The sequence below is a fragment of the Aplidium turbinatum genome, chromosome 12, assembly GCF_918807975.1.
Source record: "Aplidium turbinatum chromosome 12, kaAplTurb1.1, whole genome shotgun sequence".
NCBI classification, from domain to species: Eukaryota; Metazoa; Chordata; class Ascidiacea; order Aplousobranchia; family Polyclinidae; genus Aplidium; species Aplidium turbinatum.
In genome coordinates this window covers 15,066,481-15,354,838 of record NC_137483.1, presented here as the reverse complement: position 1 = coordinate 15,354,838, position 288,358 = coordinate 15,066,481, and the positions used below count along the sequence as shown (strand labels likewise).

Here is a 288,358-nt window from a genome sequence, read left to right as displayed (position 1 = left end):
GTTCTGAACATGTAGCTCACGATCAACTTCCCGACTGTAGGCTATAGGTGGAAAACTGCCGCCAAAGTTTTGTTTTCGCTAAGTTTCAGTCGCCAGTTCTGGAGATAGCCTAAGCTGAGAGAGTTTTCATGCCCTGGCTCAAGCTGTCTTCCAGGCTATATATATAACCGTGGGCTTAACTACTGTACTACAATCGAAAGTATAAATTTTCTTGTAGCCTACCAAATTGTACGAAACTCAGCACATCAAAGACTATATGATTGCATTTATTTTTGACATACAAGTTATATTTATGGTAATTTTAAACCGTTTTGCGACCCACTGTGAATGGTCTCGCGACCCAAATTTGGGTCGCGACCCAGTGTTTGCGGACCCCTGACCTAAACGAGCGATACGAGGTGAATAAAACTGATACCGTAGCTTCAATGTCTTGGTCGTTGTTATTCACTCGCACGAAAAGGAAATGAATCGGCTTGTTTTCCAACTGTTCCAATTACGAGCTAACAATATCAAAATTTTTACGACAAGGCGTACTACATACGTAAAACTAATCGTTTCAAGCAGCGGTTTTAATAAATTCGGTTGGCGACCTAGGTGTCAATAAACAAGACAGTAAGCTTAATCAAAGACTATTTTAATTGAGTAAAATAGCGTTGTTTATGACGTCATCACCTTTCTCGCCCCCCAAAGTTTTTTGAAAAGTCGGCGCCTATGAATACTGTATATGATGACTTTTTTAAGGTAATGCATTTTTCAATCATAATATATTATACATATACCATTTGATTTAGTAAACAAGAAAACATGCAAAATTTTCCCACCTTTATCTCATTGCTGTAGTTACAGGCACAGTCTTAACAGGATGCTGTACACTTTGTTCAACAATCTCTGCAACTGCCCCAGGAATATTTTCATTGTAAAACACATAAGATTGCAGGAGACTATCAACAGCAAGCACAACTATTCCCGACAAGTTGAGGAAAACACCCAGCTTGAAAAATCGTGAAAAATATTTCAATGGACCAGGAAGTACAAATCGAACTAGAGAGAACAACACTGAAAATGCATTGTATGTTTCAATAATTTAATTTTGTATTAGAAAATGTCTTTAGTCATATCTCTCATGTAAATTCTACAAATTAAGAAATCAATGATGTGTTTACAACAAGCACAAGATAACCCAACTTACATGCTGAAAGCATAAAATTGTGAACGTATTGAGGGAAATAAGTAACATCGATATGTGCTTGTCTTGCAATCCGATCGGTAAGCGCCAACTCCATAAAAAGGATTAACAGGATATTTAAAAGACATACTTGAGCTGAAACACAAGAATGCCATTTAAAATAGCATGCAAAATAATTTGTAAGTACAAACATATGAGCATAAAATGTACACATGAATTTGTGTTACATTCAATGTTAATATTACAAAACAGGAAACTTAAAAATAAATCAGCTAGCAATATATTTACACTTCTAACAGTTTTAAGCTGGCGATATGGTATTAAGTATATAAAAACAATGAAAACTATTAATACTACAAAAAGTGCTCAATGCTAAGCAAAAAAGCAAAGCAGAGCGAATTAAATCAAATATAGTTAAAAAGTAAAGGATTCAGATAGTATTAAGTACCATATATATATTATATAAATAAAATGAAACAAATTAAACTTTAGGCTACCTTGGAGTCGTTTTATATTATAGCCTATTATATCAAGTGCTAGTACTATTGCACCATGTATGTTTCAAGTATTATATCTATGTATCTGTAAATTTTTTTATGTTGTGCTTTCAATATTATCTCTTCTTGTAAAGGCTGTTATTATATATTACTAATATCATAGTTATTGTTGCTAACTAAGATAAGGAAAGGAATGAAAAAGAAGCTGATAGCCAAAGTGAATAGCAACTGCATTAAGCATTATGTATATAGGCTACAATATACATCAGAATAGTGAAAAGGCACCTCAGTGCTTGCAACACCAAATGAATTATCATTATAACACTAAAACTAGGATGTTGGTTGGTTTTGAATCTTTATCCTCGCACTGACAAAGCCTTGATTGCTTATTCCTGGTAGTCTTGCATACTTGCAGAACCTTTTGACACAGGGCCGGTTACCGAGATTGGCAGAGTGAAGTTTCCGATTATTCAAATGTTGTTGTCGTGAAATTATTCCATTCACTAGGTGCCGCTGAACGGAGAGCAGTCCTGAAATGCATTGCTCAAGCGCACACACCAAGAGTTGAACCAGCGCCACGTGATCTTAGGCCGGGCGCGTAACCACTGAGCTAATGGGGCGGACAAATAATTTCAGTGAACTGGTGTACAAGTCTCCGCCCTGGTATAAAAGTACCATGGCGACAAAGACAGGAATCGACCAAACATATAGGGTGAAACTACTTTACCTTTGCTGTTCACACACTTCAATCCATATGTATTGGTCAATTCCTGTTTAGATGTCATAGTATTTTTTACCGGGGGGGGGGGCGGGGGGGAGACTTGTACACCAGCTCAGTGAATTATATGGCATTACATTTGCATTGAACTTATCAGTACTTTTGTCTTATTCCCATGCACAATAGTAACAACATAGATTTAGCTTTAAACAACAAAATCAGCAACTACTAATGAAACATTAACATAATACTTGCCAGCAAAGTTACAGACAGCATGCAGCAAATATAACCCATAGCCAGAAATTGTCATTTCTTCCACAGGAATAAAGTTTGAACTAAAACATATATTCAGAAAGAGTGATGAGCCTGCCAGTATGCATGCAATGATGTGCATCTGTGTGAGCACCATGATTCAATTCATTTCATCCACCAAGAATAAGAAACTTTTGTTTAACACTTGCACTTTTCAAAGATATATTGATTGATTAACAAGTTAAATGACATGGTATTACAACATAACAAATATGCTTGAGTCTACCTGGCCATTTCTTTGCATAAAGATAAAAACAAGTTATAAAATATTTCAATTCTATCAGGCCAAGTTGGAATGAGTACTAAAAAAAAACAAAGTGGCTATTTTTACACACTTGTTGCCATGGTTAAAATCAGGTGTTGCCAAAGTTAGGATTAAAGTTAGGAAGGTTTAAGGTAAGGGTTAGAAATAAGGTTCAACAGCTTTAAACTTTTCTCAAATTAGGGCAGAATACCTTATCTGGAAACACTATTGAGGCTATTTTTACACTAGTATATAGTGTGAATATAGCCACAGCCTAAACAAAAACCTTGATTAAAAAAGTCGATATTAAAGTTTGTTAGTTGATTGATTGATTGAATCTTTATCCTCGGACTGGGAAAGCTTCTTGCAGAGCTTAATCCTGGCAGTTTCGCATACTTGTAGAGACTTTGAATCACTGACAAGGTTGCCAGATACTCCAGCTATAGTAAGGCCAAATCCATTATAAAATAAGGCCAAAAAAAGGGCAAATTTTTTATTTACTTCTAAGGCTAAATAAACGCTAACAACTTAATTGAAATATTTTTTTGAAAATGCCATTTTACGATCAAATATGACAGATAATATTTTAGCACTGTCAGAGCATAATGACCGGTTTGTTTGCATAATTTGATTAATGAAAAATTACTGTAGTAGCAGATAAACTAGAAACCATTATAACTTCAATTCATGAACAGGGCTATTCGGAACATGTAGCTAAGCAATAAGCATGAATTTGTCTTATTGAGTATATGTACCAGGGATGTCTAGAACTACAGGATTGGAAACTATTTTCAGTGCTATACATGACTACAGAAGAATTATTAAAATAAAACACAGTTTGTATCAACGAAAGAATGTATAAAATTCAATTTTGCAATAACAATATAAAATTAGCCTTCACTCACATCAAAACTTATTTGATGTATAGAAGTTTAAAACCACGAATCTAAAAAATCAAAAATAAACAAATGCAAAGATTCCCTGTCGTTCTGTAGCATTTTGCGTATTGCAAACCGGATCAGAAGTAAACGTGGAGTGTTCAACAATCAGTGTAATGTGTTGTCGCAGGCTTTTATAATAAACTTATTCACAGACCAACCCAGTACGAAATCAATACGTTTAAGATGTCATAAGAACTAAAACTAATAGCCTACTCGGTTTTGAAATTATTTAGCAGCAAACAAAATACGACGAGATTGCACAAATGGAATGCAAACACATCACATTAACAAACAAGGCAAGTGTATACTTTACGGTTTACGGCAGGTGCAACTTAATAGAACCGCCTTGTCCACCGCTAACACATTCTCTACTCTCTTCGTCTCTACCTATGTCTCTGCTCACTAATTAAAATTAAAACGAATATAGGTCAGGCTCTAAGTGATATATACATTTATATTACAATTGAAATTAAATTTCCTTAAAATAATAATTTCTAAACCGGTCAAAACTTGCAGCCATAAAAAGGGCCAAATAAGGCCAGATTTTTTGGCCTTATTTGCATCAATCTTTTTAAGCCAACTGCAATTTAAAAAGGCCAGTTTTCTGGAATTTGGCCTAAAAAAAGGCCATCTGGCAACCCTGATCACTGACACAGGCCCGGTCACCGAGATTGACAGAGTGAAGTTTCCGATTGTTGAAGGCTTGTTGTCGGGGAATTATTCCATCCATTAGATGCCGCTGAATGGAGAGCAGCCCTTAACGTGCGTTGCTCAAGCGCACACCCCGAGAGTCGAACCAGCGCCGCTATTGATCTTGAAGTTTCTTCGTTCCAGAAGTGACGCGCTAACCAATTGAGCTATTCAGGACTTAATTCTTAATTAGAATAGATCTATTTATCAATCCCAATAATTTTCGTCTGAGGTAAAATCATCAAAAAAAAAAAAATTAGCCAAACAAAATGAGAACTACTCTGCTGGTACACAAAAATGAACTTAAAGCTTGCAAAGACTGCAGTTGCTGAGGCAAAAGATACCAGCAAACCAAAAACTATATTAGTTGGTTTTGAATCTTTATGCTCGGATTCTAAGATAATAACTGGCAGTTTTGCATAAATTTAGAGGCTTTGAACCACTCATTGACGAAGGGTCGCTTAGGCCTACCTAGAATCATGGCCATCTGGAGAGGCAACCTGATTTGTCACATTTTGATTACAGGTAGCCTACTGCTGGTGCTAGACTGACATTTTCTGAGATGTTTTTGCAGTTTCCTAATGATATAAAACATTTTTGTTGCCTTGGGGAAGCAGTAGCAAATGAGAAAAAGTAAGTTGAAAAACGTTAAATCAGATTGTTATTCAAAAATTAACAGTCTGACTAAAATCTTCGAAATCGAATTTTCTTGGTTTTTCAACATGTGAGAATGTTAAAACTTATTGTGTCATCTGGGAAAAACAGTACCATAAAGAAAGCGTAAAAATCTAATTTTTAGAAAAATTTATTTAAACGTTCGCCTAAACTTAGCAAAATGTGACAAATCAGTCCGTATCTTTTGGTAGCCATGCTAGAATCTAGATCCTGACCTAGATTGACAGAGGGTGAGAGCAAAGTTTTTGGCAGCATAGCTGTTACTTGTTGCTGGGGAATTATTCTATCCACTAGATGTCGCTAAATGGAAAAAAAGTCAGTTGATTAGCCCTTGACTTCTGGAGAGAAGAAGCTTCAAGAGTTCAAGATCAAGCGGCGCTGGTTCGACTCTCGGGGTGTGCTTGAGCAACGCACGTTAAGGACTGCTCTGCATTTAGCGTCACCTAACGGATGGAATAATTTCTCGGTAACAACACTTCAACGATCAGAAACTTCACTCTGTCGATCTCAGTGATTCAAAGCCTCTACAAGTATGCGAAACTGCCAAGATTAAGTTCTCAAAGAAGCTTTCCCAGTCTGAGGATAAAGATTCAATCAATCAATTCTCAAAGCGTTTTGCTCCAGCGCACAGTCATACGTCCCCGGAGACGAACTAGCGCTGCTTGATTCTGTAGCTTTTTGTGCTCAAAGTAGGGTACATTTGCCACTTGCCACAGTACCAACTGAACTGAGTGATCGCTTATCGAGGCGGATTGTGAAAGTAAACTGAAACAAACTTGATTGATTGTTTGCCGACATTTTTGCTGTCTAGTTTTGCATTGCTACTGAGTAGATAATTTCCATCATTTGTCGGTTCAATTTGTTTTTATTTGGTTGATTGAACATCACAACAAAAAACAATATATGCCCAACATAACAGAGTTTTAAAAAAATATTAGGCGACTAAACACGAACTACTTTTGGGCTTGTTTTAACCAGGGAGTCGAACCGTTTGATTTTTCCGGTTCGGGTCCGGTTCTGGTTCAAAGATTATTTCAAAATTTGGTTCAGTTCCGGTTCAGGTTCGAAGAAACTTAAAACCGGTTTTATAAGTTCCGGTTCGGGTCCGATAAAATTAGGCCTAGGCCTACTATTGCCCAACTACTAACTAGCCCAATTGGGCGTGAAAACCGCAAGGTTGGCAACACTGTTCTCAACACTGCTTTGCTCAATTAACTTGCCTTTGTTGTTTGTTGCACAAGTTACAATCAAACTTATTGTCTATGATGTCACAGAACAGAAGTTGTTTACCTCAAAAAATTCCTCTCCAAAGCATCGATGATAGTGGATCGTGTGTTACGGAATAGGCTATAAATCATCCGTACAATGTGGCCTCCAAGATAACAACATGCTACGTACAACTTCACTTACCACAATGCGAACAATGACGTAATGCTGGAGTGAACCGCTTTTTTCAACCGGTTCGGGTTCGGTTAGGGTTTAAGCTAACTCAAATTTTCGGTTCAGTTCCGGTTAAGGTTCAGACAAAATCGCACCAAAACCGGTTTACAAAAATCCGGTTCGGGTTCGGTTCGACTCTCTGGTTTTAACGTCTAACAATTGGGTTACTCTTGGACTATAGTTATAGTTGTACTTGACAAGTGCATCTCTAACATAAAAATATTTGGCAACACCGCACTGACTGAACTGATGATATGATTTGCTTTAATACGGTGTCGGCAGCAAGGTTGCCATTCGGCAGGTCTAGAAAATTGGAATCCAACAGCAATGCTAAACTCCATCAACAAAACTGACATTTCAAAATCCGACTAAAGGTGGAAAACTGGCCTGTGAAACCGATGATTTCAATCTAGCTGACAGAAAAAAAAATTCGACAATTTAGGATGTACTACCCTGCTAAAAAAGATTCTATTGGTAAGTTTTTTTGGAGCTGGTATAGCCTACAAGTCCCCCCCCTTGGCAACTCATGACAAAAAGGAATTGACCAAAACATGTGGATTGAAGTGTGTGAACAGTAAAGCAAAGCTAAAGCAGTTTCACCCTATATGTTTGGTGAAGTCAGTGGCGTAGCTAGGGAATGTGCCGCCCGGGGCGGATTCAGATTTTGCCGCCCCTTCAAGAAAAAGCATGTGAAAATGAAATTTTTTTAATTGACTTAAAGTGGAATTATTGTATGTTTTGAACCAGTAGCATAGCCAGTAATTTTGAAAGGGGGGGTTTTAAGGGCCGGCGGTCGAAGCATGTCGGCGTCCTCGCCATAAACGACACCCAGCGGCAGGGGGTGGATTTGGTGCATTCTGAGAGCATTTTCAACAAAAATGTGGGTATAAATCTCCTGGTATAAATATTCCTGTAAAATGGTGCTGTCCGGTGGCATAGCAAAAGGATAAGATCATGTTTTCTTGGGAATTTTTCGGTAACTTAATAAAGCTAAGTCTCTATGTTTTCTTGTTGCTAATTCCTGGCTGAGATATTTAAATGTTTGGTATTGGCAAAAACTCGCTCTTTTAATGGAGTTTCGTTTAAAATTAGGCAAACTTTGTTTTAGAGACATAGAGACTGAAAGCATCATTCTCAATATCGTGACATCACATGCGTGCCAAAGGGGGGTTGTAACCCCCAAACCCCTCCTCCGCCTTGGCTACGCCACTGTTTTGAACGTTGTCATTCAGTTTGCTTTTATTTTCCGTGTACTTTTGCATTATCAACAAAAAAAATAAAACGTCCTGTCTGAAAGTGCTGCCCCCCAGACGTGCCGCCCGGGGCGGTCCGCCCCCCTAGCTACGCCACTGGGTGAAGTCCTGTCTTTGTCTACCAAGGGGGGGGGGGACTTGTATACCAGCTCCGTTTTTTTATACATTTTTTGTGTATTCATCAAAGAAACATATAGAGGATCACATTTCTGTGCAATATAGGTTACCGTAAGTAACTAAATATGTTTATAATTTTGTTGTAAAGTTACCATGTGTTGCGATCAATGACATAATAGCGTTCACTTCACAAGTTTGTTAATATTTTGCAATTGAAAATGATTTGACAGAAAAAAATTAACAGTTTATTTATGAACAATGTTATAACAACTTGTGTAAGTTTTATCTTTTTACGCTAACTGCCATATGTGGCTTGTTATTTGATTGTCAAATTGTACTTTTAAAAAAAACTTTGTTTTTTATATAAAATGAAAATGGCATCTTGACTTTCAAGCAGCACAAAAATAAATATGTCAATGAAAAATGCATACGCGTCGACTTTAGGGGGGCAGCGCTCTCGTAAATTTATGATTGAGGGGCAACAAAAATGGCAATTACAAGTGGTGTTTCAAAGATAAAATACTCAGCAAAAAAGATTTACGGTACATCATTTAAACCAGGGGTTCTTAAACTGGGGTACATGGACCCCCAAGGGGTACGCTAACTAGTTTTGGGGCGTCCATAAAGGCCTAATGGAAATCTTAGTGTATAATTTCAAAAGTGGAATAAATTTTTCAAAAGAAAGAGATTAAGTTCAAACAACGCTGATGATTTCTAGTTTGGCGTTTCCACATAACTGTTGTCGCATTGCACTGTTTTTGTTACATACGATTATTACGTCACTTTCCAGTTTGTTGTTTTTGCCGCTATTTGAACATTGCAAAATTTTATCAGTTGCAGCTAAGCTAGACGTCAGCCACGCTAGGTTAAGAGTGTGAAAGGTTTATGCGTATCGTCTTTCGGTAAAGAAAGCCATGGCTGCTATAATCTCTTTTGCGACTACATATTTATGTGAGCCAGGATGCGTCCTTGGTAACTATCAAAACAAAGAGTTGAAACCAGTTGGATGCAGAGGATGACATGCGTGTTGCCCTATTTAAGACGAAGCCACAATTTCATGTTCTTGTTGAAGACAAAGAGCCGCATCCTTCACATTAATGAAATTAAATCTAAGATATTGAAAAACAATCCGCATATTCACTATTTCTTAAATTTAATGAAACACAAATTTTGTTACCTTAAATCAAATATAGTTACTACTCTCTTCTAAACCTTTGACAGCCTGTTTCACCCTAAAAGGAGGATTATCAGAAGATCCTTATTCAAATAGAAATAAATTTTGTTACCAATTCATTTTAATTTTATTGCGTTATGTCCAATTCATGCTGATCAAAAAAGTTTCTCGGACTAGGCCATAAAGGGGTCCATGAAAACTAAAAAATTTTAAGGGGTCCGCGTTAAAAAAAGTTTAAAAACCCCTGATTTAAACGGACTTAAAGAATGCCGAAAGCAAAAAAAGCCTACGTTGCTCTTGCCAGCAAAACAGCAGCTGATCGCACGGCTTTCTCTGGAACGTGAATTACTAACCGAGATGCGCACGGCAAGCACGCTCACAGTCACACACTACTTATCTTCCCGTGCGTGAGAAGCAACTTCAAAGTCAAAACGCGTGGTAGCGAAAAAGTGAATGTGAGGTTGAATGTTTATTCTCATTTCACGAGTTATCCAAACGACCATTAAATTTTCTGTGATTTCAAACATAAAATCTATTTTAGCCAACTTCGAGTTGAAACTACGACACAACGAACAATTAAGTGAATAGATAGACCAGGGGTGGGCAAACTTTTGTACTGAGGGCCACATTTGAAAAAAATGTTGCAGCCGGGGGCCGCACACTCTCATTACAAAGTAGGAAAATTTACCCGGTGTGTAAATAAACGCATATATTCATATTAAACACAATTTTTGTATTTCACACTCAGTTACGTTTAAAGCTATGCAATCATTATCACAAAAGTTAATGAGACTTGTGCAACTGTTCACAGTTTTTCACAATCTTCTGCTAATTGGGAGCAAGTTTGCTATGTATGTGGATCCAACCAGTGTCAAAAACTTAGCAGCAAAGATTTTTAAGTTTGGAAACAAATCGTCAGACAACGACTTGTAAAAGTCAGGCAATGAATCTGACTTAAACTTCTCTTTCAAGTCATTATTTGCTTGCAAGTCCAGCAGTTCCAGCTGTAAATCCTCAGGGATTGAATAAACTTCTGTAGTGAATGGAGAGCTGAGCATAGTAAACTGCGGTTGCAGGTTCTTTAAGTCTTGGAACCTTCTGCTGAATTCGATAGCCAAGGTATCCAACTGAACTTTATACTTTGCTGCAAGTTCAGGTAGGCCTACAGTTAGTACAGTAGCCGCTACCGTATTTGTATTTTATGATAAAACAATTGAATCAAACAATGCGTGAGAGCATGTTGCAATACATGCGCGACTGACGTGTGTGTGTTTACGCACTGAAAGTGAAGAGGAAAACACACTCGTAAAGGGAATAATATTTTGTCATGTAACTTGTTCAATTAAAACAATAAGTGATGAGTAGGAGTTTCTGCAAGTGTTGGCGGGCCGCATAAAATGGACTCGCAGGCCGCATGTGACCCGCGGGCCGTAGTTTTCCCACCTCTGAGATAGACCTTAAAGAAAAAATGCATTTTCCAAAACTGTCATTCGTGTTTTGCATCAATAAGCACTGTATTAATGCATATATTGTTGAAATATACAAATTTCATACACTCATCAATATACAGTTATACACTCACTCACCTATATACACTCTTACACTACCTATTCGATAAAAGACTATCAATAAAAAACAAAAGAGAAAACACTTTGCCGTTGTTAACACTTTGAAGGTAATTAATTAGCGAACCTAGGTTAATAAAACTGATAGCGGGTTTCCACTCTGCTTGAGATCATGATTTTTTTGCATTTTATTTCGATAACTTCACTGTCTTGATCGTTGTTATTCACTCGCACGAAAAGGAAATAAATGAATCGGCTTGTTTTCCAACTGTTCCAATTATGAGCTAATATCAAAAATTTTAGGACTAGGCATATTGCATGCGTAAAACTAATTGTTTCAAGAAGCTGTTCTAATAAATTGGTTGCGACCTAGGTGTCAATATAAACAAGACAGTAAGCTTAATCAAAGACTATTTTAATTGAGTGAAATAGCGTTATGGCGTTATCACCTTTCTCGTCCCCTAAAGTTTTTTGAAAAGTCGGCGCCTATGGAAAAATGCGTTTATCAGGTTTGTGTGTTGTTGCTGTCATCGCATTATTTACGCACGTTTTTTTGCAGATTGTTTTATTAGATGTATCACACAGAATTATTCTGCTAGAATGACTGGTGTTTGGACGCATTTTGGATACACATAATTTTAATATACATAATACCATCAAATTATTACACACTGAAGAGTATGAAAATATTTTTCTAATAAAAAATAGTATTATAACTGTATGATATAAGTTAACAAATACAATTTTCAGAGGTCCTTAAAAATGGTTCATATCAGTTTTGGCATCTTTGACAGGGAGACAACAAAAGAACCATATGGTACTCCGCCCCAATTGCTCAACTTTGTACACAAAAAACACAAGCATCGCTGCTTCAACTCTCAGCATGAGCCTTTAAGCAATGCTTCTTGTGTAATGCTTTCAATTCAGCGGCACCGTGGATTGAGTGATTCACAGACAACAACATTTTGACAGTCATAAACTGCACTTCGCCATTGTCAGTTACTGGGCCTGTGTCAGTGATTCAAAGCCTCTACAACTAAGTATGCGAAACTGCCAGGATTATGCTTGTCAATAAGCTTTCTCAGTCTAAGGATAAAGAATCCCACAATCAATTACCCATATGGTCTACCAGTCAGTTGTCACCCTGTATCAATAGCGATGACAGTTTTGCTGATATGAAAAAAGAAATTAGCAACACACACAAAAGTAAAGACACACTAAAAACACCACTTAAAAATAAAAATTTAATATTTAAGTAGATTGTCTCTTATTGTAAGAGATATTTAAGACTTAGACGAGTGGTTCTTAACCTCTGGGTCATGCCTCAAGCATGAGTTGTAAAGTCTTCAAAAATGGGTTGTGACTGGGTCCTGGCAACGATTCTGTAAGTGGATATTTTTATAATTGTTAATATTTCTTGCTTGCTTTGCTTGCTTAGTCCAATTTTATTAATCAAGTTAGTAACATTGGGCACGCAGGGTTCCAGCAGTGGATTTAAGGGAAAGAAAGTACTTGAGATGGTCAAACACTAAAAAAGGTAATGCAATATTCTCAAGTAAACCCATTACTCACTCAATGTGTCATACAATTAAATTTACCTATTTCAGTGTCTCATTCAAAAACTTTGAAAATCCTGGTTTGCATACCATTACAATTATTACTATTGTATCTCATAAGTTGTTTTCTTAGTTTTTTCAGGGTAAACGCAACCAGTTTTTCAATCTGAAAGAAGGTGGTAAGCAGTTTTTTGGAAAAGGTATTTGACTCCTACCTCAGTTTAATCAAGGCTTCCTATATGTCTTCCAACTTTTCCATCACCTCAATACAAAACTCAATCTCAAGATGAATTATTGTTAGTTACCATTATTTCGCAATGCAACTTGTTCTGGAATGAACAAGTTGCACTGAGAAACATGGAAACGTTTGAAGCAAACTATTTCACTGAGTCTTAAATGTCAAGAAGATATTTATTTTTTTGGAGAGATGCTTGTTTTGAAACTGCAGATTATCATCAATGCACTCTGCAGACATTACGAGTGTTGTCGCTTTTAGAACCATGTCTTGGAATTAAACAAGGTTGTTTTCAGCAATTTATTGTCTTCATCACTCTTCCAACCCATTGTCTCTGGCAATAGTGTTTGTTAAGTTTGTCTTATTTTGTTTTTTGTGCATAGACTGATGGTGATGGCCTACATCACAATTTATGCATCTCATACATGAACCGACCAATGTGCAGAGAATTTGTGTCTTGGCTGGATTTTAATATGACACAAGCTCCATCCATAATTATAGTCACAATTGTCTCTGTTCAGGTTCAAAGATTAAACTTTGAAAGTCTTCCCTGACTAAGCTTGATTGCTATCTCTGATATGATCTAGAAAATACTACAAAAGTTGAGACACTTAGGAAAATTAGGGTTATAAACACTATTGCCAACTTGATGAATATTTTGTGAAGTTTGCATTCAATTTTGACAACTTCATGTTGATAATATTCCATTGATAACAATTCATCAAACATGATAAAGAAATCGAAGTTTGATGAATGAAACTTACTGGTTTTCAATATTAATTTTTATTTTTTGCTGTTTCTGCTATTATTTCTACTGTAATGCCAAAGCCACAATACTTTTATTTTCATCCAAAATAATTTAATTTTCAAGCTCAAACTCAAATAGTTTTTTTTTTTTTTTCAGTTTGAGTTTCGAGATTTATTTTTCAGGATGAATTTGTCAAAAACGACACAGCCTGTAATTTTATTGAGAACATGTTGCATTTTGAAAGCTTATTTTTTCTCACCTCAGTGTTCACATGTGAAAATTATTCTCTGAAAACCTCCTCAAAAAAGCTTTTGAGAAAAACGTCACATGATACAAGGCATGGTGCCATCAGCCACCATGTACAAAGCTTAAATTTGTACCATTTATTAACTAATTTCACTCAAACCCACAATATCAGCAATGAAAACACCTTAGCGTAAACACATTAAAGATATCGGTTGACTGCACTTTCTGGCAATTGGAAACGATGCGCACTGTTTTAACTTTCTACCTTATGCGGATGCGCAATTTACGCATTGTTAGTTGTTGATCTTTAATAAGTCTGGCTCCAAAATTAACAACATTGATGATTTTTGTTCAATGTTCATGGTGTGGGAGCAGTAATGTATTTTTTTATTTTGTTAAAAATGAGATGTTTTATTGTTTTTCTTTTTCCTTACAACAAGTAATACTTTTTGCATCGCATTGATTCTGTGGTTAACATGGGCCGCTCTTACCAAGCTTATTGTTGAATTATAATGCTAGTCTTGGCTTTATAACCATCCTTGTATTGCCTGTGTAGTGGCGTGGACACTGAAGAGTGCTTCATTTTTACCTTTTCATATTTACGTTGTATTATACAAAATAATAGTTGGATAGAGATTTTCCAAAGTCATCTACATGGATAGCTGGTGTGTTGTGTCAATCAGAAAATAGGAAAAGCCCTTTCTTTATTCATACGTTTGTGAACATACCTGACATTTCCAATCTAATTACTTTTTCTTTCTGCCTTCAACTAAATGTTGGGAACTCAACTGAGCAGTTTGCTCTTGACAGTTGGCCAGAAACCGTTGTCATTTTTGCTGACTTGAAATACCCGTGTCCGAATCACTTCACTTATCAGCAGCAACTTGATAGCTGGTTTGGAATTGAACCAAATGATTTCTCAGCTGAATAGGAAGTACCCAAAATTGCAGAACCGTTACTAGCGGCTTCAATCGTTTGCTGAATGATCCTCCATTTCCTTTGGAATTCATTGCACTAAATGTGAAACCTGTTCAAAAACAGCGTCACTCATTTTTCATGTTTCTTTTTGACCAAAGTCTGTCTCTTCACGTTTTTTTTCAAACTCTTCCAATACTTGTCCACAAACACACGTTTGCCACAATCCAAACACGCTTAAAAAGTGAGCTCAATAATTCTATTTTATATTACGCAATCGCTGACAAAAGATTTTCGTTTACCTTTTATGAGAATGGTCATTTGGTAATGATCGTTTTCATGATGCTCCTTGAGCGTAGCCTTTCTTAAAGATAACTCCTTCCTGATTTGATCATCTCCATCATGACCAACGATTTATTATCAATCTATATGTTTTATCTGCCTCGCAGAAACTAGTTCATATGCACTTGCAAGGTTCAAGCAGATCACTATCTCAATCAGCCAGAGCAAATCTCAAAAGAACATGGGTCATGACCTTGTGTAAAGTTCATCATACGTCATCTTTTGTTTCAAACGTCGCTCTTTCGGCACTTGAAGGAAGAAAACCGTCAAGACGCATGAGTTAGGAAGATGGTTGAAATTTAAAAAGGTTATTTTTAAGGGCACAAAATAATCTGGTTCAGTGGATATATTTCACTTTGAACGATTACTCATGGTGTTATCTGGTGATTTTATTTTCGGAAATCAAAGACTAAACAGGCGTGACAAAACTATGATGGGAACAATACGTCAAAACTGTGGTGATTATGGGAATGCCATTGCGATTAGTGGCTAACACTTCGTTCAATCAACCCTTTCCTGTTGTGTCATCAACTCAAAGTAAATGACGTGTGATTAATTCCTTTCACGTATCCCCTCTCTGCGACCTTGCGAAGGTCGCTGAATCTTGATCTTATTGCGACGGCTTTGATTGTTGTGTAATCGTCTGTCATCTCCGAAGTCAAGCTTGGTTTCTTTTCAGAGATCACATTTATTGTAGTATTACGGGATGAAATTTAAACTTTGTTTTTTTTATTGTACTAAAAATATTAGAATGGAATAACAAGACGTAAAATATAAAGGTTAAATCTATACTAGCAGCGCAACCGATTTTTTAGCAACCTCAACACTTTTGGTACATCTGTTTTCCTAGCTGTCTTAAACTTCAGACGACTTGTAAAAAATAGAAATTATCATCACAAAATTTACCACACCTTACAGCCATGAACCAAATGCAAAATAATCTTTTTTGATGTTGTATGAAGCTGCACAACCATAAATGTTAATCTCTTGTTTTGGTGACGCGCGTTGTTTTTGCCAAAAAGACCTTCATCTTGTATTCAAGTCTGCGTCATTAAGCCGTATTATGACGATTGGATACATATTAATTTCTTTTCAACACCTACGTATTTTAGGAATGATTTTTTGCCTTTCCCACTTCAACCTCAAACTTGACACTGAAAGTTGACGTTTGGCTACAGTTGCACGTAAATAGATTGCTTGGCGGCTGGTCAATAAAAATCGGAATTTTTTTAGCGATTGTTGCTGAAAAATACCTTGATACGTTTTATTTCTTCAGAAATAAAAGTCTTTGATTTGTTCAAAATGTTTTGTAATCTTATGAAAACACAGTGGAGTAGTGTTATGGTATTGCAAATAATACATGGTGTGTACTTTTAAGTATTATTTATTCTTGTACAAGCAGCTTACTATTCAATTAATTATTATTACGTATAAAGTCGGGGGAGTGTCCAATTCAAGCCGGTTTGCGGTTTTTTTTTATATTATTTAATCGGGTGAACAACAGTTTGCTTTTAATTTATTTATTGTATACTTAAACGCGATCCGACAATCGTGCGATATAAATTTCAACTAATTTGTAACGTGTATTTTGATTATGAAATATGCTTTATTTCCGAAGCTGTAATCGAAATTGAAGCGGCGACTTTGAATGACCAAACCTGAAAAAAGCAAACACTTTCTGTTTAAGTTATCAGTCTGCAGTCGAGAGGCATTTTTACCGACTCTATCCAGCCAAAAGTCTTTTAACTCCCCCACCCGGTATCTAGTGTTGAAGTTAGTAAACGATGTCTTCAATAATATATTGCTCTAACGTTTTGTGATAGCGATCAGGCAGTGACCTCCTACCAGGAAGTAAACGACCGAAACGAAATGGCACAGAAATGTAACGCCCTCAGAAAATTGTGTGATTGCCGATTTTTCGATCAATTTTGACTGTTGGTGACACCGACACGTAGTGTATTAAGATTGCACTGTGGGATTTTAATGGTTTGAATTTCTGAGTACCGTAATAGAATAAGAACATCATCATTGTAGTTACGTCTGCAATCGCATTCTTAATGTGCATGCCTGACGTTACGTTGGAATTTGTTTATCATTATCCGCTAACGAAGCGTTCTTTTGTTTCTCGGCAGCCGATTTGTAGCAAGAATTGACAGCGATAGACACGTGTTTCGCCCATGAGGCTGGGCTCATCAGTATCGCACCGTATTCTAGCCACAAAGGTATTCGACCACCGCTTTACCAGTCAGTTTAACTCTTATGTTGGGTTGCAGAAATTTGAAATGCTTCTAAGTTAGCAATTCTTGCGTTTATAACAACTTTTTGTTTGATTAGTGTACTTATCTGCCTGAGTGGAAAATACCTAATCAAATCAAAAGAATTAGAAATTGCATGATGTCTGATTTGTGGCTTCAACACTGCCAACTACGTCACCTATCCACTCGCATGCGCTAACTCAGTTAACAAATCAGTACTTTTTTACGTTGATGCATTGTCTGCAGACGAAGCGTAGTATCTGGTTTTCTCGTTTCTAACACCAGTCGCAACGTTCATCTGATGAAAGTGAAAGCAAAAGCAACGACAGCAGATTGAATTATTGTTTCAGTGACGTTTCACGCACCATGACCTATGTGTTGGAAGTTTTTACATAGTTTAACATGGAAAGTGACCGCTCACGCATCTTTTGGCCAACCTTCAAAACAATGTGTTTCAGTTTTTCTTGCCTTCAACTGCACTGCAGTATATAACTTTGTAAATTTAATTTTGTATGTTATTCGTTCTGAAGATGCGCATTGTCATGGTGCGCGAAACGTCAGTGAAACAATAAATCAACCTGTTTGTCGTTGCTTTTACTTTTATCACATGAACGTTGCAACTAGTGCTAGAAAATTGTGCTGATGAACACCCAAACGTTTTAGTATTTGTCTGGTTTTCTTACACATCAACTTTTTGAAGACATGCAAGTTTCTATCTTATACGCTTTATTAATGTGAATATCCGTATTGTTTACGGTGCTGTACTTTCAAATCATCACAAAAATAGGAGGGAAATTATCCTCAAAATATGCTGTGCATTGTGCGAGTAGCCACAAAAATGTACCAGCAGCAAATCAGTCTTTTTTACATTGATTCAACGTCTGCAGACTAGCTGAGATAATTCATTTGCGCGATGAGCTTTGTTGAAGTCCTTTTTCTCCACGGTAGCCTACTTGTGTGGTTATTTTTTCCATGCCCACATTTGCCTTCCTCGATTGTTTCAGCAATCTCCAAAGCGACAGTGGCTCGTCTAGACCGGACCTCGGGTTCGTCGCAAATCAAAGCAGCAGTTCATTTGCCCCAGGCTTTGCGTTGACATCAGTCATGCTTGTCATGGAATGAGAGAGCATAGTTTGGCAAACAACAGACATGTGAAAACTGCTTCTTTGCAATTATTGTTCGATGTTATCATTCAATTTTACTGAAATGTGATATGTGTTGACTAGCGTTTATATTTACAGGATAAATTGTAAGCTTTTAGAACCATTTGTTACAGTTCCAATTTTTACGAATTGAGCCAATTAGTGAAAAGCAGTCTTTTAAATGCCAAAAAATAACTTTAATATTTTGGTAGATATGCGCAGTCAGTGCAGCGGACACTATGGCAAATTCAGTTTTCATTTATTATTAGCATTCAAGTTTAATACTCAAATCCGATATGTACAGGAGAATTGCGACTTGACAGATTTTTTTTGATGACGTCCCACGTAGTTTTGTACATATTAGAATGTAATAAGTAGTTCCTTCTGCACTGGTGTGATTTCTGCATTTTAGATCTCTCGGAAACCAGGGTATTAGGCTACCTATCTGAAGTCTAAACGTATGATTCAAAGAGTGGCTGGAGAATATCTTAACAAACTTATTCATAGACTGCGAAATTAAATCTTCGTGTAATTTTAAATTTTGGTCAATAGTGTTTCTTTTCACTATGTATAGTTTTACATTGGTTTTGGTCATTGTTGTATAGTTGATGTTGAATCACTGCGATAAAACCCTAAAGCGTCTCTAGAGCAGGAAATACTGCAATTAATATTGCTATTTACTCTGCCAATGTACAGGATCTGCTGTTAGTCGCTTTGGCGGCTTTATGAAGATTTATGCAGCTTTAAAAATCCTATACTGCTTTGCTTTTGGTAACCCTTCGGGCAGTCGTCACTCGTGCTGCAAAACATAAAAATAATAAATATTTTGGTAAGAAATTTCAAACGACTTCGGTCTTACAGATTAAGTTCTTATCTAGATTATCTGGTATGCAGCAGCAAAGTGCGGGCGTTTCTTTGAAACATTTCTGAGTATGTTGATCTTGTTGGTTGAAACATGGTACCATGGGTGGTTTTGGAACCGTGAAATTCTTCAGACGTTTATGTCTCCCCAGCCAACCAAGTAGTCTTTTTTACATTGGTTCAACGTCCGTAAACGTTAAATCATTATGAAACAGGAGGACTGATTTGCTTACCTGTTTTTTTCCTCTCAACCAGTGATAAATTGTTTTTTCACATGACGACGTGCGATAAGGACTAACAAATTCTGTGCAAGGTTACTCTGTATTCGGAGACCTCTTTTTAGCTCCTTATCACGGATGTATCTATAAATAAACCTGCTCTCTTTAACCCATGCCACCACTCAGCTGATGTGCACTGTGCAGTGCACGTGAACTTCACTGGTGATTGTGAACTTAGTTTGAAATTTGACTCATTTTGAAATTCACTGCAAAGGCGTTACTATGGGCATTGGGCATAGACTGCCAGTGCATTCCAATCAAGTTCATATTTTAATATAATTAACATTGTTGATCAATGTCATATTCTTTAAGAATAAGTATGCGCACTGCTTTGGCGAAAGAAACGATAACATTATTAATTTTTGTGATTTGTTAGGCCTGCTGGCTTGGTTGTTCTGTTTCTGGAGTGTATGCTGTATCTTTAATTTGTATTTTTCTATCTGAGCTACCAAAATCCGTCTTTTGGTCATTGGTTCGACATCTGCAGTGTGACGTAAGTGTAAGAAATTCTTGTACACTCTGGGGCCTGGTGGTATTGAGCTTTGGCGTAGTGGGCGTCGCCCAGCTAGCGAAAGTTTCCACGTTTTCATAGTACTGTATCAACAATGAAAAATGGAAACTTTTTCTACCTGCTGGAAGTGGCATCAAACACTTCCTGGATTGTGGATGACACCTTTGCAGTTGATGGGTTTTACCATGTTTCATTTAGTTAGCGATTCGACTTGTTTCATGACCATTGTATTGCAATGGTGGTCAACCTCACCTGGTTTGGTTTATCCGACTTGAAATTTATTTATTTGAGCTGAATTGCAAGCCACCTGGCAAAGTTTTGTTGCCATAATTGCTGCTTCATTGATACCAATCGTTATCATTACCAGAACACAAAAGTAACACGAAAACTAATCACCGGTTTTTCCTGACAAATTTTTTGCACCTGCTTCCTGATCACCAGTTAGTTATTGTTGTCTTGTTTTTAAAACTCTCTACTTGGGTTTCAGTTATGAAAGCTTAGTCTAAATCAGGCGTGGGCAAATGAAAGCCTGCGAGATGTTAGAATGCATCAGTACCTCAAATCAATTCGTTTTGATTGTTGATCCTCGTGCACAGTAGACCTCACAAGTCTACTGGAATCTACACAATCATTCTGTTTCAATGTTTTCCGGACGCCTTGGCCCGCAAATGGGTCTGCCGATTTGTGAAAGAGCTCATCTGGTGAAGTTGTGCAAACTGTGTAAAGTACTCTAAACCTAAAAATGGTGTGCTTTCGTGATATTGCATTGCATAGTCAATCCTTAGCTGCTTGGCAATTGGCTTATAGATGCTAGTTTGGTAACTTATTATCAAAGTTGAGCTAACTTGCTATTTGCCCACTATTATACTTGCATGGCCCGCCTGCCAAATTTTATAAATGTTTGGCCCCCGAGTTGATAAAGTGTTTCCACCTTTGTCCAACTAAACATTAAAGAGCAGCAAAGTAAGATAGATGTTATTGTGTGGCAGTTGCCGCAAAAAACTTTTTTTTTATATTGCGTGACAGCGTTCCATTAGAAGCGAACACCGAAAAACAAACTGTTGCTATCTTGTTATAAGTGGCATCTGGCTGAAAGAGCAAGTACTGTTTTATAATGATGAAAGATTTCGGTGGTTAAGCATAGAAAACTGCAAAAAAGTAATTTTTTATTCTTCCGCAATTCTAAATAAAATTCAACTCGTGTTTGCATGCAAAAGTCCAGTTGTATCACCATTAGTTGAAATCACCAGATTGATTGAATTGCAAGTGATTGGAGTAATTACAAGTTCAAATTACAATTACGCAAAGCAGTAACATCTAGCTTGCTAAGTCGCCAGCAACCAAGTCTCACTCATGTGTTTATTAACACCATGTTACGTCGAAAAATTGCCAATGAGTTGTTTGAATATGCCTAACTCTAAGAGACTCAAACGGTATATACCTGCCCTACGATTAATTGAGACAAAATATCATAATTCCTTTGGTTAAAACACAAATTGCTTTAGGAAAGAGGTTTTCCGATCAATTTCCAAGGTATGCGATATTTCAAAGTAGTCCCATTCACATGATTAATCTCTGCACACTTGCGTTAAATGGAAATTACGCATTTATATACATTTTTCACTGCGTTCTTTTTCAAGCTCACATTCGCTGTTGTAGCACTGAATTTTTATCAATGTTTTGTTGCAAACGCACAAAAAGTAAAAGTTTGAATTTAAATGGTAGCAAACTAAATTAAACTACAAACTTAAAACTACACAATTAAAGCGCACTGCAACCTCGGAACAGGGAAAGGTATAATTGCATGGTCTTCTGTAAGCGTGAGAACATACCTTATTTTGGTTTACCGTAGTTCGATAATTGCAATGCATCCTGCTATTTGAAAGTAAACCTGGTCAACTTGCCGTAATGTTGGGTTATAGAGCACTTGCGTTGTTACTTGGAGAGTCCTCTTTCACTAGCAGAACTGTTTGAGCAAAATGTTTCGTTTCACAACGACAATACAAAAAGACACTGTTTCGGTTTCGTTTCGAGTTAAGTTTTCACATCATGTGCAACCGCTTTTCGTATGACAAATTTTGGTTTTGTGCCATTCGAAATAGCCCTGTGGAATTGACTCACTGTAATTTCATGCATCAACAACGCGTATCAACGCTCCATGTTGAAGCATGGCCACGTTCGAACATCAAGATTTGAAGACATTAATATTAAACAATACAATGATTTAACGAAGCAAATTTTGCAGCAAGGTTTTTCCCAGCCAAATCAATCCCTTTCTACAAGTTTTTGCAACGTGAGAAAAGACTAATTTGCTTTCTTTGTACACATCCCATCAATTGTGCTCGGATCAATGCAAAGTACGATTGTATTGTTTCTTGGCTGCGGGTGCTAGTTGTGGTTTGTTGACTGACATAGTCTCTTGCCTGAACCAACATCTTTTATGCAACGCATGTGTCTCCTCGTTGAACCAGCCTATGCTTGCTGTATCCATTAAGCCAAACCACATGCTCGTGTTATTCAACGTACGTCGTGAGTTATTTATATATGATGCCAGACTCGGTATCAAAGCTAGACAGTTGCCTACTTCACACGTTAGCAGTTGTGTAACTGCGTACTTAAATACACCACTGAAGGGCTGAAGTCTTTCTGATAGTTTGATACGCTGAACTGTAGGGTAGTTGCCTATGCTTTTCTGGAAGACAGTGGGCTTTGTATCAAAGATTAGTTTATATTTTTATGTGATCTTGCATGGCTTGATAGTTGACGTTAATTTGTCATCTTACGACTGTTTCTGTTTGGTTACTTTGGTCGGTGTGGACACGTGATTCACAGAAACCCAAAATCCCAAAATTTCATGCATGTATGCTGCGAGGGCAGGAGAGGTCCAGTCATAACCTTTTTTGGCTGATTATTCTTTGAGTGGTTTAGCATTGACGTTTGTTAAAATAATTTATTTTACGAATAGGAATGATGCATGCGCTTGGTTAGCACTGGGGTCGCAGTTCGGTAAACGTAATAAATACAGCATGCGGTTTTTTACCTTATTGCATCCACTTTTAACGGCTTTGTCTTGGTTTCGTGTACTTAGCTGACGCATATCACATTTCATATCAGTTATGGATTAACTTATCTTTTTGAGGCACCGGCTAAATGGTTTTAGTTGAGAAAAGATCGCTGTGTCGATGGTAATCTGAGCTATTTTTGTAACACCTATTCTCCCAACACAGGTACTTGCAGAAAGAATTTGAGAAGGAATTTATTTTGTTCCCATAGGCATTACGTGTAGCAGACAAAGGCCGTCGTTGTCTGCGTGAGAATAAATAGCATGTCGAGTAGCATCAGTTGTTGGTTTGTAACTAATGTCAAACGCTTACTTACCCATTGCATGTTGACTGTCGTCCAAGAATTTTATGCATCAAGTTTTTGAATGGAGCTCAAAGAAGGCGATGTGTGTTACTGGTCTCTTTTTTTGGTTCTGGAAAGAAAACGTATTTGTGAAGCAAGTGGTTTGTGTCGAAACAGGATTAAAGTTTATTGGCTCAAGAGTATAAGCTTTGTTATTGAGCAAACAAAGCCAGTTTTTGCAATCTGGATTTAGGCGGTTTATAAACTGGTATTTTCAAAGCAAAAGTGACAATGCTTAATCAGCTTATAGTGCAAAAGATTAAGAGTAAAAATTATTATTTCCTGGAACCCCAATGCAAGCATTGTTTCAGTGGCAGAAAAAAAAACAGGTTTCGGTATTGGGTTTGCTAAGTCATGCATTCTGTTTCAGGACAGCCTAGAGTTGAGGACACGGTCGAGTTGTAATATGCAAGTTCAAAGGTACCATTGAATTATTTACAGCTACCGCAAAATGACTTCGGACCTTTTTGCGTACAGCGAAATTTACGCCAGTTTGTAGCTGTGCGTTTTACATCAAATCACACCACTAACATTAAGCATTATGATAAACAATGCAAAGATTGTGAAAAATGTGACGAAGATTTTAATAATGACAAAATATTAAGAATGGTCGATTGTTTTTATTGAAAGGTTTCATTGTATACAAAATGTTAGTTTTTCTTGAAAATTTAAAAAGGTCTGAAGTCATTTTGCGGTAGCTGTAGGTTTACTGCAGATTTACATCTTTTTGAAAGGCTTATGCTTTCTTTCACTATTCACATTTAAAGGCTGAGCAATTTTGTCTTTTTTTACTTCATGAATCCTTGGAAACGTGGATTTTTGTTAATTTGCAACCTCGTGATATTGCAGGGGAAATACGAATTTAATTTTAGTTGTATCGTTTATTTTTTTTATCACCCATTTGTTATGTTGGCTATTTTCGTATTTTTTCCCATAACGTCAAGGCTAGAATATAACGCTGGTGTGACATCACTTACAAGCAGGCCGAATTAAAACTTTAAGCAAATGTCCTTATTTAGGCTTTTAATATATTTTACGCATGATATTTTTGAATCGCGTTGGCATTCTTTCTTATAGCGTGATGGGGCATTTGAAAACGTACGTAAAAATAGCGTACATTACGTGGTTTGTCACGTCCATACCCAGCAAAAGTCCATCCTATATTTGTTGTTGACATGATTGGACACGATATATTTATCTGATGTAGGAAACTGCAGTTCACTTTCTGTTACTTCGTGATATACGTCGACATTTTCAGCCTATAAAACCAGATGATCAGTATGAGTCCTCATGCAGAAGCAATGCTTTCTTCTTGCATTTTTATTACCATTCGTGAAAGGGCTTTTTCGATCATGTTTTTACAGTTTATATTTATTCAATATTTTATGCATTTTGCTCAACCAAGCTGTAACTGATTTGGCACATCCGCAGTTCAGCTTTGTCGAACACGCCGTTTTCAACTGGACTGGTCAGTTTTTGCTTTGATTTGGTATACCAGTAGCCGTTAGTAATTGTATTTTTACCTCGTTCTTGAGCATTTAAGAAATACTTTCAAATCTCAATTTAAAGTCGAATTTAAATTTCACAAACTCAGGTAGAAAACACAGTTCTGAATACATTGTCTTGCATTTATTGTTTTGGAATGTGATTTGTGGTTAGTTGGTTTATAGGCAGAGTGCTCGAAAGAAACAGAAGTCAAAGTCTTTGCCCCAGTTAATAACAGGTTTCGTCTTGGAAGCAATAATTTTTGTTCGCAAATTAAGTTAAGCTAAGCTTTAGTTGGATAGCCGTAAGCATTTCTAACTTGTGGTTGCACTGGAACTGTCTTACGAGTGTATTATTCAAGACAGATTAGACAGATTTCGCATTAGCTGTCGCCGCTGACTTTTTACCCAACAAATCGACGTTTTGTAGGTTCTATGGAGAAGTTTGAGGTGGTAGCAACTGAATTTAAAAAAAGTATTTACTGAAGAAGTCAGGGAGACAATTTACAGAGTTTTCTGAGCGACAACATGACGTAACGTCAGCTTTGTGCCAGAAAGGAAGACTTTGTTGTTGTATCACCGCAGGCGCCTGAGAATTTTTCATAAATTTGCTTCACTACCAGGTGGGAGAGTTTTGTCCATTGAAGATCCTAATGGTGGTGACATCGATGTGTGGTGATGCTGCATGGACCACTAGCCAACGTGTTGGTGCAAATACCATGTTTTTAAAGACAAATATAACCAAAAATGAACAGGACAGTTAACAATTCACTTGGCGTTGTGGGGAGATTCACCTAACCTATTCCATGTCATTGTTTCTTTGATTTGTGAAAGAGGCGCATGTTCATGTAATTGTGATTCTGCTGCAACTTAGTATTCTCCAATCTCCATACCTTTACTGTTTCAGCATGTTCAGTTCCTCCCGCTATACCATTTTATATTCCGTGTAATCGCTAACTTAGAAAGAATTAACAGAAAGAATCCCAGCTAACAAATGAGTCGTTTTGTTTATATTGATTCAACCTCTGCAGACGGTGATACAAACACTTGACGTAGAACAAAACAAGTGTGTAAACCGTCATCGTTTTTAACCTGACTGGAAAGAATTTTTAATTGTGCTTAAAATTGGTTATTTTGTGGCTGTGTGAGTGTGACTGAGCGTGTCATGCTGTTTGGTAAAATGTACAGTTTTTACGTCGTTCCAACTTGTGAACGATCAACATTCCAAGTAGGTATTTCTCTCTAGTGCTAAAGCGTACTTTCATTACCTCAGGTAGCTGTCAGGATTATAGGCATATGATAAATGTCTTGGAATTTTAAGGTTGTGAGTCATAAATCTACAGCTTCACGATGACACAACCAGGTTTTAGTAGTAAGTTTAATCATGAGACTTTTAACACTTGTGTTTCTGTATTACTTACTGTGCAATGGAGCGAAGACTTTTAATCACAAGCATTCGTAAAGCGTTGTCCACATTCATTTGTCTACCATTTGGCATATGTAGGTCTCCTGACAGCAATTCAACCGTTTTTCATAGCTGCAGACGTTGAATCAATGCAAAAAACGACTGGTTTGCTGGCCGGGTAAACTTTGAATCTGTGTATGAATAGCAAGTCATGTGATCATAACCCATCTTACATTGATTCAACGTCTACAGACGTTTTTACTTGACAGGGTAAGTTTGGATCTCATTTCTATCTGTGTCAAGCATTATAAATTCGCTGTGTAATTCAAACCATCAAATGCGCTGTTCTGCTTTTATTCAATCTTTTCATATGGGAAAGTAACATAAAAATAATGCAGCAAACAAATCAGTCTTTCTACCATGATATAACGTCTGCAAACGTTTCAAAAAAACACTGATCTCCTCTCTAAGAATGACCCAACAGAAAAGCGCTTTGAAGTCTTGAAATGGGTTGTAAAATTTGATAATCTTGGCTTTCAGCTATCGAGTTTGTTATTCTGCGGTTGATCCAGAGCGTTAGTTGTTCTTTCAGGCGGCACCCCGGATTGTTCCGTATTGTCCAAAACATTTGCGATCACAACAATGATTTTGCATTTTTGTCATTTCAAATTTGTTTAACAGAAGATTTGCTAGTCAAATTCTGATCACTAAATGTTTCAACACACACACGTGCGTGAGAGCGAATGAATATGTTTTATACGTCTCCCACTCACTGTTTTAAAGTCGCCAATCTACTTTGGAATTTTAATCCAATGTTTCTTTGCGCGGCCCTCCCATGTGTACATTGGCATTGTAGAACTTCACAAATCCTTGTTTGCACTAGGGAAAGAATGTGGCTCGCCGGTGTCCAGAATCAGTTTGTTCAGGCGGAACGTCAAGCATTGTCAAGCAGGGGAATTTCGCCAATCTTTGGCGATTCGTTGTTTCGAGAATTGGCTTAGGAAACCGCTTATTATTGTCGCAGGCTGTGGCAAAGAAGAGCATTTCCCAGGCTGCAAATCAGTTCTTTTCTATGTTTGTTCAACGTCAGCATATGTGAAAAACGACTGATTTGCTAGCTGGGATATTGTCGGTTAAAATGTTTTGATGTTGATTCATCATTTTTCAACGTGTAAAAGAAAACCTGAAAATAAGAAAACATGTCACCAGAACTGGGGTAATGCATGTTTTTCAACGAATCATTTCTGAAGCGCCAGACGGAAGCTTTATTGTCATGGCTCCAACTAAGAAAGGAAACTCACGAATTTAGACAGGACATGCACATCTTTGTGAATGTAATCAGTTTTTTTTTCATCTATTTCTGTGCTTAGTATCAATATTGCCGCGTGAGCTTTCAATTAACAATGTTAGTTTTTGCATTTGTCTGTTAAACACACCGGAAAAAAATTATGCTCATGTTGTTTCCTCCAAGCAAATTTTACACTGAGCAAATGCTGTTTTTAGTGCACATACGGATTTTAAGGCCCTACGTTTACATAATTGGAAGTGACTACAAAGTTAGCAAATTATTAGAAACGGCTTCATTAAATTTAAGATACTTAACAAATATCTCATTAATCTCTCCAGCCAGCAAATAATTTTGTAGTGATTTAACGTCTGCGAGTGTTAAGTCAATGTAACAAAAATGTCACTATGTGCTGTTTTGACATTATGCTGTCACTGTTGTCAGCCAATTTGCAATGTCAGTGACAGTGTGTCAGGGCATATGGTTAAAAAACAATAAAAAAGAAAGGGTTTCGTAGTAGAGTGCATAATGTCACAAGAATTGCATCAGACACCGTGTTCAACTACAACGGCAAAGAAATCATATTCAAATACTGCGCGTTGCTGGTTTCAAGTTTCAATTCAAGGTTGTTTTATTTATTTGAGCAACATCATTTAAATAAACAAGTCTAAGTGTATTTTTAGAAATTTTGTCTATTGTGTGAAATAAAGAATCTTTGTTGAAGGATTGAACTATTTTTATGGACGTATAATGTCAACAGTACTTAGTTATCACGGCATAAGCTTGGGTATTACAAGTTATGGAGAAAAGTTGCTTCGTGGTCACACAGTCACGCTGTAGAACGTTGCAATTCGCTCCAACACGAGCAGTTAAGGTTAAATAAAGACTAAGAGTTACTTGGTATTAAAGATAGGTTTTACGTACATTGCAATTTGTAAGAGACTTAATACCACTTTTCGTAAATGTCGATTGAATTATTGTAGTTTGAAACTTGGCAGGTTTAAATGAAGTCCGCCCTGGAATTAATTTCACCATCACTCTGTCGCCAATGCAAGTGCATAATTACCACTTCTGCTTTGAAAAGTATTTTAGGTCAGGAATTGGTATCACACCAAAAAATCAATGTAAAAATGCCGTAATTGCTTTCACACGATTTCTTATCGCCTGAACACAAGCAACAATTTTTACTTGCCACTTACTACTGCAATTGCAAGTAGTTTACCCAGTTCTATGCTTTTCCAATTCATTTGAAACTATGAAAACAATTTATATGAACAGGTTGGTAATTAAATTAAGAAAGTCTTTATCTTTCAAAATACACTGCTATTTGTTTTGCCAGTAAAAATCCTAGCTAGCTACTCTGTCGTTTTTTACGTTGAACGTCAGCTCTAAGTGTTGAAACGCAAAACTCGACTGATTTTCAGTCTGGGATATGTTTTACTTCAGTCTTTCAGAGTGATGGTTTTAACACAATCGTAAATTGTCAAAAATCTTAGATTGTGTGAGGCTGTTTTCCAAGGTGATGTTTTGCTTTTATTCATCGATGTATTTTTCATAATATTCCATTTAAAGGTGTGGTGAGAATTACTGCATCAGTTAAATGGCAAATTGCTCAGTGTTTATCTCACCCAGTTGTTTGTCCAATGCAAAATAATAAATTTCCACGGTTTAATTAGGCGTTTTAAATCAGCGGGTTTAATTGTCAATGTCTAGTTCGAATTCGAAGCGCTTCTTGGTTGCGTGTAATTTAGCGACGAGACCAAATCAAGCGGTGCAGATTCTTACCAAGCTTCTTTGGCATCTCATCAAATTCATCCCAGACATGAAAGTAACATCAAACTTACTCATAATAGCACATTGGGGAACTGTGTTCCGAAAGCTAGTGCGATTCGCTATTGCCACAGCGAACTCGCAGCATCAGGCTGAAAGAGATCGTTAAGATCTTCTACATTGCGAAGTAGATAGTACTGCTATTTTGTATTCAAGAAAAATTGTGACGTAAGCAACGATCATGCTGCTAAAAGCGCAACTCAACCTATTGCATTGCTCATAATAATCTTCAGTCAGAATCTTCATTTTTGTCGATTGATTGCGGTTAGATGTTCAAAACTTGTGACGTACAATATTGTGACGTTGCGGAAATAGGGTCTTACAGAAGGTTAGACCCAAGGAAACCGATGTGTTTTCTTAAAAGCACTGAAGCGTTGACAAAGAAATTGTTTTGTTTATATTCTTCCTGTGTTTCGTATCGACGTTTGTTATCTGTCGTGGGTTTCAGGTCTCAGTGTCTCACGTCGCCTGAAAATAGAAACATCATACAACACACTTGGGCTGAAGTTCCTAGCCAGTGAATCAGTCTTTTTTACATTGATTCAACGTCTCAAGACGTTGGTCAATGTAAAAAAAGGAACTGAGTTGTTACGATTCTGTGACATCTAAACGTTTGGCAATGTTTTATGGACGTAAACAACTTTTGTCTCGTGACCAAGGTTTTTGGGAGCACCAACAAAGACTGATTTGCTCTCACATGCTTTATTTCTCCCTGAATGTAGTACAGTGATTACAGATAATGGAACTTGGCTGTTGTTCTGGCGCGATGTCCATTATTCGAGTCTCATTTCACAGGAAAGTAATGAGAAAAGTTGAATGGCTTTCCACCGTTCTATTTACTTTCACACACGACTAATCCTTCAGTCAATAGGTAGTTAATTCAAAACTTTATTGTTTTCTATTCAGGTGAAAGTTAATTGCGAGGCCAGAAAGGCCACCCTCTCTGCTGTTATCGAAATGTACTTTATTTAGTTTTTATAACATTTCCACATGACTGAAGTTTAATTTTCAGCTACTTGTAGATTAAAGTTTAGATCTTAGGAAAATCAGATTAACTCTATTTACACAATAAATGATGAGTTCAGTTCAGGAAAAAGCATTGCATTGGTTGTTTTGTTATTCATGACAGGTTTTCAGCTCCGTTTAATGTTGTCATAGTGTTTTGTGCCAGAAGTCAGGTGAAAAAACTGATGAAATATTTCACAAGAATTATACTTTATCTGACTGTGTCTTGATTGAAGCTATCAATACAAGAAGGAAAGAAATCCCGATTAGAGACGTGTTTTGCAGTTTATCGTGAACGTCTTAGCACTATGGCGTCCTTTTTACTACTAGATATGTTCTTCTGATATTTGTAATCGCTACTTTTCCGACAGGTTTTGTTTAAGAATACAGTGCAATGTGCATTTTTAATTAGTTTGTTGAAATCTGCTCTGTCGTGTCAGTCATGCCACTGAAGACAACGTGATAGATCCAAGCTATACATTCAGTTTATACCTTCCGCACTTTGAGGTGAAACGAACAATTATATGCAGTTGAAGATGCAATGTTCCGTCTCAGAAAAACCTCGTAGTTTTCCGCCAGCGAATCTTTGGGGAACTGGTAAGTTTTGATTTGTGAAATTTTATTGTTTGCTAATAAGGGTTTTTTAACTGGCTAGAGTGTTACAATTTCCACTTTTCTCAAAACAGTTCAATTTCAAATGGCGCGACGACAAGTCTATTTACTTGTCATTGCTTATTGCGTGTCTTCAGATGTGCTCAATATAGAACGGTCCCTTACTGAAGCTCTAATTTTCTATGATATCAAAAATCGTTTCAGTTTTGTCGCTGCTTCTGCATTAGACTATGCGCTGTTGACCTGCACCTATGTTCATTTCAATACGTATCATTGTTTTAGCTTTTTGTTGCTCTTTTCAAGCTAATCACTGCCCGTAATTGCTTTGCGTTTGCGATATTGCCACACCGGAAACTACGTAAATTTAAACTTTGAACTTGAGGTTTACTGCAGCGTTGAGAACCAACTGTGAAAGGGCATTTTGGATTTCTGATTGTGATCATCCAAAATACGATCGCGTCTCTATCAACAAAAGCTTCTACTTAATTAGCTGGTTATCGGAATTGGAACACGCTTGACCTTGACCTAATAAACAAACTTGAATTGTGATTATGTAAAAATATTTAAAAGACGTGAAAAGAGCAACATTTGTTAGCTGGTGAAACCTGAGCAAGCTGCATCATATCAAGTCGTGTGCAATTCACAATATTTCACATGTTGAGATTGCATATTGCGCTTTGTAAATTGTAATGCTGACATTTTCATTTACTTAAAACGGCATGTTTGTAATGATGGAAACGGTATGCAAGCAGGTGAAAAGTAAATTTTAAGCCTCAATTTGTGTTCATATAATTACAGGAAGTTCGCAAAACGGTCCAGACTGGGCTTACAAGCCAGAGTCTGCCCCAGGGAGTCGACAAGTTCAGTTGTGGCACTTCATCTTGGAGCTGTTGCAAGATGAGCAGTATCAGGTGAATCCTGCTTAAATGTTGTGTTGTGAGTCTCAACTACATTTTGGCTTAATTCCCCCAATTTGAAAGCAGGCTAAGTTTTTGGATTTCCATGTATTTTTGCAGCGTTGTTCAAACTTTCAACTAATACTTGAAGTCAAAATAAGATACCTTAATCCTCGCCGAAAGTTTTCTTGCCACCAAAGCCTGTCTTACAACGTTGCAGGCTTTGAATCAACAGCATATTTTTCTAGCTAGATTTGCATTTGGTCGTGCGCTTCTTTTTCTCGCTAAAACAGCATCATCATTTCTTTAGGATATCATAGCTTGGCAAGGTGAGTACGGGGAATTTGTCATCAAAGACCCGGATGAGGTTGCTAAGCTGTGGGGAATGAGAAAATGCAAACCTCACATGAACTATGACAAGCTCAGCAGAGCATTGAGGTGAGAGGAATTTGAAGCTGTTTTTGTTGTTTATACTCCTTAGTTATGATGGAAGCGTTGGGTGCACTGACAGCGGCTCCTTTAAGCGGCCGATGAAGCTAATTTTTATTATTTTAGTCAAGAAGCAGTTTGCACGTTCATCTGTGGATCAGTAATCGATGATTCTAACCAACGGTTGGTGCGTAAGGAAAAAAAAATTGTTTGCTGATTAATGCTGTTTCATCAGCTGTTTTTCTTGATCGTTATGATGGTCTTCAACCCTGAGCATGAGAACGAAGAACAAAACATTAGAAGCTACAAGGTTTCAAAAATGTCCGCCACATTGTTTCAGCCTGCTACGAAACATTCTGAACTCAATTTAAATCTAAAATGATAAGAATATTGTCTTTGGGTTTGCAGTGGGTCCAAAGAACTATATAAAACGTGTTTTTATTTTGTGTATACTTCAGTTTAGCTCTAGCTCTCAATCTTCTGCTCTTCTGTTACCACTTGGTGCGATTGTCTCTATTTATTGCACAGATATTATTACAACAAGCGAATACTTTACAAAACCAAAGGCAAGCGGTTCACATATCAGTTCAACTTTCGGGAATTGGCCGCTCCTATTGGCTTGTCACCGCCTTTGCCCCACAACCAGGTATTTTGTATATTTAATTTTTTTTTTGTTGTTTGTTTTGGTTATTTTGCATAATACTTAACTCTTGCTTATATCTAGTTTATACCACCAGCGAAAGTTATAGAAATTGTTTATACATTGGTAAGAATGCCAAATATTTTGTTTTTTCATAAAAATTAGTCAAGGGAAGTGTGGGTGCAATCGGACGCCTAACTTGTCCACAAGTGGCGCTGTATAGACTACCATAACCCATATCTAGTAAATGTTGTTCTTTTCACATTGTTTCAAAGTCACTAGAAACTTTTTCACGCTAGATATTCACCTCTTGTGCGATCAAGGTTGTTAGTGTGCAAAGTCTCATTTTGCATTGATTAGAAATCTGATTTTTCACATTTCCAAGCTTGCGCTGGTTCATTTTCTGCAGCCGGAAGAACAATTCAACGGTTCGTTTATTCTTTCAATTTAACACTCTCAGCTTGTGCTTGCAGATGACACAAAACGCGATGGCAGCAGCCATGTCAGCTCATATGGCTGATATGCATCGGCGTGCCCAACAGCAATCTCTCACGGCGGCTGGAGCTAATAACTTGCTGAGTACCATGCGGCAAAACACAGGTAATGTTGCATTGAGTTGTCCCATATTTATCTTGCTGTTGTAAAAGCGTCGTTACTTTGCTGACAAAATGTGACCTTCATACGTTAAATTTATGTAAAATAGAACGAATTTTACCAATATAGTAATGAATTGATATCCGTAGGAAGCAAAGAAGAGACAAAAGATAACAAGTTTTCAACGCCACATGAATCCCCTTTGCAATCACCTGACCCCACAGCTTTACAAAGAGCAGGTTGGTTCGTTTAAAAATATTGCATCAAAGTTTTTGTTTTTAGATTCCAATATCTGAATCTGAGACGAATTTTGATGTTTGATTGCAACTTTTTAATTGATTTAACAGCAACTCGGCTCTTGAGAGGCTCTGTCAGTGACGGCAGCGAGGAATCTTTAGCCACCACGTCATCAGAAAGTGATGACGTCACGCGGGGCCTGTCGGCTCCGATCAGCCCATTAGTTGGTTCCGTACGGTACGGCTGTCACCCGTCGGTCATACCACGTCATTATCGTCATCGGGTAATTCCGCCCAGCGTCAGTAATCTGCTGTCACAGATACCAGGTATGAGTGATTACTGAAGTTCATTGTTTTCAAACCGCATTTTATTGCAGAAGCAAACTTGTTCTATCCCTATCAAACATCCTGACGTCACGCGCCTGTTAGTATCACACGTCGTGACGTCACTTAATCAAGCTGTTGTGTGTTTTGCGATGTCTTGTTTCTTGTGCATAAGATAATGCTGAATAAACAGTAACCTGAAAACAAGTGTGTTTTGCTGAACACTGGTTACTGTCACAGCAAGTGCTTAACACAGTTTCGTGTCCAACTCCGGCTTGCAAACTTTGCAATAGTTTTGCTGTTTCTTTTATTTTAACCGCTCTTTTAATGTTTTTTTAGGGATTGCTAATCTTCAAGTACCACCTGGTGGGGCCCCGTTAACGCCGGGAGGTTTTCGTGTCCCACTGGCTCTCTACCCGGGGTCGTTACCCACCACACCAACCTACATCGGTTACGTTCCCAGTCCAACCTTTTCGCCCTCATTCAGTCCTGCACAGACGGCCAGTCCTGGCATGCTTAACCCAAACCGACGTCGACACTTTTTCTCTTTCGATGTGGACGATATCAAGGCTTACCATACGTAAGTGGAGAGGCCTGGAGAAAATTTTACGTTTTTAATATCCAAGAACGTTTAAGTGATGCAAATTAGCCTACTTTTACTTTGCGGAGGACATTCCCAGTCCACAAATAGGTTCTTTTTTACATTGATCCAACGTCTGCAGATTTTTTCACTTTGGTTTTTTAACGTATTTTTTGCAGTCCACCGACTGAGTCACATAAATCAACTGAAAGTTCGACAAAGCCCACAACCACGACAGCAGCAAGCTCAAACAATGGGTTCCTGACCCCTCACACCCCCGGCACTCCCCACACTCCCTCGTTGTTGCTTTCGCCAGGTGCTTACCGGCACGCAGGGGCAGACACATCAAACGTCGCTTCGGGAGTTCTGCGATTGCAGAAACCCCCCTTGAGCAGGAAAAGAAGGTGAAAACAAATGCCCCCACCTTTGCATTTGTTGATAAATAAATCATTTTAACGAAGTGTGAAAATCTCATATGCTGTTACAAGCAAGTTTATTAACTTCCGTAAAATACCGTTTTCCGCTGGTTTTGAAGTCTCTTATTTGTAGATATAGTTGCTTGTTTACTGAATAAGCTTTTGATAGCTTGGTCCTGACATTTTCCTATTGCTGTATGAGGAAACCTCCAGCACAGGCTTGACAACAGAGGTTGACAGTTTGAAGTTTCCGCATGTAAATCACTGAGTGAAGCTACTTACTTCTGAAATCCTCTCATTCGTTTTTCAATTTACAGCAGCACATCGGGTGGTGATTTTGCTTCAAAACTCATCAAGTCGGAAGCGAGCAAGAAAGAGAACCGAAGTGACAAGCACCGAGCTGATGACAGGCGCACGGATAAGAAAGTGTCAAGTGGCATACTCGCCGACAGTACCGTGGATACGGAGAAGACATCCGATAAGCCAAGTGGCACGAAAAACGGTTATCACCCGCAACAAAATGGAAACGTCTTTGCTGAACCTTCGAGATTAGGGAAGCCACCGAAACTCCGATTCAAGGTATCAGAAGAAAACTTTTTCTATTGATGTAAAATTATTCAGAAAGTTGAGTTTGTTGTGCTACAAACGCATAGAACTGAGTAACATAGCGATTTTTCTGACCAGGGCACAGTGTTGCACCGAGAACGTGCTCTGAAGAGCATAATGTTAAAATATCCAGTTGCATTATACAATTCTATATGTTGGTGATACAGCAATGAGAATTTGCCAAACCTCATATTTCATTCTATCTAAAAGTTCTAACGACCACAGTTATGCAATATTTCCTTTGGTATTATCCTTGTGTCTTGGGCTCTGTTCCTCACTTTAAAGCGGCTGTGTACATCGTACAAGAGCAACGTTTTCAAACAATTAACACTGACGAGTATTTTGTCAGAGTCGCGTGTCCGATGAAATAGACGTCAGTGAGCACTTTGGTCACTCTTTATCGCTCAACTCTCCTTCCCATATTATGACGAAGTCTCCGACTCTGTTCAACAACAACTTCCCATCCCATTCTCCAGGTATTGTTGGTGTGCATGGAAACCTATGCAGCAAAAGCTGGCATGTTTTCATCGTTTCAACGTCTAGCGATGTTGTAACAATGTAAAAATGACAACTTTTGTTGCCTGGGAAAGTGTTATGCGTTGGACTGAGTTGTTACATTTTCTATTACGGAATGTGATTTTAGTTTTAAGAAGCCACTGGCAACTGGGATCTAAAACATTGTTTTGTTTCATTTTTGGGCTTAGTTAGAATTTAAGACCACGAAACGAAATTCCTATGTCAACTAAATTCAAAGCTATAAAATACAATAATACTCGTTATAAAAATGAAAATATAAGATCAACTAATACTGTATCATCAGTCATCCACTCGGTGTAAGTTTCAATTTGAGATCGTAACAGAACAATTCCTCAAGCATCACATCCTTCAGGTTTCATGGTTCCTCGGACATCGTTTTTCCCGTTCCATCCACCATCCGGGCTCTCCACCCAGACTCACCGTCCAAAAAGAAGCGGACACAGCATCCGTGACATCCTCGGGCACACTAGCGATGATGAGGAAAATAAAGCAAAGCCAAGCAGCAGTAACGACACGAGCGTGACATCATCCAGCGGGAATGACGTTCTGGTGACGTCACGAAGAACAACTGACGAAGAACCAATGAACGTCAGCAGCTCTTCTGAAAACAGGAAAGTTCCGAATCAGAAAGTAACCGATGCGGACTTGAGCACGGATGAGGAGGATGTCCATGTTGACGTCGATGATGAGGAGCAGCTTTGGAAATAGTGGATTGTGAAGGGGGAGTCGCGCTGCTTCGATTCGGAAAAAGCTTGCTTATTTAATTTAGTCGCTTTTGCCAAATGTTGTAAAGTTTTAGCCTTTTTTTTCTCTGTTGCTTTTTTGTCATTTTTTTGCCATTTTCACTTCGTTTGTCGCCTTCAAAGCTAGCTATCGCCGTGTCGGTCGGCAGTCCACCCCCAAAAATATGTGATATTTACGTCTCATCAACGTCGCGAGATGGTGAAGTAATGTCAAGATTCTGTCACAAATAATTTTTAATCTAATAATCACTAAAATCACAAATAATTTTTGTTTGTCAGTTGACATGCAATTCATAAAATTTGCAGAAACTAGGTTAAAAGTTAATTTAATCGTAACCCGAAATACCTGCAACTTCAGCGCAACCGAACTTGGCTTTTGGAAGTTCTCGTTGCAGTCAAATTAATTGAACAAACCAACTGCTTTCACGTTGATTTCCATAAACTCTGAATTGTACAATCAAACATGCACAAAAACATCACGATCTGAAGTGCGTTGCTAATCTACTAATCCAACATTGGAGCCAGTAAAACACTGGGCTGTTTGATTGCTTGCTAACCTGATTAAGAATGTACTTTCAATAGATGTTCAATTACGTTAAAATAACGTAAAAGTTAATTTTTTATCGGTTATGAATTCACCTTACACAACATCTGCTTGATAGTATGCAAGCGTCTTCCAAGGATCGAAAATTTTCAATTCTGTTCTAAGTCTTTGCTGGAAAGCTTGTTGTTTTTACGTTGTTTTAACGTTGGGCGACAGTGAAACGATGTAAAACGATTTTTATAGTTACATTTTGTACTTTTTTGCTAGTACGTGCAGTGTCTTTGATAATGTTTGTGTCTTATTCTGCTTTATCGCTGCTTGTATCTTTTAGTTTAGGAGTCACTAGGGATGTTCGAAACATCTATTTCGAAACGAAATTTCGTATCGACGCAAAGTTTTTTTTGTTGTGATTTTGTTTCGTGTTGAGTTGAGCTTTTAGTGAAGAATTTCTTTTCATGCTGGTCGGGCTTTCATAACATGAAGTTTTATTCTGTTTTACTTCAAACAGCTCCTAGCTAGAGCTATTTATCTTGTTGACAAATCAGTTGTTGTACATTAATTCAACTCTTGCAGACGTTCAATCAATGTGAACAAGATTGATTTTGTTAAGGGATTGAATACTTTGCAGCGGGACTAGAGCAACCGTTGTTCAATGTGCACCATAAATTTCCAACGTTTGTTCGTTGCAAGAATGTCTAATCAATTTGCTTGTTTAATTTCACTGATAGATCTTTGCAATTGCATTTGTAATCATTCACTCAAATTATTTTTTTCTTTTTTAATTGTCTTTTTATCTCTATCCTCCACTATATATTTACCTCGTTATTGCGTTTGTTAAACGTTCAATAGCGTTAAGCTTTTGTTGCAAAACATTATCTCATGGTTAGATAGTACATTACAGATACTACATAACAAAAGCCTAATTAAAAAGTTATTTGAATAAGAAACTCTTGAGCCTACCTGACTTGCTGAAATTTTAATCAATTGTTGCCCTACCAGACAACTACACATCATAATGTTTATTTGCCAAATGTTGTATTACTGCTGCCAATGACTTAAGTGCCTGCGGATTTTTAACACCCGGTTTTGAATTGTCTTTGCTAGAAACCCTATTTCTGTAATATTTATAACTTAGTTACCTTCGACTTGTTTCATATAAAAATATTTTTAAAGTTTTCCATGACATCAGAAATGGACAGTCTTCGTTTTCTTTTGTCTATTTGTGAAGGTTAATAAAATCTGTTTATTAATTTGCATTCTTAAAATTAATCATGTTTTCATAAAGTAAAGACACTTACTCCGCTAAAGCAACTTCATTTACGAAAGAAGCACAAGTGTTGGTATTGTTGTTGAACAAGCATACCACCTCGTTTTTTTCTGTTTTTTTTTTGTTTTTTTTCTTGCGTTTGCCTTTTGAAACTTTTCCACTGCGCTTCTCTTTCTGTATAGATTTGCTTGTAAGGGTACTGGCTGCTTCCCGCTTTTACTAATTCCAAAAGAATAAAATTTCTTGGAATATTGTGTGTGTTGGCAGATGATTGAAGGAAACTTCTTCGCGTTGACGATTGTCATGGGCATTGATTTACCTCTGTTTGACTTGACTTTTAAAAGACATAGGATTTACATCAATGTTAAAAAACCAAAAATCAAATGTCAAATCAAACCCCATTGCGTTCAGATTCAGTGCGTTCTGTTTTAGAAATGTTAAGCTTTTTAATCGCGGATAAATAAACACTTTTTCAAAAGTTGCTATCAAATCTATTTTGTCAGCTGTCTTATAGTTAATGTCATGTTTGTTTTGGTTGAAAAGATGGCAACATTAAGTACAAGACAATGACTTGCTTACCGTCGTTGTCACGTCACCGAAAGCCTGAGCGGAATTGTAGTAGGCTATGCATTATTGTCTATAACTTTTTATTTCCTTTTTTCATGAGCTATGGAAATCACACAGTTTGATTGTGCAAACGAACGTTATTGTATTTACAGACGGTGTGTGCTACAATTTTCACTTTGATTTTGCATGAAAAATTTACAAATAGACAAAAAACTGCTCTTCGTCTATTTCAATTAAAAATTATAACAGCTTCGAAGTTGCATTTTTTTTCGCAAACTTCGAACACTTAACTCGGATAGCCGTGCTAACATTTTACACAAACAGTTATATACAAATATATGTGGGCATAGGCTAGTAAAAGACATTGAAAGACTGGTAAGTTTACTTTCTGGAAAGAAGAATTATCCCTGTTATCAATTACTGAACAATGGTCGCCATAATTGACAAACGTTTTGTCTACGCTGAAGGTTACGAAGAAGCCAGAAATAACAACAAGCTTTCGCTCGCAGAAACTAAAAGAAATGTAGGCTAATGCATAAAGCATTCCCATGTTTTCACCGACATCTTATTTGATTCTTACAGCTGTTAAATAGCTACTGCTATAAGACTAATTTTCGCAGGAGAACGACAGGTCGTTTGTTGAAAAGTTAAGCATTGATAGAGTAAGAGAAGCTACTTCAACAACAACAACGTCAAATAATTTTAACTTTCAACAGGAGTGGGTCTTTTATACAAAACAACTAAATATCATTGGCTTCTGCGAGGAGAATTCTTGAACAGATGATGTCAAAAAATATTTTTGCTTTTAAGATTCTTGAGATCTTCTGCCAGACGAGTCATATCTACCTCGAAATTGGACAGCGTGTCAGCCTCCTGGAAAATAAAAATTGAAAACCAAGTTTATCATTTTATGATATGAACTTGCTAGGGTAATTACTAATTACGACACCATGTGAACATAACTTGGCGCAGGACTGACGAGAACTAACATGGCCGAAAGGATTGTTTGCTTTTTAAAATCTCTGCAGCCTGAAAGAGTTTGAATAGCCTAACTTTACACAACTAGTCCAATTTTCTTAGACTTTGGCTCAGCTTTGAAGATAAGGTTTATTGACGAAGCTCACCGGGTTGCTATCATGGCTTCTGTCTTGCAAGGCCGATATTGCCGCTTCCAAAGAAGTCAAGTCGCCATCGTTTACAGTCTCGGGATCGTCACGAGCCAATATGCTGCTTGCACCTGTAAAAAGTCAGCTGAATATTTAGAAGTTTACACTTCTAATAATAAAAAGATTCAGTGCATTAATTCCGTTGAAAAACAAACAGAATAGCCACAGTTAAAAATCGTCTGAATTTATTTACTTTTTGCATTTTCTTTTTCTGCAATCTCTGGAGAATTATTGAGTAGTTGTGGATCGTTTTCATCGTCGTCATCATCAACAGCTCTGAGCTCATTTTTTAAATAATTTATTGGAATAACTAAAAATTCTTCCTTGTCATCTTTTGATGATGTCATAAATGGAGTATCGAGTGAAGTGTCAAATGCTTCATCGTCGTCGACCTCATTATTGTCATCCGAAGGCACTGCAAATGACGTCACCAGGTGTTACATCATCATGCCATTTATTTTATCATTTTCGAGAGACTTGATATCCCTCCGGTTGAGGATACAATGAATGGAACCAGTAGACTGAGTAGAGTATATATCTACGGTGGGATGGCGCAGCGGATAAGGCGCTCGCTTTCCAATCATGCAATCCTGGTTCGACTCCCGAAATAATTTCTTTACAATATCAACGAGCGCAACAGCATTCTATGAAGGAATTTACCCAGTGAAACCTGCTCATTGTAATCAGGGGCGCCGGAACGATTTTTGACTGAGGGGCAGGATGATGAAAAAATGGCACTTTGTTGCTGAAAGGCCAATTTTTTTTTAAGTGTTAAGATAAAATATAGCGATAATGTTCATCTATCAGCTTATTATCCAGTAATGATACAAGTGTCCGGTATACAAAGAACAATGACACGGAAGGGCATCATGCTATGTTATAATGATGTAACCTACTGTGATACAGAATTTTCTGTCGTGAATATTATTTTGAGGCAAAAATGAAAGATTACAATTTGGCTAAAAGCGAATATAAAAATTGTTATATTGCAATGCATCTGCCCCCCGCTTTTGGCGCCCCTGAGTGTAATCTTTGCTAGATTGGTTAGTTTGGTTTTTGAATCTTTATCCTCGGACTGACAAAGCTTTGATAGGTTATTCCTTGATAGTTTCCCACAACTTACTTGAAGAGACTTTTGACGCAGGGCCGGTTACCGAGATTAGCATAGTGAGGTCTCCGATTGTTGAAATGTTATTACCAGGAAAGAGCTCCATCTAATGCATTGCTCAATTAAGCGCACACCCAGAGAGTCGAACCAGCGCCGATTAATCTTGAAGCTTCTTCAGTCACGCGCTAACCAGCTGTGCTATCGGGGCGGACTTGTTATTTTCGCTCAACAATCTTATCACTGCCACATAATCTACTAACAGTAGACTAGTCTGTCTTCAACCTCAAAAAACAATTCAAAAACGTAAAGCATTTTAAACAAGACTGTAATGTAAGGAAAAAATACCTTTTTCAAATCAGGTTCCTAAAAAATCTAATTTGAATATTCCTGATAGCCTAAGAATCCACACCCTGGTTACGTGTATGAATTTGTGATTACCTTCTTCGACTTGTTTTGCTTTCGAGTTCTTTATTTTTGTTTTCAAGCCCTTTTTTTCCATTGTAGATTTTTCGTCAAGTTGATCTGCAACTTAGCTAGGTCAGCAAACAATTGATTTTTTGCTCTTGTGACGGTTTATTGCGACAGTTTTTCAACCCGAGGTCGAGTAGAAAATTATCTTAGTTGTATTCGGAGGCATCTGAGGTTGGGTTACACTTTAGCTGTTTTCACTCATTACTATTTAATGAGCTAAGACATCTTGCAAACCTCGTGAAGGTATTTGTTGAAACTAATCCATAAACAGAAGCTCATTTATGATTAAACTCGTTATTTTGCTGCTGTCCTACATTCGGCCACGTTATTTTAACGTCAAGGCATTCATTTTATTGATTTTTGTTCATTGAACTTTGCTGACACCATACGGAAAAAAACGACTTCACTGCAGATTGAAAAGAAAAGTTATCGATTTAATTCTCGTGATAGAAGAACTGCAGTTTTGAGAAAACAAGATAAGCCAAGCGCGAAGGTTGCGCACATCAATATCAACAATTTTAAAACGTGTTTCACAGTAACAACATGCGTAAAATTTCTTAGACTATCGGTTTGTAGTTGATGTCCAGTGGCAAGTGCAGAGGGAGTGGTTAAGGCAATTTCCTTGTCCCCATTTTTTTCAAAAGTGAGTTATTTTAAACAATCAGTTTGGTTTGTTTTTATATGGTAGCAGTCAAATATGGCCATTTTATCTATTTTGAGATTTTGCTCCAGATGTTGCAATAATTTTTGAACTATTATTTTAGTTTTTTCAAATTCAATAGCACTGAAGATGAAATAGCTTAACTTTTGAAACGTTTGCTGCATGTGAGTTTATTATTTACATTTAGGGCTATTTTTTTCTTTTTTTTACCAATTTTCTGCTGATTTTTATCTCAACGCAGGTAGGGCCTACAAGTAGCCTATTTTAAGAAAGTACAATTTTATGGCATTGCAATTTTTTCTGTTCTACATAAGAACATACGTTTACAAATCAAATAATGAAAATGAAGCGGCTTATAGACTATGTTGCAACATAGGATACACCATAGTCTATACTAGCCTACATTAAATATCAATTCATCGTCTATTGTGCAATGTCGTGCAATAGGCGGCCTATAAATGACTAATTTACAAGCCATGAGCAAAACAAACGTAATCAATCTCATGGAATGCTCTCACCACTAAGAAAATCCTACGTGCTCATCTCGTCATATCTAACTAAGAAGTAAGATGTTGTTTTCGTTATTATTTGGACTTAAGCTAACCCTGCTCAACGTTGTACCGTACTTTTAATTTTTATTGTTATGATTAATGTTTGTTTAAATGTAGTGGATTAGGCTATCATTTTTTCTTTACAGACGTTGCTGGTTTTGCTAGAGTTTAAAAATTATTATTTAACGCGATTACTTTGTTGTCAACAATCTGTTTATGACACGGTACAAATATTTTTCTTTTAAAGTTCTACCTAGAAGAGAAACCAATCCAAAGAGGCAGATTTAAGCAACTTGAATTTAGTTGATCAACAAAACCATGTTTTTTTTCATTCACCTGCTTTTGATCCATCACGCTTGACTTCTCCATAATCAGCTTCGATTTCATTTAGCTGTGACAACGATTGGAGCTCATTCTGTAGATCGGTACTTGTTGGAAAAAGTTTTTCTGCTAAAGAAAACATCGTAAACTAAAATTTTAATTTTTGCTTTGTTAATTTGCTTAAAACTGTAGGCTACACGGAGAAACGCAAGTGCACTAAAGAAACTGGTTCGGCTTAAGGAGTGTGAGCTTAAGCAGCGCATTGGACTGTTCTTCATTCAAGAGCACCTAGAGAATGGAATAATCACAGACAACACTTTGATAATCGGAAACTTTGCTTTGCTATCTTCAGCAATTCTGCCTGCGTCAGTGGTTCAAAGCCTCTACATTACAAGTATGCGAAACTGCCAGGAATAACCTTACTTTAAAGAAGCTTTCTCACTCCAAGAGTTTTTTTTTCAGGTTTTAAAACCAACTTAAAATATTACTTTTCTTACCACAATTCTCTTTTTTGCACTTGTTTGTGACTTCGAAAAGGGATTTGCAGGCGTCAGAAAGTTCTTCTTTATTTCCACTCATGACAATTAAGTACATTTCCAAATAGCAACCGGATATCTGCATAATCACAGATTTCATTAACTTTAATGAAAATAAAAAATATAAAACAATTAAATACACTATTGTTATAAATAATAAGTTACTACCAACAGTTCTTTTTGTAATGATTTGAAAATTTTGAAATTTACTAGGCTGAAATAAAACAAAACGTTGTTGTATAAGAACAAAACTGAGCATTGTATCAAAAATGTAATACTCTTTTCATGATATCAAACTTAATTAAGCTACTGAAGTTTACAACATAAAACCATTGTATCCATGGGCATAGCAAGGCTACTATACCATTGCCATGTAGCCTATACAAGTTAAGCGAATATTTTAGCTACAAGCTTCAAACGCTTTGTTCGATACATACGCAACCCATAACCGGCCAAAGGTTTTTAATGTGATTGTCAATTATGGATTTTAAATCATGGTGATGCCAAACTAGGCTACACCCACTTTTATCTTATCTCCCACATCAGAAGGGTTAGGCTACGTTTATTTTTTATAATTTGCAAGATATTGTACTTTTTATGGGTCATAGGCTTATAAGAGTAGTAAAAAAGATCTCAACACGCACAGCTTTGTTAAGGCGTCTGGTAGGCTCAGGCTGAGGGGCGGAGTTGACACCCTGCGCATTGTCACCATTGCACATTGCCACCATTGCGCTAGTTCACGCTCCAGCAGAATACTGTGCACCTGTGTGAATTCGCAGTGCCCACTGCCATCCAATTGACTTTGCCATATCGTGGCTGGTTGCCTGCGACCTACACAATCAGGCAATCTCCTTGTCCTTGCAGGCACCAAACCAGCTGAGCTTCGTCGCAAAGAAGCCATCCTGCGTCTTTCTCGCCGCGCTATGAATCCCAACCACTTGCTCCACTCATGTCTCTAGGAGTCTGTATGCGAGCAACCCCGGCGACTGAAATCGAGACACCCATTTGTACAGGCCGCACAACTCTTCATGAAAATCACTGAAGACTTTTCCATCAGTGCGGCTACCTGGGCGGACCACACAGGCCCCCATCCAACTGGAATGCTTTTGCCAAGGAAAGCCTGGGTGCGTACTGGCGTCGGACTATTCCGCTTCAACATACACAAATGGAGAATGGCTCCATCCGTGATCTGTGAGTGTGGCAAGGAGGAACAAACCGCTGACCAGTGACCACACCATCTGCAGTTGCGCCATTTACCATGCGCCAAATGGTGTGCGTGGTCTGCGAGAACTGGATGACGAATCTATTCAGTGGCTTCTCGACATCCGCTCAAACATCTTGACCGGGTCGCCGCCACTGCCCAAGAGTGGTAAAAGCAGAGCCCCTCGACCCCTGGCGTGGCGAAGAAGGTTTCCACGAGTAAGAAGAAGAAGAAGTAGTAGAAGTAATAAAATTGGTTTAAGTAATTTAGTTGTTTTGTTGAAAGCAAGCCTGTCGCGAGGCATAACAATTGTCAAATTGACAATTGACTCTTCTGATGTGGCCGGAAGAGTGGAGCTGCGCGTCCCGTAATGTAGGCTAATGTCCCTATTGCCATACACTAGGCTATAACCTAATTTTAAGAACATAAATGAGCAAGAGTCATACAAGTAGTCTATATAAGTATTTTTGAAGTCGAAAGTCTTGTAGCTCGTTTCAACGACTATATTATTAGCATTAGCATATTTTATTTATTTAGGCTAGATTTAAATTAACTGGACTAAAAGTAAACGAAAGCTAGTTTTTATACGATGTGCCCACATTTTAGCATATCAATAAATGTCTTTCATGGTAGATGACACAACCACATACGCTCAAAAGGTATCTACCAACGTCCATACGAACGCTGTAGGCTATTATAAGCTACTGTAGTAGTCCCAGCTTATTAAGATCGGACAATATTAATAGGGTCGGCCTATTAAGCGGGGAACGATTCTCTGCCCTACAAAGTCAGCAGTTCTGGACCGGACCAATATGGGCTTAATAAACCGGGACTACTGTACAAGTGTACAAGCACAACGTTGTTACAAAGTTTGTCCACTCCCTGGCAACATCTTAGTCCTAACTTGAATACGTGAAAATAGGGTTTAGTAAATTGTTGGATCCTTTGTGAGCTTTCATGTGTAGTTTATCAATCATTATTATTTGATTTTTCATTAGGGTTTGTCGATAATAAATGTGCAGATGGCGAGCGGTCAATCAATAAATATCTATATCTTTTGCTAATAAAATTATTCTGCTTTCTTCTTTTATTTGTAATCTGAAAAGCCATTACTTTGTTTGTTATTTTTTGAAACGCAGTTATTGACATTTGATTATTAGATTTGCGAAAATCCTCTGAAGGAGATCATTCAATAATTGGTTGTTAGGACAATGAACAAATGGACAAAAAGTATACAACAGCAGCCAAACGTTTCTAAACGACGTTATTTACTCTTTGGGATTAAATTCGAATGTTCATTACGTCGAAATCATAACTCACTTCCAAAAGGTATGAAGTCGCATTCGCTTCTCTCAAAATATTTACAAATGACGTAATAGACCATTGAGAATACTACTTTTAATATTTCTGAGTTGAATCACCAGGCAATTGCCGGAAAGGAGAGTTTGTTACTGGCAACAACAAACAAACTGTGGACCAGCTCTCCAACAATAGAGAAGAGTTTGCGTGATATGGTTAACAAAATGATATGACCGCTCTCTAGGTGCACCCCCAACTAGCAAAATTGGCTGCCTTTTTTTCACTGATGAAGGACCAATTTTGTTGGCTGGGTCAATGCTATTTCTATTTGAAATGGTATCTATTGGATACACCTAAAGATTTTTTTTGAAAACATAAATGTTTTTATTTTAAAAACATCTAAAATCAAATTAGGCCTACCAGCAGCCTACAAATTCACTTTCGTTGTTTTCGATGTTGCACGAATTTGTAAGTGTTTTTTTTTTTCGCAAAACCTATCATCTTTTCAACAAAATAACCGTAGGCTATTTGCACTTCAATAATCACGGGTCAAATACCATTCGGTTCTTTTGTAATTTTTATCTCAACGTTGTAAATCATGTTCTAACAAAAGAAAAACCTTATTTTTTAATGGCATTTGATCGTCTTGGTTTTCTTTCTCTGTCTTTGTGTCCACAAGGTTGCTGTCTTGAGTTGCTGTCACAGGAACAGGACTGCAGCTGCTAACTGTAAAGTGTAAATAAGCCAAACAACTCATTAGGGTTGAGGTTATGTGTGCACTAGCCTATAGGCCTATGCTCGTCGTACCATTGCTGGATCGTAGGCTACAATCCTAAGTTACAGTAATCACACACATAAGAAGAAGACTTTCTTAAGGCGAATATTTTCATCCGACAAAACAATAGAAAAGATAATTATGGCTGCTTTCTGACAAATCCATGCTTTCACAGTTAGCCTACTTAGGCTACATAGACTTGCTAATGTTAGGAATGTATACGCCTTAGCCGTTTGCAGTGTAGGCCTAAAACAAAGACATAAAAACTTTTGAAAAATTTGATTTGAATCTTTTATAAAATTTTACATTCTGTAGCCTATATGAATGCATATTGATAAATTATTGATGTTTTTTCGTTCCGCATTAACTGAACTTGTCACCATGCCAGTGGCAAGATAATATTTATCTTTCAAAGTTTCCGTAGCTCCAAACAAAGTTTGAGTTTTTTCATTTTTCATCATCGTAAAATCCGAAAACAACTGAAACGACCAGACCGGGAAGTTTACTCTATAAACTTCAAGACAAAACTGATTCACAATCGTCTATATAGATAAAGCTTTATCATTTGAAAGCTTTTGCACAGCTACTTTAGGCTACTACTGACCTCAACACAATAGGTAGCCTATAGGTCATTTGGCCTACGGTTTTAATAAATGTGTGCAATGGCTGTTTATATCCTGTATATTAAGGTCAAGCCACACTTTGTAAACTTGTAAATCAGAAATTTAAAGAACCTGTTCCACAAAAATTTAGAAATCAGCTCTTGTGAATGGAAGTGGCATTGAGTAAGGACCTTCTGATGATCTCCCTTTTAGGGTGAAACAGGCTATTGAGGTTTTAGAAAGTAATAACTATATTTAATGTAATTTGCTCTGTTTGGCTTTTTTGCTTGGCATTGAGCACCTTTTTTAGTATTAATAGTAGGGGAGAACCTCCATCAATGGGACAAATTTTGCGTTTTGCTAATTTTTTTTAATTTTGTAACGAAATGCAGTGCTTTTTTTTACAACACTAATGCCAATGCATTTTTTTTTTCAAATAACACTTGGTTTGATTTCATTATCTCCAGTGGTTTAGAAATAACGCGCAGTTTTTTAAGGTTACTCAAAACGTCCCATTGTTGAATCTGGCTCCACCATTGGGACAGGCAATTTCTAACAATGGGACACAATTTATTATCTGTGTAAATGCACATTATAAACTTGATATTCACTTTGTTATTGATTATATTTACTGTAGTGCATTATTAAAGTTTTCTAAATTTTTCTCAGCTTCATCATTCAAAATCTTTTTGACACCATAATGAGGTTGAAAACTTAGATTGCTTTTAAGATCATTATTTGCTTGGGCTCTTTTGTATGTGTCAACCCAGCTTTTCAATGTTTGGCTTGGTATGTCAAATTCTCTTGCTACAGGTCTATTTTTTCCGGTTTGTATTGCTTTTTCAACAGCAGTTTTCATAGTTAAAGGATCTGTGTTTCCCTTTTTACGAATAAGTTGAGTTGATTTACAATGTCCCATTGATGGGCAAGACCTGCTGTCTCATTGTAAGATGCCATCCGAAAATGCCAAAAAAAATCAGCTAATTTCTTAAAGACTACTTCACTGACAACAACGTTTTGTCCTAAGAACTGCCAGACATATAGACTATGTTACCATGCTTTTTCAACCTGCTTCGCCAAGTATGTACAAAAATATCTTCAAGACAAGTGACCTATCTTTTTTTACTTTGGGTATCAAAAAACACACTTTCTTTAACAAACCAGCCATGCATGCAAATTGAAGGATCCCACTGTTGGTACAAGCGAAAGATTACATGGCGAATTGAAATTCGTCATATACGTTGTGCTCGCTTGATCAACCAAGCGTGGGAGACCAAGTGTCCCATTGTAGAATCGTCCCAATGATGGAGGTTCTCCCCTATTTATTGTTTAGGTAAAAGAGATGTATATTAAAAGAGAATAACTTATCACAAGATGGTTAAAATCCTTTAACTTCCAGACACATTTCTCTTTCAGTTCACTCGTGTGTGACCCTTTTCCTTCAAACTATGGGCTTGGGTTGGAAAAGCAAAGACAAAAATCTTTAACCTAACTACATTTTGAAAACAACACTGCAAAGATCATTTACACGAGTTCAAAATGGATTTTATGGCTGTTGACTATTATCACTGCTACTACTATAACAACGTTATCTACACAGGTTTAATTAAGTTTCCAAACTGAAATTTAGTGACAAAAAACATAACATATTGTAGGCTATAAAAAGTTATTTGTCGACTTTGAAAACAATTTAAAAAACTCAATATTATGAATACGTCACAATTGTTAGGGCGTTTTGTAAGCTCATCCATAATTCATAAATTCGTCAAGAAGGGATAGTAATTACATCTATTTAAAAGTGAACACATGTGGGCCTATGTGAACTATAGAGAAAAGTCAATGAATAATTCTTTTTATTATTTATTTGCGTCAGACAAAGCTGTCCATATCCAAATATATTGTAATATGTTACGTTTCAATTTTTGTTGGGCTGTGGGTTGTTTCAACAAATAGGCTAACTACAAATGTTCTGTGCATGCCTTATTTTAAAGTTAGCCTACGTTTATCATGTTATGGGTCTTCTCGATTTAAAATTAAGGTTTATGAGATTGAGACTATTTTCAAAAAACAGTTACCTTAATGGTAAGCTAAATCTTGTTTTATTTTAGAAATAATTTGCGACAATGTAAGAGGTTGATGCAGCACTATGGTCAAGTAGAAAAATGGTTATGGTGCTTTTCGTGTAATGTCAAATCGTCTCTCGGGGACCTATAGACGAGTCCTACAACCTTGAAAGTCTGGAAAAAGAGGGAGACTGAAGGCCTGTGCAGTTCTTTTTCATTCAAAACAAAATCTCGTGCAAGTCATGTTAACTATTTACCATCCGGCCAACATAAAAACGAACATCATCAAGATAGTAGTTCAAAGTTTGGGATTGCAGTTCAAGATCTTTCTTCTTATTTTTGTATTCATTTATTAAGAAATAATAAATAGGCTAATTAAATTTATCGTGCCATTCAAAAAAAAAAAAAGCGATTATTTCATTACTTCTTTTTCGCACAAACCAAAAAGTCTTATCTTAAAGCATTTACTTGTAAGCATTTTGTGTGTCATTGAAAACTTGTTGAATAACAATATAAGGTAATATAAACTACAAACCTCAATCTGAAACCATACACTTTTGTATAATTCAACAAAAGTTACTAAATTTTAACATTTAGGCATAATAAAATGAAACATATTTGTTTAAAAAAGAGAAGCTTATATTCATAGTACTTACTTTTACATGTTAATATCATAATCACAAAACAGCTAAAAACGAAGTCATGCACGAATTCCATAACTTTCCTTCAATATTTCTTTTTACTGTGTAGGCTGTAACTGTCACCTATATCGAACACAACTGCAATGGAAAAACAAAACGTCGTTTATTTGCTGAAACAAAGAAAATCTTTACTGGAATTTTCGCATCAAATAAAAGCCAGCATATATGCAGGTTAAGTTTTTAGATTGCTAACCACTGACGGTTAAACCTACTTCGGCTACAGCCTATTGAGCGATTTTATCGGCTAACGATAGCAACTGTCTGCAATATAAATTATGTGTATCATGGATTCCCATCGCTGTAATATATGAACTAAAAAGAAAAAAGGACCAACTCTTCCAATGCAACCTTTTTCGCTTTTTTAGCATTTTAAAAAATGTTAACTCTCATTAAAAGTCACTCTCTCTATCAGTCACTGTAGCCTACTTTATTTGAGTTTTAACAGAAGACTTGTGTTTACTTTTAAAACTTTTACAAAAGCTTGATTACAATTTCACGTTGATTAAAGAATTTTAGGTGGCAGATCAACAGGTGGGAACTTCTGCTCAATGAAGCTGATGGGCAAAACATCTTTGTGGCTAATTGGAAAGGCATGAATAGAACTCTCAATGGAAGTCAAGCACCACCAGACTCCATTCGTTCATTCCCGAACGTCGACACCCGTCCAATCGGCCTGACACTACAGAGCCAGGCGTGGGTGTGCCTCAACCATTTCCGTACGGGTGTCTGGCTTTTCCGCTCAACAACACACCAATGATTTCTTCCCTTTCTTGTAAATGTGGTGCTGAGGAACAGACCGCAGGACACATCATGAACGATCGCACCATCTTCAAGCCACCAAATAGTGTGGAAGGTCTGCGTGTCTTGAATGATGAAAGCAAAGACTGGCTGCTCTTTAGTAGTCTTCTAGCATCGTCTTAAAACAGCGTGAATCTGGAGTGGTAAAAGGATAGACCCTTGTTAAATAATGAAAGTAAAAATAAAAAAGAAGGCTTTGAACGAACATTTAATTTTATCAGCAATAGATTTAAAATTGGTCCGATGTGTGATTGCATGTAGCCAATAGACCGACATGATTCGAATATTTATGCACAAGCCACCTTCATAGGCTATACCAGGGCTTCCCAAACTTTTTGCTCGCGATCCCTTTTAATCTCCTAAAATTTTCCGCGCCCCTTTACAGTTGACATGATAAACAGTGCAAAATATACGTTTGTGATATTTATTTAAAGGCTTAATTCGAAAGAAACTATAGAGTAGCATCAAGCTACCGATACTCGAAACCTGTTACTTTACACGTAGCCTATTGGAAACAAAACACAACCGAAAACACATTTATTCAGTGTGATGAGTGCGACTGCTTTCTGCTGCAAAGCAAATCCAGTCGTTGCTCAATGTTTGTTACTGCTGGTCTCAAGGCGTTTTTTTTCCTTAGATGGATAAATTAGCCTAAGTTCTTTCCATTTGTCAAGCAAATCTCACAAATAGCATACGGTAATTTTGAAAGTCAGATGTCGTCGTAGAAATGATAGACCAAGTTTGATTATTTTTTCCGTTGGAAAAACCACGACTTTATTTTTCAACGTTAATAGCATTTTTGAAGTTTTGTTTTTGAGACCCATCTTACTTCGCAATGCAGCAAAAGGGATTTAAGCTGAACACTCATTACATTTCACCATATAGACTTGCAAAAATACGGGTATTGAGTGCGCGACTCTTAATAAAGTTGCTATTTTCACAGCATCTTGCACAACAGCATTTCGATGAGGATATATTCTTTTTAGGTATTAAGGTCTCGCAATGTATCATAGCCCATAGTGTGTAAATGCAATATGTGTAGGCCTATCACTCGCAAATCGCACTTTTGCATGAAACCCAGCTGTAGGTCCTGTCATTGCAGAAGCTCCCTTAGTAGACATGCCAACACAGTCTTTCCAAAATAGCTTCACTTCTGTGCAAAAATTGACGAAATTATCGTTGCCGTTCGACTCTTTTTAATCAGCTTTCGATTGATTCGATTAGTTTTACTTTTTCAATATTTATCTACTAGCATGCAGTCCTCAAGCTAGCCACAACCAGAGCTAGGCCAATTTACGCAGAATCTACTACTCAGTTAAGAATAATGTTTTGAACAGTTACATCAATTTTAACAACTGCGTTATAAAATAGACGTCTGAAAATACCATAGGATAATATGCACTACTTTATGTAAAATTGGTATACTCTCTGCGACCCCTGAAGTTCGTTACGCGACCCCTTGCGGGGTCGCGACCCCCAGTTTGGGAAGCCCTGGGCTATACTATAACTTTATGAGAGCCATTCATGCTGATTACCATCTTGAAACTGTTAAATGCAATCTCATAAATTAAAAATTTGAAGGCTATTGGCCAATTTGTTTTGATTAAAAAATTTTTACCACCGGCCTACCGTATGTGGAGAGTCCAGACCGATATAGCCTAAGTCGTGAGTATATGGGAGGTTGAAAAGAATAAAAGTGAACAATTTTACATAGAAAACAAAAGTCAACAATTTTACGATAAAACAATATATTCTAGGCTCTATCATGATTGAAACAAAGAACTGTTGGCTAAAAGACATCGCATGGGCGATCAAGACAAAGAAATGACCAAAACCAAATCACGTATTTTGACAGCCTCTTTTTCGTCAAGTTGATAGGCTGCAAGCCCCTACAAATAACCTAGACCTACGTCTTGGTAATTAGGAAGATAGGCTGTCAAATAAACTGAAATGGCAGCACATCTTAAAGTAATAACGGGCAGCTGTCACTAATTTAAGCTCTAAATAGAATTTTTAATTAATTTCTGCCGAAATCCTTTTAATCGAAAGTAGTAGTTCTACGGGTTTGTAGCATTTCGACATCTATATTGGGGAGTTTACAAGGTTGAAATAAATAATTCATAAAGTAAAAGAAATTGGCCGTTGTAGCGACATGAATCGACAGGCGTTTTCATCGCTCGAGAGATTTCAATGTAACATTTTAAAGGCTGTGATCGATTCTTTTCTAGCAAGAATATTGCTTTACGTTGTGTCCAACAGGTTCTTCTTGATTTGAGTTTCAGCTGGAACTAGGGATGTTTCACTCGTACTTGAAGTGCTGTTGCTTCCTAACTTATAATATTATTACATTCACAAAGACTAAACAATTATTGCAAAACATTTTTGCAGTGCATTATCTTGCGACAGTGCATAAATGCCTACCTTCCTTTGAACAGTTGTTGTTGTATAGCCTACCTTGGCGTTTCATTTAGCCCAGAGATGGGTGTTTATCTACTGACCTATCGAAACTATCGTATTGCTGCATAGAGTGATATGCAACCGAAAGCAGGCCAAAAAGGTAGACCACCGATCTACCACAATAATACGTCTAACTTATTGAGTAGGCTAACGAGGTTCCATTGGACTTCTTTCCAGATTTAGCCGTGTGAACGACACTCACTTCTCATGCTTTGGACGTGTGATTTGGTGTGTTCAACTAATACGAAAAGTCAGCCAACTTGCATAATAATTTGCAAGTGTTTTTGCTTTTGTGCGCTGCGATGCTATGCTCAATCGCTGCCAGGGGGGTTCAAGGGGCACATTTTGGACCCGGGCCAGGCATAATTTTAGAGGGCTGTAACCTTCCCGAGGTGCCCGAGATTTTGAAGAAAATGTTTAGATAAACCTAAGGTGCGATTTTTCTTAGGAGAGTCTTGATTTAAGGCTCGAGGATGCACGACGCTGAGATCTGTTGTGTTCACTAGTAGAGTAGCCTAGAGGCCGCTGTTGGTGAAGTTTCATTACTGAAAACTTATTTTATTAAACTCTGCTCAAGATAACTACAGTATAGAATCACCTAAATAAGTGAGCAGCTGTCTTCTCCGCCAGGTTGAATGTATCCAGCTACGTTATCGAAGCCTATTATTTTTATGCTGGAACTGAGTAAATTCCAGGATAAGCGTATGTTATAGGTAAGCAGTCACGTGTCCTTACCAAGGTGAGTGGGGGGAAGAACAGCCACGATGTGATCGAAAATCTCGCTCATAAGAACTGAGCTCTTGTCATCCTCCTGCACTTCTGCAGACAAGCTAGTAATTCCACACTACTCACTAGCTATGGGTCTATCCAAAGCAGTAAGCAAGACCTTGCCACGTTTGTCCATGAGAGCCTGATCTGGACGCTTGCGAACATCTCCTCCAATAAGAAAATATAACGGGTTTGCGTGAGCATTGAACATTACAACATCATCAATGTATAAGTTACAAGCCACCATCCTCACGCCTGAACCCATCATCTATATCCGCATCCTCCTCACCCAGTATCTACTCCGACGACTTCAATTGCCAGCACACCGACTGGGGTTACAATATTACACCAACAGAGAATACCTGGCTGCTTGGGCTGCGAATAACAACCTCGCCCTCCTTTACAACCAAAACATTCAGCTAGCTTCTGGTCCGGACGCTGGGGAACGAGTAGGCTACAACCCCGATCTGGTCTTTGCAAGCATGGACACAGACAGCTTTCTTCCTGACATACGTGTGTTGGAGAAATTACCACGTTCTCAACACCGATCTTCGCTTATCACTGCCCCTAGGCTTGTCTCTCCCATCCCAAGTGCCCCAGTAAACCGATGAAATTTCAGAAAGGCCAGTTGGGATTGTTACAGCCTTATAACCAACCAAACCGAGGTGGAACTACCGTCACCTTCTACCGCTAACGTAGATGAGGCCTACTTTTGCAGTGCCGTTAAACCCGCAGCAAAACAAGCTTGTCCTCGCGGCCGCCGAAAGAAGTACACGCCGTGCTGGGATTCAAAGTGCGAAACTTTATATCTTCGTGCCTTACCAGGTGCTGCCTCTAATTCAGCTGCAACAAGACTGCTCGATCGGCTGGATTCAAGGAGGCTAGAGAGATGGAAAGACACTGTCAGCACTATCGACGTCACACACTCTAGTCGATACCATGAAGTAGCCTACTGTCAACAACCTTAACAGGTCGCTCAGCACGCTCTTCCCTCCAATATCCCGTGACTGCCAATGGCATCGCCTCACAACTAGTAAAAATGGGACTTATAGAAAGGGAAACCGCAAGTTCTCCAAAGGAAAAGTAAAGTAAAAAGGGAAACGTCGGACCTTTGAAAAATCTAACACCAGACGAAGAATTTTCGATGAATTCACATTGGATGAGTTCATCGCTGCCCTCCTCTCAAACAAGACTGTAAGGCCCCTGGCCCAGACAACATCTACCCCGAACTTGTACTTCATGCTGGCACCGCCATGAAGTCTTCGCTGTGTAAATTTCTGTCTCCCTGCTTATGCCAACTTAAAATCCCCAAAATCTGGAGAAGAGCCAAAGTAGTTGCGATCCCTAAGCCTCATAAGCCACAAGAGGATCCGAAGAGTTATCGACCTATATCTTTTCTGAATCCCTTTTAAAATGTACGAAAGTCGTAACTACATGCGAGTCGAACCAACTGAAGACTCACTCTTGCCACGCCAGCACACTGGTTTCTGACGTGAAAGATCTACTGTGGACCAAGTCACTCTCATGACTCAAGACATCGAAGGCTGCTTTCAGGAAACGAAGAAGGCCGATGCTGTATTTCTTGACCTTTCAGCCACTTACGACAACGTATGGCACCTAGGACTCACCTGCAAACTGCTCCGCCTGCTCCCGGACAGGCGCATGTCGGCTTATTGGGCATACCCCCAGAGATGAGGATTGAAGCTCAGCGAAGCTAAAACGACAGCTTTCCACTTAAACAACCGGGAAGCCAACTTGAACTTAAAATCAACACCTATGGAAGAACCCTGTCTTTCTGCCCAAACCCTAAATATCTAAGGGTATTCCTGGACAGGTTAAACTGGACTACGCTCACCGTCAACATTTGGAGTTACTACGCAAAAGGATCTCAACACGCACAGCTTAGGGGTCTGGTCGGCTCAGGCTAGGGAGTCGGATTTGACACCCTGCTGCACATTGCCACCATTTCTCACGCTCCAGCAGAATACTGTGCACCTGCCTGAAGTCGCAGTGTCCACTGCCATCAAATTGACATTGTCATAAATGACGCCTTGCCTATCGTGACAAGATGCCTGCGACCTAAACCATTAAACAATCTCCTTGTCCTTGCCGGTATCCAACCAGCTGAGCGTCGCCGCGAAAAATCCATTCTGTCTCTTTCTCGCCGCGCTATGAATCCCAACCACTTGCTCCACTCAAGTCTCTACGTGTCTGTATGCGAGCAACCCTGGCGACTGAAATTGAGACACCCATTCGTACAGGCCGCACAACTCTTGATGAAAATCACTGAAGACTAATCCATCAGTGTGGCTACCTGTGCGGACCACCAATGGAGCTCGGAGAGGAAAAATAACTCTTAAAGAATCTAAAGTTTCATCTCTGACACCTGCCCCCATCCAACTGGAATGCTTTTGCCAAGGAAGGCCTGGGTGTGGCTCAACCCGTCAACCGCCTGCGCAGTGCGCACTGGCGTCAGCTATTCCACTCCAACATGTACAAATGGAGAATGGCTCCATCCGCGATCCAAGGAGGAACAAACCGCCGACCACACCATCTACAATTCCGCCATTTACCATGCACCAAATGGTAGGCTATGCGTGGTCTGCGAGAACTGGATGACGAATCTATTCAGTGGCTGCTCGACACCTGCCCAAAGATATAGACCGAGTCACCGCCACTGCCCAAGAGTGGCAAAAAGCAGAGCCCCTCGACTCCTGGAGTGGCGAAGGTTTATACGAAGAAGAAAAAGCCAAGATGAGTTTTCGTAAAAGAGCACATTTTTGACAAACATTTAAACAAGGCTTGTCTGATGAGCTAGCTGTAAATGAAGCAAACACTGACAAACCCTTAAAAAAGCGAAAATTAGGCAGCCTACCTTAGCTTCCAAATGGTAGAAAAATGTTCTGTTTTTGATGAGTAACATTGGCTTTTTGTTGGCCAACGGTCACAAATGTCGCTGTGGGTCTTTCATCGAGAACCGACCATTAACCAACTACGGTAACATTGTTTTTCCAGTTGAATAAATAATCACTAAAAACGTGAAACTTGGTGTAATGTAGTGATAGGCTATAGAAAACCATTTTTTTTTTTTTAATAAATAAATCATTAAAATCAATTCTCTTGACATGAAAAATAGTTTTTAACTTAACTTCAATGCTCCGATAGCTCAATTGGTTAGCGCGTCACTTCTGGAACAAAGAAGCTTCAAGATCAAGCGGCGCTGGTTCGACTCTCGGGGTGTGCGCTTGAGCAACGCACGTTAAAGACTGCTCTCTATCCAGCGGCATCTAATGGATGGAATAGTTCCCCGGCAACAAGACTTTAACAATCGGAAACTTCACTCTGTCAATCTCGGTGACCGGGCCTGCGTCAGTGATTCAAAGCCTCTACAAGTATGCGAAACTGCCAGGATTAAGCTCTGCAAGAAGCTTTCCCAGTCTGAGGATAAAAATTCAATCAATCAATCAATCAATGCTGAATCAAAACTTTATTTACTCCAACTTCTACATTAAATGTCAAGTTATTAGCCTATTAAAAACAGAGAGAGACTGTTCACCAGGCATTTTATAATAAAAGTAATTTGCGTTCTTCTGGTGACTATTTACTAGGTTACCTCCTGATGTTAAAGATGATAACTAGCTTTTGTATTTCCGACGTTTCGTCAGTCAGCACGACTGACCTTGATAAAGTCAGTCGTGCTGACTGACGAAACGTCGGAAATACAAAAGCTAGTTATCATCTTTAACATCAGGAGGTAACCTAGTAAATAGTCACCAGAAGAACGCAAATTACTTTTATTATTAGCCTATTATTATAAGTGTGTGTCTCAAATGAAAAATAAATCTTAATTATAAAGTTTTCAATAATCTTAAATTGTTTAACTCAAACAGTTAGGCTATTTCAAGTTGGAGCACGCCTTATCAATCGCTTTTTGCCACTTTTATCTTTTTCTACACCTCTGTTGTGTTGACATCATGATATGTGTTGTTTTTGTTGTGATGGTCAGAAAAATAACTGAAATGATATATAATTTTTGTTGTTTTGAGTTCAACTTTTGCGTTAACCATCCTCTTACCAAAATTTGTTTTGCAAGAACTTTGGTTCCCTGCAATTTTTTCCAGATCTTCTGTTGGTGTCCGGGTACCTTCAAATGGAAAGTGATGACAAGAAATCCTGGTAGCCACTCAAATGGGTCAATTCCCAGTGAGATCTCAATGACAACTATCAGTTCAGTCAACGTTCAGTTCATTTCAGTTTATTGTTTTGTTGGCGATAAACAACAAGGAGTAGCCTACATACAAATTGAGTGTCTATCAGCACAACAAGATGGCAACGAAATTATGACACCGCCAACCAATCAGAATATGTTTAGGTGGCTTCCGTCATTGTGACCCTTCCAGTATTCAGTCAAACAGTTGATCTTTGCTTTAAAATGTGTTTGGTAATTACAGAAGATAAAAGAGTTATGGCAGGGGTTTGACCCCGATAGCTCAGTGGTTACGCGCCGAGCTCAAGATCACACGGCGCTGGTTCGACTCTCGGGGTGTGCGTTTGAGCAACGCATTTCAGGACTGCTCTCCATTCAGCGGCACCTAGTGAATGGAATAATTTCTCGGCAACAAGACTTCAACAATCGGAAAAACTTCACTCTGCCAATTTCGGTAACCGGCCCTGCGTCAAGTGCCTCTACAACTATGCGAACAAGTAGGGGAGACTCAGGTAAGTTGGCCCAGTAGGCAAGTTGGCCCACTCTAAATAATTTTTTAACTAAAATAGTTATTGTTACGTATCGTACGCATACTGAGAAAGTGCTGTTGAAACTATCTTATCACCAGGTTGGGAGGCTCTAGCAAGCAGTATAAACATGTGAGCACGATTTTTGTATGAAAAATTATGATTTTTGAAATTTTTGGATTTTAGAATTTTTTAGATGTCGAGTGATTTTTTTCTTAGGCTACTATATAAGAAAGGTTATTATTTAGTGAGTGCAGCGCTAGAGTGGTTATTAAGGCTCACTTTGACTGTGAAACCGTTGTTAGAAGCTCGATAGTTTGACATAAATTTTAGTTTTTGCAATGTGGTTGCCATGCAGGGAAGTTGGCCCATTTCGTGGGTGGGTACGTTGGCCACCATGGCCAACTTGCCTTCATGAGGTATTACATAGAATGATAATAATTGACTAATTAATACGATGACTTATTTTTGCAAGATTGAAGTAGCCTATCATCAAGTATCCAAAGTAAGTAAATCGCGGCTTTACATCAGCATTAAGCGATCAATAACAATAATACACTTCCTAACATCGTTTTTATGCCACAAATTATTCCTAACCCATATGGTAATAATAGTAGGCTAAGTAGCCTAATCAAGAAAACCAATCGCGGAAATGTGTATCAACCACTTCTCAAGCGACGGTCTAAAACGTACCTCGTTTCGGAGATACATTAAAAAATGTTCCGATATTGGTACCCATGCAAAAATGGGGTTTGTAGCCTATTGCAAACAAGGTCCCACCTATCAGTATCGTTAAGGTGACCAGATCGTTAGGAATAAAGGCATGCCGTTCCAACTACATGATGTTTGATACAACCTTTGTTATTTTCGAAAGCTTATTTGGTGTAGGCTACTCATGTAAAAAAAGTTTACTGAGGTAAAATACAGCATTATAGCCTAATAGTAGATTTTATTATAAACCATACATGAATGCATACATAGAATAATTTATGTACGGTATGTATGCCTCTATAAAACCAAGAAATAATTAGAAAGAAAATCAAATTGGGGAGAAAGAGAACTTTTCCACTGTTTAATATACCGTAGATGGACATGTTTCCCACGTGGCCAACTTACCTTCCATGGTGGGCCAAATTACCCGCACATGAAGGCAAGATGGTCCATTTTATTTTTTTCGGAAAACTTGAAAAATTATATACCTAAGAATGTTTGTTTGATGCAAGAATATGTCCACTTTTAGAGTGATGAATTCTCTACTCTTCAATAGCATTCGCTTTAACATATGTTTTGTTATCAGCTCACAAATTCAAATTTTCATTTTGCTGGGCCAACTTACCCGAGTCTCCCCTACCAGGAATAACCTATCAAGGCTTTGTCAGTCCGAGGATAAAGATTCAAAACCAAACCAAACCAAACCAATCGAACTCACGTCATCGAAATTGTTACAGTGGCGTAGCAGCCACTTGGCGGTTCTGGCTCTGCGCCAGGGATGGCAGGCTTCAAGGGGGCGGCAATGTGGCTGCACAGTGCATACAGCACGCGAAATGAAGTAATGCAAAAACAAATAAAGACGACGAGGTGGACTTTTGGAGTTAGCTGTGGAAATTGAAAGATTTAAGAGGCTGGTGCCAAGCAGTGAAACCACGTTTGATCGTAATGCAACAGCGTTTGATGTTTTACACTGGTTAGCTAATCACACCTACTTGATTAGACACCATATTTATGCTTGTGTCTGAAACTTTATCTTACCATTGGTGTTTCAATTGCGAGCTGTGAGAGGAGTTGTCTCAAAGCTTATTGTGACCCTTCCAGTATGCAGTCAAAGAGTTGATCCTTGCTTTGAAATGTGTTTGGTAATTACAGAAGATAAAAGAGTCATGGCAGGGGTTTGAATCCAACTCATGTTGTTTTTGCTAGTTTGTTTTATTTGTTTTTGTCATTGTTTTCATGTCGTCAAGTTATGGCCTAGCCGCCTATCTATTTTGTGATTCGTGCAAAGCATGGTGCGTTGCGCTTGAAATGGCTTTGCCCGTGGTAGGATTTCTTTGTGGGGTTTTCTTTGCCTGCTTTGCTCTTATTTGCTATGAGCTAAACGCATCAAGACGTGTTCCCCTCACGACCATCAGCACTCTTGATAACGCACCATGGCCGATCTTCATAGCAACTGTCCATACAAATCTTAAATATATCAGCTAAAGCTATGTGGGCTAATAAAGCTATAGCCTAAATTTATGTTTTTTATTTTATTTTTTTGTAACATTTTATTTTTTTATTTTCCCTTTACATCTTAAATTTTTCTGAAGGTGATGCAACCTTGCCAAATTTCTTTCAACTCAATAACTTACTTTGGTCACAAGCACTTTTTAACGTTCGCGTTTTGTCGCTTCTACCTTTTTCTCGACCATTGCTATGTTGACGTGTATTGTTTTTGATATGATGGTCAGAAATAAAAACAACTGAACTGAACTGAAATGACTACTTCTCTAACCCTTCCCACGCTGCCGGCGGCGAAACGTTCAGTTAATTTATTTTTCTTTGTTGTACTTGTAATTTCTGATTGCTTGAAACGCTGTTCTACCCATAACTTCTGACTACTTGCTTGGGTCTAAATTCCATTGGATTTTTACAAAAGTTGTTTTGTCATAGTGGCTACCTCATATCCTCACAGATAAGTTAAAAATAAAATCGATACTTTGTGATGGCAACTCTAGCCGTTGGTCACGCAACATTGAGTTTTACTTCACACAATCAAGTAATCAACACAAAAAATTTATTGAGTTCCATTAAGGATAGGGGATCTCCTGACTACGAAGCAGCAGGCCAGCCATTCTCCATCAAGACTAGCTCAGTGGCCGAGTGGTTTCGCCTTCGGCTCTGGTGCTGGTAGATCTGAGATCGATTCCAGGTCGGGTCAAACCGAAGACTTCAAAAACGGTACCGATTGTGTTCTTTCCTGCATAGCGCAGTGAGAATAAGTCGGGTGATAAAGTGATAACATCGTAAACCTGATATAAATTAAAAATGAGCCCTGTCGCTAAAAGACCTTAGTTGCTGTTGTAGAGCGACAATAAATAAAACCATAACATTATTATTATTCTCCATCAAGTATCAGTTCAGTACTTTTTATTAAAAATGCATGGAAAATCAGCAGAGCCCTATTTATGCAGAGGTGGGCACCCGCTACTTTTAAAGTAGCGCGCTACCCGCTACCGCTACTTGGGCCAAAGTAGCGTGCGCTACCGCTACCCGCTACCAATTTACAAAAGTAGCGCGCTACCCGCTACCGATACTCGGGCCAAAGTAGCGCGCGCTACCGCTACTTCTTCCGCTACTTTTGTCTAAAATGACACTAGGAAACACTCAAGTCCCTAGTGACACAAAAATGACCTTGAAAACAAATGTTATCATTCGTTTACGCTGTCATTTTAACGTCGTTATACCGTAGAAAACATATTCTAAGGGAAATTTATTGTTACGCAACTTTCAAAAACACGAGCATTTCAAAATGAGAGTCACCAAGTCCTGCCCGCTTTTTTGGACCCTAAGTCCAGCACATCACTAAGTCCAGCACATTTTTTCCAACAGAGAAAAATCTCTCCACCGCAGCACTGGAAGGAATGGGGGTGTTGTATTATTTAATGAACAGATGTTTTAACTCGGTATTCGAAAAGCTCAAGGACTTGCTCTTGTTCGAAAAAAAGGCGTCCACATTGCTGCTTCCTTCTGCACCGACGTTTCACGGGATGGCGCAAACACTCCAAAAAATACATCCTCGGAGTCATGACTGATGTTGGTGTCACTCTTCTCGGTATCAACCTGGCTTGATGTCTCCCGCAACATTCGAATTACATCTGTCTTGACTTTTTCTCGCAGTGCGTCAGCATCATCCGTGGAAACGTAGTGCAGAAATTGTAGCCACGACGTCTTGAAGGAGGGATGAAGACATGATGCCATAACGCATTTCATGTTGTTGAAGCACTTGTTGAATCGTTTCTTCACCCCTTCAAGGACTTTCACTTTCAACTCCTCACAGGTCACAAGATCACTGATCTCGGTCAACTTCTTCCCGCAAATTGTGATAGTTGGAAGCAAGACTCCGTAATATGCCTTGGACTCGCCCTGGAGAATGTCTAAAGCCTAGCAGATAGGCTTCATCACAAGGAGATATTCGCCGAAGAAGTTTATGTCAGCTAGAAAAGACCGAAACTTTGCAACCAAGTCGATTATATAGCTGCTTGACCACGCCAGTATTGCAAAAAAACAAGCATTTTTTCCAATTTAATTTAAAAAGTAGCGGTTAGCGGAAGTGCGACTGAACAAAAGTAGCGCCTCTCCCGCTACCGCTACTTTGGAAAAAAATAGCGCCGCTACTGCAGCCGCTACTCCAACTAAAAAGTAGCGCCGCTACCGCTACTTTTACCAAAAAAGTGAGTTACTTTTTTTTTTACTTTTACCAAAAAAGAGTTTACTTTTACCAAAAAAGTGAGCTACTTTTACCAAAAAAGTAGCGCCGCTAGAAAAGTAGCGCGCTACTGCCCACCTCTGTATTTATGGCATATGCATTTCTACTGTAGTGTAGAGCATCATTAGTGCCTTATTCATTAGTACTTTATTTTATTTGAATAAGGCACCAATGATGCTCTACAGCAGTGGTTTTCAACCAGGGTTCCGCGGAACCCTAAGGTTCCGCCAGTAAGGCTAGGGGTTTCGCAAGTTTACATTCAAATCCGAGAGTCTATTTTATTATTATATGCATATTGTTTGAATATAATCAAATATTGATTAGGTTTGCCACTATTAATAAATTTGGTACACTTTAACACGTTCGCTGTGATCCAGAATTTTGCTGCGATCCCGATTTGAATTTTTTTATAAAAATAAATGTAATTTTTTACAGTTTGTATTTTTATTGTACATAAGTAAATTTGAACATGAGTATTTTAATTTAATTTTATTAATCAAACAATGTTTTTTGCATGAGGCCATTAAATTATTGAACAGGGGTTCCTCGAGCTTTTGGAATGTTTCATTGGATTCCGTTCCATCAAAAAGGTTGAAACCACTGCTCTACAGTGGTAATAGAGTGAAATGCATACGGTATGCCCTAAATAGGAATCTGCCGATTCTCCATGCATTTTTAATAAAAAATACTGAATCAACACAACAACACAGGGCTGAATAAGAACGTAGGCTAAGGTTTTTGCGGGTGATTTAGAATTTTCCCCATTAGAATAAAGATGCGTGGAGAGTGGAGACTGTAAGAGAAACATGCCGTCAAAAGTCACTAAAGTCATAACCAATAAAATAATTTATTAGGCATATAGGCTACCGTATATTCTGTACTACTATATTCTATTAACTGTAAAATATTAGGTTATGGAGATGGTAACTGCATTCTTTGTATGTGACTGCAGGCAGACAATAAGAACGCTTTTGAATTGCGCAAACTACGGTATTAAAAAAAAGACACAAAAAACAGATATATTAGCACATACATTAGGAAAAGAACTTATTGCCATGACAAGGGTGGCAACTGACAAGTTGACCTTATGGTCGTCTTGTCACTCTGTCAATATGTGGAAACTCGGAATGGCCCGTTTCGGTGAGTCCGATTCGGTGAGTCCGATCCCTTAACGGGGGATTTTTTCAATTTTTTTTTTTAATTATTGGGTACCGTAGCCTAATTATCATTGATGTTTTAGGGTTTGGGTTAGAGGTTAGGAAATCACCGAATCGGACTTACCGAATAGTAGCAGACCCGTGAAAACTTGTACTAGTATAGGTCACAGCCGAGTTGCCATCACCAATTGTACACATTACACAATTAATACAGCCTAGTCTAACTACTCTATGCAGGCTAAGAAAACCTCATAACTTCCAATTGACAACGTGCAAACCTTCCTCAGGGGCATAGCCTAGTTACCAATTGTACAAGCTTAACCTTACAAGGTTTGTGTAGTTTTCGGGATTTGCATAATTTAAAGATGCATGACAATACAGCCATTACGCCATTTGTAACAATAGGCATAGGCTAGCTATGTTTTTTATTATTGTTATTTATTTGTATCAGACCAATAGGTTCATATTTACTACCTAAAGTTGCAAAAAATCCTACATTAAAAAAGATATATATAGGACTATAGGTGGTCATTACAATAACCAAGTTAATAGACAATGCTGTTATAGAAAATAATTAGTTGTTATCAATTAAAGTGCCAAGAGATCAATAATGACAGAGCATGGAAGCGAAGAAGTAAAACTTGATGGTCAGGAAATCAAAAAGGTGGAAAAATTCAAGTACTTAGGATCGCATATCATACCAGATGGATACAGTACATCGGACATGAAAACAAGACTATGACAAGCATGGAGCATCACAAATAGCCTCACCGATGTTTGGAAATCAACAGATATTACCATCAACCTTAAAGTACAGCTAGCAAAGGCTTTAGTGTAGAGTGTTGTGCTCTACGGATGTGAAGCATGGAGATCAGAAGAGAATATGCCTTTATATTGTGGTTATGGAGACAATTGCTGAGAATGAGTTGGACTGACAGATGCATGAATGAATGGGTGAGACACAAGATTAGAATCCAGAAAATTGTAGGTATGCTGGCAAACATCAAAAAGAGGAAGCTTCGCAAATATGGTCATTGAAGAAGAAGGGGAGATAATTTTGTTTTAGCTACTATTGAAGGAGAGGTTTGTGGAAAAGGTAAACCTAGAAGAAGAACAAAGTGGATGGACAATGTTTTCAATTAAAGAGGTGGACTCAATTCTGTGAGAAAAGCTGCTTTAGAGAGAAATGCTTATGACCCCCATAGGGTATGGCCTACTGAAACACAATAAAGACGTCTTGTTAGTCTAGTTATGTCATTGTCATCTTTTAATGTCGAGTTGATATTAACACCTAGATATTTAATATTATCTTTAAAAGCAACCAGTCTATTAATTGTATTAATTGTTGACAAACAACTTTTTGAAAAACCTTGAGTGCAATTTTTAAATACGCTTCATGTCACATTTGGCATACATGCCATGTGTTGAACACCACTGGTGCAGATCTTATGTATACTTGTATAGTTTATTTTAAAAAGGTCCAATTTCATGATAGCTTTCACAAGTCTTGTGGGGCAAATACTATCTTTATTATTACTATAATTATGTATGTGCTGTTTGTTTTTCAGTAGCGAAACCTATTAAACATTTTCCAAATTAAGTGACTTAAAAATAGTTATCGATTGTCTGTGATGGATCACATTGCATCGCCATCTGGTGATGTAAACATGAGTAGCAACAGTACAGATAATGGTTCAACCTCAAATGCTTTTGTTGGCCAACCAGTGGGTGATATGAATTATACTGATTCTGGAAATAGGAATACTCAGGAACATAATTTTGCTGCACAAGGGTTAGGCATACATCCAGGTGATGGCACTCGACCTGATGATTCAACACATCAGTATCATTCCCAAGAAGAAAGATTAAATATTTATCGTCCACTACATGAATTTCACTTGCAAAAAGTTGTCAGTTCTCACCACCTGTCAAAAGATTTGATTCGGAATCTTAAAACTGCTGCTGAATTTACTGATCAAGAGCAGCGACTTTTGAAAAGAAATGGCTCGGAGCAAAGAAATCATGAATGCATGAAGGTGTTAAACTTGTGGCACAGAAGAACTGAGGCAGAAAGAACTGTTAATGATTTGAGAATTTTACTGACAAACACAGGATTTATTGCTGGCAATAGCAATAAATACAATGACCTAATCCAAGACATTGTAAATAATCCTCCATGAGTTCACAAAATACAAATGTATTAACACCTACCGTCCTTCATTTTGTCTTTAGAAGCAGTGATGGTTGTCCTGATTATCTCGATATTAGAATGGCTAGAATGTGGTTAGTTAATTACCAACAAATTAGTTGGCTTGAGAACATTGAAAGTTTTGTCCTAACCAATATTGACCTACTTTGTTTAGTGTCAATTTTAATCTAGCAATTTCAATTCCATTTTATTATGGTTGTAGGGTTTAAAGCGTTCAATCTGTATAATTATTGTTTATTGATATTAATATTTTACTTGGTGTGTGCAATGCATAAACTTAGACATAAGTTCAGCATCTAGGCCATGATATAATGCAATACTGCAGACTTTAATTGCTTGCTATCAGCATGCCTTATGAAAAGAATGTAAAGCTGAAGGAAATGTTGCAAGTTGATCATATTGCTACATGTCAATGCTTGTTGTTTCTGCCTTGTTTTTATTCTGACAATGTTATGTTTCACATTAGTTAATAATGTTTTTCACTGGCCATATAAAAATTGTTTACAAATCATTGAATGCAGGATTTACATTTTCAACTTGGTTAAAATATGTAATTTTGTGCAGTTGCATACTAGATTTTTTTGTATAAACTATGATGTATATAAGTTAACATTCTTTCTAAATCTTTGAATAATTGTACATTGTCTGCAAGTTTATCCACATGTTGAATTGATCTTTAAAAATGATGATGTTTTTTTATAAGTTTCAAATTTTTATTAAAAAACAAACTTCATTTAAAACTTTTTTAGTTTCATAAATTAAAAATTTGTTGAAGGTAATAGTGTTGACTGCTTACTTCTTTCTTTGCAGTTGAACAATTTATTTATCTTTTTTAATATACGGTACTGGTACAATATTTGTCAATCTAATAGTTAAAAATTTAGTTTCAATACTTTTAAAAAAATTTAAGGTGTCAATGTTAAATATCTTACCAAATAAGGTTTTTATCAATAAAAAATGCTTACTTGAAGTTGATTCAATGTGTAATTGGTTTTGAACAAGCCAACTTCAAAGCTTCATGCTGTTACATACCACTGAAACACTAATCAATTACATTTTCAGACTAATATTATAAGATATCCATGTCCAGAATAATATGACTTATAAGGAACTGGTAGCTGTGTTACATATTTTTCAACACTATCTAAATTTTTAAAACATTTGGCTGCTTCTGATTTGTGTATGGTACAACATAGCCTACTAAATGTTTATTGTACTGTATATTGTTATATTACAATAAAAGGTTTTGATTATTATTTATAGTTGTTTGCTTCTTTTTCTTCTTGCGTTTGAGGCCGCCGCAGACCACGTTGTTACATCCAGGCACAGCAGCCAATGGATTGAGTGATATGCTAAACTGGGATGACGTTTCTTTGAAATGTTACTATCATTCAACTGAGAAGTTTTTTTTTTTCAGGAGTCACATTTAACAAATATATAATTGTTAATCTAATCAAAAAATAAAGAGCTCAAAATGTAGATACCAAACTCATGTTCAGCAAACAAACATTTCGAAAACTATACTGTCTTCATCTTCAGTGTTATAAATGATAAAATGACATAAATGTTAAAATGATATTTATAACACTGAAGATGAAGACAGTATAGTTTTCGAAACGTTTGTTTGCTGAACATGAGTTTGGTATCTACATTTTGGGCTCTTTATTTTTTGATTAGATTGTTTTTATTCAACAACAAAAATATTTTATGTTAAATGGAACTATGTGAGATTCGTTTTATTACTTAAATGTCAATTTAATAATATCCTGGAAAACAATATGCTGGCCAGCGAATGTGTATATATAACTTATTATTATATAGTAGTTTGATTTTAAGTCAAATTTGTTTAGTATTAAAGCAGTTACTGTTGTCAGAATCTAAATTTCAATTTTATTATGATATATTGTACAGTCATTTGTTTTTTATTTCTTCAATGAATGTAAAACAATGCAACAATTTTATTTGATTTTTGAAGGAAATATTGCTATGATTGACTTGATTGTGGTATTCAGTAAGCTTGCATGAGCATTGAGCAACTTAGTGTAGACCTATTCTTTCAAGTTTCAATGACACAAATGTGTTGACTTTACATTTTTAATTTTGTTCTTTAATTTAATTCATTTCATTTCTCTGTATTTTTTAGATGGAATTTTTTGTTGTTTGTTTTTGGCAAGTGCTATGTGCTAAAATAGATTTGCTTAGAAAGTGATCACAGATCTGAAACTATAATGGTGAAACAGACTATTCAAATATTTTGTCGACTCAAACCAACAAAGTTGAAAACTGGTGTAAGTACAGTCGGCCTCGGCCCTCGACTACTTGTGAGACTAACTTTTGTGGTTTCAATTATAGGCGTTTTTTCATCGGATTCTATTGTTACAATTTATTCCAATTTTAAGACAGTTTCAGTTATAAAGCATTTTAAAATGGTTCTAACTATCAGCGGCTAGTTTCAGTCTCTAACCCTTTCAAATATGAAAGATCTGCTGCACGAAATTAATGTGTTTATTGCATGTTATGGATTTGGATTGTTTTTATACATTTTTGTATGCAGCTTAATTTTGAATACTAAATATAATTGTAAAATATAAATACATTGATAAACTAACGACCATTAATTGATAACTTACATAAGAGTATCCATCAATGAATACAGCCCTTAAAATAGCAGTGGGCTATACTGGGGTGATTTTGACTTTTTTCAAGTAACACAACAGAACTAGAGTTTAAAAGGTGCCTATGGACATACCTAGGAACGTGCAAAAACATTTTTTTGATTTTGTTCAAATTCCGGATGGAGTCCGGACTTTATGTGAAAAATACAAAATGGCCGCCATACAAATTGACAAATCTGCAATAAATCTGCTTCCAGTCAAGCTTTTGAGCTGATTTTAGTGTCAAAAGAAGCAGCAAATTGAGCCTGTTACTTTAAAAGAGCAACAAAATGCCCAGCATGGTTGAATGTTTTCTAAAACTTTGAAACTATTATATTTTGGTCAATATTTTTCATAATTTTTTCACGTTTTTTGGTGCAACTTGAGATTACTGGTTGCATCCAAGAATAATAATTACAATTTCAACACTATATACACATAACTTGTTACCGGTATATGAAATTCACATAAAAATGTCATGAAATACACTAGATATTTGAGAAACATTTATACACTTTAGTAACGACACAATGGTCGTCACACCTTGGAACACCCATTCCGTCTCTACTGTGACAGGGATGATTTGAACAGGATTTACATCCTGAATGTCATCTCTTTTTGGTCTCTTCCACATGGTATTGTTCTTATCATTAACCCGCTGGTAGTGGTCACATTCTACACTCTACAGTGCCATCATCGTTTAAATGACAGACCCTTGCCAAAAACCACTGACGTTGATTGTTTTCTCCGTCCCACATCACAGCCACATTTGTTCCTATAGGGTATTCTTTATGGAGTTCAGGAATTGCTGCTGCAATACACATTTTCACTGGTTGATCTGTGTCACCAGAGGAAGTTGCAGCAGTAGAGGTTAAGATGGCATATACCTCATCTTCTGTTGGGAAGATGGTCCCAACATCCTCATCCTCAGTTCCAAGAATGACAGCTAGGTTCGGCAGCATGGTATCTACATTCAAACTGTTTACTTTGTAGAGGCTGGAATTTGCCTGGCTGTCGCGTGGATGAATCATCCGTTGGTACTGGATCTCCATCCGGAGGATTTTTTCAGCGTGGATGGTGATACTGTTGGAAGAGCTCGGAGCTCTTCTACTTTTGTAATTGGCCCTCCATGTACCTTACATTGATCCACCAGGTGGTTAAGGAAATCTCCCTCCCTCCTGCTCTTTTTCATGCGTTCCTTCAGTTTAGTTTTCATCAATTCTTTCTGTGTCTCTGTCCATGCAATCTCCATTTCATCTAACTTTTTCATCACTTTGCAGGATGCAAGCTCACTGTTAATTGGTGCATCTTTAGCAAACATGAGATCATCTCTTATTCGTTTTGCTTTGAAGTATCTATTTGAATGTGCTGCTGACAGTCCTGCAAGGTTTCCGAATCGGGCTAAGTATCTTTCTGCAAGCAAGTTTTTTGTGGGGAGGTTTACCCTCATTTCTTCAGTTAGTGCATGGATCCTTGTACTCCTCTCACTATTCTCTGTCTCGTCTTCCCAATACTCTCTTCCGCATTGCATCTTGAGGCCAAGCGCACTCTGCTTGGCCATAGCAGTAATTAAGTAGTGGTCAAGGTCTGTTGTGGGGCTGTGTGATTCAGCATTCACATGCTTCCAGGGAACGTGGAACTCAGACAGGGTTTCAAGATTAGCCCTCTCATTCTCAAGATCATTATGTAGTTTAGGAAGGATCCTGACGAGGTCGGATTGTTGGCAACGCTCTACCATGTTAAGGTAAAGCATTGTCACCTTGTGGCAGAAGTGAGACAATGCTTTTAGTGATGCCACAATGAACTCATTCTCCAGGTAAAGGGAACAGGCTCTGACAAGGAGGTTATTCTTGCTAGTTCTGGATAGCATCTTCTTGAAATGGAGAACACAATCAACCAACGCACCAGCACTCCAGCAGTGTGACCCAATCTTGTGAATCTGCGGTTTTTATAGAGCGAGAAGGATTTGTGAGTACCACTCTCCTCCAACATTAGGCTAAACTCGTCTGCCATGGAAGTAGTCTTGCCATCACCACCCCTAGCCACAAGCTTCACTAGAGCCGGGACTACAACTGAGGCGACAATTGATTTGCCTACTCGAAGGTATGACTTCAGTCTCGCCTCTCGTTTCTCTAACATCTGGCATCAACCGATCTGGTCTTCTGCTGATTTTAGGACATGCAGGCATGACTCATCCAATTTCTCACACACATGTGACTTGCACAGTATGTGTTTAGGAACATGTGTTGCTTGAAGCCTCTTTGAAACCTCACCTTCTACCATCAAATTCTTTGACGCGGTGTCCGTCATTACAGCATCGATCTTTGCCCAGAGCTCACCTGCGGTAGCCCTTTCACCAGTTGCTACTGCTAGACGCCGAAATGTCTCAACAAACAAGCTGATGATCTGCTGACGATCTTCGTAGGCAAAATGAACGGGTCGAAGAGGAATCATCTTGTTGTGGGAGGTATCATCGGAGAGGAAGTTTAAGATTAGACAGGGCCACTCACCATCGATCCTCGACCTCGTTGTTGAGTCATAGTGGAGAGTCGCCTTTGTTATATCATCTTTAGCCAGAAGACTGGTGGCAGCATCCACTTCTTGTGACATTGCCATGGCATGCTTGTGTATCGATACTACTTTTGGTGATGGGAGTGCATATTTGTACCGTTCGTAGTCCACCTTAGTTCTAGACTTTTTGCTGACTGGGGATGAGGCTTGCTCTGGAACTGATGGGGGTTCAAGAAGGTACTGATGGTCGTACAGATTGTCACAGACCACCTGCACTGACACACGGGCCTTTTGAACAGAAACGGCTGCCTTTGTGCTCACTGCCGCAATCGCATTCTTCATCGTGACAGCAGTGTTTCTGATCTCTCTTTCAAGTAAAATGTGAAAATTTTTGAAGAATTTGACAGAAAACAAGCTAAAAAAAGCTTCAAAAGGCACTTTTTCCCCCTTGTTTTGTAGTTCCCATACACACTAAGTGTTTATTGTTCTTTTACACTAACAGGCTCAACTTTCTGCTTCTTTTGACACCAAAATCAGCCCAAAAGCTTGACTGGAAGCAGATTTATTGCAGATTCGTCAATTTGTATGGCGGCCATTTTGTATTTTTCACATAAAGTCCGGACTCCATCCGGAATTTGCACGAAATCAAAAACATTTTTTTTAACATTCCTAGGTATGTCCATAGGCACCTTTTAAACTCTAGTTCTGTTGTTTTTGAAAAATCACCCCAGTATAGCCCACTGCTACTTAAAAATAACAAAATAGGCTGAAAGCTGCCGACTAGGGAAATTTTACAACCAATTGGTTTAAAATAAGTCATTATTATTTAAAAGGTAGATATAATTGTTTATGTTTCTTTATTTCTAATGTTGCAGGTTTATTCAATAGAAGAAGATGAAAATGTAACAAAATCAAATGTCGAATTTTTGATTCCCAAGGAATTGTCTGAAGGATTCATCAACAATAAAAGAGAAAGCTATAAGTTTTCGTAAGTTTTGTAATTGACTCAGTTATTGCTTATGTCTGCAATGTTCGGTGTAATATAAACCCTTCTATTCATCAATGTTTTTCTGAAATACTGAATGAATGAATGATATCAAAATGAGATGGCTGAGCCTGTCATGCTTTATCCTGGGGTCTGCTACTATTCGGTAAGTCCGATTCGGTGATTTCCTAACCTCTAACTCCTAACCCTAAAACGGCAATAATAATTGGGTCTGCTACTATTCGGTGAGTCCGATTCGGTGAGTCCGATTTGGTGAGAGCCTTTTTCGATGAGAGCCCTATTCGGTGATTTTTTTGAATTTTTTTTTGAAAATTATCGGGTACCGTAGCCTAATTAAAACCCCTAACCCCTAACCTCAAACCCAAAACCCCAAAAACCCCAAACCCCCAAAAAACCCCAAACCCCCCAAAAAACCCCAAACCCCCCAAACCCCAAAACCCCCAAACCCCTATCCCCAAACCCCTATCCCTTATCCCCTATCCCCTAACCCCTATAACGGCAATGATAATTAGGCTACGGCGCGCAATAATTTAAAAAAAAAAACTCACCGAATAGGGCTCTCACCGAAAAAGGCTCTCACCGAATAGGGAACTCACCGAATCGGACTCACCGAATCGGGCCATTCCGATAATAATTAGGCTACGGTACCTGATAATTTAAAAAAAAAATTGAAAAAATCCCCCGTTAAGGGATCGGACTCACCGAATCGGACTCACCGAAACGGGCCATTCCGTTTATCCTAAGTTGTATGTTTTGCAGCACCAAATAGCAATCAATGCACAAAAGCAATTATCGGTCTCGGTCATACAATCAAGCATTGCTTCAGATTATAAAGTACTAGTTATTGGTTCTAGATAGTTTATCAATGCTGAATTGCTGGTGTGTGTAAAGCCTTTCAATTCTTGTTGCATGTAATCAGCTTCAATTGAATTTCCAATGTGATTTACTCTTGTTCTTTCAGATTTCAAAAGGTTTTTGATCAGTCTGTCAAGCAGGATGAGGTCTTTGATCATGTTGCACAAGGTGTTGCAGACAAGTATGCCACATTGTTTAATCAAATTCAGTTTGTCATCACTGTGCTAGTGTACTTGTCTGTTTTATTTCAGACTGATTTCATCAGCCGTTTTAGTGGCTTAGACTAGTATGCAAAATTTTGAAATGGTTGGTGTTTTCGTGTAGTAATTTCTTCTGGTGAATAAACATACTTTCAATGCAGTGTATTGAATGGATACAATGGAACTATTTTTGCTTATGGCCAGGTAATGACATTGTTTACTGCTTTTTCATGTTTTGGTGAAAGTTTTTGTGTTCATACAATTTAGCACCTTCATAGCGTGATGTATTTTGTGACCTTTTGCATAAAATTTCCTTTTTTATTTTAAAAGTTAAGTTCCTGTTTCGTGAGGATTTTCTAAAGGGCTTATTGTTGTAGACTTGCAAAAAAGTAAAAATTATTATGCCATCATTTACCACCCTTGAGATTTATTTCTGTTTTTTAGACTGGTAGCGGGAAAACATTTACTATCACTGGTGGAGTGGAGAGATATGCAGATCGTGGGATCATACCACGAGCACTTTCGTACTTATACCAAAAGGTACTGCTTTTTTCATAAATACATGGGCGTCTTACCGTGACTGACAACTTTTCTGGCAGTCTTGCGATATACATACACCCCAAGTGTCAAACTTATGACATGAAAACTGTTATAGCTTCCGTTGATTACATTTATAGGCATCAGGCCCTTTAAGTAATTAAATGCTTGCTTTTTAATGTGCAGTATGAAAATGACAAAGATCACGTTTACACCACTGAGATATCATACCTTGAGATATACAATGAGAGCGGCTATGATCTGTTAGATCCGAAGCACGAAGTAACCAAATTAGAAGATTTACCGTAAGTTTTAGCTTTATTTTTACTGTTATTGCTGCATTTAACGACATAACTTTCCTGACACGATTTGTTATTTGGCTGCAAGCAGAAGCGAGTTATTGGTTTTCTTTTGAAGAAGATTGTTTTCATGAAGAGATGTGATGATGACTTATCTCAACGTGTGCAGGAAAGTGGCTCTGATGGAGGATCCCGATCAAAACATCCACTTGAAGAATCTCTCTCTCCTCCCTGCTCAGAATGAAGAGGAAGCTCTTAATCTTCTTTTCCTTGGAGATACCAACAGGTCACTATCATTTAAAACGACGTGCTGTTGTGTGTAGGGAAGGAGTTGCATCACCATTCACCAAATCATTCAATAAACCCAAACAAACGACATATTTTCCGATGACAGAAATAAGACCAATTTATAAATGTAGTTTCAAAGATCGAAAAAATTTAGTTTGGAAAATTTACTGATATACATAACACAGTTTTTAAAGTTTACATGGCGTTTCGTTAACTTAATACACTCTACGTTCAAATATGGAAAACTAAAACAAAGAAAACTCGAGAGTCCCAAAAAGTAATGCCACATCTCAAAATCCAGAGCAGATGAAAAAAGAGATTATATTTGTAGAATCAACGCTCCAAGTGTATTTCAAAATTAGTCTAGCATTTAACAAACTCTTGTTGAAGAATTGCGTGGGAAGTTTCATAAGCATACCTTTGAGCATGTTCTCTTGACTTGGGTGATGCAGGATGATTGCCGAGACTCCAATGAACCAAGCCTCCACCCGATCTCACTGCATCTTCACAATCCACATCACCAGCAGAGAACCAGGGTCAGCCACCATTCGGAGATCCAAGCTTCACCTTGTTGACCTGGCTGGGTGAGTTTCCAAACAGCACAGCCCATCATTTTTACATTGATTCAACGTCTGCAGACCTAAAAATGATGGAATTTGCTGGATGGATTGTTATTTAATTAGTGCGCTTTGTCCTGTTTCTTTATCTTGGCAGGTGTCAAACGGGCGATAATTTGTGCGTATGTACAGTTGTACACTTCAATGTAGCGTTATGTTATGTTGAATTGGTGTTTTCGGTTTATTAGTTGACGGTCTTAAACAAACTCGAAAGCTAGTTGTATTTGAATACAAAGGTTACTTTGTCATTACTTTCGATTTCATTTCAATATTGCGCTAAAGAAGCTATGGCCAATTGCTCATGCTTGCGTTGCTTAGCCAAACTTTAATCCAGGTCACGTTTGTACAGCGCTGAATAATATTTTATAATAAACATAAATTCAAATGAAACTTTATGGAAATAAGTTATTTAGTTTCTTCCGATTTCAATGCGACATCTGCTTTAAATGTGGTTGCCAGCTTTGGATATAACCTGGCAAGTTGATTGTTGCACAACGCAACTTGCGTGCAATATTTTTATCAATCAACTTGGTTTAATTTTTTGACTCGACAATATTTTGCTTCTGAAGGAAACTTTCGCATACGTAAATTCTTTTCATAATCGCTGCAATGCGTATTGCAATGCGCTTTAGGCTGAAAAACGTTTTCTTTATGATGTTTTTCGCCTACAAAAGTAAGCATTTTGTGTAATGTCCAAGATAAAAATTGGTCACAAAGCTTTCTATACAAAACGCTCTTGAATCAAACACTGGTCTTTGGAAGGTGCAAAACGTGACGTAGACTCAGTGTGATTTGTGTGGGTTTATCAATACACTTTTTGCAGTAAATTGGGTAAATGATGTACTTAATACATGATAGAATGGAGCAACTTGTCAAACTTACATATCCAATTCTGACGCAGTAGCGCAGGAGGTACATCATCAGAACAAGGAAATGAAACGTAGAAACTTGTTTTGTTTTTTAAACGGTTGGTTTAAACAATTGTATTTTGTTTTACAGTAAGTGTATTATTCGATTCAATCCTATTTGTTGCAGAAGATGTGTTTACGAGCCTAATACATATTTTGGCAAAGTTTCATAATTCAATTGAATGCATTAATTCGGCGCGATATTTCTTCTGTTGTGTTCTTTGATATATTCGCCATCCGAAAAAAAATTATGTGTTTTTGGGCATTGGTTCAATATATACAATTTTGGAAGAAAGATGACTTTATTACACCGTAATAACCCAGCAATAAATCTAAGATATGCGAATGCTTGCTTGCATTTGCAGCGCTGTATGCTTTAGAACTAGACTGTTTAAATACATTTTCTAAATTGTAAATGGGATTTTAAAAAGCTACAGCGAGTCTTTTTCAGTAAACACTAACTTTCCTATTTTCATCATGATTTTGCTCGGGCTGTCTTAAAATTTACGATTTAAAGATGGTAACAAGTTTCAGATGCCAACCTTGTGCTTTTGATCGATGTCAATCCAACGTTCTTTTGAGTTCTAAATAAATACTTGCACTATTCAGCCACGCAGCCCAGTCACTATTAAATTCTTTTGCCTGTCGAGACAAGACATCTTCGCTTGTGTGACGTCATAACTTTTCCATCTAGGTCGGAACGTGTGTCGAAGAGCGGAGTCGGTGGCCAGCTTCTGACAGAGGCAAAATACATCAATCTATCTTTGCATTTCTTGGAGCAAGTAAGCTTAATGAACTACCGTAGTGTTTTTTTATAGATTGTCGTTAAAATCTTGCTTTTAAAATAATGCTGCAGTTTTATTTTCTGTGCAATGGCTGAGATCGTCAATGGGTGAGATCGTCCCCGCGATGGCTGACTTTCGAGTCGTGGAGTTGTGTGAGCGCTATTCGCTACCTGCTTTCGCTGCTTTATCGGAAAGCACAATCGGCACCGTTTTAAAAACTCACGATGAGAACCAGTTACATAAGAATTAGTCCATCTTACACTCTCCCTAGTTTTGATGGCTATCCCAGCAAGCAAATAACTTCTTGTTTACAATTTACATTTCCAATTACCAAGTTAACATTCAACGTGTGCAGACGTTGAATTAATGTAGAAAAAGAGTGATTTGCCAACTTGGTAGTTGTCATGCTTTCTCGTTGAGCATAGGCTACAGATACCTAACAAAGCTTTTAGCATGCTCTTTCTTGGTAGCAGTATTGTGTGCATCGTAACCAACATTTATAACTTTAGGTGATTGTGGCTTTGAGTGACAAAAAGCGGCAACACATTCCATATCGAAACTCTATGATGACGTCAGTGCTAAGGGACAGTTTGGGCGGGAATTGTATGACGACGATGATAGCGACGGTGTCCGTGGACAAGAAGAATATAGACGTACGTATTTGTAATAATACTGTTGTCTTCTCTTGTGAATGTGTTATCACTATATATCAGCGCACCCATAGGTTAGCCACTGCCTGGTGCCATCATCAATGGAGACTAGACCTTCCATAGCTGAGGTGGTTTGTACAGCGGGCAATCCTTGATTATGGGCTGCCGTCTGCATTTTACCACACTCACAGGTAGCACTCTCTGCCAAGCCCCAACGCAACATGTCTGCACCATAACGTCCAACACCAATGTACTTTCAGATCACGTGATACTTTCAACTCTCGAAATTTACAAGGGTAACGCAAAAGTTTTGCAATAAGTATTTTCAAATTTAGCAGATATAAAAAAAACAGCCGATTGAAAAATCTCTAGACACAGCAGATTAGTCCCAGCCTTAAGAATCTGTTCGTAATTTTTTTCTTCTTTTAATTCCTTATATGTTTGCACACGATTCAATCCTTTCGTCGGTGATACCGCTACACCACTCAGTGTTTTAGTTTGTACTCCAATCCATTTTACTTCAACCATTGAACGTTTATTGCTCTGAGATAATGGCTTAAAAAAAGAACATCCTTGTTTAAGAAGTGAAAATATTTTCTCTTTAGTTTTTTCTCCTTAACTTGAAACTAAGCATGAGCGAATGTTGCATTTTGTCTGTAAAGTGACTTGAGCAGCTTTAAGATTCACGTTCCTGTATGCATAACGTTCGACTCTACCTGGTCTTTTGATCGCAGGAGTCGATCTCCACTTGCCGCTTCGCCCAACGTGTGGCGCTGATCAAGAACGAAGCTTTGCTCAATGAAGAGTTGGATCCGAAATTGGTGAGTCTTTCGATGCAAGTTTACCTGTGATAGATTTTGCCCGACATGTGTGATATTTGAATGTAAACTGCACGTACAGAAAGCTGCTGATGCTACAGTTGCGAATGCACTCGTGTATTGGGCGCGTTGAAGCACGTGAAAATACCATTGGGCGTTCTCCAAATTAACCTGCTTGTTTTGCTTCGAATAGATGATTCTCAAGCTGAAGAGAGAAGTCCAATCTTTGAAAGACGAACTCCAACTGGTGACTGGGGAGCAAAGAGCGGACGAGTTGACCCAAGATGAGATTGATAGGTTAAACTTGATAGCAATTTCTCGTTAAACTGTATAAAGCGATCCAAATTCACCTCCACCTTGATCTAGTGGGAGTTAGGGTGTACGGTTTCTAAACTTTTTTTTCAAATTTTCCAACGAAACCAATTTTTTTTGTCGGGAAATAAGCTGAAAACTCATTATCTCAAATATTTTTTCCTACTCCAACAATTCAAGGTCCCAACTCAAGAAAGAAATTTGGTGTAAAATCATGGTACCGGCGATGGGAATTTTAACCACTAAAAAGGACTTTAAAGCTTTTTGCAGTTACTATGAGTAACATTAAGAGTTAGATATAAAAAAGTGTGCCACAATGGTCACTAGCCTGGGGTTCAAAGAGCTACGGGGCTGGAAGGACCCCAAACAGTGGCTGCAAAGGCCCTAAAAGTGTCCAAGTCAGTTTTATGAAAACGACGGGGGTCAACTTGCACTATAATTGCAAGTTCAATAATTAATCTCATTACCAAGCCAAAGATACTTTAGCCTTGGTTCAATGTTATACATATTGAACTGTTTGATTTACAGATTGTCGCTGACAGGGTCCAGCACTGTTCGCTGGTAGGCAGTCAACTCAAACTCAAAATTGACAAACATGAAGTGCTATTGCCAGGATGTGCAGCTTCCCATCCCAGCCGTTTTGTGACTTAGAATGAGTTACTCGGTAGTCTCTGAAACTGAGTTTTATAGATTAATTATTAAAAAAAACAGCTATTGTACTTACAGCATATTATTATACTTTTCCTTATTCAATTCATGTACAGAATATTTTATGGTAGTTTTGTAACTCTGTAAAATGGCAACTTCAGCTACTAACAGCCGAATGTCCATAAAATAACTACCAACCCATCAAATAAAGAAACAACCCAAAGTTGTTGAGAAGTAAAAAGAAACTTTCCTCTTTTTATGACATTACCATGCAATGTTCACCATGTTTATCACTTGTTACCCCAAACATCTAGCATTCATTAAAAAAACAACCAGATGTCAAATGAAAGAGCAATTGGTTTTTTGAAAAAAGGCATTACTGAAGGAGAAGTAAAGGATAGTAATGATATGCAGGCACAGGAAAAAATTAATGAGGTTGATGACAAAATAAGAGGTTATCTTATTTCGATGATGCACTGATTACTTGCAGCATTCAATGTTGCCAGGGCTGTGGAGCCACTGTAAGAGAGCATTGGCTTCGGCTCCAGCGTCATCAAGCATTTATCAAATAGCTCTGGCTTTAGCTTCGGAGCCATCAAGCGTTCATGCAATAGCTCGGGAGCTGCAAATTTTAAAAAAATTGCTCCAGCGCCGGCTCCATTAAGTATGTTTATTGTTTATGGCATTTACCACAGTAGGACACAACGGTTTAGTAATTTGCATTGTAGTATGTATATGAAGAGCCCAGTTCCAAAACCGCTTAGGCGCCACTTTTACCAAAATTGAGTTTAGAGTGTCATTACTCATTAGGTAGAGTATTACCATAGGTACCTACTATCCATTCCTTTTTTTCCAAAACCTTCTCTTTCTGCTTCAAATTCGACACTAAATATTGCGTTTTCTTCCAAAACCGCTTACGCGCCATCACACTTTGTTTCCAAAACCACTTGTATCCACAATTAACCAATCATATTAAGCCATTGTATCACGTGACATATCGCTGATTGTTAAACCGTTTTCGTCATCGTTTCGTGATAAGCAGCAGTGTTACCATTTGGTAAATTTCACTACCAAATTCGAGATTTGGCAGAATTTTACGTTGTTTGGCAGTAAAATTTTGAGTTGGCAGAATTTTGGAAAACATTTTTGGTGAGTTGACAGTCAGTCTCTGGTCAGTTTGGAAAAATTTGAAATGTGTTTGGTAGTTTGAAGCATCTACTATCTGGCAACACTGATAAGCAGTGTTGTAGGCTTGCAGCCTATTGTTGCAGTTACCAACGGTGCTTAGTAGCCTACTTGAGCTTTATAACTGTGTTTTTTTGCTTTGTTTAAAGTGGATTTGGGTTGTGGTGATGAATTAGTGGTGGTCAGCTTGGAAAAATGGTTTCAAAAATTGGTTTCTTTCATTCTGGCAAATTTTATTCTCCAGTTTATTTCCAAAACCGCTTATATCCACATTTCTAATTTTATAAAAAGGCGATTCTAAGCATTCTAATATTCCTTAGATCTGGACAAACGTCATGGCTCAATTCAGTAGGTAGTTATACATCGTCAGAAATCAAAAGCGCATTACATTTACCAAGCGAAACTGTCATAAACGTTTTTCGTGGTTTTCTTGAAATCACCGAAAGTGGATGTAAGCGGTTTTGGAAACAAGCTCTTCATATGTAAAATTCTGTTTAAAGGGGCAAGCACACTAAAGTAGTAATTTTGCAGCTTCATGTCATCAGTTTATCAGTATTACTACTTGATTTTAAGCTAATCAAGATTAGGCTACCCAACCCTGAAGCTGGAGCAGATAAAATTTTTGTAGCTCCGGCTCGACAGACATTTAAAAAAAGGCTCCAGCTCCAGAGAAAATGCTTGGCTCCACAGCCCTGAATGTTGCTGCAATAACTTTCAATCTTGTTGTTCGTTTTTGATGTAATTATGTGCTTTTTGTGTTATGGTAGTGTTTAAAATGTTTGTTTTCTGACTGATATTTCAAAATTTTGGTGTAGACAAGCATCAAAGGAGTACATTGGACATTGTAGTAGTGTTGATGGTTTCATACAGTGTGCACCAAAAATGTAGGCTATCTACTTTTTTGTGTGCTCAGTACTCAACTTACATGTTCTCGTAATAATAAAAATGGACAGAAGTTATTGTTGCACTTGCTAACGTATTGGGTTTGATGCCTTTGAAGCAGAAGCAAAAATATAGATCAGTTAATGAAAATCAAGAGATGCGTTTATTTTTTTTGGCAGTTGGGGCCTCGAAACCATGGAGTTGAGAAAAAATATTTCACATGTGGTCATAACTACTTATTTCCCGACAAAAAACAATGGTTTTACTATAGGTTGTAAAAAACCGTACACCCTAGGCCTAGTGGGAGTGCTTGTGGATGGATTAAAAAAGTCGGGTTCGATATCCTGTCGGGTTATATTAATAAATTTACAAAGAAACGCCTGACTCGTTTCTGTACGTACAAAATATTCTGTATTGCGCAGCTCTGGTAGCCACACACTATGACTTTGTGCAGCGACCCTGTACTGATGAAAAATAATTATAGGCCTACAAATCTCTTAATTTCTTTACTCCAGGATCAATGAGCTTCTAAAAGTGTACCTAGATGATGATGATCTTGAGAGCACGCTGGATGTAGGAGGAGACTTGAGGAAAGTGCAATATTGTTATAAGTATCTCAAGGAGAGAATCAAAGAACGACCGGAGGTTGCCCAACCAGAGGTTGCAAGTTCGACACCCGACCAAAGCGAGAAAAAAGTTAACGAGCAGCCCACTCTCTCACCGGCTGAGATCCAAAGATTGAGAGAGATACTCCAACAACGCGACAATGAAATTAGTGAGTGCTTCCGTTTGTAAAAGTTAACAATCGCTACATAAAAAAAAATAGTGACCTTTTTGATAGTTGTGTGGATCTATTTTGGGAATCTCTCATTTTATGTAATTTCAAACGATTGAATATGTGGCTTTAATTTTCACCAGCAACTATTTTCTGAAGCTAACGAGTACTGCAGCTGAACAGCTGTAAACTTTCCTATATACTTTGCTTGCTGCTGTTAACTTATCGTTGTCACTAAGCTTGCTTTGTAGTATAAAATTAATCATTGTAAGAATGCATTGTCGCGGCATGTATCAGAGATTCAAAGTGTTTGTCATGTTTTGACGAGTTGTCTGACTTCCTGAATCTTTGCGCATCTAACTATCTTTTCTCTTTGATTCAGGCATTTTGGTGAGTATGCTGAAAAAGGAACGCAAGCGTGCCGTTGATGCAGAGAATAGCAGGCAAGCGAACCCGGACCCTCCTGCATCTAACAGAGTCGAGCCCCAACGCACTTACGTCAAGGATGCTTATAAACCAGACAAAGAAGATTCTTCTTTGTTAGACCAAAAGACCAGAGTGAAAGGTAGGGGATTGGAATAAAAGAGATCACCAAATCAGATTTATGTCCATTTATTTCGTTCTGTAATCTGTATGCTTCAGCAGCAGACTGCCACAGTTGATGAATGAAAGCTTCTGCACAATCGATGCAGAAATTCAGTTTTTTATTGAATTTATATCAAAAAGTTTTGGTTGAAACAACTATAAATTAATATATGCATGTCAAGGTGCAGACTGTCTTTTACGCTGCATTGCTGTAACACAGAGTAAGACATGAAGACAAGTTGTAAAAATCTTAACAGTGTTTTACATTGTTCACTGTTTTACAGTGTGGGTTGCCATATTTGATAACCAAAACATAAGGCTGATTTCATTCAGGCTGTACAAATGTCATATTGCTTCTTTGCCTTTCCAGCTCCTCTTTGTGTAACACCAAAGAGAAAGTGTCATCAACTTATATGACGTAATAAGACAGTTCTCACATCCCCAAAGGCGTCATGTGATGATTGAACAATGAACACTCGTTCTTTTCATGTAGATCAGGCTATGTCCGTGGGTAGGCAGGAAGCATTTGAAATCTTCAAGCGAGATTACGCCAACACTTCACACATATTGGATCAGAAAGAGCTTCTCAAGCACAGATATGCTGAAGCAAAAAAGTTGGGCCAAGACGTGAACAACGCTCGCAATGCAATCAGTAAGTAAAGTAGGCTTGTTATTTCCTCGTATTTTTTCTCGGCTTACTGCTATCACATAGTTTCCTTAACAATCGCAAAGGGCATGCTAAGTAAACTTAAATATATCATCAACTATCCAGACGGCAAAATCCATCATTTTTACATTGATTCAACGTCTGAGACGTTGAATCAATGTAGAAATGACGGATTTTGCTGTCGAGTATTTTTTAAAAACGTCATGACTGTTGCAGATCACTTGAAGGCTTCATTGGAACAGCTTCGCATGCAGATGGCAGTGCAGAGCAGCGTATCAAAGAAGAACGCATCTTTCGAGGACGATGAAAGGGAGCAATCGATTCTAGCTGACATGGAAGAATCAAAAGCACGGTATTAAAAAGTTTTTGCTACCAGACTAACTAGTTAGTTTTTATTCAGATTTAAAAATGCTGAAGCCTGTTATGTTTCAATCAATGCGTTGGTTGTTAACAAGCGGAAATAAAGAATCAGCAACGTTTCCATACGTAGTGAAACATTGATGTCCCATCACTGTTGAATTGGCGTTTGTAGGCTGGTGCGATCTTTCTTTTGCTTACACTACAGTAGTTGTTACTTGTTAGCTTGTATATTCAATACCATACCGTGGATGAGAGCTTGAATTGGTGTGAATATGTTTTAAGTCTGCAACAATTCATTGAAGATTTAAAGCAGGGAAAGTGTGTTTCAAACATAATATTTTTTATACATAAAATCACATCTCCGTATTGTTATTGTTGTCAGGTATAAGCAAGCCTTCACTCGTCTGAAAGCCATGAAAGCCGAGATCGATCACTTGCACCACCTGTTGGATAAAGGAAGAGTGCAAATGCAGCACGATTTTGACGCTTGGTGGCAGTCACAGTCTAGGCACAGAGCAGACTACACTGAAAGGTATGATTTTATAACATCACTTGACATACTTTACCATAGCTGATTAATTTTTTAATCCTCACACGATAACGTACTAACTTTTTGGTTTCTTAGTTTTACATAATGTTTGATAGAAAGCTCTTCATATTTCTCAACGATAGCAAAGTGTGCGAGGAGTCTTTGAGCTCCTTTAAAGAAAAATAGATGGTGCAACATACAGCAATTTCTAAAAGAGTCGTCAGAAAGGCAACTGATCACTGCTTTTTTGAAAACGCCTATAGGTTAAGTTCTTTTAATTGACTACTGTCTCAGCTGGCATGGCAACAAAAGAAAAAAAGCAATGGTTATATAACCATCAAAGAAATCTATTTCTACGATTTAAAGTCTCTTGTTTCTTGAGAGTGAGAGTTGGACGCCAATGAATGTCTAACATGTGTGATGGCATGTCCCCATCCCACTCGGTTCTGAAGGTTGATATAAAATAAAAACAACATAAAATTTATAAAGCGTCATAAATAATATTTCTGGTGCTTATTTTTCAGTCACATAGATTCGCACCGGAGCAGCAACAGCAGACGAAGTTCACGGCACGGTACGCAAAGACAAGGGAACCAGCAAGCTTGGGCTTCGCCTCCCGGGTCTGGCGCTCGACGACACTCGCAAAGAAGCGAGATTATATCTCCCCCTCCTTCGGGTCCCATCTCCCCCCGCGATTCATCTTTATCACACGGACACAACGCGCTCACCGACCTGCGCAGCGTACCAACCAACCACACGAGACGTGTTCCACAAAACCGATCAGCTTCAAACATGATGCAAGAGCAACTGGCCGCTAATCACAACTTGTCATCTCGCCACAGCCGCAGTGCCGACAGAAAGCCAACCAGGCCTCCTTCATATCGCGACACTCTTCTGCAAAGCGAGATCCCGCCTGCAGCAGGTTCAAGACAAATTCAATTAACTGGCGACAAAGATACGGACGCCAACATAATGGCGTTTGTAAAGGCGCGAGAAAGTTTACTGCAACAACAAAGCGGTGAGTCTTTGAGTTGATCTACTTGCCAACCAAGCTTTTAATTAATATCAAGCAATAACATTGATGGCTCACAAGCGAATTGGGTCTTCTGTTTTGTCAGCAAGCAAATGTAGGTCTTTACGGGTTGGAGCACTGCGGCCGTTATAAACAGTCTAGGTACAAATTATTTCATGTTTTTTACGTCCTATGCTCCTAAAAACTGACCCTACAAGCATACACGGTTGCTTTCATTTACTTCATGAACATCTTGTTGTTGCTAAGTGGCTTCAAATCAAAACATTTTGGTCTGCTTCACGACTGTTGCTTCACAGGCTATTTCCACGATGCACTTAGTATGTTTTCCAAATCGCATTACATATAACTTTGTTTGTGCTCTCGTTTACAAAAGCTGGTTTAGTACACTGCGTTCATTCTTTTTACAGGGAAAAGTTGAAACAATTTGGAACGGAGGGATGCTTCACTGCACGTAACACATGACCATAACTGTGATGGGAGATATCGTACTGCGTCATGATTTGCTTTGCCGTTTCCACTGTTACATTGAACTAATGAAAGCTACATTTTCATATCTTTATAAAATTACGTTCTATGTTTTTATGTTCCCATTCTGACATTGTAAATCAAATAGGATTTTATAGTAAATAAATTTATATTTTTGCACCGCTTTGGATTTGTTTGAATTGTGAAATCAACGGGATTTTAACCTGAAATAACAGAACAATGATGCGTAATTTAGGTGCTGTACTGAAGCGAAACTATCTAAACTGAGAGAGTAGCGTATTAGGCCCTGATGCAATGATGGACTTAGGTAGCACCATTAGCAGTGGAAGCAAATAAGGCATTTACCTCGTGAGTCCTAGCGATTTCTTCCCCGAGATTGGAATTTTTATTGTTTTACATATCAGCAGGGTCACTCCCTCTCCATTTTGCTTCAATAAAGTCTGGTCTTCATCCCGAAGCATCAAGGTCGACCAATTGTCTGCAGTGACTCCTCCATTTCTCCTCCATTGGCATCTTTAATTGTTAAGTTCCTTTTGGTCAAATAATCTTTCACAGTGTTTTCTTGGGTCTATCTTTTCTCATTTTTCCTGTCACTGAGTTCTTCAAATCACTGCGAGCAAAGAAATAATAAAAAGTTTTAAGTGTTTGCTATAGCGACTATAGAAAAGAGCATACAAAACACTCTTCACGACAATAAATGTCACTTTCACGCAGCAAAACTGGGTTGTTCTATTAAGGATGTGAAATGGCAGTTGCTGTGCTTGAAAAGAATGCACAAATACTGCAAGAAGGTCTTTGTTGTATATTCTTGCAGTGTTTTATGAGCAACGGGTGGAAAAACCATTGCAGATATTTTGTTTGTTTGTTTTATTATCTTTATCTTGCATTGCGGGAAAGCGGACTTGAGCGCTATGCATCGGTGTACGCCTTCCGACGTACACCTGACCCACGCTGCAGCCGACTGCAATGTCTGTTTCCGGTTGTCTACTCTACTTATACTTTAAATTTGGTACTACCCATTACTCGAAATCGATTACTGGGTAGAGGCAATTATCGTAAAGTTTCTTGCCCAGAGAAACAACAGCAAGTGCGGGTGGCTGGAGTCGAACATGCAGGCTCTCGACTGCGAGCCCAACGCGCTAACCACTTGGCCACTGCTGCTGACTTGTACCAGTTCCCAGCACAAAGAAACCTGGAAATCCCAGAAAGACGTGGGTTGAGAACATAAAAGATGACCGGAAGCGGTGGTACACGAAGGTGGACAAGAAGCGGTGGTAGATGACCTACACTAACTTCATTGGATCGTGATGAGTCATGAGTGGAAGCTGAGGATGTGCCTTGCCAGACCCCGTTCTACCCCGACGTCCGGAAAATAAGACGAAAGAAACAGGAAAAAGTACCATGCTTGGTGGCTTTTCATTCCAAACAGTGTAGTTAATGATAACGTATGCAATATGCATGATAGAAACAAGTCGAAGCGAAGCACAAAAAAATGATCCTATACTGATGTACAACATAACTTTGAAATTCATCCCGACACTCAGATTGGTGGTGTGTTTGGGTCCCCTGAAAAAATCCGGGTTCTTAAAATGATCCCGGATCTAAATGTACGGCTGTCAGCGCGACTGAGCGGCGGTGACTCGGACCAGTTGTTGGGGTCTTCTAGCTCATGCACACCGTTTGGCGGGTGGTAGATGGCTTGGTCTCAGTAGCGTAGCTAGGGGGGGGGGGGGGAGGGCGGCACTTTCAGACAGGACGTTTTTTTGTTGTTGATAATACAAAAGTACACGGAAAATAAAAGCAAACAGAATGGCAACGTTCAAAACAGTGGCGTAGCCAAGGGGGAGGAGGGGTTTGGGGGTTACAACCCCCCCCCCTTTGACACGCTTGTGACGTCACGATATTGAGAATGATGCTTTCAGTCTCTATGTCTCTAAAACAAAGTTTGCCTAATTTTAAACGAAACTCTATTGAAAGAGCGAGTTTTGCCAATACCAAACATTCAAATATCTCAGCCAGGAATTAGCAACAAGAAAACATAGAGACTTAGCTTTATTAAGTTACCGAAAAATTCCCAAGAAAACATGATCTTATCCTTTTGCTATGCCACCGGACAGCACCATTTTACAGGAATATTTATACTAGGGGATTTATACCCACATTTTTGTTGAAAATACTCTCAGAATGCACCAAATCCAAAGTAATTTTTCAAAATTTTCTGGGGGAGGCCCCCCAGACCCCCCCGATGCTGGGTGTCGTCTTTGGCGAGGACGCCGTCGGGCTTCGCCCGCCAGCCCTTAAAACTCCCCCTTTCAAAATTATTTGCTACGCTACTGGTTCAAAACATACAATAATTCCACTTTAGGTCAATTAAAAAAATTTCATTTTCACATGCTTTTTCTTGAAGGGGCGGCAAAATCTGAATCCGCCCAGGGCGGCACATTCCCTAGCTACGCCACTGCTTGGTCTTCGGTTTATTTCTCTTTGCTGCAGTTACAGATCACGCAAGGTGTCCTTCCTCATTTGTGTATATTATGAGCAAATTCTTTTGACTCCAGTAAACAAGCAATTGAGTGGTAGCCTACTCTTGGAAATTGCATCTTCGAATTTAATCTTCAGATGGTCTGCTTCTGCCAAATGTTTAGGAAACCCGTCTCCTATTGTATTGTATTACGGCATGCATGCTTCTATGTGACGTCATATTCTAGTTTGTGCAGTCATAGAGTGAAGTTTTAATATTCAACATTTCCTTGTTAAGTGGGTATAAAGTTTAAGGCAAGCAATTAAGTCATAGCATAGGAATTTAGGTTAAGTTAGGCTACCGTAATCCGCTTGTAGGATTCAACATGAGCAATAACAGCCTTCCATCTTTTGACGTGATGAATAGCAACGACCCCGAAACCTACGCTACGGAGGTCATGAAATGCCTGACTCAAATGAAGGAACAGCGTCGTAGATTGTCCACCGAAATCAACTCAATTGACGCTGAAAAACGGAAAATTCAAGTCGATATTCGCTATTTGACAAGCAAGCTGGCGAAGCTGAACTACCGCTTGGCTCAAAAAACTCAATTTGACAACGAAATAAAAAAGTCGATTAAAGAGACTGAAGCTTCATATTCAAAACTCATCGAGACGTCACACAGCTTGTACAAGACTGTTAGAGAAAGCAGAAACCATCTTTCAACGCTCAACAACAACTTTATAAAAGATGAAGAAAGGTGCTTGGTGGGATCCGCTCGCTCTCCTCATCAAACTAAGGAACATGGAGCATCTTATCCAGGAAAGTTAGGAGGCGTGGCAGATCCAAAATACGAGGGATTGGCAGTAGCCGCCGCTGTTGCAGCCGGTTTAAATAAAAAGTTATAAAACGTTTTTGCAAGATGTCGTATAAGCTACTTTACAACGTTGTAGCATAACCTTTTAGGTTAATGTTTTATTCAAGCATATCATTAAGCGTCTTGTGCAAGACACAGCCCCGTTTCTCGACAGGTGTCAAACTGACGTCCTCTGTGCGAAGTGCAATATATTTCATCACAACGCAGCAAGCTGAAAATTGATAAACAATAACTTTTCCATTTGGTGTTTGGTAACTACCAAGAGAAAGTAAAATAAGAGAAACTGAATCAGTGTGGTGCGTTTGTTGCTAAAGTGAAATCAGTTTTGTTTAAAATGAGCATTTGTTTATGAATAATTTCTTTCTAATGTTAGATGAATTAACTCTACATCTTTCCAGCCGTTTATTCGGTCGATTGCACCCGACATCTCGAAAAGAAACAGCGGGGTTAAACAACGATGGTTTAACTCTAGCAGTGTGAGCCTGAAAACGCATTTCAAGAACAAGTCTCTCTTTAGCAACACTGAGTAGATGAAATGTAGCTTGGAAATTTACAGGCAATAACACTTTAACCATCCATGCTTTAACAACAAGCGAAAGCTTTTATGCCGATTTATTATGACAGAATCTGCGTCAGTGGTGCAAAGCCTCTGGACAGGGGCGTTGACAGGGGGTCTAGGTGGTACTTTTGGACCCGGCCCGGAATATTTAGGGGGCCCGGATTTAAAAGATTCCCCGCGACTTCAAATATTATCAAGATCTTAATATAATCAGATCTAAAGAAATTGCCATCAGAGGTTAAAACAGCCATTTCAGCCGTCAGATGGTAAAGTAGGCTACCGGGCCCCTTTCTGGGTACCGGGCCCACTTCAGCTTTCTGGTGGTAAAATAGCCACTTCTGCCACCAAACAGTAAAATAAGAATTTAGTCTAGTATAGTGATTTCCCTAACCACGAATATTACCCGAAACACGAATTTCAAAATAAACAGGCTAATATTTGTTCAAACTCAAAAACTGAAATGGCACCTAGGTAAGAAGATTACTATCCCTATTTCCGCACTAAAAATTAGACCAAAACCGCTTTTCAGATTGCAGCAATCAGAAAGTGTTTGACCTAGGCCCAAACACCTTTCCCAAATCAAATAAAAAACTTTCTGACTGTCTGCAGTGCTGTAAATTCTCTTCTGGTGAGCCTAAAATGACCAGTGAAACATCAATGGAATCGGGAAGTAATACTCTAGCGCCATGTGACAAATAAAAGTTCAATAAAGCAACCGCTAGGTAGAGATAGTAAGTTTTGCGGTTCAAGAAATTTTAAGATTGCGCAAGATTTGTTAAATAAGTAAAATAACCATGATTAAACGACATCAATAAAAGTTTGTTCACAACCTTTATTCATAACTTTGTCGATGAAGGGAGCCCGAAAATAAATTGGTACCGGGCCCGAGAGAAATTCTGTCAACGGCCCTGCCTCTGGAAGTAGGCAATGCAGAATTCCAAGTAGGCTATCAAGCTTCGTTCTAAAATATAGATTGATTCCCTTGATCGATCAAGTTGCCGTGATTTTTGTTTAAAGACAGTGGAAAACTGGCCCATGATAGGACAAATCAATCATGGTAGGTTATGGCATTTCAAAATGCAAATTTGAAAATGCTTGTTTTAATAAAAAAGCTGTGATTAACTTATAGCCTAACTATATCATCAACTTTAAAGTTTTTTTGTTGAGTAAACGCAGCTCTAAGGTACCCTCAGCCACAAAATGAGGTTTTGTTTGTGGCATCTGAATAATTTTTCATCCACTTTTTAATTGTTCTGTTCGCATTCTTGTAGCCTAAATGTTTTCCCACGGAGCCTATGCAGGGTTAAATGATTTGACCTAGGCTACATTCTAGTTTTAACACTTGGCTGTAATTTTCTTACGAAGCTTGGCTGTAATTTTCTTATGTAAGATTTGAGATTACTTTTTAGCCTAGTTATTAGATATTTTATCTATTAGAGAGGATGAAGACCGCAGCAAAACTGCAGACGCTTTTAACACAGTTGGTTCCTAATTTCCTATAGCATAAAATCACTTTCTTTTAAAAAAAAACGAATCAATTTCAAAACAGAAATGTGGCCAATAACTAAACGCATTGAATCGTTATATTTTTAGGCGTGAACCAGGGGTAGTCACTTTAACATAGGACAGTTTTCCGTGCGAACCAGCTACCACCATTGCGCCGCATTGGTTAAGAAAGGTAGGACAACTTTCCTTATAAACTCAATTGATTACAGTCATGATCCTTCTTGCACTTAGTTCAGTTGCAGAAGAAAAAAGAACATTAACAGAGGGTAGAAATCGAACCCACGCGATCGAAATGACTATTCCCTTGCCCTAACCTTAACCCATTAGGCCACGCTGCTTGTGGCGACACATTCACTTAATTTTCTTTGTATCAAGAATCTTTCGAGTAGATCGGTCAGAATATCACGTACTGAGTCGCATGACGGAAATCAGCTGATTCGCAAGGAAAACTGTCCTATGTCAAAGTGCCTGTAGGCTACTACCTAAACCAGGTGCATATGAATCAGTCAGCGTTGAACGAAATCACGCAACAATTGTTTTTTTTTTATTAGTTTCAACTGAAATGAAGACACCAGCTCAACATTCAAGTCACCAGAATTTTTCTCATAAAATTTTTATTTTGTAAATAGATAAAGAAAAGAAATATTTTTGACAGGTGCCAAGCTCTAATGTGAATAATGCTTGATGTAAAAGATTCGGTCTGCATGACTTGTAAAAGGTTCGGTTTGTTGCATATGTTGCTAAAAAATGATTCCCTTGTGTTAAATCATCTTCAGTTAAACTTTTAAGTAGAATCTATTTGAATAAGGACTGAACAGACTCGTACAATTATAAATTCAAGGTACTTGCGTTTTCGAACCCATAAATAAAATAATTACTTTTAAGAAATTAAATTGTAATCTGAATCACGAAGGAGACTGTGTCCCGATAGCCTGTTAACTAAAAGAGCCTGCAAACAGGTTTTCAAATGGAAATATCGCAAGATTACAACTTTTACTACACCAGAGGCTAGTTATCAAGTTAACGAGCACAGTGCCATTTAATGGCACTGAAGATGAAGACAGTTTAGTTTTCGAAGCGTTTGCTGAACACGACTTTAGTAGCCTATCTACAATTTGGGCTTTTTATTTTTTGATCAAAGGCTGATTCCCCTAGGAAAACGTGTAAAAACGTAATATGTTTATACGTCGACGAGTTATAATAATTAAGTTTATTTGATCATAAAAGGTCCTAGGAAGAAAAAGTGAAAAGTAAATTAAACTGCAGCATATGCAGTAGGAGTGGGTAAAAGTAATTCCAGTATTCATTAAACAGACTAGCCTACTACAAATAGACGTAGGGTAGGCGCATTGCAAAATAATTACCAAGCCGTTTCCTCATGCGCAAAAAACCGAAAATTGCTCCATGTCTATGAAATCAAATGAATCCGCTCAAAGCTCTCTCCATCCGGAGGTCTATGCTGCCGAAGTCCAAAAGTGTATCGTTCAAATGAAAGAGCAGGAATCCCGACTTTCGAAAGAACTTCGAGAGGCAGACACTGAAAAGCGGAAGTTGCAAAACGACATCCGCCACCTAACAGATAAGTTAGCCAGCGTCAATTATCACATCGGACAAAAAATGGAAACTTTAGCTGACTTGAGAAAAACTACTCGAGAAACAGAAGATTCGTATTCAAGGTTGATGGAGAGCTCTCAGGTGCTCTACAAAAGTGCCAAACAGTCGAAGCAGCACTTTGTACAAAGCAACAAGCTGGGCGAAGGACCAGCATCAAAGAATTCTTTATTGGACCCATCAAGGCACCACCACCATCATCATCATTCAACATCAAGCTCTTTGGACTCCTGACCTCGAATGTAAAACTGCAAAGGAACTGTTGTTCTTTTACAGAGGAATATTTAGCAAATTCCTTTTGGCAGCTCCGACAAAATTATAAATTACTTTCAAACGTGATTTTGTATTGTAAGTTATAATCCTTCATTGTGCTCGCTTGAATTGTAGTGTTGGAAAGAAAAAATGCATCAAGAGCTCTGTGATCAAGAGTAAGCTACTAGTAGGCTAGTAAACATGTTCATAGCAATCAACGTCATACTTATCAAACTGAATGTTGGGGGAATGGTGTTTAAATGGGTCTACTGGTTGACCATGGAGACTTGGTGTCGTTTTTTTTTCACCAAACTTCAAACACTTAGCCCACTTGAGCTTTCGCAATAAGTTGTAAACGTTGAAAATGATAAACATTTAAAAAACTGTATGTTTACACGCAAATCTTACGCGAACAAAATTTTCTTTGTCTTTAAGCATAAACGGGACAAAACATTTCAAAAAATTTAATGATTGTAAAAATTAATTGCTGAAGCATAAACAAAGTGCAACAATAATGTACATAAAACACAGCTGCTTGAAACGAAAATTTTCACAAAAAATGTAATTCGAATCCAATTGAAATGGTGACCAAAATTTTTGCGTCACAACAAAATCATTGAATGAAATAGTCTCACCGCAGACTGGGGAGTTTGTCATTTGTCGTCTTCATGAAGCCAGGTGGAACTCGTGGGAGCATGATTAAAGCGTAATACCGAGGGAAGGGGATATCGGTAGGAATGCATTCTCTCATTTCGTTATAATTGTTAAATCTTTTGAAAACTTTACGCAGAATCATCTTAAATCTGAATCTTCGGCATTTTCTCCGTTCTGAGATTCTTATTATGCTTATATTCTTCTATGTTTCGAGTGTATACCGAAACGAAATTCCAAGTGGTATAGGTTCGACAAGCGTTTGCAAAGAAACGCTCAAAAAGCGATATGAAACTCCAAGTGAGCTACGTGGCCTTTTACCATATCTTCAAAGATTTATTAATAAAGCTTACAAGAGTTAAAAATAAATATATTTCAAAACAACATTTTGCATCGACAAAAATCTCTTAATCGTGTTCTCTATTTTTTTTTCGTTTCATTAGCGAAGAATTTCCTTAGGCCCAGTGTAGTTTTGCCAGGGCTCCGCATCACCAACTCTACGTTAGACATCCGAAACTGGTACCAGTAAATGTGTTCGCTATTTTATAAATGTTAAAACCAAAATGCCCAGCAGAACTCCGGTGCCTAAAAAAATAGCACTACACCTCTGGTTATGCATAAATTCACTTTGAGTATATACAGTACTCGTTTTACTTTACATAACGATGCAAGATCTTTACTTGGTAGACAACCGAAACAAGACCAAACTGGCGTCTAATCATAAATTCAAAGAGCGAGACAGAATCAAGAATACAAAGACACAATAAGCTTCGGCAGAAACGAATAACGCCAGACAGAAACAGGAGCTGTTCAAATATAATTCCAATTAGTACACCACTGCTTTTTTGTGTTGATTCAACGTCTGCCAATGAAGAATCAACATAAAAAAGACCAGATTTACTGGCTGGGATATGACACCCTCGGAAAGTTTTCAGAATCAAGATATTAGTGTAGCTATGGTTGTTAACACACGTCATAAAAAAGGGTAAAGAACAGTAAGAAAGTGAGCCTTTCATTGAAGCAGCCCATTACTTGAGCTGAAAGGGATTGCTTATGTCACGTGACTATATGGTTAGTTGTCGCTTTTGATGCAATTATTTTGGCATGCAAAATGCGGAAGCAATGCTATCCTCTCTTACACAGGTTAATAACACTGGCTTAAACTTGTCAAGAATGGTGATAAGTTCTAATCTCAATAGATTTTCGCGGTACATCATTTCTTCCAAGTGATGTGCACCATCAAAGTACTTCAGCAGTCTTAAAAAAAGCATCAAATCTTCTGAATTCTGAGCTGCTTCGATCGTACTTAGCACATTCCGACATGGTTTGGGTAAATGGTTAAATTCAACAGGCACATCTGGTGTTGAGTTTTCAAATATTTTTAGAAGGTTCTTTTTTATAATTCCATTCATCTCACCGGTGAAGAGAGTACTGTTTGGTGGAAGAAAATACACGTAAGTGTGATGTTGCACTAAGAATCTATGCTGCAGCATCCAAATTAAAATTTCCACAAGTTTTGTCTCATTGCCGAAGAACGGACCAGTTGGTGATTGATAATCTCCCAGTCGAATTGGTGTGGAGAAGTATGACAAAACTTCAGTCAGGTTAAGCTGAAAGCGTTTGCTGAATAGTTTCATGAACTTTGACTGGTAATGTATAGAAGCAGATGGTGCAAGTACGTAGACATTCGTCTCACACAAAGGGTATATAATACATGCCTTACCCCATAATACTAAATGCCGTGCTATTGTGTAGACATGATTTAAGGCAATTTCTGCATCAGTTGATAAGGTCTGCAGTGATTTCACTGGGTTGTATACTCCAAGAAATTTCACAATGGACATAGAACAGTAATCATTAAGGGACGCCCACACATCTTTAATATCGTATACCAGCAATCCATGAAAGGGTTGGATTTTCTTCAAACAACCTTCTATTGTAGCAACATCAACCGGTTTGCAGTTGTCAGCAACAAAACAAGGGTTATGCACTTTGTGATACAGACAGAATGTGATGCAGAGATTATCATTCAGGCTCAGATTGATGATTCCTGTTTTTTGCAACGAGTCAAATACATACTGAAGATTTTTTGCAAGAGTACTCTTTTCTAAAATTTTTCTATAAGGTTTTTCATTGGCATCGTCAGTTTCTTCATCATGAATGTGTAAAATCGAACGTGTTTGTCGCGTCATATACCCATCTCGTTTTTCTTCAAATCTTAAACCAATTCCCACTTTAGCAGCTAACTGTTGATAGCATTCAACTACTGAATAGTCAGCAGTTGTTTTCAGAACAAAAACTATATTGAAAGACATGACTGTGATATCCGAGCCATCACCATTGTTTGAAGATCCTTTTTCTGAATTTTGGAACTTTGTCAAGTATTTAGGTTGACAAAAAATATTTTGAGTGTTGTCATGTTCAAGCATTAGTGGAAATCCTACAAATCTCAAGCCATTAATTTTTACATCAAATTTTTGTCCACAAATCTTTGAATTCCCTGGACAAGAAATTTGACCAAGTATGTCGTCGGAAAATCCTAAATATTGCTCAGCTTCATCTCTTTCTATGTCACTATCAACTTCACTTTCCAAGTCAGTTGCCTTGCTTGACCATTGATGCGATTGATTTAAATGGTACGTCGATGACGTTAATTGCTTGTAAGAGAGTAATGACGTTTGGCTATACCGGGTGGTTTCAAAAGGATACTTGAACAGCAGTTTGCTACTGATTCTGCTGCCATACATAGAAAGCATAATGGCAAGAGGACACCAAGGTGGATCACATTCCATGATGACGTAACAAGAAGCTTTCACAGTATTTTACAAAAACATGAAGTTTTCTTCATAACCAGTACTCCCACTAAAACATAAATTTATTTATTTATATTTATATTGATTTTAAGCTCAATGACCATATGTATGGACAATCGGACATACTCTAATACCAACTGCTTAATTATAATAATTTATTCTACACCAGTTGGATGCAAAACAGCATCAAACCAACTACCTACCACTTAGAAACTCACATCTTTTCAAAGCGAGAGGCAAGTTAAATTGTGGATGTGGAGACTACACACAAAGCATCTATTGTACAGTTTGTACACTATATAGTGGTGCCAGATAAGGAATTCTGCCCTAATTTGAGAAAATTTTAAAGCTGTTGAAAACAAAAACTTGTATTTTGGAATTTTTTTTAGTCGTGGGCACAGATCAAAACCTAACCTTATTCCCAACTCTAACCCATACCTTAACCCTTCCTAACTCTAATCCTAATTCTGGCAACACCTGACTGTAACCATGGCAACAAGTGGGTAAAAATAGCCACTTCGTAAAATAAAAGATAAATGTTACCGGTATCTTTTATTTTATGTTTCGTTTTTGAATTATTATAAATGTTATCTTTTATTTTATGTATTGTTTTTGAATATGCAATTCAATCCTATCAATTTGCTATCAATTACTGGTATCTGTCTATGGCAGTGGTTCCCAACCGGGGTGCCACGACACCCTGAGGTGCCATTTATAATACTCTGGGTGCCGCAAATTATTTCTCATATTCATTTTTTTATCTGTCTTCAATATTTCCAAAACAAAAAACAGAGAAGTCCTTCCATTAATTACACAGCATCTCGAATCTTTGTAGAATAAGTTGAGAATTATTTTCCAAAGATGTGAACAGAAAACTATATGCATGGGTTCTTTCTCATGCTATTTTGAATCTCAAAGAGGGAGGAAAACTAACAGACATGCGTAGCGACAGAAATATGAAGCTCATGCACAGGAAGGTGCTGCTTCATAAGTTCTGGATAAGAATTCAAAACAAGTATTGCATTGGAGGCAAGGCATTGGTGATTTTACTACAGTTTTCCTAATCATGCCTGTGTGAGATTGGATTTCCCGTTTTGACAAACATCAAAACAGAAAAATTAAAAGCTGCTTATAGTCAAAAAAGAACTGAGAGTAGCTTCATTGAATGTGCACCTTTAACATAAAACTAAGATCAAATTTCACACTGACTTTGAAATAATTAAACTATAGCCTACTTTGCTTTCTTTTCAAAATGCTATTTCAGAATGGCATTCATTCTCATAATAAAACTTCTGTATTGCTTTATGTTGATTTGTGATGTTGTTATTGTTAATTGGCTTTCCTAAAGGCACAACAAGCGAACATATCCACTTTTCTCCACACTGCACTAGAGCTAAAAGTCAAGCAGAGAAGCTATGATTATGAATACCATTTTTCAAAGTCCTTGGTATGAAACAGTTAAGGTTTGTTCTAACAAACTGCTGCAGGGGTGCCACAAAATATCTTTCTCTTCTCTAGGGTGCCGTAAGCCCAAAAGGTTGGGAACCACTGGTCTATGGTATTCAAAAGTTATCTCTCTACCAAAGCTATATATATATACTAAAAATAAATGATCTCGCAAAGCTGGCATAGTATGCCATACCGGTATGAGTTTAGGAGTTCAGATTTTTATTTCTTAATTTTAGATTAACTTTTATTTTATCACTGTATTATCGTACATGTACAATTTGCACATACTATAGGTTGGTTGGTTTTGAATCTTTATCCTCGGACTGACAAAGCCTTGATACTAGGTTATTCCTGGTAGTTTCGCATATACTGTAGTTGAAGAGGCTCTTGACGCAGGGCCGGTTACCGAGATTGACAGAGTGAAGTTTCTGATTGTTGTTTGATTGAATCTTTATCCTCAGACTGGGAAATCTTCTTGCAGAGCTTAATCCTGGCAGTTTCGCATATTTGTAGAGGCTTTGAATCATTGACACAGGCCTGGTCACCGAGACTAACCAAGTGAAGTTTCCGATTGTTGAAGTTTTGTTGCCGGGGAATTATTCCATCCATTAGATGCCGCTGAATGGAATGCAGTCCGTTGCTCAAGCGCACACCCCGAGAGTCGAAACAGCGCTGCTTGATCTTGAAGCTTCTTTGTTCATGAAGTCATGCGCTAACCAACTGAGCTATTGGGGCAGACTGTACTAGAGTGGAGTAGCGCTATATGGTATATCGCATATAGCAAGATATTTATCGTATTATCGCACCTCTGAATCGCAGAGTAATACGGGTACCGGTGCTTTTTATAATCTGAGCAAGAATACTAACCGTAGTTTGTGATCTGCTTCACCCCAACAAATCATGAAATCAATACTATCCTCTGACTTTCCATGTTTGTGTATATTATAGATTGTTGTTACATTATCGTAGTAGCTTACATTTTAAATCACTATGCTTGTTTCTTGTTTGTGATATGGCCCTAGAGAAACTAATGAACTAACTTGACTTGTGCCTAGTCCCTAACTTCTTGAAAGTTTTCCCAACTAGGAGACCAAATTCTACTTCTGGCAACATATGAGTTGCCACTTGCCAAAATGATTTTATTTTTAAATTTGTAAAATGTTACGGATTGTTTTATAATAATAATGGTGTTGCAAGCACAGTAGTGCTTTTTCACCTTCATGATAACTTACGTAGCAATTAAATTTTCATGTCACCTTTTGGTAGACACGGTCTGTTTGAAACAAGGAACTTCTAGTTCACATTTTATTTTCAGCAGTTTCATTCAATGGTTGAAGGACGCTAGTTAAATTAGTTTTAATTGTGACCAAAGTTCTGCATGTGGCAGATGTAACTTGTTTTTTGTTTGTTTTAGTTTAGCAGCCACTTAAGCAAAAGATAACGAAAAAAGTAGGCTACCATAAAAAATAATTATAAAGAATATAGGTCCGTCTTGGACGTGATGAACCAAGCAATAATTCTGCAACATATTTTCATATTTTTCCGGTTGGTAAAAATTGTTAATTTTATTTGCAAAAAAGTGTTGATCAGCACTCAAATACCGGATGACGTATCATCTTCAAAGGTGTCATACTTAATAACAACTATAATGATTAATATTGTGTAGTATATTTTACACTACTAAATTAACAGAACTTTTTTCACGCTGCTAAACTTCAGATGATATTTTCCAGAGATGTACGTATACGCCGCAAATTCTACGCCACAGACTTGCGGCGTAGACTTTTTGTTTACGCTAACGCTTGCGGCCACATTTTTTGAATAGTTTGCGCTAGAAGCTACGCCGTAAAGTTTTCACGGTTTTTTAGCGCATAGCGTCAACGCATACTTTTTAATGTATTTTTTTTCGCTACAACACGCCAATACCTTCCAACGCTGCAGTTGGAAGAATGTTTGCAATGGGCAAAGACATATTGGAACCAAAACACAGCAAAATGTCAGATCAACACTTTCAGATGCTTGTGTTTCTTCATGGAAATTCAAAATAAAACTTGTTTGTTTCGAGTGGTTTATACCGTGTGCAGGGCCGGATTTAGCTGATGGGGGGGCCCGGGGCACTTTTAGATCGGGGGGCCCCCGTGCAAAAAAATTTTTCGCGCCTACGGCGCGTAAAAACCATCTCTATGTCTACAGTAGCATCAGTCTAGTAGCCTACTGCACAGCATTTTGCAGAAACTTTAAAGGTCCAAAGGAATAAAATAACACAAAATCACATTTTTTCCACATAGGGGGCCCTTCAAAAGTCGGGGGGCCTGGGGCAACTGCCCCCTCTGCCCCCCCTAAATCCGGGCCTGACCGTGTGAATGTTTGGCACCTAGCAAACAAAATTAGTTTACGCTAGTGTATGCACTAACGCTGACGCCGCCAACTTTTTTTACAAGTTACGTTGACGCATACGGCGTATGGTTTTTCGAACGTTTGCGTTTGCGCTGACGGCGTCAATATTTTTTGTATGCGCGTACATCACTGATATTTTCTTATCAAATGTCTGGTTGTCGTAACCTATAATTACAGTGCCACAAAATGTGGCGACCCTGACAAGTAGTTCAGTTAACTATTTTGTTTTGGTTTGAAGCATGTCTTGACGTTATTTTGTTTGTTGCTTTTGTCTTTTGTTAAACCTCTGTTGCGCTGGTACGTATTTTTTTGGATGTGATCGTAACAAATTAAAAATAAACCGAAATGCATTGGGGAAATTTTGTAACTTGTCTGGGAAATCAATGAATGGGTATTTGGCAGCTTTGAAAATAAATACGAAACAAACGCAAATCAGGAAGGGGCAAACAATTTCTAATTCTCTGCTAAGAATTTCATTTATTGTCAGTTCATGACTTTATGATAATAGTTTAATGTACTCTGTATCAAGCACTGTTGATTGAAGTTTTTTCTTTCTGTAGTGCAACATGCTTTTCTATTTTTAGAAGCAGAGAAGTTTTTCATATGTCAGTAAATCTTTTATATTGGAAGGTTACCAGGGTTTAGGTTTGGGAAGGTTGGTTGTCTGCAAATTAGTCTGGTAGACTAGCCTTGAACTATTTTTTTTGTTTAGTCCTAATGTAGTTGTAAGGAGTAGTGTTAATTTCGGTCATATGAGAGAGTAATCTGTGCGTTTTTTTGAAGTTGTGTTAGGCTATACGATTTACAAGCAATATTGAATCAAAATGTGAATAAACTCATTTTTAGGTGTAATTTAGACAAGAAGTGCTTACTAGTAGGCTACAAAGTAATTCTATGAGATGTTGCAAAAATTATTTGTATTGTCAAATTAATGCAAGCAGCTGCCATAGGCCTACTCATTCATCAAAACATTGTTTTTTTAGCTTTGATGTACTGTACTGTAACGTCTACAGATGTTCAAGCACTTAAAAAATAGCTGATTTTTTGGCTGGGTAGACTAGACTTTTTATACTTACAATGACCACTGCTATATCCAAAACGTTGAATTTAAAAACATGTTTAAGCAAGCCCATCATCTTACATTTCTGACATATTGCACTTGCAGCCTTCAGCATGATAGGCTACTATAGCGTAAATATTTCACACTGTCACTATAGCTTCAGCACATGATCTTGCCATAACTGAATGATCAACAAAATTGTCATTACTAAAAGGAAGTGACTATTTTTCCACACTTAATTTCATGGTTACAATCATGTGTTGCCAGAGTTAGGATTAAAGTTAGGAAGGGTTAGAGTAAGGAATAAGATTAGGGTTTTGATCTTTGCCCAGGACTAAAACAAAATTTCAAAATACAAGTTTTTGTTTTCAACAGCTATAAAAAATTTCTCAAATTAGGGCAGAATTCCTTATCTGGCAACACTATACATATAGTGTAAATATGGTAGCCACTTTAACAAGTCGAAATTCTGCCACTGAAATTGATTAGAATGAAACCGCCAACCAATCATAAGCTACGGTTTTAGTGACGTAAAAAATGGCGAAAAGAAGATCATAGAAAGCAAATTAAGTGATGGAATTTTTGTCAGCTGGTTGGCTTAAGGGTTAGGGTTAAGGCTAGAAAGTAGTCATTTCATTGACGCGGGTTCGATTCCCACTACTGCTATTGCTCTTTTTCTTCTTTAATTACCAAATAAAGTTCAAAACAAGCATTAACGCTCTGGATGAGTGCTAGAAGGTTCACAATTGGACGGCAGCCTCTTATAACATGTTCTGATTGGTTGGCGGTTGCATTCTAGTTAATTTCAGTGGCAGAATTTCGACTTGTTAAAGTGGCTACCTGTAAATATAGCCACAGCCTTAAAAGACCTTTGCCATTCACTGTTCATGTAAACAGAAAATGCCATAGCCTAATTGAAATGATCAAGAAATTTGAACGTAGGCTATGATGATTATGTGCTTGATCTCATACAGACGTTGGCAATCATGGTCTTCCAAATTTCTCTGTCATTTGCCATTCGTATAAAATCATTCGTTTTGACTGCAGTTGCCTATAAACAACAATAATTTGGTTGTTTAAAGTTTGTTGATTTAAAAACTTGCTATTTTCTAATCAGCAAAAGCTGTTTTTAGAGTATAGTACTTTATGCATTGATAGTACATATATATATTAAATTTACTAGTTTGAGCTTAACTACTAGCTTTGCTCATGGATGGAGCATTGAAGTGTAATATCAGGAAGTGTCGAAAAGTTTTGTCATCTGGCCAGGTATGGGTGACTTCATGTTCTCATTTGTTTTGTCCTGACGATGGAGAGAAATATGTGGGTAAGTACTTGCTTGTTAGCCTAGGCCTACTGCTTTCATTGGATTGTTGTGTTTTGATCATGTAGCTTACATTGTATGCTATTAGATCAAACAAAGTTATGACAACAAATTTTAGGTGGTCTAGTAAAAATTAAATTGGCCTGTGCTTTTTAAATTAAATGCTATTTAAATTGAAGAGTTTATAGTTTTCTGTTACTATATAATATTTTTCTAACTAACTAGCTTTGTATTTGGTGTGCTAGCGTAATAAAGATAGTAGCCTAAAGTATTTTCTGATTAAGTTAGAAAAAATGAACCTAGTATATCATAAACTTAATTATATTGATAATTTTAATCATTGCAGTAGTTGATTAGTTGAATTATTTATAATAACTGTATATTTTTAAACCAACATTTAATTCATGATTTTGATTAATATACCCTCTTTTGATCTTGCTAGATTTATGCTACTCAGCATCATATTTTTTCCATTTGCAGCTCAAGAGAAGAAGTGTCCTGTTTGTAGCCATGCATTGACTGGAAAGTTGGATATTGTTCGAATGGATTTAAATCCTTCAGAAGCATTTAAGAGCATGGTTTTATGTGGATTGCATCCAGATGTTGTGATGGATATTTCTACAAGAGCTGTCACATTTTGGATGTTTCAATATCGTCAAGAATATCTGTTGAAAGTACATACTGTTTGTGACATGTTTGTCTCCCATTGGCCACCCTTGAGTACATGAATCGGGTGTTGTTTAACTATCATACAATAATATGATACTGTTTGCTTCTTTGTTTTTTAAATCCTCCACATGATACTAAGTATGAAACATGTCATCAACCTTTGTAATGTTAAAATGACAGTTGTGACAACCACACCTTAAGCTATCCCAAGTGATAATTAATTGCACATTTGGATTGTGATGGTATGGCCTACATCAAATTATTTATCAACACATTTTTACTACGAATTAATTGCACATTAATAGCATTAACATTGAAAAGTTGTTTATTTCTTTTTATTTCATTTTATTTACACCTTTGCTTTGGATTACTTAAGTTATCAGCATAAAGACATTTGAACAAATTTTGTCAACTACCAAGGGAAAGCTTCAGAACAGGAACAATGATGTTGAAAGCATGTTCAAGTTTTGCACTCTTTGTGAAATATATAAATTGTAAGTTGTTTCGTGTTATTTATGACGTCCTTATGTATTGTGTTACCACATGTATTGTATAGGAACACCAGCTCAATAAAATGTCTGACAAATTTGGAAAGATGGAAAAATATTGCAACAAAATGATGTCAAATTGGCAATTAGAAGCCAAAGCTCTTGATGCAGAAGTACACAAATGCAAGAATGAGCTAGAAGTCTCTAGAAAACAATGTGAAGAGGTGAGAGTATTTTTATAAGTGCAAATCACTGCTCTTATGTAACCCTTTATGGAAGACGCAATACGGAAATCGCACTTTTCTGGTTGTTGCTGCCAGTTGCTGGAATTGTTTACCTATTTGTGTAAAAGAAGCTGAAAATTTAAATGAATTCAAAACTTGCTTGAAAACATTCTATTTCGTTGAACAATATGACTGATGGTACTGTATCTTATTATTTTATTACCGTCGTCATGTACAGCGCCCAGGAGCATATAGTTTGTGTTGTAGATGTGGTGCTGTATAAATGTTGTTATTACGATTTCATAAATCTTGTTAAAATTTATTTGCTTGTTTATTGTTGAACGAAGTTGGCAGCGGAACTTGTTAACTCTGTGTTTTTTCACTGTTGTTCTATAAGTACCAGAACCACGCTCATCAGCTCCTCATTTCTATGTTACATTCGTATTTTATGAGCTGTTGCAACATAGACGGAAATCTAAAATTTTAACAGTTTTTTTCAAATGTAGCACGTCAACGCGCTGTTGCTTTTGTTGTCAAGGAGTGGTAACCATTAATTCAATATTAAAGGAAGCTATTTAGTATAATTTTTCCACGCAGTTGAACCAAATGCTTCGTGAGAAGACTCGTCAGCTCCAAAAGTTGCAGTCTTCGTACAGCGCGCATCGACATTCTTCGATGCAGCCAAATCGGACTTATTCACCGCACAGCTTGCAGACGTCTCCGAAAAGGATAAAGAAAACTCAGTTTGGATCAACTTCTAATGTCCGACAGCAAACATTATCGGCATTCGATATACAATTAGGTAAGCATTGTACTCCTGCTGCAAAGCATTTCTTGCTTTATACATTATCGGAGGGCAACATGCGTTTGAAATTACTCCACTCCTTTTTCACAGCAACGGCACATTATAAAAATTTGCAAACATTGTTTAGTGTAATGATTTTTATAGTAATCTTGAGAAAACGTATACTTTGATTCAGTTACCTTATCAGTTAAATAAGGGGCTGTTAAATTGCGTGATATTTCTGATGAAGGTGAAATTGTGAGAGCCAGAATTTTGTTTGTAGATTAAAGATAAACGTCATGTTTGGCATCACATAGGTGAAAGTGACCTTATTTTAGATGTCATGAAACGAAATTAAACATCATGGAAAAAACGTTAATTTTTCCCATTTCAGGCGTTGGACAGCAATTTGCTTCCCCACAAAAAGAAAAGTCTTTCGAAAGCTCAGCATTTTGCTTCAATGCAGCATCTCTTCAGTCATCGCCATATGGAGGACAAGGGGATGGACCAAGAGGACGTAAAGGCTGTGATTCTTAAATATCTTAGTGTTAGCCAATGTTGACAAGATTTTACAATTCATCACCTTCTAATGAACTGGAAACTATCCTATAACTGAATATTTATTTTGGGAGTGTAATCTCTGCTAATCTAGAAAAGCTGTTGGATGACGCGGGTGTTTCTACTCATGATAGGAATACAAAATGTGATTTTGGGTTATGGTTTAGAATGGCAACCCTGTTTTTTTTAAGATTTCTTAGGCCATTTTAACTAGAGTTGGATTAATTACGTAGTTTTGGTTCAAATATATTAGTCTATAATTACATCATCAACATTTTTAATGACATGGTAGTGACTTTGTACTGAAAGTTTCAAATTGCAGTTGCTTGCAAGTGTAATTAATTTCAATAAATATTTCAATATTTATGTTTATGGAGAATTTTTACGCAGTTTTATATCTGATACAACCACGTGCAACGGACATTTCACAACAACACTTTACTCAGTTTTCGGATGTAGAAGTCTATTTTAAACCCTTATTGCGGCTCAACATCACGAGAGTATATCCTGCGTACAACTTACCCCTTGTAATTGTAATGTAAACCTTTTTTGACATTACAATTACTGTATATTACACAACTACAAAAAATTTCAAATACATGAAAATGTGTAATTATAGTCAGGGCCGTGTGAGCACCATATTGACCCCCCACCCCCGAAATCCACTAGTGGGCCCCTATATTTTGTAATGGCTCTTAAACATAGAACAAGAAAGCGTTAGGTTATGTCCACAAACTCTGTTTTACAAAAAAAAGAGTAAACATGTCGACAATGCAGTAGGCTAGTTGATCTGAAAAAAGTTGGGAAAGGACCAGAGTTTTAGCAAAGCCAATTTTATAAAATAAATGGATAATGCAAAACAAAAGTGGATAAGGGGTGGGGGGCTTGTTCCCCGGAAAATTTTGACAAATATGATATTGCTTTGGTCACTTTTTAAACATTTTTGGCGCAATAATGTTTGGTGTTGTTTATCAAGATGTACACTCTGTAATATGCAACCATAAGGTGTTTTGTATGTAACCAAATTCATCAAGTTAAAATTGGATTTGGGTTGAAGGTTTGGTTTAAAATTTAAGATAGCTTAACATTTCAAAACAAATTCATTCACGACCAAAGAAGGATTTCAATAATTTATTTCTTGAAAATCTGTAGCCTAGGCCATAGCCTAGTAGGCAATGATGTAGCTTTTCAGCAGGCTGAGCTTCGAAAATCTATTTGAGGTGTTCTTATACCTTCGTTTCACTTATGGTATTTTTGCTGCTCATTTCACTTTATAGCCTATCTTCATTAACACAAATTTATCAATTTAATTGTTAATTAATTAGTCTATTGAGTGAGCAGTGTTTACCTCGGAATATTACATCATTTTATTAGTTTTTTTTGTGAGACACAGAAAACTTTTTACAATCTTAATCCGCTTCTGAAACTGTGCATGCCCATTGCTCAACATTGCTGATTAGGTAAATAAAATGTGGTTGAGCGAGAAAATTTTGCAAAAATGAAAAAAATCTATATTAATGTTACCGTACATGTGAAATTACAAGTCGAAAAACGGTGCACAATCTAAGTATGCGTGAGCCCCGAGATAGAGGTGTTCCCCCAGCCGGAAGGTTGTAGGTACGGCTTTGCGTGATTTAAGCTATTGATTATTATCGAGTTTCTGTGGCATCTTTTTTATTTTAAATAGTCGAAATACATTGCATAGACTAGGACAGCCCCCTAAACAGCCGTGGCCTCCCCGGACTGGGGGCACAAGGGGCGGTTAACATGGCCCTGATTACAGTCAATTAGCCTACAATTGTAATTGATCCAACTCTGATTGAACAATGGCCTATGGCAATTATTTGACAGGTAACTTATCCCTGTTAGCCTACACATTGACAGGCAATTTCACTTGAAAAGTTTATTGTTTAGATGGTGCAGGAAACGAGGAAGACTTGTCAAGAAAATTATTTTTGTAGCGAAGACACGGCGAAAAAATCAAGGACGGTTTGTGCTGATGATGAATGGTCTATGGCGCCGGTTCCGTCACATCAACTGGGACTTTTTCAAATGTGTAAGACTACTGTATTTGTAGTCTAGTACAATTATTTTTTCAAGAAATGGTATTAATAAAGCTTGCGTGCAAGTTGTTTTTAATATTTTGCGAGTTATATTTTTTGTCGAGTTCTTTTTATATAGCTTAGTTTTTTTACTCCTCGTTTATTTATTATTGCAAAATCTGTGGAATAAATTGATTTGAATTGCTGTGCCTCCAAACTCGAAAGTATTGAAGCTTCTTCGTTTACGAACTCACGTGCGTGACGTGCTAACCAACTGGCTATAGCTATGTCATAACTTAACAAAAATATAAAAAAAAGTTTGTTCCCTGAACTTGATTTACACAAAAAAGTTTTATTTGCTTTGGTAAATAAAAAAAGAATAGCGCATAATCTATTGACCCTCACCCTCTGCGTACGCCACTGCTGGACTTAGGCTATAGATCATAATTTACGACAAAAACTTAATTGCGTCAGTAAGGGACCATTTTATCAAAGCCACTATAGCCTACACATGTAGCCTATATAGTAGCTCTGATTTTATCATAGAGCAAGATCTGAATTCGCTTAGCCGAGGAAAAGTGTTTATAAAGAGATTTATGCCTGCAATTTTAGTTTCAAATTAATGATAGTGTTAGCTCAAACATCATTTTTTATTTCTCGCGCTTTTTGCACCGCATTTCCTGCAGTTTTGACAGCAGCATGAATGATGATGCTATTGCTCAACAGTTGAAACTATGGGAAAAAGAAACGTGGTCACTCACAACCAGGGCCGTTGAGAGGATATTTTGGGCCCGGTAACAATCAGATTCTTGGACCCTAAATCAAGACAACTATAAGGAACACTTACTGTACCCAAAGAATACGAGGTGGTTCCTTCATGTTTTCGAGGCCCTAAAATTATTTCAGGTCCAAAAGTATCCCCTGTCACCGCTGATGCTCATAACAATAAACATGAAAACTGGCAGCAGCGCAAAGGAACATGGAAAAAACAAAATATAGATTAAATTGAAAAGACAAAATTATAAATGTAGTTAGGGGCTGTCCAGGAATATAAAACACATCCTCATGAAATTGCAAAAAAATGACCCCTGTCCGTGCGGACAAAATTACTGCCCAGACAGTCACTTCATGTGGTCCAGATTGGGTACGGATCTGGACCAGATAAAGTGGCTGCCTGGGCGATATCTTTGAAGTGTAAGTGGCCACAACCGTTCTATAAAATTGAATTGCTTGCGTGAGACAACAAATACAAGCTTCTACTAGGGTGGTGGTTTAGAAACTCTCCATAAGTTAGTTAATTATTTTAGATAAGGTTTTGTACACACTCATCGAATTTTTGCTCAAAAGGGAGTGGGATCAAAGCTAGAACGCGCGCAGCAGTGGAAAACGTTTGTCAAGTTCCGGTTTCAAGTGATCCGTTATTCTGAAATGGACATCGATATACTAATACTACATTGTTAATGTTTGTGCGTGTCTGAACCGTTTCCGCTTTCGTAATCTGATGCTAAACCAGGTTGTGAAATCGGCAGGGATAGAGGAACCACGTGGGCCTAGGCCCACCTACTTTATTTTCTGGGTGGGCCTGGCCCACCCACTTTTGAAAGCCAAACTTCTTTGAAAAGCTACGGTAGCGAAAACGGTAGTTTAGAGAAGGAGTTCCAAAAAAAACTCTTCAATCATTTGATACACACTAGTTTGATTACACAGGCCAACAAAAAAATGTTGGCACAAAAGGTGAGAGTCATTTTAGAGTATTTCAGGGCCCCTGATTCCAAAAATGCACTTGGTTTTTTCGAATTTTCGAAACAAATAATTTGAAGAACATAACTCTTATTCTGTAATTATATAAATGGCCTTCGTACCGTACCTTGATGGGTGTTGCTCAGTATACTAGACCTACCATAATAAAAAATTGCGTTTGTTCATCGATGGCTTTGTTTTGCTTATTCGTCTAATTTGTTAAGCAAAACAATGTAGGCCTATGCATTTTGTTTGTAGCCTACTTAGTAGCTTAGTTAGTAAGTCTGATACTGTTAAAGTCAACAAATATATTAACGCAAAGCACAAGTTATATATTCTACATCTTGTATCCTAATGCTTGCTTCACGTCGTATTTTGATTGTTACTAGGCCAGTAGGCTAAACGTTAAATAGCCGTTTGTTTGGGTTGTAATCAACGTGATTGGTTTCAAATAGCGTTAATACAACTCAGAAATGTGCCTGGGATTACTTTCAGTTTTGTCTATGTAATAAACGACACGACGTTAAATCTATAGGCCATAGGGGCTCAAAATTGCAAAAACGATGTTTTTGCTGTTGGGGAACGTTCAAATATTACGTAACTCCTTCGAGGGGGAGGGGGGGTTTATGCAAAGCGTTACGTTAGCGTCACATCGGGGGAGAGGGGGTTCAAGCAAAACGTTACGTAACGCTTTCGAGTACGGAATGGTAGTTTTTTGTGCTGAATTTGTAGTAAAAAAGCGTTACATGGGGGAGAGAGGGATTGAAAAAAGCGTTACGTTGGCGTTACATGGGGGAGGGGGGGGGTCAAAACTTCGGAAAAAAAGCGTTACGTAATATTTGAACGTTCCCTAGGCTATCTCAAAAACTAGAACCAATTCGAAAGAAACAAGTGCATTTTCGGAATCAGAGGCCTCGAAGTACCCTGAAATGACTCTCATATGCCGTGCCTTTTTAAAAAAATTTTTGGCCTGTGTTATCTTTGATAGCTCAGTGATGAAATCTAATCTTCAAACTTTTCTGTTGAGGCCACTGTTGATGGGCAGCACGTGTGGGTGTGGTTGCGTGTGATTGGTGGAGTAATCTATAAATCAATCTCATTGTTCTCTAAGGTTAAAACAATGATATCATTACACATTATGCACTATGCAGTGCATGCACGTAGGCCTACCAACTGTATAATGCTGCAGATCTTTTCTCCCAGGTTGGTATTATAACTGTGTGTGTATTTTGCCTTTTTATGTGTGTGTACATCGCCATATTTTGTACAGCGCTATAGAGCAATTTAACAATTTTGTAATTTGTTTGGCCAAATCGTGCCCAAAATCGGAAATTTTTTGCTGGTTGGCACAAAAGACAATCATGAAAACACAATGTATAAATGATTTAAAGTATTAGGAATGCAGCAATGTTATGGGGGGTCTGGAGGGCTTCGCCCCCCAGAAGTTTGATTAAGTTTGACTGCTACGCCTTTGGGCCCACCTACTTTTGAAATGGTTCCTCCATCCCTGAAATGGTTCCTCCAAATCGGTATAGATGAATGGTCTAAAGAAGCATTTTTGATGCCAGCATGCAGTGCCTTCCGAGCGAAGATAACTAGGTTAGGCTTACATATTTTGCAAACAGTCGAATAAGAGTTTTGTGTGCAGTGCGAAAAACGTTTGATATTACAAAGCAGTTTTGTACGAAGGTATTATGAGCTAAAATCACCGATGGCTTTAATGCACTTTTTGGGGATCTGGAATAGTAAACTATAGAGGGTTCCTATATGAACCGTCACTTCAGTTGAAGTAGTCCAGTAAGCTAAGCTGGTTGGTTGGTTTTGAATCTTTATCATCAGACTGGACAAAGCCTTGATAGGTTATTCCTGGTAGTTTCGCATACTTGTAGCCTAGCGGACTTTTGACCCAGGACCGGTTACCGAGATTGGCAGAGTGAAGTTGTTTCTATTGTTAAAATGTCGCTGCAGAGGAATTATTCCATCCTCTATGTGCCGCTGAATAAAGAGCAGTCTTGAAATGCGCTGCTCAAGCTTTGTAGAACGGTTGTGGCCACACTGTTAAGTAAAAAGTGTTTAAATTTCCACCACTAGAAGTGCTCTCTGTTTTCCACTCTGTGCTTTTATTGGATGGATTTTTTTCTATCATGAATGGTGGAAAAATCCACCCTTGACCAATGGTGGAAATTTCCACCCCCAGCAAAATCCACTCTTGATTGTGAAAATTTTCATCTCTAGGGGTGGTCTCTGTTTTCCAACCTATACATTTATTGGGTAGATATTTCCACCACAAAAAGTAGCCTATAAAATTCCACCCTTCATTTAGTGGAAATTTCCACCCCAGCATCATCTACCCTCAGACAATTTTAATTTCCACCCTTTAAAAAGGTAATGGTGATCCCATACTTGATTTAAGTACCGTATCGGGTATAAGAAGATAAGGTTCTCATTGTACTAAGCCTTTGGCACTAAGGAGAGCAGGGTGGCCAGTTCCTTTCTTGCAGCCGCCTTTCCAGCAGCTATTATGCCTACCCAATTTATAACTCCCCAGGTAAAGGTGACCGGTGTTTTCAACAACCAGCTTAAGCTGGGAGTCGAAGCAGGTTTGCATAATTGGAAACCTAAGGCAGTTGGAACAAAGCAATTGGAAACCCAAGGCAAAACCAATCAGTTGCGCCATCCATCCTTTAGGATGGTCATATTTTTTACCTTATTCTGTTTACTCGAGATGGAAATTTCCACTCCATAACGCAGACGGCTTTTTTATCTCAAACATTCTCTGTTCCTGCATTTCTTTGTTGTACTTTTTAGCTTACAAATCAAGCCAATTTATTTTGATTCAATAGAGCTTTGTATGAACAAACAAGCAGAGTAAAATGAAACTGTCAAAACCATCAAAAGAATGCATTCTAATTTGCAGTTGTTGATTAGATTGTGATACAATTAAGAGGAAAGCGAAAGATCATAAGCAGTCATCTAGTCAGGTAACGTCCCTGTCATATTCTGTCTGTTTACTGGTGTATTATATACAGAAACAACATACACTTCCACTTTGATTAATTACTGACAACAGAATGTACTTCCGGGATACTTGCCAGGGTTGCCAAAAGATAATCTGGTAACCGGTCATAAGCATAACATAATAATCACATTTCAATACACTACATCCCTTCCTTCTCGGATTAAAACGTAGTTCTCAAAGGCATTACTTATTTGGATAAAACTCATTTTACATTAAATGATTATTAAGCTACAGGTGATGAAAACCATGAGCACTTGAACCAAACGACGCATCATCATTAGGTTTCGTTTACGTAAGCATCATTCATGCAATCTATGGTATACACAGATTAACTTTAAGTACCAACATTTACTGTCAAAAGCAATATAGCCATACTCCAAAGATCATGATTAGCCTAATACGTTTGCTTCTACTTTTCACACTTTGATCTTGAAATTGTAGTGGCGAACAATTAAATAGATTACCACTCAATTGACATGACGTTTAAACAAATAGACATGCGTTCCAGAGCTAGTCTTTATAACGAAAGAACAAAAGGAGTCATAGACATACAAGTCTGCATTCTAGTCACTTCAAGTTACATAATCGTTAAAGCGAGCAGGTTTACTGACATTACGTGTCGGACGAGTACGTACAGGTATTGAGGACTCATTCAAATCAGCGTTCACGGTCATGTCAGCAGGAGGTGAGTTTACATTTTCATCACTGGTGTTCAATTTCTTAAAAAACGACGAATTTCGTGTCAATTGAACCCCTTCATTGTTTTGTACTGTCACTTCCCCCCTTTCCTTCCTAACTACCTGTTGGGTAGCGCTATCAAAATTTGCAGAAAGTTTATTTGATTTTTGACTTTTAACCAAAACTTCATCTCCAACCCGAATATCTGAGTCGACAGCACGTCGCTTAAAGTCAGTATATAGTTTACCGTCTATTTTACCCTTCCAGTCTCTGTCTCGAATCCCTTCATCAAAGATCTGAGGTTCTCGGCACAGTTCAGGTAATTTAGACTTCATTTCTCTGCGAAACATCATATAATAGGGAGTAGAACCTGTAGAAACTTGCGGAGTTGAACGATATGCCATTAGAAATTTGTTGATCTCATAGCGCCAATCTTTCTTTTCAACTTGAGCAACTTTGATTGCCTTTAACAATGTTCGATTTTGTCGTTCCACCTCCCCGTTTGCTTGAGGCCATAATGGTGTTGTTTTGCGGTGTATTACTCCATATTCTTCTAGAAAATTCTCAAAATCATTCGATACAAATTGTGGACCATTATCAGTTCGCAATGAGTAAGGTACTCCAAACCTTGAAAACATGGGCAGAATCGCTTGAATCAATTTTTCGCTTGTGATTGATTTCAAGATTGCAATTTCGTAAAAACGACTAAAGTAATCTACCACTACTAAAATGTTCTCACCACTTGGTAATGGACCAAGAATATCTGCCGCACAATCTTGCCAAGGCCCACTTGGTGGCAATACCCGAGCAACTGGTTCTGGTCTGCAAAAGTCGCTGGTGACTTGACATCCGTGACAAAGTTTACACATCTTTTCTGCATCAGCATCGATCTTTGGCCACCACACCTTTGTGCGTAATCGATTCTTTGTCTTGACAATGCCTTGGTGACCCTCGTGTGCCAAATTGAGCACCTTTTCACGCAATGTAGCAGGTATAACGAGTCTTGTCCCTCTGAGCAACAAGTTTCCATATGTACACAGTTCATTTTTTACATGCAAAAAGCTTGTGTCTGTACACTTGGACCAATTTCCTGAATGAATATAGTCCCTAATTTCTGACAATTGTGGATCAGCAGCTGATTCTTGTTCAAGTTCTTCCGTAGATAAAGCGACTGGCATACTTTGAAGAACAATAGATCTCACATAATCATAAGGTTCTTTTAAATCTCTGCTTTCTTCATAGGGCTCTTTATTTAGCCTTGACAATGCATCAGCAATGTTAGTTTTCCCTGGACGATAGATAACACTAAAATCAAACGATTGTAAACGCAACACCCAGCGTTCTATTCTTGCTGATGGTCTTGATTTCTTCGTGTAAATGTATTGCAGGGGCTTATGATCTGTTTCAAGTTCAAAATGTCTTCCAAATACATACAAATTGAATCTTTCACAAGACCAAACCAACCCTAGAGCTTCTTTTTCCGTTTGGCTGTACTTCTTTTCCACATCTGACAAACTTCGTGATGCATAAGAAATGACTCTCCACACTCCATCTTGTAACTGGGTCAACACAGCACCTAGACCAACTGGAGATGCATCTGTCACAATTCTTGTCTTACAGTCATTCCGATAATATGCCAATGTATCAGCCTTTGTGATCACTGTTTTTAGTTTCAAAAATGCATCTTGGTGTGCTTTATGCCATTGAAACTTTGCAGTCTTTTTGGTCAAGTCTAGTATAGGCCTTGCAATGGTTGCTAAATTTGGGATAAACTTAGCTGAAAACTGAACAAGACCCATGAATGATCTGACTTCACTAGCTGAAGTTGGAGGTTGTGCTTTTTGAATAGCTGCAATTTTCTCTGCACTGGGACTTACCCCTTGTTGGTGCAAGTCATGTCCAAAAAATGTAAGCTTTGACATTCTAAACTGACATTTTGTTTTATTCAAAGTCAATCCAGATTTTAACAACTTTTCCAGTACCACATGTAATCGACTGTCATGTTCTGTCCTGTCTTTTCCATAAATGACAATGTCATCTGCAATGTTAGCAACACCATCGCAGTTCTTCAATAAATCCCAAATAATTTTCTGATATTTTTCAGGAGCAGAACTCAGTCCAAACATTAGCCTTTTATATCTGTATAGACCTCGATGTGTAACAAATGTTGTAATATGGCGGCTCGTTTCATCCAACATTATCTGATGAAAACCCCATTTCAAATCCAACTTACTGAAAACAGTACTACCATTGAGTTGATACAACAGTTCTTCAACAGTGGGAATTGGATGTCTCTCTCTAACTATAGCCTGATTGGCTTGTCGCATATCAACACAAATGCGAATGTCACCATCACTCTTAGGTATGACTACCAATGGAGAGATCCAACTTGATAGTCCTTCTGGGACTTCTTCTATAATATCAGCATCAAGCAGTTCATTTAACTTTACATCTACCTTTTCTCTCATCGGAAATGGTATTCTTCGAACAGGTTGAGCTACTGGCTTAAGAGAATCATCAATATGCAATTTTAACTCATAATCTTTTAACAAGCCAACACCAGTAAATAAACCATCATACTTAGACACAATGTCATTATCAACTTGAGGTTCAACATTATTAGCACCAGATTTAACACCATTTACATGTATTGGACCAACATGCAACAAACCTAAAGTCTCTGCGGTGTCTTTGCCCAATAGTCTGTGTCCATCGGTATCGGCTACCACAAAGTCAGCAACACATACTTTTTGTGTAACTTTTGATTCAACTTTTGCCGTAAATGTTCCTAATGTTGGAATTGGCTTCTTACTTCCATACGCGTACAATGTTTTAGCAGATTTTCTTGTTGTTGCATTAATATTACATGTCTTCAGCCATTCCCAAGTTTGCTTGTTCACAATGTTGCATGATGCACCGGAATCAACTAACATGTCTCCCACCGACACACCACCAATGTTTAAACTTACACTGCACAGCCCATGTGTTGAACTTTTCATTGAAAAGACATTAGTTGATGCTCCAAATTCATTTTCACCCAATCCTGAATTATCTATTTGATTGGCATTAGATTTTAAAAAGGTTTTAGATTTTGCATTTCTTTGTTGATAAAACTGTGTTGTATTCCTTACTTTTGATCTGCATTTCTTTTGAAAATGTCCCAGATTTCCACATTTGTGGCACTTCTTCCCTCTTGCAGGGCACTGCCTGTCAAGTTTGAAATGACCAAATAATCCACATGCAAAACACTCTTGTGTGTCTTTTCCCTGTTTTGACTTAATGTTACTCTTTCTTTGTATAGGAACTGAATTTACTTCATGCTGCATGCTTGGTTCTAATGATTTTCTTTCCATCATCTTAACCTGTGAATTAACTGCTTCATGTGCTCTAGCAATAGCTAATATATCATTTAACTGCACATCTCCTTTTTCCAAAAACTTTCGTCGTAAATGATTGGAATGACATTTATCAATTACTTGATCACGAAGTTGGGTATCCAATGAATCACCAAATTCACACATAGCTGCCTGTTGTCGCAGTCTGCAAACAAATTTGTTCACCGGCTCATCATGTTTTTGCATCAATTGCCTAAAAACATGGCGTTCAAAAGGTACATTAGCCTTAGGAAGAAAATGATCATCCAACAATGTTAAAGTCTCTTGAAGAGTTTTACCTTCATTTTCTGGAACCAAAGAAAAATAAATTTCTTGCACATCTACACCAGCAGTGTGCAGCAGCAGAGCCTGTTTTTGCTCATCACTGGTGACACCTTTTCCAGTGATATACAATGAAAATGCCCGTTTCCATCGCTTCCAACGTTGTCCCTGGCTTTGTGTATCACCATTGACATCAAAGGGTAATACAGCTGACACCTCGCAGGTAACTGCAGCTCCATTCATGATGCTCACTAGTAGTTTGGACAACACGATAAGAACAATTCACTGTCTGCTTGGACCTCTTGAACTAATAGGCTACAGATTTAAATATTTTCCTCGTCGCCAAATGTCATATTCTGTCTGTTTACTGGTGTATTATATACAGAAACAACATACACTTCCACTTTGATTAATTACTGACAACAGAATGTACTTCCGGGATACTTGCCAGGGTTGCCAAAAGATAATCTGGTAACCGGTCATAAGCATAACATAATAATCACATTTCAATACACTACAGTCCCGTCACAATAAATCTAACTACACAATCATACAAACAGGTGTGCGAAGGCAGGCACACTACTTCAATTAATACCCGGAAACATTCATCTATAAAAGGTGAAAATATCCATCATTTTTTTTTAGCTTTCCACCTTTGCCGTGAGAGATTTCCACCCTTTTGATTAAGAGTGTACTTATCACTTTGAGATGTGTAAACAAATTTTTGGTTGGTGGAACAATCCATCCTTTTCTTTCATTTTATCTTGCCGCGAGAAATAACCACCCTTTAATGATTTCCAACAAACTTCCCACCAGGGCCGTTGACAGAATTTCTCGGGCCCGGTACCAATTTATTTTCGGGCTCCCTTCATCGATAAAGTTATGAATAAAGGTTGTGTACAAACTTTTATTGATGTCGTTTAATCATGGTCATTTAACAAATCTTGCGCAATCTTAAAATTTCTTGAACCGCAAAACTTATTATTTCCACCTAGCGGTTGCTTTTTTGAACTTTTATTTGTCACATGGCGCTAGAGTATTACTTCCCGATTCCATTGATGTTTCACTGGTCATTTTAGGCTCACCAGAAGAGAATTTACAGCACTGCAGACAGTCAGAAAGTTTTCTATTTGATTTGTGAAAGGTGTTTGGGCCTAGGTCAGACATTTTCTGATTGCTGCAATCTGAAAAGCGGTTTTGGTCTAATTTTTAGTGCGGAAATAGGGATAGTAATCTTCTTACCTGTGCCATTTCAGTTTTTGAGTTTGAACAAATATTAGCCTGTTTATTTTGAAATTCGTGTTTCGGGTAATACTCGTGGTTAGGAAATCACTATACTAGACTAAATTCTTATTTTACTGTTTGGTGGCAGAAGTGGCTATTTTACCACCAGAAAGTTGAAGTGGGCTCGGTACCCAGAAAGGGGCCCGGTAGCATACTTTACCATCTGTCGGCTGAAATGGCTGTTTTAACCTCTGATGGCAATTCCTTTAGATCTGATTATATTAAGATCTTGATAATGTTTGAAGTCGCGGGGAATCTTTTAAATCCGGGCCCCCTAAATATTCCGGGCCGGGTCCAAAAGTACCACCTAGACCCCCCTGTCAACGCCCCTGTTTTCCGCCCTCTCCATTTACAGCGTGTGTATTTTTACGGCTTAAGGTAGATTAAATTCTAAAAGGTGGAAATATCCATCAGTTTTTTCGCTTTTTACCCTTGCTGCAAGAGATTCCCCCCCACGAAAATTTCCACCCAAGGTTTCCACTTATTTGGTTAACAGTAGGCCTACCATATTTTCATCGTCTAAAAAGAGGACACGTTTCGCCAGCAAGTACAATTTTATGCCTGAAGAATCTTTTACATGTTTTTAGATCAATACAGTAGGGGAGACTCGAGTAAGTTGGCCCAGCAAAATGAAAAATTGAATTTGTGAGCTAATAACAAAACATATGTTAAAGCGAAAGCTATTGAAGAGTAGAGAATTTATCACTCTAGAAGTGGACATATTCTTGCATCAAACCAACATTCTTAGGTAGGCTATGTAATTTTTCAAGTTTTCCGAAAAAATTAAAATGGGCCGTCTTGCCCGACTGTGCAGGTAATTTGGCCGACCATGGAAGGTAAGTTGGCCACGTGGCCAACATGTCCATCTCTCGGTAATAATAAGCAGTGGAAAAGCTCTCTTTCTCCTCAATTTTACTTTCTAATTATTGCTTGGTTTTATACAGGCATACATACATTGTATGCATTCATGTACCGGTATGGTTTATAATATAATCTACTATTATAATGCAGTATTTTACCTCATTAAATGTTTTTTGCATGAGTAGGCTACACCAAATAGGCTAAACTTTCGAAAATAATGAAGGCTGTATCAAATATCATGTAGCTGAAACGGCATGCTTTTATATTCCTATAAACAATACTGATAGCCATAGGTAGGACCTTGTTTGCAGTACAAACCCCAGTTTGCATGGGTTGGTGTGGTGTTGGTGTGTTGGTGTTGGTGTGGTGTATGAAGAGGGCTTAAGATGTTGAGGAATGGTGTGAGTCAAACCCCAGTTTGACTCACACCATTCCTCAACATCTTAAGCCCTCTTCATACACCTGCTGAGACATATTTTCGCGATTGGTTTTCTTGATCTAATTACTTACCAATATTCTATTATTACAATACGGGTTAGGAATAAGTTTGTTTGTTTGTCATATCTTCATCCTGCATTGCGGGAAAGTGGACTTGAGCGCTATGCATCGGTGTACGCTGCAGCCGACGGCAATGTCTGTTTCCGGTTGTCTACTCTACTTATGACTTAAATTTGGTACTACCCATTACTCGAAATCGATCACTGGGTAGAGGCAATTATCGTAAAGTTTCTTGCCCAGAGAAACAACAGCAAGTGCGGGTGGCTGGAGTCGAACATGCAGGCTCTCGACTGCGAGCCCAACGCGCTAACCACTCGGCCACCACAAGTTGTCGCAATCTGTGGCATAAAAACGATGTTAGTAAGTGAATTATTGTTATTGATTGCTGATGTAAAGCCGCGATTTACTTACTTTGGATACGGCTTCAATCTTGAAAAAATAAGTCATCGTATTAATTAGTCCATTATCATTCTATATAATACCTCATGAAGGCAAGTTGGCCATGGTGGCCAACGTACCCACCCACGAAATGGGCCAACTTCCCTGCATGGCAGCCATATTGTAAAAACTAAAATTTATGTCAAATTATCGAGCTTCTAACAACGGCTTCACCGTCAAAGTGAGCCTTAATAACTACCATAGCGTTGCACTCACTAAATAATAACCTTTCTTATATAGTAAAAAAAAACTCATACGACATGTAAAAAATTCTAAAATCCAAAAATTTTAAAAATCACAATTTTTCATACAAAAATCGAGCTCACAAGTTTATACTGCTTGCTAAAGCCTCCCAATCTGGTGATAAGGTAGTTTCAACAGCATTTTCTCGGTATGTGTATGATGCATCACAATAACTATTGTACTTAAAAAATTATTTAGAGTGGGCCAACTTACCTGAGGCTCCCCTATAGGCCTACGCAGTAAAAGTTACCAAAAAAAAAACAAGAAAACAGATTGACTGAACGTTTAACTTATTTTTTCTCATTTCTAGTGCTTCCTTAAGACAACAAATGCTTTTATATTTTTAAAAGTCAGCAAAAAGTGAAAATAAGACCTAATTTTTAGACAGTTTCAGTCAGACAGCAATGATCGCAAAAATCTGCAAAATGTGACAAATCAGGCACGACCTCCAGGTCAAGCCTTAACTTTTTTAAACAAGGAATGGTCAGCCTAAACGAAATTGTTGAATTATTTACAAGAAATATGATTAAGACACACAGACCCTGTAACTGAGGTTGACAGAGTTAAGTTTCTGCTTGTAGAAATGGAGGGGTCTGTGAATTCGTTCACTCATGAGTTGCTCCTGAACGAACAGCGTTGGAGTGGAGCACTTTTAGACATTCGTTTCGATTTGTTTCAAGTAACAAACGAGCTAAACTCAGTTGGTAATCAACAACGTCTACAAACGTTGTATCAATATAAAACGTATGTACTGGTAGATAAAAGAATAATTTTTTGTGAAAGTGTAAGCATGGCCTTTAAAATGTCATTTAATATCTTACAGTAAACGTTCAACAACAGTTCCATAAAATGCGCCAATTTCTTGTAGAATTTATAAATCAGCATGTTACATTGGTATACAAATTAGACTACAAAATGTTTAGAAAATAAATAGCCTAGCCTACACAAGCCGTCGTTGAAACGTCATCAAGCAATATAATCCCGTTGAAAATATAGGGGAGACTGGGCTAAAGTGTGCAATGGGGTAAGATGAGCAACCCCTGTTTTTGGAAAAACGAGTAGGCGGAATTTTTTTATTTTTATTCTGGATGTATCACTCATAATGCCACTTCATTCAATGTATTTGTTATGTCCACTGAGAATTGCATTTTACAATGGCACGCAATTATATCAGATTATATTGCTTATGTCGAAAATTCGAAATTTTTATTTTTTTGCCGAAAACTGAATAACTTTATTGTTACACTATGTAAATCAAATCTGTTTTTTTGTATTGGTAAGTATAAAGTGTGAGGATATTCAATAAAACGTTCAGGTTGGTTAGTCTTGTAGTTTTTTAAATATTTGTAATTTTGTCACAAAAATCAGGATGGGGTAAAGTGTGCAATGCTAGTTGAAGTACTGTATGTTGGAGCAGTTGCTCAACTTACCCCAAAAGAAATAGCCTTAGCTTATTTAATGTTTGAACTGTTGAATTTGTGTCTTTTTAGGTTCGTATTGGATAAAAAAACAGTGTTGTGTTGTGAAGCATAATGCCTCGCAACTATACAAACAAACTGACAGGGGAATGCTTCAACTTAATCGAACTGCTCAACTTACCCCAGGTCATTGCTCAATTTACCCCATACAATTTATGCCGGGGTAAGTTGAGCAACACGCGAATAAGTATCAATATAAAAAAATATAAAAATCGCAAGGTGATAAAACTCAATCTAAAATGTAGCTGATTCACTAGTGCTTTAAGTTCACCCAATTAAAATTTTCCAAAACAAACCGTTCTTTTGTAAAAGCGACTTAAGCAAAAAGGTGCTCATCTTACCCCACCCTGAAAACTTACCCCACCCTGAAATTTTACCCCAGCATGAAAACCCAAACTGTCAAAAAAGAGGACATTTGAGCATTTTTTAGTGTCTTCGGAGGACAATTCATTTTTCTTGAAAAAAGAGGACAAATCCTCTTAAAAGAGGACGTATGGTAGCCCTAGTTAACAGACTTGCAAATAAACGGCCTTTACAGCAAACCTTCTTAAAGGGAGAGATTAACCTACTTCACATTTTTTCGACTCCAATGAATCGAAACTAACAACTTAAAAGAAAATCGTCAACCATACAAGTGAACAAAATTCGCCACTTTTACATTGATTCAACGTCTGCAGACGTTAGAATACAGCCTGTATGCGACAAAAAATAGATCAGGTCTGCATAAGTTTTATTTAAGTTTCGGCTTTATTGGAAGGTGTCACCGTGGTTTGGTGTTTTCATTTTGTAGTCACTTATGCGGAGAAAGCAATCAAACAAACTCATAGCCGTACGAGACCAAACCATTTTGGGGGGGCAGAACGTAAATTTGCCCAAATCTGCACGCTTTTATAGAAATTGCCCAAATATAATGTATGCGGTGCATGATAACAGTGAAAAACTAACATAACAAGTTCACCAGCTAGCTAGAATTTCTTACCAAAGTAATCAAAATAGAACAACTGAATTCATCTTTGAATATATTCATCCTTGCATGTGCATTGCTTGATGCTTCTGCACTTTGGCATGGTTATTAGGAGTAACGTTTAGGAGTATTATATATTTCAGCAGTAGCATTTTAAATGGTGGTGATATTAACATGACACAGTTGCATTATACAAACTAAATTTTATTTTTTATTTTGGGGCAAAACTGCATCATTATAATTTGGTTAGTTTTATAAAAGTAATCAAACAAAGCTAAGCAACACCACAACATTAACATTACATTTAACAGGTACAGTATAACATTTTTTTGTTAAATGTTGTTGTGTTGCTTAGCTATGTCCGTTTATGGTTGAAAAAGTACTGTAACCTCTCCACCCGAATTGTTTAATAAAAGTATTCACCAGATTTATATAAATTCATATTTTGTAGTTGCCCAAATCAAGATGATGCATTTATGGATAGGCCTATTATGAAAAAAATTAAAGATTTTGCAAATTTTGATGCCGAGGCAACTGCATCATGCCAATTTGGGCAGTTTTATAAATAGACTATGATGAGATTCATATTTTTTTGTTGCCCAAATCTAAACGATGCAGTTATGTAAATGGGAAAAATTAATGAATTTGTTCATTTTGGTTAAACTACCTCACGCTAATTTGGGCAGTTGCATAAACAGACTAATCAGTTTCATCAGATAATGTCATGTTTTCAGCTGCCCAAATCAACACGATGCATTTGTGAAAATTAATAAAAGTAGCTATAGGCTATAGCAAATTTTGTGTTTTGATTTGGGCAGTTTCACAAAAGTATTAGAGACATATTTTGATGGCTGCCCAAATTGGCATGATGCAGTTGGTTAAATGCATTTCGTACTACACTTTGATCACCATACAATACAGCAATACGGGTATGCCAAATGAAAACTTTGCGGCACATTTCTTGTGCAAATAAGAGGCTGTACCGTACTTATAGTTTGATAAGTAAAAGATATTGATTTGTAGTTTTTCTTAATTCATGCAATTTTAAAGCTTTTCATATAGCAATTTTTGCCCTAATATAATTGCAAGATTTTTCCCAAATTCGCGACGCTTTGAAACAACAGGGGGGGTCAGCTGCCCCCCCTGCCCCACTAGCTCGTACGGCTATGAACAAACTAGGTGTGTTTTTGCACACCAACTGCTAGTAAAGTATGGTTTCACTCTGACAGGAATACAGTCTTCTATTGTTCGGTGGCATTGTTTTCGTGACATAGTGTAGTTTTGTTAACTAAGCTACAAACATTCATAAGCAGTTTTGAAATGTTCTTTTAGTCAGATTTTTGAACGAGACCAGTTACAAGTACTGTATGTTTCGTTGGATGATCAAGCGGCAAGGTTTGTTGCAAATTTGTAAGCTTTGGATTTCTAGAGCTTGTGCATAATTTTTACTGTTTGCGTCAAGTCAAATCCGACAATCTTAATTTCAGCGCCACCTGAAATTCCAATGGCAGCCCTGACAAGTGAGTTCGAATGGTCCAGAATGGTCACGAAATCATTTTCCCTGCCACAAAATGACCACCGTCATTCTGGCAGAATAATTTTTCCGCTTTCCGCCTAAAAAAGTCATCCGTGAATAAGTGCGAGGTATACAATGCGAACTGAGCTACTTTAGACAAAACTCAAATAAAACTATAATCCGCAACACATGCCACTTAAATTTTACATGCATCGGATTCAGTATTGAATTACCTTTCCAGGGGTGTGCACCAATAGGTGAGCATTTGGTAGGAACTCCCAGCAGAACGGTTAAAAGATGGAGGATATATTTACGATAGACATTAAAATAATACGATTTTTGCATAATTGACACCTCTCCAATAAACCTCAAATAAAACTATAATCCGCAACATATGCCACTTAAATTTTACATGCATCGGATTCAGTATTGAATTACCTTTCCAGGGGTGTGCACCAATAGGTGGGCATTTGGTAGGAACTCCCAGCAGAACGGTCCAAAGATGGAACAGATATTGACGATAATCAAGAGAATAATGCAATTTTGCATAATTGACACCTCTCCAATAAACCTCAAATAAAACTATAATCCGCAACATATTCCACTTAAATTTTACATGCATCGGATTCAGTATTGAATTACCTTTCCAGGGGTGTGCACCAATAAGTGGGCATTTGGTAGGAACTCCCAGCAGAACGGTTAAAAGATGGAGGATATATTTACGATAGACATTAAAATATTACGATTTTTGCATAATTAACACCTCTCCAATAAACCTCAAATAAAACTATAATCCGCAACATATGCCACTTAAATTTTACATGCATCGGATTCAGTATTGAATTACCTTTCCAGGGGTGTGCACCAATAGGTGGGCATTTGGTAGGAACTCCCAGCAGAACGGTTCAAAGATGGAGGATATATTTACGATAGACATTAAAATAATACGATTTTTGCATAATTGACACCTCTCCAATAAACCTCAAATAAAACTATAATCCACAACATATGCCACTTAAATTTTACATGCATCGGATTCAGTATTGAATTACCTTTCCAGGGGTGTGCACCAATAGGTGGGCATTTGGTAGGAACTCCCAGCAGAACGGTCCAAAGATGGAAAATATATTAACGATAGACATTAAAATAATACGATTATTGCATAATTGACACTTTTCCAAACATCTTCGAATAAAACTATAATCCGCAACATATGCCACTTAAATTTTACATGTATCGGATTCAGTATTGAATTACCTTTCCAGGGGTGTGCACCAATAGGTGGGCATTTGGTAGGAACTCCCAGCAGAATGGTTCAAACATGGAGGATCCATTTACGATAATCAAAAAAATAATGCAATTTTTGCATAATTGACACCTCTCCAATAAACCTCAAATAAAACTATAATCCGCAACACATGCCACTTAAATTTTACATGCATCGGATTCAGTATTGAATTACCTTTCCAGGGATGTGCACCAATAGGTGGGCATTTGGTAGGAACTCCCAGCAGAACGGTTCAAACATGGAGGATATATTCACGATAGACATTAAAATAATACGATTTTTGCATAATTGACACCTCTCCAAACATCTTGGAATAAAACTATAATCCGCAACATATGCCACTTAAAATTTACATGCATCAGATTCAGTATTGAATTACCTTTCCAGGGGTGTGCACCAATAGGTGGGCATTTGGTAGGAACTCCCAGCAGAACGGTTCAAAGATGGAAGAGATATTGACGATAATCAAGAGAATAATGCAATTTTGCATAATTGACACCTCTCCAATGAACATCAAATAAAACTATAATCCGCAACATATGCCACTTAAATTTTACATGCATCGGATTCAGTATTGAATTACCTTTCCAGGGGTGTGCACCAATAGGTGGGCATTTAGTAGGAACTCCCAGCAGAACGGTTCAAACATGGAAAATATATTTACGATAGACATTAAAATAATACGATTTTTGCATAATTAACACCTCTCCAATAAACCTCAAATAAAACTATAATCCGCAACATATGCCACTTAAATTTTACATGCATCGGATTCAGTATTGAATTACCTTTCCAGGGGTGTGCACCAATAGGTGGGCATTTTGGTAGGAACTCCCAGCAGAATGGTTCAAAGATGGAGGATATATTTACGATAGACACTAAAATAATACGATTTTTGCATAATTGACACTTTTTCAAACATCTTCGAATAAAACTATAATCCGCAACATATGCCACTTAAATTTTGCATGCATCGGATTCAGTATTGAATTACCTTTCCAGGGGTGTGCACCAATAGGTGGGCATTTGGTAGGAACTCCCAGCAGAATGGTTCAAACATGGAGGATATATTTACGATAGACACAAAGTTAATACGATTTTTGCATAATTGACACCTCTCCAAACATCTTCGAATAAAACTATAATCCGCAACATATTCCACTTAAACTTTACATGCATCGGATTTAGTATTAAATTAACTTTCCAGGGATGTGCACCAATAGGTGGGCATTTGGTAGGAACTCCCAGCAGAACGGTTCAAAGATGGAGGATATATTTACGATAGACATTAAAATAATACGATTTTTGCATAATTAACACCTCTCCAATAAACCTCAAATAAAACTATAATCCGCAACATATGCCACTTAAATTTTACATGCATCGGATTCAGTATTGAATTACCTTTCCAGGGATATGCACCAATAGGTGGGCATTTGGTAGGAACTCCCAGCAGAACGGTTCAAAGATGGAGGATGTATTTACGATAGACACTAAAATAATACGATTTTTGAATAACTAACACCTCTCCAATAAACCTCAAATAAAACTATAATCCGCAACATATGCCACTTAAATTTTACATGCATCGGATTCAGTATTGAATTACCTTTCCAGGGGTGTGCACCAATAGGTGGGCATTTTGGTAGGAACTCCCAGCAGAATGGTTCAAAGATGGAGGATATATTTACGATAGACACTAAAGTAATACGATTTTTGCATAATTGACACTTTTCCAAACATCTTCGAATAAAACTATAATCCGCAACATATGCCACTTAAATTTTGCATGCATCGGATTCAGTATTGAATTACCTTTCCAGGGGTGTGCACCAATAGGTGGGCATTTGGTAGGAACTCCCAGCAGAATGGTTCAAACATGGAGGATATATTTACGATAGACACAAAGTTAATACGATTTTTGCATAATTGACACCTCTCCAAACATCTTCGAATAAAACTATAATCCGCAACATATTCCACTTAAACTTTACATGCATCGCATTTAGTATTAAATTAACTTTCCAGGGATGTGCACCAATAGGTGGGCATTTGGTAGGAACTCCCAGCAGAACGGTTCAAAGATGGAGGATATATTTACGATAGACATAAAAATAATACGATTTTTGCATAATTAACACCTCTCCAATAAACCTCAAATAAAACTATAATCCGCAACATATGCCACTTAAATTTTACATGCATCGGATTCAGTATTGAATTACCTTTCCAGGGATATGCACCAATAGGTGGGCATTTGGTAGGAACTCCCAGCAGAACGGTTCAAAGATGGAGGATGTATTTACGATAGACACTAAAATAATACGATTTTTGAATAACTAACACCTCTCCAATAAACCTCAAATAAAACTATAATCCGCAACATATGCCACTTAAATTTTACATGCATCGGATTCAGTATTGAATTACCTTTCCAGGGGTGTGCACCAATAGGTGGGAATTTGGTATAGGAACTCCCAGCAGAATGGTTCAAAGATGGAGGATATATTTACGATAATCAAGAAAATAATGCAATTTTTGCATAATTGACACTTTTCCAATAAACCTCAAATAAAACTATAATCCGCAACATATTCCACTTAAATTTTACATGCATCGGATTGAGTATTGAATTACCTTTCCAGTGGTGTGCACCGATAGGTGGGCATTTGGTAGGAACTCACAGCAGAACGGTTCAAAGATGGAGGATATATTTACGATAGACAAGAAAATAATACGATTTTTGCATAATTAACACCTCTCCAATAAACCTCAAATAAAACTATAATCCGCAACATATGCCACTTAAATTTTACATGCATCGGATTCAGTATTGAATTACCTTTCCAGTGGTGTGCACCAATAGGTGGGCATTTGGTAGGAACTCCCAGCAGAATGGTTCAAACATGGAAAATATATTTACGATTGACACAAAAATAATACGATTATTGCATAATTGACACTTTTCCAAACATCTTCGAATAAAACTATAATCCGCAACATATGCCACTTAAATTTTACATGCATCGGATTCAGTATTGAATTACCTTTCCAGGGGTGTGCATTAATAGGTGGGCATTTGGTAGGAACTCCCAGCAGAACGGTTCAAACATGGAAGAGATATTGACGATAATCAAGAGAATAATGCAATTTTGCATAATTGACACCTCTCCAATAAACCTCAAATAAAACTATAATCCGCAACATATGCCACTTAAATTTTACACGCATCGGATTCAGTATTGAATTACCTTTCCAGGGGTGTGCACCAATAGGTGGGCATTTGGTAGGAACTCCCAGCAGAACGGCTCAAAGATGGAGGATATATTTACGATAGACACAAAGTTAATACGATTTTTGCATAATTGACACTTTTCCAAACATCTTCAAATAAACTATAATCCGCAACATATGCCACTTAAATTTTACATGCATCGGATTCAGTATTGAATTACCTTTCCAGGGGTGTGCACCAATAGGTGGGCATTTGGTAGGAACTCCCAGCAGAACGGTTCCAAGATGGAAAATATATTAACGATAGACACTAAAATAATGCGATTATTGCATAATTGACACTTTTCCAAACATCTTCGAATAAAACTATAATCCCCAACATATGCCACTTAAATTTTACATGCATCGGATTCAGTATTGAATTACCTTTCCAGGGGTGTGCACTAATAGATGGGCATTTGGTAGGAACTCCCAGCAGAACGGTTCAAACATGGAGGATATATTTAGGATAATTCAAGAGAATAATGCAATTTTGCATAATTGACACCTCTCCAATAAACCTCAAATAAAACTATAATCCGCAACATATGCCACTTAAATTTTACATGCATCGGATTCAGTATTGAATTACCTTTCCAGGGATGTGCACCAATAGGTGGGCATTTGGTAGGAACTCCCAGCAGAACGGTTCAAACATGGAAAATATATTCACGATAGACATTAAAGTAATGCGATATTTGCATAATTGACACCTCTCCAAACATCTTAGAATAAAACTATAATCCGCAACATATGCCACTTAAATTTTACATGCATCGAATTCAGTATTGAATTATCTTTCCAGGGGTGTGCACCAATAGGTGGGCATTTGGTAGGAACTCCCAGCAGAACGGTTCAAAGATGGAAGAGATATTGACGATAATCAAGAGAATAATGCAATTTTGCATAATTGACACCTCTCCAATGAACATCAAATAAAACTATAATCCGCAACATATGCCACTTAAATTTTACATGCATCGGATTCAGTATTGAATTACCTTTCCAGGGGTGTGCACCAATAGGTGGGCATTTAGTAGGAACTCCCAGCAGAACGGTTCAAACATGGAAAATATATTTACGATAGACATTAAAATAATACGATTTTTGCATAATTAACACCTCTCCAATAAACCTCAAATAAAACTATAATCCGCAACATATGCCACTTAAATTTTACATGCATCGGATTCAGTATTGAATTACCTTTCCAGGGGTGTGCACCAATAGGTGGGCATTTTGGTAGGAACTCCCAGCAGAATGGTTCAAAGATGGAGGATATATTTACGATAGACACTAAAATAATACGATTTTTGCATAATTGACACTTTTTCAAACATCTTCGAATAAAACTATAATCCGCAACATATGCCACTTAAATTTTGCATGCATCGGATTCAGTATTGAATTACCTTTCCAGGGGTGTGCACCAATAGGTGGGCATTTGGTAGGAACTCCCAGCAGAATGGTTCAAACATGGAGGATATATTTACGATAGACACAAAGTTAATACGATTTTTGCATAATTGACACCTCTCCAAACATCTTCGAATAAAACTATAATCCGCAACATATTCCACTTAAACTTTACATGCATCGGATTTAGTATTAAATTAACTTTCCAGGGATGTGCACCAATAGGTGGGCATTTGGTAGGAACTCCCAGCAGAACGGTTCAAAGATGGAGGATATATTTACGATAGACATTAAAATAATACGATTTTTGCATAATTAACACCTCTCCAATAAACCTCAAATAAAACTATAATCCGCAACATATGCCACTTAAATTTTACATGCATCGGATTCAGTATTGAATTACCTTTCCAGGGGTGTGCACCAATAGGTGGGCATTTTGGTAGGAACTCCCAGCAGAATGGTTCAAAGATGGAGGATATATTTACGATAGACACTAAAGTAATACGATTTTTGCATAATTGACACTTTTCCAAACATCTTCGAATAAAACTATAATCCGCAACATATGCCACTTAAATTTTGCATGCATCGGATTCAGTATTGAATTACCTTTCCAGGGGTGTGCACCAATAGGTGGGCATTTGGTAGGAACTCCCAGCAGAATGGTTCAAAGATGGAGGATATATTTACGATAGACACTAAAGTAATACGATTTTTGCATAATTGACACTTTTCCAAACATCTTCGAATAAAACTATAATCCGCAACATATGCCACTTAAATTTTGCATGCATCGGATTCAGTATTGAATTACCTTTCCAGGGGTGTGCACCAATAGGTGGGCATTTGGTAGGAACTCCCAGCAGAATGGTTCAAAGATGGAGGATATATTTACGATAGACACTAAAGTAATACGATTTTTGCATAATTGACACTTTTCCAAACATCTTCGAATAAAACTATAATCCGCAACATATGCCACTTAAATTTTGCATGCATCGGATTCAGTATTGAATTACCTTTCCAGGGGTGTGCACCAATAGGTGGGCATTTGGTAGGAACTCCCAGCAGAATGGTTCAAACATGGAGGATATATTTACGATAGACACAAAGTTAATACGATTTTTGCATAATTGACACCTCTCCAAACATCTTCGAATAAAACTATAATCCGCAACATATTCCACTTAAACTTTACATGCATCGCATTTAGTATTAAATTAACTTTCCAGGGATGTGCACCAATAAATGGGCATTTGGTAGGAACTCCCAGCAGAACGGTTCAAAGATGGAGGATATATTTACGATAGACATAAAAATAATACGATTTTTGCATAATTAACACCTCTCCAATAAACCTCAAATAAAACTATAATCCGCAACATATGCCACTTAAATTTTACATGCATCGGATTCAGTATTGAATTACCTTTCCAGGGATATGCACCAATAGGTGGGCATTTGGTAGGAACTCCCAGCAGAACGGTTCAAAGATGGAGGATGTATTTACGATAGACACTAAAATAATACGATTTTTGAATAACTAACACCTCTCCAATAAACCTCAAATAAAACTATAATCCGCAACATATGCCACTTAAATTTTACATGCATCGGATTCAGTATTGAATTACCTTTCCAGGGGTGTGCACCAATAGGTGGGAATTTGGTATAGGAACTCCCAGCAGAATGGTTCAAAGATGGAGGATATATTTACGATAATCAAGAAAATAATGCAATTTTTGCATAATTGACACTTTTCCAATAAACCTCAAATAAAACTATAATCCGCAACATATTCCACTTAAATTTTACATGCATCGGATTGAGTATTGAATTACCTTTCCAGTGGTGTGCACCGATAGGTGGGCATTTGGTAGGAACTCACAGCAGAACGGTTCAAAGATGGAGGATATATTTACGATAGACAAGAAAATAATACGATTTTTGCATAATTAACACCTCTCCAATAAACCTCAAATAAAACTATAATCCGCAACATATGCCACTTAAATTTTACATGCATCGGATTCAGTATTGAATTACCTTTCCAGTGGTGTGCACCAATAGGTGGGCATTTGGTAGGAACTCCCAGCAGAATGGTTCAAACATGGAAAATATATTTACGATTGACACAAAAATAATACGATTATTGCATAATTGACACTTTTCCAAACATCTTCGAATAAAACTATAATCCGCAACATATGCCACTTAAATTTTACATGCATCGGATTCAGTATTGAATTACCTTTCCAGGGGTGTGCATTAATAGGTGGGCATTTGGTAGGAACTCCCAGCAGAACGGTTCAAACATGGAAGAGATATTTACGATAATCAAGAGAATAATGCAATTTTGCATAATTGACACCTCTCCAATAAACCTCAAATAAAACTATAATCCGCAACATATGCCACTTAAATTTTACACGCATCGGATTCAGTATTGAATTACCTTTCCAGGGGTGTGCACCAATAGGTGGGCATTTGGTAGGAACTCCCAGCAGAACGGCTCAAAGATGGAGGATATATTTACGATAGACACAAAGTTAATACGATTTTTGCATAATTGACACTTTTCCAAACATCTTCAAATAAACTATAATCCGCAACATATGCCACTTAAATTTTACATGCATCGGATTCAGTATTGAATTACCTTTCCAGGGGTGTGCACCAATAGGTGGGCATTTGGTAGGAACTCCCAGCAGAACGGTTCCAAGATGGAAAATATATTAACGATAGACACTAAAATAATGCGATTATTGCATAATTGACACTTTTCCAAACATCTTCGAATAAAACTATAATCCCCAACATATGCCACTTAAATTTTACATGCATCGGATTCAGTATTGAATTACCTTTCCAGGGGTGTGCACTAATAGATGGGCATTTGGTAGGAACTCCCAGCAGAACGGTTCAAACATGGAGGATATATTTAGGATAATTCAAGAGAATAATGCAATTTTGCATAATTGACACCTCTCCAATAAACCTCAAATAAAACTATAATCCGCAACATATGCCACTTAAATTTTACATGCATCGGATTCAGTATTGAATTACCTTTCCAGGGATGTGCACCAATAGGTGGGCATTTGGTAGGAACTCCCAGCAGAACGGTTCAAACATGGAAAATATATTCACGATAGACATTAAAGTAATGCGATATTTGCATAATTGACACCTCTCCAAACATCTTAGAATAAAACTATAATCCGCAACATATGCCACTTAAATTTTACATGCATAGAATTCAGTATTGAATTATCTTTCCAGGGGTGTGCACCAATAGGTGGGCATTTGGTAGGAACTCTCAGCAGAACGGTTCAAAGATGGAAGAGATATTGACGATAATCAAGAGAATAATGCAATTTTGCATAATTGACACCTCTCCAATGAACATCAAATAAAACTATAATCCGCAACATATGCCACTTAAATTTTACATGCATCGGATTCAGTATTGAATTACCTTTCCAGGGGTGTGCACCAATAGGTGGGCATTTAGTAGGAACTCCCAGCAGAACGGTTCAAACATGGAAAATATATTTACGATAGACATTAAAATAATACGATTTTTGCATAATTAACACCTCTCCAATAAACCTCAAATAAAACTATAATCCGCAACATATGCCACTTAAATTTTACATGCATCGGATTCAGTATTGAATTACCTTTCCAGGGGTGTGCATTAATAGGTGGGCATTTTGGTAGGAACTCCCAGCAGAATGGTTCAAAGATGGAGGATATATTTACGATAGACACTAAAATAATACGATTTTTGCATAATTGACACTTTTTCAAACATCTTCGAATAAAACTATAATCCGCAACATATGCCACTTAAATTTTGCATGCATCGGATTCAGTATTGAATTACCTTTCCAGGGGTGTGCACCAATAGGTGGGCATTTGGTAGGAACTCCCAGCAGAATGGTTCAAACATGGAGGATATATTTACGATAGACACAAAGTTAATACGATTTTTGCATAATTGACACCTCTCCAAACATCTTCGAATAAAACTATAATCCGCAACATATTCCACTTAAACTTTACATGCATCGGATTTAGTATTAAATTAACTTTCCAGGGATGTGCACCAATAGGTGGGCATTTGGTAGGAACTCCCAGCAGAATGGTTCAAAGATGGAGGATATATTTACGATAGACACTAAAGTAATACGATTTTTGCATAATTGACACTTTTCCAAACATCTTCGAATAAAACTATAATCCGCAACATATGCCACTTAAATTTTGCATGCATCGGATTCAGTATTGAATTACCTTTCCAGGGGTGTGCACCAATAGGTGGGCATTTGGTAGGAACTCCCAGCAGAATGGTTCAAAGATGGAGGATATATTTACGATAGACACTAAAGTAATACGATTTTTGCATAATTGACACTTTTCCAAACATCTTCGAATAAAACTATAATCCGCAACATATGCCACTTAAATTTTGCATGCATCGGATTCAGTATTGAATTACCTTTCCAGGGGTGTGCACCAATAGGTGGGCATTTGGTAGGAACTCCCAGCAGAATGGTTCAAACATGGAGGATATATTTACGATAGACACAAAGTTAATACGATTTTTGCATAATTGACACCTCTCCAAACATCTTCGAATAAAACTATAATCCGCAACATATTCCACTTAAACTTTACATGCATCGCATTTAGTATTAAATTAACTTTCCAGGGATGTGCACCAATAGGTGGGCATTTGGTAGGAACTCCCAGCAGAACGGTTCAAAGATGGAGGATATATTTACGATAGACATAAAAATAATACGATTTTTGCATAATTAACACCTCTCCAATAAACCTCAAATAAAACTATAATCCGCAACATATGCCACTTAAATTTTACATGCATCGGATTCAGTATTGAATTACCTTTCCAGGGATATGCACCAATAGGTGGGCATTTGGTAGGAACTCCCAGCAGAACGGTTCAAAGATGGAGGATGTATTTACGATAGACACTAAAATAATACGATTTTTGAATAACTAACACCTCTCCAATAAACCTCAAATAAAACTATAATCCGCAACATATGCCACTTAAATTTTACATGCATCGGATTCAGTATTGAATTACCTTTCCAGGGGTGTGCACCAATAGGTGGGAATTTGGTATAGGAACTCCCAGCAGAATGGTTCAAAGATGGAGGATATATTTACGATAATCAAGAAAATAATGCAATTTTTGCATAATTGACACTTTTCCAATAAACCTCAAATAAAACTATAATCCGCAACATATTCCACTTAAATTTTACATGCATCGGATTGAGTATTGAATTACCTTTCCAGTGGTGTGCACCGATAGGTGGGCATTTGGTAGGAACTCACAGCAGAACGGTTCAAAGATGGAGGATATATTTACGATAGACAAGAAAATAATACGATTTTTGCATAATTAACACCTCTCCAATAAACCTCAAATAAAACTATAATCCGCAACATATGCCACTTAAATTTTACATGCATCGGATTCAGTATTGAATTACCTTTCCAGTGGTGTGCACCAATAGGTGGGCATTTGGTAGGAACTCCCAGCAGAATGGTTCAAACATGGAAAATATATTTACGATTGACACAAAAATAATACGATTATTGCATAATTGACACTTTTCCAAACATCTTCGAATAAAACTATAATCCGCAACATATGCCACTTAAATTTTACATGCATCGGATTCAGTATTGAATTACCTTTCCAGGGGTGTGCATTAATAGGTGGGCATTTGGTAGGAACTCCCAGCAGAACGGTTCAAACATGGAAGAGATATTTACGATAATCAAGAGAATAATGCAATTTTGCATAATTGACACCTCTCCAATAAACCTCAAATAAAACTATAATCCGCAACATATGCCACTTAAATTTTACACGCATCGGATTCAGTATTGAATTACCTTTCCAGGGGTGTGCACCAATAGGTGGGCATTTGGTAGAAACTCCCAGCAGAACGGCTCAAAGATGGAGGATATATTTACGATAGACACAAAGTTAATACGATTTTTGCATAATTGACACTTTTCCAAACATCTTCAAATAAACTATAATCCGCAACATATGCCACTTAAATTTTACATGCATCGGATTCAGTATTGAATTACCTTTCCAGGGGTGTGCACCAATAGGTGGGCATTTGGTAGGAACTCCCAGCAGAACGGTTCCAAGATGGAAAATATATTAACGATAGACACTAAAATAATGCGATTATTGCATAATTGACACTTTTCCAAACATCTTCGAATAAAACTATAATCCCCAACATATGCCACTTAAATTTTACATGCATCGGATTCAGTATTGAATTACCTTTCCAGGGGTGTGCACTAATAGATGGGCATTTGGTAGGAACTCCCAGCAGAACGGTTCAAACATGGAGGATATATTTAGGATAATTCAAGAGAATAATGCAATTTTGCATAATTGACACCTCTCCAATAAACCTCAAATAAAACTATAATCCGCAACATATGCCACTTAAATTTTACATGCATCGGATTCAGTATTGAATTACCTTTCCAGGGATGTGCACCAATAGGTGGGCATTTGGTAGGAACTCCCAGCAGAACGGTTCAAACATGGAAAATATATTCACGATAGACATTAAAGTAATGCGATATTTGCATAATTGACACCTCTCCAAACATCTTAGAATAAAACTATAATCCGCAACATATGCCACTTAAATTTTACATGCATCGAATTCAGTATTGAATTATCTTTCCAGGGGTGTGCACCAATAGGTGGGCATTTGGTAGGAACTCCCAGCAGAACGGTTCAAAGATGGAAGAGATATTGACGATAATCAAGAGAATAATGCAATTTTGCATAATTGACACCTCTCCAATGAACATCAAATAAAACTATAATCCGCAACATATGCCACTTAAATTTTACATGCATCGGATTCAGTATTGAATTACCTTTCCAGGGGTGTGCACCAATAGGTGGGCATTTAGTAGGAACTCCCAGCAGAACGGTTCAAACATGGAAAATATATTTACGATAGACATTAAAATAATACGATTTTTGCATAATTAACACCTCTCCAATAAACCTCAAATAAAACTATAATCCGCAACATATGCCACTTAAATTTTACATGCATCGGATTCAGTATTGAATTACCTTTCCAGGGGTGTGCACCAATAGGTGGGCATTTGGTAGGAACTCCCAGCAGAATGGTTCAAAGATGGAGGATATATTTACGATAGACACTAAAATAATACGATTTTTGCATAATTGACACTTTTCCAAACATCTTCGAATAAAACTATAATCCGCAACATATGCCACTTAAGTTTTACATGCATCGGATTCAGTATTGAATTACCTTTCCAGGGGTGTGCACCAATAGGTGGGCATTTGGTAGGAACTCCCAGCAGAACGGTCCAAAGATGGAGGATATTTTGACGATAATCAAGAGAATAATACAGCTTTTGCATAATTGACACCTCTCCAATAAACCTTAAATAAAACTATATTGTTGTGGCTTTGTGATGTCACATGCAATGTTTGTGCAAGTTGCGCTAATTGTCGATTGTAGTTTAGCAGGTATTCATAAATGGTGTGCATGGAAATCTTTTTGCTTATTTTGTTTGCTAAGTGAAGGGCAATATAATAAGTTTCACACCGGCTTTGAAATAAATAAACTTTAATTATTATAATTTTTTTTTAGATTCAAAGCTCAGTAGCATTTAATTTCCAAGTAAAACTAAAGTGTTACGATAACTATGTTGATTTCTGAAGGTGTTACTGTATTATTAAATTACCCTTTTAAAGGGCAAGCGAACTTGTTAACTTTTCTCCACAATGCATAGCTAAAATCCATCAGAGATGCTATAGGCCTACGGTTAAGGTTTGTTTCAACAACGTGCTGCATTCAAGGTGAAACATCGTGGGTCGGCCTATAGGGTGCCATAAAAAAATTTTCTCTTCAGAAGGGTGCGTAACCCTAAAATGGATGGGATCCATTGATCTAGTTGGGCCGCTAACTTAATCGGCGCATAAAAATTCATTAGTGGTACATCAAATTTGAAAATAAATAAATTTTGAAAAAGTGATAACTAGAGCAAGTTTTTTATAATCTTAAAAAAAGATTTGACTTGATTTTATTATTTGACTTAGACTGGTGCGCAGTACTCAGCGGTGGAATAAACAAGGGCTAGGGTGGCTGTACGAAGAGTTTTACCACCTGTACCCCAGCCGAAATCCACCAATCGCCTCAAAAGTGCAACGCGTGTGGATAGTTTTTGCGCAATGACTCCTATAGTGGCAGCGGTACGTAAGTGACCTGTCCAGAGCAGGGCCGGATTTAGACCATGAGAGGCCCTAGGCTATTCCATTTGTGAGGCCCCCTCCCTATTTTTGAGCTCAGAATTTCTTTCTCAACAACATCACTTGTCATCGCTTAATGTTAATTAAAAATATGAGTGCATTAAACTCTTCGTTTTTTTCATTTTCCACATTCATGGGTGCAAATTTTTAATTAAAAGAATAAAACTTTAGTTAAGGCAGTTTTGCTTTTAATTTTACTTTCTTTGATCAAACTACCGTTACAATAATTGTAAATTTTATTTACGAGTACATAAAAAATAGTTACAGCCATCAAATAGAGCAGGGGTCACCAAACTTTTTTTATTTGAGGGCCGGTTTGCTGCGAGATTAACAGCTGCGGGCCGGATGCAAATTGCGAAAAGATATATAACTATTTAGAATCTCCATTGACTTGAATTGAACACAATAAATAACAAAGTCAGCGGTGGAATAGCAAAGTTGTGATGAAACTCGAAAGGTTGCTGGAAAAGTTATCCTCTGCTGTGATACACTACAGGGCATCGTGCTGTTGAAAAAACATTACATTTTTCCAAATTTGGCCTATAGGCTGTCCCCATTTGTGGTGGCTTAATGATAAAAACAGAACACCAACATGTAGGCTGCCTAGTGCCTGGTGGAAAAATGTACAAATTCAACATACAACAACGAACTGCAAGAGCGAAAAATTTTAACAAAGAAGTCTCTATTACACAAAAAGGCAAAGCCAAAGACGGTTGCTAATGCCAAGGGAAGCAGATGTACAGAATTGTAGTGCAGCTGTAATTTCCGCAGTACGTGGCGGGCCGGATGAAATCAGTTCGCGGGCCGATTCTGGCCCGCGGGCCGTAGTTTGGTGACCCCTGAAATAGAGTAATACTCGGCTAATAAAAAATTTTTCTAGCTTTCGTCAAAGCAATATCATGCAAAAGTTTATCAAAATTTATCTGTTTAAGTTTGTCACTCTCAATGAACAGAATGCTCAGTGCGGACAACCTTTCTTGAGACATTATCGATCTTAGTTTATTTTTGATGCTTTTGAGACTTGAGAAAGAGCTCTCTCCTGAGCAGTTAGTGACCATTGAGCTTAGAAACAGTCTTAATATTGCTTCCACATTAAGAAAGGCAGTGTTAATTTTTTCCTTGCACATAATTTCATAAAGTTCTCCATGAAACAAGGAAATAGATTGCTCTTCTGTACCGGTAAGCCCTTGGTTTTGTGTTTGTCTCACGTACAAACGAAAATGTAGAAGTTCATCAGTAAGTTTCGGGTCAACATTTTCCGGATACACTTCCTTTAAAAGTTCTACGCCTTGCACAATTTCTACCTTAGTTGCTTTCAGATTGTTTACATATGACTGTTTACAACGTGGTTGAAACCAGTTGTGTATAGAATTTTCTACTCTGAAAAGCTTGATATTATTATTAGCCTATTAGCCTATTCATTTGCGTCAGACAAAGCTGTCCATATCCAAAACAAACCGAAGTAATACACAAACTGCAAATGCACAAAGGTCACAGAGAGCCACTTTGGATGTCATCAGTAAGAGCTCACTAAATATCTACTGTTACAAATTTACATAGCCTACAATGAGCGTTGGAAGAGTTGAAAGTATTCAGAACGATAAAAACAATCAGATGACATAAGGTCTGATATAGGCTAAAGCGATTTGAGCAGGGTCCAGAGCAGGGCCGGATTTAGACCATGAGAGGCCCTAGGCTATTCCATTTGTGAGGCCCCCTCCCTATTTTTGAGCTCAGAATTTCTTTCTCAACAACATCACTTGTCATCGCTTAATGTTAATTAAAAATATGAGTGCATTAAACTCTTCGTTTTTTTCATTTTCCACATTCATGGGTGCAAATTTTTAATTAAAAGAATAAAACTTTAGTTAAGGCAGTTTTGCTTTTAATTTTACTTTCTTTGATCAAACTACCGTTACAATAATTGTAAATTTTATTTACGAGTACATAAGAAATAGTTACAGCCATCAAATAGAGCAGGGGTCACCAAACTTTTTTTATTTGAGGGCCGGTTTGCTGCGAGATTAACAGCTGCGGGCCGGATGCAAATTGCGAAAAGATATATAACTATTTAGAATCTCCATTGACTTGAATTGAACACAATAAATAACAAAGTCAGCGGTGGAATAGCAAAGTTGTGATGAAACTCGAAAGGTTGCTGGAAAAGTTATCCTCTGCTGTGATACACTACAGGGCATCGTGCTGTTGAAAAAACATTACATTTTTCCAAATTTGGCCTATAGGCTGTCCCCATTTGTGGTGGCTTAATGATAAAAACAGAACACCAACATGTAGGCTGCCTAGTGCCTGGTGGAAAAATGTACAAATTCAACATACAACAACGAACTGCAAGAGCGAAAAATTTTAACAAAGAAGTCTCTATTACACAAAAAGGCAAAGCCAAAGACGGTTGCTAATGCCAAGGGAAGCAGATGTACAGAATTGTAGTGCAGCTGTAATTTCCGCAGTACGTGGCGGGCCGGATGAAATCAGTTCGCGGGCCGATTCTGGCCCGCGGGCCGTAGTTTGGTGACCCCTGAAATAGAGTAATACTCGGCTAATAAAAAATTTTTCTAGCTTTCGTCAAAGCAATATCATGCAAAAGTTTATCAAAATTTATCTGTTTAAGTTTGTCACTCTCAATGAACAGAATGCTCAGTGCGGACAACCTTTCTTGAGACATTATCGATCTTAGTTTATTTTTGATGCTTTTGAGACTTGAGAAAGAGCTCTCTCCTGAGCAGTTAGTGACCATTGAGCTTAGAAACAGTCTTAATATTGCTTCCACATTAAGAAAGGCAGTGTTAATTTTTTCCTTGCACATAATTTCATAAAGTTCTCCATGAAACAAGGAAATAGATTGCTCTTCTGTACCGGTAAGCCCTTGGTTTTGTGTTTGTCTCACGTACAAACGAAAATGTAGAAGTTCATCAGTAAGTTTCGGGTCAATATTTTCCGGATACGCTTCCTTTAAAAGTTCTACGCCTTGCACAATTTCTACCTTAGTTGCTTTCAGATTGTTTACATATGACTGTTTACAACGTGGTTGAAACCAGTTGTGTATAGAATTTTCTACTCTGAAAAGCTTGATATTATTATTAGCCTATTAGCCTATTCATTTGCGTCAGACAAAGCTGTCCATATCCAAAACAAACCGAAGTAATACACAAACTGCAAATGCACAAAGGTCACAGAGAGCCACTTTGGATGTCATCAGTAAGAGCTCACTAAATATCTACTGTTACAAATTTACATAGCCTACAATGAGCGTTGGAAGAGTTGAAAGTATTCAGAACGATAAAAACAATCAGATGACATAAGGTCTGATATAGGCTAAAGCGATTTGAGCAGGGTCCAGAGCAGGGCCGGATTTAGACCATGAGAGGCCCTAGGCTATTCCATTTGTGAGGCCCCCTCCCTATTTTTGAGCTCAGAATTTCTTTCTCAACAACATCACTTGTCATCGCTTAATGTTAATTAAAAATATGAGTGCATTAAACTCTTCGTTTTTTTCATTTTCCACATTCATGGGTGCAAATTTTTAATTAAAAGAATAAAACTTTAGTTAAGGCAGTTTTGGTTTTAATTTTACTTTCTTTGATCAAACTACCGTTACAATAATTGTAAATTTTATTTACGAGTACATAAAAAATAGTTACAGCCATCAAATAGAGCAGGGGTCACCAAACTTTTTTTATTTGAGGGCCGGTTTGCTGCGAGATTAACAGCTGCGGGCCGGATGCAAATTGCGAAAAGATATATAACTATTTAGAATCTCCATTGACTTGAATTGAACACAATAAATAACAAAGTCAGCGGTGGAATAGCAAAGTTGTGATGAAACTCGAAAGGTTGCTGGAAAAGTTATCCTCTGCTGTGATACACTACAGGGCATCGTGCTGTTGAAAAAACATTACATTTTTCCAAATTTGGCCTATAGGCTGTCCCCATTTGTGGTGGCTTAATGATAAAAACAGAACACCAACATGTAGGCTGCCTAGTGCCTGGTGGAAAAATGTACAAATTCAACATACAACAACGAACTGCAAGAGCGAAAAATTTTAACAAAGAAGTCTCTATTACACAAAAAGGCAAAGCCAAAGACGGTTGCTAATGCCAAGGGAAGCAGATGTACAGAATTGTAGTGCAGCTGTAATTTCCGCAGTACGTGGCGGGCCGGATGAAATCAGTTCGCGGGCCGATTCTGGCCCGCGGGCCGTAGTTTGGTGACCCCTGAAATAGAGTAATACTCGGCTAATAAAAAATTTTTCTAGCTTTCGTCAAAGCAATATCATGCAAAAGTTTATCAAAATTTATCTGTTTAAGTTTGTCACTCTCAATGAACAGAATGCTCAGTGCGGACAACCTTTCTTGAGACATTATCGATCTTAGTTTATTTTTGATGCTTTTGAGACTTGAGAAAGAGCTCTCTCCTGAGCAGTTAGTGACCATTGAGCTTAGAAACAGTCTTAATATTGCTTCCACATTAAGAAAGGCAGTGTTAATTTTTTCCTTGCACATAATTTCATAAAGTTCTCCATGAAACAAGGAAATAGATTGCTCTTCTGTACCGGTAAGCCCTTGGTTTTGTGTTTGTCTCACGTACAAACGAAAATGTAGAAGTTCATCAGTAAGTTTCGGGTCAACATTTTCCGGATACGCTTCCTTTAAAAGTTCTACGCCTTGCACAATTTCTACCTTAGTTGCTTTCAGATTGTTTACATATGACTGTTTACAACGTGGTTGAAACCAGTTGTGTATAGAATTTTCTACTCTGAAAAGCTTGATATTATTATTAGCCTATTAGCCTATTCATTTGCGTCAGACAAAGCTGTCCATATCCAAAACAAACCGAAGTAATACACAAACTGCAAATGCACAAAGGTCACAGAGAGCCACTTTGGATGTCATCAGTAAGAGCTCACTAAATATCTACTGTTACAAATTTACATAGCCTACAATGAGCGTTGGAAGAGTTGAAAGTATTCAGAACGATAAAAACAATCAGATGACATAAGGTCTGATATAGGCTAAAGCGATTTGAGCAGGGTCCAGAGCAGGGCCGGATTTAGACCATGAGAGGCCCTAGGCTATTCCATTTGTGAGGCCCCCTCCCTATTTTTGAGCTCAGAATTTCTTTCTCAACAACATCACTTGTCATCGCTTAATGTTAATTAAAAATATGAGTGCATTAAACTCTTCGTTTTTTTCATTTTCCACATTCATGGGTGCAAATTTTTAATTAAAAGAATAAAACTTTAGTTAAGGCAGTTTTGCTTTTAATTTTACTTTCTTTGATCAAACTACCGTTACAATAATTGTAAATTTTATTTACGAGTACATAAGAAATAGTTACAGCCATCAAATAGAGCAGGGGTCACCAAACTTTTTTTATTTGAGGGCCGGTTTGCTGCGAGATTAACAGCTGCGGGCCGGATGCAAATTGCGAAAAGATATATAACTATTTAGAATCTCCATTGACTTGAATTGAACACAATAAATAACAAAGTCAGCGGTGGAATAGCAAAGTTGTGATGAAACTCGAAAGGTTGCTGGAAAAGTTATCCTCTGCTGTGATACACTACAGGGCATCGTGCTGTTGAAAAAACATTACATTTTTCCAAATTTGGCCTATAGGCTGTCCCCATTTGTGGTGGCTTAATGATAAAAACAGAACACCAACATGTAGGCTGCCTAGTGCCTGGTGGAAAAATGTACAAATTCAACATACAACAACGAACTGCAAGAGCGAAAAATTTTAACAAAGAAGTCTCTATTACACAAAAAGGCAAAGCCAAAGACGGTTGCTAATGCCAAGGGAAGCAGATGTACAGAATTGTAGTGCAGCTGTAATTTCCGCAGTACGTGGCGGGCCGGATGAAATCAGTTCGCGGGCCGATTCTGGCCCGCGGGCCGTAGTTTGGTGACCCCTGAAATAGAGTAATACTCGGCTAATAAAAAATTTTTCTAGCTTTCGTCAAAGCAATATCATGCAAAAGTTTATCAAAATTTATCTGTTTAAGTTTGTCACTCTCAATGAACAGAATGCTCAGTGCGGACAACCTTTCTTGAGACATTATCGATCTTAGTTTATTTTTGATGCTTTTGAGACTTGAGAAAGAGCTCTCTCCTGAGCAGTTAGTGACCATTGAGCTTAGAAACAGTCTTAATATTGCTTCCACATTAAGAAAGGCAGTGTTAATTTTTTCCTTGCACATAATTTCATAAAGTTCTCCATGAAACAAGGAAATAGATTGCTCTTCTGTACCGGTAAGCCCTTGGTTTTGTGTTTGTCTCACGTACAAACGAAAATGTAGAAGTTCATCAGTAAGTTTCGGGTCAACATTTTCCGGATACGCTTCCTTTAAAAGTTCTACGCCTTGCACAATTTCTACCTTAGTTGCTTTCAGATTGTTTACATATGACTGTTTACAACGTGGTTGAAACCAGTTGTGTATAGAATTTTCTACTCTGAAAAGCTTGATATTATTATTAGCCTATTAGCCTATTCATTTGCGTCAGACAAAGCTGTCCATATCCAAAACAAACCGAAGTAATACACAAACTGCAAATGCACAAAGGTCACAGAGAGCCACTTTGGATGTCATCAGTAAGAGCTCACTAAATATCTACTGTTACAAATTTACATAGCCTACAATGAGCGTTGGAAGAGTTGAAAGTATTCAGAACGATAAAAACAATCAGATGACATAAGGTCTGATATAGGCTAAAGCGATTTGAGGAGTGAATGCAACGGTTAATAAACGAAAACATGTTTTTCCTCAATAAAGCATCAAACGTATATATACTTTAGGTAGGGTTTAAACTTGTCACGTTTTTTAAAAGAATTACAAACTTCGAAACCGAATTTCGAGGCCCCTGGACGTTGAGGCCCTAGGCTTCACCCTGCCTAGCCTATTGGTAAATCCGGCCCTGGTCCAGAGTTATGCCGAGGTAATTAGCCTACAGTAGGTTCGGCACAGGAGGGCAGGCGTTCCCCATCGATGTTGTTGTTTAACTCACGCTGCGCCTCCCGGTTGTTAAGGTGGAAGGCCGCCGACACTGTTTTTCCTTGCTGAGCTGTAGCTTCCATTTCTGGAGGTATGCTGTTAGTGTTTGCATGTCATGGCTGAGGTTCCTCTCCACTGACTACCAGTTTCCCGCTGAGTGCAGGAATGCAACGTCTTCTGGCGTCTGCGTAAGCATATTTTGTGGAGATGTTTGGGCGCAGGTTGTAGGTATATATGTTGAACAGGAGAGAAGCCAAGGCTGAGCGCTGTGGGTTTTTAAGTCGGCGTGGTCTGCTTCGACGACCGGTGTCGTTGCCCTGAGGGGCGTGGAGGAAGTCAGAGAAAGGCTTTCACATTCCTTATCCCAACACGGTATGTAGGTCTTTCGTCGGCCGCGGGGGATGGAGTGTTTTACTGCCGATATTATTGCATTACAAAAGTCCTGGTAAGCTTCTTCCACGTTGTTGGTGTGTGGGGATGGGAGATACTGTGTAGATTCGTTGGTGAGGAGGCTATAGTACTTCCAGTTAGCCATTATGAAGTTCCATCGCTCAACAGGCTTGCTCGGGACAGGCATTGTGAGCTTTAGAGCCATGATGATCGAGGGTCGATGTTGGTTTAGTCGATGCCTCCAATAACGGCTTGGAAAAGGTTCAAATGCCTTCTATTCAAAACTCCACTCGCTTGCCGGACTTGATCGGACCAGACTCTTTTCAACTCTTAGAGTTTTACCCAAGTTTGAATGTTTGACTCATGAAAATCCCAGACCTTGGCACCATATGGAGGAGTTTTCATCATTTAAAGCTCTGCTACAGAACATGCCTGCTACAAATGATGTTGTGGAGAGAGTCACCCTATACTATCCAGAAGTATCCACCCTATCCCTTGTGGTCTCTCCCGCTGAACCCTGGCCTGGTTTACTCGGGTGTGACAAGCTTCGCTTCGCATATCTTTTTTCTGTCTTGAAGATATTGTACTGACGGGAGGGACCACGAGAAGGTGCTTGTTCTCCCCCCCCTGATAATGAGTGATAGGCGAGCATTCACTCATTTTTCTGCTAGCAAATTCAACAACTGCTTTCGAAATTTCGCTATCATTGAAAAAGATTTAGTCTGTTGCTAGTTACTTCTTTCTGTGTGAACCCTGCTGAGGTTCAAGCTCATTGAGCTTCGCTAAACACTTCAACATAGACCACACATTGGCTGAATCCAGCTCAGTGGACAAATGGTTTCGTTTTGGCGCTGGTATTTCTGAGATCGATCCCAGGTCGGGAAAAATGGAAGACTTTAAAAACGGTACGAGTTGTGTTCTTTTTTGCTTAACTCAGTAGGAATTAGTTGGGTAATAGTGTGATGACGTCGTAAACCTGGTATAAAATTAAAAATGAGCCCTGTCGATAAATAACCTTACCCAGCTTTGCAAAACCCGTCCATTTTACATTGATTCAGCTTCGGCAGACGGCTGGGTAGATGTGGTAGGGCGACAATAAATTAATTCAATAACATTATTACTATTACCAGCAGTCGGATGAAAAAACTTGTCCACAAAAGAAAACGATTGCAAAATTAAACGAACTTTTTTGTCTCAACATATTTTATGCTTGTACATATGCAATTGCAAAGCTGAGTAAACCGGACATTTCCTCAGCATTGTATGGCAAAATTGTTCCTACTTTAGCATATTATGTGGAGCGATCATTTTCCTTTTTGAAATCAATGCTTTGTCTAAAGATAAATTTTGCAGACACAAACATTGTATATGTATAGGTCTAATAAATCAATTTTATTTGAACGCTAATTGATTAGATACATTAGAGTTAGACATTTGAATTCTTCTTGTGATTTGGAAGTGAAATAGCGAAAATGTGCGGGCTCTTTGTTCAAATATGCTATTGTTCAATATAGGCTACCTGTAAAAAACTTGTACGCTATGCGATACTTCAATTATGAAAATTAGCATAGAATTGATGCTTAAGAATTGAAGTCATACTCATATATTGTCATATATCTCAAAAAATCAAGTCAGATTTTTTTTTAGATTATAAAAAACTTGCTCTAGTTATCACCTTTTCAAAATTTATTTATTTTCAAATTTGATGTACCACTAATGAATTTTTATGCGCCGATTAAGTTAGCGGCTCAACTAGATCAATGGATCCCATCCATTTTAGGGTTACACACCAAAAAAATTTATGGCACCCTATAGGCGACCCACGATGTTTCACCTTGAATGCAGCACGTTGTTGAAACAAACCTTAACCGTAGGCCTATAGCATCTCTGATTGATTTTAGCTATGCAGTGTTGAGAAAAGTCAACAAGTTCGCTTGCCCTTTAAAAAGGTAATTTAATAATACAGTAACACCTTCAGAAATCAACATAGTTATCGTAACACTTTAGTTTTACTTGGAAATTAAATGCTACTGAACTTTGAATCTAAAAAAAATTATAATAAATAAAGTTTATTTATTTCGAAGTCAGTGTGAAACTTATTATATTGCACTTCACTTAGCAAAAAAAATAAGCAAAAAGATTTCCACGCACACCATTTACCTGTTAAACTACAATCGACAATTAGCGCAACTTGCACAAACATTACATGTGACATCACACAGCCACAACAATACAGTTTTATTTGAGGTTTATTAAAGAAGTGTCAATTATGAAAAAGATACATTATTTTCTTGATTGTGGTCATTATATCCTCCATCTTTGGACCGTTCTGCTGGGAGTTCTTACCAAATGCCCACCTATTGGTGCACACCCCTAGAAAGGTAATTCAATACTGAATCCGATGCATGTAAAATTTAAGTGGCATGTGTTGCGGATTATAGTTTTATTCGAAGATGTTTGGAAAAGTGTCAATTATGCAAAAATCGTATTATTTTTGTGTCTATCGTAAATATATCCTCCATGTTTGAACCGTTCTGTTGGGAGTTCCTACCAAATGCCCACCTATTGGTGCACACCCCTGGAAAGGTAATTCAATACTAAATCCGATGCATGTAAAATTTAAGTGGCATATGTAGCGGATTATAGTTTTATTTGAAGTTTATTGGAGAGGTGTTAATTATGCAAAAATCGTATTATTTTAATGTCTATCGTAAATATATTTTCCATGTTTGAACCGTTCTTCTGGGAGTTCCTACCAAATGCCCACCTATTGGTGCACACCCCTGGAAAGGTAATTCAATACTGAATCCGATGCATGTAAAATTTAAGTGGCATATGTTGCAGATTATAGTTTTATTTGAGGTTTATTGGAGAGATGTCAATTATGCAAAAATTGCATTATTTTCTTGATTATCGTAAATATATCCTCCATGTTTGAACCGTTCTGCTGGGAGTTCCTACCAAATGCCCACCTATTGGTGCACACCCCTGGAAAGGTAATTCAATACTGAATCGGATGCATGTAAAATTTAAGTGGCATATGTTGCGGATTATAGTTTTATTCGAAGATGTTTGGAGAGGTGTCAATTATGCAAAAATCGTATTATTTTTGTGTCTATCTTAAATAAATCTTCCATGTTTGAACCATTCTGCTGGGAGTTCCTACCAAATGCCCACCTATTGGTGCACACCCCTGGAAAGGTAATTCAATACTGAATCCGATGCATGTAAAATTTAAGTGGCATATGTTGCGGATTATAGTTTTATTCGAAGATGTTTGGAAAAGTGGCAATTATGCAAAAATCGGCTTATTTTAGTGTCTATCGTAAATATATTTTCCATGTTTGAACCGTTCTGCTGGGAGTTCCTACCAAATGCCCACCTATTGGTGCACACCCCTGGAAAGGTAATTCAATACTGAATCCGATGCATGTAAAATTTAAGTGGCATATGTTGCGAATTATAGTTTTATTCGAAGATGATTGGAAAAGTGTCAATTATGCAAAAATTGCATTATTTTCTTGATTATCGTAAATATATCTTCCATGTTTGAACCGTTCTGCTGGGAGTTCCTACCAAATGCCCACCTATTGGTGCACACCCCTGGAAAGGTAATTCAATACTGAATCCGATGCATGTAAATTTTAAGTGGCATATGTTGCGGATTATAGTTTTATTCGAAGATGTTTGGAGAGGTGTCAATTATGCAAAAATCGTATTATTTTTGTGTCTATCTTAAATAAATCTTCCATGTTTGAACCATTCTGCTGGGAGTTCCTACCAAATGCCCACCTATTGGTGCACACCCCTGGAAAGGTAATTCAATACTAAATCCGATGCATGTAAATTTTAAGTGGCATATGTTGCGGATTATAATTTTATTTGAAGATGTTTGGAGAGGTGTCAATTATGCAAAAATCGTATTATTTTTGTGTCTATCGTAAATATATCCTCCATGTTTGAACCATTCTGTTGGGAGTTCCTACCAAATGCCCACCTATTGGTGCACACCCCTGGAAAGGTAATTCAATACTGAATCCGATGCATGTAAAATTTAAGTGGCATATGTTGCGGATTATAGTTTTATTTGAGGTTTATTGGAGAGATGTCAATTATGCAAAAATTGCATTATTTTCTTGATTATCGTAAACATATTCTCCATGTTTGAACCATTCTGCTTGGAGTTCCTACCAAATGCCCACCTATTGGTGCACACCCCTGGAAAGGAAATTCAATACTGAATCCGATGCATGTAAAATTTAAGTGGCATATGTTGCGGATTATAGTTTTATTCGAAGATGTTTGGAGAGGTGTCAATTATGCAAAAATTGCATTATTTTCTTGATTATCGTAAACATATCCTCCATGTTTGAACCATTCTGCTGGGAGTTCCTACCAAATGCCCACCTATTGGTGCAAACCCCTGGAAAGGTAATTCAATACTGAATTCAATGCATGTAAAATTTAAGTGGCATATGTAGCGGATTATAGTTTTATTCGAAGATGTTTGGAGAGGTGTCAATTATGCAAAAATCTTATTATTTTTGTGTCTATCGTAAATATATCCTCCATGTTTGAACCATTCTGCTGGGAGTTTCTACCAAATGCCCACCTATTGGTGCACACCCCTGGAAAGGTAATTCAATACTAAATCCGATGCATGTAAATTTTAAGTGGCATATGTTGCGGATTATAATTTTATTTGAAGATGTTTGGAGAGGTGTCAATTATGCAAAAATCGTATTATTTTTGTGTCTATCGTAAATATATCCTCCATGTTTGAACCATTCTGTTGGGAGTTCCTACCAAATGCCCACCTATTGGTGCACACCCCTGGAAAGGTAATTCAATACTGAATCCGATGCATGTAAAATTTAAGTGGCATATGTTGCGGATTATAGTTTTATTTGAGGTTTATTGGAGAGATGTCAATTATGCAAAAATTGCATTATTTTCTTGATTATCGTAAACATATTCTCCATGTTTGAACCATTCTGCTTGGAGTTCCTACCAAATGCCCACCTATTGGTGCACACCCCTGGAAAGGAAATTCAATACTGAATCCGATGCATGTAAAATTTAAGTGGCATATGTTGCGGATTATAGTTTTATTCGAAGATGTTTGGAAAAGTGTCAATTATGCAAAAATCTTACTATTTTTGTGTCTATCGTAAATATATCTTCCATCTTTGAACCGTTCTGCTGGGAGTTCCTACCAAATGCCCACCTATTGGTGCAAACCCCTGGAAAGGTATTTCAATACTGAATCCGATGCATGTAAAATTTAAGTGGCATATGTTGCGGATTATAGTTTAATTCGAAGATGTTTGGAGAGGTGTCAATTATGCAAAAATCGTATTATTTTGTGTCCATCGTAAATATATCCTCCATGTTTGAACCATTCTGCTGGGAGTTCCTACCAAATGCCCACCTATTGGTGCATATCCCTGGAAAGGTAATTTAATACTGAATCTGATGCATGTAAAATTTAAGTGGCATATGTAGCGGATTATAGTTTTATTTGAGGTTTATTGGAGTGGTATCAATTATGCAAAAATTGCATTATTTTCTTGATTATCGTAAATATATCCTCCATGTTTGAACCGTTCTGCTGGGAGTTCCTACCAAATGCCCACCTATTGGTGCAAACCCCTGGAAAGGTAATTCAATACTGAATCCGATGCATGTAAAGTTTAAGTGGCATATGTTGCGGATTATAGTTTTATTCGAAGATGTTTGGAAAAGTGTCAATTATGCAAAAATCGTATTATTTTAATGTCTATCGTAAATATATTTTCCATGTTTGAACCGTTCTGCTGGGAGTTCCTACCAAATGCCCACCTATTGGTGCACACCCCTGGAAAGGTAATTCAATACTGAATCCGATGCATGTAAAATTTAAGTGGCATATGTTGCGGATTATAGTTTTATTTGAGGTTTATTGGAGAGGTGTTAATTATGCAAAAATCGTATTATTTTAATGTCTATCGTAAATATATCTTCCATCTTGGAACCGTTCTGCTGGGAGTTCCTACCAAATGCCCACCTATTGGTGCACACCCCTGGAAAGGTAATTCAATACTGAATCCGATGCATGTAAAATTTAAGTGGCATATGTTGTGGATTATAATTTTATTTGAAGATGTTTGGAGAGGTGTCAATTATGCAAAAATCGTATTAACTTTGTGTCTATCGTAAATATATCCTCCATCTTTGAACCATGCTGCTGGGAGTTCCTACCAAATGCCCACCTATTGGTGCACACCCCTGGAAAGGTAATTCAATACTGAATCCGATGCATGTAAATTTTAAGTGGCATATGTTGCGGATTATAGTTTTATTTGAGGTTTATTGGAGAGGTATCAATTATGCAAAAATTGCATTATTTTCTTGATTATCGTAAATATATCCTCCATGTTTGAACCGTTCTGCTGGGAGTTCCTACCAAATGCCCACCTATTGGTGCACACCCCTGGAAAGGTAATTCAATACTGAATCCGATGCATGTAAAATTTAAGTGGCATATGTTGCGGATTATAGTTTTATTCGAAGATGTTTGGAAAAGTGCAGAGTTCCTACCAAATGCCCACCTATTGGTGCACACCCCTGGAAAGGTAATTCAATACTGAATTCGATGCATGTAAAATTTAAGTGGCATATGTTGCGGATTATAGTTTTATTTGAGGTTTATTGGAGAGGTGTTAATTATGCAAAAATCGCATTATTTTATTGTCTATCGTAAATATATCCTCCATCTTTGAACCGTTCTGCTGGGAGTTCCTACCAAATGCCCACTTATTGGTGCATATCCCTGGAAAGGTAATTTAATGCTGAATCCGATGCATGTAAAATTTAAGTGGCATATGTTGCGGATTATAGTTTTATTTGAGGTTTATTGGAGAGGTGTCAATTATGCAAAATTGCATTATTCTCTTGATTATTGTCAATATCTCTTTCATCTTTGGACTGTTCTGCTCGGAGTTCCTACCAAATGCCCACCTATTGGTGCACATCCCTGGAAAGGTAATTCAATACTGAATCCGATGCATGTAAAATTTAAGTGGCATGTGTTGCGGATTATAGTTTTATTTGGGTTTTGTCGAAAGTAGCTCAGGTCGCATTGTATACCACGCACTTATTCACGGATGACTTTTTTAGGCGGAAAGCGGAAAAATAATTCTGCCAGAATGACGGTGGTCACAAAATGTTCGCTTTCTAATGTTAACCCATATCCTCCTACCGTCAGTTTAAACTGACAGCACATTTAGATGGTTTCTAGATCACAAACTGTTTTGTCGAAACCCAGTTAGTATGTTATGAGGTTCGTAAGGTCTGTACCTAACACTATAGTACATTTAGTGAAATTCCGTTTATCCTTCGACTGGATATAACGGATCAAATTTCCAAAATGGATATTTTTTGTTGTTCGTAATTATAGCGGTGTCAATTTTTACTGGATTGCGTTATAATGACATAAACCACGAAATTAGTTAGAACTAACATTGTTGTATCCATATTTTGCATACTTAGAAGAAATTAATTTTTTGTTTAAGTTTTGTACCATTTCCGCTTCCGTCAGTTTAAACTGACGCTAGGGGCAGAAGGGAGCATGTAAATTGTAAATGATTTTACAAATTACTTGCAGAATAGTTGAGTTTAGGGGTTATTTTGCAAATATTTTGATTCTCAAGCAAAACGTTGATATATTAGCAAACGAAAACTTAAACTAGGTCAATTGGTGAACATAATATGGTATAACTGTTTCATTTTGAAGTTAAAAGTGGTGATATATCATACATCTTTTGATTTCATACAGCATAGCAATGGCAAAACATTTGCATGATAGCAACAAATTGACAGTTTTTGAAGCATTGGAAGCTCTTGAAAGGTTAGAAACTGATGAAGAATCAATATCAGAATCGTGTCTAAAGCAAATTTAGTTATATTTCCTCGTGAAGATGATGGCATGGATACAGATGAAGATGATGGTGGTGAAATGGATTGTATTCCGGACAATCTATGTGGTAGACAGTTGTTGGCTAATGCTGAATTGGATATCGTTGGGAATGGGGGCATTCCCAACAATCTTTCTGACAACCAGCAATTAGACAAAAGTGACAAATTTTCCAAACTCCGGCCATTCTTCGCTGCAGTGAACAAACAATGCCTTGCAAACTACAAACCTGAACAACATGTGAGTGTGGATGAATGCATGGTACCATACTTTGGAAAATATGGCGCAAAACAATACATTCATGGAAAGCCTATAAAGTTTGGCTATAAGCTGTGGGTGCTAGCGAAGCCGTCAGGCTACTGCGTACAATTCCGCCCTTATGCATGAAAAGACTCCCAGCTGGAAGAGTACGAGGATATTGTGCTTGAGATGGGTGCTGCAGTAGTAGCTCATTTGTTGCATTGCAACATCTACCTCCACAAAGCGAGTCCAGTTCCAACTATCATGTGGTTATGGACGACTTTTTCACAAGTCCGGGACTTCTGCGATACCTTCGTGAAAAGTCTATTGCAGCTACAGGAACAGCCAGAGTTAACCGCATGGAAAATCCTCCCCTCAAACGAGTTAATGAAGTTGACAAGTTACACAGAGGTGCCTCGGATGTTGCTGTGGAGACATCACATAACATTGCTGCTATCCGATGGAAAGACAGAAAAGTAGTAAATGTTCTATCAACCTTTGCAGGAAAAGACCCACTGCAAAAAGCGAAGCGATGTAGTAAGCAAGAGAGAAAAAAGATTGATATTCAGCAGCCAAATGTAATACACGTTTACAACCAACACATGGGTGGCGTTGACTGTTTGGGTGAAAATGTTTCAAAGTATATGATCAACTTGAGAAGCAAAAAATGGTGGTGGCCATTATTTCGTTTTTGTATTGATGTGGCAGTCAACAATGCTTTTCAAATATATCGCCATCGCAAGACCGAGGCTGGTGAAATTCGTATAGATGCTCTGGGCTTCAGAAGAGCAGTTGTTGAAAGTTACCACCAGCTTTATCGAAAAGATGTTCCAGATATACTGTTTCCGGGACCCAGGGCATCTCCGCAACCCCATATAAAATACAGCACTGCCCAACACTGGATCATAAAAGAGAAACAACGCCGCTGCGCCAAACCAGGATGTTCTGGAACATCCCTTTATTTTTGTGAAACCTGCAATGTTGGCCTACATCCTCAGTGTTTTAAGGAGTACCACATGAAATAGATGATGTCAGCATTGGGCTCTTTCAGCTGAACTCAAGCCGGGTGAACATGTGAGACGAAATGGTTTCAAGCCAATATAAAGTACATTTTTACGATAAATCAATATCGCCAGACATTGAATCAACCAAGAACATTCCTATCTTTTGATACTGTGACATTTATTTGATTCGTTAACATGTAGTGATTTCTTGACTTTTTTGTCCTTTTCCATCATTATTGCTTTGGTTGAATACATATTTAGACTAAACACTGACCGAGAAAACTTTTTCGTATTTATTTTACATGCCCCCTCCTGCTCCTAACGTCAGTTTAAACTGACAGGCCAAAAATTGTTGATAATTGTCCCCACCAAATTTTTTTTTCAAAAATATTGTTCAATTTGGTTAAGATACCTTAAAAATAATATACATACAAAAAATTGCAAAAAAATTTTGATTCAGGAGGATATGGGTTTGAATCTGGAAAATTTTGTTTTGTTGGAAGCAGACTTCATATTTCTTGAAGTTTTGATGAGTTGCATAAATGACAACCGCATTTTCTTGTTGTACTTCAATCAAAATCTATCTCATGACCTATTTCAGAGCAGAAAAATAAGTAAAGTCATTGCTTTCCTTCTACTGTCATAATGGGTTAATTTACGAGACTATAAATGGCGTGATTAAAATTTTAGTGACGAAAACTGCTACGAATAAAGGGAATAGTGAAATAGAAAACGTGTCTTTGATTAGATGAAAATAAATTGTTTACAATGATGAAATAATCGCTTGATTAACTTTTGGACCGTAGCACGATTGTGGTGTGACACTGTGACGTTCACAATATCATAAAATCATTAGGCATTAGGCTAACAACTACACAAAAAGGAACAAGCGCATTTTCACCATTTACAAAACGTCATTCGTAATAGTGGCAATGATTTCAAAGCTCATTTCGGTCTGTTTAAAAAACTGCTACAAAAGCTTGATAATCCCTAGCTTAAATCATGCAAGGCCATATATGCTGCTTCCCAAACCTCCTACTGGGGCCTGGGGGTCCACCTTGGCGTAGGGCCCACGCATATTCATACTTCGGGCAGCGTTTTTTGGCTTATAATTTAATGTAACATTTAATAGGCTGCGTATTTTTTCCCAGTTTGGCAAAATTTTCTTGTTCGTCTTGCTCGCTCAACTAGATTTTAGTCATCTAACCAGCGATATTGGGTATGTAGGCTATGTAGTTTCAGCAGTTCCTACACTAGTGTAGGTTATACAAATTTTCAAGAAATAAATTATTGAAATCCTTCAGCGGTCGTGAATGAAATCTTTTTCAAATGGGAAGCTAACGCCAACACCTCCTTTCAAACGTTACTGCTTGAAGATTAAGTTTTGCATTGGTTATTTATCTTATAAATTTTGCATCGGTATAACTCTGGCGTTTCCCCAACTTTTTTCCAGATGCACTACTGCATTGACATTGTTGACATAGTCTACTTAGGCTAACAATTTTTATTGAGAAAATCTTAAAGTTGTTTACTTTTTGCTAAAATTATAAATGTAAATTCTTTCTTCACACAGAGTTTTCGGCCCTAACTAAACGCTTTCTTGTCTTATTTTTAAACGCCTTTACCGTACTAAACATAGAGGCCAACTAGTGGATTTCGGGATGGGGAGGGGTACAAAATGGAACTCACACTGTCCATATCTTACACTGATTGTCCTGTTTCGGTATTAAGCGCGTTACAACGTTTAAGTCTTCACTTCTACTTTTTTCTTGACCTCAACTCAGGGGCGTAGTCAGGGCAAAAATGGGGGCAGTTATCCTCCAAATACTTTGAATAGGCTAATCATTTCACCTTTGGTTAAACCATCATTTGACAAACTTTTATTCAGGGATATCTAGAGAAGGGGATATGAAGGCTCGCAGCGATTGCCTTATTCTCATGACACTACCAGGGCGGTAGTTTGTAGTGCTTTAAAATGTGGTTATTTTTAAAATCGTAGAAAGTTTTGTAGTGCAGCTGGTACAGTGAGCTACATGAGACAGTTAGCAAATGTTAAGTGGAGCATATTTAAAGAATACTTGTTTACAAAGACAGTTGAAAAGTTACCAGTAAGCTGTTTTTTTTAACAAAGCCTTTGCAGTAGGCTAGATGTAAAGCAAGTATATCATGGGTAGTTGAATTAACAAGCAACCATGAGCATGCTGTGAATATCCAGGCCTGATGCTAATAGTGCAATGCAAGTTATCATAACAAGATTTAGTAAACTACTATCGGTGCCAATTGTCATTTTACGATAAACGCAGATTATTTACGATAAACAAAAGCCCTTCTATTGTCAGACGTAATAAAAGCCTTCGTATCCCCTTCTTTAGATATCCCTGCTTTTATTATAGACATAGGATGAAGTTGTTACGAATAAGAGTTGAAGTTAAGTTACTCTAAGTTGAAGTTACTCTCAGAACGCGCACTTTTAAGGTGCTTTGTTTAAAATTTAATGGGAGAGTCCCCCAGACTCCCCATTGCTTTGCTTTCTCCGACTCGCTGTCGGGCTTGCTGTTGTGCAATAATACTTATTTGCCTCTCTCCAAACTGTTTTGCTGGCTGCACCCTTGCCTCTGCTATGTTTGGCATATAACCCAGGGATATCTAGAATGATATAACCCTATTGTTTTTCGTTATATGAAAGTTAAAAAAGCAAACTGAACTGATGTTTTTTAATTTTTTAAGTAAATGCACGGCAACTTTGAGTCTGAGACGTCACTCTGCTTTATTTTTATCACGTGATAAATCCTAAAATCAACAGTAAAAAAAGTGTAAAACCAGTCGAGTCAACCACACCACACTTAAAAGGGGTTAGGCACGCAGGATGTCTGCAAACATACGTGTAGAATGTAGATATAAACGATTCGGCTACTTGATTTCCGATACAAATTAATTTATTCTCACTAAATCAGAAATTTTGATCTAGCAAATTAAAGTCGATTTTTGGTTCTTCTTGCTTGGCAGCTGGTCTAAGGCAGCAAATCAGGAGTACATCTCCCAACTGCTGCAACCAGTGCACTGACTTAGCAATCATGTTAAAACATGATTGCATTAAGTTGGTGGGAATAAATTAGGTCACAGACTAGTCTGTAATTTTATGGAGTATTTATGTCATTATATTTTTTGTCTTAGTTCAAAGTGTCCGGAACAAATAAGATGGTACTAGCTTTAATAATGAATATACCAGCACATTAATGAACGAGAAAGGTGACAAAAGTGCATTGAAGTATAATAATTTAATTCAATAATTTTGTTATTAGATTTTGTGGTAAATAGTTAGGGAAAAGCAACTATTCTACTGCTCTACTAGAAAATGTTGTTTGCATGATTGCTGCCACATGCCGGTTTGCAAAATTCAAATGTTGACTGTCAGGCATTCAACAGTATTTTGTCTTGAATAGCTTCCAGTATAAGTTGCTTGCTTACAATCAGGCAAACAAGAGCCATCGTTTGTTGATTAAACTGACTGTAGATTGTATATAATGTGAAGCTGAAATAGATCTCAAACATGAACTGTAAATTTATATTTGCAGTACCGGTAAGCATTTTACATTGAACTTACACCTGGTTTTTGTTCCCTGTTGGAAGAGAAGCACAAATTTGAAATGCATATCCTAAGCAATTTAGTTTTGCTCCTTGTTGTGATTTCACTTTCACAAGCAAATTTTGTTCATCATTTCAATAAAGAATACAAGCAACATGACGATGACTTCAAGGGAAAGATATGGGTGTTGCTTGTAGCTGGATCATCTGGATATTTCAATTACCGACATCAGGTACGTGTGTAGCTTATATATCAATTGTCTAGTCGATTACAAGTAATAACTGAACATTGCAAATCCGTTGTATTGACACTTTAACCTTACTATAAAATGCATGGTTTAGTACTGAATCAGTATTATATAGGTGTAGGTTAGTACAGCTTTGAAAGAAATTTGAAACTGTGCAAAAGCTTTACAAAATATAAATTAGGGTTTGAAAAAGTTTTTGATTAACAGTTGGTGTGAAGTTTTTCTTGGGTTTTGTTACTTTTGTATAAAAATATAAACATTTTTTGTGATTTTTTATGGTTATGCAAGCTTAATCATCAATCCATGTTTTTTGTCGTGTTGAATTTCTCAAAAGATATGTTTCAATGTTATATCATTGGTTTTATTTTGTGAAATTGTGGGCGTAGAAAAATAGGTTTGGAGTTATATTGATCACCTGTTTTATATGCATCATAAATTTCCACCCACCTATTTTCTATTTTTTTTTGCAATTACCAGGCTGATGTTTGCCATTCATACCAAGTTGTCCATAAACATGGAATTCCTGATGAGCAGATTGTTGTAATGATGTTTGACGACATTGCTCATTCTCCAGAGTAAGTAGTGAATGAGTGTGCCAGAACAAGTGTGTGGGTTGTAAGCACACAAGTTGTCAGTTTAGTGTGTGACTGGTAATGTTTTAAAGTTATTGTTTTTGTTACTATCTCCTTCCTTCAGGTTAAACGTCCATTCCATGGATGCTGTATAAGCATAAAGCAAAACAAGCTAGTTAGTAGTTATGCTCATTGCTTTATGTGTCTTTTGCAGAACGATTTCCTTATATTAATCAATTTTTTTAAAAAGAATCTTGAGCACGTAGTTAATACTGTTTTATTGCAAACAACAGCCATAAAAACTAAAAAAAAAACATATTCAGTATTTTGTCACAAATTTGGAGTGTGTATAAATTGTAAGTCTTATAGTTTTAAACCTGTTAGAGTTTTATTATTTTAAATGTTGTTACCTATGCTGTTCCAATTATACTATATATAATATAGTTTTAATTGGTGTGAAGGTCTTCTTTTCATTTAAGATACAGTTCTGTGAAATATTCTTGAAAAATATATTTCAGCCTGGCATGCGGAAAGGGACAACTACTGTTTGCCTGCTGTTTCTTTTTAACTGTGTCAGTGCTGCATATGAATATGTAGTTCATGGCATATTGTTTTTGGGAGCAAGTCTTTTAGGCGCTGACAGTTAGGCGCTGGTCTAATAGGCGCGCACACTGTGGCATCTGGATATTTAGGTGCGGAGCACTGTGGCGCCCGGTCATTTAGGTGCTATTCCTAATAAAGTCTATAGATTGTATCAGCTTGGTAGCTTGCCAGAAAATTATATCATGGCTTCAGTGAGTGAAGCTGCTAAAACCGGCAATGCTTTTCACACAAAATGTTATATTGAGCAGAAAAATATATTGTTGTTTTATTGATTTATTATTGTTTTATTTGTTGTTAGTCCAAGTTTGCGTTGGTTAAAGCTTTATCAATAAATTATTCAAGCTTCCGAACATTATTGAGTTCACTTTTTAGTTAACTCTTTTGCGACCACGGACGTATACACACGTCTTGGGATTTTTGCCATGATGACCAAGGAAGTATCCCTACGTCCAAGGTTAAAAGGTAGCCTATTTCAAGCAAAAAAAATAATGTAAATGATGGCAGATCCATAGTCTTTGCCTGTCCTTTTTTAACTAATGAAAAAAAAAATTTTGGCGGTGCAGTTATCGGATGAGGACTTCTTAAAGATGGGGACACAGTGGATTTTTTTTCTTTCACTTATTGGAATTGGCAGTCAAAACTGGCTAGGCAACCCCTTACTTTGGAATTTCTCGATCAAAAAGACTGTAGGCTAAATTACGAAAACTTTTTGCTTAAAATTTTCCAAATTTCTCCATAATCATTCTGCTGTACCTCCTAAAGCATTGCGGCCAGAAACGAAGTAAATTTTTTCTCATGTGCAGAATTGTTTTGGCATTCGATTATACTACATATATTTTCAAATTATTTTATCATGCTTGGGTAGTAAAGATTATAATGAAGTACACTTTTCTGCCAATTTTTAATTTTTTTAGAAATTAGAAAAATACCGTTTGGAAAGTTGCTAGTTGTACATACAATGTTTTAAATTTTATTGCAAAGCTTTGCATCTTCGGATAGCTGAAGGTGTGTGCTTTCATTTGATGTCAAGATTGTGCGTCTACGTCGATCACATGACATATTTTTACTGCGTAAATACAACAGATTTGTGTGAAAAATGTCTGGTAATTTAGATTAAATATAAATTACTTCTGTTCGGGATGGATTGGCCATGTGACGAGAACGCGTAAGACGCTCTACTACTGTTCACATGAATACATTTCTACAGGGCATATAGGCTACACCTTGGCTACAAGTTGCAAGCATAATGGTGAGACTTCGCTCGTTATTAAACTTAGTCCGGGTTTTGACGGAAAACTAAGTTACTCTTCACTCAAGCCTACCACCTGCTTGAGTACAGCCTACGGTACATTTTTTACTGATGTTTAGTTATTATTTGACCTAATTAAAAGTGAACTCATACATGTTCGGAAACTTGAACAATTTATTGATAAAGCTTTTGCCGGCGCAAACCTGGACTAACAACAAATAAATGCTGAACACGCGCATTAAAAAAACAACATATTTTTCTGTTCAATATAACATTTTATGTGAAAATCATTGCCGGTTTAAGCAGCTTCACTCACGGAAGCCATAACATATTTTTCTGTTCAATCATGGACTTCTAAATAGTATCAGGACTGGAAACTCAGTTGACAACAGTAGGCCAAACAGTTGGTACAACAGTTGGCCAACAGTGGGCCAACAGCCAAGTAACTAACCCTGTTGGCCAACTGTTGTACCAACTGTTTGGCCTACTGTTGTCAACTGAGTTTCCAGTCCTGATACTATTTAGAAGTCCATGGTTCAATATAACATTTTGTGTGAAAAGCATTTTCGGTTCAAGCAGCTTCACCCATATATTTTTCTGTTTAATATAACATTTTGTGTGAAAAAGCATTGCCGGTTTAAGCAACTTCACTCACTGAAGCCATGACCAACAACGCACACGCATTAACAAAACAATATATTTTCCTGTTCAATATAATATTTTGTGTGAAAAGCATTGCCCTACGCCCCTACCTACCTGCCAAGCTGATACAATTTACAGACTTTACTAGGAATAGCACCTAAATGAACGGGCGCCCTAGTGCTCCGCACCTAAATATCCAGACGCCACAGTGTGCGCGCCTATTAGACCAGCGCCTAACTGTCAGCGCCTAAAAGACGTGGACCCTTGTTTTTGCCATGTTGACATTGCTAGATGTCATTTAGTTCTGATGAATAACTGAACTATTTACGCAGTATGAACTCTTGCACTACAGGTATACAATTGTGATAATAAATGCAATTTGTGCAAGGTACTGTGTGTTTGCAAGGATATTGTTACGGGGAAATTCTATCTATTTATACTGTTATTTTACAGCTTAGAGTTTGTTGGGTCACATGAGCATACTTTTGGATTTATTTTTTAATTTAAAGAATTTCTAACTGATTTGTTTATGAAAGACTTTGAAACTTGTTGCTTGCGATCTTATTATGAAATCTGAAACAACACAGAAACAAATAATCAACACATTCTTTTATTGAGAATCGCAGTTCAGTGATAATAAGGTTATTTGAAGTGTACGTAAATAAATTTACATCCCTATGAAAATATGTTTTTAGTCATGATATTAAACTAATTGCGAGTTTTTTATCACTTTGCTAATAATGTATATATATTGTAAATATCTTTATTTTAATCCGATTTTTGTTTTAGAAATCCTACTCCTGGCATCATAATCAATCACCCAGACGGTACTGATGTGTACAAAGGTGTTCCTAAGGACTACACAGAAGAGGTATCTGGTATATATGTTGTACTTAGTGACCTAAGTGACCACATGAATATGATATGGTAACCATGTCTATTTTTAGGATGTGACACCAAAGAACTTCTTAAACATTCTCACGGGGAATAGTGCGGCCATGCAAGGAATTGGAAGCGGCAAAGTGATCAAGAGCGGACCGAACGATCATGTCTTTGTCTACTTTGCTGATCATGGTGCTCCAGGCTTGATCGCCTTTCCATCCTCAGAGGTACAGTTTGCACTTTAAGCGCATGTTGTTTCCGATCAAACAAATCAGTGCTTTTTGCATTGATTCAACGTCTGCAGATGTTAGTTGCATGGGTTGTAAGTAACATGTGCTTTCGTACTGTCTCAGTCATTAAATCACTTCTTTACATTGGTTCACTGCTGGTTGAATTCGTCCAGGCTAATTGAAATATTTTTGTTAATTGTTTTGGAATTTTTTGTTGGGATGATATCAGAGTGATGAATACATCACAGTTACATTTATTTATATGGCATTTTTGACATTGTGTTTCAGCTGATGAAGGATGACTTGAACAATGCAATAAACAACATGCACCGCAACAACCAATACAAGCAGGTTTGTTGATTGTATTTACAAGCAACTAATTTGTGGACAACAATGTTACAATATGGTCTAGATTAGTAACAAATGACTTCAACCAGCAATTCGATTAATTTATTTTCCACTTATTTTGTCTAACCTGACGTCGAATTTAAATTGTTAATGGTATAAAAAAAAAAAAAAATTTTTTTTTACAAAGGCACGTCCATGTACTTATGTGTCGAACCAGTTGTCTTTCAAATGTTGTGCATACATTTTCACCACTTAGGGAAAAAAATACCCCTGAAAACTGAACGTTTTTGATGAGACTTTCATTTATCGTTGGGTTAGTATGTATTCTTCCGCCAGTGAGTACTGCAAAAGTACTTTTTGCTTACTTTAAAGCTCATTTGATTCTCATATACAGCTGGTTCTCTACGTCGAAGCTTGCGAGAGTGGCTCCATGTTTGAAAACGTGTTGGCGACGAATATCAACGTCTACGCAACAACCGCCGCCAATTCAGCTGAGTCATCTTATGCTTGTTATTATGACGACAAACGCGAAACTTTCCTCGGCGATGTTTATTCAGTCAACTGGCTAGAAGACTCGGATAAGGTAATTTTGAGATTGACATTTGGTAACTTTTCCTGCACATCACAGTACCAAACCAACTAACATCAATTCATTGTTTGTAGTTTAAAGTTTGTGATTAGTTTTCTTTGAAGGTAGCTATAGCGTTAGCGTATTTGTAAGCTGTAGGTCTCTGCAGCAGATGGAGTGTTTTGTACGGTAGCCACTTTAACATAGGACAATATTCTCTATAAACTCGCTGACTGCAGTTATTGTGACTATTCTAGCTCTAAGCCAGAGTTGATTCTTGCTCTGAACTTTGTTTGCTAATTACAGAAGAAAAAATGGTAATGGCGGTGGTGAGTATCGAACCCACGTCGTCGAAATGACTACTTCCCTAACCCTCAATGCGTGCATGAGTCACATGGCTGTAATCAGCTGATGTAAATTTTGCCATCTGATTGGTTAATACACCTCATCTGCAGCTGTGATCTGCAGATTACAAATAGGCATACCGTTATAAGTTTGAACTTTTAATGCAAAATGTGAGCAGCAGCGTTGCAATAAATACATTTTTAATTTAGAGATATATAAGTGTAATAACTATTTATTGACAGGAAAATATTGAAAAGGAGTCATTGCACCATCAGTACGAGGTTGTTAAAGCCGACACCAACACAAGTCATGTGATGCAATTTGGCGACTTGGTGAGGACATCGCTGCACAAAGTCATGTGAACTAACATAGTTACACTTTTATGATGTTTGCCAAAATTTTTTGTTTTTATTTTCCAATGCTGCTGCAGCATTCGTTACTTTCTGAAAAATGATCGAAGTATTTTTAGCTGTTTGATTTGTTGCATCGTTTTCTAGCTGGAGACAAAGATTGTTTCACTAATTACTCAACGCTCGCCAATTTATCTTGTTGTTTTCATGTGATGTACGCTGTACAATGAACTTTGGCCTGCTGGTTTGCTTCGTATCTCATAAGCAACTGATTGGGGCTTTTTGCTCGTTCAATTTCTGTAATTTTGTTCTTTCAGTCATTAAGCTCAGAAGTTGTTGGATTTTTTCAAGGAGAAGCCAACAGCAAAGTGAATCAAAAACCGCTGCGAAAAATTGTGAGTTGCAAAACCGTGTAGTGCTTTTACGTAGTCTTATTCAATTAAGGTGTAAGTTAATTGTGGGAACAGAAAAGCTTAGTTGAAATTGTCGAGCTAACGTTTTTGTTGATACACTGTATTTTGTTTTGGAACACTTACTGCAAGATACCTTGCATATTTCTTTTACTTTTGGCCGCCAGGTTTTCTGAAAGTTGTATGATAGTTTTGTACACAATGAGAGGGTTTTCTTCAACACCCTCTCTCCTTCACAACCGATACACGACATCTGGGCGACGACCCAAGTGGGCGACGGACCGTATGGGTGACGGTCGAAGTGGGCGACTGCCAAAGTGAGCGACGTTAGCGAAAGTTCAGTCGTTCGAAACGGTGGTGACCTATATAATTTATCTAGTTGCTTTGCGGCGTCACGGTGTATCGCGAAGCTTAAGAGAAACCCCTCAGAAAAGAGACAAACGAAGACCTCCCAAGAGGAATGGCCAAAAATGGTTCACGTCAGTTATGAACGCTCCCTAACCATTCTGTTGAGACATTTTTTAGTTTAAGCGACAGGTAGCAGAATCATCCGACAACCACTGCAAAGTTCTGATTCTGTGTGACTAAGTCTTGAAATGTAATGACTGTCAGTCACAATGTGTTCTATAAACTGCTGATGCGCCTACGCAGCGTCTAGAGCAGGGGTCACCAACCTTTTTTGCATGCGGGCCACTTTGGCACTAAGGAGAGCTGTGGCGGGCCGCACTAATAAAATGTTAGGTAGGTTGACTCTTATGCTAAAAAAGAACGTATTTCGTACCCAGTATCCAGCGTTACATGTTGTTCATATTTATGTTAGAATACCGCAGCAACAAAATTAATCGAACAACGCTACTGCCAGGCCAAGCTCCTTTTACAACACTTTTGACTTTTTTTAACAATGCCTAATAAACGAGGCCACTTGTTTTGCGCACTTATAGCGAGGCGAGCGGTATCATCAGAATATTCATCGCCAAGCAAGAGTGGTGTTGTCACTTTGCTTCACAAAAGATATGTTGCAATTAACAATTTTAGTAAACAAGGAAATGTTTGACACATTGCAATACAGGCAACAATAGTGACCTACAAACATATCAGCGAAAAATAGGCTCCAATAACAGGGAAAAAGAAACCAGGCACCATGAAACAAATGCTTGTAGAAATCACCCAAAAATCGTAATTCTATCGTAATTCATGAACAGTCTTCCCTTTAAAAAAGCAATGAGTTGGTTTTTCATCCTTTTTGTGAGAGTCTATAAAACCGTCTTTCTTTTGTTATAGACAACTGTCACTTGCGATGCTTATCAGCGTGGCAAGAATTTGTTGATTAATAACATTTTGCAGAACTTGCTTCGGCAGTAGATATACTAAAATTGGAACGATACAGAGAAGATTAGCATGGCCCCTGCGCAAGGATGACACGCGAAATCATGAAAGCGTTCTATATTTCTTTAAAAAAAGAAGAAAAAAAAAACATTTTGCAGTACTAAGCTAAATATTTTCATAATAGGCTACAATCAGAAAAAGTCTTTAAATTTATATATAATATTTTGCCAATTTATTATAAATTGAGTTGGCACACCGACCTATTTTGCCAACAAAAACTTGCATAAAGAGAACACTGATCGTGAAACACAATAACGGTGAAGCGTACACTAGTGTTTACATGACATTTGCAAACTTAAAATAAGCAACCCTATGCTCGAAATTCGAGAACAGACGTTTTAATCAACCACTGGGACAGTGTGGCTGGACATCGCATTGGAATAGCTTTAAGCAACCCCCACCTAGAACTATAATCTGCTTGGTCGGTCGGTGGAATCGTATGCAAAGCGAAAATATGCTTCCCGGAAAGTATTTTTTGCCTTCGTGCTCTTTAACTCCTCAAGAAAAATATTTTTGGTTATACTTGTACGCTGATACCTTCCGCGGGCCGCAGCGATACAGCGTGGCGGCCGCATGCGGCCCGCGGGCCGCCATTTGGTGACCCCTGGTCTAGAGCATTCGGATTCAGTAGGCATAAGTCATAATTTTAACGTGGGCACTTAAAATAAAGTCATTTACTGCAGTAATAGCTACTGATTTGCGTGTGGTTAATACAGCAAGCTGGGTCCTCTGCTACTGAACGTCAACTGATATGTTTTAATCCGAATGCTCTAGACCGGGGCTTTCCGAACTTTTTTGCTCGCGACCCCTTTGAATCTCCTAAAATTGTCCACAATTGAAATGATAAACAGCGCAAAATATACATCTGTAATATTTATTCAAAGGCCTCCAACAAAACTACAGTATAAACAAGCTACTGGTACTCGAAACCTGCTACTTTACACGTAGCGTAACAAAAAAACAAAGTTATTCAGTGTGATGGGTGCGACTGCTTTCTGCTTCAAAGCAAGTTCAGCCGTTGATCAATGTTTGTCTCTAAGCGGTTTCAAGGCAGCAGCTCCCTTAGTACACATACCAACACAGTCCTTCCAAAATAGTCCCATTTTTGTGAAAAACTCGTCGAAATTATCGTAACCGTTCGATTTTTTTAACCAGCTATCCATTGATTCGACTAGTTTTACTTTTTCAATATTTAGCTACTAGCATGCAGTTCTCAAGTTAGCCCACTACCAGGGCTAGGCCGATTTACGCAGAACCTACAGCTCACTTTTAAAGAATAATGTTTTGAGCAGTTACATCAGTTTTAACAACTGCGTTTTGAAACAAATGTCTAAAAAGTATCATAGGATAATAAGCAGTAGTTTATGTAAAATTGTGCGACCCCTAAAGTTCGTTACGCGACTCCCAGTTTGGGAAGCTCTACTCTAGACGCTGCGTAGGCGCATCAGCGGTTTACAGAACACATTGTGACTGACAGTCATTGCATTTCAAGACTTGAAGTCACACGGAATCAGAACTTTGCAGTGGTTGCCGGATGATTCTGCTGCCTGTCGCTTATACCGAAAATGTTTCAACAGAATGCACCATCAGCATTCAGCATCGGTATTGCGACTGACAAGTTTCGATAACGGCTAGGGAGTGTTCATAACTGACGTCAACCACTTTTTACTAGATAAATTATATAGGTCACTACCGTTTCGAACGGCTAAACTTTCGCTACCGTCCCCCACTTTGGCCGTCGCCCACTTGGTCTCGCCCAAGTGGGTTTCGCCTAGTTGGGCTCGCCCAGATGTCGTGCACCGTTCACAACTACCATGCTTATTTTATCAACCCCCATTATTTATCGCTTAGACCTCGTAACAGTACAAATTGCCAGTTTGGCCAGTTTAAACCAGTCATATTTTAATTGATTTTTGTCATGATTCTTCAACAATGCCATTCAATTTTGCTAACTGGTCTGAAAGTTGCTTCAACGCTCGGAAACTTTTTCTATGGTCTCGTGATACAAACAGCAATTATTGTTGACGTCATTGTCTTTCTGTTTACCGCAGTTCTGTTGAAAATTACGCCCTTTGCCAAAGTAGACAAAGAAAAGTTGCTCAGCCAGCAAATCAGTCTTTTTTACATTGATTCAACGTCTGCAGACGTTTGTGCTCTTTAACTCCTCAAGAAAAGTATTTTTGGTTATACTCTATATTCAACGTCTGCAGACGTTGAATCAATGTAAAAGTACTGATTTCTGGCTGGGTAAACACGAACTGATTTTGTTGTAAAGTCTTCCACAGCAATTTAGAAATATTTCTCAATTTCTGCCTGATTAGTAACTTAATGCTGCTTATTTGGGAAGTCACCTCAGCTGCAGGCGGCTGCAAACACATAATGCTGACCATGCAGCAGACCCGGTACAGCTTCAACACTTATAAAAATACAATGTTCTGTTTTCTACTTTTGTGCTATGTGCCGAATGTGATACTGAGATTAACTTGGTGAAATGAGGTTACACCTGATGAACTGACGAGGATTGTGCTGATGAATTTTAGTATGATGGTGTTCCCTCCCCTGATGTGCCTCTACACATTTTGCAAAATAGAATAAAAACATCGACAACTCTGGAGAAAAGACTGAATCTACAAGTCCAGTTGGACAAAGAGATGGAGGTATTGATGTAAATTTCGTATGACTTCTAACACATAAAAACATTTTGTTCCAAAATAGTGACTAATTGAATCATTTTGGTGAAGAGGAGCAGTTGATGCTTGTGTCAGAAAAAAATTCAGTTAAGGTAATGGTGCTAGTTTGCTAATTCAAGATTCCATTTTTAATTTGAAGATTTAACATTTTTGCTACGCTAATGGATTAACTGTATCGTTAAGAAATACGGCTTAATGTCGATTTTTTATGCTAGATTCGCCGACGCATTCAGTGGACTGCCAAGACCATCGCTTACCACGCTACGCAAGGAGACAGTGACATGCTTGACCTGGCTATCAATTCAAAGCCAAAGTTGCACCAACTCCAATGTTACAAGGAAGCAATTCAAGAATTCGATGCAGCTTGCTTTGAACTGGATGACGTAAGCGATTAGAGATATATTATGTATTTTCTTTTTCACGTGTTGTCTTGCCCAGGAAGTAATTAATTCCGCTTTATAAGAAGAGTAAACTGTCATGCTTGTCGATGTCATGTGTTTAGGGTTATATTGTCTGGGGTTTCAAATCTATTAGTTGCGAGTTTAAATTTGAGTTGAATATTGAAAAAATAGTTATTTTTAACGCTTCTGAATTCACGTGTCGGATTTTAAAATGTCAAAACCGAGCTGTATTTAACATTTTAAAACAAGTTTTGTCAAATCAGAAAATACATCTGAATTGCAGAAAAAACAATATATTTACGGTAAATCAAAATTGTCATCCTTTGGTGAAAGCAAAACGTTTTTTTTTAATACAAATCCTTTACTTTGTGACTGCATGCTTAGAAACCTGTTTATTTCGTTCCAGTATGAATACGCGTATCGCCAACTGTTTGTTTTCGGAAATCTGTGCGACATTGGACTCTCTCCCACCAGGTAGGCTTTGCGTTAGACTTAATAGCAGATGATTGGATGTTGAGTGTGATACAAGTCTCATGATTAAACTTGTTTTTGCTGTCGCGTGGTTTTAGGCTGATTAGCTTTCAGTCTTTTTATATTCATATAATATTGATGTCTTCTTCTACCGCCTCAGAAGTACAAAGAATCCCCGAGGCATTTAGTCATGGCACTTTTGTTTATGAAGACAGACTTGGAAAATTCTTTGGTTAGCTACATTCCGTAAATGTAAGAACGAAAATGTTCTTTTTCTCATTTTTTGGACTTTGAAACGATGTAAAAACAGTAAGTTTTGATGGATACTGGATAAGCTCCTTTCCATAACTGAAGCTTATAATTTTGTATTGGTTGTGTCAACCTTACTAATTAATTGAGTTTCGCTTTTAGCAGCATGATCGTAGCTTGATCGTAGCATGATCGTAGCATAGCATGATCGTATCATAAATCTACCTTGTGAAGCTTACTAATTAATATGTGGATTTGTTTTTTGTTGTAATTGTTACAAATACCAGAAATTAGGTTTCGTACCGTGTGTGGCAAAATTGTTTGTCCACGACGAGTCGTGGACAGGCACACGAGCTTTTTTTTGGTCACGCATTTGTTGATTTATTAATTGCTTTATTTATTTATTACTGTGCTTAATTTGATATACATTGCAAAAGCTTTCAGTGATAATAATTATTTTGACCGGAAAGTGTTGTTTATATTTCTTTCGTAATTGTAAGGGTCTGTCCTCCTGCAACCAGCCCAAACAGCAAATTCGGTTATTTTTACATTGATTCAACGTCTGCAGGCGTTGAATCAATGTAAAAATGACGGATTTTGCAGTCTGGGAAATAGCTTTGCAACGAAAAGATCGGGAAAGAGCGGTTTAGATTCTTGAGACGAACAGTTCTCGATTTTTTTTGTTTTTCTGCAGGGTCCTTGCGTCCATCCGGGCTGTCTGTCACTGAGTACCAGAACGAAGGATGAAATCACCATGGACACTCATACAATCACAGTATTATGACATCATGATTATGCAAAACTTTTCTCGCTTTATTGTTATCGATGAGCTGAAATTGTTATTGATCATCATCGAAAATAAAACGCTTTCTCACGTCATTGCGGCCACAGTTTTAACAATTCCGAGTTACCACAAATCCTCTTGTGTGGACGTTTAACGCCGTTTAATTTGAAATCATCACAAAAACACACGTCGTGTCGATTTTGCAAGATATAAAATCTTTTTAAAATTTTTTTTGGAAATTGTTTTTTTGTTTAACAAATCAAATAAAGACCTAGCAACAACAGCAGTGTTACTTTCATGAGTTGCTTTTATTATTGATAACAGTCAGCTGTAAACTCTAATGAAATGATGTCATTAGTGAACGTTTATCACTTCTTGTTGTGTTTCAGTTGTACGGCCTTCGTTGTCTTTTTTTTTCTGATTAAAACCAAAGACCTTTTGTATTCCCACGCTTTTTCTTGTATAGTTGTGATTAGCATTTCACGTTTAACAGTTTTTGGTCCGTTTCAAACATTTGCATTTACACTTCATTAAACTTTTCTCAACATACGGCAACTTTCCAACCGATGTCAAGGTATCACTTTCTTTGACATAGTTAATCAGAACTCTCTTTAAATTGTATGCAAGTTACAATTATGTAGAATGTAGATGCTAGCATATGGAATACATGATGGCACATGCTTTTGTATACACAATCTTTTTCATTACCACAAGCCGTTTTTAAAGTCTTCTTCATTCTACACAAACCAGGGCAGACACAAACACAATATTAGCTACATTTGTTAACATAACGGAATTACGACACAACAGAAACGGATATCACTGTCGTAGGTGCGTCAAGACGCAATGCATTGCCAGTGTGGTCACCCTTTCTCTGAGCTAGTTGTCTGGTGTTCATTTTTGCACCGACGTGATTTGCTAATATGTCTTTTACATTTTTCATTGTAACTTCTAAGTTTGTTTTCTTTATAATTGAATGATCACAAAAATAAAGAACCGATTTAATCCGTTGGATTTGAATCTTTCAGTGTTTGCACAGCCTGTCGCAGTAGCGCAATTTCAGATTGAAGCAAAGGAGACTCAAGTACAACCTGATATAGTACATTACATGTAACGTGCTCTACTTGTTGCTTTGCCTAAAGACATTGTAACCACCACAGGTTGAGTTACTGATTCTATTTGGCGACCAATAGTTGTTATGCGGACCGCACATACATTAAACAGAGAATACAATAAAGGGGACCCAACACACAGCAAAACCTAGAAAATTAACAGGGCTTAGCCCCACTGAGACCAGGGAGCTTGCAGGGCGTGGAATAAGAGGGCTAGTTAAGCACCATCCAAAGTCACGAATTTATAAACTGAGCGCTAGTAATGGACTAGGCCAGCATAGGGGTATAGCAGAGGAAAGGGATGAAAGATTTACTGAGCAGTAGCACCAGCAGCCATTTAGTTTTCACGAATCCAGTAGGCAATTACATCTACATTGATCTTTCAGTATGATACAAATCCGATATCAATTAGTTACTGATCCCTTTCAAAGAATAGAAAAATAAACATTAAGTTAGTTTAAGAGTGTACTTACATACTGTATGACTTCCACGATAATAAATATTCAAACCCTAAATAAAACTGCTTTCGAATCTTCCGCCTCGCCATCAAAAATTAACGTCATCGCGGTGACAACATCCGGGAATGTGCATGAAGCCTATTTTGGGAAGGGCAACGCAGTCGACCGAAACTTGCCATGTAAACAAGGGCTTCGTAAAGGGTCAGAAAGCAGGCATAAACAATTATGATTAAATCAAAACTGAGCATGAGATTATGAAACCAACATACCGGCCTCAAAAACATTACTGGGGTAGAAGTAGCTGTTTTTCCCAAGAGAAAAATAATCGAATGCTCTTATTACATGAGCTTGTTCAGACAATACAACGTTTCAAATGTACAATGTCGCATAACTATGGAAAATATTTATGATCTCTGAAGTGGGTCCCCTGAGGTCGTTTGGAACACAAAAGCAAAGCTAGGCAAACGCATTGGAAACAAAACACAAGCAACAATACCATACACTAAGTTACGTAAATGTTCGCGTCGCGCGCGTAATAATAAACCTGTCTCTATCAGTAAGTCCAATCATCTAGGGAAATCGATTCAAACGTCTGCTTCCAAAAGACACACCTTTCGAACATCACGCACATAGGTTGAAATCGCAGCCTTTAGACGAACCGTGCGTGCAACGTCGTCTTGATCTGGAAACACTTCCGTCACTCTCGCTTTGGGCCACGACCCTCTGGATTGACAGTCATTTATTACCAAGACCACGTCGCCAACGGCGAGATTTCGAACTGGCTTCTGCCACTTGCTACGGGTTTGCAATAATGTCATGTATTCTGCAGACCAACGCTGCCAAAACTGGTCGGTAAGGTAGTTAACTAGCCGCCATGATTTACGGTAACTGTCAGCAAATGTAAATATATCACATGGCATGCTTGCATCAAGCTTGCTTTGTAGCAAGCTATTAGGTGACAGAGCCACCAAATCTTCGGGATCGTCGCTAACTGACACTGTTGTCAACGGCCTGTCATTCATAATGTGTTCTGCTTCGGTAACAAGTGTTATTAGGTCTTCATCCTTCAAAGTTCGGTCCTTGACCAAGGCATGCAGAATTCTCCTGGCAGATCGGGTGCATCTCTCCCAGGCTCCACCTCTATGTGATGCCAATGGGGCATTGAAAGACCACTTGATGCCTTTCTGAATATGGGCAAGGTTCCACCGTTTGATACCTTCAAATGTGCCGTTGTCACTTATGAGTTCTTCAACCATGCCTCTTCGATTTACGAATCTTTGAAATGCTTGAAGGAATGAGTAGGTGTCGAGGGAATAAGCAATTTCAAAATGTACAGCCCGAGAGGCCATACAGGTAAATACACACAAGTAACGTTTGGACATGCTTCTACCAGACTTGGTCATAAACGGCCCTGCATAGTCCACTCCTGTGCAAGCAAACGCTGGTCTACCAGGGGTAACCCTACATTTTGGAAGTGGTGCCATGATTTTTTGACCCCCTGTAGCATCTCTCAAACGACACACTCTACACTCACGCAACACACAACGCACAGTAGAATGATCTTTAATCACCCAAGAAGCCTCCCTACACACACTAAGCGTATGAAGCGCGCCGCAATGGGCACTACAAACATGAAAAAACTCATGGCGCGTCACCAGGCGCGTCACATGGTGTCGGCTGGGCAAGATCATTGGATGTTTTTCCCTAAAGCGAAGCAAAACTTCAATCAGATTGCTTGTTTGGTCTGGGCCTTGAAGTAGGTTGTCATTTAAAGAAGTGCCCCTGAACTTAGACGCACAATCGAAGACAATGCGGAATTTTTCACCGGTAGCATGATGAGAGGGGTACCATGTTCGGTTGGTCTGAGGCAATTGATCATGTGGCATCCTTTGTGCATATCCGTTGTCTAAATACTCTCTGATCTTCTGACTATACATATCGAAGAACTTGTCATCTTTTTCAAACCTACGCCGAAGGTGCTCCAAGCGTTTTTCGGCAACCTTTCTGTTGCAGGGGAGCGTAGTTTTCTCATCCTTCCACGGTAGTCCTAGCTGATAATGTCCCTCCACCTTTTTGGCCGATTCTTTCATTAAAGTCAGCGCTTGTTTGTCATTGATGGACATGGCAAGTTCATCTGGATCACCAACATCATTGAAGTCATGATCGTAGGTTTGTTGCATGTGACGATGCAGTACGTCACTTCCAGAGTGAATAAAATTAACATGCACCAAGGCCTTGGAACTATTATGTCCCGCAGGACCACTCAATGTCCAACCCAAGCCAGTACGAATGGCATTTGGTTCACCATTCCGGCCTCTGCGAAACGCATGCATATAGTGTGCTTCCTGCACATCGGCACCAATTAAAAGGTCAACTGACTTTTCAGCCAGCTCTGGGATGTCCACGCCTTGCAATACATCTGGAAACATGCTAGCATCATCAGCATTCGGAATACTTCCATCCAGAGCAGGTAATGCCGGAACCGCCAATACAGCATCAATCTCCATCCCCTTACATTCTTTAATGCCACGTGTATACAGACCCTGCAGCCTGTAACCACGTTGTTGACTGACGCCGTTCATAGTTGAAATGGAGTAATCCACACCCTTGCCTGTCATCCCAAGCCGCTTCATCAAGTCGATTGTGCAGAGGGTGGTGTCTGAGCCTTCATCAAGAAAGGCATATGTGTCGACTTGTGACTTTCTATCCGGACTCCAAACTGTAACCGGTACCACCTTCAGACGAACCATATAACTCTTTGCACCACGCAGCCCCGAACTAGCGCAGGTTACTACAGAAGCACAATTGGGAGATGAAGAGGAGCCGGCCTCTTTGATGTCCTGGCCAGGTTTCATGGGTTCCGTGGCTCCATACTTTCTTCCACTCCTGTCATCTTGTGGGCGGTGAAGCAGAGTGTTATGTCTTCCTTTGCAAAGCTTACAACTCCTGTCCCACTTGCACTCTTGTACACGATGTCCAAACTCTAAACAGTTAAAACAACACTGGGCAGCTCTAACTGTCCGCTGTCGGTCCACTTCAGCCATGCGACGAAACTGCCTGCATTGCCACAATGGGTGTCCGTTAGAACACACAGGGCACTTCCAATCGCATGGTTCTGAAGAATAGTTTGCACCAACGCTACTCTTAGCAGAATGAGGTCCACCCTTTACTGAACCCTGTGATGCATATGACAGAACACCTTTACCTGACTTGGTTCTTCTTTCCTGGTTCGAATGAATCTTGTCTCTGTTGAGAGCCTGTGCCAAGTATCCACCTTGGACCCGAGTATACTGGTAAATATGATCAGCCAGTTGAGCAAATGTAAGCCCTTCAACAGAGACCTCAATCAACCGATCCTGCAACTTGGGCGGCAGGCGACTCACAATACTTGTCAGGGTGTGACGTGTGTTCAACCCACAATCTAGTCTTCCCCCACAAGTCATTTCACAATCCTTCATCTGACGCGACAGATCTAATAATCCCTGCGTGTTCCCTTCCTTAAAGGCAGGGCCATTTATGATCTTTTCAATAAAGGCTGTGGTAACACTGTCGATCATGCCAAAGTTTCTGTACAATGTGTTACGGGCATGGTGGTAAGCAAGGCTTGGTGGTTCCATGACAATGCATTGCTCGATGCTGCGTCGTGCCCTCCCAGTGCAGCAAGAGATCAAAAGGTCCAACATAGCAGCTGGATCGTTTACATCGCGAATGACATATTTCTCAAAATATCGGACAAAGCGATAATAATCTGTTGGCGTACCATCAAATTTACTCTCTTCTGTTACCCGACCACCCTGGGCGCGGCAGACCGCAGTTGCCATTGAATGCAATGCACCGACAACCTTTTCAATTTGTGAATTTGCCGGATGCAATGAGGTATCCAGACCTGTGGACTCATGCCTTACGGGCAGGTGCCTCCCAACACCTTGGTAGCCAGGCACAGACCTCATGTCTGCGCTGTGCTGGCCATAAGAGTCTCTTTGGTATCCCATCATCATGGGTTGGTGTGGTGCTCTCCAGCCATTCCACTCTGCTTGGCACTCCACGTGAGCATCCTTACGCTTGGCTTCATAATTCACAAACGAATTCCAATGCGAAGCCGTGACGCGTTCACCAGGCAACACAGACCGCGAATCCATGTCGGCATGGCTCCTGGTAACAAAGTCCTTTTCGCTAGAAACGTCTAGCCCTTTGTCGCTACGGTGCAGTTCCCCTTGACAAGATTCGAAAGTACTGTGACTCTCATTTCCAACGAGATTGACAACTGTCTCTGTTTTTGGCGGAACTGCGTCTTTAGACAGGGGGACATCGCCAGTCACATGGCGAGATACAGATTCCTCACGAAGTAAACCCTCCCCCTCACCTATTGCCTTCTCTGACTCAACCTTGCCATCGCCCGTCAGAGAAGATTTAAAACGTCGACGCTCCAGCTCCAAGGCCCGGCGCTCTAAAGCCATCTCCTGGCGTTGGAGCTGCAAAGCGCGGCGCTCCAGTTCTAACTCTCGTTCCTCCAATTGGAGAGACAACTCAGCATGGCGCTTATCCATAGTGAGTTCAACAAAATTAATGAAAACAAATACTACCAGTAAGTATTAACAAAGTAAAATAGCCGCAATATATCCCTACAGTAGATATAGGCTACAGATAAGCCAGACAACACAACAGTAAACAAAAACAAGAAATAACCAGGGGAATTCCCTTCGGAAATAACCTACGAGTCAGCAGCTTACAACTAGCAAAGCGAGCTACAACTGATCACAACAGTAAATCAAAAATTATGTAAGTTGGAGTAGAATCAATTAATGCGCATTCAGCCACAATTAACCGAACTAGACTACTGCAACCTCACACAAGAAATTGAATGACTGACATTCAACTCACACAGCAAAAGCAGCCACTACACACATTCATGAATCAATCGTAACGTAGCCTACCAGGGTACGCAAGAAATCAATAATTGATATGATGTAACCACCACAGGTTGAGTTACTGATTCTATTTGGCGACCAATAGTTGTTATGCGGACCGCACATACATTAAACAGAGAATACAATAAAGGGGACCCAACACACAGCAAAACCTAGAAAATTAACAGGGCTTAGCCCCACTGAGACCAGGGAGCTTGCAGGGCGTGGAATAAGAGGGCTAGTTAAGCACCATCCAAAGTCACGAATTTATAAACTGAGCGCTAGTAATGGACTAGGCCAGCATAGGGGTATAGCAGAGGAAAGGGATGAAAGATTTACTGAGCAGTAGCACCAGCAGCCATTTAGTTTTCACGAATCCAGTAGGCAATTACATCTACATTGATCTTTCAGTATGATACAAATCCGATATCAATTAGTTACTGATCCCTTTCAAAGAATAGAAAAATAAACATTAAGTTAGTTTAAGAGTGTACTTACATACTGTATGACTTCCACGATAATAAATATTCAAACCCTAAATAAAACTGCTTTCGAATCTTCCGCCTCGCCATCAAAAATTAACGTCATCGCGGTGACAACATCCGGGAATGTGCATGAAGCCTATTTTGGGAAGGGCAACGCAGTCGACCGAAACTTGCCATGTAAACAAGGGCTTCGTAAAGGGTCAGAAAGCAGGCATAAACAATTATGATTAAATCAAAACTGAGCATGAGATTATGAAACCAACAGACATATTTGTAGCCATGAACTTGTTGTAATTTCAACCAACCCTGCTTCGACTGATTTCGTGATGCCTCTGAAGCCGTGCACTCGTTGCTAACTTGAAAAGTTGCATTTTTTTAAAACTGATGGGAAGTGTGTTGGCTGGTTAGTAAATAGAAACCAAAAGTGCAAAAAAAGTTATCTCCTTATCATTTCCTGTCTGGTTCATTAACAGACATGAAATAATGTTCAAGAGCTACGTCTGAAAGCAATTCATCTAAAACCACTTTTGCTATCCAACACTTTCCTTGTGTTATTAAATTTTGCTTTAAGCTTTCTTCTAAATAATAAATTGACATTGAAACCACATTTCTTTACTCATCATGTCATTCGTGACGTCATGGTTTATAACGTAACTTTTCATTTGCATCGATTGTTCATATTATATTAAATTTTATCACACGTCACAATTGCAATCGTTAAACTGCCAAGAGTGGTTTAGTTAGCTGTTCAGAAGTTAAGTAAACATTTATTTAGGCTGCTTTTGATGATTTGAGTTGCAAATTGTGCTTCAAAAGCTCACTTTGCAGAAAGGAAAGCCCGAAGTAAACTTTAAACGGCTTTAGATTGTATGGAAATTCTGCGCAAGTGAAATGAAAATAAAAGTTGTTTAGTTACCACAAATAGAAGTGCCTAAAATTTACTATTAAATCCACGCGATGCAACAGCTTTTCGAGCATCCTACTGAAGCTGCGTTTTATATGTTACAACGGAGTTCTTGTTAGATGCAAGAGAAAAAGCGGCGCAGTTACCTAGAGCCTTGCAGATTGTTTGCTCGGTTTATTTTGTTCGCTGCGCCACATGACATTCAGTCGTGACTCCTGACCAGACAGTAGCTAAGCTATTCCTCGTGGGAGACCCCAAAGTTTATCCGCTCTGCCTACGGGCAGACCGGGTATAGGAGTTAAACGTACCTGTGTTACGGTCACGTGATGGAGACGTGGGCGCTGCCTGGCTTTATAAAACTTCTGTCGCCCGGCCCGTCGTGAGCTGACCTTTTTGCGTTTGCAGAAAGCAAAGCCCGTCTCCCTGGCCCGTTCCGCCATTCTAACTTTTGCGGACGAGTCGCACAAAATTCTCGATCCACACTTTCCTTCCACAGGTACCTAGACTCCCCAGCCTGGCCCCCGCGACCTAAGCTGGTGGACTTCCCTTCCGGGTGCATCGCCACCCCATAATCACGCCGCTCCCCGCCTCCACGGGGCGTGGCAGGCCGGTTCTTTAAAGTCTCTGACCTGGCTATGTTTATTGTGTTCTTCTCGCCGTGTCAATTATTTTGTACTCGTGCGTCGTTGATCAAAATAAAACAGTTCATCATCATTTCTGTGGTTGGAGAGGCAATGGTGCTCTTTTAAGTTTTAACGTAAGTAAGCTACTGCACATTTTCCAATAGGCCTATAACAATTTCTGCTATTCGCTTTTAGCCTAATTATAATCTTTCATTTTTGCCTTAAAATAATATTCACGACACAAAATTCTGTATCGCAGTAGGTTACACCCACTAGCGTAAGGAGGGAGGGGTCATTGGGCCATGGCCCCCCCTTAAAAATGTTTTAATAGGTAACGACGTAGATTAAGGCATTTAATATGTTTTGGGTTGCACTGTCAAAGCAATTAACAATGTTATTCTATAGACTAAGCCAATACGAAATACATGGCCCAATCCACCTACCCCACCCCAGGTATGCCAATGTAGCATAGTGTTCTGTAAGCCCATTATAGTGAGAAAGAAGTGGGATTGATTGCTTGAATCTTTATCCTCGGACTGGGAAAGCTTCTTGCAGAGCTTAATCATGGCAGTTTCGCATACTTGTAGAGGCTTCGGATCACTGACGCAGGCCCGGTCACCGAGATTGACAGAGTGAAGTTTCCGATTGTTAAAGTCTTGTTGCCGGGGAACTATTCCATCCATTAGATGCCGCTGAATGGAGAGCAGTCCTTAACGTGCGTTGCTCAAGCGCACACCTCGACAAGTCTAAACGAAAACCATAGTGGGATATCATGAAGACGTCTGGGATATCAATGGCCGGGTTGGGGGTTACAACCCCCGTTTGGCACGCGTGTGACGTCACGATATTGAAAATGATGCTTTCAGTCTAAAAAAACTGGCCTAATTTTAAACAAAACTGCATTAAAAGAGCAAGTTTTGCCAATACCAAACATCTCAGCCAGAAATTAGCAACAAGAAAACATAGAGACTTAGCTTTATTTCCGAAAAATACCGAAGAAAACATGATCTTATCCTTTTGCTATGCCACCTGACAGCACCATTTTACAGGAATATTTATACCCACATTTTTGTTGAAAATGCACCAAATTCAAAATAATTTTCTGGGGAAGACCCCCCCGCCGCTGGGTGTCGTCTTAGGCAAAAACGCCGTCGGGCTTCGCCCGCCGGTCGTCAACCCCCCCCTTTTCAAAATTCCTGGCTACGCTACTGTCAATGCCCCCTCCCTTCAAAAAATCCTGCGTACGCCACTGGTTACGTCATTATAACATAGGCTACTGTAGTTTGATGCCCTTCCGTGCCATTGTTCTATAGGCCTATATCTTAAAACTTAAAAAAAGACTCTAATATTAGCTACATTTGTTAACATAACAAAAACGGATGATTAGAGGGTTGTGACCTGCGTACAAGAATGTCTTCCTTGTGTAGCCTATTGTACGACAGTTCATTGACAAACTGAATTGCTTGGTTTCAAATCTGTCTTATCTCACAGTTTTGTGTGGTTAAAGTAAGCTTATATTAATATGCTATTACTCGACATTTATCCTGATTTTGTCAATATTCTGGAGGTTTTGTTACATATTGCTTAAAGGTAGTTGGCTGTATCCTTTGTTTTACTGATCAAAACGGATGATGGTGACTTCAATAATAACATCTTCAGTTGTCTTCAAAATTTTCCTTTGTTGCCTGTATTGTGGCTTTAGTTTTATAGCCTACCTACACGAATCCATTTCTAGCTTGCTTGATTATGTTTTAACTTGCATTTGCAAGAAAGAGGCAAATAATTTAGTTAAATGCTGTTCTGCCACTGCATAGAAAATGACTGTGACAAAGCATGCTGCCCATCTTCAGTTGCAGGGTTACTTTGAGCTTGGCAGGCAGCAGTTTTAGTCAAACCCATTCTAAAGTGAACCTGCTGGACATTTTGCAAGCGTTTCAGACAACTTCAATCTTCACACTTTTGAGTTCAGGTGGATTCCGACGATTCAAGCACTTCAGCAAATTAGTTTTGAACAACCTAACATTTCAGCAAACTTTTTTTACACATAGCCTAATGAGTCCTTACTGCATAAAAGTGCACATGTAGGTGGGCACTATCCTATTGCACTTTCCCAAAGCAGTAACGCATGCATGCGTGACATATGACATCACTAATGTTTGAAACCACTTGATTGCAGCCATTCCAAAGATTCTTTTTGCACTCAGTTCAGTTACAGAATAAAAAAGAGTAAAGACAAGAGGTGGGAATCGAATCCAAGCAATCGAAATGACTATATCTTATGCCTAAACCAGGGGCGTATCTTCAATGGAAGCAAGGGAAGCATTGCTTCCCCTGTCAAAATTGAAAAAAGAAAAGCTGATATTTTTCAGTAAAACGATTTCGTAATTTCTTTACCTAAATGCGATTTAGAACGGTTTTTAACTCATGCCCCCCGTATGAGTTTGAACTCGGTTTTAATTTTAAAAAAGTTGGACGCCAACGGAAGCAAAGATTCGTATTGCATCCGTTGCTCTCGTTTTTGCAATAAGAAGAAACAAGTTTGAAAGAAAGGAAAAAAGCAGCGCAAAGTTTTCGCAATTTACGTTTCTTTTAACTAATCGCTGGAAGCGATTTAAAAATTGCTTCCAGTCGCGGGGTTGCCAGATTAGCCAAATTCCGCGAATTAGTTTTTTTTTAAATAACTTTTCAAAATGCATAATAATCAATATTTCTCTAATATTGTAACCTTACCAGATGAAACCATATTCAACATTGTTCAATACATGTTCTATACTTGTTTAATACTCGTAATGTGGCGGATCAAAACTCATCCGCTACTTTTATAGGCTAACTTGCTATTTTTTGGGCTACCGTACTTTCAGAATTATTTTTGCTACAATTTAATAAAATCCACTACAAGTTATAAAATATATACGCAAATTTTATTATTTTTGATAGAAACAGGTAAATATATCGATTTGGCCTTTTTTGTCTAATATTTTCCTTGTTTTGGATTTTGGCTTTAAGACTTTTTCATAGTCTGGCAACTCTGCTCTGTTGGATGTTGTGCCAGTGAGCTATGTAATGAGAAAATCTAGGGCACTGTTATGGTTATAATTAGGGCAACCAATTTTTTGACCTAAAAACTTGAAATTTTGACTTTATAATTTACAAATTTTGACCTAATTTTGACAAATAACTTTATGCGTTTGCAACTCCAATGCGAAATATAAAGCATATTAGAAATCAAACCGTTAGGTAAGGATATCTTCTTTTTGTAATAAAATAAAAGAAAAATGTGGAAAACTCAACGACACCACAGCTAACGAAGAGGTAATGAAAGTAACTCGAAAAACGGCAAACGATAAATATGGAGTATGTCTTTAAATATCCCGAAATTACTGAAAGGCTTTTGCAGTATTATACAGTAGAATTCGCCTATAGTGACACCCCTGAAGGGACCGCGGAAAAAGTGTCACCATAACCGAAGTGTCACTATAGCCAAATGCTACTCAACTTTTGCGTATGCAAACGGGACTTTGCAACAGGTGTCACTATAGGCGAAGTGTCACTATAGCCAAATTCACTATAGGCGAGGTGTCACTATAGCCAAAGTCACTATAGGCGAATTCTACTGTACTTCTAGCTAAAGACAAATTTGAGAACATCTGGAAGCTAAAACTCAATAAACAGTTGTAAACTTATACTGGTTTGAGCATTCACCTAACCAAGAACAAAGGCCACGTTATCTGCATTCCACGCCTAGCCTACTTAATGTTCAATTCAGTAGTGGACGAAGCAAGATTATTACCTCAGAAATTGCAACAAATAGATCATTACGTCAGAATAGCAACAGAAATTGCAACAAAAAATCAGTATCTGTATAGCTTTAATAAAATATCAATAGAGATAACAAAAACTACGTTAATAGAAAATTTTGACCTAACCATAAAATTTGACTTTTTTTTTACTTAATAACTTTGAAACCTCTCTTCGTGTCAGCCTGAAATTTAGTTTATGGACGTTTTATAAACTTTGAACAAGGCAGAAAAATTTTGACTTTATTGACTTTTGGTTGCCCTAGTTATAATATCGGCCTTGTAAGCAAAAGTTTGAGCCAAATGTTGGCTTTACACTGTTATCCTGGCTGGATAGACTTTGGAATAAGACAGGATATGTGAGGTCTAAGCTAGACTTGACTTTGTAGCTGAGTTTTTGGTGTTCTCTAAATATAGTCGCATTTTTGCCCTTTGCCCGTTCGTGTGTAAGAGCTACCTTTAATAAGTTAATAGCTGTTTATCTGCTAATAAATTTCATATAAAAATTACCCTAAAAGTGTTTCCATAAAGCAGTATAATTCATTATTTGAGTGTAATTTTGCAAAATTTTTCCGGGGGAGTATGCCCCCGGTCCCCCTAGAAAACACGTGCCTTCGGCACGCTCTATTCCCCCACGAGTTTTATTGCTTCCCTTGCTCAACCAATCAGGATACGCCACTGGCCTAAACTCTAACCCACTAGGCTACGCTGGTGACGGCGATTTGTTCACTTAGTCTAGTTTGTATCAAAAAACTTTCGAGAAGAACGCTCACAATATCACGTGCTGAGTCACATAACTGCAATCAGCTGATTCGCGAGGAATCGTAGACTATTATGTCACGCATGATAAAGTGTACTAGGCTACATTAAAGTGCCTAACGCACAGGGTAGCCTACATTTGGTTGGGTTTATTTCTTTCACATTGTTTTATTTAAATATTCCCATAAAACAATACGCACACATTTCTTGGAAGTTGAGCATTGTGTTTTTGATGTTATCAATGTCAACTATATTGATATTGTTTTTGATATTTATGCAACCAAGTAAATATGAAATTTTTTATAAAAGTAAAAGATTTTCGTTAAAAAAGAATCATTGTTACGGGGGCCCGCAAAGCATAAGCTATTCCGCACAGGGCCTGAAATACCCAAAGGCCAGCACTGCCTCAGAGATGGGCAAGATCACCAGTATTGGTGATTTTGAAGATCAAGTTCAAGATCACCAAGAATAGGTGATCTTGAAGATCAAGATCACCAAACTATGTGATCTTGAAGATCAAGATCACTTTTTGTGTAGGTTGAAAAAAAAAGAAGTTTTTGATCTTTGACGTTGCAAAAAATAATTACTATAGGCTATAAGCAACCTGGGTAAAGGTATAGGCTATAGTTGGTAGCCTATGGCTAACTTTTACTTTTAACTACTCGATCGCTCGCCTAAGAATTGTAATAAGTTAGTGACTGTTGCTATTAAGCCTATCAATTTTTGACGTAGTTTGCGTAGAATCGCAACGTCACACCCAAGGCCGAGGTTGATTACAGTAGTAGAGAAAAAATCGCAAAATTTGCAATTAGTTTTATACTTTTTATTTATAATAAATAAATAAAAATAAACTTTGAACTGCATCATTTTTTAACAAATTTTTGTCTGGTTCATGTAGTAGTTTTTATTCTTGTTACTAAGTAGTTTTAACTTTCACTGTATTATGTCAATGTTTATTGCACCATTTTCCCATCTGGCAACCTTGATGCTGTTGTCTGCTATCTAAAAAGTTCAGAGGTTTGCGGTCAGACAAACCGCTCCATACTCAGACCCTAAACAAGTCTTGGTCTGGTTGATTTGTTGCACTTTACATGACCAAAGTCGGCTAGAGTCCAGATTTTTTAACACCGCCATTCTAGACTTTTGAAACATCTAAAATTGGGTCAAAGAAGGCAAACATTTCTTTAAAATTCACACATGGAAATTGTGAACAAAGTTAAATCACTTTTTATTATACGTCACCATAAAGTACACGGAAGTTAACTTCTTTATTATGACCAACACAGAAAACTTTTTTAATTTTGACATGGCAACACTGACCAGATTAAATGGAGACATTAAATCGTCTTTTGTTGGGCACATATCATATTAACAGTGGTTTAATGTTAGTAGTTGCCACTAACTACTTTGTACAATACGGGTTCTAAAAAAAGGCCTCTAACTAGGAAGTAAAATTCAATTTTAAAGTGATCTTGATCTTATTGTTCTTCAAGATCAAGATCACACAAAAAAAAGTGATCTTAGATCAAAATCAAAATCACCAAAAAAAAGTGATCTTTAAGATCAAGATCACGCCCATCTCTGCTCAGCCTACCTTATGTAACGCACAAATAAATGAACCAATACAAAAGTGTTTACAGAAGCAAATCATATGAACATCTTTAAGTGGCCGAATATTCAAAAAGCCATGTGTGCTGGCACTCAGTCACCTTGCAAAAAGTTTCTATAACAATAATAGGCCTACACTATAGCCTACCCTCACAGTTATCTTCCACAATTTTTACATCTTACATCATCAAAGCTGCAGTCTCGGAATACAACCACTTGTAATTTGATACGGAAGGTAATTTGATACACCCCCCCCTACAGAAATGTACAAAAAATATTAGTAAAAAATATTGTCATTAGGTGGAAGATTTGTGAAAATAATGCATAGGCTACAAAAATTGCACCATGCAGCTAACTCGTGATTTTATGGCATAAAATTGTAAAAGTGTGTTTTTTGAGTATTTTCGTAAAATTTTTAACTTATGATTATTTTCGTCTGGAAAAAGAAACGTTCCTGAAAGATGAAACCAAACTCATTTGGCAGTTCATTGCTAATTAAGGCTTCAAGGGCATGTCACGTTTTTTCTGCAATGTGCATCCAAGCATACAAAAATCAGAATTTTGTAACTTTTTTTGAAAAAGGTAAATTGATACATGTGGAGAAGATAAATTGATAGAGTAACTTATATTAAATTCTTTTTAGTGGCTGTAATAAATGTTGTCATTGATCTAGTTGATTTAAATAAGTTATTCTTTATTAACTAGACCTGCTACTTTGGGAAACAACCATTATATAGGCTTTCGTAAGCCTACACGCTATCTGCTGTCAAAAAATGAGAAAAGCACAAACCACCCCCCTTGAATAAGAACTCCAGCCAATGATCCTTTCCATGTCCATCCCGCTTTAGAAGCTTCGCCGCAGACATAGGCCTCAACAGTTGTCCTTGCACCCAAGCACGCCAACCACATATTAAATTTTCATTTATTGCTTTGCTGTCAAAGGGGATTTCTATATTAGTTTTACTGTATCAAATCACCTTCCGGGTGTATCAATTTACCTTCCACGGAAGGTAAATTGATACATTGAGTGACGTTTTTAAAATTTCAATTAAAAAAAAGTAACAAAAATAGAAAAGTGAAAATGTTTTTTAAAAGTGTGTAAGGGATCAGACTTTCATTTCAGCTTAAAATCAATAGTTTGTGTCACGTAATTTTCAGTTAACAGGCAAAAATGTTAAAAGTGTATCAAATTACTTTCCCTTCCCCTAGGCTACGATGAAGCAATGAGTTCAATACGCTTAGGCTGTCTCCAAGGTGGCATTTACACTATAGGGTTCTTTACAGAATGCCAGGACATAGCCTAGACTGGACCTGCCACTCAAAAACATTGTCTTATAGCCTAGTAGCCTGTATAAAATTTAAAAAAGCATTGTAAAAACGGATTATTACTACAACTAGAAAATTTACCTTTTTCTTGCAGACATTACTGTAGTGCATTGTGATAACATAAATATAAAAATGTTGTAGGCTTGTGGCAGTAGGCTCACCAAATACAGTTTGAGCGTTTTGAATAAATAAGCAAACAATCTGACGATTAATTAGTAGGGACGAGTTTGCTTAATTATTTTCAATTCTTCCATGATATCCATACTTTCTTGGTTCGAATTGACTTCGCTAATCGTTGGAGGATAGCAGCTGTGGAAGGCAACTTTCGGCTTGTTACCAGAGGCTTGTAAAAGAGGACAAGAGCGGCCTCGTGCGGCAGAGTCAACAGAATCAGGAGATATTGCATCATAACGTTCATTATCTGAATGTGATCTGTCTTTCACCTTTGTTTTGTATTCCTCTGCTACACATCCAGGAAGAATTCTGAGATATAATGATTGACATCAAGAAAAAAGCTATAACTTTTTGGCCCTGCAGCAAACGACATGCATGCAGTAATTCGTAAGTTCTATTACAATTGCTCACAGCGTAACGCATGGCAAGTGTAGGCGTGTTTTTATTTTGTTCATCTGCTGCCAACATGCATAGGCTTATACTGTAGCGCACCCAGCATGGGGCTAAGGGGGCTCAAGCCCCCCCCAAACTCGCCACTAAAAATGAAGTTTTTGCATGTTCTCAATTTATATATTTTGCTTACAGGTTAGGTATGAATAAGACACAACAGGGCTGAGCATTATAACAATATATTTTACATATTTACAAATAGTTTTAACAGTTGAACGCTTTCGGTTTAACTTAAGCCCTCCTCAGGAATCCGAAAATATTTATAAAAATGCAATAAATTTCAACTTCTTGAAGGTAAAATAACATTAGAAAAAGGCAACTACATAAATAACTACAAAAAAATTTGCACCACAGGGAACGTGATACATCAAGTAAATGTTGAAGAGAATGGACACGCCTCCAGCAAATAATTGTTTGTTTAAATTTGGGTTGTAGCGTTTGATTAAAAGCGCTTTCTAGATTTTGGTGTCAAATTGAGATTTTTATTGCGCAAAATTTTAAATGAGTCGGCAGAGAATTTTCGATCAAAGCAAAAAGAATATTCCATGATATGGTCTTTGATGGCACTTTTCTTTAACTCCCTAAAGTTCAGATGCTCCTGTAGCCTACTCTCGTGGTCAAATGTCTGTGGACATACCGATGTACGTCAATGTCGAATCACACGGACATGTAAAACTGTATAAGACATTTGAGCAGAGAGACGAAGGCGTCTGGGGCTTTAGTTGAACATACGAACTGAATTTGAATGTTATGTAAGTAGGAAAAACGTCCACATCAAATTTATTGTTTAGGCTACAAAATTAATGTTTTGTTTGAAACTGTTTTCGTGCTAGTTGTTGTTTTCGCACTTATTTGTGTTGGCAAACGGAAAGCTAATTCTATTTTGTCATACATGACGAAAAAGTCGAAATTTATAGAAGATTGCAAGAGTGGACGTAGGGATGAGGCAGTGGCGTCGCCAAGGTTTTTTTTTAGGGGGTTTCAACACCCTCTTTGGCACACGTGTGACGTCACCATATTGAGAATGATGCTTTCAGACTCTTTATGTCTTTAAAACAAAGTTTGCCTGATTTTAAACGAAACTGCATTAAAAAAGCGAGTTTTGCCAATATCAAACATTCAAATATCTCAGCCAGAAATTAGCAGCAAGAAAAGATAGAGACTCAGCTTTATTTCCGAAAAATGCCGAAGAAGACATGATCTTATCCTTTTGCTATGCCACCGGAAAGCACCATTTTATAGGAATATTCATACCCACATTTTTGTTGAAAATGCTCTCAGAATGCACCAAATTCAAAGTAATTTTTCAAATTTTTCTGGGGGTGGCCCCCAGACCCCCCGCTGCTGGATTTCGTCTTAGGTAAACACGCCGTTCAAAATTCCTGGCTACGCCACTGGATGAGGATGCTGATGGTGCTAGTAGCATGGGGTTCACTAAGCCAACTTCTAAGTTGATTGAGAGAACAAATCCTGATGTATCGGCAACCGGTGGGTTGTAAGTGCCTTTAAATATTAATCAAAGGGATGAGCATTGGCCTATTGTCACTGTCACTATTGTCGCAAATCACTCAGCCGACATTTCTGAATTAGCCCCCCCCTAAATTTTTTTCTGAGTGCGCTACTGATAGGCTATTACGCTTAATTGTTGGTAAACGCATTTGTATCACAATGCAGTAATGTGGTTGTAACTTTTAATACAAATAATTCAATTGAAACAGATGTAGAAACCGTAGCTCACGGCCTGGATGCTCGTGTGCATGTATAATTCATATAGTTCAATATTATTTATCCCTCACCCGGGGTTGTAACCGACATCTTCTTCATCAACATCATAGAGCGGAACAGAAGGGCTGTTGATGGTGTCCGAGCTGTCACTCAGATAAGCCCGGTTGCAAAACGTAGATTTCTGTCGCTCAACTCCATCAAATGCTTTGGAAGAAACTGAAGCGTCTGACGGAGACTTTCTCCGCGAGGCGTTCGTGCTGTGTGACGTAGCCATTGGCTTAATGACCGGCAAATCTTTGATGTCAATGAATATGGTTTGAGAACGGCGAAGTGCTCGAGCTGCAAACACGAATAGATTGGTCGTTTCGATCAGTACGAGTTGTAGCGTCACCTCCGAGATAACAAGGCCAATTGCGCTATTGTGACGTAAATGTCTACGTCACAGCTAGTGGATACACTGCGGTTTATCAGCAACCAGCAGGGATCTTGTTTTTTTTAAACTCCACTAGAGACCAGTTATGCCAGGGTTACTCAACTAATCTTAACAAAGGTCCAGTTTGACAAGTTGAATATTTTTAGCGGTCCGGGAATAAGTTATTTCACACGCAACCACGAAAGTTAAACTATCTGTACCAAAACCACTACCAAACCACTTATATTAGTCTAAAATGTAACTCGGTTTGGATTTCTGAGAAAGCGTTGGGGATTCGAAGCCTCCCAGCAACTAGGATAATCACAGTAAAAATTGCTTCCTCCCAGTAGAAATCTGTTTAAAGAAGCCCTGAAACGTGGCAATGAGGTTATTCTTTCAAAAGCTAAAGGTCCACCATCAATACCCAGAAGGTCCGGATTCGGACCGCTGTCCGCCAGTTGAGCAGCCCTGAGTTATGCAATGTCCTGTTATTTGAAAACACAAACTTTTATGTAATTTGTTTTATTTTTAGTACCATGCACACAACAAGCATGACCACTTGACCAGATAAGAATCAAAGCATGCAGTGAGAGTAGCAAAAGCAACATTTATTCATTTTGCCGATAAAAGTCGAATATACTGTACAAAAGCAACACAAGTTCAATGAGCCAACAGTTTCACATTGGTTGAATGTTTGACAATGTTGAATCAATGTAAAGTTAAAACTCAGTCATCATTCCTTCATGATGAAATAAAGGTAGTACAAGTTCAGACAAATTTCATAGCGCAATAAAAATATGCAAGCACTTCAAAACAGCCCAAGTTGGTCACAAAAAGTATAAATTACTTCAAAGTTTGCAGTTTTCTTCTTTTGGCCAATTTATCACTGATAAGTTTATTATTTCTTTTAAAACAATAATTGTTTAAAAGAATATTGGTGCAAGGCCACAAAACCATTTTTACTAATTTATATTTTTTATGCCCTTTTTCACACTTCTTCTCATAAAAAAACATAAAATCGTGGTCTTCCAGAACAGTCAAAATACAATCAATAGCATGACTTTTTTGGGAACAAGATTTTTGAAACTGATCAGTTTCACATAATTTGTTAATTACAACATACGCCATCAAAACAATATCGGAACATGGGTATAATAAACTTCCTCTGATAATGCCTTTTATCAATGAATTTTCGATTTGACTAGCATCACAGTGAGGACTAAGTAGTAAGTACTCTCTGCTTCGTTCAGAGCAACCCAATCGTTTAGTAACAGCGTAAAAGCAGCACCCAGCAACATACGTTATAACCGGCATGTAAGTTTGTAATGAAGAAAATTCGTCTTGAAAAACAGTAACTGAAGCTGCATCCCTACCTTCAAATTTGTCACTAAACTCATCCCAATTTAGCGAGAACTGTGTCCTAATTCAGTCTTACCTAACAGAAAGCAATCGAAGCTTTTTTCACACTCATACACTTGACGCAATGACACATCATATTGGGCGCCAATTAACTGGCGGTATTGCCCAAATCTGGCCTCTAAGGCAGTGGTCTCCAACCATTGAAACGACCCCAATTTAAATGAAAATGATTTTCAACACTTACATGCGACTCCATTTTGTTTTTTCCAAAATTATAAGATAAATTTGACTTTGCACTGTCTGTAACTGTAAGGACACTTTGGACTGAAAAGGTGCTTTTCAGTCCAGAGTGTCCTTACAGTTGTAGTGCAAAGTCAAATTTATCTTACAATTTTTCATTTATGTGTATTGCAGATTGAATACCTGATGAGGACACATGTACATGTCACCTTGAATAATAAAAAGTTAGTCTAACCTAGCATCGCAAATGCTTTTGCTCTGTCCTACTTGTCGCAACTATTCCGTTTTTGATTATTGCACCACAATGGTTTACTATTTGTGACACGAGGTAGCAAGCTGTACTCCAAAACACAGGCAAAGGTTGCGAACTAAAACAAAAAAGTATCGGTCATTTTTTCGGTAATGAATTGAAACGGTAACAAATTGAATATGGTGAGTTGTGGCGACCCGACTTGGGGTCGCGACCCACAGGTTGGAGACCACTGCTCTAAGGTGTCGTTTGAAATTTTTCCAATAATACATAATTTGCACCTAAATCAGACATACAATATTCCGATACCTTTAGAAGAGCAGTATGAAGAGCATATGACAAAACAAAACCTAAAAGAATCACACTTCAACGGCAACAGTAGTGATAAAATTAAGTTTAAAATCAAGGCATTATTAGTGCTGTCTCATTTGGATGTTGAAGCAGTATTTTGTAATACAACAAGGGCATCACAAATTTGGTGCACAGCATTAAAGGAATCCACTTTTAAACCTTTCAAGGTTTTGCCACCTTTTCCCGTTCATTTTCTAGGAAGTGCAATTCACAAACCTATGAAAATAAAGGCATGTAAATTGTACAGAGTGTTCAAAGGTAGGCTACGTATTCTTTAAGACAATTAAAATGTATGTATATATTATGCATGCCCACAATAGTAAATAGCGAAATTGGAGAAACCTACCTTACTGCTGTTGATAACAACAAACTTTTTTCTCTTCGAATAGTATTGAGCCACTTTTTTTTGTAGCTTTTCATTTTTGGGAGTCCGAATATACGAACTTTTGGTCCATTTTTATAGTTTCCTTGACAGTTTGGCACACAACATGAATTAGGCATATCTTAAGCATAAACTTTCACCTATGGTGTATCAATGAACTGTAAAGGAGAAATTAACAGATTAACTATTTAGCAACTCACTTTCCAATATGAACGTAAGTTTAACAGTATAATACAAAAAGTTATAAAATGTGATTTCCTACTGCTTGCAACCACCTTACTAGGCCTAACGATTTTATTATTATGACCCGTGATAGGTAGCCTACACAAACGTTTTTTCCGTACTTTTGTGCCTGTAACATGCTGCTGAAAAAGTGCAGATGAACGGTAATGTAAAGATGGCTTAGCCTATATTCAGCAGTCTGCTGCTGGGCTACACACTACTTGGTCAAATCCTATTTCCTTGCTAATCTAATGAAACATTTTGATGAAATAATTCTCCAGCAACAACAATTCAACGATCGGAAAACTTCACTTTGCTAATAAGCCTCTACGAGTCTAGCCTACAGTCTACAAGTAGCTATTCAAAACTACCAGTGATAACTTATCAAAGGCTTGGTCAGTCCGAGGATAAAGATTCCAAACCAAGGTACCATTATAGCTTAATAGTCCATCAATGTCCCAAGACTACTATGCTTGATTAACTTAACTTGCTGCACACGAATCGCTAAACTTTGCTAGCCAAACGCATTCTGTGTTTTATAGAGTAGCCTATCACCTGAACATCTTGTTACAACAGCTCAGCCTAACTGTGGCCAGGGTTGCCAGATTGATAAAACAAAAAAGGCCAAATGCATCCCCCAAAAAAGCCAAATTATAGAAAAAAAGGCCAAACCTGAGGTTTTGTTCTCTTTGTTGAAATCAGTGGTGTTTTTGCACTTAATTTCAACAACAAATTAGATAATATTTACCCAGTTTCTATTGTTCTACATGTTATCTGTTAAAGAAGAATCGCTTAGTAAAATTCCTGAAAAAATGCAATCCATAAAATACAAACAGATAGGTATGGAAACAATTACAATACAACTGAAATACGCATACAACATTAGGCTTAGCGTCATCCTGTAAACTAAAAAGCCATTAACGTCCACCAGTGAGACCCAGGTGACTAGTGAGAAGGAGTTAATATTGGCATATCACTTAATGCAATATAAAATAGTATATATATACAATATTTATACCCAATATAATTACTTGTAGGCTACATTAAACACCCAACACTGCAAAATCAGAGAAATCAATTGCATTTATGTCCAACATCTTTCCACAATGAACACTCCTTATTATAGGAAAGCTAGCGCCTTTGCCATTTCGTTACTGCTAGTTTCACCATAAACAATATCAGATGTGAAACGCCTTATTATTATGGCACTGCCATCAAAGTTTGTGCAACATTTTCCATTCAGCAGCCTGTCCGTTTGTATTCGCAAAATCGTTTCCAAAAGCTCAGTCTGCATTTTGTTTCGTGTTTATTTTCACTGCCGTAAATAATGAAAAAATCCTCTCTACTACTGCATTACTGACAGGGATGCAGAGACATGTTAAAGCATAGCTAGCAAGGTCTTTGAAATGGGCATGATGTAAAACGCTACACCAAAACTTTTCACTGTTGCTAGGGATAACCAAAAGAACTATGAAAACCAAAAGAAAAAAAGGCCAAACAAATGCCAATCGGGAAACTAAAAAAGGCCAAAAAAAGGCCAAGCGGCCAAACAAAAATTGTCCAGCCAAACACTTTTCAAAAAGGCCAAATTTCTGACATTTGGCCGTAAAAAGGCCAATCTGGCAACCCTGACTGTGGCTGTGGTTATGCACTTCAGCAATCTGTATTGACAGTGCATGACATCACAATCGGACAATTGGCCTTGTTATTACGGTGGTGACGGTTGTAGGCTATAGGCTACACCTCCATAAGAACGGTAAAAATTATGACATAATAAGTATTGGCGTTAAAAAAATGCAAATTTTGTCACAAAAGGCAGAATTTGAATCGCCATTGACGCCATACGTACGTTTAGAAGCTGGTGATCCAGACTTCTTGCAGTTCCGATTGCGTTTCAAGTTCAACAGGGTCTTCAAGATACCACCTGGTCGACTACTGCCACTGTGTTTCTGGAAGACATTTGATTGAAAGGGAGATTTGAACGTTTTACTTAACTTAATGTTTTGTCTTTTCGATTTAGTTCACAGTAGGCTACGCACAACTTGGCTAAGCTACAATTTTTATCTACTAATTTTTTTACCAAAACACCAAAAAAAAAAAAATTTGTTTGAATCTAAGCCAATGTTGATTACGCTATATTTTAAATAAAGTGTTAAAAGCCACCGACCCTTAAACTTGACTCGCTGGTGGTCGTATTTGAGGATGCTGGCTCTATCGAAGAACATTGTTCTCCAGTGGATGTTGTATCTGATGTCGACAGTTGCTTCGAATCCTCCTTGTGTAGTTGGCGGTTATGTCGAGCGATGTTGTCTGTGGTCAAACTGGACAAAGACTTTGAGCTGTCATAGCATTCAGAACGAACTGATGGTAAAGACGATGATGCTGCGCTGTCGTTCAAAGGATGTATCTTTCCATCGGTGCTTCTTGACTTTCCTTCATGTTTTATTTTTGACACTGTATCTGGTGTAGGAGTGCTGTTTTTTCGATCATCGTTCTCGAGATGGAACGGTCGAACGTGAATGATTCTGTCAACATCTGCACCCAGAAACGCATGCGAGAATTCTTTAGACTCTGTAACACTGTGGCAAGAAATATAACATTTTAGGAATTAGATTTGTCGATACAGCTAGGAGAACTATCCCTTTCTAAAGTATCTTAAAAAACTGTCGAAGTTATGTAGAAAACCATTGCTAACATGAAGAAAGAGCAAATAGGTCAATCACGTTAAACCATGACGTACTCAACAGAGGCCATGTCATCGTGCGTGCTGGAGTCTAAACTGGAGGCGAACATGTTTTCATGACTTTGACATACCATATTGAAAAGATATGTATAAAAAGTTGAAGTGAACGTTTTTCACCTTAAATATTTATCTTATATGAAAAAGTTTGCTAGAAAATCAATTTTTAGTTGTATATTCATTCGCCATTTGCGCAAGCATACTAAAACGATGCAGTGTTGCCAGGTGTGAAAATCCCAACAGATATCGGTGTGCTTTAATCGGTACTGTCCCGTTGTTCTGTTATCGAATTTGCACAATTGTTTTAACATACCCTTCTTTGAACAGGAAAAATCTACAAGAACTATCTTTACTTTTCAAAAACGCAGAAAAGTCTTAGTTTTTAAAATACTTTTTTTTTCTTTCAATTTTAATATAATTCCTATGTGATGAAACTTTACTAAACGTTTCATTTAGCAGTTTTATCTGCGGTTTTTATAATTTATATATTGAACAAATTTTTAATTTTACTCAGCTTTGTTTTGAAAATTGCACTCCTTTTCATGGCATTTCCTTTAAAAAGTTAATTGTTTTAAACTTCTGGCAACACTGATATTGTGTTCAATAATTGAATTAGGTTTTGCGGTAGTTTTTAAGGTGCTTGCTGTTGAAATGTTATTTAGGGTAGGATATTTGGATAAATGAAATGTTGATTTATTGAAATACTGACCATGCAAACAAATATTGAGTACCGAGGCTGAAGGCTAGCTAGCGAATGCCGGTAGCCGCGTCGGTTTTGGTAAAATAATGTTAGGCTACTTGAGGGCACACCCAGAAGTGTTATGAAATTGTGTGAAAAGTAACTTACTGTACGGTACCTTTGAGAATGATGGGAATTGTTGAGGCTAGCTTTGTTTTTTTTTCCAACTTGGTGTAGCTGTTTTTATTTTTAGTAGAGGTGTAGTATATTAAACGCATGATTGCAGGGTCAGCCTTCAGCTCTTGAGCCTAAAATTGCTTGCATGGTCAGTATTTCAAGGTCGCCATGGCTCAGACAAATCTAGAAATCTTATGCAGCATTTTGAAATTCTACTTTAGAAAAATAATTGCTTAGTCTGGCTAGACTTGTGCAGGCTAATACTTTTCTACACTGTAGAACAGTACAGCAAAAATGTGGCATGAAGGCACCCAGGAATTAAGAGACACTCTCATTTTCGAACCTGGTTTTAAAATTTTGTTGCAGTCTAAAATACCCGATTGTTCTATACTGTGCATGTAGTATAAATAGGAATAGTCTAATGTGGTATAAGAAGGAATAGTCTAACAAACGCTTTTAAGTTTGTGTGCATTAATAAAAATTTAGTCTCCAATTTTGAGACCAGCAAAGTTTTTTAAAAAAAAGCAAAACGTAAACATGTTTAGATTGTTCTTATAAAAACTGTGCATTTAAATTGTGCTGCTTAAAGTTTGATAAGTTGAATTTGGTCAGTTCATGCGGTCTCAAAGCATCATTTGTGACCTTAATTTTGTCAAACTTGTGCCATTGCAAAGTGTAGCCTATAGTTAGTGCAGGCATAGTTTTCATTACATCTTCATTTTCATGTATATTTTAAAGTATGTTAAGAGGTTATTTGATATTTAATTAAGATGGGTCGAAAATGTTGTGTGACTAATTGCCGTGGAAATTATGATGAGGCAAACAAAGAAACAACTTTTCGTTTACCTTGAAATCCTGAAGAGAAATATACCATATATATGCATATACCAGGTGACACAGTTTGCCAATGGGTACTTTATGGTTATATCATGTTTCATGAAGTTGTTAACCACTGTTGCAGAACCTCGTTATGTCGTGTTTTTCACTCTATATCAGATCAATACCAGTTATCTGTGAACAAAAAGTATGCAGCTACATTGGCCAATATTATGTTTAAAAATTATTGTTGTCTATTTTCACCTGTATCAGAAAAGGAAGTAAAACAAAAGATTTTAAAACTTATGCATTAAAAACTTGTTTTTTGTTTGTTTTTCTTTGTTGTTGATACGTCTGTAAGGACTGTTATAGAACTTCTTTAAATGTCCATTTTCATTCCTGAGAAGTCCTTGCACTGATATTATTTAAAGTTGTCGTAACAGATAATTTTTTCGTTCATTATCTGAACTAAAGTAGCACCACATTAGTTGCGCAACCAGGGGGGCTTGGTTTAGCCCCCCCCCCCAGTTTACTAAAATCCTGGTTGCGCTACTGGCCACAGTCCTTTCATGTAGTAGTTTTGACCATGTAGGTACATTGTATTTTTGTGAATCAGCTCTATACAAAATAATAACTTCAAAGTTAAAACCTTACACATCTACTGTAATTGTTTTTATTATTGTAACACACACGGGAACAACTATTCATTAGAATAGACTAAGTCAAGCGTATGAAATGCCATGGATGAAAATGTATTTTACATTTTGAAATTTGAAAGCAAAATTTTCATTATAATCGTTTTAGGTTTAAATATACTGTGTTTGCAATGCAATATGTCAATGAAAATGTTCGCCTCCAGTTTAGACTCCAGCACGCACGTTGGTTTGGCCTCTGTTAAGTACGCCATGCGTTAAACCAAACCAAGAAAGAATTCAAACTCGGAAACTGAAAATGAAAGGAGAAAGAAATATTTTATAATTTTTGGCTGAGCTTTTATATAACCTGCTAAAAATAGTTATCATGCTTTTAACACTTAGGCTACTTATCATGCTCTTTATAATCTAATCTACATAAGTTACCAAATTTTAAAAGTTTTGCTTTTAGAGTTTTGTACTTTCGTGGCAAACCATCCAGCCAGCAAATCAACCATTTATGACGTTGACTCAAAGTCTGCAGACGATTGATTTGCTGTCTGGGCAATGGGCGAGAAAATAAGGCTTTGGACTTTACATTGATTAATATTGTAAAGCGTATAAGCTAACAAAATACAATTTTGGAAAGCTTAATTGCTTTGTTGAACCAAAAGCTAACACAAATATCACAGCGTTTATCATATCACATGTCCGTTCAGATCTTCATGGTACATTCTGTTACGTAATCTATTCCCCAGCATTTCTCATTGTGAGGTTCTGTAAATCAGATTTTCAGATGCTTGATAACGGCTATGCATATAGCCGAAAAGGTTTTTGTCGGTATTTTTCTTTTCCAATCTCGAAAAACATTGTATCGTTGATTGGTTTCGTTTGCTTTTGATTTTATAAAATATTTCCCTTAAATTATCGCTCTTTCTAGAGAGTTTCACTCACCTGTCATTTCCACACTCTGTACCTTTACGCTCCCGTGTTCTCACTTTCTTCACTTCTCGCTTATCCAATAATGATGTAGGTGATGAGCAATATGACGAAGCAAATGACGTGATTACAGTCACGTCATCATCATCATAAAAGTCCTTCTGGCTCATTTTAATCAGTATTATCAAAGTGTCTGCGATTAGTTTCACTCGCGATTCTAATCGACTTTCTGTAACTTGCTTGAGTGCTTTTCTGAAAAAATGTTTTTTTCATTAGCTTGTTAATAAGTCTATAAACCGATGATGAAATCTATCTGAACTTCATAGTAAGGATAACTGAGAAACAAAAAGTTTACAAAATACAGGGTTATCAGTTGGCCAATCATTATTTTATTGAAATAAGCGTAGGCTACTTACTTCTGAGCTATTTTGTTCAGCCACGTGAGAGTGCCCACAAAATCATCCAGAATAGCAGTTGTTTTATTGGCGAATTCTTCGACTTGCAGTTCGATCTACAGTGGAACAACACGAGAGTTAGACAAAACAGTAAAAAATGTAAAATCATAATCTTTTTCGATATACTAGATGTTTTGTCGGGGTTTAGTGAAAACAAAAAAACTTATTTTTATCAAAAATCTGTTGATGACATTTAATTGCATGACAGTATATCGTGGCACAGTTGATAACCTATAAACATGGGATCACCAAACTACGGACAACCGACCGTATTTAGCCCGAAAAGTTTGTCTCTCCTGACCGCCGTACTGTTCAAACAATGTGATGTAGGCTACAATATGAAAATGCTCATCAAAATCGGTCTTGAAAAACTGAAAAGGATCTCCCTAGCCCAGAGTAATTGTACATGATTACAGTAGCTGTGTAGTGATTAATTGCTGTGTGATTTTAAATGAGTGTGCACTGTGCAGTATACAGCAATAAGTTTTTCACGATTTATACAATTTAACATTGAATACTTACCTCAGACAAAGCGATTTCTCCAGAGAGCTCACAATCCATGTCTTCTGTAGGGTAACAAAGTTTGTTCTGTTTCGGAAGCTTGTATTCTAATGTACGAGTTTCATGTGGACCAGAAAATCCACCAGTTGAACAGCCACTTTCATCAGCAAGCTTAGATTTATCGTAACTAGAAAATGATAGCTTCTTCAAGCGGCTACTTAACTGGGGCAAGGTCTGTCTACTCGACCAAGTATCCTCTTCATCATTTTCAGTTGTTTTGCAACATTTGCTAAACAAAGCTTTTTTGATTTTTTGTAAAGCTTTATCCCAACGTAAGCCAATTTTACGCTTAACAAAATCTGTCGCTTTCCGCAAAGAACTTGCATCCCAAATATCTTGAAATGTCACGTAATGGTACTTGGAATGCAATCGTAAATCGCATTCTAAAGAGGAGTTTCCGTTTCTTTTGATACAACTTCGCTTGTCTTTTGGTAGCTTCTTTCTTTTGCAAGTTTTAGACCTACTATACTTCTTTCTTCTCCTGCTTCTCTCAATTTTAAGACTCTCAAGATGGCCTGAGCAACACTGTGAGAGCTTTGACTTTTTGTAGTACCATTGGTGGCTTGCAACAATAAACGCTTTGAGCAGCACTCTCGTAATTAAAAAGATCACAAGAAAACATACGTAAGCAACATAAGATTCAGATTTCTTCAGAAGTTTGGAGTATCTACTCTGTGATCCACCAATGAACCCACGCCAAGCAGATGACAAAACAGTGTCTTGGATGCTACGAATGAAAGAGGAATATGTGTAGAAAACGTTATTGAAAAACAAGCATCCAAATAAAGAAAAAGTGATATTAAACATGATAAATGGAAGAAAATAGGGAATTAATGCGTTTCTTCCTGACATGCATGTGGCTACAATACCATTAGTGAGACTGCTTCGCAAGCCGTGGTGGGTAACAGCTACTGTTAAACCTTTCATGACTAAGAGTACCGTCCAACTCCCAAGAATATATCGAATGATCAAATCATGTTGTACTACAGTTCCAATGATCTCACTAGGATCTTCGTACAAATGGCTTGACTTCTCAAGAATGTCAACAGCTCTAAAGTTGTTAACTCGGGTTATAGTGCTGAAAATTAAGTAAGCCACGATTGTAAGCCACAATAGAAGATCTACTAAACGTGAAAAGTGGTTTGTTTTTTTAAAAAACTTTTTGTCTAGCTTTTCTTTCATGGAAACAGCCATACAGCTTCTTTCTATTGTTGACATGATAGATTTTATGGCAACATAAGCAACCCACAAAATCAAGGCAATGTTAAAGTGGACCAACACATCTCGAGCTTTTTTGTTATTGATGTCTAACGAGGCTGAATAAATCGATAATTTTGTATCTGAGAATGGGAATAAAAAGTGTGAAAACGCAACAGCAAGAGAGTATGTTTTGCTAACTTTGTTATAAGTAACAAATTCTACTTGGATAGCTTCTATTTTGCGATGAAGCGAAATGTCCGGAATTAAAGTTTTGTTGTTTTGTAATAAATCAATGTGAAAGATTTCAATAGCGTGGAATTCGTTTCCTGAATCAGTAGTTATAACTTGTCCAGATATCTGATTTACGCAATGGCTATCGAGTAACATTTGCATGTGGTGAGGAAGAGATTTACAAAGATTTTTAGGTCGGCGGTTTAGCACGGAGATTTTTACAAATCCAAGCATAATGTTGTTTCTGTTTGTTTGGTTTTTGTTCCAATAATAAAAGGCTTCGTTTTCAGAAGTAGGTGGCACGAAATTAGATGAAAACCAAGTTTTCCATGTCATATAGTCGGAGACTTTCTGAAAAGCTGGCGAGGCTTTGTTGTGGTCTCGAGATTTCACTGAGACGATCAAATCCTGATCCAGTTCAAATCCATCATTAAACCAAGAATGAGCTTGGTCAGCCAAACGTTGTCTTTCCATGCTTCCCGTTGTAAGCAAAGCTGCAACACCAATAATTGTCAGGACCAGAAACAGTAACTCCAGCCAGGAATTAGAGGCTCTTTTTGCCGCAGAAAATCGTTTCATTTCCCGAGCTTTAGCTCGAAGTGGATTGTTATCGTTTTTCCATCTTCCTTTTTTATCGTATGGTGGAAGCATGTTTCTTAAGTAGCGATTTCGTCTTCTCTCAGAAATTTGTATGCGCATTTCATTGTGATCCAATATATCGTTGAAGCAGTCATTATGAAAATGTAGCACTTGTCTGGATTCTAGTTAGAAAAAACAAAAGTACATTAATTTACACGTTAGTTAAATTTACAAAAATACAACAATTAAGTTTAAGCAGATTACTGTATATCCAATAGGTAGTATTTGTTTGATAACGCAATAATTGGTTGATTTTAGGGATATTTAGCCTTGAACATAGGGAGTCTCTTCAAAATCTTACTCTTGACGAATTTGCGTAGGCTACTTGTATAGTGGCTTTGTACAATTGATGCAGGCCCGATTACCGAAATTAACAGGCACCCATTCATCATTAAAGTTATTTGTGAATTGTGGTATTTTGTGTGTGACACTTAATGGAGAGATATCCTTTTGGTACACTGCTTAAATGCTCACCCATAGTGTTGAATCACTATTGCTTAATTTTGTCGTTCCATTATTCACACAGTCGGCGCCTATCCAGCTGCAGGGTGAATGTACTTAACTATTTTACAGCGAAGCAAACAGACAATGCTATTAAAAACATATGAGCTTTCTGTACCTGTTGGAGTTTTGTAAACATAATCATCAACAGCTGCAGCATCAACGGAGGGAAATAACTCTTTCAAAGTTTCAGATAACGGAACATCAGTTATCAAGTCTTTGGCAGTTGAAAGAAGAGCTAACGCCCCGATTGCCATTATTTCAACAAAAACGACAGTCCAAAACATGGCGAAAAATGCAGTTTCCATCCAGATAGTAAAGTCTATATTTTCTAAAACGTATAAGGCTCCGTATATGATTCCACCGCTGGAGGCAAGTATCAGTAGCATGTAGTAAGCCAAAGCTACCGTTTCGCATTGCCTTGGCAAAAGAACAGAGCTAAACGTGGGCAAAGGCTCCAGTTTTTCGCAGGGTACTAGAACAGGCCCGTCCATGGCAAAGTGCGTGTGCTTTTCCCTGTTGTCACCATGAAATCTAAAAAATAAATATGTTTGTTGACCTGTAAAGAACGAAGGAAATTCAAATATATAACATAATTAAAGTAAATATACTACAGTATACAGTAGGGGAGACTCAGGCAAGTTGGCCCAATAGGCAAGTTGGCCCACTCTAAATAATTTTTTAATTACAATAGTTATTGTTATGTATCGTACACATACTGAGAAAGTGCTGTTGAAACTACCTTATCACCAGGTTGGGAGGCTCTAGTAAGCAGAATAAACATGTGAGCACGATTTTTGTATGAAAAATTATGATTTTTGAAATTTTTGGATTTTAGAATTTTTTAGATGTCGAGTGAGTTTTTTCTTACTGTATTAGAAAGATTATTATTTAGTGAGTGCAGCGCTAGTGTGGTTATCAAGACTCACTTTGACGGTGAAACCGTTGCCAGAAGCTCGATAGTTTGACATAAATTTAAGTTTTTACAATATGGTTGCCATTCAGGGAAGTTGGCCCATTTCGTGGGTGGGTACGTTGGCCACCATGGCCAACTTGCCTTCATGAGGTATTATATAGAATGATATTAATTGACTAATTAATACGATGACTTATTTTTTTTGCAAGATTGAAGTAGCCTATCATCAAGTATCCAAAGTAAGTAAATCGCGGCTTTAGCCTACATCGGCATTAAACGATCAATAACAATAATACACTTCCTAACATCGTTTTTATGCCACAAATTGCGACAACGTATTCCTAACCCATATGGTAATAATAGAAAATAGTAAGTGATCAAGAAAACCAATCGCGGAAATGTGTATCAACCACTTCTCAAGCGACGGTCTAAAACGTACCTCGTTTAGGAGATACATTAAAAAATGTTCCGATATTGGTACCCATGCAAAAAGGGGGTTTGTAGCCTATTGCAAACAAGGTCCTACCTATCAGTATCGTTAAGGTCACCAGATCGTTAGGAATAAAGGCATGCCGTTCCAACTACAGTACATGCTGTTTGATACAACCTTTGTTATTTTCGAAAGCTTATTTGGTGTAAGATACTGATGTAAAAAAAGTTTACTGAGGTAAAATACAGCATTATAGCCTAATAGTAGTTTATATTATAAACCATACATGAATGCATACATAGAATAAATTATGTACGGTATGTATGCCTCTATAAAACCAAGAAATAATTAGAAAGAAAATAAAATTGGAGAGAAAGAGAACTTTTCCACTGTTTAATATACCGTAAATGGACATGTTGCCCACGTGGCCAACTTACCTTTCATGGTGGGCCAAATTACCCGCACAGGAAGGCAAGATGGTCCATTTTATTTTTTTCGGAAAACTTGAAAAATTATATACCTAAGAATGTCTGTTTGATGCAAGAATATGTCCACTTCTAGAGTGATGAATTCTCTACTCTTCAATAGCATTCGCTTTAACATATGTTTTGTTATTAGCTCACAAATTCAATTTTTCATTTTGCTGGGCCAACTTACCCGAGTCTCCCCTAGTTGCCACTATCTAAAAGACCTTAACATTCTGTGTCACCCCCGGTAGGATGTTCAGGAAATTTCTATTCAAGTAGAACACAATGAACTTGCTTACTCATTTTGGAAGGCATTCGCAAAGTGAAGGAAATCCTTTGATGCCTGTCTGGAGTGAGAAGGATTTGACAAGTAAGACTCGTGCGCCGTACAATTCGTGCAATCCCCATAGCAGCTGTCCGCTATTGCACGTTCTACGACAATCAATGAATGACAATTTAAGATGGCTTTCACGTGACAATTTAGAGTAAAGATTTTTTTCATCTGCCTGTTATGGGAATGAGTGAACTAAAGACCAACATCGTTCAGTAGAAGATCAATTTATAGCAGCGTATCTTCAAGAATGACGGTCTTTGTATTCTTAGCTGTGCAACCTCGAATGACCATTAAGTCTAATTTTATAGTAGCTTTAAATGTTCAGTTGAATTCTGAGCATTTGATAGTGAGAGAGGATTGTGGGTGTTTTTGGCGTCGAGCATTTATTTTTCAGCTCTTGAGATATGTTTTCCCAAAAAAATGGAAGTATTTTCTTTCATGAAGTTTCCAAAGGAACCTTCATATCTCTTGACAAGGTGCATTAGCCTACATTGTTTGTTTTTGTTTATGACAACAAGATTACGGGTATGATTAAACTAACTTGATGCATTGTTTTACACCTTTTAGCAGCTTCCAAAATAAGCAAGACTCATTAACAAGGTATTTTGAGTTGTTTTTATAAATTTATAATGCAACTTTTCCAAGTATTGTGCCAAAAAAGTGACAGAGAAAATAATTTGTTTTGACTTTTATGGCGATCAGACTGGGATAAACTTGCTTTTGGATTATACCGGCTTGAACTGAATCGTGACCTAAATGCAATTGCACAACTCCCAGCCAAACGTTAGTCTAGCAGTATACCCAAAATTAAAATATTGATATAATCAACTACGTGCAGTGCTGTGCGAAGCTTCAGCATGCCAGCAGACATGGAGGAACCATTTTAAAAGTAGGTGGGCCTAGAGTCGCAGCAGTCAAAGCCAATCCAACTTCTGGGGGGGGCTTCGCTCCCCCGACCCCCAAAACATTGTTGCATTCCTAATACTTGAAATCGTTTATAGCCTACATTGTGTTTTCATGATTGCCTTTCGTGCCAACAAGCGAAAATTTTCCATTTTTGGGCCCGATTTGGCCAATAAAGTTACAAATTTGTTAAATTGCTCTATAACGCTGTACAAAATATGGCGATGTACCTACACACAAATCAAAAAGCAACAATACACACACAGTTATAATATCACCTGGGAGTAATAATCAGCAGCATTGTACAGTACGTGCATATGTAATGATATCGTTGTTTTAACCATAGAGACCATGGAGAATAATTATATTGATTAATAGATTGCTCCACTAATCACACACAACTACACCAACACGTGCTGCCCAATGCCCATCAATAGTGGGCTCAACATAAAAGTTTAAAGATTGAATTTCATCATTGAGCTATCAAAGATAATAATCAAACTAGTGTGTATCAAATGAGTGAAGACCTTTTTTTGGAACTCCCTCTCTGATTTGCCGTTTTCGCTACCGTAGCTTTTCAAAGAAATTTGGCTTTCAAAAGTGGGTGGGCCAGGCCCACCCAGAAAATAAAGTAGGTGGGACCAGGCCTACAAGGCCCACGTGGTTCCTCCATGCCTGTATGCCAGCTGAACGATCGTCAAAGATTGTCAATTTTCAACGGAGAATATTTGAGCATAGTTGACAATGTAGCCAGTGACTATATCACACGAATAAAGTAGACCTACTACAGTTTGAAATTCGCATTTGTAAATGCAACATTTAACGATAAATTTCTCTAAAAATAAATGTAATTTTTCGCGTTTTTACTGCAACAGTTGCCCCAGTTGTAGTACAGTACGATTGTGAGGTCACCTGATGCATGCTGATTGACGTAACTGCTCGGAGATGATGTCATCATACATCGCCTTATTTCGTCATCACAAGAGCTGAAACTTTTGCGTACGTCTGGAGGTGATACTGGCAGATCCTCTTGTGGGGCGTAGGGATGGTTTAAGTCTAAGCGTGAATACCGACAAAATATTAGTTAAGTTTTTCACAAAAGAATTTTTCTGTTTAACAAAACATCAACAGAAAGATAAAATTTAACTATGATATGAGAACACTTTTTCCTGATTGTCAAATATCAAAGCGGAGAAGAAACGGTTTCAATAGCTTAACGGATTTGATTCAACGAATCTCAAGTTCACTTTTTCTCGTTGTACACATTGCACATATCGTTCGTTAAGCAAAGGAACAACGTTTTAGCAACATGGGCTATATTGTAACATTAAACTGACTGGTAAAGCGGTGGTCGAATAAATTTGTGGCAGAATACGGTGCGATACTGATGAGCCCAGCCTCATGGGCGAAACACGTGTCTATCGCTGTCAATTCTTGCTACAAATCGGCTGCCGAGAAACATTTAGCATGATCACTTGCCTTTTATGTCTTCAATGCTGTCGCTATCCCATTCTCTCAACCAATGAGTTACCAAGTTTGATGCGTACGGAATTCTGTCATCGACAAAGTCTTCGAATCGTTCCAGATTAGGTGCAATGACCGTTGTTTTACGTAATCCAGCTGTGATGCCTAAATTGCAAGCACAAAATATTAGAAAACCAATACCTCATTGTCGTGGCCATTTCTATTGATCTTAACAATAAGTTCAGTTCACCTACATTGCTGCGATGAATCAGTAAAAAGAGCAGTCTTGTTCACACTGACGTGTGTTACACCGGACAATGTGCTTTTGTGCATCTTCTTACCAAGTGGAGGTAGAGATGGAAACGTAATTCGATATCTTTTTTCAAGTTTTAAACGGATGACTTGGCCTTTCAATTATACGAGTGGCATTGTAAACAACACATGATAAAGAGTGACCTTAAGATTTGACGCAGGCTATGCTTTCTTGTTATTAAAAAATGGGTTGACCCAGCATTGCTCACAGTAAGGCAATATTTGATACGTCAATATTCAGCATATTGCCCATCATGAAGCTAAGGCTAAAGTAATGAAAGTGAAGCACTTTTCTTGGTGAAGATGGCTGCTTGGCCATGTCTTACAATCATACAATAAACTGCTTAAACCGCAGGCAATGTATTTTTGAGTGTCATATGAGAGGTCTCAGCTTTTGTCCAAGCTCCACATGTTGTTATCTTGTATAAGATAAAATTGTTAGCGTCTGTAACTCGAGCGCCATAGAAAATTGTTAATTGCAAATTAACATGTTCATGAAAACTAAAACAAAAATCCAGGCATACCCATTTGATCTCCTTTCAAGTGATTGCCAAAACCTTGTCCCGAGAAATTTTCACAATTTTCTTTTTCATTTGTTACATCTTCAATGCTGATTGATATACGTTCATCTCGCTCTGTGTATCTATATTTTTGGCATAAGTTTAATAAATTAAAACTTAAGTTATGAAATACGGTAGTGTAAAGCATCACTTGTGACAAGAAGTCTTCTTGAACAAGAGAGTTTGATTCTATTTCAAATAAATTCTATTTTTAAAGCTGTATACTGTATAGTATATTGTATAAACGAGTGTAAGAACTACGGGTTAAAGAAATTTAGGGCCAAAGTAGAGCCTGAATTCTACAGATTTTCTTGATATTTATATTATAATAGCTTGCTTTTGCTACAAGTTTTTTCAGAATATTTAACTTGAGGTCTGTTTCGGGTTTCAAACAATTTTTAAACTAAGGGGATATTTCGGGCCCAAAACATTTCCACTTAAAACTCTACTTAGATACCTGAGGATGAGCTGTGGTGGCACAAGAACAATAGTGGCTATCACTCCTATTCCAAGTCCCCAGACCAGACTCTCAGCGCTGAAGTAGGTCAGTTCTATAAAAGATTACAATAGTGAAGGTCTAATTGAAAACTGTATTGTTTTTCTACAAACTGTTGTAACCACTGTTTTATTTTATGGGCCAAATTAATTTAATGACTCAACGATTCACTTTTGCAAGATTTGCAATTCTGCTGGATGATTTGCCTTTGATTAATTCTAGGAAGCATGAAACGTAAAAGTAACACCTGTGCAACAGAAAATTAGCTTATGGCAACTAGAGCTTTGTTTTGACAGCACATGTAATTCAACAAGTATACAGGGTGACCCACAAAAGGAAAAGCCAACAAATTTTATTATTTAAACTTTTTTATATTTTTTTTGGGAGAGACCACCATGTATATCTTTTACCTGTTCCAAAATCGTTAGTAACACAGAAGTAGTTCTTGGCTGTGGTGAAAGCAAGAACGACCACGCAAAGCGCAAAACAATGGATTATTCGGCGGGATCTGTTCAGAGTTCCCCATCGTGCACAAGCAAAGATTGGAAGAACACTGCAAAAAACCTGCATGGTTAAATTTATGACGTAAAGCCTGAATTTCTGTATTACTCATGAAAATTCAACATACTGTATTTAGAAATAAACTCAAACGTTGTCGACACGTACTTGTGTCCTCGTCGAATAATTCCTAATGAGGACACAAGCACTTTGAGGACAATGTATTTCTTTGTGCAATAAAATGATATAGTCATGAAAAATTGGAAAAATTCGCTTGTCTTCACGACGTTACTGAAAATTACCAGTGCCTTCTATTTCACGATGCTACTTTTGGAAAACAATAATTGCTCCACAAACTTCCCAAATATTAAAACGATTCCCATGGTAAAGTTTGTTACGATTTTAGTTATGCCTTCAGTGATCTCAATCTAAGTCATTATTTTTTGGGTCTTTAAGCTTTTTGTTACCAAGCAATGTTTATTTATCGAAACTACAATACTCCTAAGAATTGTATTTGAATAAAAATAAAAACTGATAACAGTTTGAAGAAACACATAAATTCAAATATAAGACAGTTACTACACTCTTTTCATCGAAATTAACCAAGAAATAGCCAAACTGACATTTCGTTCAGTTGATGTGGTTATAACTTCTCACAAACGCTTGCAGTTGACAAGCATTTAAATAAGTTAGCAAGATATAAACATTGATCAGAAATATTTGTTCCAAAGCAGACCAACAAACTCAGGCTGTCAATTAGGATTATTGACATTGCAAGTACATAAAAATGCATTTAAAATTTTACAAACGGTGAGCTGACAGATAAGACAAAGTTTTATAAACCGTCGATGTGTTCAATAAACATGGATTTGGATTCATGGCCCATGCTTAACTTAAAACTTGCCTGTGCAAATCAAACATGTAGTTTCGAGCTCTCATTGCCAAATGCCTGAAAAACTCTGGCTTTTTTACTAACGGATGTAAAACCGCGCAAATTCGGTTTAGATCTCGATCCAAGGCAAGCCAACTGCTACAAGGAAAGAACCATTTTTGTTCCGTGATGGTATCACGAATATTCACATGATCAATATACCATCGCGGATAGAGACCACAATGGTTGTGCCAGACACAGATTTTCCACAGAGGTCCAAGGTTCTTCTTAAAGGTTGCGATGAACGTTTTTGACGAACCTAATCCAAAAAAAAAACGATAACAATTATTCTTCTGCGATGTATTTTATGGTGATACAAAATAAAAACTGCAAAGGTAAAAGCGAAGTAGTCGTATATATGATTTATGTTTTCAAACGTATTTTTCTCTATTGTAAGGTAAAGGTGGTCCCATACTTGATTTAAGTGTCGGGTATGAGAAGATAAGGTTCTCATTGTACTAAGCCTTCAGCACTAAAGAGAGTAGGGTGGCCAGTTCCTTTCTCTCGGCCGACTTTCCGGCAGCAATTATGCCCACCTAATTTATAACACTCTAAGTAGAGATGAGCGGTGTTTTCAACAACCAGCTGAAGCCGGGAGTTGAACCAGGTTTGCATAATTTGAAAGCCAACGCCTTATCTGTTGAGCCATCCATTCCACCGTTTGTGTTGTATTTATCATAATTTAACAACAAAAACAAAAAATAACTTCTCTTTTTTTTCAAAAATGATATTATAGTTCAGTTTAGTTTATTTGTGCATCGTGCACTCTTTGTTTATTGAACTGTGGTTCATTATGGAACGTTTATGAACGCTGACAAAAATACGAGACATTGAAAAGAGTGCTCCATTTGCGGAACCCATTTGAACTATTTTTTTCATTTAAGCGAGCAAGAACTACCGCACTATTTTTTTTTGTCTCATACTTGAACTTGTTGTGGCGAAGTCTAAAGCGAGATTCACACCGAAAATACAAAACTGTCTTCAGCATACAAAAACGTCAAAATTGTATTCCTGGTGTGAATGGTAAATGGAAACAGACATGCGCCATTTTTCGTGCGACGTTTTTGTATGCTGAAGACAGTTTGTACACTGTAAACGAAAAAGGCTCGAAAAAGAACCTATAAGGGAGCTACTGCGAATGGGGTTCTTTTTAAGAAAAGAACCCTTTAGGGGGTTCTTGAAAGAACCTATAAGGGAGCTACTGCGAATGGGGTTCTTTTTAAGAAAAGAACCTTTTAGGGGGTTCTTAAAAGAACCTATAAGGGAGCTACTGCGAATGGGGTTCTTTTTAAGAAAAGAACCCTTTAGGGGGTTCTTGAAAGAACCTATAAGGGAGCTACTGCGAATGGGGTTCTTTTTAAGAAAAGAACCTTTTAGGGGGTTCTTAAAAGAACCTATAAGGGAGCTACTGCGAATGGGGTTCTTTTTAAGAAAAGAACCCTTTAGGGGTTCTTGAAAGAACCTACAAGGGAGCTACTGCGAATGGGGTTCTTTTTAAGAAAAGAACCCTTTAGGGGGTTCTTGAAAGAACCAATACAGGGTTCTTTCAATAACCCCCAACGGGTTTTTTTTCTTAAAAAGAACCTTTTTGAGGTACTATTATGAACCTTCTGAACGTTCGATAAAATACCTTTCAGGTTTTTTTCTTATTTAGTACCTTTTTGAGGTACTATTATGAACCTTTGATAAAATACCTTTCAGGGTTTTTTTTTATTTAGTACCTTTTTGAGGTACTATTCTGAACCTTCTGAACGTTCGATAAAATACCTTTCAGAGTTTTTTTCTTATTTAGTACCTTTTTGAGGTACTATTCTGAACCTTCTGAACGTTCGATAAAATATCTTTCAGGGTTTTTTTCTTATTTAGTACCTTTTTGAGGTACTATTATGAACTCTCGATAAAATACCTTTTAGGTTTTTTCTTATTTAGTACCTTTTTGAGGTATTATTATGAACCTTCTGAAGGTTCGATAAAATACCTTTCACGGTTTTTTTCGTATTTAATACTTTTTTGAGGTACCAACCTTCCTATGGTTCCAATAGACACCTTTAGATAAACTTACAGTGCTATAACTGATGCTTAAGGTTTTATTGAAAAAGACGGTTACAAAGCAAATACCTTCACAAAACACGATTATCAAGAAATCGTGTTTTGTAGAAATGAACAAGTGTAAAGAAAACGAAAAACAGTGAAGCATCTTTATTCTTTACATATAGGACGATAAAAAAATACAGACCACAACAACTACAAAAATTATATAGGATGATCGATAGCTTTTAAAGAGCGCAGAAAACGTACTTGCAACAACGAGATACCGGTACACGTTTTCTGATCTCCTAAATACCTTCCGAGCATCCTGTATAATCACTGCCCATTACAATTTATTTACAAAACGCAATACCTTGCTTGTTACCTCCACATCTAAATGTAAAATGTGGGTAGAGAAAAAAGACAAGGTATGCTTAATGGATTTGGGGTACTGGATGTTAAACACCCAGTAAGTACTCATCAGCACGGCCACAGCATCCACTAAATTATCCATGCCAATTACTTGACACCCGTCAACCATGACAGTGAAGCCATCTTCTTCTTCAAACTGTATAACCGGATATGTTGATTCTGGATTCTATAACAAACAATGAGCATATTATATATCAACTCGATGGCCAGCACAAGTGCGGGCATTGAGCAACATTCACTTCACCAAACAAATAGCCTACAATGGGTGGGAGACACACAACCAAGAGCCTTTTACTTGGTATCACATTTAGCGATTATCAATCAAGTGCGATGGCTCGCCATGCAGGACATCAGTAATGTTCTTAATCAACTTTTACATTCTTAATTAGCTTAATTATAACCACCAATTTCCGTAACAAAGCATGCATTGAAAATTGATGCTTATAGCATTGGTTGTGATGTAGCCATGATAACTCTCATGAAAGAGTGACGGTACCGTGAGTATAGCCAGCTTGGATTAAACTAGTTCTTCTCTAAAAAATGATCTATTATTATGTATTAATTAATAGTTGCTATACATACTGTACGAACTACAAATTAGGGAGCGTTCAACGTCAAGCGGTAACTGGGGAGGGTACCTGAAAGTTGATATTGGAGGAGGGGGTGAAAAGCTGGGTGACGTCAATTGTAAACCCTTCTCCTCAAGCAAAAAAAGATAGTTTAAACTTAACTTGATATAATGAGAATGCAAGTTTAGTTATGTTACCTGTTAAGTTCAGAATGTCCGCCGGCAATTTCTGCTTTTTAACGTCCTGATAAAAACGGTGGTGGCTAGTTTCTGAGAGCAGTTCAACACAATCTTTTTGCACCAGACTGTTCATTTCTTCGATCATCTGCAAAGACAAAAACCTCAAATTAACCTTCACATACATCCACGATTTCTGTCACTATATAGGATATATTAAAACTCATAGTATAAACACAGGGTCAGTTGGATAATAATGCTTAAAGGCGAAATATATTTGTCAATTAATCAGGCTTCTGTGTTTATACTGTGAGTTTACTGCACTGAGCTAACAAGTTCCAGCAGCGATCGCCTGATAGTTGTCGCCTGATATATCTGATGTCAGCTAGATCCCAGTCACCTTACTAACCAGTACGTCACACTGGCTTTAGTCTTTAAATAGTGCCGTATATATATAAAAATGAACGTAATGTTCAACATACCCAAACAGCGGTTCCCAACGACAGATATTTCGCTTGCAGATCCGCAACCGACATTTCGTTCCCATTGTGCAAACACGTGGATCGAGTGCACAACATTCGGTCGCGAATCAAGCCGTTGTTGCGACAGCTCTCCCCCTTCGCCATCTCCCCTCTCAATTGTTTCAAATGACGCTCAATGTTGAAAGCATCTTCTACCTCGCCAACCAACTGTAAAACACAACAATTAGCACGCACACAACCATAGATACAAGGTTTGCAGTAATAAGGTTTATAGTAGAGTAGACATTGACAGTTGACGGTATCCTGATGCGATGGTTTCTGAAGACAATATTATAAATTGTAAATAGAAACAGAGGATTAACTGTTGTTTTACAAAGTATAAAGTTGTTGTTATTGTATAAAGAAGACCACGTTGCGTAATCACAAAACAACAGACGAGAACATTAATCTGACGTGAGAGGATCCTTAGAATACAAACTTTTAACCAGTATATCGCCAAAGTACGACATAATTAATAATATAAAGAACAGTATCTTACCAACTAATTGTAGCATACAGATCTTCACGAGTTGATTTCTGCACTTCGATAGTTGGCATAATTACTGATACTATCTTATATATGCAGCAGCAGATGTCTTGACTCTATGTCTATACACTAATCTAACTATCCTAAACTGTGAAATGCGTTGTAGTCACCACATACACTGGCTTGACCGGTAAACTGGTCTGACCCGTAAACGTACGATAACTAGTAGAAATTACGTCAAGAGACGCACAAATGCTTCCTTCAGCTTACGAAAACGAAAAAAAAGTTTTCTAAACGACGACTTCAAGCTTGACTGAACAGCGACACAAAACGATAAAAACACAAGGTTGTTTTGATAATTTTACGTTAGTTTTTTGTATTGCCTACTTGTGTTCCTTTATTTCGTCATGCGTTCTTTATTGTTTTGCACTCTCTTGCACTGATCGCCAAAAGAAAAAAGGATTCGTAATTGGCAAATCGGTTTGTATTACATTCGTTCTAAAATTGCTTATTTCAATATTTCATAATTTCAAAGACAGTCACAAATCGAAAGCTCAAAAGTTACAGCGCAAGTGAAATTGTCTAACACGCACATTAAAGTAGCCTAAATTAATGCACATCAAGCATATTAAAAGCACAAACAAAAACCAAATCAAAAATCGTGTGTCGTTTCATCTCATTTTACAAATGTTGTAGACTATGTTTTAATCATCATCATCATTCGTTCAGTCAATTGGAATTGTCGGTCACGCAATATGCCTTCTCTCTTCACAGCTGTACAGTTTTGCGTTTATCAAACCTTACTGCATCAATATCGGATTGTCCATGCACAAACTGTACAGTCTTGCCTTTACCAAAATGTAATGCACCAATATCAGAATCAACATATCCGGTTATACAGTTTGAAGAAGAAGATGGCTTCACTGTCATGGTTGACGGGTGTCAAGTAATTGGCATGGATAATTTAGTGGATGCTGTGGCCGTGCTGTTGAGTACTTACTGGGTGTTTAACATCCAGTACCCCAAATCCACTAAGCATACCTTGTCTTTTTTCTCTACCCACATTTTACATTTAGATGTGGAGGTAACAAACAAGGTATTGCGTTTTGTGAATAAATTGTAATGGGCAGTGATTATACAGGATGCTCGGAAGATTTTTAGGAGATCAGAAAACGTGTACCGGTATCTCGTTGTTACAAGCATGTTTTCTGTGCTCTTTAAACGCTATCGATCATCCTATGTAATTTTTGTAGTTGTTGTGGTCTGTATTTTTTTATCGTCCTATGTAAAGAATAAAGATGCTTCATCGTTTTTCGTTTTCTAAGGTTGGTACCTCAAAAAGGTATTAAATAAGAAAAAAATCCTGAAAGGTATTTTATCGAACGTTCGGAAGGTTCATAATAGTACCTCAAAAAGGTATTAAATAAGAAAACACCTGAAAGGTATTTTATCGAATGTTCATAATAGTACCTCAAAAAGTTATTGAAAGAACCCTGTATTGGTTCTTTCAAGAACCCCCAAAGGTTTTTTTTCCTTAAAAAGAACCCCCATTCCCAGTAGCTCCCTAATAGGTTCTTTTTCGAGCCTTCTTCCTTTACAGTGTTGTTGCTAAAAGAATCTCAAAAAAAGGTTAAAAAAAAAACGTTTCGAAAAGAACCTTTCTGCAGGGTTCTTTTCGAAACAAGTTCCGAAAAAGAACCCTAGGCTTAGGGTTCTTTTGGCAAGCAAAGGGTTCTTTTTGCAATAAAGAACCTTTGTTGTTAAAAGAACCCTAAGCCTAGGGTTTTTCTCGAAAAAAGAACCCTAAACGAACCTTTTTCGAAACAAGTTCCGAAAAAGAACCCTAGGCTTAGGGTTCTTTTGGCAAGCAAAGGGTTCTTTTTGCAATAAAGAACCTTTTTTGTTAAAAGAACCTTAAGCCTAGGGTTTTTCTCGAAAAAAGAACCCTAAACGAACCTTTTTCGAAACAAGTTCCGAAAAAGAACCCTAGGCTTAGGGTTCTTTTGGCAAGCAAAGGGTTCTTTTTGCAATAAAGAACCTTTTTTGTTAAAAGAACCCTAAGCTTAGGGTTTTTCTTGAAAAAAGAACCCTAAAAGAACCCTAAACGAACCTTTTTCATTTACAGTGTATGTTCAGTGTGAATCTCGCCTCACATTAAAAATTTTGTTTGCTTGTCCTTTTTAACGCAAGGCTTCCCAAACTATGGGTTGCGACCCTAAACGGGGTCGCAAATTGTCATTTTAGGGTCTCCAAACAAATTAAAATTTGGCCTGAAGTGAGTAGTTTAAGCTGAAAACTGCCCAGCACCAAGGGATTTCATGAGAAATTATTTCCTAAACTGGGTTGCACAATAAAAAAAATTGCGGTCTTGATTTAGCACCTTATTTTAGTCTGTATACAAAACAAACAAGTTCAATATGTCATCCCACTTACCGGTTTCAAAAAAACAGTGTTTGTTGTTTTTTTTCAAGGATGGGCTCTCATATCCCATCTGTTGCTCAACTGGAGCGGCTAATTCTCTAGCTTCGTATTGTCCGTTTTCACTGAAAAGTATGATATGAGCCAAAGACGTTGTTCCACATCCGGGCCAACTCCCAGTTTGTACTGTGATTTCAAACACCTGTGAGAAATTTCCATTTTTAGATGACACAATTTTTTGTTGTTGTATTCAGGCATACGCCGGTGTAGACAGTGATGGGCATTATCGGCGATAACTTACCGGCGATAATTATCGGCGATAAACTTTTATCGCTTATCGTTATCGCTGAATTATTTTTTCAGTTATCGTTTATCGTTATCGCCAAAGGCAATATTTGATTATCGCCGATAAATTTTATTTAGGATCAACACACAAGTGGAAAGACCATAAAAAGTAATATTTTTACTAGCCACCTAGTTAATGAAACTAAAATTGAAACCAGTTCTTCTTCAGTACCTGAAGTGTGTGTGCACAGGTCGTTGTCAGGGAAGGGGGCACGCCCTTCTTGTGTTTTCTTTTTCTCGTTGGAAGTGTTAGTTTTCAGTAATTGTTGTAAAAAAATAAAATCTCTCTCGTCAAAACATGAAACTTACTGTTTTTAGTGCATTAAATCTTTAGATGAGTAGATTAACTAAAATTGCAAGAACTTGCCTTGAGACGTGCGGTTACGCCACAAACTCAGTTTAAAAACAAAATTCACACACAATAACAACACAAGATCGGTTATAGACGGTAAAATCGATTTTTTCTAGCTTGGCGATATAACTTTAGCCTAATCTAAAAATAATAACCAAATGCGAAAGTGCCATTTAACTTAAAAAGTTAACCCATTTGTGCCGAAAGTGAAAGTACTTAAAAAATTTTTCGAAAAATTTAAATATTGCATAATTATGACCTAAAAAACATATCACAATTATTTTTTTTCTAATTGTGTTTGTACTTTTTGAGAAAAAAGCCGTCCTATATATAGGAAGCTAGGCAAATTCGTTATCAAATTTCAGAAGTTTCTTGTGCGTAATGCGTAAGCGTTATTACGTTTTACTTACCGCTCAAAGTGATAAATGGGAAATGTCTTGTTCATGTCTTGTCATGTCATTAGTGTCATCGAGCATTTTATTGAAATGAAAGTTCAAAAAATATGAAGATAAAAATTAGCAAAGTAACACATCACTGAAACAAGTCATTGCAGAATATGACATTGCTTGAAGCATTTGACATGCAGACCGACATCACATTTTTTGCATTTTGTAGTAGTTTTTGCATGACAATAGGCGCATCGAGTTGCGTCGTAAAATTATGCGAAATACAATACAACCTTTCTCATTTACCTATGCGACATAGCCTACCTCCATCAAATATTTTTATTCCTACTAATACAGTGCCTATATTGCAGTGGCGTATTCTCAATGCATGCAAGGCATGCACTGCATGCCTTGCAATTCTGATGAAATCAGAAATCTTTCAGAAGCAACGAATTTATGCGTAGAAATTGAAAATGTTAATAGCAGAACCAACTCACTCTTTTAATTTCAATATTCGAAACAACTGTTTGTTTTCTAAATTTGGAAACTCTGCTGACCTTGGCAACCCTGCATGCTGAGGAGAGCTCAGCATGCGTTAATACAGTTTTCCTATTCGCCGCTTTTTACCACACTGTGGCGCAAATGGAACCAAGGCATGCAGATTTGAAATTGCATGCAAAACAAAAATCACGATCTCGAGACAAAGTTGCCAGATTAGTCTTTTTAAGGCTAAATCTCAGAATTTCAGAGTTTTTAAAAAGTGTTTGGCCGGATTATTTTTGTTTGGACGCTTGGTCTTTTTTAGTTTTTCGATTGGCATTTGTTTGGCCTTTTTTCTTTTGGTCCTCATAGTTTAAGTCCTTGCGATTTTCTACTGTAGATAGTATGATATAGCCTACTTGAGACCTAAACACAGTAGTTTAAAAGATCATCAAGAAAACGGGTCGGATGTATGCTGAAGGCCATACACCGCTGCATAGCGCTTCAAGTCCATCCTGCAGTGCAGGATAAAGATATAAAATTAAGACATGGATTCATGGTGTGTTCCAAACCTTATTTTTTGCAAAACAGCTCAAACAATTATCAGCTAAGTAAGGCTCAGATTGCAAGAAAAGCTATAAAACTTAAGACAAATTTGCAAAATTTTCCTGGGGGGGCATGCCCCCAGACTCCCTACACTGGCTATGACTCTCCTTCCATTGCATGCCTACGAAAATCAACCAGGATACGCCACTGCTATATTGTAATTCTTATCTCAACAACTCAGCGTTCTGCCATTGCTTTAATGATAGTGTTCACAAAGAAAACAAACAAAATTATCTGAAATTATCAGTAAATTACGACAATTATGTTATTGTTCTAAAACAAACACGACTAATTTGACAAGCTTGATGGATTTCACAGCATGCCCATTTTTACTACCCATAACGCTTAAGATTACTGATAAAATTTCAAGTATTTTGCGTTTGTTGGAATTTTTTCAATTATTGCTGACTTTGCTGTAAACAGCCCTAGCAGAAAGCAAAATACAAAGTTTGGAATTTTTTATGGTATTTTTATTTGATTTAATTATTTTGCCCACTACACGTAAGCGGCAGTGTAACTCAATTGATAAAAGCATCCAACTGGTATCTGAAGGTATAAGCACGGCGGTTATCTCAGTGGTTTGATTCTGGATCAAGAGGTTGAAGATTCGATACCCACTGCCGCTGTTGCGATTCTATTCATGCATAACTTACAAAAAGTTTTGTCCCTTTACAATATATTATGTTCACTTTTTCGTCATGTTGATGAAAACAGTTCGTGCTGCATGGGATGGGGCAGCGCTAATCAAGAAAAAAAAATTATCGTTATCGGATATTATCGGCGATAATTTTATCGTTTATCGTTATCGCTTAACTTTTTTTTGATTTATCGTTTATCGTTATCGCTTTAGGCATTTTTCGTTTATCGATTATCGTTATCGGTTAACTGAAAAATGAGTTATCGTGCCCAACACTGGGTGTAAAAGACTAAGAAAACGTGGTCGAACCAATCCCCTTGCGATTGCCATATCAGGGCTTTCACTACTCGGCTGTGCAGCCGGCATGATACAAACAATGCAAATAAACACATGATCCAATAGACCTTTCCCGCAGCCAACCAATGAAGCGTGACGTTGAAAACAAACCACTTTAAGAACTGGAATCGCAGTAGTGAAGCACAGTTTTTGAACGTTTTGATCGAACAATGGCGCATTTTAGTCGTACATTTTGTACTAAAAGTACTTTTTTGACTGATTATTATAATAATTAAGTTATTTATTTTTAGAAAAAATTTGAATTTACTACAGGGCCTTAGCCCATGGGCCTAACTACAGCCGGCACAGTGCTATAGTTTACTGCACGGGACCACTGAACGAAAGGACCTCGCATTGATAAATTTTATTTCAAAAATATTTGAGTTAACAACTAGAGTAGGTAGCTTAAACGTGTTATAATTTCATTTAGAATCTACACTTATATTTTTTTTCGTGCAGCTTTTCTGTTTATTACTTGATGTTTTTGTCCTAGCTTACCCTATGCTTTTGGTCACTCCAGGTTTCTAGCCACTTAATGTTTGTGTTTGGTTCGGCTTCTTTTATTCTTATGGAATTAATATATTGACACAGAATGAGACAGCATAGGCCTATGTATTTTAGGCAATTAATACTTTCTGTCGAAATAGGAATAATCACATCACAAGTTTGCAACACACACGCATTCATTTTAAATTGGATTACAGCGCAAGTGGAATCCCCAATAACTTACCATACTTTTTGGTTAGGCTAATATAAATTTATTAAATTATTAGCCTACTAACTGTTGTTTAAAATTTGAGTAAACTTTTTAACATTATAAAACTCTAATTAACTACAAACAAATTATAGCAATGTAGCAACTGCATGGTTGAGTGGTGAAAACGTTTGCGCGATCGCAAAGGACGTCGGTTCGACACCGCTCCAGAGTTTGCGGATCCCTGTTGCGACTGTGTCTCGGCAAAGAGTAAAGGCACTTAATGTCATGCTAAAATAAGGATAGCAGTTGACTCGACAACTAGGCTATATACCTCTTCGTTGCTTCTTATTTTGTTGCATTTGTGATCGCAGTGAAGGCTACGTAGGCTACTCTACATGTTGTTGCAATGAGAGCAAAAAAACGTGAGTAGCCTACTGGACTTCATGTCAACTTTACTGGGTGGCTTATACGAAACTGGGTAGGCTAAACAAACAAATAATTGAAATCCTTCTGTGGCCGAAAAAAAAGATTAAAACGTAGCTTCGATTTCATATCTAAAGCAATCACCAAACTTCTGCAGAAATCCAGTTTTTATTGGATGAGTTTGGGCAAATGCGAAGTGTGTGCTCATACATCTTCATTAATAGGTTGACCCGTTGGGCAATTGAGCGAAAAGCGACCAAAACAAGGTATAAGCTTATAGTAACAATAAATGTTTGTCAGCAGCAGCTGATTGTAGCAAGAATTGACAGCAATAGACACCAGCAGCGCCCACAAGAGGGGAGGACAACCGGTGCATTGCACCGGGGCCCGGTGAGTTCAAGGGGGCCCTACAAAATGTCTAAATTCAGGCGATAAAAAGATTGATTTCAACAATTTTGCATAAAATATTGTTTTTATATTAGTTCCGTATATCGAATGGGGCCCCTTTATGGGTAGCCTAGGCTATGCCCTTTTTTAAAATTACAAAATTTTTAATTTTTTGAGTTTAGGGGGGCCCGACAAAATGTTTAAATTTGCGTGCTCAGGTCGATTTTGCATAAAACATTGTTTTTTATATAAATATTAGTTTTGTATTTTTGAATGGGCCCCCTTATAGGTATGCCCTTTTTTAGAACAACAATATTTTCATTTTTTTGTGTTCAGGGGGCCAATAAAATGTTTAAATTTGTGTGTTAAGGTCAATTTTGCATAAATTATTTTTATTATTTTGAAGTTAGTATTTCTTATATGAAGTTGGTATTTCTTATATTGAAGTTGGTATTTCTTAATGTCATGAACAATAGCAATGCATTCATCCTAAGTTTGCTGCCCTAGTCTCTGCAGATTTCAAGGTCAGAAATGGTATTGTATGTTAACGTAAAGCTGTAAGCACACATATGCAATGCTATGTCAGCCATGTCGGATAGCATTGCAATTTTTATCTTCGAAATTGCTGATTTTACCCAGTTGTTGCCATGGTTACAATCAGGTGTTGCCAGAGTTAGGAAGGGTTAGAGTTAGGAAACGTTAGGGTTTTGATGTTTGCCCAGAACTAAAAAAAATATCCAAAATACAAGTTTTTGTTTTCAACAGCTATAAACTTTTCCTCAAATTAGGGAAGAATTCCATATCTGACAACGCTATTGAGGCTATATTTACACTATGTAGTGTTTTAGCATTTTACAGCATTTTATCTTTGTGTAGCCTATAACTAGTGTGTATCTGTGAATTTAAAGTTATATTTACAATAGTGCATTGTTTGTGAAATAATGGAGTGTTAATACTTCAACCTAATTTATCCTTTGTAAGAACGCGCACCGCAAATTTTGCTTGTGATTGGTGAGATATCACGCGACATGTCGCGCTGGGGGGCCCGGCAGCAAATTCTGCACCGGGGCCCGGCAGGGCTCTTGGAGGCCCTGGACACCGGTGTTTCATGGTCTGTAGCTCTTGCAAGCTTTAGGCCTACATACCGTACCGGTATGTCATTTCTATGTTCTATAATAAGCACAGAAACAAATGGAGGCCTCATAATTGTATCGGAGCCCCAGCTGACGAAGTTAGGCTACGGCCCTGATTGAATGGCAGTCCAGCTTATTAGCCTACTTCAGTTGGTTCATATTCAGTGCAATTACGCCATAAGTGATAGGCTGCATTGCTTTCACAAGCAGCGCTTCCACTTTTGTGGTAATTACCACAATTGTGGAATTTTCATCATGCTTGTGGTAAAAATGTGGTAATGAAAAATTTGTGGTAAAAATGTGGTAATGTGGAAATTTTGCGTAGAAATGTTGCCAAAATGTGGAAATTATAAATTTTGAAAATTTGACATAAAATACTATCAATAAATAAGAGCATTTAAACTGTTGTCCTCCAAAATCGAACAGATATGCAAAATACTACTTATAACAGCATGTGACTATAGCATGTTCCGCTGTTTTCGGTTTGATCTTTTGCAGTTCGGTTCATACTTTGCAGTGGCGTAGCCGGGGGGGGGGGGGGGTTGGGGGTTACAACCCCCCCTTTGGCACGCGTGTGACGCCACGATATTGAGAATGATGCTTTCAGTCTCTATGTCTCTAAAACAAAGTTTGCTTAATTTTAAACGAAACTGCATTAAAAGAGCAAGTTTTGCGAATAGGCTACTAAACATTCAAATATCTCAGCCAGGAATTAGCAACAAGAAAACATAGAGACTTAGCTTTATTACCGAAAAATGCCCAAGAAAACATGATCTTATTCTTTTGCTATGCCACCAGACAGCACTATTTTACAGGAATATTTATACCCACATTTTTGTTGAAAATGCTCTCAGAATGCACCAAATTTAAAGTGATTTTTCAAAATTTTCTGAGGAGGCCCCCCAGACCCCCCGCCACTAGGTGTCGCCTTTGGCAAAGAGGCCGGCGGGCGAAGCCCGGCGGCCGTCAAAACCCCCCCCTTTCAAAATTCCTGGCTAAGCTACTGGTACTTTACTTTCTTATTTCGGACGTTCTGTTAATAAACTAAGTAGTTGTTTTAAGCCTTATTTTACACTAGTATATAGTGTAAATATAACCAAATAATAGCGTTGCTGAATAAGGAATTCTGTCGTAATTTGAGAAAAGTTTAAAGCTGTTGAAAACAAAAACTTGCATTTTAGAAAATTGTTTAGTTCTGGGTAAAGATCAAAACCCTAACCTTATTCCTAAGTCTTACCTTAACCCTTACTAACTTTAATCCTAACTCTGACAACACCTGATAGTAGCTATCGCAACAAGTGGGTAAAGATAGCCACTGTGTTAATGTAAAAGTAAGTCGAAATTCGGTTAAGATCGGGTAAAAAATCACAGTAAAAAATGTGGTAATCTGAGGACAAATGTGGTAATACAAGTGGTAATCTAGCTTTGTAAAAGTGGAAGCACTGTTCAAAAGTAAAGAAGCAAAAAAAGGCTATAAACTGAAACCCACTTAGCCTACTTATTGTAGCAAATAAGACAGTAATTCTCACTTATTATTATAAGACATAGTAGCTAAAGCAGAAAGAAATTTCAAGTCTATCAGAATTGCAGACCAACAGCGTTTTGCTTAAACATTAACACACTACCAGCAATTCTTTCAAGCGCCATAGCTTATGCCCAGTTACTAGAGCCCATTAAATAAGTGGCTTATCATTGTATCACTTGGTTTGTTTTTCATATAAAAGTAACTTGAATAAAATTTAACAGTCAGATCCCTGTTTTTTAACGTTGACTCCATGTTTTTAAGAAGATTCTTCTAACTACTTAACAAGTTATCAAGTATTCACAAGCAATTTGGTGCTTGCCAATGGAGCAGCCGGCGTGATTGTTTTCAACGTCACGCTTCATTGCACAGAGCTGCGGGAAAGGTCTATTGATACTAAAAGATTTTAATAAGAGCAATTTATTTTGTAAATCTGCTCAGGGCTTCAATTTTTATTTCTTATTTTAGATTCATTTACTTGTTCGTGTTCGGCTTTATTATCTTTCAGTATGATGGGAACTAAGCCATCTTCTCCACGATTATCTGTGCCCAACATCCATCGCAACCAGTCACAAAATGTCTCCGATTTTTCATCATCATCATCATCATATTCCATGTCGCTTAATCTTCGATGCTTTAAAATACACTGCTGGGTGCCAAAGAAGCTCATAAAAACCACAGTCACAGATATCAGCACCTGGATAGGAAATAATTAATTAGAACAAGTTTATCTTTTGTATAAATTAGATGGCAAATGACTAAGAAGTTTGGACGACCATGATCGCCAACGTCTGTATCAGATCAGGCACATATTCATCATCATCATAAATTAGATAGCTTACAGAAAGCTTAAAAATAATTATAATCGTACGGTATATTACAATTACGCCGTCCATATTTTGCATCTAAAACGCTTACTCTAAAATACTTAAAAGTATAGCTTAAATATTATAGATTTTTTGTCGGCTTCAAATGTCGATTGGGAAACCTGCATAGGCTACAAAACTCGGTGCCAATATGACAACTCACCAGCAGACATGACCTGAGAGCGCTCACTGTAACAAACATCTCCGCGTCATGCAAAACAAGCAGAGTGGGAATTTTGTAGAATGAGCTGGAAAATGTCGACAAATGAGTAGTCGAGCAAATCGTTTGTTGTAAGGTTGATTCGGTAAGAGCCTAAGAAATGCGAAAATGAAACTTTTGAACAGTTTTAAGCAATTGAAAAATACGCTGATAAAAAAGTGTTTGTTTGAAGACCTTTGTCACTCGGCCTTTACCAAATTAAGTCAACTGTGGAAGAAAAACGCTATAGAGCTGCAATAAGTTTAATAGTGTTGTATGTTATTATACAAAACATTTTAGCTGTATCTGACAGTGACATCATATTTTACAACATGTAGGCTACATTTTTTTTTTTACAAATTGACATGACGTACAATGCTAATACAATTCTTCTCACATACCTTGCAGCCATCTTTACTCCAAGCTTGTAGTGTTTCATTCCAAAAATAACAATCCGACCACCAAACATCAACAGCGTAACTTATGTTTTGTTTTGCGTGACGACGTCGTTGCTCTGTCGTCATTACGTCGATGCTCCACAACGTGACGTAATAAGAGGAATCGGATTCAATGTTGTTAGACTCAAAAGTGAATTTTTTCGAATTTGGACAACCTGAAAATTAAATTTGAAAAAGATGTTCAATCTTGAAACGTAGTCTATGATTAACTTAATTTTATTTTGTAAGATATAAACAAAATACGAGCAATATGCAGAGGCGGCATAAAATACACCATAATAGAAAACTGCTTGAAACACATTTTTACTGCCCTCCTTTTCATAGTATAATTTTTTAATCACAAAACTATTTTTGCTCGTTTCAAATAGTTTACGTTCTTTTTAAATATGGTATTTTGCGTGCAAAAAAACATTGTTAAGCACAGTCGAAGAAAAATGTTTCAGTGTGAGTTCGTAAGTAATAATCCTTTGAAAAGTACACTACAGGTCTGAACATAGCAGAAGATTGTTTGTTTGTTTGTTTATCTTTATCCTGCATTGCGGGAAAGCGGACTTCAGCGCTATGCATCGGTGTACGCCTTCCGACATACACCTGACCCACGCTGCAGCCGACGGCAATGTCTGTTTCCGGTTGTCTACTTTTACTTATGACTTAAATTTGGTACTACCCATTACTCGAAATCGATCACTAGGTAGAGGCAATTATCGTAAAGTTTCTTGCCCAGAGAAACAACAGCAAGTGCGGGTGGCTGGAGTCGAACATGCAGGCTCTCGACTGCTAGCCCAACGCGCTAACCACTCGACCAAGGTGGGGACAGTGTGTGTAAAATAAAAGATCTGGAAAAGTAGCTATGCTGAAGTTCCTCTTGCTTGTTGCAAAATGCCTCCATTTTCTCACTTCAATCAAATTTAGATAACAACAAGAAGCAGAACAAGAAAATAAGTACTTTTGCTTGAGCGTCTTTTTGATGGGAAAACAACATACTCAATGATGGAACTGTCATTCGACGGTGACGTCACTGACAGCTTACTAGTGCTGACGGCTGCTGCTACTGTGAAGGGGCTGCAGAAAAAAAAGAATTAACATTATTCATAAAAATGATAACGTCAAATTATAGGATTGTTTAAACATGACGTCTACGACTTAACAACAAAAGGTAACAAGCCAAAATACATCATCTATAGCTTAAAACAAAGTGTTGTTATTTGCATTTTATCACAGCTATTTTGAGATTTCTAGCTGTCTAAACAACCATGGTACTGTGTTAATACAATTCGTGTGTCTAAAAAGGTGTATTTACCGGTTTGCAGCTTTATCTAGGCGTACTTTAATGTGCAACGTGCCGTGCTTTTGCAAAGTCACGTTGAATTCATGAACCGACATTTTTTCCCGAGTAATCAAATTCGGGTATATTTTCAAGTTTTTATGCTGTAAAAGAAAAGAAGTTAAACCATTGACGAAATTGCAATGTAGGTGCTTTCACAGAATCCTGTAGAAGCATTTCATCGGGATGCAATAGTTAGCAGTAGCAGGCACAATTCTTTTGCCACAAACACAAAATAAAAAACATCCATATTTCAAACTTTCCATTAACGTTTATTTCGCTTTATTTAACCAAGCAAACTATAAAAAAACAAATACAGGTAAAGCTGTTAGTCTATTTGCAAAACAATTGTGATATACAGTATACATTCAAACTATGATAGGCTACTCTACGGGGACTTAAAAAATGCTGCAAGGGCATAGCCTACGTATATGTGCAGTACAGCTACATAGTATTCAATTAGGCATGCATTTTGAAGTCACTTAATCATTTTTACGAATAACACAGCAGTGCCGGTCTTTGGGGTGTACAAACCGTGCGATCGCACAGGGCCCGCAAAATAGGGGCCCCGCAATTTACCCAGAAAATGCAGTAATTTTTGTCATATCCAATTAAAAAAAGTTCAATTCGATTTACAAGCAAGTACCGGTATCCTTAAAGTCAGTCGCACCATTTTACAGTAATATTCATACTCCAATTTTTGTTGATTATGCTCTCATAATGCACCAAATTCAAAGTAATTTTTCAAAAATTTCTGGGGGAGGCTTTCCAGACCCCCCGCCGCTGGGTGTCGCCAGACCCCGCCGCATTGCTTCGCCCGTCGGCCGTCAACTCCTCCCCCTTTCAAAATACCTAGCTACCCTACTGAATTGGATCATTGTCATTGGGGCCCGCAAAGTATATTTCTCACAGGGCCCGAAATACCCTAAGATCGGCACCGAACACAGAAACCAGTTTAAGTAGGCTAAAATACATAAATGACCGCATATTTAAGTCGTATTATGACATACTTCTCCTTTTCTTGGTGGTAAGTAGACTATGATTGGTGGGCTACGGTCACGAATATGTATCTCAGTAGCATTCGGATAAGTCAGCCATACCGACAGTGCCTCTTTGTCCATCTATAAAAGTAACAATTTTAGATATGCTTCTGACATTGACGTTGATTTTCATTTATTTACACTGAGACAAAAAGACAAATAACTCAATATGTCCGCCCCGTTAGCTCAGTGGTTACGCGCCCTGCTCAAGATCATGCGGCGCTGGTTCGACTCTCGGGGTGTGCGCTTGAGCAATTCATTTCGGACTGCTCTTCATCCAGCGTCACCTAGTGAATAGAACAATTCCCCGGAAACAGGACTTCATCAATCGGAAAACTTCACTCTGCTAATCTCTGTAACCTGCCCTGCGTCAAGTGCCTCTATAAGTATGCAAAACTACCAGAAATAACCTAGCAAGGCTTTGTCAGTCCAAGGATAAAGAATCAAAAACCAAATCAACTAATGTGTTGCAAGACAGTTCATTTTCACTAAGTTTGCATATGAATCAATAAAATTTCAAAAATCTGTACCTTTATCGTTGTGTCATTTATTGAAACGAATGGATTTTGGTTAATATATGTCACAGCGCTCAAGTAGGCGGTATCATTGAGGAGGGAAAATGTCTTCACTGGAACAACAGCACCGACTTTTAATTGTTCCACTTCTAATGTTCCAGATTCCTTTGCATTCTGAGCAAATATTGTCAAACCATGTGCCGAGAACTTTTGAAACCCAAAATAAAGCTGCTTTGCTTGAATTGAATCTGCAAAGAAATTCAGCTAGATGTCAGAAAATAATTGTAATAAGCTGAGAAAAAGATATTTTGAAACTCAAAGCTGAAACTATTACTCTATAAAAAACTGCAATGTTCCGGTTTGGAAAACAAAAAAAGTTATAGACAGATAAAACCAAGCAACCACACGCCATTTACCTTTATAGCCTACATTAGAGTGAACATAAACTATGAACTACGAACGTTTTCGCCTTCGGCCATACTCAAGTTAGCCCTTCTTAAGAACTTCAGAAGGGTTAACTTGAGTATGGCCGAAAACGTTCGTAGTTTATAGTTTACGTTTACTCTAATGTATGATGTTAAATGCCGTGTGCTTGCTTGGTTTTTCTGTCTATGGTTGAAGAAAGTCACCTCTCTACCAAAATTGTATTGAAAAAGCCATAAACGCACAATTTATTGGGCTTTTTTTATTGAAGGTGCATAGAGAGTTGAAAAGATTAAATTGTTGAACAGAACAAAAGTTTCGAAGCTTATAATATCACAACCTAAGAAAAAATTTCTCAAGCTTTTTTCTAGAGTTGCTATTTTCTCAGTCACAGCGGAAATGTTCCTGTTTTTCTTGACTAGTTGGACTGAATCGAGTTGCCGGATCGACGAAGTAAATTTTTCAATTGCAAACATGCTGTTTCGAAGCATTTCATCGCGTATTTTCTCATTCTTGATTTCCTCGGCTGCAAATCGAAAAAGCAATAATAATTATGCATTGGTTAGAAAAGTTCCTTTTTCAGCTTTTTCAAATCTACAATCTCGTATACAACAGTTTAGACAGACAGCATCCATACTACAGTTCTCACATTATTTGTGATTTTATAAAGTTTGTCAATTCTGGTGTTGAAATCTTGGTAGAAATTAAATCGTATTTCACGTTTACCGACAGTACACTGTATTTTCTTCTTTTACCATTTAATAATTGAGCATCGAATTCTCTGAGTACAAGATATGAAATGGCCTAGAATGTAGTTTATCTAGCTTTTACAGTAATCTCGCGATGAAGCAAAACAAACAGAAAAGTAAATTCAAAATGGTCCTTTGCTTAAAAAGGCTGGAGACCCTGGGTTAGAATTTCAGTCGTTGCCAACGATAACCCAACATTTAAGAAATCTTGTAATAAAAACTTACCCAATTTTTTCCACTTAATTGACAATCCAAGGTTTAGTTCTGATTGTTCTTGAGAGGTCTTTAAGTTTTTAATAACCACATCCATTGCGATGGAAATAGCCTCGGTGTTGAAATATTGATCAAATTCAAGTAGTCGTGTCAAAGTCGATAATACTTGTAATTTTCTTGCAAGTTCATTAAAAGATATCTGTTTCAAGGCTTTCAATAGAGTTACTTCGATTTCTTTTATTTTTATTTCACTCTTTGGATAATTTTTGGTCATGTTTGTAAACCTTGTACCCTGTAAAAACAAATTCATAATTGTTTAAAGAAGCAAAGTTTATTTTCACTTGGTACAAAACAGCTGACATTTCCCGCGATACACGCCTGTAAGTTTGATTAAACAACAAGGTGTTAAAAAAACAATAAAAGCATAAGCACTACATCACGTACACTCCATTACATGATGTCAATGTGAAGTGTGCGACTTTTTAATTCGCAAAAATAGTATGAACAACAATACAAATCCTTTACTTTTATAGTGATCCTACGTCCGGCCTCAGGCTGGCAAACTTTTTTTTTTAAAACTTTAATTGAATGTCTGCAGAGATGGGATGTTGGTGGCAATGTGAAAATACAAACTGACAATAACATCTCACCGAAGGCAAAGAATCCAACAGAACGTTCACCAAACCGAAAATAGCATTATGATCGTCCTTCAGCATCAAGTAATGCAGCCTGCTTTCGGCTCCAACACAGCTTCCAAATCTTGAAGAATAATAAATATAAATAAGTTTATATTTTGTCTGCCGTAGGCCACTGTAAAGTTAAGAAAAATAAACTGTTTGTTTACTAGACACTTGAAAAACTTTTTGAATTGTTTAGGATGCTTTTGTTAATGGTAGGTTCGGTTCTTCAAACATCTCATATTTGTGACTAGCAAAATCGTTTTGACATTCACTCAACAATATCTTCAATGAAGCTATATTGCTTAAATATGTGCTTTTCTTTGTTTTCTTATTTTGTTGTTGTTTTGGTATGTTTTCCATTGCAAAGTTGTAGTACAGAAATGTTAACTGCAGTTTAAAATGTTGAAAAGATTTTAAACCACGCGATAAAATATCATTTAAACTTACACGTAGTTTAAGTCAAGTATTGCTGATTGGTTAGATTTTCGTTCTGGTCGAGTGACATTGAAAGGAAAGGAACAGACTTTGGTTTTTGCTCCAAGGCTGTTGTAGAGTTGAGCAAAAATGTACACTGTAAAGTCAACATGATTAATGGATGACTTCAATACGACTGAAAGGTTAGAAAGTATTACATAACGACTCAGCTTTTACGGCTCATTTGAGTAAGCGAGTAAGCTTATTGCATGCAATAGATGAGTTCCGCTTTTAGCAGCATGATCGTTAATCATTTCACAGGTGCGAACTAAAAGTTCTTTTCAGCCTATTGCTGCTGGTTATATGCCTGAAAGTTCGCAAATGACGTGTAATTCGCATATGACTACAAAACTTTGTTCCGAAAGCTGCTGAAAAATCGCTTTCAGAATTAGGCTGAAAAAAAGTTCAATCTACATTTGTGTAAAAGCTTATTTTACATCTCAATTTTCTAATTCAAACCGATGATGTACATCTGTTGAGATTTGCTGGTTAAGTCATAGAGTGCTTGAGCGCACACCAGCTTATTTCAACCAAGTACCAGATAATAATAAATATAATTTTTGTCAAATTAATTTTTTCTTACCTGGAGTATCGGAAGCCGGAAGTTGGAATGTCCGTTCATGGGAAGACCCATAATAAAGAGATCGTTTGTCTCCAAATTCTGATAGGCTGTAACTCAGCTCATAGTACAACATTTCGTTCTGTGAATTACCATGCAAGTGTGTGTCATATTCGTAGCTTACTTGATAAAAGCCAAAAGATTTTAATTGGTAGACGACGTGCAAAATACACCAAAAAAAGTAAATTATGGTCAATGAATGTTAAAACAGATTTCGATTGAAAATAAGTTACACACCAAGCTTGTATAAGTGTCCAGTTCATCTGTTTGTTTGTTTCTCCATTGGAAGCAATGGACGCGGAATGTGTTGTTATGATCCACAGACACAATGGTGCATTCCCCATAACTGGGGCCACGCACTACACGGACGTAATACGATGCTTTCCCTTTGCTGACTTGCTTACTGGAATCTGCATACAATAAAAGCAGTAGGCTACTGTGATTTGTGGCTCATGCATTGCTGCAGTCGGCGTTTTAGTTTTTAATGTACAACTTTCAGAACACGAGGTAGTCATTGGTTCGACTTTAACCTATAGATACTTAGGAATGGGTCTAGCTTGACACATTAGGCAGATTTTTGCAGAGAGAGCTTAAATGACATTTTCTAAAACTCTTATTTTTTATCTTTCACCACCTCCCTTAGATGTCACAAGCACTATGAATTGCACAAGCAATAGAAGACGTGAATTAAGATTGGGCTATATACTGTACAGCACCAATATTCCATTCATCAGAACAAGATGTTAGAAAAGATAATCTACGAAAGAATATTTACAACGTTTGATAAAGTCTACAAATGTTTAAAAAATTACGAGACATCAGGCCTTATCTTCACCTATACCCATAAGTGCCATGATGCGCCGTATTTTAGCCATTTCTTTTGCTATAGGTTCACTTTTTATTTTATAAAAATGTTTTAGAATTAATTTAAAACAGTAGGCTCAGTCGTGATTGCAAAATCTTCGGAACAACGAAGCGTTAAGTAACACGATAATAAATTACACGTATAAGCTCAAAATCAAAAGTTGCGCTTACAAAGTTAAAAGATTTAGCCTAAACCCGGCTATCCGTTGTTTCTAGAAAGAAAACCATTTCCTGGTTGGTTATGTTCAGTGTTGTACGCGCCAATGAAATAAATTGACGGCGTCGGCGTCAGCGCGATATGCCTAAAAACTTTACGGCGTAAAGTAGCCTACTGCGCTAGCTCTTAAAAAAATTGACGGCGTCGGCGTCAGCGCTAATTTCTAGCGCTATTTTAGCCAGGGCCTCACAAAACGGAAGTATTTCAACCAAGTTTAGGCTAACAATAACTATAAATAAAGAGCTGGTTTCATGTTTTGAGACTGTATTGTAATTAGCTGCTTTAGCTTATTAGTTATTTCTTTGTAGAAACACAAGCATTTCAAAATATTTATCTGACAATCTGCTGCGTTTGGGACGCATGATGTCCTTTCCAAGTGAAAACATGCGTTCCACAGCAGCGCTGGATGGTATTGGTGTGTTGTATTTCAAAAACAAACCTTGAAAATGTTTACTAGGAAAGGTATCACTGTTCCAAGTGTGCTGTGATGGTTTGGCATATATAAATCTTTTAAGGAGGTCCACTGCACCAGCATCGCTCTTTTCAGGGGCATAGAGCTCTTGAAATAAAGTATCTTCAACCTGCGACATTTATTGATTTTTCGCTTTCTCTCTCTCATCCCCCGTTCTCGATACTGCTCACGATATGACTGATCACCATTTGGCGAACTTCTTGCAGTTGTATTCCAGGGAGCCATTTCAACCAACGTGAAAGCGGGTAATTCAGATGAGTCGCGCTGGCCAGAATACATTGTGAAACTCTCATTGTGAAATGAGATTTTCAATGAAAACAAAAAAATGACGCATAGCGCTTGACGCTTAAAATCGGCAAAATAGTTGACGGCGCTATCACTTCCGTCAACTAAAAAATAAACTGACGGCGCTAGCCTCAATGTCAACAAAAAGTTGACGCCGTCACATGGCGTCAACGTACAACATTGGTTATGTTTACATGAAATGTAGTTATATTGGTTACACTTAATTGGTTTAAAAAATAATTATGAACAGAAATTGTACCTATGGAATTGGTGATGTCTATGGACACTGCATACGTTTTTCCCTCTTCCAGTACGTTAGGCTTGACCAGTAAGATTTCTCTGTCGTGACGTTCAGCGGTCATTTCACCAAGAGGAAGACGAGTATGTGTTACATCCTATTCATACAAGCTACATCAATTCTTCAAATCTTTTATTAACAACTTCTACGAGAATTAAAACAACGCAAATGCAAACCATCAAATATAGAACAACACTAACTTAGAACATTAACTTAGAGCTTTTTTGCCGTTTTCAGACCTTTGTCTGAAGGTTGAGGCTCAAACAACAGTAAAGAAATAGGCTAAATGCTTCAAAGTTTATCTTTAGGTTGAAATTCAATTGTAGGCTGTTAATTTTCAGCAGGGGTTCCCAACCTTTTTTACACCGTGGCCCCTTTGAAAATTTTGAAAAATTAATGGCCCCCCTATCTTTTTCAACCTTTTGAAAAAATTAAGAAACGTTATTTTAATTAAAAACTTGTTTATACAGTAACCGGTAAAGACCATTTCATGAAGATTTGGGCAAAATGTAGTAGTATTTCTATCAAATTTTAATTTAATTTTTTTGTTGTAGCCTATAGTGTTGGAGTGGACTCAGAGATGAAAATTATTATTTTTCAAAATTTTCCATAGCCCCCTTGAAAAAGGCTCATGGCCCACTAGGGGGCCATGGCCTCCAGGTTAGGAATCCCTGATTTACAGCCTACAGATGTTTTCCTGTATCTTGCTCACCTGGTAATGCTTTACTTTGAGTGATGAAGAAACAACGTATGCATCCCGCGCTCTATCGCCACCACCAAAAGAATTCGACGGAGTCGGAAAACTTCCTCTATCAATTCCATTTGTTCGCTGTTCGTAGAGTCGTCTTCCAACATGTGTCTCTTGCACCTCTGAAGTTTGACCAAGCTGAGACGCATGTCCATTGTTGAACTCATACGCTGTGGATTTAAAGTAAACGCATGGGTTGTGACTTCATTCAATGGAATATTGATTTCAACAAAGTTAATAGTTGGTAAGTATACTCTATCACTTCGGTCTTCATACAGCATACTTGTGGCTGACTGTGATGCAAACAAAAGCAATTCACCAATCATCATTAAAGTCGTTCTGTTTTTAAGTAACGCGTAAGTTAAAAGAAATATTTACTACGGCTTACAACAAAGCCTGTCGAAGTTGTAGACTTTCCGCTTCATCTCGTGGACAGAAGATGATATTGTCATTAACGATACAAATAAAATGATATAACAAAAAGCAGGCATGTTTAAGTGATAATGTTTCAGATAACAGTGTTTCCACACGTACCTTAACCATATATTGTGTTGCAATTCTGCAATGTTTTTTCTCAAAATGGGACTAAAAAATTCATATCGAGTAAAATACAAAAAATTAAATGAAAAACATGTCTTACTAGTTACAACGTTCTCGACTCCTTCTTTCTGTGGTTGCACAAAATGAAATCTCCCAGTAGGACGTTGAGGCCTTGGCGCTGCTAGTTGACCAAAAAGGAAATAGCGTTATTTTTTCCGACAGACACCCAACTATTTTCACAAAGAATATTTTTTCAACAAACATCGAGACTATTCTCACAAATACCCTGCACATTGCACGTCACAAACACTATCTCCAAGTAGTAGGCTAATACATAGGCGTAGGGGAAAATTAGTTTTTGGGTGTGCGAAAAAACTCTTGCCCAGATATTAGGCTATACTTAAATGCGCCCAAATATTTTTTGCGACAAAGTATACACCACCTGAATAAAAATTCTACACTGCTTCCAATAGTCTGGTATATATTTGAGCAAAAAATTAAAGTAAGTTTAATTTTAATAAAATTTTTGAAACATGCTGAAAGTTCTTGCCGAAATTTTTATCAAATTTTGGACTAATTGAATAATTTAGGGGTGCGGGTGCACTTTATTTGATATTTGCGTAATCATTATTTGAGCAAAAAATAAAAAATAAGTTCAATCTTAATGAAGTTTTTGAAACATGCTGAAAGTTCTTTTCCAAATATTAATCAAACTTGCCCAAACTTTCGAGCAATTGAAAACTTTGGGAGTGCGGTTGCACCCCTGCATCCTGGGGTCCTACGCCAATGGACTAATGCGAGTTTGTATTTTCTGTTTTGATTCTTTTACACGAAAATTTTCTCTCTTCGCAATGCATTCAAGTGAGCACACACTTTCCATTATAGTTACACACGTTGTAACGAGCTTCTTCTATCACTGCTATTACAATCACAGTGTTTTGGTCTTTCATCTCGGTCACCATATTTAAATATTACAGATTACAGCTGCTTTCTGAGTACTACGATAGCATGAAGTAGATACACAATACCTTGTGGCTGTATTCGATGGCCATTTGCTCTTTGATTTAGGTTGTAGATGTTATTACGTGAGTTAGAGGAGCCTTCAGATAAATTTGGAACCCTGCTAAAACCTTCTCGCAAATTTGAAGCAAAGAGAACAGGGGTTGACCCTTCCTCCCGAGCGTCTGCCCAAGACGCTTCATCGGTTTCGTACGGATTGAAATATCCAGCTGTACGGAAGAAATGATGAATTTATTACCTTTATGTTTTTGAAGTATATGTAATTATATCATCACTATCAGGCAATTTGATAATAATGTTGATTTTTTTTCTACATTTGTTTTCATACAAACATATGAAAAGTATTAAATTTGTAAGCACATTAGTTTGTGTGCTGAAAAATTAAAAAACCAAAACAAAACCAAAGCGGACTAACAACGAGACATCCAAGAAACCTGTAATTTTATAAGATTTTTTTACCTTCTTTCATATTTGACCATAGTGGAAGTCCGTCATTGTTTTCCAACTTTCTTGTTGTTTCATCTGTGTCATCATAAGGATCGCTGTGGCCTGGGTCATCAACTGTAGCAAAATACACCCCTCTTTCTTCTTTGTCTTCTTCTTCTTTGTGATCAATGTTTTCAAAACTTGGTCTAAAGCTAGGATTAAGTAAAGATGTTTCTGCGTGAATGCCTTCCACATCCTCCACAATTCCATTGGCAAAAAGAGCGTGTTGCGGATCCAGAAGATCGGTATCAGGCGAAAGGACACCGGTGAAGTTAGCGTCATCAGGATGAAGAGGGAATCCTAAAGCATAATCAAAATTTTAATCAACATTTTAATTTTGCAAATTGATAGCAAATGTATTACCTGCGTACGATGCAAAGGAATTTATTTTTACACGAGTCAGTTTAATCATGAATAGTTAAAAATCGATTTTAATCAGCTAGCACAGGGGTTCCCAAACTTTCTGTTCATCGGTACCCTTTGGTCAGTTTATAGATTCGCTCGTGTACCCCCAAAATTTTCTCATATTTTGGCTTTAGAAAGTTTAGATATTGCAACAAATTAACAGTGGAGCTGCATTAGAAGACTGCATACATGATATTTTGTACCAATTAAAGCACACAAAGTTGTTCATAACAATGTAATCCAAAGTTAAACAAACACTACAATCAATCAGTTTTGTCTTGTGTGCTGTGATTGGACAAAATAAGTCATGTGAACTTGGTAGTTACTGTAGTTGTAGTTAAAGCTTCTACTGGGGTGAAAATGTGACTTACTAAGGAGTTCCTCAGGTCTTCAAATTATTAACATTATCAGGTAATAAAAAATATTTTAAGGCAGATTAGAAGTTATGGAAAGAATATCCTTATACTTAATCTAATGTACCCCTTGAAAAGTCGAAATGTACCCCTGGGGGTACATGTACCCCAATTTGGGAAGCCCTAAGCTAGCAGCTAGATCATTTTCAGTTAAGCTTATCATTCTTGTGGGTTTGACACCCGTCAGAAGATATTTCATTTCCTACGTACGATGACTTCTATTTTAGAAATTCTTACCGTAATTGCTTGTTCGATTTGGCTTCGGTTTGAATTCAAAGCGTCTATTATTATCTGCAAAAAGTATGACACTTCAATTCACAATTGGTAGAAACATTTGAAACTGCATGATGTAAAAGACAAGAAAACCATGCAAACATGAAACAACTTTCGTATATCAACATAAATTATATCTACTTGTGCTATCCTAACTACAATGTTTGAATTCATTTTGAGCATGGCCAAAACGCAACTTACCGATTGTGGCAGATGTGTTAACTGCCCATGACATAACCCATCCAGAACCATCCGGAGGGGCACAGCTTAGTTTTTCTGTATGACGAAACAAAGTTATTGAGATGAAAAAAAAGAATAGCCTATTGTCATAGGCTAATAGGCTATAATTCCCTCCATAGCAAAAAAGATACCAGAGTATTTTGTGTGAAGTAGCCTATAATTTTGTTCAGATGAGTTCTTTTCAGTAATATTTTCTTTTTGTGAGCAGAAGTGGAATGTAGGCTACTGTTAACAATAACGGCTAAACTGTTACCAATTGAGAGTCCCTTAAGTTAAGCTATGGCAAAGGTAAAATCACTCATCTTTCATGTTATTGCGCATTAAATAGCAAAATATGTGACTACGAAAAATTATGGGAATCGTTCTTCTTTCAAACTAGTCACTACCAAATTCAAATCATTAGTAGACCTATAGCTTTTAGGTAAAAAAAAAACAAACACATTAACACCACTTCAAACTTAAATACGTTACCAGCTGCATGTTTCTTGCAAAATTGTAAAAACGAAACCACTCACGATTGGAGTAAAATGATTTGCTGTTGTCTTCAACTAAACTTATGGACCAATCATACGTCACAATTCCTTCATTGCAATCTTCACACGTCGCAACCAAGAGCATGCTTTGATGGCGGATTATGGATGATTGGTAGCATAGTGGGCAATCGATATTTACACTGTGTCATGTAAATAAAAGACAGAGTTTTGACGAAGCAATTAAAAGCATTAAAAGTAAGATATGCTTCAGTTTGGTTTGGACTTGGCATTTTAAGATAAGACATTTTTCATGCAAATAGTTGGAAAACCTGGAGACACCTTCTATGCTCTTCGTACAAACAGGGATATTCGTCATTCGTAAACCGTTTGTGTTTGAAGATTTTGTTTGGAAAGCTTTGTGTACTATTTTGGAACACGACAGGTTTAAGCTTGACACAACTTTTTAAAAACGGTCCAGATTTGTTCAAAGTATTTGTACGAGTGAAATAATTCATCCAAATGTTTTTGAAAAAAAATCTTTGTATTTGTATTCGTAAGTATTGTTCGTGTTCGCCGAGTACAAAAGTTAGGATTACGAAACGTTATTAAAGGGATAGTAAAGGAAAAACCTGACTTGGCGATTTTCCACGTTCTTTGTGTTTAACTTGCTACCATAAAACGATTTTCAATAAAATTTTGCCCCATTGCGGTCTGACCACCATTGTGCGCGTGCTTTTGTCAGAGCTTTCAAAGAGAGATTGGGCCTAAGCAACGAAGCGTGCGACTGTACAGTCTACGTAACTAAAGACTAGCAATCAACCGATCACGCAATAATTGTTACTGCGCGCGATTTGACTGTAGGCTATGCATGTATGTACAGTACATCAAAACAGCACATTTCAACATCAAAACAGCAGACAGTTTGCTCAAAACATCAGATGTGGTAATGTGGCTTTTGTTATTGCTGTCTTTTATTACGTATTCTCGAGCAGTGTTTGCACGTTTTGGTCATTTTGAAAAAAATGAAAATAAATGAAACACTGGACTTTGGGCCTTGCCAGCGCCATTGAAAACAATTTTTTTTCGGTAATTGTTTTTGAAATGTATTCTTGAATGTTCAGTTTATTCATTTTAATGCTTAATTCCGGTTTGAAATTTTCATTTAGTATGCCTTTAACCAATAGGCTATAGTTACCTTGTCTCCGAATCGACAAACACACCGATCATGGTTGTTGAGTGATGTGCGTAAAATGCTTATTGCAATTTTCACAATTTTCTAATGCAAGAATTTTATCGAAAAAAAAAACTTTCTCCAAAAGTCTATCATTCAAGATGCAAGCCTGTGTTAATATCATATCAAACTCCAAACTCTTTACTTCATAAAGTAACATGAAGATTATTCGTAACTTCTGTTTGTAGCGAACATCCTGGTATACCGAATTGCCGAATATTCGCGTTCATAGGAAAAGTATAGTATGCGGCCTTAAGTCAATCTGGGAAAAAAACAAAGAGCCAAAAATGTAAAACCCAACTAATATTCAGCAAACGTTTCAAAAATTAGCCTGTTTCCATGATCATTCGATACGAAGAAATGAAAAGGAAAACAGTTACGTGCGTTATAATTATTCAAACTTACCTTACGGTTGGTTTTTGGTCGGTTAACTTTATAATTGCTGAGGCGTAACTAGCAAGTTCCGGGCGAGATGGTTTAGAAACTTTACACTGCAAATGTTTAACAAAAGCAAAACATAAACAAACTTACTGAAATGAAATTAACAACATCAATTAAGATCACTCTGGTTAGTCCCAAGTAATTTAGTCGAATCAACCATTACGTCGTTTATGTCCTACAATTATTTCCATTTCAGTATTTATTTTTCAGTTTTCAGTATTCAGTATTTCAGTATTTAGTATTTTCAGTATTCAGTATTTCAGTATTTAGTATTTTCTTATAAAAGAGTCGAGGCCTCACATGCATACAGAAGGGTCGTCAGAATAACTGCTTTGTAAACTTTTAGCTTTGTGGGCAGCTTGATTCCCCGCCTCTCCCATACGTTAGACCTCAATCTACCGAAGGCGATAGATGCTTTGGCGATTCTGTTGTTGATTTCCAGGTCAATGGTGGCTGTGTTAGAAAGAGTACTACCGAGATACTTGAAACTTTGACATGCATGTATTATCTGGTCGTTTACAGTGATGAGTGGTTTGCTATAGGATTTTCCAGGGGCTGGTTGATACATTGCCTCTGTTTTCTTAGTGCTGATTGTTAGTCCAAAATTATCGCAAGCAGAGGAGAACTTATTCATTTGTTGTTGGATTTCGCTTTTGGAGCAGGCGTTCAGGGCACAGTCATCCGCGTACAGAAGTTCTTTGATGACAGTTTCGGTAACTTTGGTGAGTGCTTTGAAGCGTCTCAGGTTAAAAAGTTTTCCGTCACAACGATAGCGAATTGGAATACCATTGTAGTCTTTATCTCTGAAAGCATCTGTTAGCATTGCTGAAAACATCATGCTAAATAAGGTAGGTGCCAGGACACAGCCCTGTTTAACGCCGTTTGTAACTGGGAAGGCTTCAGAGAATTCATTGTCATCAGCAACGTAGGCCATCATTCCATCATGAAATTGTCTTACAATGGAGATGTATGTGCTTGGGCATCCGTATTTGATCATGATCTTTATAGGAGACACGAAAGGCAGATGAACCACTTCCACCTCTCCTGCCTCCGAAAGCTCCTCAAGATTCGATGGCAGGACAAAGTCCCAGACACCGAAGTTCTCAGTAAAGCAAACATGCCCAGCACTCTTACCCTCGTAAAAAAGGCACAAATAAGATGGGCTGGCCATGTCCACCGGATGCCGAACCACCGCATTCCTAAACAACTGCTCTACGGAGAACTGACTAACGGCAAACGTCATGTAGGTGGTCAAAGAAAACGCTTTAAGGACACTTTAAAAGCTTCCCTGAAAGAATTCGCCATCGACGTAGATTCGTGGGAAGATTTAGCCGCAGAACGACCAACATGGCGCAGTCTTATTTATAAAGGCGCAGAATCAGCTGAGAAACACCGTACGCTATCTGCTGTCAGAAAACGAGAACGTCGCAAGGCCCGAGCCTCAAACAACCCTGGCCCTAGCCAACCATCCTTCCAATGTCCATCCTGCAGCAGAAGTTTCACCGCACAGATAGGCCTCATCAGCCATCTCCGCACTCATGTAGCCTACACTGACCAAAGTCAACACTAAAAAAAGAAAAAAGAAACTTGATCTCAGTCTCATTGGCCATCTTCGGAAACGAAGGGCGAACATCATCATTTAGTATTTTCAGTATTCAGTATTTCAGTATTTAGTATTTTCAGTATTCAGTATTTCAGTATTTCAGTATTTCAGTATTTCAGTATTTTAGTATTTCAGTATTTCAGTATTTCAGTATTTCAGTATTTAGTATTTAGTATTTTCAGTATTTCAGTATTTAGTATTTTCAATATTTATATAATTCTGCAATTATTTCTCTTTCAGTATTTGTTATTTTACATACAAAAAATGACTTTAAAACATTCAGTGAACAACTTACTCTAAATATGAATGTCTCTTCGTTTTCAATCAGTAAGTCAGCACTGAAGTTCAAAACGCTTTCTTCTTGTTTGATTGTTGTTGGCAGCCAAGAACTAGTGCTTTTGTCATTCCGGTTGTCAACAGTTCTTGGAAGCTCTCGAAGCGTTGAAAAAGAAGTAGAAGAAGGACGGAAAGGGGAGGGTTTAGTTGGCTGACTGTGATTCTTAAAACAAGATGTATCAGGAGAATCGATGATGTAACATTCCCAGTTGTATCTAAACAAAAATAAAATAAAACTTTTCGTAGCCTTTATTGAAGGCGAAATATGTTGGTCAAGCATTTCTCACGTTAAAAAATAAATGTTTACTGTCCTAATGATTGAAGTGGCTGGGTATTGCCAGCCACAGATAGCCTACTGGAGAAAATCATGAAGTAGTATTTAACTGCTACACAAATTAGTGTTAACATTTCACCAACAAATTAACTACGATTATATCAATATATCCCTTTGTCGAACGCAATAGATCTGCCAGCACACGCACGACAAAATTTCTTTCATCTCATATTCTGATTATATTCTATATTTGAATAAAGCGAATAGCAAGTACATTTTGCTTTAATTTGCTCTGTTTAACATTTTTCCTGAAATTGAGCTCTTTTTTAGTAGTTTAATATTTCAATTATTATGTAATAGGTAATTAGAACGTATATTTACAGCAAATTCTGAAACTTTGGTTGATCTGGATCATAGCTTTGTGACGCATCAATGGTGACCTTTGAATCTCGTGCCACCGTCCTTAGAAATCCTCCAAATATTTTAGCCACTACTTTTGATTCTTGTATTAAAGTGTAGATGGAGTCAGTGATGACAAGTACAGTTCCAGTGAGGAAAGCCTGAAGTGGATCATTAACATAACATTAGAATTGTTCAAAAATGTTTTTATATGCTTTTAAATGTTGTGAAGTAGCATTTTCTTTAGGAATTTAGAAATTAAATAATGATATGATACTTCTGCACATAAGGATTAAAACTGTGCATTACATTCTTCTTTGCAGTTGGTCGTCGTATATCCAGACTTTGATAGTTAAAGATTTACGTTAAGTCGACGAGAAAGCAGGGAAGCCAATCTTCGTGTCCACCTTTAGGACTGCCTTTAAGTGTCTTGCCAAGGGCACAGCCGCATGCTCTTGAGCGGTGTCGAACCGGCTTCTTTTAATCTACAGTGTCGTACTAGGGCTCTCACCAATCGGCTATGCTGCCTACTTTACAGATGGTTACATAAAACATCATTTTAAATTCATAATTGAAACAGGAAGATATACTAACCAACCACGCCAACACCACACCAAAGCATAATCTTTATTCACTCACGGTAACAGATACTTTGTATCTTCCAGCATGCAACGTTTCAGGAGGTACTTCCAACACTTGCTTGTCGCTTGAAAAGGGTGAGATATCATCACGAAGAAACGCTTCCAAAGCCTGATCTGGGGTTATCGTCCACTTGTACACAACATCTTGTACTTCAGAACAGTTGAATTCCAGATTTGCTTCAAAGCGTAAAGGCTTAGACCGATAATGCTGCCCAAATTTTAAAACAGACTTCATTAACGACAGGCCAGCCTGAGAAATGTTGAACAGGAAGTAAGGGATAAAAAAAGAGATCCATTATAAAAACAAAGCAAAATAAAAAATAGAGCTCTCTTTCCTTACATTGTGGGACAAAAGTACATTTGTAATAACAATGGCCTATTTGTCAGTGTCAGTAGGCTATAATCATTGAGCTTTGACATCAGGATAAGCGGTGACCTGTGATTAATGGATGACAACAAGTAATAGCTTATCCTGATTTAGCGCAATTGCTGATAGATGGAAACTAAGTCGGATTTATTAACATTTCTTAGAATTTGCTTCAGCCATGATTAACTCATGTTTAATTCTTGCATTGAATGTTGTCTTACGAATAAAATTCACTTTTGAGCAAGAGTTGATGTTTTTCGAAGCATTCAAACCAATCACGATACAAAGAAGCAAAACAAGAGAGCAGGGTTGGGAAAGGAACAAAATGCAAATATTTTAGAAAGGATATCGCAGTTAGTGTCATTTGTGCAAAAAAATTCTATCATAGCAGATTCAAAATCTTGCTCTAGGTTTACCTCTTTAGATTTTATTCCGGGGATTTTTAGAGTTGGAAAAGGGCATAACTTCTCCATTACAAAAATGTCTTTTTTCCTCGTCTTATCAAACAAACTGTTGCCAACAGATAGGCTTACGGTGTAGACTCCAGCTCTACAGATTCAATAAATAAAAATGTCTTTACACCAATCACAGCATAGAGGTATGAGAAGTAGGCCTAAACATGCAATGTGTGAACTAAAACAAGATCTTGCGATCAAGTCCCGGTTCCGAAAACATGTATGAATTTATTGTAGGTTAGTCGAGAATTTCTTTAACATCTGTTCCAATTCGAAGTCACTAATCCCACAATATTAAAAACAACTATTTTCTATAAGTTTTTCCCTTAAAGTTCATTGCGTAACCAACCTTGTGTATGTATGAGTTACTTGAAATTCATCAGTGAAGAAGACACCATCTCCCATGTCCCACTCTGATCGTAGGTCACTCCCGCCCACAAGTACAGCTGCCAAACTGCAAAATCTCTGGTTGATTTACTGCTCAATTAACTGCAAATTTATTGCCCCCTGCAAATCTCTTTTACTGAATATCATCAAAGAAGGATTTATTTGTACAAAGTACTAGGCTAAAGTATCCTGTGTAATTTTTTTTATCCTATGTGGTCCAATCCACAACAGTCACAAACGGCTTGGAGATGCTTGGTGACCAAATGGTCTTTCGCTGCTCTAAGCTAATCAAATTGAATTTTTCAACACTGAGCGCACTTATGCGTTCCTTTGTGTTTAGGAATTATACGATATTGGGATGTAAGCTTATTGTGTACTGTGCTACTATGGAATCTGATTGGCAAAAAAAGTTATTTCTCTTTTTCTCTAATTTCCGTCGAGCATTATAATTCAATCGAATATGGCTTCTCGATTCACAGAAACTATGCAAAACTGGGACCAAACTTTGAACATTAAACAGGAGACATGCAAAATTAAAAAACACACTGAAGACTTGCGACGGATTAATATTACATCGGTTTTGCTTAAAAGTCATTAGCTAAGTGGTAAGAGCATCTGTAGAAGCTCCAATTGTTAGTTTAACTCCAACTAGCAACTTGTGTCTTTGTTGTAGTGAGGCAGCTATGGATGCATGGGAGATCAGCGACCAAATATTTTTGTTTACTTAGAAATGTCAACACAGGTCAAAACCTAGATGCAACAGAAAGGTCTCCATCTGGAAAAGTAGCATTTGATATCTTTTGATTTGTTGCATACGAATCGTGCAACTGTATGGAATAATGAAAAATGAGCATAATAGCCTATCGCAAGAAGCCAGACGGACGAAAACATCAATAACAAAAGCTACTCACAAAACTTGCTTTCCAACTTGCACCACTGTTGGTCCTTTGAAGTCGACGCTAACCACTGGTTCGGAAAGTTTCAAGATCCGAACTTCAGACGCAACTTCGTTTATTTTGTTGCTCACAACCACTTTTGCCAAGTAGCTGAAAAATACGCTTCCGTATGTAGGCAATCAACATTGCACAGTCTACTGCCAACATAAAGCCTTAAAAGTCTTTTTCTCATCGCAAGCACTTTCGTTTTACTGTGTTTTATTTTTTGTGACACAAAGCTTGTGATCCGAAACTGTAACTAATCGATTAAGATTTAAGAAATTATTCATAATCGGCTGTTGAGAGCTTCTGCGTCTAACTAGATTTCATTCAAAGCTCAAGTGGCATAAAGTAGTGGTGTAGCTCCATGAACCATGGGCCAAAAAAGGTTGAGAACCACTGTTGTAGCTTAACATGGGTTTTGAGTGTGGGAAACATCAACATTTGTGCTACTGTCATGATAGTTCCTGATAGGAACAATGGAATACCATTCCCAGTGGAATTCTGTACTACCTTTACCGTCTCTAGCTCCTGATTGAAGTTACAGTGGCTTCTTTCTTTGTATAGCCGACTAAGTTGGTTGGTTTTGAATCTTTATCTTCGGACTGACAAAGCCTTGATTGGTTATTCCTGGTAGTTTCGTATGCTTGTAGAGGCTTTTAACACAGGGCCGGTTACCGAGATTGACAGAGTGAAGTTTTCCGATTGTGGAAGTGTTGTTGCCGGGGAATTATTCCATTCACTAGGTGCCGTTGAATGGAGAGCAGTCCTGAAATGAGTTGCTCAAGCGCTAACTCCGAGAGTCGAACTTACGCCGCGTGATCTTGAGCCGGGTGCGTAACCACTGAGCTATCGGGGAGGACAGATACTAGCTAGTAAGCATATAGTACATTATCAGTTATAAGTTACTATTACTTCTCACTGTAAACAATGTGTTGGCTATCAGTTAAAAAATAATAACATGAGAATTTTGCAACATACATGCAGTCGGTCAATCGAAATTTAAATTTTTTTATATGCTTACTAGCTAGATACTAGCTAGTAAGCATATAGTACATTATCAGTTATAAGTTACTATTACTTCTCACTGTAAACACTGTGTTGGCTATTAGTTAAAAAATAATAACATGGGAATTTTGCAACATTCATGCAGTCGGTCAGTCGAAATTTAATTTTTTTTAAATAAAGTTATCTTATAGGCCTACCTTGTGATGATTTTCGTTTATGAGTTAAGAAGTCTTGCAGTTGATTGAGTTTCGCTTTTAGCAGCATGATCGTTGCTTACTTCACAGTGTAGATTTTAACAATCTGTTTTAGCCTGATGCTGCGAGTTCGCTGTGGCAATAGCGAATTGCACTAACAGTAATTGCAATTCGCTATTGCCACAGCGAACTCACAGCATCAGGCTAAAACAGATTGTTAAAATCTACACTGTGAATTAAGAATTCTTCTTATTGCTCAATTATGTCATCGCAGCGCAAGGTTTCAGTATATTGCTGAAACCCTTTATCACTGAAAACATCTTGTTTTCTCTTTTCTCACTTTTCAGCACTTTGGAAGGTGTAGTCCACAGACGAGGAATAGAAGGTCGTGATCGGAACTACATCGTTGTTGAGATACCACTTGAACACTGAGCCTGCTCCAGGGGGTGTTACTTCAGCTTGAAATTGTATTGTTTCTCCAGTAGCCAAGTCATATGTTTCTTCATAAGTAGTGAGAATAACACCTGGAAGTACAGAGATTCTTCATGTTTACAAGTTTGAAATCAGAGTGAATGTTGATTAATGAATTACAGAAATGTTTTATTTTTAAATTAGGAAAGCGTTCTGTGGAAGCTAAATCCTTGCAGTTTCGCTTACTTGCAAATAGGCTACTTTAAAATGTTAAACCACTGCCGTAGACTTAGTCAGCGAGATCGATAGCGTGAAGTTTCCCTTTTTTTGTCAGTAAATCAATCCACCCATTAGATGCTGCTGAATGGACAGGTGTCTTTAACACTGGAAAGACCGCGAAATTTCACTACCTAGAAAGACTGCTGCGATCAATTTTGACCGCATGCATTTTTGTGCTAAAAATTTGTTTTATAATAAAAAAATGTCGCAATTTGTCCATTGCAATTAGTTTGACGATGCTTTTGGAGGGTTGTTGGCAGAAGATTTTTAACAATTAAAACATGTACAGGCATGCCTTTCATCCATTTGTTTTAGTAGTTGACTATTTTTAATTTATGAAAAGAGCAAGTGGCAATAACCATTTTCGATAAAGTATATTTGGACTGGGACATTTATGACAGGCCAGGGTTAATTTGTGTTGCTGCAGCTGACACGGCGTTGTTATTGTCTTTTATAGTATATACATAGGCTACATGGCGATCTTTGGGGCATCATTGCATGATCTTGTAATTGTTTTCGCTTTAATTACTGGTGTTTATCTCTTGAGCTATCTGAGACATCGGGGCAATTAAAAGTAATTGAATATCTCCAGCAAGATTGAAATTTTTTCTCTTTCCTACTTCAACCCTGTTGTGCTAGTTAAGTTTTTCTAATAACTTACTCGTTATTCTTTCTTCTGCATGGACGATTGGACTTAAGTAAGTGTGGCGGACACGGTTGTATATGGTCACCCTCATGTTGAAGATTCCTCCGGATTCGTAAACGTGCTCGACTTCCATCCCTGCATAACAAACCAACTTTATTTTCGTAATTCAACAAACGATTAACAGCGTAAGCACAAGGCAAAACAAATAAATTAAAACAAAAACATTCAAATTCCCAGGCAGACGTTGAATCAATGTAAAAATGACGGGTTATGCTGCTTGGTTTATTCTATGTTTTATCGTACCAGCATCTTTGTATGTTGTACCATCCCCCATGAACCAATCAGCTTTGAGTATCTGGCTCGGTTTGTGCTTTGTCAGTTTAAAGTTGGTCACGTTTCCCACTTCAACAAAAAACTTTCGCTGTGGCAAAGATACGTTCGGAAGCGTCTCAGCAAAGAAAAGGTAATCTAAGGTTGTCTCCATTAGTGGCACCAAATCGGAATGGTTGCTATAGTTGTAGTCGTTGGCAAAGGCACAGACGGATATGTTGTATACGCCTTCAGCTGTACAAAAACAACGTTGTTTGCGTCATGATGCGTCAAAACAAAGTAAAAATGGCAAGTTCTGAGAGCTGGAATGATTTGTTTAAGAAACATAATTGCATTTGCCCATCGCAACATAAATGTTTTAAATCACCGCCAGAAGGGACAGCTGATATGATCAGAAGCAAAGCTACGGCGGTTGTAAACCATTGTAGCTCTGAAGCAGTGGTAACCTTAATTTGTAGCCTTTTTCTCGAGAAACTTTCCTTTTTTTATCATTTCTGATCATATACGCAATGTTCAGTCGTCACTATCCCGACTTACCCACACTGCGTTACTCAAGAAACAACAGTATCCGTTTGTAAGTCCTTTGTGTGACTGAGAAGCGAACCCAGGACTCTCAGGTGTAGTGGCTGATAGAAAACTACTCGGCCACTTGATGGGTTATCCACATTACTTTAATTTTGTCAAAAAAGAAAAACAAAAAACAAACTTGCAACACAACTACCGAAGTGGTTTACTTTACTAAACTCATATTCAAAGCTACCAGTAAATGTGTGTTCGATTTCCGCTGTATTTGTGACACCAGACTGGTAGTGATGTGTTTGCTCAGGTTCAACGCTCACAACGCTGTTTTCTGGTAAATCGTTCTGTCTCAGTCTTTGAAACTTGAAGCGAAACAAAACGTTGTCTCCATCGCTGTTCGCGACGAAGACAGCAGTGCATTGCATGTTGTTGTTTGGGAGCAATGGTTTCAGCTCGCAGAAATTGACATGTCTGTAAAATAAAAAATCCCTATGTGGGTTTACAAGCATGAGTTAACATCTGCCATTTATCGAGAAATCATAAAGCGAAAACAGAGTGAGATAGTTTTTAGTTAAGCCAGTCTTAGAGTAAAATCTCACTATTTTTAAATTTTTCCACTATGAATAAACTAACCTATAAATCAATTAGACAATCAGTAACATAGCCAGAGGCGGTTGTGAACACCCAAGCTCGTGACTTTACCAACGTCAGAAAAATCCAATCAAAGATAATAATATATTATTTTTTTTATTGATCTAATTTCCAGAACGTCAAACACGTTTTAAAGGAAAGTTTTAGGTTGACAACCCTCCTCACTGGCTAAGTTTCTGCAGCGATATTTCATTCATTAGTGACAAAAATGACAAAAATTTGAAATATGTTGGAACAAACTATGACGTTGTTCCGATGTAGCAGGTAAAAGGAATATTTCAAATTTCTGACCTATTTCTTTTCCGAGATTTGGGTCGCTCCAGCACTAGTTGGGTTATTGGTGTAAACGCGAACACATTCAGCACAACTCCAATAGCACCAGGATAGCTAGTCACGTTGACTACGTAATTGCCTGAAAAAGATTGTGGTTTGGTTGTCATGGCTTTTACAACAAATGTGTTGTTAGATATTAGTATTATTAATATCAATTTTTCATAAGTTGACTTTACCGTTTGCATAGTAAAAAAATAAACCTGGCAAGAACAGGGTTTGTGTTGAAAACTAAAGTTCTAAGCAGAAAATGTTTATCTCAAGCATATGTAAATCAACAACATTTTGCAGGCATTAGATAAAGGCAGACCGGATAAACTGCAGACCACACCATCTGCAACTGCGCCATCTACCATGGGCCAAATGGTGTGCGTGGTCTGCCTGAACTGGATAACAAATCAATTCGGTGGCTGCTCGACACCTTCCCAAACTTCTAGACCAAGTCGCAGCCACTGCCTAAGGATGGTAAAAGGCAGAGCCCCTTGCACCTGGAGTGGCGAAGAAGGCTCACACGAAGAAGAAGAAGAAGAAAAAGAAGAAGAAGAAGAAGAAGAAGAAGAAGGAGAAGAAGAAAAAAAAAAAAAGAAGAAGAAGAAGAAGACAAAGGCTGGCCTTTCCCATTCAGGCCTTTCTCTTCTGTTAGGAGAAAACAATGGTGCCAAAAAAGAGCATGGAAATGAGAGTAGCTTTGTATTACAGTATCAACAGACAGCGTAAACAAACCAATACTGCAAAATTGACCTGAAAAATAAATCCCACAATAAATCCCACACAAGTGACCAGTTTTGCATTTACTGCCACAACAAAAATGCCTATGGAGCGCCACAGTTTTGATCCAAGAAGACAGCTTTAATTTTATCAAAGAAGTCGAAAAAAACTATTGCCTTCTTTTAACAAAAAACAGCTTAACAATAGACGAAAGACAATAAGATTTTACCTGAAGTGGATGCGACAAACTGAAAGGGAATTACAGTTTGTGTCACATTGACAGAGTTTCCAAATGCTCCTTGCTTACTTTCAACGTTCCACGTGATAGATTTGACAAGGTTGTTTACTTTAATACGAACTTTGACAACGTCGTCAACATGGACATGGTCTGACAAAATGATGGTGCGTTACATAACATTAAAATTCTTCTGGAAATCACAAAGTTGTTTGTTTTGAAAAAATTGACTGTTTTTTATTATGAAACAAAATGTTTTGAGAAGCATCGTTTAGCAGCATTTGCACATCATGACGATTGATTTGTTGATACTTGGGGTGAGTATTTTTGTTTTCTCGCCTACTAGTACAATCAGCTAAAAAGTCCACATACCTTGTATTCCTACACAAAAAATAGCATTGTTAATGTCAACCAAAAAAATATTTTGCTTCACATCTAAATTTTCTGATAAAAACTTCAAAAGAGTCCTTTCCCAAAAATAATATTTCTTTACATCTTTTACCATAATCAAATAACCCTGCAAGGTTACTTTATATGTTTTTGGTTCAAAAGAATTAACAAACTCCAGTTCAAACGCAGTTAAAGACTTGTATAAGCATTTTGCTTCTATCAAAAATTAGCAACTTACATGGAAAATGAAGTAAATTAGCTTCGTTGTTTTGGTAAAGTCTCAGAAGTACAGGAGGATTCTTTTTCATGTCGTACACTGTATTGTATCCAGTGAATTCTCTCGTTATGACGTCATCGCTTGCTTCCCATTCAAGCATAAAGAGAAACTGGTGTCTCCCATCAATGGGGTAGAGGTGGTGCAGTGCGTAATTTGTAATGCTGAAAAGTTGTCAATGAAGAGCTAAGCTACAAGCAAAACTGCAGATGGTTTTGCAAACAGTAAATTCGTTTAAATTCAATTTGTTCGCAATTTTCTGGTTGCTTTGGATAAAAAGCGAAGGTCTCAAAACGCATAAAAAACTAAACTCATCCTTTTTCAAAAACTAAGCAGTTTACATTTTTAGTGTAAAAATGTGTCAAAACAAATATTTATTTTTTTGTGAGTTTTTCATCAAACTAAACATCCTTTTACATCGAACAAAAATCTCAGAATAACATAATATGATATTAGAAATAATAAATTTATCCGTTTAATTTTTGTTAATGGTGGGATTAATGATATTAAACATTGTTTAGGCATTCAGCTTACCATGTTGGATTTTTGCAGAAAAATATTTTTACAATTTATGTTTAAAGTTAGACAAGACATTGCGTAGGCCTACTTTTTTGGATTAGGTTCATCTCCTATAATGTTCAGTTGATCTTGCGTGTACGATTCGGTGTCACCATCTTTCATCCACGTGATGTCAAGAGTGAAAGGTTGACTGACGTTGACGCTGAGAATGAAAAGCGAATTTCTTCCCAGGTAAGTTGGTGTTGTCTGTTGTACAAGGTTTTTGTGGTTAAAGCATTACATTGTTTCATGGTTGACATTACAAGCTCAAAATCTAGCTAGACCAACAGTAAAACTAAAAAATCGATCCAAATAACACGACTAATCGACGCTTTATTTTATTTAATTTTCTTATTTTAAATCCTCCTAATAATGAGAAACGATCGCCTGAAAGCTAAATTCAAAATTGAATTAAGAAACACAGACTCAAAAGCGAACATAAAAAAGACCCAAAGTTTACTCAGATCCAAAATATTAGTCTTTCTGTCTTTGTTGGAGACGAGTGCCTATCTTTTCATTAGCCAGAAGTGGGCAGTAGCACGATGCTTTTGTAGCGCCGCTACTTCTGCGCTACTTTTTTGGTAGCAATGTCGGCGCCAAATTTTTAATAGAGGAGCAGCTGCAGTAGCGATGCTACTTTTTATCCAAGGTAGCGGAGAGGAGAGACATTTGTTTCAGTCAAACTTTCACTACTTTATTTAAAGTAAAAAAAGAGAACCATTTTTAGAGATTTTTAACGCAGCGGATGCTCACCTCTGCTGTTAACTCATAGTATGTTATCCATGTTTACCCGGACAAGACTAAGAGACTACAAGAAAAAAGACAATCATTGCTCTCGTCATCCTTGACAAGTGGCTGTTTCGTGATGACAAGGTCAGAGATCTATTTTTCAGCACTTTACTCTCGAGAAGATGCCACGCCTCATGGATGTATTAGCTGCTTATCTCACAAGAATTTTTTTTTAAACTAAATGAAGAAAAAATTCAATTAAGTTTGAACAACAAATAACTAGATAATCTTGTATTTACTCACGGTCACGTCAAAGTATGTGGCAGCGTGTCGAACTTCAACAATTGCAGATATTTGCACGTGGCTTACGTCATTAAACGCGTCAACGATGACGTCATAAAATCCCCATTGTTTAAAATGGTAGCCAAACTGGAAACAAAAAAGCACATTGGTAAAAGACTGTCTAAAAAATTTAAACTGGTTTTCATGAGAACTTATTTACTTCTTTATTGGCGAAATAGCAATAGGTCAATTTAAAATCTGGCACGCAAGGTTGTTTTTTCACACTTGATAAGTATAGAAATCACAAACTTCATTATCTTTGACACTTGGTAAAGCTAGAAATCAAACACTTCGCTAACTATATTTAAATTAAATTGAATTTGATGGAGATAATCGCTAAAAGAAATATGGCAAAAAAAATGGAAATTCCAATGCCACAACGCTATGATGTGGAAGCTTCACCATTCTTCACGTACTCAATTTAATAGGCATTTGTTGGCCTACGGTTCTATCAGCACGGAAAGTATAGCAAACAATTAACAATCGTATGCAAAAACTTACCATTCGCACACAAGTAACTTTCGTAGATGTGATGAGATATTCTTTCGTTCCGCGACGTCTAATTTTCCATTGAAACACTAGATGGCTTCCTCTTCCGGTTATAGCTCGCCAGCTACCGGATGGTGTTTCGTCCAAAACCAACACTGAATCTCCCTGCAGATAAGAAATTAAAAAATATGGACTAAACCATGATGGCAACCATCTATATAAGTACTTGAATTGACAGTAATGTCAGCTTTACGTATAGCTTTTACATGGGTCAATTTTTAGTAATTAAGGCCGTTGAGAGGTTAATTTGGGCCAGATATCAATGACAATTTCGCTTGTTTTGTTTGTCGTATCCAGGTTTACACCTGGTGGTTAAAGATTTAGATTAAGTGGTCGGGAAGGCAAGAAATCCAATCCTCGTGTCCACCTTCAGGCACGCCATTAGGTGTCCTGCCAAAAACACAGCTACATACTCATGAGCGGTATCGAACCGGCGCCCTTTCGATTGCCGTTCCAGCGGTTTCTCGCTAAAAATGCAACATGGAAAAAGTTATTGCAACGTTTTCTTTAATTTTCTGGATTGTTTTCGGGCCTTAAAGTCATCCCGGGTTCAACAGTACCCACCCCCCTGTCATAGCCTACTGCTTGTAACTAAATCGTAAAACAAAAAGACCTACTTTAATTTTAAGTCGGGTCAACTTTTCTTGGACTGATACATAAGAAATAAACGAAGAAACAAGACCATTTGATGAGAAGTCATTTTTTTGTATTTTCCAAAGTCCAGGGGCCAAGAATGTGTGACCGACGGTGGTTGTTGAGTTGGCGGAAAATCGAATGACAGAATTAGCAGTGTCAAAAAATCTGACTGAAAAAGAAAGTCAAAACTTGTTGTTAAGGGACTCCTTTTCTAGAAAGAAAGTCAGATGCCGAGATCACTAACTATGAATGAGTTCTTAAATTACATCAAAACATACATCGGTGGGCAACAAGTTAAAAACTACCAAACGAACACAAAAATTAAAGCTAAAACACACCAACGCAATAAGATGTCTTTGTCGTCCAAGTGCCTTCACAATCTGCTTTCATCCAAAATTCATTTCTCCATCCGATTGTCAAAGGATGACGGATTGACTGCTCACAACATTGTTCATTTTGGGTATCTAAAGCCACTTGAATTTGTGCTGTAGCTTTGCTGATGCCAGAGGTAGCAGTGACGCGAAGCATACAACTGTTGGTGGAGTTGTACAAAATGGGGTTGCACTTCGGCCTTATTTTAACTGTGGGTGAAGCTGTGTACAACCTAACGGTGGATTTAGTTTCGGTGTCGTTGGGGTACACCCATTGGTATAACGTTCCGCCAGCCTTGTCGGGAGCACCTGAAAGCAATTCACTTTTGAATTTAGTGCTTTCTTTTGTTTAGCGCATTATTTTATCGATGTCATCATAAAGCGAAGTTGTCAACTTTGTTTTATAAAAGGTGTTTTAAGAATTTTTCTTTTTAAAACTGTAAATTTTTAGTACTGGGCTGCAGTCAGCAAAGTTTTATGTAAATAATAATATAAAGTAACAATATTAATAAACAGTTTACATAAAACAAAAAGCATTTAAATGAAACTTTGACCGACGTTGAAGCAAATAACTACAAACATTGCCGAGTATATTTTCAGCTATAGTTGATTTCACGTAATTTAATGCTATTATCAAAACTATCAGTCGATGCTCAAATTTACAATACGCAGTCGAATGCACTTAAAAAGTCATAAACGTTAAAGTCCTGGGTATAGGTTTAATATCAAAGTTATTTGCGTACAAAACCACATTATTAAATAGTTTTTTTTTACTTGTAGATAATCGTACTTTCACAAGTCGTTACCATGGCAATAAAATCTGAATACAAAAAAAAATAACAATTTTACACTTGTTACAATGAATGACCTAAACATTTTCTTAAAGACTTTCACCTTTAATTAAAGTTATCAAAATATTGTCTTTGTTGTTTAACGCCATGTCTGATGGCACGGTAGACACGAGTTCAATGGTAAAATTTTGAATAACTTTTCCAACAACAATGTCACGACGTTGCCGTAACACCATTGGGCCACGTTTTCTTCCAACAGTCACGTGATTTTTCGCTCGGGCGACCACACGAATGGAGCCAGGTTCCGGGAAAGGAGAAGTGGTGAAATTGAAGGTAGCTGGTCCTGCAAAAAATATCAATAATTACTTGTAAATAAGTTGAGAATGCTAAGTTTCATAGTACAGAATCCTTAGAGTCAATCACTCTCGAGTTTGGTCTATTGTGAATATTTCTAAGAAGTTTCTTCTAAAACTCAAACCAGAAGAGTCCAAAGTGTGGTCAGCGGGCATAGTTGACATGTTTGTGGGTAGGTATGAGTTAAAATCCCAATAAAACGGCGTTTCATTGTAATATTTGGAAATGTATTTCTCGGTGGTTTCTTGAGATTAGGCTATGCTCGCCATTAGCTTATTGATGTAATCCGGAGAGAAATTATCAAGCATAAAGCTTTGAAAGAATGGACGCTAATCACACTGAAAAGAACGCAAGTCTAGAGGAGCCATTTAAATAAGCAGAAAAATAACACTAAGATATAAAACATACCTCTCGTAGCTCCCGTTTTCTGCCTAAGGGTATGCAAGTGAACACCGATGTTGCAAGCTACGTCGAGTTGCAAGGATACGTGGCTCCCACTGTAACAAGATAAATCTATCAACGCAAGTCTTTATTTCATACAATGCAGATCACTATTTGCCATTTTGTTGTTTCGTTCAGTTGTAGGTGAGTGTAAACAAAAAAAAACGTTGTTAAAAATTTTCTTGCAATTTATTAAACGACATGAACTGAAATAAGTGTCAAAACAGTGAACTTCGATAAAGATTAATGAAACCCAGTGGAAGAAGGCTGCCTAGTCAGAAGGTGTTCTTAAACTTTTCCAACTTTTCCATCTTGCGATTCAGTTTCAGAAACAAAACAAGGCGATGTATTAGTGGGTAGTCTACAAAATACCAACTGCAGGATTACTTTTAATTCATTTTGCGACTCCAAAATCACAACAAATAAACCAATTTGGGGTCGCTCACGCTGTTTAAGAGGCCCGAGTATAATTAAAGCGTTTAGCAAATATAGGAACGAGAAAATCAGTGTATGATACTTGGTTATAATCTTCGGACCTTGCAATTGTAACAACGACGATAGCCGGTTCCCCAACTTCAAGATACTTTGGAACAAATAGCTGCAAGCCGGAAATTCTTTCTTCACTGCAAATCGGTTTGGGAGCTGATTTCTCCATGCGACTCAAAACGTTTTCGATCACGACAGTGACGTTTTTACACCCCACGAAAGTAGATCTGTAATATTTCAGCAAAAACAATAATGCTTCTTAAAATCGGAAACGTTGAGCAGCACAGTTTTTATTATTAAACAAACAGCTCTGAAAGTATAAAAACAATTTCAAAATACGTATGAATGTGATGACATAATCAATAATGTTGTACAAGCTACTTTGCTGCTATTCATCTGTTCATGGTAGATCGGAATCTCTTCCCTCCCAAAGTTATAAGCTGGTAATATTCACTTTTGCAGAAAATAAAGTAATTGAGGATAATTTCCTGAACTGCCCACATACTCCACCCATTAGACCTTTGCTTCAAGTGGTTTGTGTAGTGCTTTCTTGAACAGGCTACCAAACTAAACTAGCTGAGTTATTTATGTTTTGAAATATTGTAAACCTTAATTATGAGAATTTTGTTTTTATTTAATTTTTATTTTAGGTATCTTCACTATTTTGGAAAACAAAGTGCAAGTTTTCAAAACAAGTTAAAATAAATAAGACATACAGAGTTGCATAAAAGTTATGCATTGTTAGATAAAAAAAAATCAACTAAACATTAAAGAATATATTGGCAGAGGCGTTTTCTGTGCTACACTACACTAGTGCGCGTAGTGTCGCCTCTTTGTGTCAGATGTATGACAAAAAAATCCGCAAGCCTTTATGGAGAATGTTCGTTTCTCCGTTTCTTGGATAAATTGTAAACCAGAGAAAAAGTTGAAAGCCTGCAGTATACTTTTATATGATCAAAACAGTTGTCAGCCAAAACCCTCGCCACGTTCGAACCTGAATTGAAACGTTGTCTCATAAGGAGCGCTGTATCTCTTGTCATCTGTGAATGTTTTGTTGCCGATGTGCCAAGTGACTGAAAAATTGGAGCCTGAAACAAATGTTGCATCAGAATCATTGTAAAGAATTAAGATCAAACACATGGACTCACAGACTAACACATTATATCATTGCGTGTGGAGAAAGTAAACTTTGAAACGTTTAGGGCAGGTATAACTCACTACCAGGATAGACTAAATGTCATCTCACAAATATTCCACAGCGGCTCTCAGCAGGGCCTCTGAGAGAAATTTTCACTAGGGGTACGAAGAGTCATTCCGGGCCCCCCTCTCACTCTGGGCCCCCTTTGTCTTGGGCAAAACGTGTGATGTTTGCATAGGCGTATTGCACACCATACAACATTTTACTGCAGAATTGGACATTTGTGCGCAATAATAGTAGCCTATCAAGCTGCAATAAAACTTTTCTTTAATTTTAATAGGCTATGCACAAAAATACTTAACATGAAAGAGGATCAATATGTCATTTCCCTCATATGATATAAGCCTACCCCGCAGCCGGTCGTTTGGTCGACAGGACATTTGGGTTAGGGTTAGGTTAGAGTTAGGCTAGGTTAGGGTTAAGGTTAGTTAACTAACCCTAAAATAAATCGTTCTGTCGACCTAACGTCCTGTCGACCAAATGACCAGGTACCGGCCTACCCTGCCCTGCTGCCAGATAAGATAAGACTGAGCATCATAAAATACAAGTTTATAACAACAGAGAATGGCATTGGCCTACCCTAGATTAAATTCTATCCCATGCATCTGAATAATGACATAATGTAAGGTTTAAGTCGCCCCGATAGCTCAGTTGGTTACGCGTGACTTAGTAAACGAAGAAGCTTCAAGATCAAGCGGTGCTGGTTCAGCTTTCGGGGTGTGCGCTTGAGCAACGCATTCTAAGGACTACTGTCCATTTTGTGGCACCTAATGGATGTAATAATTCCCAGGTAACAAGACTTCAACAATCGGAAATTTCATTCTGCCAATCTCCGTAACCGGCCCTGCTTCAAGAGCCTTTATAAGTATGCGAAACAACCAGGAATAGCCTATCAAGGCTTTGTCAGTCCGAGGATAAAGGCATTTAAAAAAACTAGCGGTTTGGAAATTTTAAAAAAAATCCCGGATTTTTCTCAACCCTGCTTTTGCTACACTAATGCCCTTCCTCCCCAGGACAGGAGAATAACCAACTTTTGTGATTTAATTTAGGGTGCTTTTAACAAAACATGTTTGCACGTAAGACATTAAGTCACCACTTTAGATACCGTACCTAATTTCTTTCTGGGCCCTTTTGCTACATTACGGGTCCCCCAAGGACTAACTACTTCCCAGCTAGCGATGCCTGTCGTTTTTGCATTAATTCAACGTTTGCTAACGTTGGATCAGTGTGGAAGTGACGAGTTTAGCTGACTGGGGTTTAAAATTATCGCTTTATCAACGCAACTTTTATCAAAGCACGCTTGATATCTTCAAGACATAACTTCCCTGGGTATAATTGAATTTCCGAAAGATGATGATGTTGTTTTTGCTAGTTTGTTTTATTTGTTTTCGTCATTGTTTTCAGTGTCGTCAAGTTATAGCCTATCTATTTTGTGAGTCGTGCAAGGCCTATGGTGCGTTGCGCTTGAAATGGCTTTGCCCGTGGTAGGATTTCTTTGTGGGGTTTTCTTTGCCTGCCTTGCTCTTCTTGCTATGAGCTAAACGCATCAAGACGTGTTCCCCTTAAGACCATCAGCACTCTTGATAACGCACCATGGCCGATCTTCATAGCAACTGTCCATACAAATCTTAAATATATCAGCTAAAGCTATGTGGGCTAATAAAGCTATAGCCTAAATTTATTTGTTTTTTTTTGTTTATTAACATTTTCTTTTTTTTTATTTTCTTATATCTTAAATTTTTCTGAAGGTGTTGCGACCGTGCCAAATTTTTTTTTCAACTCAATAACTTACTTTGGTCACAAGCACGTTTTTAACGTTCGCGTTTTGTCGCTTCTACTTTTTTCTCGACCTTTGCTATGTTGACGTGTATTGTTTTGATATGATGGTCAGAAATAAAAACAACTGAACTGAACTGAACTGAATAACAACATTTATGCTTGAATCAAGTCGTTTAGAATGGTTTTAACCAAACATTTTTGAGCGTAAACTATAAAATCACAATTTCGGGCCCCTCAACAACCACAGGCCTGGGCCCTCAAGGGTACGCCGTACCCTCCGTACCCCCCTCTCGTAGGCCCTGGCTCTCAGTAAGATTAAATGTCAATAAACGTCATCACTTATTTTTGTATTTGTATCATTTAAAGACCTTATTGTGTTTATTGCACGCACCAGCATAAAATGTTTTACGTTTTGAAAAGGGCAAGGTAATAACCTAACCTTGTCCAATTTTCAGATCAGCATAGACAACATCCGTAGTACTGACAAACCGGATATCAGGTCGTAAGCCAAGTTTTACATTTCGGACACGATCCTCAACAGTGATGAGGCAGTACGCTGAATTGCGGTCATGGATCTTGCTGTCATTCACACGAACACGGTAGAACCCTTTTGTAAAGAACGTATGACGTAGTGGCGATGTACTGATGACATTTCCACGGCGTCGCCTGAGAAAAGAAAAACTTTTGTTGATATTTTAAACATAAGAAAAAATACAAATTTGGAAAAACGGTTTTAAGTGTGGAAGATGAAAATAGGTAACAAATCCCACTCCACTCGTGGACGTGCAGGCCACACCAACAAACTTTAAAATAATCTGTAACAACGAACCTAACACATACCAAACAAAAATTTGGCCTCAAGTTGTCAACCTCTTGATGGTGAGCCCTGGTGATTGATTCTTGCAATCAATCGAATGACAACAACTCTAGATAGCTCTCATAAGCAAGAAGAAAAAAAAACACTTATTTTTTTGCAACAATTTAACACGTCAGCTGTATGTAAAAAGTACCGATTGGATAGCTGGGAACATGCAACTCTTTTGTATTATTACAAAGTTTGAGTCAGCCCAACAAGCCAACTCATGAACTCACCACTTCCAAGCGGGCGAGCGTCCCTTTCCAGATTTTGACGTCATTGCGGATTTGCGACGACTGATCAACCAAGAGTAGATTTGATTGCCACCGTCCTTCTTAACAGAGAGACTGAAAAAGTATTGGTTGATAAAGAGCTCTAAATATTTCCTTTTATTTTACTTTATGTTATTTAATCACTCTAAACGCCATGTATCGGTTAATGTGCTAACTTTTTTGTTTAATGTAAGTATAATTTGAGTCAAATTTGGCCAAATAAAAAAATGTTCCATTGACAATCAATTTGACAACTTCCATCAAGTCGGAAATTTGATTCCCGCTGAAGACATATGGATATGCACCACTGACGATGAAGAAGATGAAAACAGCCTTTGCGTGGCCTTTCCTACAAGTAACTTCGAACATAGCTAACAAACACCAGAAATGAAACCAATGCCTTCACCACGTCACACGACAATCGTGTCTACCCTAGCGCCTAGCTAGCCCTTTTCAGGGCTTGCTCTAACCGTGATCTCGGCTAACATCGAAAGATTTTCTTCAGAAAAATCAACCATCCTTGTTGAACTCTGCAAAAAACACCAATGCAATGTCTTCTGCCCACAGGAAACTCACCGAAGTGCTACACACCACAGGCCAAGAATACCTGGAATTGACCTCGTCAACGAAATGCCTCATGGGAAAAATGGCAGTGCTATCTACGTAAGATCAGGATCACGCGGTAACTCAATCTCGTCCGATGATAGCAATAACACCGAATGCTTGACTCACCACCTCAATGGAATAGACATAACATCTGTCTATGAGCCCCCAGACAAACCCTTTATACCAAATGATCTAATGGTGCAAAATGGCGGCACGCCTAGCTTGTTTATCGGCGCTATCAACAGCCACAGCTCAAGCTGGGACTACAGAAACACCACTAAGGATGGAGAAGCTGTTGAAAAATGGGCTGATGATAACAACTTGCACCTAATACATGACCCCTAACTGCCTTCTCCTTTAACAGCGGACGGTGGAAGCGAGGATCAAACCCAGACCTCATCTTTGCAAGTGACTCGATCACTTCGGACTGTGTAATCTTCGATCCAATCCCACACACTCAATATAGCGCAATCTGCCTTCAAATCAAAGTAGTCGTCGCTCCAAAGAACGTCCCATATCAGCAACGATATAATTTCCAAAAAGATAACCGGAAGGGATTTACTTCGGATTTGGACTTCCACGTCACCCAGTTGCACGCGTCATCAGATAAATAGTCTGACTTCATAGAAGCTGTACAAAGAGCATCAAGAAAAAACATCTCTAAAGGCTGTAGGACACCTTACATCCCTGATCTGAACTCAGACTCAGCGGGTCTTTATGAAGACTACAAAGAAAAGTTCCAATCGGATCTTTACTCTCACTCTACAGTTGAAGCAGAAGAAAATGTGATGGCAGCTATCGCCAGCGAAAAGAGGAGAATGTAACAAGATATGATCGAATCCACAGATCTGTCTCATAGCAGTCAGAAAGCCTGGAAAACAATCAAATCGCTGTCGGCCGACTACACTTAACCAGACCATCATTACACTGTATCTGCCCATCAAATTGCCGTCAACTTCTTTTAAATGGCAAAAGCAACAACAGCATAAAAAAGCAGTTTAAACCTCAACTAAAGAAAGCTCAAAATGAACGCAACCCTAGTCTGACATCTCTTTTCTCGATTAATAAACTGAAGAAGGGCATTGAATCTCTAAAACAAAGTAAATCTGCTGGATTAAATGACATTCGAATAGAACAAATTAAACATTTCTCTCGGATGATTGCTAAAACTTTACAATAACTGCCTCTGCTTCAACCACATTCCTAAGCTGTGGAGAAAAGCCAAAATTATTGCCCTGTTGAAACTAGGAAAAGACCCAATTGACCCTAAAAGCATTCGCCCTATATCTTTGCTGCGTCATCTGTTCAAGTTGTTTGTTTCCCACCTGGTAAATCCTGCACAGGACAACTCCTGAATCTGACTTAGCATATACAAAATAGGTTTGAAAAGAGTTCCATCACTGGAGCTGTTTTTGTAGATCTTTCTGCAGCGTATGACATTGTCAACCATCGTCTCCTAATTTCCAAGATCCTCAATATCACTGAAAAATTTTCTATTCTTTAAGCTGATACACTCGTTGCTTAGCAATCGCCGGTATCTTTATTTTGGTTGCAAAAATAGTAGATAGAGACAGCAAAAAAATGGTCTGCCACTGGGGAGTGTTTCAGCCCCTATCTTGTACAACGTTTACACTAACGACCAACCAATCCATCTTCGTACAAGAAGCTTCCTATAGGCTGACGATCTGTGTATAACATCGCAACACAAATACTTCTCTTCCACGGAGAAAGTACTCAGCACGGCTCTGGACGAGCTAACAACATACTACACGGAGAACCGTACCTGCGTGCCAACCCCAATAAAAAACTAAATTTGCGCATTCCACCTCAGATCCCGGGATGCATCACGCCAACTAAACATTTCCTGGAATGGAACCAAACTGGCACATTATATCAATCCCACATACCTCGGTGTCAAACAACGTAGGTTTCTCACATACACGTCCCATATCAAAAAAGTAATAACTAAGGTGGCTTCTAGAAATAATATCTTACAAAAACTAGGAAACTCTAATTGGGGTGCTTTTTCGCATACAATGCGGTCAACTGCTTTAGCCTTATGCTATTCGGCTGCAGAATATGCCTGCCCAGTTTGGGAACGCTCGACACAGGCAAAGAAAATGGATCCTATATTGAACCATAGCTGCCGTTTGATTACAGGTTGTCTCAAACCAACCAACACCACGACGTTACACATTCTGTCTGTAATTGCTCCTCCCAACATCAGAAGAAGTGTGACCTGCAGAAAGGAAAGATCTTGTCAGGAAATGGATTTAAGACACCCACTATGTGGCCAAATTCTAGCACGCAGGCGATTGAAGTCAAGGAAAGTTTCCTTGCTCCAGTTGTCACACTGAGTCAAGATAAGGTAGCCGCCAATGTGTGGGTCCAACTGTGGAAAGAGGAGCTGGCAGACCGGCCAATATGGAACTTTCTCCCATGGAAGGCCTTCCTCCCGGAGAGCGTGAACCGTGGAAGTATTGGCGATGTCTCATCCGCTTAAGAATCGAACTGGTATTGAAAGATGTAAGACGTTGATGCGACACTGGGGATATTCTTTGAGAAGCACAAGTTGCAAATGAGGACAGGAGCAAACGATGCAACATCTCTTCGAATGCCCTGTACTAAAAGCAAGATGCTCTGCACAAGATTTAGCTGAGTTCAATGATAGAGCAAGAGCTTGCGTGATCCTCTGGGCTACGGCCGTGTGACATACGACGAAAAAGAAAACCACTGAGGATCTCAAACAAGGGTGAAATTCGAATCTAGCGTTTTCCATTTCGTTCGATATGGGCCTTAATTACACTACTTTTACAAATTTCAACATTTGCACAACGTAATTATAGTAATAATAGGAATCGAATAGTCTATCTTGGTAGAAAGATATGCAACGTACCTTGTAATTTTTCCAGAAGACACAATCTTTTCACAACCCAGCTTTCTCGATGTTATTCCATTTTTCCCAACAATTCTAATAGGTTTGCGTAACCGAGCGGCGATTTGACTAGTAGCATTTAAAATCTGCTCAAAACATAGCAAGTTAATCACATTTTTTAAACGCTTTACCGCCATATCAAAGTTTGTGCTGTCTTTAAGTAAGTCATACGCAGGAAAGGTAAGTAGACTACTGGGACCAGCGCAACAAACAAATCAAATAAATCGCAGAATTGTTATTAATATTATCATTACTTATAGATTAATTTCTTGCGTTATTCTGGCGACTGTAGTTTAAACTACCACAAGACGTTGAAATGATAACTGGCTTTTTATTTCCGACGTTTCATCAGTTTCGTGCTAACTGGCGAAACGTCGGAAATAAAAAGCTAGTTATTATTTCAATATCTTGTGATAATCTAGGCTACAGTCACCGGAAGAACGCAAAAAATTAATATATTTTTATAATTCCTGGTGAACAGTCCCATTCTGTAACTACTATCATCACTATTATCAAAATCACAATTATTATTATTATTACTACATACTTGTACGTCAATGTTATATCGACCGATTTTTTCATAAACGTGAAGAAAATAAAATTTCAGCATGCAGCCTTCATGGTAGCAAATTTGAAAGTTTCTGGAAAACAATTAATGTCATTAGTAACTTCATTCATCAGCAGGGGCATTTGTTTGTGAAGCATAACATATAGGTATGTTTACGTTTTGCCCGTGGTTTGTAATAGCTAACATTGCAGTAAGAGATAATGTAACGAGTTCAGTAGCGCACCCAGAAAAAAAAAATTGGGGGCTAATTCAGAAATGTCGGCCGAGTGATTTGCGACAATAATCCTATGCCCATCCCTTTGATTAATATTTAAAGGCACTCACGGCCCACAACCCACCGGTTGCCGATACCTGTGCCAGAGGTCCAGCAGAGCGTTCAAGCTCCCTTGGAAAAATATTGATTTAAATATTTGACTACGAGGCAGAGCGAATCATCACTTATGATCCCACAGAGTCTATAGAGAGTCATCAATAATTAACATTACAACTTCCAAACAACTGTATTTAACATCAATATTTAGCGTTACAATGTTAATAAATTAAATATTTGTCAATTTTATATTTTTTAGGCCTAAATTTTATAGGCCATGAATGAAAATTTGAATAAGAGAATAGCTATTGTAGAGCTCTTCAAATCGGACAAGTCAAAGAGTGATTTTTGCAAGGACTTATAAATTAACAGAATGTTGGTCTGGAGAACTCACAAAAGGCACAAAGAAACTGGAAGTGTCAAAAATCGACCTGGCCAAGGCAGCACTCGAAGCGCCAGAACTTCAAAATTGATAAAAGCAACCAGAGAAAAGGTGCGAAGAAATCCCAAGAAATCCACTCAAAAACTGGCAAAGGAGGCGAACGTGGCCTATGGAATCATGTTCACAGTTCTCAAAAAAAATTTGAAGATAAGCCTACTCAAACACATGAAGAAACAGTTGCTAAATGCCAATACCATTGAGAAACGTCTCTCCAGAGCCATAATGCTGCTCTCACGCATCGAAGAAGGAAGCACGCTGTCAAACATTGTGTTCAGTAATGAGAAGAAATTTGATGTCCAGCAGCATTTTAACAGTCAGAATGATCGTGTTTGGTCATGAGATGGTGACGTGGAACCCCAGGTAATCACTCGGAGACAAGGAGGCGGCATCCGTGATGGTGGGGGCCACAGTCAACGAATCAGGAAGGAGTCCATTGATTGTTGTGGATCAAGCAGTGAAATTAAACCAAGAAAACTATACCGAAATGATATTCTCGACGGTTCATTGCTACCTTGGGCAAAAAACACTTCAGAAAACATAGTTGGTCATTCCAACAAGATTTTGCCTCTTCACATGGAGCTAAAAATTGTTTGCCATTTGTTAAATACAGTTGTTTGAAGTTGTAAGGTTAATTACTGATAACCATGCATCTGATGTCATAATTTTACTTATTCCTCCGGTAATTATTCATATCTAACCTGTAAGCAAAAAGTATAAATGAAGAAAATACAAAAACTTCAATTTTGGAGGCGGGTTTGGGGAGGACTTGAGCCCCCTTAGCCCCATGCTGGGTGCGCTCCAGAACGAGTCTGTGCATAGTTGATTCTTTCATAATAAGTTCTTTCGTTACCTGTTTGAGTTTGAACTTTGCGATCTGGTGATCGGATACAGTGGAGAATTCTTGGCAACCATCTTTGGATACGGTGTAGGACTTATGTCGTATGGGCCAATGTTTGATCTAGACGTTGGTCAAATTTAAAAGTTCAAATACTGATAAGTAATGTTGATGAAACAAATTCTGAAATGATGGAATATTGTGCATCATACACAAACAAATAACAAATATACAAACAAAAATAACTATCACAACAGATTCCAAAAATATAGTTCAAAAATTAGGGTAGATTGTATTTCTTTTTTTATGTAAGCTTTCGTTACTTGGAAATCTATCTGTTTCTATCCTTTTGAGGTTTATTTGACAAATTGCAATGCGGATGACAAACGTGGTGCGGATAAAAATTGCCCACGAATTTTACCTTTGCTTTTGTGCAATAATCAAATAAGAAAATGTTTTAAATGGCAATAGCCGTATGTCTTTATTCCCTTATGCCAATTCAGTCTTTTCATGTGGTTGACGTCGATACTAGGTTGCCAGTTTGGTAGTTTTTCCGCAGAATTGGGCTACATAGTTTGATTCTAGTGTAGATTACGAAAATAATTCGGTAGTCGCGAGTTGCGGATTTTGGGCTAGTTTTGATTTTTGGTTGCCGTTTTATGATTTATAATTTAGAAGTGAGCTACTTGTTCAACTTTACACGAGAAAAGAGCGTGCGACTATTTTTCAGATGTTTGCTGGTTTCATTCAAGTGATTGATGATGTTTTTGGAATTTTTGGTAGGAATTCTTGATAGATTTTAAACAGACCTGGCGATGCAAGCACAAAGTTCTTGTAAAAATCCCACTACCTACTTAACTGAAAAAAGATTTATTGCACTTGATGACCTAATGCGAGAGGCTTTGGAGCAAGAAGTTGTGCCTAACTGGTCTCAAATTATCAGAAATATTCAGCAGCAAACAAGTCATCAATATGCTTGGATGTTTAAATAAAAAATGCTGATGCTCTTAAATCTTAATGTATAATTGTTTTCGTTGTTGTTGTTAACAAAAACAAATTTTATTTCACGTGTCTTAAGTGTCTCGAGCAGTAGCGATTGAGTTAAGCTAAATCAAACTTGAATTCAGATCAATCCATTACAATTTAAGCTGCCAATTTAAAAAGCGATTACCGGTAATTAAAAGCATTATTAAACAAACTGTTTCATTGTAATTGTACATTTTGGGAAAAAAATAAATGCAAACTAACTAGTTTTTGGTTTGTGCGCATGAAAATTAGCGAAATGAAAAAGTGTATACGGTTGTTTTAAAGGTGAAAAGCACTGCTTTTGTTACATTTGAACCGGAGGATGTCCTGACTGTGCTGTAACATTGAAATGAACTGTTGCATTGCCAGTTTCTAATTTTTTTTTACATTGCATTTACACTGTTTACAAATCCCATATCAGACCGCACTTTATTGACCTCATCCACTTTAATTGCTATTTCGTCGCTTGTTTTGACAGACAAATGTCAATATGTCAACCAATAAATTGTTTTTGAGCCAATGATTCTGCAAGTGTTCATTTTCTTGCTTGAACTTGCTGTGCTCTGGCGTACATAGAGGAAAATTTCACATTGAAACACTGAACAGAGTTGGCAAAGCATAGAAAAACAGAACAATGTTTTTGTGTATTCCATTGCCGCTTTACTTTGGAATCATTGACTCTGCTCAGCTTTTACTTTTCAAAGATGCTTTTCATATTTTTTGTTTCTTCTGTAACTCACATCCAAGAAAAACAAACAACTGAGACTCATCAGCAAATATTGTATGACAAAGCGTTGTGTTATATCTTTACCAACAGCAGGCACACAACTTTAGGTTTGTGATGGAAAGCACAGTTGTGATAGGTCCATAAGCCCAATTTTGTATCAACTACTACATGTTTAACGCAAATCAAACAAAATGAAAGACTATGTCATCATTTTGTTGGTATTGGACGGTTCTCTCATTTGGCTACTACGCCCCTGACCAATACTTAGTGGTCAATAAACTACAGTGCATCATGCATGATTTCCACAGAATCGCGACTCCGTGCATCTGGTCCTCAAGTGAGGGCACAAACTGTATTTCTCTGCACTGGCGTTTACCTAGTTGTTTTGACTTAAAGTATATAAATGGTCTTCCTAATTGAACATAAAAATTTGCAGAGATTCGTGTACTTATCTTTATATGTTATGTTTGAGATGCATTTTGTAATGATGCAATCAACAAACAAACGAATTTTTTCTTACCTTGCGCTTCGCTTGAATCGTTCGCTTGGCATAAAATATTGAGATGGACTTTTTTCGAGAGCTTGTTGTAAAGAATTTCCATCTCCGAACCTCACGCGAACTTCAACGTTCTCTTTCAAGCTGATGTAAGCAATCGCCTGAATTTGTTTTGATCATGGTTAGGTATTAGCTGTTAAAAGTAACTACTTATGACGTTTGATTGAAAAAATTTAATTCCATGCACGGTTTATTGTATTTGCTTTGCTGGGTACGTACTCTATTGGAAATCTTCTCTACTTTGTGAAAACTAGTAACTAGTGTAGGCTATACAGTTAAAGAAAGTCAGATAATATAAGCCATGAGCTCCATAAGAATATTCCAACCGTTAGAATAAATAAGCAAAAAATCTAAAAAAAATGTTCTTACACGAAAGCAAACTTTGGTGCCTTTTTTAAACGTTCCTGGTGGCAAAGTTGCAGTTGGACGTGTGGTAGTGGGTGAAGGAGCAGCTTGAGTAGAAGTTTCATAAAGCCATGGAGGAAGAGGATACTGAGGAGAAGGACGAAACATAGGTGGCAGTTGATCTACTCGCTGGGAGAGATGCCAAGTTGGAAGTGAGATGGGGCACTTTTTGTCACAACTTTCTAATGTAACGGAAAGATCTCGAATCTCAGGTGCAACCACAATCACTGATATAAAAGCTGTATCGAATCCGGTTGGATTTGAAGCTTTTACAGTCACTTTACACAAGCCTGGTTTTGTGAACCGAAATACCTGCATAAAAGAAAATCCCTCATTTTAATTAGCAATGGTAACGTTATTTTAGAAGCATTCTCTCTATTTTTTGTCTCTTGTGATTGCTTTAAGAAATTAAAAGTGCAAGAGCTTAAAAAGCTTAACACATTGAGAGATCGAAAACTAGGCAGTATACTTTTTATTGACTAAAAATAAACAGTATTTCGAAAACAATTTGCACATTATTTTCTGTGTATGGATGTTTCTTTTGATACTGTTGCATCAGTAATTAACAAAGTGAACTCTAATGGAAAGCTTACTTGTGTGTCGGTTTGACAGACGGGAACCTTGCAGGTTGTCAGGTGAGGTCGAGATCTTCGCGTTCTCAAACCGCAGAAGTTCCACCGAAAAGTTGCATTAACTCCTTGAGCTAGGACAGCTTCGAAAGTCATTGGTTCCCCGACCACAACTGAAGTAGTTTCCAGATCTTCAATGCTTAACCCTGGAGTGAACAAGCAAAGATGATCTCATTCTTTATACCAAATATAGGGAAAATAAGAAGAGACAAAGTTTTAAATTACTAGGTCTTTGGTCGCCTTTCTTTCAGCAGCTGCTTTACTCAATTTGTTACATCCTGGGTAAAGATGAGGATTGTTCTTCTGCAATCAGCTTCAGCGGAAGGTTGAACAAGGATCGCATGGCTGAAAAGCGAGCGACTTTTATCTGTTATTTCATCCCACTACTGGAACAACTAAAGTAGCGTAAAATAACACAAAGAAGCACATAATACAGTTAAAAAAAAATTGATTTATAAAATCCTAAAAGAATCGAAAGATACCTGTATGATCGGTTCCTGGGACTGTAGCGAAATAACATTTTCGAAAATTTAGAACGTTTTCTTTTATTGTAATTCTTATTCTCTTTCATTAGCTATTAATTCAAAGCTAACTGTATTCTTGACGAACCATACAATAGATGTCCTGCTACTATGCTTTTGTATCAGCTTACTTGTTAAGATTCCACACTCGAAGATTTGTTGACATATCCAAGCCACAATATGTCACAGCCTTACTAGCCTACACATGATAACGGTGAAAACCAGATTTACGTTTTACAATATGTTGAATTTCTTATTATAGGGAGTTATAAATGAGTTTGAACTGCACTAAAATTCTTTTCTTGGAAGACTTGCGTTGGTGTTTCATATAAACAGTGCTGTATTCGTAAAGAAAGCACAGGGCATAGGGGAAGGTGGGGCAAGCTGGGACAAAAACATTTAAATAGCCATATTTTAGGTAATTCTCAATGGATCCCGATTGTTTTTTATACACGGGCGTGCAACAACTCATAGATGTTCCAAATCAAACTTTATCAAAATATTCTGAGCAATGGCTGAGTTATAGCAATTTTTTATTTTTTGAAAATTGTTCCTCTTTGCCCCCCATCCGGGGCAAAGAGGGACAGTTTCTTTTTTTCCCTGAGGTTTAAATTTTTGAATATTGAAGGCTCAAAACCAAGAAATTTGTTAGAATAGATCAAAATCAAATCCTACAAATATAAGTTGTTTAATGATTATAATAAGCTAAACCCATGGTCTAGGCTTAGGCTACAAGCATTGGAATCACCATCCAACAGCAACCAAGCAATTAAATAACCACTTCACTGCTTCAGTACATTTATTTATTCATAGGCCTAAGTATTGCCACAGGCAAGATTGACTTTGGGTCTATATTAAAACATTAATGGAAATATACATACACCTCCACTGTCCCTGCTTGCCCCATTCTGAATGACCCTCTTTGCCCCAAGCTAGTCCATTAAGAAAAATTAACTTAGCTTGCTTTGTCTCAAACCCATGACCTAACAAAACATATCATCACAAACTTCAAATATTACAGTAATAACTGGCCATTGTCATTTGAAACATTTCGCCCCGTAACACTTCATAAAACTCAAAAAGTTTTGTTTCAACTTTTTAAAATTTAGGTGCAAAACCGACTATCAACAACCGCTGTCACCTCAAATCATTTTTTGTAAATCAAATTACATCTGGTGCCAGTCATGCAAACAAAGTTTCCGATGAAAACTTTTTATTTTAATTTTATTTTGTACTTTAGGAGAAATTTGAATGTCCCTCTTTGCCCCGCGTCCCTCTTTGCCCCACCTTCCCCTACTGTCAGATTTGCTAAAATGATAAAGAATACACAACTTGCAAAATACTGATCTTTATTCTGCCATAACATGAATTATCAACATCAAAATTGGACGAGAGGTGCAAAATTATTTATTTTTGGAAAACCGGAGGGCATACTATATAGTTGCTCGAAAAAGCAGAGAGTATACTGCGTATACCGCCGTATGCCCTCGAATACAGCACTGCATATAAACAAGCTGGCAATCACCTGATGATTCGTTGATGTAATTTGGTGTGCACTGAGGGACAACCATGTGAAACGTTATATCGGACACGCGAAGCCCTTTCGGTTCTCTTGCCACCACTGTTACATAACTCCTAAAGTCCTCTGAAGATATAGCGTTGCGCACAAGAGCATCTGAAACAAAATGTTACATTTCAGAAAAATTATCGAAAATACTTACCAACATTGTTTTGTTGATGCCTTTTTGTATAGATCAATAAATATCGTATAGGTGATGATATTTACTAACATAGTCTAATACAGGGGTTCTTAAACTTTTTTTTAACGCAGACCCCTTAAAAAATTGGTTTGTGAACCTCCTTTATGGAACCATAGTGAACCTCCTTTATGGCCTAGTCCGAGAAACTTTTTTGATCAGCATGAATTGGACATAACGCAATAAAATTAAAATCAATTGGTAACAAGATTTATTTCTATTTGAATAAGGACCTTCTGATGATCCTCCTTTTGGGGTGAAACATGCTGTCAAGGGTTTAAAGCAGTGGTTCCCAACCTGGTGTCAGCGGACCCCTTGGTTGTCCGTGAGAAAGCATTTGGGGGTCCGTGATTACCTTGATGAATTTTGGAAACAAAAACGTAAAGCGATCTTTTTATTTTCATTTCTCTCATTAAATTTGCTTACGTTGAAAAAGTTTCGGCATGGCATTTTGGGTTATCTTAATATTCAAGTAGGCCTATACTGCTGACATTTCTTGAACAATTCATTTATTTTCTTATTTGAGCAACTGTTTAACCTGATATTTGCCGCAGGAGTCATAGTGGCAATGCAATATGACACAGTAGGCCTACAGTAGTTGAGTAGCATAATTATTACAATAGTCAACAGTATGTTAATTGAGTTTCAGGCAAAATTTAGGTAGGGGTCCGCAGAATTAATAATTTGTCTAAAGGGGTCCGTGACAACAAAAAGTTTGGGAACCACTGGTTTAGAGAGCAGTAACTATGTTTGATTTGAGGCAACAAAATTTCTGTTTTATTAAATTTAAGAAATAGCGAATGCAGATGTGTTTTTCAATATCTTCGATTTAATTTCATTAATGTGAAGGATGCTGCTCTTTGTCTTCAACAAGAACATGAAATTGCGGCTTCGTCTTTGATAGGGCAACAGCAACACGCATGTCATCCTTTGGATCCAACCGGTTTCGACTCTTTGGTTTGATAGTTACCAAGGAAGAAAATCCTGACTCACATAAATACGTACTGCTATTTTGCATTCATCAAATGCACAACTATCTAACCTCTTAGTGTTATTTATTAAGTAAGAATCGATTTCGCTATAGTAATAGCATCTTCAGCTTATTCAAATAGATACGTAGTCGCAAACGGGATTATAGCAGCCATGGCTCTTTACCAAAAGAGGATATGCATACCCCTTTCACAATCTTAATTAATTTAGCGTAGCTGATGTCTAGCTTAGCTGCAACTAATAAAATTTTGCAATGTTCAAATAGAGGCAAAAACAACAAAGTGGAAAGTGACATAGCCTAATAAACGTACGTAACAAAAACAGTACAGTGCGACAACAGTTATCTGGAAACGCCAAACTAGAAATCATCAGCGTTGTTTGAACTTAATCTCTTTTTCTTTTGAAAAATTTATTCCACTTTTAAAATTATACACTAAGATTTCCATTATGCCTTCATGGACCCCATAAAACTAGACCGCGTAGGCTACCCCTTGGGGGTTCACGGACCCCAGTTTAAGAACCCCTGGTCTAATATTTCTGCCAAGTTATAGGCTTACAACTGTGTGACAATGGGCTATTAGGAAACGTTGAATACCACCCAGCAGTAGCACGTCATTAGCACAACCGATAACCGATTGCAAGCGCTTAAAACTTCATACAAGGAACATCAATAAAAATGAAATATTATTGTTTTACCTATGACGTAAAATGTCGGGTGCTTGTAAACGTGTTCTACTTCTAGATTCCCTTCAGTCCCAACGATATCCACGGTATACTTTCGTGGCAGCGACTCTGTGTCAAGCGAAAGCGAAACGGATACTTGATCAAAAGAAACGTTACTGAAACGTCTCAAACCTGAAAGAAACATTCGTTAAAAAAAGCTGTAAATCGACATTGTTTTGCATTCGGGTATCTGCTTAGACTAGAGATCGAAAGTTTCCATTCAAAAAGAAAGCAAGAAAGACATTTTTTCTGTTCACCTTTGCACAAGAAGATGAAAAAATGCATTCATTGCACCTTTTCTCATTCATTGACGTGCTGGTACTTGTAAATAGTGCTATCTTTTTCGTTCTGGACACATTAATGACAAAAAATCAAATGATGTGTTATGACCTCTTTTGTGTGAGCTCTTTAACCACAACGTACAAAAACAATGACATCGATTTATTATTTAGGAATGGTGGCGACATATGTGCCATTGTGCATATGACAGCTTACCCGTTGGAACAGTAGCTTCTGCAGCTAACTTGACTTTGACACGAATTTTTATAGTTTGATGTTGAACTGCTTTAGATGGTATTGTCACTACAGCACTGGTTATGTAAGGACCAACGGTGGAAAACACACTGTAAGCGCCTGGTCCGCCGCATCGGCTCAGTGGATTCTGTTCGCAACTGAAAAAAAGGGAAATATTTGATGTAACCGCGAGAAACTTGAACCTCTGTTGTGGCTAGCATTTATCTCTCTTTTATTCAATTCTAGTGTTACGGAATAATTTCAGTTTATAATTATTATAGTTTATAATATAGCTACATTTAGATAGTGAAAATCTACTGAAGGTCTTGAGGAGGCCCTTCTGAGTCAATTTGGCCAACACCTAGTTCTGGTAAGCCTGTTTTGTACATTAAATCTTTTAAAAGCACTTACCCTGTGCTGCAGTACGTTTCTTCAACATTGGTTAACATTTGCAAGGCTTTACCACAGTAACAAAACTTTCCAGTCAACAAAGCGTAGTTGAATCTGAAAAGTAGTAGGCTACGGTAGACAACAGCATGGTCCAATAGGGCGTGTCAATTTACTCAAAAATTTTTAATTCAATATGACGGGTGTTAAAAACTTGTAGTTGGACTAGAAACTTCGCTAAATATATTTTTTTTCAAAAATAAATGACGTCTTGCTTGGTAAATCGTTCCCTAAAAATTCAAATATTTGACAATTTTTCAAATTTTACCGACCTCTAAAAATTTTCATTTACAACTTGTAGGTTCTGTGACGTCATAGTTTGCTTCCTTTTGAAGCTTGCTAAGGAGGTGTGAGACGTCAAATGAAGTACTATGATATCATAAAGTGCAGAAATGCTAGCAAAAAAACTCTTATTAACCAGCAACTTTTGCCTGCTGCGATGACTGCAATTAAAGTAGGTTAATTCGATTTAATTCAATTACTGTAAGTAAACTAAACTTAGAATCAATTAAACTTAGTATCGGTAGTTGTTGATCAACTAACTTTTGTAACAGTAAATACTATTGCTGTATGACAATTTTTATTTCAACGCATGCCAAACTATCAGTTAACAGTAGATGTTAATCAGAAAATATATTTCGCACTTGCTAGTGCATCTTCAGATCAGAACTGAAGATGCACTAGCAAGTGCGAAATATATTTTCTGATTAACATCTACTGTTAACTGATCCCTGGTGCTTTAGCAATTGAGGTTTTAGCTTTGAGATATGGACCAGGGATCGTTGCAGAACAAGACTAGGTCAGAAAGTGAGGCAGACTGCGACTCAGCATTGCTAATCTTCTTCATCGTGTGTCACACGGCCGTAGCCCAGAGCATCACGCAGGCTCTTGCTCTATCGTTGAACTCGGCCAAATCCTGAGCAGAGTACCTTGCTTTTTGGTCAGGGCATTCAAGTAGAATCAGTAGATGTTGCATCGTTTGCTCCTGTCCGCATTTGCAGCTTGTGCTCCCCATGGAATACCCCCAGTGTCTCATCATGGATTTACACCTGCCAATACCAGTTCTTAAGCGGTTGAGGTATCGCCAATACTTCCACGGTTCACATTTTCCGGAAGGAAGGCTCTCCATGGGTGAGAGCTCCATATTGGCCAATGTCGGTCCGGCTGCCAGTCCCTCCTGCCATAGTTGAACCCGCACATTGGCGGCGACATCGTCTTGACCTAATGGGACAACTGAAGCTAGGAAACTTTTTCTTGACTTCAGACGCCTGTGTGCTGGAGTTTGGCCATACAGTGGGTGTCTCAAATCTATGTCCTGACAAGATCTTTCCTTTCTGCTGGTCACGCTTCTTCTGATGTTGGGGGGAGCAATTCCAGACAGAATGTGCAGCGACGTGATGTTGGTTGGTTTGAGACAACCTGTAATTGCTGATCATCTGGTTAATTTTTTGAAGGAGACTGGAAGTGACAAAACCCTGCAAGCAGTTGGTGGTGACTCTACAAATGTCAATACTGGTTGAGAGGGGGGGTTCAATGCACTGGGTTGAAGTTAAGCTTGGTCGAAAACTAAACTGGTTAGTTTGTGCACTTCACACAAACGAATTGCCACTCCGGCATTTAATAACCTGCTTGGATGGAAAAACTTTATCTAACAACAAATGGGCTGGAAACCTTGGGAAAATGCTAGATAACGCAACTGACTTGGAAATACATCAATTCTTTTCCAAGATATCTATTGGAGAAGCACTTATTCAACTTGAAGATAGTGTTGTAGATAATCTTTTGACTGACCAAGCATATGGTTACAGGATGACACAGGCAATCAAAACTGGAAATCTTCCCTCGGATTTGGCTCTCTTACACATCTTACACTGTCAATCATGCTAGATGGTTGACCACAGCAAACAGATTTTGTCGAATATGGGTTACGAAGCACAATCTAAAAGGAAAAAATCTCAAAAATTTGAAATTGATTGAATATATTGTTGGTGTCTATTACCCTTGTTGGTTTCAAATTAAAGTCAAGCACAATTGGATTGAAGGACCACGGCATATTTTGTTTCAGCTTCGTCTACTTCAACAGCAAAACAAATCTGTCATACAAGCAGTTTTGCCGACAATCAAATGATCAGCGTGGTATGCATTTAGCGAGATGATAATTCAAACTATGTTGTGCTCAGAAGATATGGAAGAAAGGAAAAAAGGTCTGGAAAAAATAACAGCAATAAGAGGCGGTGACAGAGTATCCAGTTTAGGTGATGACTCTGTTCGTCCTAGAAAGACTCCCACAATTAACATTAATGCAACTTCTTTGATTGAATTGATCGATTGGTCAACAGAAGTTTATGAGCCTCCTTTAACTGCTATGCTACCATTGGAAGAAATCAAAAAGTTTGTTGATACGCCAATGAAAGTCCCTGCCACGGCCGCTGTAGAAAGATGTGTAAAGATGGTGACAGAAGCTGCAAGCCGAGTTTACACCCACGAAAAGAGAGATAGCTTTGTAAGAGTTCAACAAGCGCGTCGACAAATTATGAGTAAAATTGAATCGAAACAGGATTTAGCTTAAATGACAATGCCTGAAACTTTTTAAAACTATTTTTGTATTTGTGAACAGCATTTCAGACAATTTTGCAAAGTGTAAATTGTTTCCTCTTATGTGCAAAGTTTGAAAAATATACACAATTTGGGCAAATATAGGTGGGCATTTTAGGCATTTTTCACTAAATTTTCAAGATTTCTTCTAAGCAAACTTGTTTTTCTTACTTGAAAGAACAAAAATTGAACGAATAATTGTTGCTTATGTCAAAAAATATAATACAGAATAAAGTGACGAAGAATATTTTAAACTGGGAAAGAATCAACTTAAAATAAATTGAAAAAAAATGTTTTTTTTGAGAATATTTTAATTTTTTGTTAATTTACCAAGCTAAACAACAAAAATTTATTGAAAAAATTGCATATTCTATCTTACTACAAGCATACACAAGTTTTTAGACCCCATCATCTTAAAAAAAATACAATAAAAAATTTATTGCTATAATTGACACGCCCTAATGGTCCAACTACTTTTGACTTACGGCCACTTTACAAAAACGTGACAACTTGCTGGCCAATTCCAATAAAATGATAGCGAGCGTAATCGAAATTGTTAAACAATAGCAAATACAAATTTACTACAAATCTCTATCAGTGAGATGCCTGTGGTCGAGGTTTCTCTGATACTATCGTTTCTACATCAATTTCAATGTTAGTGGTAGCAAGTCGGAGACCATCTTCCAGTGTTTCGTCTATCATTCGATTTCTGTTTTTAGACTTGACTTGCTTCATTCTAGAAAATGTACTCTCACACATGTATGTGCTTCCAAACATTGAGTGTATTTTGAATGCAAAATTTTTCAGTTTGGGAAATCCATTCTTGCTGACTAATTTCCAGAAGCACTCTGAGGTTCCATTTTTCCTTGACAGCAAGAATTGGTTGCACTGATGCTCGTGGTCACAGCGGTAAACCATAATCTCTTCGTGGGAAAATTGTAACATAAGATTCTCGGATCCGTTCGTCTGTGTGTAATGACGGAAAAAGAAACACTCCTTTGAAACGTCTATTCAAAAAGTGTATTTCTGTAAAATTAGCCCGCGGCTATCGAAAATGGGGTGCAAAGCGATACACCACTAAAAACTTGTCACTACAACAAACTACTTAGATAAAAGATGGAAACTTTGTCCAGCTAGCAAGCAATAAGCAAACAGTTAAATTTGCGACCAACTTCCAAGTAACAATTTTACAAATGGTCAGAATAATTTGCAATAAGTTATCTCAAACTCACGTACGCAGTTATGTGACGCAATAATGAAAGGAATTGTGAAGCAATTCAAACAGGTGTTCAAAGGTGATGATGCAATGTTTCATCAGGTATTACGAACGATGGTGCAATATTTGGACATTTTCTAGCAATTTCCATGACGTAAGATGCCAGCTAGGTTAAGTAGACCATAACGGTTTTATATGACGTTTGATTTGGTGAACAATTGGCTGGAACAGCTCGCAGAGTTCGAGCTGAAGTTCTGGTAGCTGTGTTTCCACATTAACATCCATAGGATTGTTATACAGATGGAGATTAGGTTTTAATCTGTCAAAATCTTTAAATCTATTCTCAAATTCACAAGATAAACGTCCGGAACACTAGGTACATATCAGTCTTTAAGAAGCCCAGTTGTACTGACGAGACCTGATAGGTTGAAACAGTATAGGCCCTGCTGTCTACAACTTTGAATTAAATTTTTGACACTTTTTATCCAAATGCTATACTTGTTCTAATTGAGATTACTTTCTGTAACATAAATACAAATTAAATCAATACTGTGAAAGCTCGCGGGCCGTAAAAATTCTATCTGCGGGCCTGTAGTTGGACCACGCTGATATACGATATGTAGAAGGGTAGCTATATACAGTAATACGTTTAAATGCAAAGTGAAAAGAGAGGAAAATCTTGCATGTAATAGTTGATAAAGTTGCCAGATTATAGGTGTAGGCTACCTGTCAAATTTGGCTTATTTTGATCGTCACTTGCTTTAACCGTTGTCTGTTTTTTGGGGGTTAATTTTAAAAAGTACAATATTTGAACCAACCCTATCGCATACCAGTTGTATATCAAACCATGCCAAGCATTAGGCCAGTGGTTCCCAACCGGAGTGCCGCGGCACCCTGGGGTGCCAATTGCAATGCTCAAGGGTGCCGCGAGATATTGCAACAGTGTGGCCCATTTTTTATTTTAACTTTAACCCGTCAAGTGTGAAATTTATTTCTAATCAAGTTTCAGTGCGTATTAAGTTTCGCGTCTCCCAGTTATTCCCGGCTCCTTTCTGGAGGGTCGCTTAGTGAGGAAGTCGCTGGCGGTAAGTATCCGCGGTAAGCCTTTGTTTTCTCGCTCAAGAAAAACAGCGTGAATGAGATTTTGATTCGTTGCTGTTCTTTCCATAAAAACGTTTGAAACGCATCATTATTGTCAGGTTTCAATTTCATGATTTCATTTTGCGTTTCACGGCGCACAAAGTCAAATTGCAGTGATGAATTATTGGATTGTGTAACCCAGCACGATTAAAAAGTTGCACGATTGTTTGCGAACCATTGTAAATCAATCTATTCACACTCCAGCACTGGAGGGGATTTACTGGACTCTCATATTTTTTTGAATTAGAAGAAGAAGAATTAATTTGCAATCGTAATGATGAAGATTTCAAGCTTATGCACAAGCAGATGCCTCTCGACGAGTTCGGGATAAAAATTCAAAATGAATATCCTTCCGTTGGAAAGAAAGCTATTGTGCTTTTGCTGCAGTTTTCCACGTCATACCTATGTGAGAGTGGATTTTCCGTATTAACGAACATAAAAACAAGAACGACTGCTTATAGTCGAGGTAGAAATGCGCGTGGCTTTATCGAATGTCCCCCAGATATTAAGGGACTTTGTGCATGAAGTCAAGCCCAAATTTCACACTGACTTCTGAATAAATACATTTATTTACGCGCGCTATACTGTACAACTCATTCTGTGTTGTTTCATACAGTTATTTGAAATACAGAAACCTCATAACATTGATCCAGTTTTACCAGGGTGCCGCAAACTATTTATCTCTTTGATAGGGAGCCACAAGGTCAAAAAGGTTGGGAACCACTGCAGTAGGCTATTGCAAATCAATTACTGTTGCTGCGCCTTTCTATGCGGTCTTCAGGTATCATCGACGTGGTAATTATTCAGTTTAATTAGGACGAATCTCGCAGTAAAGAAAAGTGGAAGAGATATTTCAGTTGAAATGGGAAGAGATATTACATATTCGTTAAAAAAAAACGTTGCTTGAGGTTAATTAGATGTAGAAGAGCTTTGTCTTTCCAAAGTTGAACTCAAGAGGGAGTGTTATGCAGGTATGCAATTAAGGGCCAATGTTAATAACATGTTTAAAAAAAACATGGTATTTCATTATTTGTGTGTTATATTGCATATCCTAACCTACATTTTTGCTTATAAATTGCATGTTAGTAAAACTGTAATAAATAATAATTGAAAGTAAAAGCTGGCAGAGTTGTGTATATATTCACAAGAAGTATCCTTTGGAGAAACAAGAACAGAGCAAAGAACTAAACAGATGCAGGAAAATGATGTAACAGAAGTTATTGGCTTCATTGTTGCAAATTCAGTTCAGTAGCTCAGAAGCACAATATTGTGAACAGGTGGTAACATCCGAAAAGAGAAGTCACAAATAAACAAAAAAGGAGCGATCTGTATCACAAGAAAGACAAGTATTTATTCCAACCCAAAGCTTTATTCAAACACATATTTCAGTCACATTAGAAACATACACTGATGAGAGTTAGAGTTTATTTCCTCCTTTGTTTCACTTTGTTTGCAATGGATAAAACAAGATGTTCCCGGTTTGTACCATTTTCATGGCTTGTGACGTCATGCCGATGAAATTGTAATAATAATGTTTATCACGTGATAAAGAAAGCATCAAATAATTGAAGGCTCTGCTGTCAAAATCAAACGCTTAGCAGCCCAGGATATAGCCTCAGGCATACACAGCAAATTGTGTAGCCTGTACAGTGTACACTGTCTGCTCTGATATCAACGAAATGGATTGCTTCACCTCGATAGCTCAGTTGGTTCAGCGCGTGACTGGTGCCATGAACGATGAATCTTTAAGATCAAGTGGCGTTGGTTGACTCTCAAAATGTGCGCTTGAGCAACGCATTTCAAAACTGTTCTCCATTCAGCGATTAGCCTACTAGTGGGTAGATTAATGCACAGACAACAACATTTCAACGACAAGCGGAAACTTCATTTTGTCAATCTCGGTGGTCGGGTCAGCGTTCAAAAGCCACAAATAGGCTATGTTGAACTCCCACGATGAAGCTCAGAAAGAAGCATGGGCTGTATCCAAGGGAGGGTGAGGGGGTGATCACCCCCCACTTATTGAAGTGGTTTGGAATGACTAAGACGATTTTAGCCCACTGTCTATAAACCCCCCCCCCCCCGAATTATAAAAGTGGATAGAGCCAGGGGCGCCGAAAGCGGGGGGGCAGGGGGGCGAACAGTTCCAGCAACTGGCAGCAACAACTGGGAAGGTGCGATTTTCATATTGTGTCTTATATGAAGGGTTGCACAAGAGCAATTGATGTTGAGAACGCAAAGTTCTGGCAGGTTTATAATGAACAAGCAAAATGTCCAGATAGTTCGGAGCAAAACCATGGAAAACTTTATAAATTAATAGACATATTTTGAAGCGAATACGATACAATACTGGAAGCCAATGCAGGGATTTTAGTATAGGAGTGATATGCTCACGTTGACGTGTTAAAGTAATTAGCCGAGCAGCAGCATTCTGAACTCTTTGAAGACGCAAAATAGTACAATATGGAATGTTATTTAACAATGAATTTGAATAATCAAGCCTGGATGTCACAAGTGCATGAGTTAAAGTTTTACAAGCATCAACATTAATAAACTGTCTGATGGAACCAATATTTCTAAGATGAAAAAAGCAAGATTTAACAGTGGAACTGACAAAGTTTTCTAAACACAAATGTTGATTTAATGTTACACCAAGCAATTTAATTGAGTTAGAAGAAGAAAGATTGATATTACTCAGGGTAAGGGTCATGTCATTAAACTATGAAATACACCGTTTCGGAGAAAATACAATAAACTCACATTTTTCTTGATTCAGTTTCAACATATTATAAGACATCCAATTTGAGATATCAACCATACATTTTTGGAATTTTGAATTAATACAATACAATGAATCTTCATCAGTAACACGCAAATACAATTGTATATCATCAGCATATGAGTGGTATGAAAGCCCATGTCGCTTTATGATGTCAAACAGAGGTTTTATGTAGAGGCAAAACAGGACAGGGCCGAGAACAGAACCCTGAGCAACTCCAGAAGAAAGGAATGTTGCAGAAGACATTGAGTTTTCAATTGCTACAGATTGAGTTCGATCATAAAGATAAGAAGAGAACCAGTCAAGTGCCATTCCTGTAATGCTAAAATCTGATTTGAGACGATTTAGAAGAATTTTGTGATCAATGGTATCAAAAGCAGCTGAAAGATGAAGAGAAAGTAGAACAACGCTGTGAGTACAGTCAAGTACGGTAGCAATATCATTATGGATTTTTAGTAAAGCTGTTTCTGTGGAGTGATGTTGACGATAAGCAGATTGATTGATATCAAATAAATTTTGCACGTTTAAGAAATCATTTAACTGTCTGCCAACTACTTTTTCCAATATTTTTGACACAAAAGATAGATTGGACACAGGGCGATAGTTCTTGAACTCTTCTTTGTCTAGACTAGGCTTTTTTAAGTGTGGACGAACAATGGCATGTTTAAGTTTTGAGGGAACAAGACCACTTGTCAAGGATTTGTTTACGATGGAGGTCAGAATAGACAGAAAAGATGATGAATGCTTTTTGAGGAGCCATGAGGGTACTGGATCTAGTTCACAAGATGCAGATGATAATGCAGTTAAAATGTTAAGAATTTCAGTCTTGTCTGTTTCAAGAAAACTAGAAAATGAAAAATCAATGTGAATATGGTTACAAGGATCTGCTGACTGAGTTCCTCCAGTTATATGGTGAAGACATGGAAGAGTATTCCTAATTAAACTAATTTTGTTTGAAAAGTATTGGTTAAATGATTCAGCAATTTCTTGAGCAGACTTTCCAGTTGGATGAACACTTCTGTTATCTTTGCCCATCAATGTTTTAGAAAATTTAAAGAATTGTTTTGAAGTTTTGCTTTCACTGATTTGCTTGAGATAGTAATTCAAGATAGTAAAATCATGTAAGCTACTGCACATTTTGCAATATAACAATTTCTGCTATATGCTTTAAGCCTAATTATAATCTTTCATTTTTGCCTCAAAATAATATTTACGGCACAAAATTTTGCAATACAGTACAGGCCTTAAAACTCGTTTTTTTTCGGCAGCCATCGTGGCCTACCGGAAGCTCCTTCTCGGCGGCCAAATCTGCGTGCTTTGAGGCCAAAATAAAAATAACGATAGCACAAGTAGGCTAAATAGAATTAAACTTGCAACAATGCTAAATTGATCACTTAGCGTTGTTGAAGTCTGGGCCTGGGCGACGTCCTGCAATAGAATCGTTGCACCACGCAATAACTGCTTTATCGGGATTGTAATCCAGTACTATTCAAACGACATTTGCACGAGTGTCTTCAATGTGGCTGATTTTAAAGAAGTTTGCCACTCCCCCAGAATTCTTTTTAGCAACGAAAAACAACGTTCGACATGACTGTGTTGACGATGACGGCAAGGCAATAAAATAAGTATTTCAATGATGTGAAGGACATTACTAAAAGAAGCATAATTTTTGCAAAATATGATCAAAAAATGATTTCCCCTCAGATGTCAACTAACTTAGTTCTCCTTTTTAACAACGGTTCAATGTCCGACAACATCGAATCGACATAAAAACGACAATATTGCCAGCCAATGTAAATTAGCCCTTCAGATTAAGACTTTGTTAAAATAAACGTCGGGAACTACAAACAAGACTTACAGCGCTGGTGATCGCAGATGGATATATTCCATCAATAACAAATATTCCCGCACAATGCAACAATGGCGATTAGGCTATGACGCGCTGACCTAATTTTGCGTCACTCTTTGATACTACATGTTTTCGACAATTAATCCACGATTATTCTATTGCGAAATTAAATAATTGGCTAGAAGAGACCGGCGGCCAAACTTGGTCGATTGAGGAGGTAGCACCGGCGGTCATTCAAGCACTACTTAGCGGCCATGGTCGCAGGCTGTTTTAAGGCTTGACAGTAGGTTACATCATTATAACATAGCATGGTGCCCTTCTTTGTATACCGGATTATCATTATCGCTATATTTTTTCTTAAAACTTGAAAAAAAATTGGCCTTTTAGTAAACAAAAGTGCCCTTTTTTCGTAATCTTCCCCCCCACTCACAAATCGTTTCGGCGCCCCTGGATAGAGCCCCTGGAAAGAAGCTTTTTCATTCTGAGGATAAAGATACCCACTATGAATCAAACAACACAACATCACATGCTCGTATCACGGCTGTTACCTATTACTGTAACGATGAAACAAAACGACATTCCTAGAAAGCGATGCAGCGACAAGAAACGAACAAATCAGGCACTGAAGTTGTTTTTGTAACGTTTGATGCAAAGTAATAGCAACTAAATGTCATCAAGAAAATTAGTGACAACATATTTAATTTGAATGTATGTAGAGAAGAGATAATAGAATTTTAATGAACCGGAAGCCCCACCGACTATGAATTGGTTTTACTGTACAGTGTACATGTCGCCTCAGACAGCAAAATCCGCCATTTTTACATTGATACAACGTAAAAAATTACGGATTTTGCTGTCTGAGGTTTTAAGTATAGATAAAATGAAAAAAATATAAACTGCATATGTTGAAAGGAAGTAAAAGACAAAATTTTCAAAAGAATTAAAAACAAGATGAAGATTTTTTGCTTTACCTTTTTGTCTTATATGCAAATATTTTCTAAACATTCAATTAAGACTATGAATCTTCGTCGCAATGTATTATCAAGATGATTATTAGCTTTACCCTGCCTTGTCCTGACTCTCAGTCTAATTTTCAAAGAAAACTTTTTAGAAAAACAAGCATTAGTTTATGAAAAGTAGGAGAAGCAAATGTCAAAAGGCACACATATCGTGATTTAAACATTTTCAAAAATTCAACAAACAACTATAAAAAACTGTTTTTCCATTTCTATGTTTAGGTAGTAAAATTTCACATTTAGAACTATCAATTGTTACCGATAAACTACTTTTGAATATAAAGATGTTTAAGCGGTAACCATTGGCATAAATCTTGCTGAAAAGTTATATGGCGGTTCCCCAAAAAGTAAAAGTTGCACAAAAGTATTTGTTACTCAGTTTAATTAAGCTAATACCATGATGTTTTGAATAATACGTAAGTTAAGGAAAAGGCAAAGTTAGACCTATGAAACGAGTTTTTTGTTCTTTCACTATTTAGCCTTTCAATGTAACGACAAATTTTATATTTCAACCGCGGGCGATTTGAATAGAAAACGAATTTCATTGAAGAAATTTTTTGTTTTTTATTATCAACTAAGACTTGCAATAAGATGGGCATGGTCATCGTACCAACTGCTCCCTTTTTCGCTCTAAAATTCAAGTAACAATGTCGGCAGATCACCTTTGTATTACAGTTTCCGTTCTTGGTTGAGTCAAACTAAATAAAATGTAAGAGAAAGAAGGATTGCCAAACAAACGTACCTTTGATCTTTGCATGTTTTAGCACATTTGGAAGGGGTCAACAATCCAGAAGTAGAATATCGCTGAAGGGTTTGCTGTCGATTGCTGAAAGGCATGTGACAACCGACATACCACGTCGCTGGGCGATCATCTGAGGAAAGAAGAACAGGAATGTTCACAACACATTTTAAAAATAAGTGCAAGGTTCAACGAAATTGCTTAAACATGAATTAGACAGCCTTTGGTAAAATGACTTGAGTTTAAATATGGCTCACTGTTATGACAAACAAATTAGTCATTCTACTAGAAAGTAAATTTTAGCGTAAATTAAGTTTGTATGAAAGGTTATTGTGCTGTTATTAAAAACTAAGACAGCTACTTGCAGCCCACGCAGCAACAGTTTGTGAGATTTACAGTCATAGCCGTATAGGAAATGGGAAGGCAGGGAGAGCGGTCACTCCCCAGTGAAAAAAAACAATGTCGCGAATTTGAGCAATAATGTCTAGTTATTTGGGCAAATCAATCACCATGATGTTTCGACATCTCACCAGTTTACAAACTTTACATAATTGTTATAATTTATGAGACACTCCAATAAATGTAAAATGTATTATCATCGATTTTGGAAACTATTGCACGTGGTGGCATATAGCAATGGGCGGGATATATAGCAAGAATGACAGACAACAGATGGGCCAAGATAACCACAGAATGGACATCAAGATATGCAAAAAGAACTAGAGGGAGACCAGAAAGAAGATGGCGAGATGACATAGAAGAAAAGATTGGCATCACCTGGATGAGAAGAGCAAAAGACAGAATGGTGTGGAAACATATGTGGAGGCCATCTGCCAGCAGTGGCATGACCGGCTGATGATGATGATGCATGTGGTATTACAATTTGGGCAGAATGATAAGTTTCGATTCAACATTTGCAAAAAGTAAGTATAGAAGAGCACAATTGGAGAGCAGAGGTAAGCTTATTCACTAACATGTAAGCTAGATTTCTTCACCGGTAGAAATAGAATACAAAAGTCTGCTGGGTGCTGGTAACCTTATGAGCTTTTTTTGCATTTTTGTCCATATTTTACTGATGCAGTTATTTGTAAAAATATTTGAAAAAAAATGTCCAGTTATTAACGTAACGATGGTACTGAAAGAACTTTGACTATAATTTCATTGTAATATTACATCAAATGCTAAAAGTAGTTTTGTTCAAAAGTGCAAGTTTGATGCAAGAAAAATTCAGTTTGATGGTTTATTGCGGTGATTGGGACACAGACAGGTCTATAAATCTAGATTAAAGTTAAGTCAGCCTTGTTTACCTAAGTTGAACGTTTTTTTTTTCTATGTATTCGTACACTTGATACCAAGTTGATTTGTGCAGTTATTACACCAGGGGGCGAGAACCCATGGCTCGTCCTATATGCTTCTTCGTGACGGCATATGGCTCACAGAAAGTTTTATCTTAACTTTTCATTACAGTTTAAAGCTGAAAACACGCTCAGAATGCACCAAATTAAATGTATTTTTTCACAATTTTCTGGGATTTCACAATCCTCCAGATCCCCCGCTGTTTTTCTCATCTTCATTTAACACATGGCTCCACTTTTACTACTCATCATCTGCTACTACATGTTAGTTGTATAAAGTGTTAAAGCATTAGGCTATATGGTTATTACGGAAACACATTTCCAAAAATGTAGCTTTCATGGCCTTTTAACCTAAAAAGTCCCCAACCCTTGTATTAAACTATACACCATCTCAGAGATTACAAATAAAGTTGCGTTTTTAAAAGTATACTTGCAAAGACAAAATTTGGGAAAATTTTGTTTGCCATCCGAAAATGTTTTACTGTCTTACGGCTATGTTTGTATTATTTTATGCAGAACGAATTAAAAATCAAAGTTTTTAAGATATAGATATAAGTTAGCCTAAAAACTTACTTGTTCTCGCACAAACCAGACTCAAATAGGCTACAAAAACTGTCAA

At 37.6% G+C, this 288,358-nt stretch overlaps 9 protein-coding genes, 1 long non-coding RNA gene and 1 other non-coding gene across 16 annotated transcripts in view; 5 read left to right on the top strand and 6 right to left on the bottom strand.

The window, feature by feature from the left end:
- The window catches only part of LOC145781124 (uncharacterized), a 10,567-nt gene extending 7,621 nt beyond the window's left edge, over positions 1-2,946 (bottom strand). For all 3 annotated transcript variants that reach the window (XR_014290702.1, XR_014290703.1, XM_082592882.1), the window contains exons 1-3: positions 2,657-2,946; positions 1,190-1,321; positions 822-1,056 (exon numbers count right to left, since the gene is read on the bottom strand). Coding sequence is in view for 1 of the 3 variants with exons in the window: in XM_082592882.1 (XP_082449008.1) it covers positions 824-1,056; positions 1,190-1,321; positions 2,657-2,810 (519 nt within the window). In the remaining 2 variants the exon portion in view is untranslated. The remainder of the gene's footprint in view (positions 1-821; positions 1,057-1,189; positions 1,322-2,656) is intronic.
- Positions 2,947-30,694: 27,748 nt separating this feature from the next.
- Positions 30,695-38,995, top strand: LOC145781001 (uncharacterized). The gene is made up of 12 exons (XM_082592697.1): positions 30,695-30,912; positions 31,726-31,838; positions 32,134-32,261; positions 32,781-32,898; positions 33,366-33,492; positions 33,636-33,725; positions 33,834-34,049; positions 34,386-34,626; positions 34,806-35,030; positions 35,360-35,621; positions 35,998-36,124; positions 36,538-38,995. The coding sequence occupies exons 1-12, from the start codon at positions 30,840-30,842 to the stop codon at positions 36,891-36,893; spliced, it is 2,076 nt and encodes a 691-aa protein (XP_082448823.1). The 5' UTR covers positions 30,695-30,839; the 3' UTR covers positions 36,894-38,995.
- Positions 38,996-39,291: 296 nt separating this feature from the next.
- Positions 39,292-50,840, bottom strand: LOC145781002 (uncharacterized). 3 transcript variants are annotated; one of them, XM_082592698.1, is made up of 8 exons: positions 50,717-50,840; positions 47,240-47,346; positions 44,082-44,199; positions 43,600-43,713; positions 42,019-42,102; positions 40,666-40,887; positions 40,431-40,543; positions 39,292-40,179 (listed from the first exon to the last, which is right to left on the bottom strand). In XM_082592698.1, exons 1-8 carry the CDS (start codon positions 50,775-50,777, stop codon positions 40,093-40,095), a joined length of 906 nt encoding a protein of 301 aa, XP_082448824.1. In that variant the 5' UTR covers positions 50,778-50,840; the 3' UTR covers positions 39,292-40,092. The 3 variants fall into 3 exon arrangements, with proteins under 3 accessions (XP_082448824.1, XP_082448825.1, XP_082448826.1); XM_082592699.1 differs by having other exon boundaries at positions 43,600-43,710; XM_082592700.1 differs by lacking the exon at positions 40,666-40,887.
- An 18,658-nt stretch (positions 50,841-69,498) lies between these two features.
- On the top strand, positions 69,499-87,100 carry LOC145780820 (kinesin-like protein KIF6). Its single transcript, XM_082592462.1, has 19 exons — positions 69,499-69,634; positions 73,387-73,499; positions 74,479-74,553; positions 74,734-74,776; positions 75,017-75,112; positions 75,296-75,414; positions 75,578-75,694; positions 76,149-76,280; positions 77,916-78,003; positions 78,516-78,659; positions 79,391-79,477; positions 79,668-79,771; positions 83,017-83,276; positions 83,659-83,841; positions 84,355-84,513; positions 84,745-84,880; positions 85,271-85,420; positions 85,942-86,435; positions 86,858-87,100. Exons 1-19 carry the CDS (start codon positions 69,575-69,577, stop codon positions 86,866-86,868), a joined length of 2,571 nt encoding a protein of 856 aa, XP_082448588.1. The 5' UTR covers positions 69,499-69,574; the 3' UTR covers positions 86,869-87,100.
- Positions 75,502-87,739, bottom strand: LOC145780821 (uncharacterized). Its single transcript, XR_014290676.1, has 3 exons — positions 87,282-87,739; positions 76,115-76,336; positions 75,502-75,639 (listed from the first exon to the last, which is right to left on the bottom strand). It is a non-coding gene; the product is annotated as an uncharacterized LOC145780821 (long non-coding RNA).
- A 6,621-nt stretch (positions 87,740-94,360) lies between these two features.
- LOC145781176 (GATOR1 complex protein NPRL3-like) lies at positions 94,361-97,644 on the bottom strand. The gene has a single exon (XM_082592952.1). It carries the CDS (start codon positions 97,642-97,644, stop codon positions 95,947-95,949), a length of 1,698 nt encoding a protein of 565 aa, XP_082449078.1. The 3' UTR covers positions 94,361-95,946.
- A 6,065-nt stretch (positions 97,645-103,709) lies between these two features.
- Positions 103,710-108,869, top strand: LOC145781341 (E3 ubiquitin-protein ligase CCNB1IP1-like). 2 transcript variants are annotated; one of them, XM_082593120.1, is made up of 6 exons: positions 103,710-103,898; positions 104,376-104,569; positions 105,121-105,276; positions 105,874-106,078; positions 106,455-106,577; positions 108,533-108,869. In XM_082593120.1, the coding sequence occupies exons 1-6, from the start codon at positions 103,781-103,783 to the stop codon at positions 108,577-108,579; spliced, it is 843 nt and encodes a 280-aa protein (XP_082449246.1). In that variant the 5' UTR covers positions 103,710-103,780; the 3' UTR covers positions 108,580-108,869. The 2 variants fall into 2 exon arrangements, with proteins under 2 accessions (XP_082449246.1, XP_082449245.1); XM_082593119.1 differs by having other exon boundaries at positions 106,455-106,586.
- A 50,676-nt stretch (positions 108,870-159,545) lies between these two features.
- On the top strand, positions 159,546-173,015 carry LOC145780717 (legumain-like). The gene is made up of 12 exons (XM_082592337.1): positions 159,546-159,808; positions 160,301-160,398; positions 163,679-163,760; positions 163,837-163,998; positions 164,290-164,352; positions 164,744-164,932; positions 165,505-165,594; positions 165,930-166,007; positions 169,949-170,065; positions 170,314-170,481; positions 170,906-170,973; positions 171,914-173,015. Exons 1-12 carry the CDS (start codon positions 159,638-159,640, stop codon positions 171,945-171,947), a joined length of 1,320 nt encoding a protein of 439 aa, XP_082448463.1. The 5' UTR covers positions 159,546-159,637; the 3' UTR covers positions 171,948-173,015.
- Positions 167,370-167,473, top strand: LOC145781458 (U6 spliceosomal RNA). The gene has a single exon (XR_014290751.1). It is a non-coding gene; the product is annotated as a U6 spliceosomal RNA (small nuclear RNA).
- Positions 173,016-186,259: 13,244 nt separating the features above from the next.
- On the bottom strand, positions 186,260-275,055 carry LOC145780611 (uncharacterized). Its single transcript, XM_082592236.1, has 70 exons — positions 275,018-275,055; positions 274,589-274,764; positions 274,067-274,225; positions 272,149-272,298; positions 270,067-270,248; positions 269,438-269,785; positions 269,033-269,169; positions 266,775-266,882; positions 265,152-265,245; positions 264,566-264,690; positions 261,028-261,138; positions 260,375-260,601; positions 257,953-258,046; positions 257,009-257,185; positions 256,440-256,528; positions 255,781-256,020; positions 254,959-255,195; positions 254,497-254,684; positions 253,832-253,984; positions 253,292-253,417; positions 252,309-252,466; positions 251,666-251,865; positions 251,032-251,190; positions 250,056-250,176; positions 249,355-249,584; positions 248,568-248,828; positions 248,280-248,399; positions 247,269-247,452; positions 245,703-245,837; positions 244,754-244,858; positions 244,366-244,498; positions 243,581-243,832; positions 242,924-243,102; positions 242,221-242,483; positions 240,294-240,372; positions 238,700-238,857; positions 238,146-238,220; positions 237,909-237,962; positions 236,827-237,153; positions 236,376-236,576; positions 234,772-234,977; positions 234,021-234,156; positions 232,161-232,333; positions 231,888-232,005; positions 231,278-231,401; positions 230,801-230,909; positions 230,163-230,442; positions 228,781-229,013; positions 228,221-228,331; positions 227,187-227,314; positions 226,833-226,948; positions 225,830-226,041; positions 225,393-225,542; positions 224,842-225,060; positions 217,075-217,261; positions 210,402-210,687; positions 209,410-209,552; positions 208,961-209,054; positions 208,468-208,586; positions 207,647-207,796; positions 207,080-207,223; positions 205,230-205,362; positions 203,236-203,651; positions 200,508-202,738; positions 199,947-200,041; positions 199,546-199,782; positions 195,715-196,126; positions 195,397-195,496; positions 190,403-190,670; positions 186,260-188,465 (listed from the first exon to the last, which is right to left on the bottom strand). Exons 1-70 carry the CDS (start codon positions 275,053-275,055, stop codon positions 188,195-188,197), a joined length of 14,154 nt encoding a protein of 4,717 aa, XP_082448362.1. The 3' UTR covers positions 186,260-188,194.
- On the bottom strand, positions 212,504-214,780 carry LOC145780836 (uncharacterized). The gene is made up of 4 exons (XM_082592482.1): positions 214,654-214,780; positions 214,116-214,322; positions 213,655-213,781; positions 212,504-213,054 (listed from the first exon to the last, which is right to left on the bottom strand). Exons 2-4 carry the CDS (start codon positions 214,257-214,259, stop codon positions 213,020-213,022), a joined length of 306 nt encoding a protein of 101 aa, XP_082448608.1. The 5' UTR covers positions 214,260-214,322; positions 214,654-214,780; the 3' UTR covers positions 212,504-213,019.
- Positions 275,056-288,358: the final 13,303 nt, after the last annotated feature.

Excerpts from the sequence above, each read along its gene's own strand:
- LOC145781001 (XM_082592697.1), top strand. The coding sequence starts at position 30,840 with ATGCAGTTGAAGATGCAATGTTCCGTCTCAGAAAAACCTCGTAGTTTT. Across the intron at positions 33,493-33,635 it reads TACCATGCGGCAAAACACAG|GAAGCAAAGAAGAGACAAAA; the intron begins GTAATGTTGCAT and ends TGATATCCGTAG. Across the intron at positions 34,627-34,805 it reads GATATCAAGGCTTACCATAC|TCCACCGACTGAGTCACATA; the intron begins GTAAGTGGAGAG and ends TATTTTTTGCAG.
- LOC145781002 (XM_082592698.1), bottom strand. The coding sequence starts at position 50,777 with ATGGAATTCGTGCATGACTTCGTTTTTAGCTGTTTTGTGATTATGATA. Across the intron at positions 42,103-43,599 it reads GCGTGATGGATCAAAAGCAG|ATCAACTTGACGAAAAATCT; the intron begins GTGAATGAAAAA and ends GCTAAGTTGCAG. Across the intron at positions 40,888-42,018 it reads AGCAAAACAAGTCGAAGAAG|TGCCTTCGGATGACAATAAT; the intron begins GTAATCACAAAT and ends CGTCATTTGCAG.
- LOC145780820 (XM_082592462.1), top strand. The coding sequence starts at position 69,575 with ATGGTGAAACAGACTATTCAAATATTTTGTCGACTCAAACCAACAAAG. Across the intron at positions 69,635-73,386 it reads CAACAAAGTTGAAAACTGGT|GTTTATTCAATAGAAGAAGA; the intron begins GTAAGTACAGTC and ends CTAATGTTGCAG. Across the intron at positions 78,004-78,515 it reads CTTTGCATTTCTTGGAGCAA|GTGATTGTGGCTTTGAGTGA; the intron begins GTAAGCTTAATG and ends TTATAACTTTAG.
- LOC145781176 (XM_082592952.1), bottom strand. The coding sequence starts at position 97,644 with ATGGAATGTGATCCACCTTGGTGTCCTCTTGCCATTATGCTTTCTATG.
- LOC145781341 (XM_082593119.1), top strand. The coding sequence starts at position 103,781 with ATGGATGGAGCATTGAAGTGTAATATCAGGAAGTGTCGAAAAGTTTTG. Across the intron at positions 103,899-104,375 it reads CGATGGAGAGAAATATGTGG|CTCAAGAGAAGAAGTGTCCT; the intron begins GTAAGTACTTGC and ends TTCCATTTGCAG. Across the intron at positions 104,570-105,120 it reads GTCAAGAATATCTGTTGAAA|GAACACCAGCTCAATAAAAT; the intron begins GTACATACTGTT and ends TGTATTGTATAG.
- LOC145780717 (XM_082592337.1), top strand. The coding sequence starts at position 159,638 with ATGCATATCCTAAGCAATTTAGTTTTGCTCCTTGTTGTGATTTCACTT. Across the intron at positions 160,399-163,678 it reads GACATTGCTCATTCTCCAGA|AAATCCTACTCCTGGCATCA; the intron begins GTAAGTAGTGAA and ends TTTTTGTTTTAG. Across the intron at positions 170,482-170,905 it reads CTTGCTTTGAACTGGATGAC|TATGAATACGCGTATCGCCA; the intron begins GTAAGCGATTAG and ends ATTTCGTTCCAG.
- LOC145780836 (XM_082592482.1), bottom strand. The coding sequence starts at position 214,259 with ATGGCGAAGGGGGAGAGCTGTCGCAACAACGGCTTGATTCGCGACCGA. Across the intron at positions 213,782-214,115 it reads CGTTGGGAACCGCTGTTTGG|ATGATCGAAGAAATGAACAG; the intron begins GTATGTTGAACA and ends TTGTCTTTGCAG. Across the intron at positions 213,055-213,654 it reads GGACATTCTGAACTTAACAG|AATCCAGAATCAACATATCC; the intron begins GTAACATAACTA and ends TGTTTGTTATAG.
- LOC145780611 (XM_082592236.1), bottom strand. The coding sequence starts at position 275,055 with ATGTTAACCAATGTTGAAGAAACGTACTGCAGCACAGG. Across the intron at positions 272,299-274,066 it reads CCCGACATTTTACGTCATAG|ATGCTCTTGTGCGCAACGCT; the intron begins GTAAAACAATAA and ends ATTTTGTTTCAG. Across the intron at positions 209,055-209,409 it reads TACTAACGATTTTGGAACAG|AACTGACCTACTTCAGCGCT; the intron begins GTAAAAGATATA and ends AATCTTTTATAG.